We start from the raw sequence: 257,384 nt of genomic DNA, 5'->3' as shown, positions 1-257,384 counted from the left end.
GCTGTAGGCCACCAAGATGGTGCTCACAGAATAATAACTTGACGCCGACCGCCGGTGCTCCCTCTGGTTCGCACAGGCCGTTGTCACAGCAACACTTACTCTTAAGTGCGCCGAACACGCCCGAGCGTGATGTCCGCCGAGTGTGTGAAAGTGCGCCGCGACGAACACCAAAGCGACGTCAGCGTCCGGCCGGGTGTGGCAATGCGCCTAATTAATTATATAATAATTCTGTCAAATTAAAACAACTAAATTAATAACAATTTAAAAGAGGATTCATGTAAGGGAAATTATGTCTAATGGTTTTATAAGCATATATTTTGTAACTTGTCTTTAAGTCCAAAACTGGCCGGGTTGGTTTTCCCGCGTTTCACGTGGTTAGGCGCGAGGCCGCAGGGCGGTCTCGCGCTCAGTTACCGTTTGGAACTCGAAGGGGTCGGGCGTTCCGTGAACGTCGGGTCATCAACTTTAGCATCTCTTCAACATTTCAGCAATAGTGTAAGTTTTGTAAATCTTTTAATCAACTCGGCGCCGACCCCAACCCAGTCGCACGTTATTTCGTGCGGCTCTTAATTTATTAAATTCTTCCCACAAGGGAACTTTATTTTTCATACGTAAATCCATGTCCAGTTTAAGGACCGCGTAGTAGTGGTACGCGATTTTCGGCTGAATAGCCAACTAATCGTTATCGTCGTAGATCCTCTGTATTAAGTGTTGAGAATAACACTGACTAACTTTCGTCTTGTTCCTGTCTCCGTTTTCATAGTGCAAAGTGTAACGTGTATTTAAGTGACTAACTTTTATTTGTAGGAACTTTTACGTGTACGTCTTCAGTCGGCGTGCCCACGTCATTGTTAGAGACATTAATATTTCGTATCAGGCTAGACTGCAAACTATCCTGAACATAGAATCTTGCCTGCGTAGTTACGTGCCGGCCTAAGTTACGGCAACAGCCATTCATTTATATGCTAAACCTTTCATAGGGACGAGAAGCCATTGTTTCAGCTTGTTGATATAACTTTGCATTCTATCCTGGTCGCGCGAACCATCACGTTTAGAGGTACGCGTGTCATAGCGGTCCGACAACGGACGCGGCCAGTCTCGGGGCGTATGAGTGTATTGATACTGAATAAAGTGCAGTGTCCTGTAAACCGTTTTCCATTCATTTACAAGGCGTCCTGGGTGGCCTAAACAGCCCAGGTAATTTCTGAACGTTTTTTTCAAACTCCGAGACGCGCTCCTGCCTGCAGCCACGAGGCCGAACCCCCGTAAAACCCCTGAGATATTTCACAACGCTAATAATTAAATAAAAAGCTAAAACAGGCAGCGGGAGTGGCGTCAAACTCATTCGGAAATTTAACACACGATTTATTCAGATAACATGCGCTCTCAATTTACGCCTCGCTACTGCCTGTCGCGATCATAAACACTACCAAAAGTATAAGTTAATTACAACAGTTAAATATGCACCTGAAAACATGATACAGTGTAAAATATGTCTCTAGGTCTGAGGTTCTTATTAAAGGAATAAATACAAACAATTTAAGTGATTAGTAAGTTCAAAGTCAGTATACTGTCACTTACAGATTAAAGATGTCGAGGCCAAACAGTTAGGATGCAGGTACTTAATATGAATCTATTGTAGCGGAGTGTCCGAGCGACGAGCAGTATAGAGCATCTGGGCAACGTGACAGTCCTCTGTGCGGGCCAAGAACTGAATGACATGTAAGCACGCCAATCCCTACACCTGCTGCGCACTCAACTCAAGCGAAAACACAAACAAACATAAATGGGGAAGAGCTAACGTTTATACAAAACTATGGCACTACAATATACGAATCATTATAAATAAAACTGTGTACCTACATAAAATCTGAAATAACTTAAACTTGACAAATGAAACAACACACGTTAAGGCAGGGACTGTTAGCTGCATTTGGCTGTGCGAGCCACAAATTTTGGCTGCAAAGCAGAGCCCTGGTGATGTCATACCCCACACTTACCAGAGACAGCTTGGTAGGGCAGTAACACCAGGCAGTCACTAGAGCGAGTCCCTTTGTGCTGAAACGACAGTGGCACCTAGGCATACTATGATGGTACTGATTGCCCTTGGGAATTCTAGCACAAAAGCCACCAGGTGGTGCTGTGCGAATCACCTGGTGCTACTGTGGAAGAGGCTGCTGGGTGTGATGTGATGTAGCACCATCTCGGAAACCTCGGACTGTTGGATGGTCCAAAGGTTGGGACACCTAAGTATGACTGGCTGCACGAGCCACCAATCTTGGCTGCAGAGCAGTGCTCCAGCAATATCATTCCTCATACCAATGAGAGCATGCACAGGGGGACAATAATCCAGGAGAGAAAGCAGAGCGAAAACCTTGGTGCTGCATAGACAGTGGCAGCTAGGCATATACTATTGATCCTGAGTGATCCTGGCAATACTAGCCCTGCGAGCCACCAAGCACTGTTGTGCGAGCCACCTGGTGCTACTACAGTAGAGGTCACTGGGCATGAAGTGGCACCACCTCGGCAATCACTGGGTAAACCAGGAGGGGCTGCTGACGTGGCTTTGTAGCCATCCTTCGGCCATGGTCCTCTGTGGAACCTGGGGCTAGCATCATCGATGATCCAGCAGAGTAGTTGTTGGCTGCCCCAGCATGTCTCCATGAATTTATGGTGTATAATTCGGTAGGCCGCTTCTCGGTGGCGGGTGTGTGTGTCGGAGGGGAAGGCTAGCTAGCCCATCTCTCCCAACTTCTTAGTGCTTGCCCTCTTCTGCCGATGGATTCGGACACTCGACTGACTTTGGTGTGGAGCATCTTGTCCCTGTCATGTGTGAGTGACCAGCAGGTCGCCGACAAACCAGGGAAACAACAGACTTCCGGCACACATGCTGGCATATTCCAAGCACAGCATGCCCAGACATGACATGGTCCACTTGAGAAAGCTGGTGGATCGCTTGACTCAGTTTGTTAACCATCCTGATCAACATAGGGGGCACGAACCCCACATCGGTGAGACTGGGCTGTAGGTGGTGCCTAGTGTAGAGGCTTGAGGAGTATATTCTGTTTTACACTACCACCTGTCCTTACCCATGAGGAGATGAGTGGTGTGGATACCAAGGTAATTAGTACCAGCGGCGAGTTGATTTCAAGATTGCTATTCTCGTTTACTAATAGCATGACAGTGAGTCCTTAATTAGCAGGTCTGCATGGGATTTCACCTGATTTCTCAACTTTAATCCTATTACATCTGGTGTCACCTACGGATCTAGGCATGGGGGTACTCACTGTCTTGTGACTGCGGGAAACTGCTGAGAGAAGTTGGGGTCCTTTTCTGTGTATGTGCAGTACCTCAAGAACCATCAGTGATAAGTTTAATGTTGGGTGGTTGACTTCCGTAGTGGTCTTTGGAGAGGGAGAGGGGGAATTGACATGCAAATCCTTTGCTCTCTTTACCTTTGAGACTCCTATGGAACATACCAATAAACATGAGCCTATGTAGTGTAAGTTAGGGCATTTTTTACTTAATGAGTCACACAATTTTATTCAGAGTTATATTAAATTGGCGAATTTCTGCTACCAGTACCAAATTATCACTGAAATATATTTTTTTCAGGTGGAATTTAAACCAAAATAAACATCCATTACTCAGTCAAATAATATGCTTTGAGACAACTGAGAAGCACTATCATATGGGACGAACTTCCTCCTCCTTGGTGTCTACGAAGCCTACCTTCTCTTGCGATTGTTAGTCAGCATTCCACATCCCACATAAAATAAATAAATAGTATTTACCTAAACACACCACTTGGCGACAACTGTTGGCAAGAATCGAGACTACTTGCAACATGTTCTTTTGCATGAAATAAATTAAGTCTCGTCACTGAATGGAGCCAAAGACAGTTAAGAGTCATGTAGCCTCATAGACTAACTAGCCTCGTAGATCTGTAGCCTCGTAAACTTGTAGCTATATAATCTCGTAGCACTGTAGAATTGAGCTTCGTAGCCAGTTGAAGCCTTGTAGTCTTGTAGTCCTGTAGTCTCGTAGCTTCGTAGCCTCCTAGGGCCGTATTCCAAGACACAAAAATAAGGGGTTAGGTGTTGAATCTGCAATACCTGTACCCTAACCATATTCCAAGTGCATGATAGGACAGAGCCAGTCCCTTATTTTTAGGGCACTGATTTTTGGTGTCCGATCTGATGCCGATTTGATCCATAACTGTATATATATATATATGTTTCCTTTTTAATGAACTTTAATGGAACTTTTACGATTACAATTCGCCCCCCCCCCCCCTAATATTTTAAAAACAGCAAACATAAATACGACCAAAAATGCATCGTTTATTCTTGTACAACCAAAATTAAATATTTTATTTCACATTATAATTACATAGTTTTAAAAAATAAGCTAAAATTACGATGGATTCCACGAAGTACAACTGTTTATAGCCTCGCACAAGTCCTTGTTTATTAAAACGGCTGCCGATCTGATACCTTACAGGGGTTCAGTTAGGACATGTTTTGGAATATGACCCGAGAGTTAGGGTACGGCAGTTGGCCAACAAGGCAGTGCATATTCGCTACCTTAGTCTTGTAGCCGAATAGCAACTAGTCTTAAGACTATTTGTAGACAAATAATTTCTATGATGATGACTGTTGTAGCCAAAAGACTGTTGGAGCCATAGACCATTGAAGACAATGACTGTTGGAGCCAATGACAATTGGAGCCAAAGACAGTTGAAGCACTATATCCTATCGTAAAATTGGATCGCTTTCTACTGAGTTGAATGTACTTTTAATGTACCTCCTTTGCATTAAATATGCTTCCTTCTATACGAATTTGTGTTCAAATGGGTGTCCTTTTGTTAAATGCTTGACCTGCATATACATTACATTTTCGGTGTGTATATTGCGTGATCATAACGTGTTCAGTGTGTTCATTAAGTGTTTGGTGTTGCTACACTTACTCCCTTCTTCACTGGTGTAACTTCAATGTCCCCTTAAAATAACTTTGGGAGACTGGTGGATCTTTTAGTTTCAAAGGCAAAATAATAACAAAAGTTATTCTGTCTAAATATAAGTCCCTCTATGTTTATCTAATTATTAATTACTTTCACATAAATAAAAAAAACATGAATTCCACAACTTCATTTACATATACAGATTGACAAACATGTTAAAATTATAGCATTCAATTAATTGTTTGACAAATATATTAAAATTGTATTATTTAATGAATGGGTTGGTATATATATATATCAAAACTACAACATTTAATGTATGAGCTGGCCCCAATTAGATTATTACTATTAAGTTTCATTTGGCATAATTAAAACAATCAGAAACAATCAGTTAACAATTCCAGGGAATTTATTTTTAGGGTTTAGAGAATTAAAGTGCCATAATACATATTTTTGGCTATTCCAGTCTCTTGGGTGGAGTTAACGAATTGTCACGCTACAGACATCTCTAAAATATCTGGAGGATTGGAGATTTGACATTAGTTGTCCGAAGGTGATGTGTTACGTAGTACCAGGGTGCCTTAGTCGTCCTGCTTACCGGAGGAAGGAGTCGAGGGTGGTGTAGTCATGTCCACACCCGGCTCTTGGACCCTGTCTGTGAACAAGCCCGAATCTAACATGATCAGAACTGGTTCACAGACAGTCAGTAAACTGGCAGAAATTGCCCACTGAAAACGGTGGCAAAAATTCACCAGACAGGAAGGTGGCTTCTAGCATCAGCAACGTAGCCCGCCAGGATGGGAAGCTCGCGAACATGCGCAGTTGTCGCAGGCGTTTCCATAATTTAAAATAATTGGTAAAATTTAGCGAAGTATAACTATCTCTACTAGGCATGCAGACTGACTAATTACTGGTTAAGAAATGAATTTAGGGACAACATCCCTTGCCTAGCTGACTACATATTTGAACAACGACCGGATTATCCGAGGTGGTCAGTCTGCTCGCGATGCGCGGAGTGTCTTAGTGGTGGTAGCGACTCTTATTAAAAAGGCGAAGACAATCGAAAGAAAGGGGGGAGACTTCGGCTTCCGGACCGAAAGGTTCCGAAGATTTCCGAGGGGGTGTTCGAGAAATACTGACTTTGATTTCTCGAAGTAGGTCTTAGCGGCCGATTGCAGCGCGACCTACAGAGGGGTGTCCGAAACAATAAGAGATCGACTCGTGCATCTCTCGCACGAGGCGACTTCGAAAGCATGGAGCTTATGGAGGGGACTAGTGCAGCGCTCTGGTGGCTTGGAAATGAACTACGGGGCACTGCTTGTTGCGTGAGGTGCTTGGGGGTAGGCGTTTAGTGGGCGTTCAAACACCCAGGGGAAATAACCCGCAAATCTGCCACGCGAGGGCAGAAGCTGTACATTCGAAGACTGATAGGAATCCTTGAGGTTCGGCCGATGTTAGTGGCCGGTCAGTGAACTGGGTATGGTTCCCTGGAAAGGCAGTGGAATGGTGGGATGGTGTAAATGTGCTACTATGGTGGGAAAGGCCAGAGACGAGCCGGAACGCTGGTTAAGACGACTCGCGGGTGTGCCCCTCGGTGCTTGCCTCAGGAGAGCTCCGAGAAGACAGTGCCCTGGGAGAACGCCGAGATAAGCCGTTTTCATCACGGCTCGGAGGAGAATTACAGGCTATGGCCGTGCGTCAAAGTGGGGATAAAATGAGCGCACCTGCTGACTCGCAAAAGACTCGCTAAAATCAGATTTGGCTCTAGGAACTGGCCTGACAAATATTAAATGGTAGTATACAGAGAGCGGAAAAGTTTAAGTTTTAGCAGCAAAAATGACTGCTATAATTATTTTTCAAAATTCAAATTTAAAATTGTTTCAAAAAATGCTAATTGGCGGCACAGTGTATACATTGCATGTTCATTGTGTGGTTATTGTTTGAACATAGTGTGACCATAAAGTGTACATTGCCTGACCAGTGCATGTATTTAATGTGCATTACATCTTCGGTGTGTACATTGTGTGGTCATTGCATTGTCATTGCATGTACATTGCATGACCATTCCATGTACATTGTGTGACCATTGCGTGGATTTCGTGTGCACTGCATGTACATTGCATGTAATGGCATATTAGAGCAATTGGAGCTTTTGGACCAATTGGAGAAGTTGGAACAGTTGAAGCTTTGGAGCACTTGGAGCTGTTGGCCAATTGGATCAATTGGAGCATTGGAGCACTTGGTGCTTTGAAGCAATTTGAGCAGTTGGATCTTTTGGAGCAGTTTTAGCATGTAGAGCTGTTGGAGCAATTAGAGATTAGGAGATCTTGGAGCATTGGAGCTCTGGGATCAATCAGAGCTTTGGAGCTCTTGGAGCACTTGGAGCATTGGTGTAGTTGTAGCCTACTGTATATTGTCAAGATTGTATTCACGTGAGGATATCGTATCACACCACATCGAATTTTCGTTTATATGTGCATCCTTTTTCAATGTGCTTGCCTTTTTAATGTACTTCCTTTTTTTTTTACTAATGTGCTCATTTTTTTTAGAAACTGCTATCATTTTGTCGATGAAAGAGAATATATTAATTTGTGCTCAGGACATGATTGGCTTCATGGTTCGGAATTGACTGGTATATTGGCGTGACATTGAACATGATCTGTTTAAAATTATGGTCGCATTTCGGTGAATGAAATCTCTTGGTTCGGAGATGCTTGGCCTATGCGTATGATTTTGAACAGGAACTGTTAAAATGTTCGTCGAGTATCGACGACAGAAATACCACTTGACAAGTGATTCGATGTGTTTGACCACCTACTGGATGCACCTGGTCACCAACAGGGCCGCCGAGAGGGGGGGGGGGGGGCAAAAGGGGCAAATGCCCAGGGGCCCGGTAGCTTTAGAGGCCCGGGCGCCCGGCTGGGAAGTGGAAAATAAATGGCTGGAAAAACATTTCCCCCCTGCTATTAAAACAATTTGTACACATATATATATATAATTGTTTTGTGTGTTCCTAAAACTACAGTCGATAACCAATAACCTAACCGAGCAGAAGGTACTTGTAACATTCAGTTCACACCAAAATACTTGCCTAGTAGCAGAAATGGGAACGTTACAGGGACGTCGGAAGAGGGAGGGGGGGGGGGGGCAGCAGAGGCGAGTCGCCCCCGTGCTGTTATGCATGGGGGGGGGGGGGTGAGAGTAGCATTTCGCCCCCCTCCTTTTCCCAGAATAAATGTTTGGTCCTAGTAGTATTTTTCTCAACCAGTAGTTACAAACGTTGCATTGGTGATCACATTGATTAGAAAATAAAATTTATGATTGTCAATGTACTGTAAATTGATTGCAAATTCCTAGATGGTATTTTATTTAAATTGTACTACACCTACTGTCAGAGTAGTATTTAATACATACTACGTCATCAAATTATTGGAATGGTATATTTAATATTTTGGTTCGGTAACTCATTAAATAGCACAATTTTGCATCTAAAATTCCAAATTTTTCCGGGGGAGGGCCCCCGGACCCCCCGCTCTACAACTGAGGTAAGTGTGCTACATCTTTTTGCCCCCCCCCCCCCCAGTAATGAAAACGTTCCGACGTTCCTGGAACGTTATAAATAATTAATATGTATTACAAATTTTTCAATGTAATGAACGTGGTTCAGTGTGTTTGATGTTTTCGAAGATATAAAATTGATTATTACTTTACATTATTTTAATAATATTTACATTCAGAATAAATTATTATACTTATGTATTTTAAACACTCATATAATAATGCAAATTCTGATTACCAGTTAAGATTTTTTTTTAGCAATATATACATCAAAATTAATTATTATTTGTATTTTGATAGATTAACAATGTAAAAGTGCACTGAGATAATACATGCAAATGCTCTTTTTTTTTGCGTAACTAGGAAATCATTATGTATGTTCAAATGAAGGATACAATTTTATGATACCATATATATTTATGGTATAGGCCTACGTAGTAGTGGTATGGAAAAAAAAAAAAGGAAGGGGTCCTACTACCCCAGCTGCCCAGGGGCCCACAAATTCTCTCAACGGCCCTGGTCACCAACTGCTCGCGCCTTGTTGCTGACTGGACAAGCCTAGCTGACAACTGGTCATGTTGGGCACAAACTGAATGCACCTGGACGCCGATTACATGCCTGGATACTGAATAGAAAGGCTTAACTACCGTCAGAAGGGGTGACTTCGGTCACAGGGGTGACTATGGTCACATAACCTGAAAAAACTAATAATATGAATTTTTCGCAATACAAAATTTATTTTATGTAATTTACAAAATTTATTTTATGTAATTTTTTTCAATAATCATGTGTGACTATGATTCATTAATATAAAAAATAATGGTTCTGCAAATACTGAATAATATTTTCCGAAAAAAAATTACCCATGATTGTACAATTTTTTATGGTTTTTGCTATGTTGGCTAAACTGCTCTTGTATCATTTATGAAACAACAAGGATGCTGGTTGATGGTATTTTAGCTGTGTTAGCAACAGCATCCTGCACATGTTGGTAAGTTTTCGTTAAAAAGTATTACATTTTAGAGAAACTAAAATTTATTTTATAAAATTTGGTTATTGTGAAGTAATTTTTGGGGTGACATCGGTCACAAAGTTGAAATGACATCAAATTCAGGTGTCTCTAAGAATGGCACCACAAGAAAAAGAATAAGACAAAAGGGGCATGGCTACACTTCAGACAGTGAGGATAGTGGACAAGAAATGTCGCTTCATGATTCAGAACCTGACATGGATTTCGAATATTTGTTACCGGTAAGTAACAATGATGGTGGAATGGATGAAGTTGTGGCACCCCGAGGAAAGAGTGAGAAGCCTGGTATTGGTAAATATGTCATTGTGCTCTGCAGAGGAAAGCGTTCCGAAAAACATTTTATTGAGGAAATAGCTGAAGATACCAGATTTGAAACAATGGCTGGTGAGCACAACGTCCAGTTTTTCAAGAGAATACATGAAGTGTTTGTGGTGGATAGCAAGGAACCATCCTTAGTTGCAACTACAGACATTGTGAGGGTGCTGTTATCACCAAAACAGCTTCGAAGAGGAAGATTCCAGTTTGTGGAGGATGAAATTGCTAACTTTTCGTTGTAACTAATGTTTCTGTTTTGTGATGTTTGATTTTACTTTGCTATGATGTTATCTGGGTAACTTATCCAACTTACATGAATCATTTGTAAGTGGAAAGTTACAATGCATTTAAATGAGATAAAACACAATTATAATGTATTATAATGACAAATAAATGAAAATGGAAACACAAATCATTACCAGACTTAATTGTAATAGATAAGAGTTAATGACTGAATACACCCCTGACCGAAATAACTGATATTCGAAGGATAAATGCAGGTGACCGGAGTCACCCCAATACTGGGGTGACATCGGTCATTTAGTTAACAAAACTTTAACAAAAAAATATGAATGCTATTTTTTTTTCTTCATTCAGTACCTATGTAGACAAAAGTTACAGGAACACATCGACGAAATTTAACATTATTCTGATCGATAACAAATTGTAGGTAATAGAGAAAGGTACTTTTTTGACCTAAGTCACCCCATCCGACGGTACCAACATGATACATCCGGTCACCTAATGGATGAGCTTTTCTGGACACTGAATATACATGACTGGCCACAGACTGGAGGTGTCAGCCAACAACTACTGGGTATGCCTAACCACCAACTGTTCATGCCTAACCTAACAGCCTGAATACATGACTGACCACTGACTGGATGAGTCTGGCCGTCTATTACGAGCCTGGCTATTGAAAAGACATGTCTGGTTAATCAACTGTTATGTATAACTGACTCAAAAACACATGTCAAGGCATGCAAAAGACACGCTTCGCCTTCCAAGAAGACTGTAGAAATCGAGAAATGCTAGTAATTTATCTGTTTTTGCTCTTGTTGTAATGTAGGATTAATGAAATAAAATTTATTTTGTAAAAGAACTTGTGGTGTTTTATTTCTTGCACCTGTACTAACCTTTATGATAATTTGAATTAAATAATTATGCTTTTAACTGAACTTATATTGATTTGCATTGACCAAGGATCGAGCCGAGGATGGATATCGTTAGAATAAATCATTATTTTAATAAGTGGTGTGTTTGTTGAATTTTGGAATTTTTCTGGAATTTTTAGGTCAATAATTAAGAATTTCCTAGATGTTGTTCAAATATATGAATAACAGATACTGTGAGAGATAACTGTCTGTTAATTAATAATACTGCTCTCTAGTGGCTTAGAATTAAACTAACATGATGGGAATGCACTCTTGCAGATGGCATGTGTACTATGTGATTCTAGTGCTCTTTGTATCGATGACAGAAAACAATATGGCGGCAATGTCGTTCTAGCAGGTGATGTGTGTTAACTAGTGCTATTGGTAGCGAGTACTGAACACGAGATGGTGGCTCCAAGATGGTCACCATGGTCAAGGTCAAAGTAAAAGGTCAAGGTCAAAGGGCAAATAAACAAAAATCAAGCTAACATGGTGGTAGTGCACTGTAGCAGACGAAAACCAGATTGTGGCCTTCAGCAGACGAAAACAATATGGCGGACATGACATCATACTATTTGCAGGGGCGCAACAACTAAATTTCCAAAAGAGGGGGGCAATATACCTTTTTATAAAGAATAATCGATCCCCCCTATTGAAGCGGGGGGTCGGGGGGTCCTCCCCCAGGCAAATTTGTATTCCAAGGTGGAAAATGGTGCTATTTAAGCAGTTTTATTAGCTATCCAAAAATTGATTACACAGCACTTTCTTGTACCCGTTTGCCTCCACTTCAAGGTTTCAGAGGGGGGGGGGGGCAAAATACCCTTGTCCCCCCCTGTTGTTGCGCCCCTGACTATTTGGCGATGTATATACCATGGCATTGGTGGCAGGAAGTCAGTCTGCTGGCGGCTTCCGTGGAGTAGGGATATATAATCATTTTTTATTTTTGCCCTCGCTGGGTTCGAATCAAGGACATTAGAATGTGTTTTGAATAATATTTTATTAATATTGAATTATTTTTTAAATTTTTAAAATTTTTCCCTTTAAACCCTGATAATATTTACCTATTTTCAAGATGGTGGGCGTAACAAAAAATGCAATGATCTAGAATCCTAGGTGGTGTCTGTAATGAAACGCACAATGATTATGTTATACATGACCAAGATGGTGGGCATAACTAAATGTGCAACATTTCTAGAATCTAAGATGGTGGCTATAACGAAATGTGCAATGGCGTTGTGAAATAATTTTTATTAAAACATTAATAATTAATTTTTTATAAATCTTAAAGTTTTCCCGATATTCTAGCATAAAAAGATCGATTTTCATTATGGTGGACATAATGATAATTATTGCAATAGTTACATCATAATTAAAAAATGCCATCCTAATTGTCAAGGTCATGACCTCGGAGGCTTAGGGAGGCTGTAGATATGGATTCTTAAGGCTCAATATTGACATTTTAGCCGTTGGCATTTTTGATAACTAAAACAGGAAAAATATTCTCAGAACAGATTTTTTTTTTCTTCGAAATCGGGAAATTTTTATAAATTTTGAGTCATTTTGGGTTATTTAGAGGAATTTTGAAGGTCAAGGTCATCCAAGATGGCCGCCATGATGTCACAATCCAAATGGCAGAGATCGGCTTTACCTCCACAGCCTGAAGACTGGGCACAGATCGCCATTTGTACACTACCGTACTCTTTACATTTAAGTTTATTATTCGAACTATGTGTGTCTTTGTTTCACTGAGTAACAAAAATTGTAGTAGTAATTTTTCATAGTAAGTAGTAAAAAAAAGTTAGTAATCATGTAACATAAAATGTGTTTATTGGTATATTATTTTACTATTACCATGTAGTTACCACAATTAATACTGTTAATTTGATAGATGATAAACATACTAAAAATTGTAATAATGTCACGGTTCGAAATTTTCCAGGGGTTTTTAGATTAATGATTACGAAGAATGTAAATATGCTTGTGCATTAAAAACCTATCCTAGATCTCGAAAATAATTTAATATTTAAAACTAACGAAGAAAGTAGAACGTTCATGGGAAATGAAAATATATTTACACTAAATTCAGTCACCTCCATGAAAATGCGAACAATGGAGCTGACAGTATCGAAGACTGTAAATACATACCTGAAGCTCACAGGATCGAAAACCGCGATCAAACATTTACCTCGTTTAGGGTAAAATTTCAATCCGGATTGAACCTGGAGTGTAGTTAACTAGGAGTGAATGTGTAACGAACATAGACTGACGAAATGTTTTTATGCTAAATATCACAATCCAGATTGAAATGTAAACAAGATCGAAGTTGGAGTCAACATGGACTGAAAATGTTGTGGTGCGATCTAAGCTTTTTGGCGATGTATATACCATGGCATTGGTGGCAGGAAGTCAGTCTGCTGGCGGCTTCCGTGGAGCAGCAATCTTAAAATATGTTTTTCAATCATTGCGTCCAACAATAACTCTACTTCCATCTATGTCCACACATTACTCTGCTCTTTTTTTGCCATTTTCACAAATTATGCCTGAAATGCAACTAGACCAATAACAAACAATGCAATATGGCGGCGGCTTGCTCGTGCGTGTTTTCTTTTCACTCCAGTCCATGTTTAAAGTAAAATCTCAATCCGAATTCTTCAGTCCAGTCCACCTCAACAAGTGGAGTGGATTATCTCACTTCACTCAAACTTCAGTCCACAACAAAGTGTTTTAAATAAAATTTCAATCTAGATTCCTCACTCCACTCCAGGTTCAATCCGGATTGAAATTTTACCCTAAACGAGCTAATTGAGACCAAAACGTTGGAAACGACGTTTTAAAATAAATTACATTGATCAAGCTTGCGATGATACCTGGGTCGATGACTAAAGTGACTTTGAGGCTGGTGTTAAAATAGAAGACTCCACAGAAATTAACAATGTTTATTATACAATTAAATGAAGATAATGGCAGCAGAATAGATTAATTATGCATCAGGGGAAGATCCTAACATATTGGTCGACAGGTTAATACATCTACATGTTTCGCTGTGTGCAGGAAACTATTGGCACATAAAAGAAGTAGCCTTCATACTTAAAGAACTGAGCGATACCGGCCATATACAATAATGAAGAAAAAAAATTGAAAAAGAAAATTATATATTATAATTTGATCTCAAAAGTAATTGTTTTATTTCTCGAAATATGATTTACATTTAATGCTGAGATCTCGTAATAAAACTTAAAACTGAAACATGTAAAAATCATCACTATTGACTGACAAAATGTAGAGTAAATAATAAAGTCATACCAGAATCAGATGGAACAAATGTAGATGGAGAAGTTGGAACAATTAGGGCAATTGGAGTACTTAGAGCATTGGAGCTCCTGGAGCAATTGGATCTTTGGAGCATTTGGAGCTGTGGGAGCAATAGGAGCATTTAAGTATTTGGAGCTTTGGAACGCTTTGAGCAGTTGAAGCCAAAGACAGCTGAAACTGTTGGAGGCAATGTCTTTTGGAGTCAGTGACTTTTGTAGTTAGTGACTTTTGGAGCCAATGACATTTTGAGCCAAATTCAGTTGTACGTATCTAAGACTGTTGGAGGCCAAGACATTTTAATTCATTGTATCCTACTGCATCTTGAGACCGATTGTGTCCTTCTATTGATTCTGGATCGTTATGACTGTAGTTAGGTCGATTGGCCTCGTATTTTGGAGACATCTGGTCTATAGCCTGCTATAGTACATGGCCTGGCCTCGTGGTCCGAAGTCACTTAACCTATAAATCTAACATTGTACAAGACCTGGTTGGAAGGTATTCTAAGTATTGAAAATTTAGACTTCCGTGGTAGGAATAGTGACAATATATTTGTTTCGTCGGAGAGATATCTTTTTTAGAGTCCTTTTCATAGAGAGATTGTTAAAAAAAACTCCACAAAAGTTAATGAAAAGCTGTATTTTTATTCTTTTTAAATTTTTATTTACTGTATATCGTACTGAGGACGGTAATCAATCAAGTCATACATTATTATAATAATTAAATATTTTAATGAATTTGGGAATTTTTCCCGAATTTCTGGCATACAAATTAAGAATTTTTAAGATGGCTGAATGCAAGATGGCGGACATCCTGCACACTAGCAGGCAAAAGTTAAACTAATATGACGGCAGCATCAACTATCAGAAGAAACAATATGTTGGATACAAATTGACGGCCTCCAGCAGTATGGAACAAGATGACGAGGTCGATGTCATACTAACTGGCGATAATATATATATACCTTGGCATTAGTGGTGGGCTGTCGGTCTAGCGGTGGCTTCCGTGAAGGAAGGATCCATCACCATTTTTTTTGTCCTCACGGGGTTGAACTGAGGTCTCCGGTCTTTATGATTAAGTATATTGAAAATAAAAATTTTATTAAAATCTGGTTTATTAATTTTTTGTTAATTTATAAAATCCATTAAAAACTAATAATAAATATGGTTTTTCAAGATGGTGGCCATAACGAAAATTGTAACGTTCTAGAATCCAAGATGATGAGCATAATGAAAAGTGCAATGTGTCTAGAATCCAAGATAACAATCGTAACAAAACTTTGCTACGGTGACGTATCAATTCAAAATAAATATTTTAAATTAAAATTTTATTATTTTAATATTTTAGGAATTAGAATTTTTTTTCCTATTTTTTATCATAAGAATTACGGAGTTGTAAGATGGCAAGTGTAACGAAAATGAAACGTTTCTAGTGTCCTACATGGCGGGTGTGACATAAGCAATTTTTTTTAAATATTATTTAAATTGTAATTTAAAGTTTTTCAAATATTTTATACCTACCTATATTACATGTTTATTCTCGCCGGGAAGCAATCCAAGGACTGGGATGGACTGCGTAACTAAACATTTGAAGTAAGCATTTTGAAAATATTTTTATTTAATTTTTTGATCATATTTAAAAACTTTCAAGTTTATGGTCAAGGTCATGACTTAGGAGGCTTAAAACGGCTTGTATATGCGAATTTTAAGCCACTTTGTGGACTTTGGTTTCTTTAAAAGGCAAAGATCTTTTGATGCATTCCGAATTCCGAATTTTTGAATTTTTGAGGAATAAAACAGGAAATTTTTCTTTAAAACAGGATTTCCCCCTTCAAAATAGGGAAATTCCTAAGAATTTTGAGTAATTTTTAGTCCTTGGCATTTTGAGGACGTCACAATCAAAGATGGTGGTCGGCTGCACAGGCTCCACAGCCTGAAGTCTGTGCCCGGACCGGCTATTCTATACTACTTATGTTTAAAAAGGTTTAAGTTAACAGATGCCTCTATGTTCATAAATCATATATATATCAATATGTTATTTATAAATTTGTTATGTATTTTTAGCATACTTTATGTTTATTGGTATGGGTAATGGTGCACATGTTAAAGACATGCCTATTCAATACCAATATAAATTTTTAAAAGTTTTATTTACAAACAATTATTGTTTTCATAGCATACCTTATGATTTATGGTTAAAATTAAAGGTGTGATCAAGCGCATCTTCCGGTAATTTTGTTTTTGAGCAGGGGGTGGGGGGTGGGATAGCCCCTTCCAAAATTTCTTCCTAGAGCCGCGCCTGAGGTGTGTAGGTTACAAGACACTTGCTTTCGTTCCAGCTATTACAGATTATGTCAAAGTAATTGTTTACTAGATTCAAAACCATTTTACTCCCACAATGGAGGAAAAATTAAGCCTTTACTAATGAGTAATTTTACACGATCAAAAATGTTAAGAAACAACAACACATTGCAACTGTATTTTTACCGAAGGTCTACGTAAACATACACAATATTTTGTTCGTATTAAAATACCAATCAATTTTTAGATTCAAACCTAGATTTTTGTAAAAACACACAAAGGCGATATTTTTAAGATATGATTTGTATTGTATTTTTACAGTATTTGCTATATTGCGTGTAAATTCATACGGCAAGTTTTCATAACATAGCCACATGTAGGTACCTTTAAAAACTTGTAAAAATACATGTACTTACAAGGTGGAAAAAAACTTTTTTTACGGTGATAGCCACACTGGGATACATGTAAGTAAATTAAAACCTGTTTTAATAGTGTTTTAAAAATCATACTGTTTTTATGTAAAATTACACATAGCTGGTTGGTATATTATTATCACAACACGAAGTTTATGTACTACATGTTAGAGTACTTTTGCGAATACATTTTGCGGTGACTTGATGTAGGCTTTTGGACATACGCCATTGCTTAGCACATGTATGTCTGCAGAAGAAAACTACAAAAAAACACAAATGACAAAAAACACAAATCAAGCAAAAATTGCTGTTGTCAGGATTTAACGCCACACAATATTCCACAACAGGAATATGGTCAACAAACAAAGTAAAAACAAAGAAAAATGGACTAACAGAACGTACAGTGTTTCCGTACCATGTGCGTCTCTGCCTGAGGACGGGAGCAGATAGCAGTTCCCGAAACGTCGCTTGTTTCTGTTTTAGAAAACTGTTGTGTTTGTTTCGTCTTTTCGTTTGGTCGTGTTTTTGTCTCGTTTTGACTGTTGTGCTGAATTTTTTGGGTTCAATATTTTTTGTGCTGTCATCATTTGTGGGGTTTTTTCCGTTTCTCTTTTTTTTTTTTTTTTTTTTTTGGAAAACTATCGTGTTTGTTTCGTATTTTCGTTTTGCTGTGTTTTTTTGTCTCGTTTCAACTGTTGTGATGAATTTTTTTGGGTTCGGAATTTTTGTGGTCATCATTTGTGGGTTTTTTTTCGTTCTGTTAGTCCATTTTTTTTTGTTTTTTCCTTGTTTGTTGACCATATTCCTGTTGTGGAATATTGTGTGGCATTAAATCCTGACAACAGCAATTTTTGCTTAATTAGTGTTTTTTGTCATTTTTTTTGTAGTTTTCTTCTGCAGACATACATGTGCTAAGCAATGGCGTATGTCCAAAAGCCTACATCAAGTCATGCACTCCCATTGCACAAATCTTTCAAAGATAACATTTTGCGGTGGAAGAAATCCAGAACAATCGTTGATTTACACTGCAACATTTTTTACACCAGTGTTTAATTGTTAGAATATTACCTACATTTCAAGTAAAATCACATATTGCATTTAGAAGTAAATTTTGCACAAGGAATGTTGGCTAACATGCACACAGGAATCAATTTGACAAAATTTACACTTTTTGATAGTGTTTCAAAATACGTACTGTTTGTGTAAAATTGTTCTAAACATGTTGGTGTATTAGTATCACAACACGATGTGTGTTTTTTTCTTACTTCATGTAAGTTTTTCACAAGAAATATTAGAATTAACACTGTCAGAAGAAACGAAAATTTACATGTAAACAGTGTATTTTTACACTAATATTGACTTTTTATAATATAAACCTAAATTTGTTGTAAAATTAAACGATGTATTGGTAGTTTCGTACGAGGAATGTGTAAAGGTACATCAACTGTTAATGTTTTTTATAATTCTATGAAAAAAGTAAAAAAAAAAACTTATATCGGATATAAAATTACACAATTTTTCAATTTGTGTACAGTGTAGGTTCAAGTTACGTGCCCACTGGCGCGAAGCGAAGCGAGGAGAAGAAGAGCGTTTATTCCGCGGGGATAAGCTCCATGTCGGTGGATGAGTGCACGCACTGCAGGCGAGGCGAGGCGAGGAGAGGCGAGTAGAGGAGAGGTGAGGCGAGGCGAGGCGAGGCGAGGAGAGGCGAGTCGAACAGTCTGGAGGGCCAGCGAGCGGTCTCCTTGGCATCCTTCGGCCACTTCCGGGTCTCTTCGGCGCTTGGCTGTTACACGCACACTGTATGTTCCATGAACATATGGTATACTCGTTAGTATTGCCATTAAAAATATTTTTGTCTTCAATTTATAAATTGTGCATAAAACCACTTTGTTACAAAAATTTCGATCTGGAGAAAAAAGGAAATTGTAGAAACAAAGTGAGGATACTAGATCTTTGAAGACAAGCCTCGAATTCTGTGAAATAAAAAAATAATAAAAAAACAGGTTTTATTTGTAGCAGTGGAAATATTTAAAATATAACATAGAATTATTTTGGTGCCTCAGAACATTTTATTTTAGCTCTTCTCATGTAGTGCAGATTTTCACAGATAGCAGTGGCAGTTTAGAAGAACCAATGCTTCCGAAACTCTCAAGAAAAATGCAATGTCACACAGATATTTACCTAACCCTATCATCAATTAATTTTCAGAAAAATTAATATTGTTACTAAAGTGAGCAAGGCCGGGACACGTGCAGGTGCAGAGCTGGCTGGCGACTGCCGCAACATGATATGCGCCGCGCGCGCCTGTAATATAACAAGGATTGTCACTTCCCCCCCCCCCCTTCTTCTCACCCTCCCCGCGCGGCGCCATGCCTTTGACACGTAGCTGACACCGGACAGCTGCGGAGTTGCGCGAGCCGCCGACACTTGCTTCAAGAGATTTCTGCCGGTCGGATCGGCGCGGAATGACGCGACTGGCCCCGGTCGCGCTCGCTAGTTCTGGAAATTGCGGCTGATAGATAAAACGAGGACGGTGGCCTCGAGTCAGTCAGTTCGGAGTGTTCAGGCGGGAGCTTTCCCACGGCGGAGTTTCCGGGGCGATAGTGCTGCGGGTGTGGCAGAGTGGTGAAGTCCTTGGACGAAGGTTCCAGGGCGAAGAGTTCAGTTCCGGGCGATAGTGTCGCGGGCGCGGCGGAGTCCCGAGCGAAGTTCCGAGCGAGGCGTCGCGTGGATCCTCGGCGAAGGCAAGTGCGTCGGCGGCGGCGGAGTGCGGCGACGAAGTCCCGCGGCGGAGATCCACGAGGGGTGCTGCGGCGAGAGTTGCGCCAGAGGTGCGGCCCAGCGAGGCGTGTGGATTGTAAGAAACGAGTGACTGGGGAAGCAACATTATTTTTAAGTGCAACTAATTATTTGCCATTTTAGAAGATTATTTGAAGTGATATAAATAGTGGCCATCAATAAAAATGTGTGTGATAAAAATCTTTAATTGGGCTATCCTTTACGAACCCGCGGTAAATCGTAACAATATATTTCACCAGTTCTAATATCTGAAATCTCTATATGAATCTAAAATAAGAAAATATCAATTTTAGATTCTAACAGCCAACTAAAAAAAGCTATGAAAACATAAATATAAAACAGAAAAGGGCTCAGTCAAAGTCAGAAAAAAACGTTGTGCAAAATACTAAATATATCATGTAGGAAAATTATAAAAAATATATATAATATAACGGATATCATATATAATAAGATATTATGTCATAAACAGAACTAATGCCTATAGTTGTAATTTAAACACAAGGTGTTACTTTACTGTTAACGCGCGCGCGCGTGTGTGTGTCTGCTGCTCTGACGGCGTAGTAGCACACCAATTAGCAGACGCTTTTGAATCTTAGCAAATTTCAAACTGTTTTAAATGTAAAACGGTCTTCTGTAATAAGCATTCCATGATTGACAAACACAATTAAGAAGCACAGTAGTATGTATAAGGGGCTCCGGGCGCAGGGTTCAGGGTTCAGGGTTCAGGGTTGTGGTGGTGGTGGGGTCAATGACCGACCAACCTCTGACGTCACAGCGGCCATCTTGGACTCAAAAATGACTCAAAATGACTCAAAATGTCCCGTTTTCATGGCCGAAATTCCTGTTTTGTGGGAAAATTTCTTGTTTTCTTCCTTGTAAATTCAAAAATTAGGATTTCGAAAAACCTCAAAAGTTATTTTGCCTTAGAAAGTACACAAATTCCTAAAAGAGGCTTAAGCATCCATGTCTACAGCCTCCGATAAGCCTCTGACGTCATCTAGGATTATGTCGCCACCGTTGCGATCGTTAGTGAGCATCCCGCATCCCACATAAAACAAATAAATAATATTCACCTGCAAGCAAAATGTGGCATCATCTGTTGTTGAAAAGCAGAAGTATTTACAACAAGTTGCTTTGCATGAGATAACTTAACTCTCGCTGATGAAATATTTAAAAAATTCTACTAAAGTAATGGATACATTTTATAACTCTCAGTTTGCATTTGGCATAAGTCTCAGTAACTAATATGGGTCCTTATTCGGTGTCTTGTATCGAAAGGACACAGGTGTATGTTTTGCAGCAAAGATTTTATCTTGAGAAAGAATGGATGACAACACAAGATGAATGACTGTGTTAAAAATCCACTACGCAATATGATAAGTTGTGTTCGATGTAGCAAGTCGTTTACACGGAGAGAGAGCTTAAAAAGACATGACAGAACTTATAACGCCAAGCCTGCATAGCTGCAAGCTAGAGGACAACGATGGATCTACTAGTCTAAGGAAGAGTGATCTGCATTAGGTCAATAATTTTCCTTGTCTTGGATGAGATTATATCCATGGCTCTTCCGATCTCGACAAAGAACTTAAATATTTACAGATTTTCAAAACAGAAGATTCCAAGATGGCGGATGTGGCGTCATTCAAGATGGCTGATGAGGTCATTGAGAGGCGAGCACGCCCGAACATGGCCGATTCCTCACGACGGGTGAGCAACAACTGAGTAAGCCACCAAGCCATAGTTCCATAAGAACCACATTGCACCAGCTTTCCCCATTTTACACTGATTTTGTACCAAGTAAATCCTGTAAAATTTTGTGTTTTGTGATCATATCATATTTAAGTTACAATAGTTGCATTTTCATTCTATATCCTTCGCGATTGTCTGTAAGTAGTAAAGTATTTATGTGCAATGTAAAACAATTTACGTGTCATAAATCATCACAAAACGTTTTCAACTAATTGAATTATAATAACACGAAACATGTGCTTAAATGCTTAAAGTCAATGTACATTTTAGTTCCTCGTCGGAGCTTTTTGAGATCATTTTCATTGTAGAATCTTTATATGTTTCTACTTTAGCCATTTATTTGATCTGAGACCAACGAGGGTTGTTTGAACAGTTTCTGACCTGAACATGAAGGAGGCAGCACTCGTTAGCAAAAATTGGGGAATGTGTTGGCTCATGCTTTGGAACAAACGCTCGGAAATTTCAGCCGGCTTGAACGCGCAGTTATTTTTTAACATCGTTCGCATGAGTATCTGCAAAATAGTTGTTTACGAAGATGATGGCCTCCTCATTCAACAAAACACTCGGTCCTCCGAGCGCTACTTCTAGCCTAGGGAACAACAAAACAAGTTAATTGGTTTTATATCTCGGGAGTAAGGAGGCTGGTCAAGCAGATAAACCGTAGTTCGTAGATTTCGCCATGGCAACTACTGAGGTGTGAGCTGGTGCATTGTCTTGGTGAAACAATTTTTTTTTGTTTCTGCAAATATGACCTTTTTTCTGCCATTTCTGGCTTTATCTTGTCAAGTATTAATGCGTAGTACGTTTCTGGCATGTTTTTACTTCTTCAAGATGATTGATTAAGAGGATCCATGACCATCCTAGAAAACTGTCACCACCACTTTCCGGCCAAACGAACAGTCTTTGCCTTTTTTGGAGCTGATTCCGCCTTCGGAGTTTTTGGTATCAAAAAAATGCATCGTCACCCAAGCTGGTACTGCCATGTTTGCATTCAGCTGCCCAAAATATAACTGTGTTAAATGATGGTGCAGAGTCCTAGTACGTTAATTGAGCGTAGACGCGTTGCCTTTCAAAATCAAATATTCAATAACAGCTCGATTCTACATTTTCTTTTTTTCACAATAACTTGCGCACCGACTCACGTAATTGATTGTTAAAAAACCTTCGCACGTCCAAAATTGCTGAAATTTCGGAGAGTTCATTCCAAAACATAAGCAAACACATTCCCCAATTTTCGTAGACGAGTGCTGCTATCTTCATGTTGGAATGCTGCTATCTTCATGTTGGAGTGCTGCTATCTTCATGTTAGAGTGCTGCTATCTTCATGTTGGAGTGCTGCTATCTTCATGTTGGAGTGCTGCTATCTTCATGTTGAGGTCAGAAACTTTTCAGACAACCCTCGTATATCCAGTTTAAAAATGAAAAAAAAAACTGATATGAATGGCAATTGAAACGTTATATTTACAATATTTAATTGGTATTTTTGCAATGTTAAATCCAATTAAATTAAAATAATATTTTTGTTATTTATAATAAAATTACAGTAAAACTATAAGTTTTATTCAAACAATCAGAAATTGTTAACCTCATACCAGTGCTACAAGGCAGGCACAATAAGTCTACCTAATGATGTGTGCCTACACTATTGTTACAAGATTGGTACAGTAGGTATACCTAATGATGTGGACCTTTTACTAGCACTACATTAAGGCGATATATTTATTACATTTCCAATAATATCGTATTATCAACTAACGAGGAATCGATAATAGGACGTTACCACATTCAATTTTTCAACGCATATGGAGTTTTTTTTTTTGCCAATTTAGCATTTTATTTTATCATAAAAATATTTATATTACTTTTCTGGAAATGTCAGTAAGTACTCAAGCAACAAAAACAACATAAAACACAATTTGTGTGCAGTAAGTAAATGCATCTTTAAAATAGATGCACAATCTGCATGAAAAATAAACGAAACGAAGTACAAAAATTGTGTTTACTCTGCGAGCTGGCAAAATTGCTTGCACAAGCCTTTACAAAACAAGGAACAAGTGATGGTGCTCCACAGCCTAGAAGCACTGTTTCAAAACGTTCTTCTATGAGTCGAGGTGCAACTCAGTCCCATGAAGTGACAAAATGCGACTATTCACTGCGAATCTTCACAGGTTGTCTCCTGTAACAAACAAGCAATTGTCAGAAAGCCCAGTTTGCTAAACTGCAATTGTGCTATTCAACATACGCTGATCCTCATGTTCTAATTACCAAGTTTCATCTGGAAAATGACACCAATATTTAAATAAAAATTTTAAATACACGAATCACACAGAAGGCAACAGTACTTATTAACGATGCAAAGTAAAAGGAACAAACGAAGTTCGCAGCAAGAAACCGAATCAGCTATGTCGCCACCACCGATGCCTTGATACCGATATCACTGTAGCAGATGCCAAGTCTCAAATTATGACCAATCATCTCTAAAATTTATTAGATTTTTCAGTTAGGCAAGTAAATACTTGGATCATACATTTTCAATTGCTATAACTGCGTTTAGCAATTACATCGCGAATTCAAAACAGCTAATTGGTTAGAGACCATTAGGAATGGTGACCCATAGATTCATTCTCGAGGCAGCGAGACATTATGGAAGGTGAAACAGTGCATTAGATCTCGAGACAAGAAGGAATTAGGATAGTAACACAGGAATCAACATCTAGAGATAGCCAACCATTAGGAATGGAGACACAGAGAAGTAGTATGTAAATGTTCCTCCTGGCCCAGGATTCAGGCTGTGGATTGTGGATTGTCGACGCCATCTTGGATTGTAACGTCACGGTGGCCATCTTGAATGACCTTGACCTTCAAAATTAGCCAAAAATGACTCAAAATTTGACAATATTCCTAAAAAAATTCCCTATTTCAAGGGAAAATTGTCTGTTTTGTTTCACGTTTTAGTCTCCAAAAAATGCCAATGACTTAAAAAGTCCGTAATGAGGCTTAAGAATCCATATCTACAAGCCTACCTAAGCTTCTAAGAGAATTAAGATGTCATGTCAGCAATTTGGAATTATGATGTAACTGTTGCAATTATTATTACAGCCACCATCTTAAAAACTGTAATTATCAAGCTATAAATTCAGGAATTATGTTAAAATTTATAAAAAATTAAGTTAAACAAAATTTAATAAATATTATCTAAAAACACTGCTGCACATTTTGTACCGACGGCCATCTTGGATAACCTTGAAATTGACCATTTGACTCCGGTGGCCATATTGGATGACTGACCAAAATCTTTGACCTTAACATTAACCCCAGCGGCCATCTTGGGTCCGCGATTTTGATTTCTAGAACATTCCGCCAATTTGAATTCCGCCATGGCCATGTTCTTTTCTAGCACTTTCCAACATCTAATGCCCACTCCCTAATGTTGCCATTTTCGTTGCGACCACCATATTGGATTACATAACATTGCAATATTTATTACAGTCGCCATATTGAATTGTAACACGTCTGCCATCTTGGATTTCTTTAAAAATACTTTTTTTATTTTGACATCATGTCTGCCATCTTGTTTACATATGCTGGTGGCCCCCATCTTGGATGACGACAAACCCGCCATATTGTTTTCGTCTGCTGGAGGCCGATATTTTTCCTCTTTTCACTTCTAGAAACCTCCATTATTGCTCCATCTCATTCCATAAGGTCGATGTTCCATTACCTACCAGAGCTGTTATGGTTCTTATCGACATATAAAATGTAATATTTTATGCAAAATACATTGGAAGCACTGTGATTCGAACCATTGCAGCTCTTACCTCTAGGTTGGAAAACATAAGCTTTTAACTGCTCAGCCACTGAGACATTTACCAGACTGAGAATTAAATAAGGTACCGGTATACAAAAAATAATACACATCATCGGACAAGAATTTTTTTTTAAGTTGAAGGAATAATAGCCATATTGTTTTCAGTATTCGTTACCAGGAGTGCTAGTTAACACACGTCGCCTTTTAGAGGACGTCACCGCCATTTTGTTTTCAATACTAGTTACTAGAAGCACTAGTGTCATTTAGAATACATTACATCTGCTAGAGTGAGTTGACACCATCTTAGTTAAATTCTTAGCCACTAGAGTGCAGTATTATTTATTAACAGACAGTCTGCTCTCACGGTATACACCATCTTTAAATTTAGATGCCATATTGCAAATCTGTATTTATTTAGCTATAAATTCGGAAAAATTCACGCATTCATTTTAAATAAAACTCAGCAATTGAATGATTGAATCGATTGCATGCTGTCCTTGGCACAATACTTAATCGATGAAAATTATTTTATTTAAAAAACTTATTTAATAAATCATGTTCAAAAAGTAGTATGTAATAGTTCCTCCGGCACCAGGCGTCAGGGTGAGGAGCCGAGTAGCCAACCGCCATTTTGGATTGTGACGTCACGGCGGCCATCTTGGATGGCCGTGACCTTCACCTTTAATATTCCTTGACCTTTGACCTTCAAAACTTGTCAAAATTTTCCAAAATTTTCCAAACTTTACCCAACATTTCTTATGATTCGCCAAAATTTCCATTTTTTTAGAAAATAATTCTGCCAAAAATCTCAAAAAATTTGTTAATTCAAAAGTTAGGATTTCGAAAAACATCCAAAGTCTTTTTGCCTTAGAAAGAACTAAAGCGGCTTAAAAGTCCTAAGAGCTAGCCGCTTTAAGCCGCCAAGGTCATGACCTTGAAAATTAGGATGCCATGGTAGCCATTTTGAATGATGATGTCACCGTTGCAATTTCCGTTACGACCGCTGTCTTGAAAATCATTATTTATAATCCGATTTTAATGAAAAATTTTTTAAATTGATAAAAAAATGGCATTAACAAAATTTTTATAAAAATTTTTAAAAAACAAACATTTTGACATGGAGCTCGGAGTCCTCGGTTAGAACCTGGTGAGGGAAAAAAAATGGCGACCGATTCTTCCCTCGTGGTGTCTGCTGGCAGACTGACTCCCACCACTTTTTTCATAGCATAGGCCTATATCTACTACCCTCTACCCCTCCCCCTCAATTTTTTCTTAAACAATTATTATTATTTTTTTTATCCTAAACACCCCCCCCCCCCCACTCCTACTACTGTTGTTGTTCCCCCACCCTTCCAAGAAAAAAAATGTTCACCCCCTCCCTCCCCTCTCTCTTTTCGTCATTCCCACACCTACCCCCTCCCCCATCAACAAATTTTTTTAGGGAATAAATATTGGCTGCCGGCCCGGGATTGGCCGACCAGACTGGCCAATCACGCCGCGTACAGATCCCGGCCCCACGATGCGGACGGTATGGAAAATTCCCGCGCAGAACCCAGCGAGTAATACTTAACTTTATAATTATAAATAATAATAAACAGTCGGTGGTCGTCTCTCGGGGCGTGCGCATCTCTCTCGCGGGCTGTTGGCTGGGAGTTCCCTGCGCCCTATTGGGTAACCGAAGGCTGGCAGTGTGTGTGGGTTTTGTGTGCGTGCTGGGGGCGGCCTAGCAGCGCCAACTGCTACCGACCGCGTCCCGCGGGTGACGGATACGGGAGCCCAGCCCGAGAGTTGCAATCTCGCTGGGGTGGCTGTGAATAACCAATAGCAGTCCGCGGACCAATGGCCGGCCTGTGGAGTCGTTATCACGGCTGTCGGGGAGAAAGGTAGCCTGAATGTAGCTCGGCGCGCGGCAGAAAGCAGCTTCGTCGGCGAAGGCACCGCAGGGGAGCTCGATGTGCCTTAGTAGCGAAGTGTAGACGAACTGCGGGCTGGAACTTGCGGAGCTGTGGACTGCCGCGCGCGCAACGGAACTGAACAGCATCGGAATTCTGAAGGAAGAGATGGCGGCGCCTTCAAGTTGGGGCCCTGTTGGAGCCAGTGGTAGCCTGGGCGGCGCGACCTTCAACCGACCCGGGAATTTGGGGGGCAAGAGGGTCCGACTCGCAAGATACTTCATTCGCCTGAACGACTTACCCCCACCCTGGCTTGAAAGGTCGTTGGCTGTTGACTGGAAGAAGGAAGATGAAGATGGCGCAATGTCAGGCTGCCTTTCGCTCCGAGAGCCAGCAGTTCGAGCCGGTTTACTGGCTCGTCTGCCCACTTCTGTTTTAACTGTGGCTGCCTGGGCAGCTGTGGCTGGGCTGACGAGTGAAGTCGCCCGCCCCTGGGGGTGCTTGCGCCCCTGGTTAATAATAACCCAGGAGTTCCCAACCTTTAAATGCGGGCCGCAAGGCCCAAGCACCCAACTCCAGCATGGTTGATTTTTCAGCCCCTCCAACTCTTCTTACCTGGACCCTTCTTCCTCTTGTCCAGTAGTTACCTGCTTGCTTAATGCATGTTAATTGATCCCCGCATGAACCGGCCCAGGGTTTTCCCTGTGTCTATGCAGGTTTTACCTGGGTCACATTAGCTAGCTTTTAAGCTAGGCGACCAATGGGGCGTCAGTCATGGCGCCAATTGCAGCCATGGCTGGCCAGTAAACCCCAATAGCACACGATGCACGCGCCCTTGTCCTGCATGGTTAAAAACCCGCATGGTAGAGTGTATAGGCTTCGGCCTGAGACACACTTAGGTCCTCCCCTAACCTGGACCCTCCCCTACACACTTAGAATTAACTTAGGCTAGGAAAAAAAAAATTAATAATAAACAAGTCGGCTGATATTATTCAGCAATAAAAGCCGTGCCATGCATGGAGGCGCTTGCCTGGGCAATCAGTGGAAGTAAACACCGGTCGAGTAGCGACACGAGGGGCATGCTGTTGCTAATGGGCGGCGTCCTCCGCAAGTAGCACGACTATAAAACCCAATTAATGAAAATAATAAAATACGAATGTTCCTTCTTCATTCGCCTGTCAACCTATACACTGACAGTTCTTCCACTTTAATTAAGCGAGTGGATCTTAATACCATAACATTAGACTATATAATATAGTAAAACAAAAAAATAAAAATAAAAAAACAGTTTTAATTATGCTTATCTAAAGTACCTCTACGGCATGTTAGCACGGCCTCGCCCGCGCAACATGCATTTATTGTAATAAGCTTAGTTTGTAGAATGTTTAATTTTCTTCCTTCTAGTTATAGGTGCTGCTGTCTGGAGCGGATGTGAGTGGTTCGTATTTACCCTCACCGCCAGGGGCGCTTGCGTCCCTGACCCTCAAATTCCAGTCCCGGAGAAGACACCAAAGTGGACCACGAGTCCAAGTGCCCAACCCCCGCATGGTACAATTTTTCTACTCTGGCCAACTATTCATCCAGACCATCCTCTGTCTCCTGTACTTTCCTACAAATAATGCATGCAAACTTGCATCCCGCATGAAAGTACCCAGGGTTTTCCCTGTGTCTATGCAGGTTTTACCTGCGGGTCCAACTTAACTAGTAGTTTAGACTAGAGATAAGAGTGAGGGGAGTTAGTCATGGCAACAATCGCTGCCATGGCTGGCCAATACCCTCCTAGCACGTGATGCATGCGACCCTCTCCCTGCATGGCTAATCTCAACATGACTAAGGCGTGATAGGCTTCGGCCTGAGACGCACTTAGGTCCCTCCCTAACCCGGACCCCTCCCAAACACACTTAGTTTTTAGTTAGGTTAGGAAAAAAAGTCGGGAAGCCTTCAATAAGCTGCAGTTCCTCGTGCGTGCCAGCCGTCTACTGAGGGCGGCAATGTTTGCTTGTTTGCGAGCGGAGCAAAGATACTTTCAGCATCGTGGCGTACGGTAGAGTTCGTACCTTAGGAGGTCTGGACAAGGACGCTCTTAGAAATTCGTAATTATTTAGCTAGCAATTCGGGAAAAAGTTCAAAATTAATTATGTAAATTTGCAATCAATAAAATGATTAATTAGATCGACTTAGGTCCTTGGTACGATTTTGGATGATGAAAAAAAAAATATAACAACAATTTAACATAATAGTGACAGGTTCAAGAAATAAATCAACACAAGTTCTTTCACAAAATAAATTTTATTACATAATTTCTATTCTACTACAGGATCTCTTGCGAAGGTTAGTAATCTTATAAACATTTAGGTCTGCATAGGCGTGAAATGACTAATTCTTAGCTCCAATCGGTTTGTACTAGACAGAGTCCAGCCAGAACCTTTACTGACATAGTTCTCCTCCTCTTGACAAAGTTTCTCGACAGCGTGTTTAACAGTTTGCTTCACATCGTCAGAATTGTAAATTACTGCAGCCGATGTATTGAATGCACACTTCTTCACTTTGTCATCGAATGGATACGGCTTTCCATATATACAGTCCAACCACAATTATATTTTGATGGACCGTATGTTGCTACATCATCAGTAAGCTGATTGATTATGTTCTGTCTGATATCATCAAGAAAATTACAAATGTCTTTCGACTCACCTAACGTATTAAGATAATAGTCTTTCAATGTTCCACGAAATGCAGACTGCGCCAAGTATAACCCATTATCATTCACTTGTAATGCACCGAACACAGTCTTAGGTTAATTTTCATGTCCAGATGTTATAGTAATCGGTTGCTGCACATCGGTTTTCTTGCTTGTACGCTTACGAGTCTTCAATCTAAAGCGAGGAGTCGATATTTCTGCAGGTAGTTCATCAGTAGACACACGGACTTTACCGTTGCATTTTTTCGCATGTCGTCGCAAACTATCAATACGTGTAAACCAAACATGACACTCATCGCAGCGAAACTTCATACGAGAAGGATTCTTCTCGCATTTACTCCGTTCATGTATTCGTGCTACATGGGAAAATGCGAACGACATATCGCAGTAGCTGCAAGGATACCGCTCTGATGAAGACGAACCTGATCCAGATGTCGCTGTTACTGCAATTGTACCATTTCCAGCCATACTCTTATGCACATCAATCATTCGTTGTTGCACCGAAACCTTTACTTTCGGCCGCGCAGCAGGACCTTTGCATGTCTTCATGTGCGTTTTCATATTATTTTTTCTGGAAAACTGCTTATGGCATTTCTCACAAACAAACACTTTACGATTAAGGTTCTTGGCACATTCTCTCTTCTCGTGTCGACGAGCATTGCTGATGTTTGTGAAAATCTTGTCGCAGTAACAGCTCCGATGTTCGTTAGTTGTTGAATCACCAGCCATTGAAGTCTCCATCGAGGGCGAAAGGAAGTTCGTCGTGTTTCCCTGTGTAGCCAGCACCACCGGCATTAAAGTCCCTTCTGCTGGTGGTACCGCGACTGTTGAAGTCTCCTCCAATGTTGACGTCGTCGTTGCTGACGGGATCTGCTCCTTCTTCGTCGTCGCTGACGTCAAGGTTCCCATAGACGGTGGTAAACGTCCATCAAGTTCGCCGTTTTAGACGGTAAAGATGCCATCGAGTTCACAAGAACAGGTAATTACGCGACTTATGCACCAGAAGAAACAAACTAGGTGATCCTTACACCGACGACGACAGTAACAAACTGAGCGGTCTGCCGTCTAGGACTTGCTTCGACCGATCGAATAATTTAATATAAGAGCCATTTACTATAATACTCGAGTGAAAACAACATTTAAAAAAGAAGCACACCAAAATAAGGTAACACATTTGGAAGCAAATTCGACAAATGAAATGGACACGCAATTCACGCACTTGCAGCTTTCATCACAAAGTTAACATTTAAATTTCATTCAAGCGAGGTATCAAGCCAATGTCACAACATATTAACATCCTATTGGTCATACTATCCTCAAAATTTCACAGTATTATATATCACATCAGTTATAGAACGACTTATAGTTTATAACACACATCATTTAAGTCATTGATCGTTAACAAATTCGAATTTAAAAATGTAAAATATAAGGACATGTTAAATCGAAGAACCGGGTTTGCTAATAGTTTTTATACTCCATTAGCACTGTAGCCACAAAAACCTTGAAAGAACAGTTGTATGAATGACTAGCTGCCCGACCCGGCTTCGCACGGCTATACTAATGGAAAAAAAATTAAGTCACATCTCCCATTTACAGTAATGGTAAATAAAAAAAATTCAGTGAAAATTTATTACAATGCTGTATAATGTACCGGAGAGAAAATGAATAGCACCGATGGTTTCCCGACTCGTGCACGCAACGTACAACTGATGTACCCGTACTTCGCTACGGCAGTCTACAGGCAGATCACTCTTGCGCCGCTCATTATACCTACATACCCCTCCTTGTGGGTACGCCACTGCCGCGCGATGCCCGTTGCCATGGAGACGAAGAAGGCATGAACAATGTAAAATCCTGTTCTCATACAGACTAAGTACACACTGTTGCCTGTTTTTAACCACCCATGGGATCTAATTTTCGGAAAATGTCATCCTGCGTAACATAAGGAACATTACTGTGAAGTTTCAAGTCTGTAAAATACATACACTTGAAAAAAAGGGCAATTTTTGATATTTAAAGTACCCGCAAAATTTAAACGGTGATGAGGACTGCACTAACAAAGAAATAGTCGTTGCCATAGAGACGAATGAAGCATCAACAAAGCAACAGCCGTTGCCATGGTGATTTCCTACCAAAAACTGGAAATTTTGATGTATTACGCCCCCGAAACTCCCCTTGGGATCCGATTTCCGCAGAATACGTTCTTAGTGAGCGTCTACATCACAAAATGAGTAACTATGCTAAATTTCAAGTCAATCTGGTGTATAGTTTTAGAGATATCGTGATGAGTTAGTCAGTGAGTGGTATTTCGCTTAATAAACTTCTAGCGCCTGCGGCATTGTCAACACACACTTCGTACGTGTACTGCATGTTGTATCTAACCCCCTACAACGCATTTGATTCTAAATTGGACTTTTAGTAAGGATCCCTAATGTTATTGATAATATAATATAGCCTATAGCCTTCCTCGATAAATGTAGGCCTACTATCCAACACTGAAAGAATTTTTCAAATCGGACCAGTGGTTCCTGAGATTAACGCGTTCAAACAAACAAACAAACAAACTCTCCAGCTTTATAATATTAGTATAGATATTTAATAAAAGTCGTACTAAATTGTATATTTCTTCCCAACAATATACATTACATGAAAAAAAAAAGTTTTTATTTTATAAACCCCACAATTCTTAGCACATGTTTCTTAGATGATGTATAAATTTTCAACATTTTGCGAACCAACTAGAAGTTTAATCCTACACACCATACGTTCGGATTGTCTCTTGATGTACAATATGTCTCTTGAGCTACTAATTCCATCCTCTTTACATAATTGTTATTAATATTCTTAAATTCCCCGAGCCCATGTCACTATCACAGTCTGAAAGTCATCATCATCATCGTAGCTGTCAACAATATTATCATGAGCTGCATCAATATCATTCATTTTATGATATCGTTTCCACATTTCAGTTGTCAGAGATTTACCACAATCTATTATCTTGTGAGCTACACAATAATTTCTATTGTTTTCTAGACATGGTTAGCTCCATTCTCATTTTCTTTAAAAACCTATGTGTCTCGGTTGATTATTTAATCTTTCAACCCATCATCCTAAACACATTTAAATCATCGTAGTATATAGAAAAAACAATAACAAAGTTCCTTTCATGTAATTCTAGGAACCGCAAAATCCTTTCCACCTATAGTATAGTTTCTTGAGCCTAAGAGTATTTCATTATACCTGTATCATGCAGTGTTCTTCAAGAGATGTGGTATACTACCAGTTCTACGTACAAATCCATCCAATCAATGATTTGTTTACACATTAGAACAAAAACCCTTCACGTTATTTTTATGTGTTTTATTAAATTATTACTTTGACTAAAATAATTACCACACCTAGTAATTTCTACCAAAGTCTCTTTGCACAAGAAATTTTAAACATCATCTCTGAAAACATCCATGTCCCATCTATATCACAAAGTAAAAGAGGGTTAGAGGAGATAGGTCAAATGACAAGTGCTAGTCACTCATAGGGTAAGGAATATGTGTTCGATATCTATCTCAGACATTGTAGCATCTATGTATTTTTCTTACCTCATGTAGAAAAATATCTTCTAATGCATACGAATTTAAACTTATTCACGTGCGACTAGTCAAAAGTACCTAAATTCAAGCACGTTAACCTCAAAAAAATTTAAAAATTTCTCATGGCTATAGGCAGAGACTACACGATCGAGACACGCCTACCATCACCTGCAAATGAACATTGACCCCTCGCGCGGGAGTTGCAAGCTTGCAGAATGCTGCGACAGTCAGATGTTTGCTCGAGACATGCATACATCACGTCGCTAGCCTTCCAACACATTACACGAAAAAATTCGGTGAAATCGTAATCCAGCATACGTAAAGTACTCACTGGAACCACTTCCAAGTATGCAACACTGAACCAGAGCAGAAAACCGACCTAAGAATGTTTAACTTTCAACAATGAAAAAAAAAATTGTAGTGTATATACCAGATTCGAACCCAATACCATACTCAATACTCTGAAAACTATAAGCAACAAAAATGTAAAACAAGCCACCTGCTAGTATAATTTATTTCGTAAACCCTAAATTCATGTTAGTAATCAGTACGAAGGTGTGAGTAACGTGGACTAATAATGGCTTACCATGTATTGAGAATCTTACTGATATAGTCCATCGAAAGTATCAGCATATTCGATAGTTTGGTTAATCGGTTACCATTTTAATTTTTAGTATCACCATCATAGTGTACTTCGATATATACCAGACTATGATTTTAAGCTCATATAATTCCCAGAGGTCTATTAGTTTTATTTCGAGGAGTAATAAATAATGTCATTGAAACAATAATAAAACAAGTTCCTATCAAGCTTGCTCTAATGCTTCGCTATTACCTATTCCATCACTTTACCAGCTCCATCACACACTCACACAAAGTACATGCTTAACACTCATGCATAAACAATTACGAATCCCAATATCCCCCCCCCCCCCCAGCATATCCAATTCATATAAATGTTTTTTAGAATGCAGATACCATACTCAACCAAAAATTATGTCATCAAAAAACTGCCTTCATCATTATTGTAAAAAAATACTCCCAACAATGACTAAATGCACATTACAAACCAGACCCAATTACAAAATTACTTGTCCCCTTATAGTTTATTACATTAAGATAAACGATGTTGTTTAAGAATAAATAAATAAAAAATTATTGAATTCTTTTTTTAATTGTATCTTTATTCACAGTAAGATCTGACACTGTACACACACACACCCATATGTATATATATGTACATATATATGTATATATATGTATATATATATCGTATACATTTCTCTGTCAATGCAACATTAATTTTTAATTTAAAAATAATAATTTAGTTCGTTTTAAGAGTGGAAAAAATACAACTAATTCAAACAGAACACTCTACAACAGTTCACGAGTGTTACACCTTAGAGGACCAGAGATGTTGATGCTAGAAACCTACCTTTACAAAATTTATAATGTTTTTTCAAGTAAAATTTTCGTGTAACCTGAACACCGCACTTCACACACAGAAATTTTACACGGTCAAGATTTCTTCTGCAACCATGATATTCATGGATTCGTAGTCTTTTAAAACGTTTACCACAGTAGCGGCACCGATGCAGATATTCATCGTAATTACCATCGCTATGCCCGCTGTACAACTTGCAAATTAACTTTGCTTTTACAATGCCTAATCAAATTACTTTTGTTTGTGAAATGTACAGCACATGGTTCACACGCAAATGTCACACGATTAGCGTTTCTTCAACAGACATGATTTCCATGTAATCTTGCATGTTGACGGTAATTGAAACTTTTGTCACAGTACGTACACAGATGTCTCGTCGTTAGACCTTGAGTCATCAACGGCTCGGAAAGTATATTACTTTCAATGTAACACTGCTGTTGCAGGCGACGAAGACCCGTGTGTTGCATGATCTTGAGACTTCCCATTCGACATTGACAGATCATCTGTACTGGATGTCATAGAACCGGAAGTAGACACGACTGGGAATTGCTCACAAATTGTTTTATTTACCAAATTCGGTGTAGTTGCAGGTGTTATCTTTAAAAGATTTGTGCAATGGGAGTGCATGACTTGATGTAAGTTTTTGGACATACGCCATTGCTAATGGCGTATGTCCAAAAACTTACATCAAGTAGTTGCAGGTATCGGAGTCCCCTCTGCTGTAGATAATGCACACATTAGTGTCTCTTTAAGTGAATATAAAGTAGATACAGTCTTCATCGGGATCTCTGGAGATTGTAGCCTCGTTACCATCGGAATCTTTGGAGCTGCCCTCAACGTTGTCATCGGGATCTGCTTCGTCATCGTCGCCTCCGTCGTCAGGGACCCCGGTAAAGACGCGAGACCCTCTGTCAAGATCTCTGCAATGGGTGGCCCCAACACCATTGGAATTTGTACCGATGTCGACGTTGCTACAATTGAGAGAGAATACACATGAATATTCATAAATCAGACTTACATGCAGACAAGACCATCCATCAGATCTGCACTGTACCACTACAAGAGATGGACTGAGGGTACTGTTGTCTGAGACTCGCTTAAATAACAGGTCCGCTTGAATAATATAAAACTCAAAACATCATCCATTTTTATTACTTAAAAAAAGAATTAGGAATTTCAGGGAATACCAGTTTAAGTTATATATTCAAACAACTAATCGCAGATCGTGCAACGTAAGAACTTTCAGTATCCAAACATAATTTAAACTACTCAAATATAAATATTATTATGCACAGCTACACATAACTTCCAACTGACTCCAAATGACTACAACACATGACTACAATATTTTATCCCATACCAGGCTACGTCCAAAGTCAATTATGTTTTGTACCTCTAATCAACAGTTCAGGAGACCTTTAGTGTTGATATAGCTACAGCCAAGACATGCTCAGTACCACGCATCTTGAAAATCCTAAGCCTTCAGAGTCGATCCTTGTTAAGCCTTACGACAAAAGTCTCCGAAAAAAGAGACCCACTCCATGAGTTTACTAGAAATTTTTATGCTTGTCATAGCACACATCGATAAATATCTTCGTAAATAACCCAAAAAATTATCAGACCACTAGCATTCGATTTAGGTATGTACATACAGTAGGCCACCAACATATCCATCAACACAAGTCCAACTTACATTAAGCTCCGAACTTACTTTCATCAGTTTACTTGGCTACACTCAGCACACAAAAACTAAAAGAAGTCAATTAACAACCTATTATTTCTTATATACATGTTTCTATAGTTATAAACATAGTTACCATGGTAATTTTTTCAAAAGAATCACTTGTATATCATTTTATCCCCTCCACATTCCCCTAATTTCACCTATATTCAATTAAATACCATATAAATACAAACAAATGCACATGTGGTAGCGTGGCCGAGCGGTCTAAGGCGCTGGTTTATATAGGACCAGGAGTCCATTGAAACTTCAGAAACTAGCTACACATACACAGTGCTGGATGCAAGTACTTCTAAGCTCATTTTACATCACTGAAATTCATATTACATCATAGAAACTATATTCAACACTTATTTTCCTCATTAACATACAATCTAATGCAAATTAACCATCATCGACACTCAATTTGGCACTCATTTCCATCATTGACACTCAATTCATCACTCATTTTTCATCATCGACATGCAATCAAATGCAACTTCATCATCTTCGTCACTCAATTCGACACTCATTTTCCATTATCGTCATTCAATTCGACACTCATTTTTCATCATCGACACTCAATTCGGAACTCATTTTCTTCATCGAAACTCAATTTGACACTCATTTTCTATCATCGACACTCAATTCGGCACTCAGATCCCATCATCGACACTCATTTCCCATAATCGAAACTCAATTTGATACTCATTTTCCATCATCGACTCTCAATTCGACACTCTTTTTCCATCATTGACACTCAATTCAACACCCATTTTCCGTCATCGACACTCAATTCTACATACTCTTTCCAACTTCAACACTCTTTTTCCATCATCTACATACAATAAAATTGATTCTTTCCACCACCCACACACACACACAGATATATATTAAAATATTCATACCCAATTCTTTAAAGTAGCAAACACATGAACTTTATTAGAGAATGAATAACTACACATTTTTAATATCAATTTTGAAAATTATATTTATATCAAAAATACAAAAGTGTAAAAATTCGTCTGTCAATACACATTTATAACTTATTCTATATTCCCTGAATTTCTAAGTTCATCACGTTTCTTTGACAACTGATAAATTTTCGTCATCTTGCGAAACAAGTAAAAGTCGCAACATGTTCGCCAACACGTTCGGGTCTTTCCACGATATATAATCAATTTCACTTGATGGAACCATCTTCTTCGAGTGTTTGCTGAACATATTCTGAAAATCGTTGTAATAATTGTTATGATAATTTGCATCATTATCATCGGTGCTGTCCACATCTTTATTGTAATTGACTCTCGTGCTACTAATAAAAATAAATGCCCAAGTGGCTGTAAAAGAAACGGAAGTGTGTGTGAGCAAAAGGAGAGCAAAGTAAATAACAATAATAACATCAGAGGGAGCAACGAGAGGCCAGACAAACTAATTTAGATTTTCCCCTAAAACAAGTGGGGGAAAGAGGATCGTTATTTGTTTTGAATAAGTTCTGCAAATATGACTATTGGCATACTTTGTTTATTAAAAAAGGAATCTTCTTTAGTTATGACGTTACTCTAGATGCATAGCATCGTTGTGGGAAATGAAAAAATTCACATAGATAGGTTAAGTACCGTAGTTATATATAATAACCATTACATTAATTTAGGTTAAATTAGGGCCGGACCGCAAATTACTATGACAATGCATAATACTAAGTTAAAATAATAAAAATATCATAATATATTTAACATTTAACAAAACAATACTAATTTTGTTTTAAACCTTTGCTGTCTTATGCACTTTTATATTAACAAAAAAAAATATACATAATTTCATTAGGCATCCGAAATTGCCATGCTGTTCGCCACGCACGTAAATTTAAACTTTACCAATGCTTTTCAAAGCACAGTAGATTCAGAAGCTTGGGGGGGGAGGGGTACCGCGGGAATAGGCTCGAAATGCCGGCTACTCGTACGCTGTTACTTGGAAACTGTTACGTGGACGGTGGTCCTTGGATCTTGCACTTGGATCAGTATCTTGGACTCTTGGACCCTGCCTGCAACAGAAATACATTCTTGCGAATAAGACCTGTTTGCAGACAGTCCCGAAAAACATTGGCCCAAAAGGCCTGAAAAGGGTGTGGGGGGAGGGGTAATCTAGCGAAGAGAAAATAAACACTCACCAATGCAGGGTGGATGATGCTGTCTCTCAGGGTGGTGTCGTGCATTGGAGTCCCGACACACGCGACGCGATTTTTACAAAGAATTCCATCATTTAATATAATTAAATGAAACCAGAAGAAGAAAATAACTCTAACACTTCGACTATTAAAAACTCTACTGGCTGGCTAAACAATTCTATCTAAATTAGGGAGTTCATCCCTCGTAGTCTGTTGACGACATGGTACAGGCGTTCTTCTTGGCGAAGACAAGCGTCGACGATTACGGTATTACCAGCCAGAAAGGACCCGCGTGCCGAAGTCCCTCTGATGGGGGGGAACATTGTAATTTTTACGGGCGCTCAGGTAAGGTGGGGGTGTGGGAGGATACCGAAGGTAGCCGAAGATGCCCGAAGGGTCTAAGCAGGCGGAAAAAGCGCTCGCCGCGCACTCACCAGAGTCGCGGGCGGACTAAGGTCGCAATCCCACTGCGACTGCTTCCAAAGTCGATATGACAAGCTGTCTCTTGTGGAAGGGATGAGTAGTGCGCTCTGGCGGCCAAGAGGAGGGTCACAGAAACGTCCGCTAACATCGGTTGCTTTTACAACACATCGCATGAGGAAATATGAAGATGAGTAGTAAAACTACTTTGGGCCTGATTTTTTTCAAAAAAAAAAAAGATTTTGTCGAAAATAATTGTCGAATGCTCATACATAAAAATACAAAGTACCTAAAAAAATACTTTAGTCGCTATTACACCATTATGGAGTACGTACAGTCTAGTGAAGGTGCGATACTCAAATATGAATCTCGATCTGAAGGACATTGTATAAACTGTGGCAACTACTTTGATAAAAGCTATAATGCTCGTAGACATGAAAATAACGATTGTGTTTAAAGCCCATTCCGTCAAATACTAAGTTGTGACAAGTGTGGTAGGCGGTTTAAACGAAGACAGAATTAAAAAAAGACACGATAAATCTTGTAAAGTCAATCTCGTACAGGAGATAAAGTACGTAGATGGAGACGCTATACTCGGGGACAGTATGTCCTGAAATGAAATTGATCTATGTAGTCTTAAAAGCGATTGAGTTAAAATATCTCCAGGTCTTGAGAATAGAAATAGCTTAAATTATGTTGACGATTTAAGTAAGGTAGAATATAATATAAGTAACATCTCCAGAAAAAGTGAAAAGTCGTCTTATAGTAGCCTTCTACGAACTTTGGAATATTTTTTGGCCAATTAGCAGTTGATGGCAATAGTGGTACTCCAATGTCAAAAAAGGGATGAGCAAGATGAAGATGTCAGTGTGTTTGATAATGTGCCGTTTATCATAATTTTTGGGCAGAAGTTTTGAATTTTATGTTTCATTTTTCATTTTTATCGAAGGAAACAAAAAAAAAATTAATTTGCATTTTTAATTTTTATTTCATTACTGTACTCTCCGACGTAATCTAGTGCAACCCAGTGCACCTGCACTTGTTCGCAGACCCAATTAGATACTTTTGCTGCGATTGGTTATCGCAGCACCTCGGCCGCAGTTTGCATCACGTTTTCTACCTGTAACAGTATGACTTTTCGTGCTAGCGAATGCTACCCCAAGCCCCGAGCTAGCATCTTTCATTTCTCGGAGGCAAGCATAGGTAAGCTGTTTGGCAGCACGTCGAGGAGCTTATTAAAGTCCTCGGCGATGCCTTGGGACGGTCCACACGACGCTTTTCCCAGGCGACTTAGCAAGTTTTGACCCCCCCCCCCCCCTTCCTTCTTCTTCCCCCCTGTGGCTTCTTGGGAACTCCTACTCGAAGCATCGACCTCCAGTGAACCCGCGCAGGGTACATGCTCTCTCCAACGACATACGCCCTTGTCCAACAGAGCCCTCAGCGAGCTCTAGCGGCAGCAAAAATCCCTAACCTAGCTCTGTGCGCTGGTTGCGAGTGCGCCCAGTGCACTCAGGAGCACTCAGAGAAAAACATCACTATATTGTCAGGAATAACCAGGAGCACATGGAGAAAACCATTGCACGTTTTCTTTAATATCAAAAAATTTCAGAAAAAAATTAAAATAATAATAAATTAAAATAATAATAATTAACACAAAATAATAAATAAAATATTATAAAAAAAGCTTCTGACATCTTGACAACTTCTCCGTTGTTGGCCAAGGATAGAGTTCTAGTACAAGACAGAATAATTTTATAATATTTAACTTTTTGTGTTTATTATTATAAATGAGTGTCGAATTGAGTTTCGATTATGGGAAATGAGTGTCGATGATGCAATATGAGTGCCGAATTGAGTGTCGATGATAGAAAATGAGTGTCGAATTGAGTGTCGATGGTGAAAATGAGTGCCGAATTGTATGTCGTTGATGGAAAATGAGTGTCGAATTGAGTGACGATGATGATGAATTTGCATTTGATTGCATGCCGATGATGAAAAATTAGTGATGAATTGAGTGTCAATGATGGAAAATGTGTGCCGATGATGGTTAATTTGCATTAGATTGTATGTTAATGAGGAAAAGAAGTGTTGAATATAGTTTCTATGATGTAATATGAGTGTCAGTGATGGAAAATGAGCTTAGAATTACTTGCATCCAGCACTGTGTATGTGTAGCTAGGTTCTAAAGTTTCAATGGACTCCTGGTCCTATATAAATGTAAACTTTGCTAATATGTTCACTGTCAGGCTTATTTTACTAGCCGTCGGTATGCAGTTGATGTTCGAATGAAAACGTACATTAAAATAATTGATTATACCCGGGATGAAAATAAAATAAAATAAATCTGAAAGTTTAGAAAACAAATATCCTTTTCTATGCATTTTAAATGTATAGCTGTTATGTAAAAAGCAACCATGACAGCGGTGGGATTCGAACCCACGCCTCCGAAGAGACTGGTGCCTTAAACCAGCGCCTTAGACCGCTCGGCCACGCTATATTTATATGGTATTCAATAGTATATAGGTGAAATTAGATAAATGTGGAGGGGATAAAATGATATACAAGTGATTCTTTTGAAAAAATTACCATGGTAACTATGTATATAACTATAGAAACATGTATATAAGAAATAATAGGTTGTTAATTGACTTCTTTTAGTTTTTGAGTACTGAGTGTAGCCAAGTAAACTGATGAAAGTAAGTTCGGAGCTTAATGTAAATTGGACATGTGTTGATGGATATGTTGGTGGCCTACTGTATGTGCATAAATAGAATGTTAGTGGTCTGGTAATATTTTGGGTTATTGACGAAGATATTTATCGATGTGTGCTATGACAAGCATAAAAATTTCTAGTAAACTCATGGAGTGGGTCTCTTTTTTCGGAGACTTTTGTCGTAAGGCTTAACAAGGATCGACTCTGAAGGCTTAGGATTTTCAAGATGCGTGGTACTGAGCATGTCTTGGCTGTAGCTATATCAACACTAAAGGTCTCCTGAACTGTTGATTAGAGGTACAAAACATAATTGACTTTGGACGTAGCCTGGTATGGGATAAAATATTGTAGTCATGTGTTGTAGTCATTTGGAGTCAGTTGGAAGTTATGTGTAGCTGTGCATAATAATATTTACATTTGAGTAGTTTAAATTATGTTTGGATTCTGAAAGTTCTTACGATGCACGATCTGCGATTAGTTGTTTGAATATATAACTTAAAATGGTATTCCCTAAATTCCTAATTCTTTTTTTAAGTAATAAAAATGGATGATGATTTGAGTTTTATATTATTCAAGCGGACCTGTTATTTAAGCGAGTCTCAGACAACAGGACCCTCAGTCCATCTCTTGTAGTGGTACAGTGCAGATCTGATGGATGGTCTTGTCTGCATGTAAGTCTGATTTATGAATATTCATGTGTATTCTCTCTCAATTGTAGCAACGTCGACATAAGTACAAATCCCGATGGTGGTGGGGTCACCAGCTGCAGAGATCTTGGTGGAGGGTCTCGCGTCTTTACCGGGGTCCCTGATGACGGAGGCGACGATGACGAAGCAGATCCCGATGACAACGTTGAGGAAAGCTTCAAAAATTTCGATGGTAACGAGGCTACAATCTCCAGAGATCCCGATGATGACTGTATCTACTTTCTATTCACTTCAAGAGACACTAATGTGTGCATTATCGACAGCAGAGGAGACCCTGACACCTGCAACTACACCGAATTTGTTAAATAAAACAATTTGTGAGCAATTCCCACTCGTGTCTACTTCCGATGCTATGACATCCAGTACAGATGATCTGTCAATGTCGAATGGGAAATCTCCAGATCATGCAACACACGGGTCTTCGTCGCCTGCAACAGCAGTGTTACATTAAAAGTAATATACTTTCCGAGCCGTTGATGACTCAAGGTCTAACGACGAGACATCTGTGTACGTACTGTGACAAAAGTTTCAAATACCGTCAACATGCAAGATGACATGGAAATCATGTCTGTTGAAGAAACGCTAATCGTGTGACATTTGCGTGTGAACCATGTGCTGTACATTTCACAAACAAAAGTAATTTGATTAGGCATTGTAAAAGCAAAGTTAATTTGCAAGTTGTACAGCGGGCAAAGCGATGGTAATTGTGATGAATATCTGTATGGGTGCCGCTACTATGGTAAACGTTTTGAAAGACTACGTATCCATGAAAATCATGGTTGCAGAAGAAATCTTGACCGTGTAAAATTTCTGTGTGCGAAGTGCGGTGTACAGGTTACACGAAAATTTTACTTGAAAAAAAAACATTTTAAATTTTGTAAAGGTAGGTTTCTATCGTCAACATCTCTGGTCCTCTAATGTGTAACACTCGTGAACTCTTGTAGCGTGTTCTGTATGAATTAGATGTATTTTTTTTTCACTATTAAAACGAACTAAAATATATTTTTAAAAATAAAAATTAATTTTGTTTGGACTGAGAAATGTATACGATATATATATATATATATATATATATGTATATGTATATATATATATATGTATATGTATACAGTGTCAGATTTTACTGTGAATAAAGTTACAATTAAATAAAAATTATAGAATTAAAGAATTTTTATTTATTTATTCTTAAACAACATCGTTTATCTTAATGTAATAAACTATAAGGGGACAAGTAATTTTGTAATTGGGTCTGGTCTGTAATGTGCATTTAGTCATTGTTGGGAGTATTTTTTTACAATAATGAGGAAGGCAGTTTTTTGCTAACATAATTTTTGGTTGAGTATGGTATCTGAATTCTTAAAAACATTTATATGAATTGGATATGCTGGGGGGGGGGGATATTGGGATTCGTAATTGTTTATGCATGAGTGTTAAGCATGTACTTTGTGTGAGTGTGTGATGAAGCTGGTAAAGTGATGGAATAGGTAATAGCGAAGCATTAGAGCAAGCTTGATAGGAACTTGTTTTATTATTGTTTCTATGAAATTATTTATTACTCCTCGAAATAAAACTAATAGACCTCTGGGAATTGTATGAGCTTAAAATCATAGTCTGGTATATATCGAAGTACACTATGATGGTGATATTAAAAATTAAAATGGTAACTGATTAACCAAACTATCGAATATGCTGATACATTGGATGGACTGTATCAGTAAGATTCTCAATACATGGTAAGCCATTATTAGTCCACGTTACTCACACCTTCGTACTGATTACTAACATGAATTTAGGGTTCACGAAATAAATTATACTAGCAGGTGGCTTGTTGTACATTTTTGTTGCTTATAGTTTTCAGAGTATTGAGTATGGTATTGGGTTCGAATCTGGTATATATACTACAATTTTTTTTTTCATTGTTGAAAGTTAAACATTCTTAGGTCGGTTTTCTGCTCTGGTTCAGTGTTGCATACTTTGAAGTGGTTCCAGCGAGTACTTTACGTATGCTGGATTACGATTTCACTGAATTTTTTCGTGTAATGTGTTGGAAGGCTAGCTACGTGATGTATGCATGTCACGAGCAAACATCTGACTGTCGCAGCATTCTGCAAGCTTGCAACTCCCGCGCGAGGGGTCAATGTTCATTTGAAGGTGATGGTAGGCGTGTCTCGATCGTGTAGTTTCTGCCTATAGCCATGAGAATTTTTTAAATTTACTTTGAGTTTAACGTGCTTGAATTTAGGTACTTTTGACTAGTCGCACGTGAATAAGTTTAAATCAGTATGCATTGGAAGATATTTTTCTACATGAGGTAAGAAGAATACATAGATGCTACAATGCCTGAGATAGATATCGAACACATTCCTTACCCTATGAGTGACTAGCACTTGTCATTTGACCTATCTCCTCTAACTCTCTTTTACTTTGTGATATAGATGGGACATGGTTGTTTTCAGAGATTATGGTTAAAATGTCTTGGGCAAAGAGTCCTTTGTAGAAATTACTATGTGTGGTAATTATTTTAGTCAAAGTGATAATTTAATAAAACACGTAATGGCTTACTGTAGGCTGGTATTGGAGGACTTAAACCTCTTTTAATAATTTTAAACATGATTTATTAAAAAAGATTTTTTACAATTAATAAAATTATTTGCATAGATCAATTATCGAACCAAGGACAGGAATAAATGGATTCAATCATTAAATTACTGACTGATTTGTTAAAATTAATTTTGGATTTTTTCCCGAATTTATAGCTAAATAAATATAGATTCCCAAGATGGCATCTAAATTTAAAGATGGTGGATACCGTGAGAGCAGACTGTCTGTTGATAAATAATACTGCACTCTAATGGCTAAGAATTAAACTAACATGGTGTCAACAAACTCTAGCAGATGTAATGTATACTACATGACACTAGTGCTCCTAGTAACTAGTATTGAAAACAAAATAGCGGTGACGTCCTATAAAAGGTGACATGTGTTAACTAGCACTCCTGGTAACGAATACTGAAGACAATGTGGCGTTTCTATCTTAAACAGTCGATGCTATTATTCCTTCAACTTAAAAAAAATTAATAGGCTGATTATTTGTATTATTTTTATATACCTTATTTAATTCTCAGTCTGGTAAATGTCTCAGTGGCTGAGCAGTTAAAAGCTTATGTTTTCCAACCTAGAGGTAAGAGCTGCGATGGTTCGAATCACAGTGCTTCCAATGTATTTTGCATAAAAAATAAATTTTATATGTCGATAAGAACCATAACAGCTCTGGTAGGTAATGGAACATCGTATGGAATGAGATGGAGTGATGCTGGAGGTCTCTAGAAGTAAACAGAGGAAACAAAGACATCTGTATCCAAGATGTCGGCCTTCAGCAGACGAAAACAATATGGCAGATTTGTCATCATCCAAGATGGGGGACACCAGCAGATGTAAACAATATGGCAGACATGATGTCAGAATAAAAAAAGTATTTTTAAAGAAATCCAAGATGGCAGACATGTTGTTACAATTCAATATGGCGACTGTAATAAAATTTGCAATGTAATGAAATCCAATATGGTGGTCGCAACGAAAATGGCAACATTAGGGAGTGGACATTAGATGTTGGAAAGTGCTAGAAAAGAACATAGTGGAATTCAAATTGGCGGAATGTTCTAGAAATCAAAATCGCGGACCCAAGATGGCCGCTGGGGTCAATGTTATGGTCAAATGTTTTGGTCAAAGTCATGGCCACCGGAGTCAAATGGTCAAAGTAAAGGTTATCTATAGAATGGCCGTCGGTACAAAATGTGCAACAGTGGATTTAGATATTATTTATCAAATTATGTTTAACTTAATTGTTTATAAATTTTAAAATTCTTCCTGTTTTTATAGCATGAAAATTACATTTTTTTAAGATGGCGGCCTTAATGATAATTTCAACAGTTACATCATAATTCAAAATTGCTGACATTGCATCCTAATTCTCAAGGTCATGACCTCGGAGGCTTAGGTAGGCTTGTAGGTATGGATTCTTAAGCATAATTTACAGACTTTTCAAGCCACTGGCACTTTTGGGGACTAAAACGTGAAACAAAACAGGAAATTTTTTAGGAACTTTGTCAAAATTTGAGTGTTTTTTTGGCTAATCTTGAGGGTAAAGTTCATCCAAGATGGCCGACATGATGTCACAATCCAAGATGGTGTTGAAAATCCGCAATTAAAGCCTGAAGCTTGGGCCAGAAGGAACATTTACATACTACTCAGAGATTCCTTTCTAGACAGTGAAATATTATGGTTTGTTAAACAGAGCTTTAACTATCAAGACAGCTAGTCATTAGGTATGGTGACACAGTGCTTCAGGTCTCAAGACAGCGAGGCATATGAGGTGGTGACACTGAGCTTCAAAACTTAAGTCAGTGAGGCATTAGGGGTTGTGACACTGTCCTTCGAATCTCGAGATAGCGATACATTAGGGGTGTTGACGCAAAGCTACAATTTCGAGGCAGAGGTATTAGGGGTGGTGACACAGTGCTTCAGATCTCGAAATGGAACATTAGTGGTGTTGCACAGAGTTTCAGATGTCGATTCAGCGAGGCATTGCAGGTATTGGCACAGTGCTTTAGATCTCGAGACAGCGTGCCATTAAGGGTGGTGACACAAATCTACAGCTCTTCAAAAAAGGCATTATAGGTGGTAACACAGTGTTTCAGATCTCAAGACAAGGCATTAGGGGTTGTGACACAGTTACAGGTCTCAAGAGAGCGAGTCACAAGAGGTGTGACAAGGATACTCTCTCGAGAAAGCAAATAAATAGTGTTGGTGACAATGATACAGCTCTAGAGACATCGAGACATTAGGGTTTGTGACCCGGTACTTCAGATCGTGACACAGAAAGTCATTATGGATGGTGACTCATAGCTTCAGATCTCTAAAACGTGAGTCATTACATGTGGAAAGACATTGCTTCAGACCCTGAGCCAGCGTTGTATAATAGATGAGAGATCTCGAGAAAGCAAGGAATTATTTTTGGTGACACAGAGCTTCAGTTGTCAAGACAGCGAAGCATTAGGGGTGGTGGCATAGTGGTTCTGATCTTGAGAGTGTAAGGCATTATGGATGGTGACTCAGATTTTTAGCTCTCGAGACAGCGAGGTATTAGGGTGGTGACAAGAAGATTCAGGTCTCAAGATCTCGAGGCATTTGCGATGTGAGCTTCAGATCTCGATACAATGAGATATTGGGATGATGGCAATGTGATTTATATCTCGAGACAGAGTGGCATTAGGGATTGTGACACATAGCTTCAACTCACAAGACAGAGAGGTGTTAGGTGTAATGTCTCAGTGCTTCAGATCTTAAAAGAGCGAGGAATTAAAGGTAATGACACAGCGCTTAATATCCTAAACACCAAACCATTGAGATTGGTGACACAGATTTAAAGTTCTCGAGACAGCAAGTCATTATAAATGGTGGCATAGTGCTTTTGATATCGAAAAAGCGAAGCATTAGAGATAGTGACACAAACCTTCTGATCTGAAGGCCTCGATCCATAAGGACTAGTGACACAGAGCTACACATTCTTAAGACGACAAGGAATTATGGCATGGCGACACAGCTCAGATCTGGAGATAGCGAGGCATAAAAGGTGGTAACACAGATATCGAGACAACAAGGCACTAAGATGTTGTGACACTGATGGTCAGTTCTTGTGACAGCTAGGAATTAGGAGTGGTGACAAAAAGAATCCGTACTGGAGACAGAGATCCATAACAGAGCTGCACAATATTGAGACAGCGAGGCATTATGTCGTAGTGACAAAGAGCTTAAGATCTATTGACAGCGAGATATTAGGGGTGGTACACAGTGCTTCAGATCTCGAGACAGCAAGGCATTAAGGGAAGCGACACAGAGATTCATACCTCGAGACTGCAAGGCATTAGGTGTAGTGACACTGTGCTTTATAACATGACATAGTGAGGCATTAGGGATAGTGTCATATCGAATTGCGAGGCATTACAAGTGGTGTCCCAGTTTTACAGGTCTAGAGAAAGTGAGGCATTATGGTTATGACAGAAATAGAGGTCTGTCTCTCTCCTCTCGAAAAAGAGTTATTAGTGGTAGTGACAGTGATAGAGTTATGTCATATTGTGGCATTCGATGTGGTGTCAGTGATAGAGTTTACATAGAAGCGATGCATTAGAGTGGCGAACTAAAGCTCAGATCTTGAGACAGCAAGGCTTTTGAGGTTGTGACACAGAGCTTTAGATTGAGACGGCAGGTCTTTAGGGTGAAGACACAGTAATACAGATATCAACTCAGCAAAGAATTAGGAGATGTGACTCAAAGCTTTAGTTCTCAAGATAGCGAGGTATTAGTGGTAGTGACACAGTGCTTCAGATTTTGAGAAGGCATGGTATAAGGAGTGTCCATACAGTGATACAGCTCTCGATACAGAGAGGCCTCAGCGATGTTGATAGTGATACAGCCTTATAGAGAGATTAACTTTAGTGAAGTGACATCTAGCTTCAGATCTAGAGACAGTGAGGTATTAGAGGTGGTGACACAAAGCATCATATTCCGAGACAGTGAGGCATTATTGGTGATAATTCAGAGCGTCAATCTCGAGACAGTTTGGCATTAAGGTGGTGACACAAGGAATTAGAAGTCAAGACAAAGTGACATTAGGGGAAGTGACACAGTGCTTAAAATCTCAAGACAGTGAGGCATTGGGGTGGTGACACAAAAATTCCACTCTCGAACAGCGAGGCATTCAAATTGTGAACAGTGTTCCAGATTTCGAGACAAACAAGGCATCAGGGATTGTGACACAGATCTTCAGCTCTTGATACTGTGAGGCATTAGGGATGGTGATACAGTGCATCAGATTTTGAGAATGTAATGCATTTGAGAGGTGATGAAGTGCTTATGATCACAAGACAGCATGGCATTTGGAGTAATAACATCAAATTTTTATCTCTCGAGTCAGCAAAGCCTTAAAAAAAGGGGGGGGGGGGGTTGACACAGTGCTTCAGAATTTGAGACATTGCAGCATTGTGGGTTATGACTCTTTAGTTATTGAAGAGTTGGTATGGTGACACAATACTTAAGATCCCGAGACAGCACTGTATTATGGGTGGTAATGACTGCGCTTCAAATCTCGATACAAAGAAGAAAAATGAGTTTAACAACAGAGATTAGCTCAGCAGACAGCGAGGCATTTGCGGTGGTGACACAGTTATGCAAATCTCAATACAGTGTAACATTAGGAGTGGTGAAACAAGGCTAAAGATAACTATATTGTTTGGTATCTGGGATGACGACATACTACTTCAGATCTCTTATGAAATACTTATTAGGAATGGTAATACAGAGCTTCAGATCTCGAAACATCAAGACATAAGGGTTGGTTATGACTCAAGTCAGCTAAGCATGAGGTCTGTTAACTATTGCTGCAGATCTCGAGACAGCATTTCATTAGGGATGGTGACACAGAGAGTCCACTCTCGAGACAGCAAGGCTTTAGGCATGGTTACACAGTTATTTAGTTCTCGAGACAGCGAGGCATCACGGGTAGTGATACAGGGCTTCGATTACGAGAAAGAAAGGCATTAGGGGTGGTGACATTGTGCTTCAGCTCTAGAGACAGGGGTGCATTAAGAGTGTTGATACAGATTTAATGATGACGATTCAGGGAGGCATTGCAGGTGGTGACAAAGTTCTTCAGATTATGAGGTACGAGGCACTAGGCATAATGACACAGTACTTCAGATCTCTGAAAGCAAGGCATTAGGGCTGGTGATACACAACTTCGGATCTCGAGACAGTGAGGCATTAGTGGTGATGCCACAGAGCCTCAGCTCTCGAGACACGAGGTGGTGACAAAAAGATTCAACTATCGAGACAGTGAAGCATTAGGAGTGGTAACATTGATTTAGGTCTTGAGACAATGTTGCATTAGGGATAGTGACACAGTGCCATATTTTTCGAGACAACGAATGTTAGGGATGTTGAGACAGAATTGCAGATCCCGATCAGTGACTTTAACTTTTGAGACAGCGAGGCCTTACAGTTGATTAAAAAGAGTTATAGCTCTCGAGAAGCAAGGCATTAAGACTTATGACACGAAACTTTAGTCTTTAAAAACTTCGAAGCATTAATAATGGTGACACATTGCTTTAGATATCTCGAGACAGTGTAGCATTAGAAATGGTGACACAAAGCTTCAGCTTTTGAGACAGAAATGCAGTAGTTGTGGTGATATAGTGCTTCAAATCTCGAAACAGAATAGAATTGCTTAATATATCAATACAGTGAGACATTAGGGGTAGTTCACATAGAAAAATTGTCCAAAATGCGAGGCTTTAGGGATGGTGACATAGTGCTTCAAACTTGAGACAGCATGGCATTATTGTTATTGACACAGATCTTCTGAACTCTAGACAGAAGGCATTAGGTCGGTTGACACAGAATTCAGACCTTGAGATTGCTAGGCATTAGGGGTGGCAATAAATATATAAATATCTTGAGGCAGCTTTGCATTAAGGGTGGTAACACAGATCATCATATATCGAGTCAGCGATGCATAAGAACATATGACCTAGAGCTTCACACTGTTGTGGTGTCGAGGCATTATGTCATGGTGACACAGAGCTTAAGATCTCAAAACATCGAGGTAAAAGGGGTGGTGACACCTTGGTTCAGATTACGAGACAGCGATGCATTAAGTGTGGTGACACAGTGCTTCAGTTCTCAAAATGGCGAGACATTAAAGGGTAGAAACATGGTGCTTCAGATCTAGAGACAGCTTGGCTTTAGGTGGAGACACAGTGTTACAGATCACAATTTAGAGAGGCATTTGGGGTAAAGTCATTGACACAGCTCTTTGAACAGCAAGACATTGGGGGTAGTAACACTTGCTTCTGATCTCCAGAAAGCAAGACATTAAGGGTTATGAAATATAGAGCATCAGAATTAAAGTCAGTGTGACATTAGGTGTGATGAATGGTTGAGCTTTAACTCTCGAGACAGCAAGGCATTAGAGTTGTGACACAAAGCACCAGAACTCGAGACAAGTGGTATTATGGAGAATAAACACAATGCTTCACATCTCGAATTATAGATGCATAATTTAGAGACACAATTGTTCAGCTCTTGATAAGCAAGGCATAAGAGGTAGTGACAAGAGCTTCAGAACTAGAGACAACGAGGAATTAGGGATAGGACACACAGCTATAGCTCTCGAATAAGTAGGACAATTGGTTTGGTGACACAGTGGTTCAGATCTCAAGATAGTGTGGCATTAGAAGTAGTTACACAAGGTTGCAGCACTTGAGTCCACCAAGCATTAGGGCTAATGGCAAAATGCTTCAGATACTGAAACAGCAAGGAATTATATGTGGTGACAAAGTGTTTCAAATCTAGATAGCTAGCCATTAGGGGTGGGGACACAGTGCTTATATCTGGATACTATGAAACATTAGTAGGTTGTGGCACAGAGTTTCTTTTCGCGTGACCCCGAGGAATTAGGGCATAGTGACCCAGTGATATAACTCTCAAGGCAACGAGGTGTCAAGGGGTGGTGACAATGAGCTTCAGATCTATAGACAGTGATGAATAATGGGGTGACACACTGCAGAATATCATGAGACTTCATGGAATTAGAGGTGGTATCACAGTGCTACAGATATAGAATTGGCGAGGCATTAAAGGTGATGATAGAGTGCTTCAATCTCGAGACAGAGAAACATTAGGAGTGGTGAAAAAGTGTTTCAGATCTCGGGACAACAAAACATTAGGAGAAGTGAAACAGACTTTCAGCTTTCAAATGCGTAAAGGGTGGTTGCACTTAACTTCACACTCTTGAGCAAGCGAGGCATTAAGCCTAGTGACACGGCGATACATCTCTCGGGTAGTTGCAGTGATACAGTTATCGAGAGTGCATGACAAAGGTTTGGGTCAGTGGTAGATTATTCGAAACAACGAAGGATTAGGCGTAGTAGCTCAAAACTTCAGCTCTTGAAGCCGCCAATATCTAAGGGGTGGTGACAGATTATGGTCAGATCTCGATAAAGACAGTTACTAGGAATGGTAACACCAAGATTCAGATCTCATGAAAGCCAAACATTATGGTTTATTAAAGAACCTTAAAATTTTAATACTGTAAGGCATTAGTTGGTAAAACCAGGCCAAAGATTTTGAGACAGCAAGGCGTAATGTGTATGACACGGAGTTTTACCTCATAAGAGAGCAAGAATTTAGGAGTAATGACCCAGTGCTTTAGGCCATCAGATAGTGAGGAATTAATGGTGGCAGCACTTACCTTCATATAACAAGACAGTGAGGTAATCGATTTGGTTATAAAAAGCTTCAGATCTCGAGACAACAAGGCATTAGATGTGGTTACAAAGAGCTTCAGATCTCTAAGAAAGAGAGGCATTAGGTGTGGGACCACTGACCTTTTACTCTCGAGAGCAAGGCATTAGCGATAGTGACAGAGTGCTTTAGATCTCCAGTCAGCGAGATATTAGGGATGGTTACACAGTGCTTCATGTCTCAAGACAGCGAGACATTAGGGACGTTGACACAGTGCTTTAGATCTCGAAAATACAGAGGCATTAAGGATGATGAAACATAGTTTAGCTCTAGAGATAGAGAGGCAAAAGGGGTATTACACATATGCTTCATATCTCGAGACAGGGGTCATTAGGGGTTGTGATAAAGTGCTTCGGAAAATGAGATAACGAGGCATTAGAGGTGGTATCACAGAGTATCGTCTCTCGAGAAAGCCAGGCATTGGTATTGGTACCACATGTGCTTAAGATCTTGAGAGATAGGTATTAAGGGTGGTTTCACAGAGCTTCAGGTACAATGGGTTATGACACAGTATCTAATACATCGTGACAACGAGACATTACGAGTTGTGACACAGACTATCGGCTCTTGAGAGAGCGAGGTAGTAAGGGTGGTAAAACATAGATTTAGCTCTCGAGACAGTTAGGCATTTGGGGCGGGGACAACATGTATCAGATTTTGATACAGCGAGAATTTTGGGATGGTGACACAGGTATACAGCTCACGAGACAGCGAAGCATTAGGTGCAGTGACACAGTGATTCAGAACTCGAGAGCTAAAGGCATTAAATGCGGTGACACAGAGTTTCGGCTTTTGAGTGAGTAAGGAATTAGTGGTAGTAACACAGTGTTACAGATGTGGAAACAGTGAGGCAATAGGGGTGATGATACTGATCTTCAGAATTAGAGACAGCGAGGCATTAGGGTCAGTTACACAGTGCTCAATCTCTCAAGATAGCATGATATTAGGAGTGTTGACACAGTGCTTTAAATCTAGAGATAGCGAGGCGAGGTATTAGGGATCGTTACACAATGCATCAGCTCTCCAGACCACGGGGCATTAGTGGTGGTGGTACATAGCTTAATATCTTGGAAAGAGAGACATTATTAATGGTACTCTGAGTTTAAGAATTTGATTGTGTGATGCATTAGTGGTTGTTATACACTGATACAGCTCTCGAGAGTGCGAGGCATAATATGATGTGTCAGTGACAGAGATATCTGTACAGCTTAGCTTTAGAGATAAAGACACAGTTCTTCAGCTCTTGTGATAGCGATGCTCTTAAAGGTGATGACAGAATGCATAAGATCTAGACACATCAAGACATTAGGTGTTGTAACACAGAGATTTATATCTCTTGTCAGCAAGGCATTAGGGGTGGTGACACAGTGCTTTAGAGCTCAATACAGCGATGCATTAGGGATGTATATTTAAGGTTTTAGCTCTCGAGAGCTTTAGTGATGGTGAGACAGTGCTGAAGAGATCGGGAAAGCTAGCCAAAAGGGGGGGGGGGAGAGAGAGACACACAGAGGTACAGATAACAAGACCATGATGGTGACACAAAGCTTCAATTCTCGAGAGATCGAGGCACTAGGGATTATAACACAGTGCTTCAGAAATCATGTCAGCAACTCATTATGGGTGGTGATTCAGTGCTTCAGATCTTGAGATATAAAAGTATTAGGAGTTGTGAACAACTTCATTTCAGGAGACCATGTGGCATTAGGGTGCGGTCACATAGTGAGACTTCGTGGTGTTAAGGGTGATGAAAATGTGCTTCAGATTCCGAAAGAGTGATGCATTATAAATTGTGACACAGAGGTTCAAATCTGGAGACAGCAAGGCATTATGGATGGTTACACAAAGCTTCATCTTTAGAGAGAGCTGGCATTATAGGTAGCGATACTGTGCATCAGCGAGGCACAAAGGACGGTGACACAGTGACACAACTCTTGAGAAAGCAATTTGTTAGCGGTGGTGACACTGTGATAAAGCTCTCGAGACAGCTAGGTAAATGTTAGGAGAACATGGTGTTCTAGACCTAGCAAACATGCAGCTCAGGTTATTAATATTCTGTAGACAAACACACGTAATAGGAATTAAACCTAAAAACAACAGTACGACATGCATATTGTAGCATGCAGAATGCAGATGAAGTACCTGAAGCTCCGAGTAGAGTCACACAACCCAGCTGTGGATCACTCCTAGGACAGACACAAACATAATTACTGAACACAGTCATAGCCGAGTGTTGCTGTACAGTTTATAAAACCACAGTTATCATGCATGCACATTCCTTCACCTTCCAGGTCCTGAACAGAGTATCCCAATTATGTTTTATGGGAATAATTGACAACTACTTCCTTGAACACAAACTGTAGGGGTAAATTTGGCACACATATACAAATAAGTTTGGCACAAGCTGTGTCGTTCTTCAACCAACACCTCTTTTTCTCACATCCTTCTAAATTTGTTGTGAAATAATTTGATCAAAATGTAGTTTGGCTGAAATTTCTCTAGCTTTAAATAGTTAGATAAAGTTTTTTTTAAACAGATGTGTGACTTGATTAAATGATTAGTGGGCTTTGGAGAGAAAAACTACCATCAAATTAGACCTACTCATTCGCAGAGAAAGATCAAACAATTTGAGTCTTTTTTTTTTATTTAGTAATACCGAGCTAGACTCAGAAAAGATTCAAGATGTTCAGAGGCTCGATGGCAATAAACAGCAAACCTGCACATGGCTGCCAAACTACACACATCACTCACAGGGCAGAGCTGATGGAAGCCCTTACAGCTCTGGCTCACAGAAACTAATAAGGAGAGAGTATGACTTGGGACGATGCGAGGTATAGGATGTTCAGCCTGAAAGGTAATGTGTGGCATAACCTATTTTCGGGGGGAAAAACCTCACACATCACCAAAGGGCCACCCTTTTGGAAACGCATCAACTCTGGCACACTGACACTAACAAGGAGAGAGCCTGCCATGGGACAAGGTTCAACATGTAAGTTAGTGTAGTACCTTGTGCTCAGCATGTAAGTTAATGCAGGACACACTTGCACATAACTCTGAACCTACAAATATCACTCACCTACTCACAAAGTTAAAGCTCAGTGGCAAGGGCACACCGACACAAACAAGGGGAAGTCCCGCAATAGAATTGTTACCGGTGTCAGCACTTGGTAACTTTTTTTCGAGACAAACAGCTATCCTGAGCAAGACCTGGTGAATACGAGCGCAGTTCCTCGCCAGGTGGTTGTCGAAACGCGCAGACGAACCATGAGTCAATGAATCACTCCCGAGACGCATTTATAAGGGGAGCCTCCAGGGCAGATGCCGGACGACATCGTTGGAGGGAGCAGCAGAGTGCATACCGGGCTACGACACCATTGGCTGACGTGGGCAGTCATGCTGCCTGCTGACGTCACAACCCGACCATAGTCAATACCAGCCACGCCACCAGGACAACTCCGAGGAAGGGCAACCAGGGTGAACTCTGGTGCCCCTGTTGGAAGCAGCACATACTCGGTTGCGCAGCTCCTGTTCTAGGCGAGCCGAGTGAAGAGAGTTCGAGATATCGAGCCCTGGGGGTGTGAGGTCACAACGGAGAACACGGGGCGAGGGTGGACTTGGCTTCATGGAGGCTGCTAGTCCCGAGGCTATGCCCTGATACAAGGAGCGAGGAATCGAGCCCCTGCAGAGGCGGCACCAGGTCCCGAACCCGTGACTCCGGCAGCGAAGACATGGCTGACGTCTCTCGGTCGGGGTCCCGGAGCAGCCCGAGTTGCGCCGCCGTGCGCCTGAGGACCCGGTGAGGCTCCACCAGGTGTTCATCGTCGGCCTCCTGCTGGGACGTAGAAGACCTCGGGACTAGCAAAGAGGCGAGACCTATGCCCTAGAGACAGGGCGAGAGTACACTTTAATTGTCTTCTTGTTTAATCTTTTCCCTGTCGATTAAAGTTAACCATGTTTCTGTTATACTCAAATGTGGGTTAAGGCCTTTTAAGAGAAAGTTGATCATTCATAATTACCTTAATGTTTTGGTTCACCGTTTTGTTTTTCTCAAACTGAATAGTTGCTGACATAACAAAAATGAAGTCATAAAGAGTTTTTTTTGCAGTGACAGTAATTTCAATGTGTGTTCGCAGTACACCTATCCCTCACTTAGCACGACTGATTCGTTCTTAAAATGATCATGTTATTCGAAATTGCGTATTCTGAAGCATTAGTTTCCATAAACAGCAAAGCTTATTTATTTAATGTGTTCCAAAATTGTGTAGGAAAATATACTTTACATAATATAAATGCATTGAATAACACTCAACTAGAAATATGTCACACCATTTATCTTTATATACCTCCCATCGCACTTTGTATGACAAATACGACACAGCGTAATGGAAGATACATGGTTATGTACTTTATCGTCAGTCGGCTGGCTGACTTGCCCACCCGGGCATGACCTTCAACTCACGTCATGTACCTTTCCAAACCATCCTTTACTGACAGTGAAACCGATATTACTGTCCAGATAATTACATTTTAATTTTTTCAATAATTAAAGTGCTTATACGCGTATCACCACCTGGTTCACATCAATCCTGTCAGGCCAATATTTTTTTTTTCATTGCAACATTCATTTAACAACCTTTTCCACGTCAATCATCTGTTCATTTCTGTTCCGGTATCTAATGTCAAATATATTCTCGTTAGTACAACAAACAGCATCAGACTTATGTATAAAACATTTTTGGTAAGAGTCCTTATTTCGTACGATTATGCGCAGTTGACTTGCTTAAAACTAAAGTACGACCAACATAAACGTGGCCTTCATGACAATCTGCATGCTGAAACACTTCTAGTTTTGTCTCAAATACTTCAACACGATGTATTATGAGTAATCAAGCACGTACATTTACCGGCAGCTGAATGAGCAGATGTTGCTTTTGTTTGAGTGAATTCCCTGCCACTGGCTATACTGAGTTCACGGCCCAGTTTGTGACCAGGCGACAACGGTACAACACAGTGGAATACCCGCTGACGTAAAAACATTTGGTCCTTTACACTCCATAGCCACAATTTAACTTGCCATATCTGATGTTTGTACAACAGCCGATAGCATAGACAGACCTGCGCGCGCATCTCTTCCCCCCTTGTTTGGCTAACTGTATCCCACGGTATATCTGTTGTTTACAGAAGTTGAAACAGACTTCGTGGCATCGTGGTTGACTTTTTATTTTTGCCTGCCGAGATTTTGTGCAAACTGAAATTTACAGACGTGCTATTCAAGGCTGGGGCAGTAAAATTCACATCGCGCTAAATGAATCCGCGCAATCTGAAGACGTGCTAAGTGAGGGATAGGTGTATAAGCTTAACCCGAATACTTGGGGAGCCATTTCGCAAACTGAACTATCGAAGCACTACCATTGATTGTTATATTGTTATGTTGTATTTATTCCTAATAAACTGTTGTTGTATAACCCTGTTTCTTATTTACTCAACCGTTGACCAACTATTAATAGTTGCCCACAACAGAACTATGCTTAGCATAAATGTACAATGTATTGCAACTGTAAGGTACACTACAGCACACTATAACATGGCTGCTAACCCACACATTTCACTCACAGGACCATCCTGATAGAAGATCCCCAGCGCTGGCTCACAGAAACCAACTAGGAGATTTCACGCAATGGGACGAAGCCTAGCACATATAAAAAGGCTGTTCAGAGAGTAAGGTAAATGAAGGCACACCTGTTAATGGCTACTAACCCCACACATCACTCAAAGCCCATGCTGACAGAAGCTCCTCAGCTCTGGGTTACAGACACTTATAAGGGAGACTTGACATAGGACAAGGCCTAGCGTATAGGTAAAGAGATTTCCGACTATAAGGTAATACCCGGCACACTAGCATATAGCTAGCAACCCACACACATCACTCACAGACCCACGTTGATGGAAGCACCAAAGCTCATGCTCAGATACTATCTATAAGGGGCTCAGCATGGGACGAGGCTGAGTGTATAGGTACGGAATAACACTAAACCCCTGCACAATTTTTTAACCCACAATAATTACTATCAGGCATACGGTGATGGAGCTCTAAACTCTGGCTCACATACACTAACAAGGAGAGAGCACGCATTGGTACGAGGCCTAGCGAATAGGTACAAGGGTGTTTAGCCTGTAAGTCAATGTAAGGATGACCAGCAAATGGCTGCCAATCTACACAACTCACTCAAAGGCCCCCGCTGTTAGAAACTCACCAGCTTTGTCTCATAGACACTAACAAGGAGAGAGCTTACAATGGGACGAGGCCTAACATATAGGTATATTGTAAGGTAATGCACAGCACAATTGTATGTGGCTGCCTACCCACCTACATCAATCACAGGCCCACGCTGATGGAGCTCCCCAGCACTGGCTCACAGACACTAACACGGAGTTGCTCGCCTTGGGACGTGGCCTAGCGTATAGGTCCAGAGTTTTCAGCCTGTAACATAATGCACAGCACACCTACATATGGCTGGCTACTCACACATATCCAATTACATGCCCATGCTTATTAAGCTCCGCAGCTCGGGCTCACTGACACTAACAAGAGTAGGAGAAACCATAGGATGTGTCTTAGCGTAAAGGTACTGGAATCTCTGACTTTAAGGTAATGTACGGCACACCTGCACAATGACCGCTTACAATCTAGGAGAAGTTCGCTAAATGTGGCTTCAGACATTGAAAAGGGGAGGGCGCGCCATAGGACAAAGCCTAGCTTAGAGGAACAGGATGGTCAGCCTGTAAGTTAATGTACAGCAGATCTTAACCTGGCTGCCAAACCACACACATAACTCACAGGCACATGCTGATAGAAGATCACTAGATCTGGCTCTTAGACTCCAACATGGGGAGGGCACATCATAGGAAGAGGCCTAGAGTAGAGGTACAGGATTTTCCGCCAGTAAGGTATTGCATGGCAGACAAACAGATGGCTACAAGCCACTCCAATTACTAAGAGACTCATGCTGATGGAAGCTCTCCAGCCCTGGCTCACAGACACTATCAAGAGTAGGGCATGCTATAGGACAAGGCTTAGAATATAGGTAAATGGTGTTCAACCTTTATGGTAATGCATGGCAGACATGCACATGGCTGCCAACCCACCCACATCACTAACAGGCCCATGCCGATGGAAGTTCACCGGGTCTTCCTCACAGACACTAACAAGGGGAGGTTCGCCATGGGACATGGTCTAGCACATAAGTAAAGAGTGTTCACCCTGTAAGGTAATGCACGGCACAAACCCACATGACTGCCAACCCACACACTTCACTCACAGGCCAATGCTGTTTGAAGCAACAATCTTGGGTTCACCGACACTAAAAAGGAAAGGAAATGACATGCGAAGAGGCCTAACATATATGTACAGGTTGTTTAACTTATAAGGTAATAAACAGCACACCTGCACATGGCTGCCAACAAACATCCGTAACTCAAAGTTCCTCGCTGATGAAAACTCCCCAACACTGGTTCACAGACACTAACAAGGGGTGAGCACACAATGGGACGAGGCCTTGCATATAGGTACAGGGTGTCTACATGTAAGTTAATCTACGACTTCCAACACACATACATCACTCACAGGCTTACGTTGATGGAGCTCTCCAGCTCATGATCACAGATTATAAAAAGAGGAGGCTCACGATGGGACAAAGCCTAGTTTATAGGTAAAGGATGTTCAGATGGTGCGATAATACAAGGCACAACTACACATGTCTACCAATCCATACTCATCACACTCAGGTCCATGCTGATGTAAGTTCCTCAACTCTGGCTCACAGACACTAACAAGGGGTGAGCACACAGTAGGACGAGGCCTTGCATATAGGTACAGGATGTTCAGCCTGTAAGACATTACATGGTTCACATGCACATGGCTGCCAACCCACTCACATCATTCACGGGCCAGAACTGAACGATGCTCCCCATCTTTAGCTCACAGACACTAACAAGGAGAGAGCACGCTATGCGACGAGACCTAGCGTATAGGTACAGAGTGTCTTTAATGTGCAATACACTAGAACTGACAATGCTTTAAACCACATACTTCATTCACAGGTAAACACTAATTTAATCTCCCCAGCTCTGGCTCAAAGATACTAACAATGTGATGGTTCGCCACTGGATGAGACCTAGCTCATACATACAGGGAGTTCAGCAAGTAAGGTAAAGCAATGCCCACCTGCACATGGCTTCCAACCCACACACCTCACTCACAGACCCATGCTGATTGAAACTCCCTAGTTTTAGCTCACATACATTAACAAGAGGAGGCTCACCATGTGACGAGGACTAGCATAAGGTATAGTGTGTTGAGCCTGTAGTATAATGCTCGGCAGACCTGCACATGTCTGTAAAATACATATTACTCAAAGGCCCACCCTAATGGAAGCTTCCCAGCTCAGGCTCACAGACACTATTACGGGGAGCCTCTCTGTAGGATTAGTTCTAGCATATATACAGGATGGTATGCCTGTAAGATAATTAACAGCAGACCTCTTCATGGCTGCCAAACTACAACATTACTTTATATTTAATGTTAATGTAATTTTATACAGCTCTTTCTCACAGACAGATACAATGAGAGGGCACACCATGGTACTAGGCCTAAGTATAGGTACAATGTGTCCTGCCAATTAGTATTTTTTGCACAATTCTAAATTTGAATTTTTGAAAAATAATGTCGCCAGTCATTTTTTGGTGGAAGAACTTAAACTTTTTCCGCCTCCTGTACACTCCCGTCTAATCTTTGTCAGCCCAGCATTAAAACTAATTTTGCCAACAATCTAATGACCCATCAAGTGCTATCGTCTTATCCCCGCCTTGGTGCACGCCCGTCGCCTGTAATTCTCCTCCGAGCCGTGACAAGAAGTGCTATGTTCTGCAAGCTATTAGAGCAGCTTGGTTCTGAGAGCCAGCCTTATGCGAGCATTTCAGGCAGGAGCATGGGTCATCTTAAACACCTCCCCAGCACGATTCGGGCCCCAGCCGAGAGTGTTTCCCACTGGCAGCAGCACATTTCCCATCCCCCCCCCCCTTCAGCCTTTCCAGGGAACCAGGCCCAGTTCAACGGCTGGCCAACAACCTCAGTCTGTCTCGAGGCCACGACACCAGTCTCCGAATGTATCACCTCTGCCCTCTCGTGGCAGAGTTGCGAGTTATTACCCCTGGGTGTTTGAACGCCCGCAGAGTGCACCGTAGTTCATTTCCAAGCCACCAGAGTGCTGCACTAGTCCCCTCCATAAGCCCAATGCTTTAGCATTCGCCACGTGTGAGTCGATCTCTCCTTGTTTCAGACACCCCTCAGTCAGTCGCACTGACATAGGCCAGTACCACCAACTTCGAGATATCGAAATCAGAATTTCTCGAACACCCCCTCGGAAATCTTCGGAACCTTTCGGTCCGGAAGCTGAAGTATTCCCCCTTTATTTTGATTAAATTCGTCATTTAATTATGAGTCACTGCCACCTCAAATTTAATTCGCGCCGCGACAGCAGACTGACCACACCGCATAGTCGGCGAGCCGCACATCAAGACTTCAGTCCGGTCGTTGTTTAAAACTGTGATCAGCTAGGCAAGGGATGTGATCCTTATAGCTTTAGTAATTAGTAATTAGTCAGTCTGCATATCTCGTAGAAGTAGTCATGCTTCGTTAATAATACTTCATAATATTTTCTATCTTTTTAATTCATGGAAATGTCCGCGACAACCGCGTGTTCACAAGCTCCGCTCCCTGGCTGACGCAGCCAGCCTGTATGGTGAGTTTTTGACAAACTTTATTCAGCGACCATCACCATTTTTAGTGGGCATTTTCTGCCTATTTTGCAAACTGTCTGTGAACCAGTTCTGAACATGTTTGTTTCGGACCTGTTCACAGACACGGTCCAAGGGCCGGATGCGGACCTAACAACACCACCCTCGAGTCCTCCCTCCAGCAAGCAGGACGACTAAGTCACCCTGACGCCTCGTTAGCAGCTCAACTTCGGCCAGCAAACATCAAACCTCTGGTCCTTCAGCTTTTTTTCATATCTTCAGAATAACAGCTATTTCACGATGTTGAAAAGATCGGAACACCAGAAAAATATTTTTTGGGACTCATATCGCTCTATGTGCTCACACTGGGATTGTAAAACTTAACCTTTTTATTGTTTCTGATTCTATTTTAATTATATCCAATGCAATTTAATGGTAATTTTCTAATTAGGGCTGGCCCATTCTTTAAATTATGTAATTGTAATATATTTTAATATAATTTAATAATTTAAATATATTTGCCAACCAATTTACGAATGTTAAATGTAATTAAGAGTTAAATAAACATAAAGGTATTTATACCTAGACGAGATCACGCCTTGTTTTCTTTTTTGTTCAGCCCTTTAAACCTAAAAGATCCACCAGTTACACAAGTCATCAAGAGATGCAACAAAGGTGGTCAGCCTGTAAGGAAATGCATGGCAGTCATGCACATGGCTACAAACCCACATGCGCCACTTACAGGCCCACACATTGGGACAAGGCATTGCGTAAAAGTACAGGAGCGGTTCACTCCTGCATTGGCTGTCTTCTAGTCTGAAGCCTGACAATGATGTATCTTGGTTTTTTTCCGTAGCGAAGCTGGACTTTACTATCCAATTGATATGCTGACTTTGAGGCAAGCTAGGACACATCTCCAGGCTCCAGGATCGGAATGGTACGTCAATGTTCTTGTCATTTTCTATGTTCTTCAGCATCGTTATGCGTTCAATTGTGCTCACTTGGATGTGATGCAGCATCCACTCGACTGACAGAAGCTCCCCAGCTCTGACTCACGTACACTAACAAGGGGAGGCTCATGATGAGACGAGTCCTTGCATATATGCACAGGATATTCAGCTTGTAAGGTAATGCACGGCAGACCTTCACACACCACTCACAGGCCCAAGCTGGTGGAAGCTTCCAGTATCGGCCTACAGAGACCATGAGACGAGGCCTTGCGTATAACTAGAGGGTGTTCAGCTTGTGAGATAATGCACGACACAACTGCACATGCTGCCAAACCACATACATCACCCACAGGCCCACACTGATAGCAGCATCCCAGCTCAGGTCCACAGGCACTAAAAAGGTGAGAGTATTAATGGGACGAGGTCTAGCATATAGGTACTGGGTTGTCAGCCTGTAAGGTAATGCATGGCTTAACTGCACATGGCTGTCAACACATCATCACTCACCGGTTCGTGCTGATTTAGTTCACCAGCTCTGGCCCACATACATTACCAAGGGGATGCACACCACAGAACGAGGCCTAGTAGTACAAAAAAGGTGCTACTACACCATGCTTAAGGCTGAGTAGCTGAGGACCCATCCACCATCTTGGATTGTGACATTACAGTGGTCATCTTGGATTTATTGTCATTGACCTTTATCTTGACTACGGAAGGGCTTCTTAGAGCTGCTATCTTAAATTATCTTATCTTTGATTTTGCCATCTTGTATTCCACCATCTTTTATTCTACCATTTTGAAATATTATGTTATGTGCATATCTGTTTTTCGCCATTTTATTTTCTGGAACTTTCTACCATATTGAATTATAAAGTCACTATTGAAATTTTCGTTACTACCACAAATCGAAATTCCATAATTATTAGTAGAAAAAAATAGGGAATTATTATTAAATTTAATTAATAACATTTTGATTAAAAAAGGCACTTACATCATTGAGCTCATAGTTCTCAGCTCCAACCTCGGTGAGGGCAGATATAAAAATGGCGACAGATACTTCCTCCACAGAAGCCACCAGGATATTGACCTTCAACAACTAATGCCAAGGCATATTTCGCAAGCTAGCATGATGTCACATCGGCCATCTTGTTTTTTTCTTCTGGAGGCCGCCATCCTGGATCCAACATATTGTTTTCGTATGCTGGAGGGCACTTACAACATGTAAGTTTAATTTATAACTGCTAGAGTGCAGGAATCAATTGTTACCAGTGCACCCGCTATCTTGTAGGCCATCTTGACCACCATATTGGAAATTATTTATTATTTATTAGAAATTTAAAAATTCCAATAATCACCAAAAAAAATCACTCATTAATTTTTGTGATTAAATCGATCGATTCCTCTCCTTGTTTCAATCCTTGGTCAATGAAAAAAAAATTACATAATTTCTCTTTGCTACAAGAACAAAATCAGTTTCTACTTTCGCAGTATTTCAAATCGCCCGCCAAAGAGTCAGGGTATTGATATAACACACCACACATTTCGCACTGTGACTAACGTAACGACGTGTTGAATGGGCAGTTACAGTTTTCAAGCCCTATAGCATGCTGAGCTAGAATTAAGCTTTTACCACAGAATTTGCAAGCAGGTTCTTGCTTTCTCTTAACTGAACCAGTACCGATTACATAATGTTGTTTTGAGCTATTTCCAATTGAAATTAGTTACTAAATTTGCTGCAATGAAACAGTAATTTTTTACGTTATTTCGTCATCCACTTCTTTCGTGCCAACGAGCACATGAAGTTGTTGTGAATAATGCATCACAGTATTTGCACATCGAAACTTCAGCCGTTGGAACAGCACCAGTCGTTGCCTTCTCCGCAGCTGGTATCGGGATCTCCGACTCCATCGGCGACGCTGTCAATAGGGTCAGCACGGTCGATGGTAAACAGTCCGTCGAGCCCGAACATTGGAACAGCAACTACATCTTACGAAACTTACTGAACAGAGCCGATCCTCACTGCACCGCGGTCAGATGAGGACTCTTAGGGTCTTGTTGTCTGGAACTTGCTTATACACCCGCGGTTACTGGTATACTACATCAGTCAAAATAACGACTTTATAAAACTTCATTTTTATATGAGTTAAAATACCGGTACCTTAAAACTGTTGAAATAAAAACAAATTTACTGAAAAATAAACTAATACATTTTAGGTTAAAGCATTAAGCGTTTTCGCAAACAAAGTGTTTGACACTGCACACACTGCCTCGTCGACTTTGGGCACAGTCTCGTTGATTCCGGTTCCAAAAGGTTCGCCAGTCTGGGCACAAGAACACAGGCATCCGACTGCAATATTATTCGACAATACTTTCAGCGATGGCTGCTTGGTGAGATATGGATGACGATGTCTGCGACCACAGCTGCGACTTGGCTTTGACTCAGTGTTTGTTGAGTCAGGATCACTGCCTGAGCTACGACGGGATACACATTGTTTGGGCTTCTGCGTAGATGCACTGCAGGCCAAAACAGGTTTCAATACATCCAAGTTTGGTGTTGGATGTGCAGACGAGACGACTGGTACCTCTTCGATGCTGGCTGGAAGGATCGTGTGCGGTTTCATGTGATAAACGGCACAGTTTTCAGGTTCGCAGCAATCTAGCAGCTGCTGAGTCGGTTCGGTGACCGCCAGTGCTGAGCGCCTTCATCGCAGGTTTCCGTATATGTGCGCAGATACCAAGGATCCCAGTAGCTGTACTCGACACTGCTGAAGCTAGGTATTACACTAACGTACATGTTATCAGGAATAAACAAAAACATCTTCTTGCAGGTCGGAGGATAACTGAAGTAACGAACTGTTGCACGCCTTTTACATATGCAGGCTCTACTCACACTGCGAGTGCCATTTCTGCAGCATCTGCGAGATTGTACAGGCAATACTCGTTCAAACTTGTTGTGTAGCTGCCCGCCATACACTGTACTAAGCTTGCGTAGGGAAGGACAGATGTAGTCGGTTTTCAGGTTTAAAATTTCAACTGATGCTTCACACAACTGGCTCAGAATTTATTGTGCTCAGGTCCGACGACATAAATGGTTCCATGCGGATTCTGGAGTAGCAAATCATCTAAGGTGTTTTTCACTTAGTGGTACGGAATTTTACCTTCGTCCTAATCCTGTCCATGGTAGTATTTGCATAGCTATTCATTTGAGAGTTTACTTTTTTCATCAAATAATTTCCAAGGTAATGGAGATCAGAATGTGCAGGTTAGAGTCCTGTTATCGTCCTCGTAATTATCGGAAATTTTTAATTACCTATTTACAAGATGGCGACTGGCTCCACGACACCACAGCCAGAAGCCAGTTGAGAAGTACTAGCATGCAAAACGAACTTCCTTCTCCTTGGTGTCTAGCGAAGTCATCCATCTCTTGTGATCGTTAGTGAGCATCCCGCATCCCACATAAAATAAATAAATATTTTTACCTCAACACAACATGTGATCTCATCTGTTGGCAAGAATCGATACTACTTGCAACAAGTTTTTTTGCATGAGATAAATTAACTCTAATCGCTGAATTCAGCCGAAGTCAGTTAAGAGCTATGTAGTCTCGAAAAACTTGCAGCCTTATAGTGTGCCGCCAATTAGTATTTTTGGCGGCAATTCTAAATTTGGATTTTTGAAAAATAATGTCGGCAGTCATTTTTTGCTGCAAAACCTTAAACTTTTTCCGCCTCCTGTACACTTCCGTTTAATCTTTGTCAGACCTGTCTCCCCAATCGTTCCCAGCATAAATATAATTTGGCCTACCATCTAATGACCTAGCAAGTGCTATTGTCTTATCCCCGCCTTGGTGCACGTCAGTCGCCTGTAATTCTCCTCCGAGCCGTGACTAGAAGTGCTATGTCCTGCAAGCCATTAGGGCAGCTAGGTTCTGAGAGCCAGCCTTACGCGAGCGATTCCAGGCTCAAGCACGGGTCATTTTGCTCGAGCCCACGGCACATCGCAGGCCTCTGCAGAGAGTGTTTCCCACTGGCAGCAGCACATTTCCCATCCCCTCCCCCCTACAGCCTTTCCCAGGATACAGGCCCAGTTCAACACCCGGCCAATAACCCCAGCCTGTCTCGAGGCCACGACTAGTGGCAGAGTTGCGAGTTATTACCCCTGGGTGTTTGAACGCCCGCTAAACGCCTGCCCTCTGGCGCCTCACAAAACTAACAGTGCCCTGTAGTTCATTTCCAAGCCACCAGAGCGCTGCACGAGTCCCTTCCATAAGCCCAATGCTTTAGCAGTTGCATCGTGTGAGTCGATCTCTCCTTGTTTCAGACACCCCTCAATACGTTGCGCTGACATCGGCCAGCACCATCAACTTCGAGATATTGAAGTTAGTAGGCTATTTCTCGACCACTTCATCGGAAATCTTCGGAACCTTTTGGTCCAGAAGCCGAAGCCTCCCCTCTTCCTTTGATTGACGTGGTCTTTTAATTACGAGTCGCTGCCGCCCCAAACATACTTAGCGCCGCGACAGGAGACGGACCACACCGCATCGTCGGCGAGCCGCACATCTAGACTTCACTCCGGTCGTTGTTTAAATATGTAGTCAACTAGGCAAGGGATGTGATCCTTATAGCTTTAGTAATTAGTAATTAGTCTGTCTGCGTACCTCGTAGAAGTATTCATGCTTCGTTAATGATACTTCATAATATTTTCTATCTTTTAACTCATGGAAACGTCCGCGACAACCGCGTGTTCGCGAGCTCCGCTCCCTGGCTGACGCTAGAAGCATCTCCCTGTAAGACAGGGTCCGAGGGCCGGATGCGGACCTAACAACACCCTCGAGTCCTCCCTCCAGCAATGGGGATGACTAAGGCGACCTGATGCCTCGTTAGCAGCTCAACTTCGGCCAGCGAATGTCAAACCTCCAGTGCTCCAGCATTTTTTTATATTTTCAGAATAACATTAAATCACATTGAAAAGATTGGAACATCAGAAAATTTTCTTTCGGGACTTTAATCGCTCTAGGTGTACTGGGATTGTAAATAATTAACCTGTTTATTGTTTCTGATTCTATTTTAATTATGTCCAATGATTAATGGTAATTTTATAATTAGGGCCGGCCCTTTCTTTGGTAATGTAATTTTAAATCCATGTTAATATAATTTAATAATTTAAATATATTTTAAATCAATTTATCTAATATTATTTTAGTTTGAAAGTAATTAAAAGTTAAATAAACATAGAGGTACTTATACCCAGACGAAATCACGAAATATTATTTAGCCTTTTGAAACTAAAAGATCCGCCAGTTACACAAGTGTTCAAGAGAGAGTGAAGTGTGACCAAATGGTAACAGAGCTACTGTTCACTCTGTTATTACTATGTGTAACAGTAGACTTGTAGCTATATAGTCTCGTACTGTTGTATCCTTGCAGCCTCGTAGCTAGTTGAAGCCATGTAGTTTTAGTCCATTGAAATGTTACATTTTTTAGGCCTTACCTTGCGTTTTTTAGAGGACGCAATTTTATTTTTTTGATGTGTAGGGGGGGTCAGTGTAAAGCTAAAACCAAGTTTGTGGGGTCGCCACCCTTGTCCCACGGCCGCCATCTTGAAAATAGGGGTTGAAATGGTTTTTACGATATATCTCTTAAACTATTTATTTGATAAAAAAAATTCGTTAACATTTTTTGTTGAAAATTAAATTATCTACAACTTTGATCCAGTAACGTTTTGTCGTAGAACTATAAATAAAAAAGTTATAAGCGAAAATCTTCAGAAATTCGAGAAAAAAAATTATATTTTTTGATATACCTAACTTTTTTTTTTATCATTTTACGAAAAAATGATATCTGACCATTTTAGTAGATCGTTTTTTGAGGAACAACGTTTATTCGCATCATTTTTTCATTAAGTCAATAGCTAAGGTTTTACAGCGCTCCGAAGTGAGTACTATTTTTCAGTACTCTTAACTATACCTATATTATACGTGTGTACTAATAATATGTCATCAGTTATTGTTTTTTTGTTATTATAACTTTTTTAATTACAAATTTCGCAATATTATTAATAATTAATTATTGACTCTTTTTCACTCCATAACAGGATTGAACAATTATTGATTTTTAAAATAATTTTAAATCTGATGGCCGTTACCGAGAATACTGTTCAAGAGAAACAGTCGGTGATGTCAAAGAATACTTAAGGTATGAATTAGCACCTTTCCCATTGTCATTATTCGCGGAGGATGGCATGAGAAAAGGTACTAAGTCATCTTTGTTTAATGCTTTTACACCGGTGGAACGATCCTCTAACATCAGCGCCAGGAGTCATTTTGTTATTGACGGTGGTTTTCTTTTACATAAAGTAATTTGGGATCGAAATTCATCGTTCAAGGATATAACTACAAAATACGTCAAATATGTACAAGAACACTTCGGGCTCTCTGCAAGCATTGTGTTTGACGGTTACTCAGACGACCCTGATGTCGCAGGAACAAAGTCTTGGGAACGTTTGCGCCACACGAAAAAACACCAGTCGACAGAAGTAAAATTTGACAAGAACACCATACCGACATTATCACAAGAGAAATTTCTTGGTAATGAGAAGAACAAATCTAACTTTATTATACTTCTTAAAACTGTATTCTCGGAAATGGGTTTCACTGTTGACCAAGCAGAATCAGACGCAGACGCTCTTATCGTTCGCACTGCTCTTGCTGCATCTCCATTATTTAATACCGTTACTATTGTAGCTGAAGATATTGACATACTGATATTGCTCACAGCACTTGGCAGAGAACAAGCAAATGTATTTTTTTTAAAACCATCAAAAGGACGAACAGCAGAACAATTATATTGTGCGTCAGGTTTTATGTACGGAAATGTCATTGCGGATAACTTGCTGTTTCTTCATGCTTTTTCCGGATGTGACACAACTTCAGCTCCTTACAATATCGGTAAAATGAAATTTGTGAAAAACCTGGAAAAACATTTAGAGTTTGCAAGTGGAACGGCTTTGTTTCTCAACAAGAGAGTTGACCCTGCTTTGCTCACTGTAATTGGTGAACGTATTTTTATCTCTTTATACGGTGGTAATAAAGATGATAATTCTCTTGACAGGCTAAGATACAAACAATTCGCCAAGGCAGTGACAAAAAGTACATTTAACTTATCTTCACTTCCTCCAACACAAGACACATCTCGCTTTCATACTTTCCGAGTCTACCATCAGGTCCAGTCGTGGCTTGGTAATTATAATGATCCTGAAGACTGGCTGGAAAAAATGTGGAAAATTATTGATGCCAGTGCAGAACTCTAAACCTCCAGCACCCCCAGCGCTTCTAAAATTGATCTGTTGCAAATGCAAAGGAAACTGTGGAGCGATGTGTGGATGTCGAAAAGCAGGGCTGAAATGTTCTGCAGTGTGCTTCCATTGTTCTGGAGAGACTTGCAGCAACTTAATGGAACTCTCAGAATTAATAAATGAAAATGACTTTGATGATGAACCGCCGACATTAACACCCCTTCCTTCTCCAGTTCTCCCACTGGTATTTAATTCAGAAAGCCGATCAGATGCTGAGCCGCAGCCTGGTCCATCTAAATGACTGAGGACGGAGTAGTTCTAATTTAGAAAATCACCGTGGATTATGCCTATTGGGGATACCACGTAAAAAAAACGCGCCTCTAGACTCTACCTCGTGGGTGGTGGGGAAAAGAGTCAATAAATAATGATTAATAATATTGCAAAATTTGTAATTAAAAAAGTTATAATAACAAAATTAAAAAAACAATAACTGATGACATATTAGTAGTACACACGTATGATATAGGTATAGTTAAGAGTACTGAAAAATAGTACTCACTTCGGAGCGCTGTAAAACCTTAGCTATTGACGTAATGAAAAAATGATGCGAATAAAAGTTGTTCCTCAAAAAACGATCTACAAAAATGGTCAGATATAATTTTTTCGTAAAATCATAAAAAAAAGTTATAACGAAAAATATAAATTTTTTTCTCGAATTTCTGAAGATTTTCGCTTATAACTTTTTTATTTATAGTTCTACGACAAAACGTTACTGGATCAAAGTTGTAGAGAATTTAATTTGAAACAAAAATTAATGACAAATTTATTTTATAAAATAAATAGTTTAAGAGATATATCGTAAAAACCATTTCAACCCCTATTTTCAAGATGGCGGCCGTGGGACAAGGGTGGCGACCCCACAAACTTGGTTTCAGCTTAACACTGACCCCTCTACACATCAAAAAAATAAAATTGCGTCCTCTAAAAAACGCAAGCCCAAATGTAACTTTTCAATGGACTATTTTGTGGTCATGTATGTAGTCTCGTAGCTTCTTAGCCTCCTAGTCCAGTAGCTAAATAGCAGCTAGACCTAAGACTTTTTTGGAGCAAAATACAATTGAAGCCAATGACTGTTGGAGCCAATGATTGTTATAACCAATGAATATTGGAGCCAATGAATGTTGGAGCCAATAACTGTTGGAGTAAATTAATTTTGGAGGGATTATATCCTACATAAAATTGCTGATTGCATCCTACTGAGTTGAATGTTTGTGAAAATGTACATCTTTTTGTTAGCTGTGCTTCCTTTTTTTGTTGAATTTACGTTTGAAATGTGCGTCCTTTTTTATTGTGCTTCAGATTGTGCTTCCTTTCCTTTGATTGTGCTTCATTTCCATTGATTGTGCTTCCTTTTTGTTGATTGTGCTTCCAAATGTGCCTCCTCTTCGTAAAATGTGCTTCCGATTGTGCTTCCTTTCCTTTGATTGTGCTTCATTTCCATTGATTGTGCTTCCTTTTCGTTGATTGTGATTCCGATGGTGATTCCTTTCCGTTGATTGTGCTTCCAAATGTGCTTCCTTTTCTATGGTTGTGCTTCCAATAGTGTTTTTTTTTATTGTTCTTCCAAATGTGCTTCCGTCTCTGTGATTGTGCTTCCAATTGTGCTTACTTTTTTATTGAGCTTCCTCTTTTGAATGATGTTTGACTAGTGTTTTAATGTAAATGGTTATTGTTTTGACTATCATATTATTAGACTGGTTGCGGGTACATAAGCGAGTCCTAGGTGACAGGACTTTCAGTGAAAGGATCACCTAGTTTGACTCGTCTGATGCATAAGTCCGATAGCCTTGTGAACTCGATGACATCTTTACCATCTTTAACGTAGGCCTCCATTGATGTTGTACCATCCACGGAGACCTCGATGGCGGCGTCCTTGATGGATGGTGTACCATCAGCAGTGCAGAACATGATGGCAGAGACGTCGCTGGCAGCTGAGACCTTGACGACAATGGAGACCTCGATGGTAGTGACGGCGTTGACGCAGAACTCGATGGGCTGTGTGTCATCGTCAGCGTCAACATTAGAGAAGACTTCAACAGTCGTGGTACCACCATCAGAAGAGAATTTAATGCCGGTAGTGCTGGCCGCAGCAGCGACTTCCCAGCATTGATGCCATTACTGCAATAAGATTTTTTCAAACAGCAATGCTCGACGTCACGAGAAGAGATAATGTGCTATGAATCTTTCTCGTTGAATGTTTGCCTGTAAAAAAAGTCGCAAGCAATTTGCAAGAAATGATACGTTTAAAAGACACTTAAGACACGCAAACGTCTTGCTGCGCGTCAGAACTTAAAGGTTTCTATACAACCGCGAATAATTGATGTGCATAAGAGTACACCAAGAATTGGTACGACTGCAGTAACATCATCATATGGTTCGGGCGATATGACGTTTGCATTTGTTCATGATGTACGGAGACACGAGAGGAGTAAATGTAGGAAGAATCCTTATCGCATGAAGTTTCACTGTGATGAGTGCCATGTTTGGTTTACTCGAATTGATCATTTGCAACGACATGCGAAAAACTGTAAAGGTGAAGTCTTTGGGCCTACTGTTAAACTACCGACAGACTTTCGTCTCCTCGGTTTAGGTTGGAGATTCGTGAGCGTACAAGAAAAAAAACAGATGTGCAGCAACCAATTACTATGACGCCTGGACATGAAACTAAACCCAAGACTGCGTTCGGTGCTCTACAGGTGAATGATAATGGGTTCTACTTGGTGCAGTCTTAATTTTGTGGAACATTCAAAGACTACAATTATCTAAATACGTTTAGTGAGTCGAAAGACATTTGTACTCTTCTTGTCGATATCAGGCAGGACATAATCAATCAACTTACTGATGACGTAGCAACAAACGGTCCTTTGAAATATAACTTGTGTTGGACTGTGTATATGGTAAGCCATATGCGTTCGATGATAAAATGAAAAAGTGTGCTTTAAAGACATCGGCTGCTGTAATTTACAGTTCTGACGATGTAAAGCAGTCTGTTAAACATGGTGTCCAGAAACTCTGTCAAGAAGAGGAAGACTATGTCAGTAAAGGATCTGGCTGGACTATGTCTAGTATAAACCGATTGGAGCTGAGAATTAGTCATTTCACGCCGATGCAGAACTAAATGTTTATTAGATTGATAACTTTCGCAAGTTTATCTGTAGTAGAATAGAAATAATGTAATAAAATTATGATTGTTAAAGAACTTGCGGTGTTTTATTTCTCGAACCTGTCACTTTTATGATATTGTAATCAAATTACATTTTTGCCATGACCAAGGATCGAATCTAGGACAGCAATCGATCTTTTCAATCAGTAAAATAATGAATAATTTTTTCGATGATTTTTTTGTAATTTTTCCAGAATTTCAAGGATAATTATTACGAAATTTCAAGATGGCTGACATAACGACTTACTGGAGGCTGGTTGGCCAGGAGTCTATGCTGCTTTTAGGACTTTCCATAATATTTAATAAAATAATTATTTTTTAGATAAAATAAAATATTTGCATCACCCAGGGATTGAACCATAAATATAAATCGTTCGAATCAATCAGTAAATTAACGAGTGATTTATTTAATGATTTTTGGGATTCTTCCCGAATTTCTAACTGAATAATTACACAATTCCAAGATGACACATAAATTTCAAGATGGCGGCCACCTCAGTAATAATAAATGAAGATTGTACTCTAGCAGACAAAAATTAAATTATCATGGTGGTAGCACACTCTAGCAGACGAAGACAAGATGGTGGCCTGCAGCAGACTAAAACAAGATGGCGGACATTACTTCATACTAGCTGGCGATATATATACCTTGAAATAAGTGGTGGGACGTCAGTCGGTCAGTGGCTTCCGTGGAAGAATGATCTATCGTCATTTTTTTATTTTTGATCTCACAGGGTTCGAACCATGGACATAAGTGCATTTAAAATTATTTATTTATTAATATTTAATAAATTTTTTTATGAATTTTAAATTTTTTTTTCAATGTTAAATCATAAAAATTAGGGATTTTCAAGATGGCGGCCGTAACGATAAATGACACGTTATAATACAAGATCACAGGCGTAACGAAAAGTGCAACGATGTGCAACGTTTCTTGAATCCAAGATGGCGACCATAAAGAAATGTTCAACAGTGCTTTTAAATAATGTTTTATTAAATTTTGATAAATTAATACTTTTATAAATTTTGGAATTATTTTTTATTAAAATCGGAAAATAATTACCGATTTACAAGATGGCGACCGGCACCACGGCACCACAGCCAGAAGCCAGTCCCAGGAGGAACTATTTTATGCAACTGATGGTCATTATTTAATTCATTTAGAGGTTCGTGTGTCTGTTTACCAACCTTTTACTGTGGAAGTCATGTAAACAACATTGCCTCAGTGTTGAGCTATAGCAGCTTGCATTAACACCGAGTGTCCCCATACGATTTCTTTTCTCTACACAATCATTGCAGGTGTGGCAATGGGGCTGCTAATGTTTGTCAAGCTATCCCAGCCCCGGTCATGACTATCCTGCAATGCTGCATCAGATTTCAACTTTCGAGAGGCCTAATGGTAAATCGGTGAATATGTATGCTTGAGTAGACAAACAGGACTGTATCATTGACAAAATTTAAGTTTTGGACTGATATGAGGAATCGGGTGATTCACATTTTCTCTGTGTGGCAAAATTGACATGTAAATGTTTTGGCCATTTGTGCGAGCGTGGTGCAGCTCAACATTTTGTCATAATTAAGAGCAAGTCCTGTTTGCTCTGTTCTCAACTCTCAAGTGGTCATAGTATTAAAAGGGTGTGCAACTACAACTGTCTTCGATATTTTAGTTGCGAAGGTAAGTTAACACCTACTTGTTTTGTGGCACTAGGAAGCTAACACCGCTAACAGGGGATCCAGTGCTTGGCAAGCTGGCAACCACCCGCGGCCCCACGCTGGCCATTTAAATACCGACACACTTGCAACGTGAAGTTTGTAATTATATAATAATATCTATAATAATAAAAGATGGAGTTTTTATGTCTGACTTTCGCATAACCCGGGTCAGAAATGCCTAGAGACCAGAAATTTGGTACATGTATTCTTCAAGGGGAGTTCGTACATCATAACAATTTTTTCAAAATTTTATTTCTTTTAAGTTTATTTATTTGATTTTTTTTTAGCTCTTTTCGATCATATTTTTATTTTTCAAAGATCACTGTTTTTGGACATCTTCAAATGACTTTTTTTTTTTTTTTCATTATCTGGACCTCGACAGCGTAAGTGAAGTCGGTTCCGTATTTATAACTTGATTCCCAGATTTTTGGATGGTTTCTACTATTTTTTAAAAAAAACACTCTCACCATTTTTTTATATTAAAGCACATCTACAAATATTATAATCAAAGTATTGAAACTTCCAAAGAAAATAGAAACTACGTCTAGCCTTAAATTGAAACTATTATGGTCAAAAAAGGATTAATAAATTATTTGCTATATATTTTTGAATGATAAACTGATACATGGCATTGAAAGTACATTCGTTTTAAAATCGATAAATATATATTTTCTTCACAGGAAATATACTAAAACATTTTTTCCCCTTGTTAGTAAAATCAAAAGGACTTTAAAAGCTACAATTATGTTAATATGATTGGGATTAGGATCTAGTGTCACACTGGGGATTTTTTTAAATTTCAGCTCTAAAATTGTTTCAATTGAGTAGGCCTTAAGACCAAAAATAAAGAAATCTTCAATTTTATAATTTTTTTTGTTAAACTGATTAATGGAATCTGTCACATGAGTATGGTTTGAGATAATCTTAACAATAAAGACACAGCAATTGTCTCAAGTACAATGATACTGGCTAATCATAAAATCTAAAACCCACCAATTCACTGACTGATTACGGTATATCTAAATACAAAAATAATCTTAATAATGTGTTTTTTTAGGTTAATAGTAGGTCATAGAGCAGCTCTAAAAAAGTATATTTTGATCGCCCTTCATCTATACAAACCTTCACTATTCCATGTGAATAATGCGTACATACTCTGCTTGATGAATAAAGTAGTCAAACAATTGTAAAATTCTTTGCAGATTTTTATCATCACTTTTGTTAAGATTGTGAGAAATCCTTTGCAGAATATTTCACTTTTATATTTCATTCCTTTCTTTAATGTAGTCGTGTGGTATGGTTAACATTTCAGTTTCGATTCAAGTTTATGATAAATTTAATGGGATTTTTAATACTTTGCTGCTATTATGGGTAAATCTATAATAATAAAACAACTTGTCCCTGTGTCTGTATGCATGTATGTTATGCCTGTAGACTTCCGTAGCGAAGCAAGGATATATCAACTAGGTTCATTATATAACATATAAGAAATTTATTCGAATTTTCATAAGAATATCGACATTTTTTAGATAAATTAACAAAACAATTTTTAAAATTAAGTTACAGGTTGTCTTAAAATGTATAGTTAATTTTTCGAATTCATTTTTTTTTTCTCTGAGAGCGATTCCACAGCCTCGGGCTCCCCAGTCGGGCATCTTCCCAGAACACAGGCCGCCACGACAGCTACGCGAAAAAGGATGAGTTTTGTACCATATTACGGTACAGAGAACTAACTAAACCCACGGTCAAACTGTGCCTCCAGCACCACAATGATAAACGAACATGTAACTTAGGCATGTAGCATTCATTTAGTTTGTTCATACAATGCTTTGCTTTATAAGTATGTGCACTTTAACGGTGAGAACCGTGTTGCTAACATGGTATCCACTTTGATTAACACGACAAAGGTTTACATAATATATGCTAAAAACTGTTCTTACAATGGCACAGGCGCGCCAGTGCTGGACCATGACCACTTGACCATCAAATTTCTTTGCTATGTTCATTGCAAGTGTAAATTTGAATTGAGACGGCAAATTAATTAACTTGTGGCTATTTTCCATAATCCCCAAAACTATGATGCCCACTTTTTAATGTAGTCCTTCGTCACTCATCACTTTCCACAACCTGATGGTGCGTTCATTCTGGAGAATCATGGTGAGGTTAAACTTCTAGGTATTACTCTTGATTGTTACAAGAGTATTATGAAGAACATGCCGATTGCATGTATTGCTACATGTGGAGGTATACACACTGTACTTATTTATTTGTTCAGTCCTTTAATTTTTTAAATCTTACATCTGGAAATTCCGGTCGGCAATCTCTCACTGGTATAGCTGAGCCTTATTTGAGTCTAGTTACCAGGTAGGCCTAAAGCACACTTTTTCGACTCGTAGGAAGGGGGCCTTCCCTTATTACATTGTCAGGTATATGAATGAACTGAAGACTACTTCGCTACCCCCTTGAGAGGCATTGCACAATGATCTTACTAGGAATGACATTAAATATGGGTTATGTGCTCATGCCAGATCTATGTGCAATGTTTTCTACTGAAATATACTAGATTACTACACCCTACTGTGCTTAAAGGTGGACATGTGTTCATTGGTAACATGTTCGAGCAATTTCATTCAGTTTGCATTCAGTATTTTTAATCTTGATCAGGCACACTACATAATGGTCCAATCACTTGCATGGTACGGTATCATAAGCACGTCTTCCTGCAGACTATAGTGTAAGCTGGCATTAGCAATGTCAGCCATTATTGCACAAAGACCAATAACCATTACGTGGCCGACTTAGACTCCAACCCCTATGTACTACATCATCTATTTAAATGTCTAATATCTTTGGTCACACAATTCTGGGAAAATTCATGGTCAGTATTTTCTAGTAGGTAGAGAAAACAGACTATTCAAATTGGGACTTTGCCCTATTGACACAAATGGTGATAACTCACATTTTTGGGAAGTTGATCTGACCTTCCGCAATGATTGCCACAATCGGCTATCAGATCTGCATCTTGCACCTATGAATGACATTCTGTCAAATGGCACAATGAAAAAACCTTTGTTAATTCTCGAATCACAATATAATTATAAACTACATGTGAAGATACTATAACACCATTGTGTATTTGGAGCGTTCTTTGACAATATTCATAAATTAATCCTTAAAAATAATGGGAGGTACTTTATAATACATTTCATTAACAATGCCGTGCTCAGGCTGCGAACTGATTAAAAAACATGTTTTACAAAATGATTAAAAATTCAATCCTTATGAAATCGCTTCAGGTCCCTGCCGGAAACGAGATATTTGTTTTATGGCATGGCTCAATTTATGTTTTAGCAGAATTGATAGGTCACCTGACATTCAATCTAGGCATATCATTGATCACAATCTGGTTCTCTTCAAGCTAGCAAATTGTGCGATAACCTTTAATAAGCCCCATTACAATGGTATGGCGATTTCGGATTTATCCTTATCTTTGTGACTTACACAGCAACTACATGAAGGTTAAATCCACCTTGACCTATCTGCACAATCTCTATTCAGAAACTGATTCTCTTCTTCATCACATCGATTATCGTGACGTGTATGCTTCGATTCCCCCTTACTTGGCTTTAAGGTTTGACACATCGAACTATATGCATGATAATGAACAAAAATAATAAAGTATGAAGCCTGTGTTAGGAATATCATCAAATTCATGGGTGTCTGACCAAAGCTTTATGCATATAAGATAACTGATTAATCTTTTACACGTAATTCCTATTCGATCAATATCTAAAATGCCAACATACATTTTTTTATCAGTTTTAAATAACCCAATATCATATTGATTTCCGAAGCATTGTTTACATGTAATATATAACCAAAGTGTAGTTGTCTACAGGAGATGACTAGCAGTGCATCTCAGAGATTGGCATTTATATGCTACTGTGGGGTCCTTTCTGTATGTAAAACACTTCCAGTAGTCTCCTTCATTATCTCGGTTTTAGTTGATAAATTTTGTACTTATTTATTTTTCTCTGCACCTTCATGCTGGCATATTATCTTTTAATGCTTCCTATGGAGTAGGAATCTACTCCTATGTTATGTGGACTGGTCATTGGGCCTGTGGAGTAAACACATATTCGAAAGAAATGTTTTTACTGGCAAATATATTCAAACCTCGTATATGTTGTAACACTACTGTGTGTTCAATTCCTTCCTCCTTCACCTTCTCCTTCTCCAGTTTTACTTAAGTCTATGGTGTCAAATAAATGTTACAGTTTCTCGCCATCTCCACATGTTGAAGAAGAAGATCAGTGATTCATTGCCTCCCCATCAACAACATTCTCTCGAAGGGTTTCACACAAGTACTCCCGTGATACTCCGCTTCACCATGGAGAGGCTTGAGCGAGCCTTTGTCAGCTCTCCACTCGCCAAAAGTATGGATGTGTCTCGTGTGCCATGAAAGCATCTTGTACACACATTTGAACCAACGATCAAGGCGTGACCATGCTAAAATATTGACAACTACAATCTTTTGTATATATGTATATAAAACAATGCATTGAATCCACAGTTGTCGAGAACTGCTAATATTGTGCTGAATGCATAACTTTTGTATTTATATTGAACATGCTGATTATGCTGATTTTGGGATTGTAGAATGACAACTACAAACGCTGTGGAACTGCAACTCATTGTACATATTGAGCAAATACAGACTTTTAGAAATAATTGAGACACCCTGCTCGCCCAGTGTTCACTTCGCAGGGGCGTGTGCGCAGCTGTGCATGTGTGGCGAACATGCCCGGTGTCTGCGAGTGCAACATGGTGCTGCGCGCCGAACGAACACCGCCGCCCATATATCGATTACCGCATGCACGACAATCGAACAAGGGTCTTTATGTCCACATATATGTCTCATTAAGTATGCACCGAATTAATAGATAATGTTTTCATAATCTCTAAGAATTACTGACCTGATATGAATCCGCTGGAAAGTCCTGACTCGCCCACTCCGCAGTTCCCGTGGGAAGCGATGCCTAGTAGCCGCCGCCATGCTGAGTGACTAGTTAGTTAGTCCCTTGTCGCTGTGACTAGACGCGTGTCGCGCCGCGGAGCCCATGCAACATTAGGTTTTGTTAAGCCCATGGACATTCGGGGCTCTCTTGTCTTTGTGCGACATGTGTGGTCAATTTTGGACCCAATAGCCTCCTGCTTCTATTTATTCTGTGCCAGTTATTTGTTAGGGATGGTTGTGTGTGGTCATGTTCCGTGGAAACGGGCCACGACGCGTAATTTTGTGTTAGGGTAATTTGTTCCATGACTATGCATAACATCAAACCGCATAAATAATAAAATACGTGATACATGGCTATTGTGTTAGGGAAGTGTTTCATATCGATATGTAACTTCACATTATTTCAGCCCCGATAATGAGGCGCGTAACCCTCGAGTATGAATAATGCACGTCTCTGCATGCCATGTCGAGTGTCGACTTCTGTGGACCTGAAAATACCCAGCTCAGTGTGAACCAGTAGTGAGGGCGCGGGTCGTCACATCACCGCATCAGTTCAGTATCAGCCAGCCAAGCCGCACAGCACCCTAGCAACAACCTGCACTCGAGGACCGGGATATGCCACGATCTCTAGCCTCATCTGCACGAGTATCTTCCTGGGGGGCGTACACCCTGGGGTATTTTTGTCTCTGCTTCTGCTACGAAGAGAGGGGAAGAGGTGAAGAATGGGGAAGACTTCATGCATACATCTCCTCTAATGACATAACGAATAGACTAATAACTAAATAGGGTAAGAAGAGTGTTGGGAGGTGGATGGGAACAGGGCTGGTTCTTTTGTGTGTGGATTCAAAACTGATGGTTTCATACACATCCCCTAATGAATAATCACCTAAGAGTCATTTTAGTATGCATTGCAGTGGTTAGTGATACGAGTTTAAAGAGAAATATAAATATAAATAAACCAATTAGTTATGTGAACACAACCACTACTTTGGTTGTCACGATTGACATACTCTGTTAGCTGAAAGTGAGGACAAGGTGGAGTGTCACAAGGTGAGATCTCAGGCAGTTATGACCACACGGTTAGTAGTACAGTCTCTGCACATGAAACTGCGGGTGTGTACTCACGTCTGGTCGGGAAGTTGTGGTGTGTCACGTGGATGTGAATGTCTTGAGTCTCCCCACCAGCTACATGCAACAAACACATTACTGTTCAGGCTGTAATAATATCCCTTGGTCGACAACAATTCTAACATTGCATAATGATTTAATGTACAGAGATACAGCACACATGTGGCAATAATACTCATAGATACAGCTATAAAGTCATATTCAATGTAAAATGGCAACAGGTTATAGAGATCACAGCGATGTGCAGTTGTCATAGAGTAGTATGTAAAAGTTCCTCTGGGCACAGGGTTCAGGGTGAGGTGCCGAGGTGCCGACCATCATATTGGATTGTGACGTCACGGCGGCCATCTTGGATAACTTTGACCTTGGACCTTCAAAATTTGTCAAAATTTGCCAAAATTTCCAGTTTTTTGGAAATATCCTGCCAAAAAATCTCAAAAAATTTGTTCATTCAAAAATTAGGATTTTGAAAAACCTCAAAAGACGTTTACTTTAGAAAGAACACAAAATCCTAAAAGCGGCTTAAAAGTATTAAGCCGATCTAAGCCGCCGAGGTCATGACCTTGAAAATTAGGATGCCATGGCAACCATTTTGAATTATGTCACCGTTGCAATTTCCGTTATGGTCGCCATCTTGAAAATCTTTATTTATTAACCAATTTTAATGAATTTTTTTTAAATTTTATAAAAAATTCAATTAATAAAATTTTAATAAAATATTTAATAAACATACACTTACGACATGGAGCTCGGAGTCCTCGGTTCGAACACAGTGAGGACAAAAAATAAAAAATGGCGATCGATCCTTCCACCACAGAAGCCACCGGCAAACTGACCACTTATATTAAGGTATACATATATTGTCAGCTAGTATGATGTCATGTCCGCCATCTTGAAAATCTGTAATTTCAATGATAGAAATTCGGGAAAAATTAAATTTTATTTAAAAATCTAAAAAAAAAAACACTGTTGCAAATATCGTTATGGCCACCATCTTGGATTCTATAAATGTTGCATTTTTCGTTATGCCTACCATCTTGGTTAAGTATGATGTCATCGTTACACTTTTCGTTTATGTTATAAATTTGGAAAAAATTTCAAAAATTATAGTAAATTTTTATTAATCACAATTTAATAAAATACTATATAAAACCGACACTTACACCTGGAAGTCCTCGGTTCGAACACGGTAAGAGTAAAAAAAATGTCGACAGATCCTTCTTCCATGCAAGCCAACTGCAGTCTGACCTCCCACCACCAATATGAAGGTATATATTATCAGCTGGTACGATATCATGTCAGGCCATATTGTTTTCGTCTGCTGGAAACCACCATTTTGTCTTCGTCTACCAGAGTGTGCTACAATTATATTAGTTAATATTTTACCCGCTTGAGTGCAGTAATCATTTATTATTACTTATGCAACCGCCATCTTGAAATTTTAATGCAATCTTGGAATTGTTTAATTACTTAGCTAGAAAATTCTGGAAAAATTCAAAAATTAATTTAATAAATAAATTTGCAATCAATATACTGATTTATTCCTGTCCTTGGTTCGATCCCTGGGCGATGCAATAAATTTTGATTTCATGTAAAAAAAAAAATAATTCTTAAAGAGGCTTAAAATCCTTTACTGTCAACCTCCAGTAAGCCGTTGTGCCCACCATATTCCAAAATTCACCGAAAAAATCACTCATTATTTTATATATTAAATCGATGGATTTCTTTCCTCTTTTTGATACTCGGTCAGTGCCAAGTGTAACTTAATATTAAATAAATTTTATACCTGGAGAAAACTATCAATGTATATTGTTAGAAAAAAACAGGAGCACTCGGAGAAAACTGTCATAAATTTCAGCTAGAAATTCGGGAAAAATTGCAAAATTTATTAAATAAATTTTTAATAAATTTATTTATTGATTCGACCGATTACTGTCCTTAGATCGATCCCTGGATAAAACAAAAAATAATAATTTTATGTAAAAATACCACAAAAGTGACAGGTTCGAGAAATAAAACACAAGTTCTTTAACAAACATAATATTTATTAAATAATTTCTATTCTACTAGGAACACTTGCGAAAGCTAGCAATCTTATAAACATTTAGGCCTGCATAGGCGTGAAATGACTAATTCTTAGCTCAAAACGGTTTATACTAGACACAGACCAGCCAGAACCTTTACTGACATAGTCCTCTTCTAGACAGAGTTTCTGGATACCGTGGTTAACAGTTTGCTTCACATTGTCAGAACTGTAAATTACTGCAGCCGATGTCTTGAATGCACACTTCTTCACTATGTCATCGAACGGATATGGCTTTCCATATGTACAGTCCAACCACAAGTTATATTTTAATGGACCGTTTGTTGCTACATCATCAGTAAGTTGATTATGTTCTGCCTGATATCGTCAAGAAAAGTACAAATGTCCTTCGGCTCACTAAACGTATTTAGATAGTCTAAATTTCTGCAGGTAGTTCAACAGTAGGCACACGGATTTTACCGTTACATTTTTTCGCATGTCATCGAAAACTATCAATACGTGTAAACCAAACATGACACTCATCGCAGCGAAACTTTATACGAGAAGGATTCTTCTTGCATTTACTCCGTTAAGGTCTTCGTGCTACATGGGAAAATGCGAACGACATATCGCAGTAGATGCAATGATACCATGGCGATGAAGACGTTCTTTTCAGATCCGATCCAGATACTGACGTTGCCACAGTTGTACCATTTCCAGGCATACTCTTATGAACATCAATGCATCGTTGTCTTACTTTTTGCCGCGCAGCAGGACCATTGCATGTCTTCATGTGCGTTTTCATATTATATTATCTGGAAAACTGCTTATGAAATTTTTCACAGCCAAACATTTTGCGAGGAGGATTCTTAGCACATTCTCTCTTCTCGTATCGACGAGCATTGCTGATGTTTGAGAATATCTTGTTGCAGTAACAGCAGCGATGTTCGTAAGTTGTTGACGAATCACCATCCATTGAAGTCTCCATCGAGGGCGAAACAGCGTTTGTCGAGGTTTCCTGTGCAGCCAGCACTACCGGCATTAAAGTCTCTTCTGCTGGTGTTACCACGACTGTTGAAGTCTCCTCCAGTGTTGGCGTCGTCGTTGCCAACGGGATCTCCTCCATCATCGTCATCGCTGACGTCATGGTTACCATAGTCGATGGTACAATCTCCATCGGTTTCGCCGTTAAAAATGGTAAAGATGCCATTGAGTTCACAAGAACAAGTAATTACGTGACTTATGCACCAGATGAAACAAACTAGGCGATCCTTACATCGTCGACGACAGTAACAAACTGAGCGACCTGCTGTCTAGGACTCGCTTATATACATGCACCCGATGGAATAATATGCTAGTCAAATCAAGAACCATTTACTATAATACACGAGTCAAAACTTTAAAAATAGAAGTCCATATGATCGAAAAAAATTCGATTCGGTGTGATACGTTCTCGTCACAGGAATTTGATATCACCAATATACGCTAGGCTTCAAGAGCTTCAAATCGCGCCATGAGATCCATCTACATTTAGCTACAATGCTCCAATTACCTATCAGCTACAAGTTCTCCAAGAGCTCCAAAGCTTCATTCGATCCAACACGCAATGGACACACAGTACACGCAGGAAACGGAATGAACACACAGTGCATGGGTTGTGTTGAGTCAACATTTATTTATTTAATTTATGTGGGATGCGGGATGCTCACTAACGATCGCAAAAGAAGGATGGCTTCGCTAGACACCAAGGAGAAGGAAGTTCGTACTTCGTGACTATGTTTCTCATCCGTCTTATTACATATTATTGGACTGAGTAATGATGGCTTCCAAAGAGAAAGGGTCTGTCGACAAATTTTTTGTTCTCGTGGGTTCTAATCAAAGTCTCCATGAGTGCGTTTTAATTAATTAATTTTTTTTTAATTTTAATAAAAATATGGATTCCTATTATAAAAATACGAATTTTTGAGATATCGGCCCTGCTGTCATAATCCAATATGAAGGAATGTTTTTTATTTTAATTTTTATTAACTATTTTTTATAAATTTTTAAATTTTTCTCGATTTCCTAGCATAAAAATACCGATTTTCAAGAGGGTGGCCATAACAAAAACTGCAACAGTGATGTAATAATCCAAAATGGTGGCCATGACATCCTAATTGTCAAGGTGCGTTTTATGGCAGCTTGTCGCTGGGGAATTGAAGCCACATTTTATGAAAATTCAAGCCGTTGGATTTTTAAGGATTTAAATGGAAAATTTTTCCTCAAACGGGAATTATTCCTTCGAAATAGATTTTTTTAATCATAATTTTTGAGATTTTTGCGGAATATTTTTTTTCCAAAAAACAGGAAATTTTGGAGTATTTCGACGAATTTGGGGAAAAATTTTGTGAATTTTGAATCACTTTTGGCAAATTTTGATGGTTTAGGTCAAGATCCAAGCTCAAGTTTTAGGTAATTGAATATGGCCGCCATGACATCAGGATTCAATAAGGCGGACTGGCAACAGGCACCATACTCATACTCCTGGGCTCGGACCGGCTATTGTATACTACTCACTTTCTAACCCACCATCGACTTTTCTTCCTTTTTCTTTCAGTTAGCGCAATTGATTAATTTTCTGTACTAAAATAACACAAAAAACCGATCTCATCATAGCGTTACTCTCTACGAGGAGATCGCTCATGGTCGGCTTTTCACGACACGCCTTCGTCAGCACTGGAGTCCGTGTGAACCAATCACAAACCATGGCGGCCTCACACGACATCAAGCATAACAGCCTGGCACACCCTCTGGGAGAGAGCTCAAGACTTTGGTGTGTGATAGTCATGATAGTTTCACTTGCAGCGAGTTTAATAACTTTTTGGTTTAAAATGGAGTCGCAATTATTCAAGGTGCACCACATCACCCCGTAAGCAAGGGTGTCATTGGAAATACAGTCAGCACCTTCATTTGTGTCCTGAAGAGTGCTTTATCTTCAAAAGCATCTAACTGGGAGGTAACAATGAGAAGGTTCTTGTTTGACTGTCATGTCACAGATAATTGTACTACTGGCAAACCTACTGGTTTATTTTTTATTTTATTTTTGTGTCAACGGCCAAGGACACATTTTGATTTGCTACAGTTAAGAAAGTAGTGTTGTTCAATCAGAATCGTGCTAATATATAAACGCCAAAATTTGTGAAGATGGATGGATGGATGAATTTTTGTTACTCTTTCAAGCAAAAACAACTGAACGCATTTGAATGAAATTTGGCACACAGATAGTTTATAACTTGGATTAACACAGAGGCCACATATTAATATTAAATTACATTCCTAATGTATTTAAAAATGATAAATTCATTTTTATCGGCTTCACTGGCATGCTGAGCATTGTGCCATTGCACAGCTGTTGTGTGGTGCATCTCGGCTTACTTAATTTTTCTTTTTTTTTCTTTTATTGGCAATCTGGATGTCACATATGTTCTAATTTTTGTAATTTCCTTGTGTAATATATACATATTTAAAGTAAGATGTATTAATTTTTTGTGGTTTATATTTGTTATGTAATAACTTATAATGTGAATCTTTTGTTTGTGCTATAAAGCAGTTAACTATTTTCAATATAAGACTGTGGTGAAGTTCTTCAAGACTGGATTCTTATATAAAAGAACTATAAACAAATTTTGAAACAGATGCATTGAAACTTTAAATAATAATGTTAAAATCTTATTTTATCTTCGACATTTAAATCCACTGGATATACATTCTTTTCGTTTATTGTGCTTCCTCTTTGATGAATGTGCTTTCTTTTCGTTAATTGTGCTTCCTCTTTGTCGAATGTGCTTCCTTTTCGTTGATTGCGCTTCCTCTTCGTCGAATGTACTTCCTTTTCGTTGATTGTGCTTCTGTTTCATTGATTGTGCTTCCTCCTTGACGAATGTGCTTTCATTTCGTTGATTGATATTCCTCTTTGTCGAATGTACTTCCGTTTGTGCTTCCTTTCCGTTCATTGTGCTTCCTTTTTTTTTTTTTTTTTTTACTAATGTACCTACTTTCTTATCAGAAACTGCTTCCTTTTGTCGATGAATAAGCATAGAAAAGATTGTACTCCGGACATGATTGGACTCATGGTTCGGAGACGACTGGTATATTGGCGTGACATTGAACATGACATGTTTAAAATGATTATCGCATATCGGAGAATGAAATCTCCTGGTTCGGAGACGCTTGGCCTATGTGCATTGTTTTCTGCATGAATTGATTAAAAATGTTCACCGAGTATCGACGAAAAATACCTTTTGGCTACTGATTGGGTGTGTTTGAACACCTACTGGATGCGCCTGGCTACCAACTAGATATGACTTGCCACCTAATGAACGCACATTCCTAGCTACCGACCGGGCGCATATTGTCGCCTAATGGTCGTGTCTGACCGTCGAATACATGCCTGGCCACCAACTGCTCGCGCCTTGATGCTGACTGGACATGTCTGGCTGGTAACTGAACATGTCGGCCACAAACTGAATGCACCTGGCCGCCTATTACGTGCCTGGCTACTGAATGAACATGCATGGTTAATCAACTGTTATGTACAAGTGACTCGGAAATACATGACAAGGGATGCAAAGGACTCGCTTCGCATTCTAAGATTGTAGAAATCGAGAAACGCTAGTAATTTACTTGCTTTTATTTGTAGAATTTATGAAATTAATTTTACGTACGATTTTTTTCTTTATTTTCTCAAACCTGTAACTTTAAGATAATTTTAATTAAATTAGTATGCTTTTACTTGAAATTATATTGTTTTGCGTTGATAAAGGCTTAACGATGCACAGAAATCCATCTATTTAATCATTAAATTAATGAGTGATTTTTTTGATGAATTTAGAACTTTTTCCCGAATTATAAGCTAAATAATTTCAGAATTTCAAGATGGTGGTCAATATTTCATCATCGGCTAACTGGAGGCAGGTATAGGAGGAACTTAAGCCTCTTTTAGGACTTTTCACCATATTTATTAAAATTATTTTTTACATAAAATTAATTTTTTTGCATCGCCCAGGGATCGAACCAAGGACAGGAACCGATCGAATAAATCAGTATATTGATTGCAAATTTGTTTAATGAATGATGGAATTTCCAAGATGGTGCCCAAAGGTCAAGATGGCAGGTGCCACAGTAATAATAAACGATTACTGCACTCCAGCAGGTAAAACTTAAACTAATATGATGGTAACACACTCTAGCAGATGAAAACAAGATAGTGGTCTCCAGCAGACGAAAACAATATGGCTGACATGTCATACCAGCAGGCATTATATATAGCTTGGCATTAGTGGTGGGAGGTGTCTCTGGCTTCCGTGGAGGAAGGGTATGTCGCCATTTTTTATTTTTGCTCTTACTGGGTTCGAACTGAGGACTCCATGTTGTAAGTACGATTTAAAATAATATTTTACTAAAATTTAATTAAATGAAATTATCAATTTTAATTTTTTTTTCCGAATATATACCATTAAAATTACGGATTTTCAAGCTGGCAGCCATAACAGAAATTGCAACGTTCTAGAATCTAACATGGCGGACATAATGTCAAGTGTAACGATAGCGTCATAGTAATCCAAAATGGCGGGCGTAACGAAAGCATCATTTCTGTAATCCAAGATGGCGAGTGTAACGATATATGCAACTGTGTTTTTTAAATATTTTGATTACTATTTAAATCATATTTTTTATTAATTTTAGAATTTATTTCACTAAAATGGGATAATAAATAAAGATTTTCAAGATGGCTGCCATAACAGAAATTCCAACGGTGACATAATCCAATATGGCGGCTTAGGTCAAGATCATCCAAGATGTCCGTCGTGACATCACAATGTAAACAATCATCAATCCACACCCATAACCCAGTGCCAGTACCAGCCAATATATACTACTGTCGAGGGATTAAAAGCCCTCAATTATAGTAACTACATGATGATTAATTCGCCGCGGATGTGATCCTGAATTAGATGGTAAAGATCACTAGAAGTACAACCGGCTACTGCACCACGGACACTGTCACTAGGGGGGCTAGCGACGAGCATAGTTGAAGCTGACCCCGGAAGGAGGGTGGGGTAACTCCTGGTGCAGTGCTGGCCTAGGTTAGCTGAGCCGGCAGCTATGGCACGTAGGTGGTATGGTAATACAACACGGGTGTCTAACCGGCCGTGCTTTAAGGGGGTGCCTTCCACTTTAGGTCAAGATATTATATTTATATTAATCACTGATCAACTTTTAGACTTTTTCAATTGTTTAACTTTCACGAAATGAAAAATATATACAGCGCATACGTTTTGCACAATTAGCTGCCAAATTTACATTTTTAACATTTTTGGGTTGTACAAATAAGGAGAATTTAATTTATTGCACAACTGAAATTTTTTAGAAATAACTGCAATGCCACTGGCTACTTCAAGAAATGGTTTGAATTTCTTTATAAATTTTCATTAATTTTACTTAGCATTTCAAAATTCTCAAATTTTTTTACGATTTAAACAGTCAACAAACATGAAATGTGTTTTTGTGCTAGAAATGCAAACCATATCATGAAGTAGCCAGTGGCATTACAGTTAAACCTAAAAGGTTTGTTCTAGTGCACTAGAGGTGGCACTTGCATCCAGGCGGGACTAACATGACCCACTGCCACCAGAGAATGGGAATTGGAAGGTTTGCGCGTTCGGCCACTTGCGCAGTAGAACGGTCCGCGGGCGAACAAACTGTCTAAAGCTTAAATAATAAGTATTCCCCTTGGAATGAAGAAATAAAAAGCTTAATGTGAACTCCTGAACACTGATCAGAAGTACGAATTAATACAAATGTACGTTGTATGGCGGCAGGCAGTTGGGCCGTCTCAGTACTGAGTGGCGGATCACACCAAACCAAGTTCATGTGTGGTCACGTCTGGACGTTGGGGCCATGCCGCAGTGAGCTGTAAACCTTTCTCGGACATTTTAACTAGAAACTAGGTCAAGACATACGACGCAGGCTAGGCGTCCATTGGTCCACCAGGACTTAGGTCCCTTTTCTTCGGTACCTAGACGAAGACGTTGCTAGCAACATTATTTCGTGAAGAAACAGGACTCTTGAGAAGCGATCGGCAAAAGTGATTGTTTTATATTTCCTGGTAACTACATTATGGAATCGTGTGACGGACATGTATTTCGTCAGGAGAAATATCAATTTCAAAATTAATTCTAAACTCTTTTATTTGAAAACAACCATAAACCATTTCGAATACATTAAGATTCATATAAAGCAATTTAAACCCCACTACTTACAACCTCTCATGAAATATGTTACAAGTGTTTTCTGTACGTGCCAGGAACGATTGTTGTCTCAGTGCAATTATGCCTTATCACACACTACGGTCGCGCATTATACTTATGACAAATGAATGGTATTAGAAATTCTAAATGGAAAACAGTTTTGCAAGTTATTCCTACAGGGACAATATATTTGGGAATAATTACCACACTATATACATAGTAAGTTTTTAGTTTGTATTCATGAACTGACTAAATTCTTTGAACATTGTTGAGTTTCAGACAAAAACATAATGTGTTTTAGGAACATGATAGGTATTCTTGCAATAAAACCATTATGAAAAACAAAAATTCACCAAAATATATTTTATTAATCCCAAATATTCCTGTAACAATTAACAGTTTTTTTATACGATTTAATAAATTTAAAGACAATACTTTACCAGTTCAATAAAACTCATCTTATACTGTACATTTTCCTTCATATTCAACAATTCCTTTTATGTTCATAGGTGTACTTAATGTGAGGCTAACAAAAATAACATTCGTATTAAACATATTCAGTATGTTTATAACAATTCTCATGCAACAACAGTATAAAAGTTACTACAGCAGTTAGATACACAACAAAACAAACACAATCGCAACCTTTAAAACAACGTAGTCAACTCGTGGATCGTGCAAACAGAGACCGAGAACTGCTGGTCACTGCACGAACATTGGAACATTTACAGAAACGAAAAGAAACAGGAAGGATATTATTTATGGCTTACATTACAAAATCATTAATAAAGGACACACATAAACTCTATAGAACGGTCACTCAACTGAACATGCTCCATTTCTGAACGGATTTTCAAATACAAACTGGTGGAGCAGCAGAAACAGGCGAGGGGTGTAAATGCCTAGCCTCAACGGACCAATCTCTGCGAAGCTGCAACTTATGTTCCAACGTCCCCGAGCATTTTCAGTTTCTACTTAGAAAATATGTATTGTCTTATTGACCGAGATCGCTTAGTTGAATCACATCTGCGGAACACTCAGCTAGTTTATAAAAAATGACACAGTCTTCTTTCAGCCTCTATGCTGACTCAAAGCTCGAGGTAGCTACCTAACCAGTTTGTCAGATGATCAGGGGCGCAATACTAACTGGAATTGGAATATACAGAAGCACTCTGGAATAAGTATTTTCACAACTAAAATAAGGCAGGCCACATGAAAAGGTGAAATATGTGCCATACTGGTGGAAAGTTTTTAACTGTATTTGGGAAAGTCAATCCTTTCAATAGCTGAATATCGAAAACCGAAAGTTAAAAAAAAAACTATTAGGATAAGTTACAGGCATGTCCTCTGTTAACAAGAAGGCAAGCCTCAACAAACTACACTGTCCCTCGCCCCTGGAAGCACGAGATAACCCAACGCACACCTCGACGTGAACACCCCTTCCTTACATGCTGCAGGGCCTACATGCTGCCAATATAGAAGCCAGCACATGAGGAAACCACTGGTTGTAAGAAATATACTGGTGACTATATGACACTGAACTATTGTGCATGTTCAACAGGGTATCACGGACAGAATGAATGCAGTGGGATGGTGGTAGGCGTGGCTGGATTCAACAGGTGATCTGGCAGCCAAGCAGTCAGTTATTTTTATTGCTGGCAAGTCTGCAAGATGCAACATCAAAACGTTTCCTGCAACTGCGTCCAGGATGCAACACTGCAGGAGTGCATCTGTTACCACCGCCAGCAATAGTTGTGTCCGCCACTCATGCCCTACTTCACATCTTCTGGTCTTCCGAACGGGCTCTGCCTTACCATCACTAGGTGTTCTGTTTGTAATGACCACTTTCTCATGTGCTGATTTGGACACGAGGGGAGAGTTTCGGTTTGTTCAGTAGCATGTGGTGTCTACAAGTAGGTAGCATTTGGCTTCTACTGCAGATGTTATTGGCAGTGAGACTTAACAGAGGACACTCATTATTCACATGCCACTAACACAACTTGTGATATGGGGTTAACCTCACTCACTTATGAGAATAGGACCTCCTAGATTTAAGTGAAATTAGAACCACTTTGTATCAACACAGTGCATGGGGTTGAAACTAAACACATGGCACATAACGTATTTGTGATCATAACCACAGAGGAAAAACTCATGCTCATTAGTTAACTTCATACACGACTACAGTTTTATAATAAAACACAGCTGTTAATAAATGTGATAAAATACTGATGCTGTAGTAGTCACGTTGTAGTAGTGTTTAGGCATTATTTGTTTGAGTAGGAGGTGTGGACTCAAACATCTCATGACAGGGCTCAAGTGGTCAAGTTGGAAAATACACTCTGGCCACCAGCATTTTAGGCTGAACACAGCTGATTGATAAGGAAAGAAACAATAGTTTAGCTGTGAACAGTAAGTGACATTTCTCATACAGACTAAGTCTGAATTCAAGCATTAATCTTTGGCTGCAGGTACATCACAATCCAGTTATTAGAAAACATCTATACGACTTATGGTCCAAAGTGCACGCCAAGGGACTGAATCAAATTTATATTGCAAATTATAGACAAATAATTTAAGAAACAAACTTAAGCATCCGGATGATTTTTAATTGAACAGAGTTCCACAAACTGAGAAAAATTGTGAATTTTAAAAATTTCAAATAATTCAAAAACGTAATTAATGAAAATTTGTTTTATGAGTAACCAAACTGCAAATTACATTCAGCAAGTAAGAAACTACAGTATTCCTAACCTACACGCCATGAACATAGTTCACGGGAATGTAGGTTTGAGGAGCCGGGGCTGTGGGGAGGGAGAGAATTGAGTAGCCTTTCACTGAAGGGGCCAGCTTGCACTTCCACATCCGTGACTGAAAACAGATGTCACAACAATATATGATGGAAAACTTTCTGTATATTTTAAGTTTTCCGATTGTTGCATGAATATATATTAAAATATGGGCAGTATATTGCCTACCGGCTGTCTCGTGACTGAGAACAGGGTTGATCTCAGTGACGCGGAAGTAATTTACAATAACTACAACATGAGCTAGGTCCAGGGGCAGGTCAGCCCGGACTTCTGGCCCAGGGCTGGTGGGGATCACTAGCTAGGTGCTGCCCCTGCTGAGTGCTCTCTTCTCATTTCAGGCAGTTGTCTCCTGAGCAGGTCACGTGGTGAATGAGAAGTCACGGCGGGAGGGTCACGCCTACACGCAACTTGGCCAGGTATTCGCGGTGAACTGAGTACCGAAAGTTTCAGTTGAATAATTACAGTTACCGGCAGGCAGATCTCAGTGGTGTAAGGCTCGCAGCTTCCACACCTTGTAACACTAGCTCCTGAGGACTGTTGCAAGAGGGATTCTGCGGGAGAGGGGTGGGACAGTTTCCTCGCGCGCCATAATATTGAGTACTAATAAATGTTTTACGTAAAACATAATTTTTTAACATCTCACAATTTATTTAGTTATATTCCCTACGTAGGAAACGCCTGACAGAAGGTATAAATATGTGTGTGTCTATATGGTAATTATTTACTTGAAACACTCCAGTAAAACCAGAGACTGTTCGTAGATTGTGGGCTACTCCGTTACCTGGATCCAGACTAGTTATATATTATTAAATACAATTATTGAGCACTACGTATTAAATCTGGCCTGGGGCCGCAAATAATATTAAGGTTTTCGTAAACAAGGTACTATTAAGGGATCACACAAATACTTAACTACGCACCATCATTTGTGAATACTATGACTTTACATGACTCTAACGGGAAATAAATACACAGGTACTCATACAGGCGTCTAACACAAGGACTGAGCACTTACTTTGCTGCGGACACAATCACTGACTTGACTCGTGCGGACGTGATTCGAGGGTGAACGGCTTTTACTACTATAGCAGGGTACAACAAACAAGCACCCTATCCAGCGACGACATATGTCGCTTAGAAGACACACGCCAAAAACTCTGACCACAGATGGACGCCCCTGCAACACGCGATAGTGCTGCTCAGCGCAGTGGCAGTCTGGGCTGGTCGTCGTGGTCGCTTGCAGGAGCCTGAGCTCCGGTCAGCACTAACTGCTCTACTTTCAGCCAGTCAGGCATCTAGACAGATATGTAACTCCTTCCACGTAGTCTCTTAAAGGAGACTCAGTCTAGTCAAAAGCTGTCTCCCTGCCTCTTCACAGTCGCACAGGAGCCTGAGATCCAGTCAGCACTAACTGCTCTACTTTCAGCCCGTCAGGCATCTAGACAGATATGTAACTCCTTCCACGTAGTCTCTTAAAGGAGACTCAGTCTAGTCAAAAGCTGTCTCCCTGCCTCTTCACAGTCGCACAGGAGCCTGAGATCCAGTCAGCACTAACTGCTCTACTTTCAGCCAGTCAGGCGTCTAGACATATATGTAACTCCTTCCATGTAGTCTCTTAAAGGAGACTCAGTCTTTGTCACAAGCTGTCTCCCTGCCTCTTCACGGTCGCTCGCAGTCGCCTGAGCTCCAGTCAGCACTAACTGCTCTACTTTCAGCCAATCAGGCGGCTAGACAGATATGTAACTCCTAAGTGCCTAAAGGGAAGGTAGAAGCCCCGCACCACTCACACCAATGTCTACTGAGGCTATGCTTTCACCATTATCTTCCTATCACAATGTATAGGTACTATAGAAAACTATACCATCAATCATAAAAAACCAACATTAAAACATACATAATAATAGGTTTATAATATAACCATAGAAAATCCTGCAAGGCAAACAACCATTATCACATATTGTTAATGTACTGAAGGAACATATTTCGTTTTCTTCCACTGTTTATTGCATCTGGTATCTGGCATTGTACAATCCTAGTTATAATATTAATTAATACACACAAAGTCATTGAGATGCACAAACTTCTGCTTACTACCTACACGATCGCAATTACAAGTTGAAGAAATGTTTCTCCTAATGGAAATAAATGAGTATTGTACTGAAGGGTGAGTTTCAACATTACAAGTCCTAAACCACAAGTATGTTTGGCCCCACTTGAAAATGCACCTTAATAACCACGTTACCTGATGATAAAGTGGAAACAATAGATTTTACATTTTTATCTAGACTATGTCAAGAACCCAAAATGTGGCTGTATGAAGAAGGGGAAATATATCTTTCTAAAAATTAAAATTACAATGTTGCTTACGGGTGAAATACTGAGCTTCCAATAGTAGTGTAGTCAATCCAGGACTGGCTGACACACAAGATCCTTATTGTGTCACAAATTTGGGGTGCATTATGCATGAGAGTGCAGTCAAACATATCACATGTTCATTTGTCTGTGTTACTACACCAAATGTAACCATAGGTAATACCATGATTCCCTCCAGTTCAACTGTCGATGATATTGAACACTTGTGCCTACACATCAGTCCTGTTCTGATGAAGGATAGTTGCTCAGTAGCAACTCACACTTGCACTTCTTTACCGGCATGCAGCTAGCGACAGTGACTAGGTTAGTCCAGCCCACAACGGCGAGGTCATCTCAGGTGAACACGGTGGTTAGGTCAAGACACACACGCACAGTTGACATGCGGTCAGGTGTTAGCGCGACTAGACGGCAGTGGTGGCCACTCCAGAGGGCGAGGTACCTAGCTCGATGTGAGGCATGTCGCACTGCTCGCATTTGTCCAGCAGAGGGTGGTTCTTGTAGGTGCAGGCACTACAGGTCCAGTGTGGTGCGGCGCGTTCTGCCACTCGCCCTAGAACACAGCACACTCGCTGCAGCACTAGGAGGAGCCTGCATTGTCCAGTCCTCTCCTACATGCACATGAAGCACTTCCTAACAGCAGTTCGCAAGCGTGTCGTGAGCAGCACTTTGGGGTCAACCATCACATGTCAAGTTAGTATGGCATTATTAACTAACACAGCTTGAGCACCATGTCTGGGTAAAATTCAAAATTTCATAAAGTAAGTCTTTGTTTGAAAATTTTGTAACATAAATTTAATGGATGGCAGAAAATATCAAAACATGCAACTTTTGTTATGGAGCATAGGTACAGAAACGAAACCTTGTGCAAAGGCAGGCGCAAACAGTAACATGCGAATTTGAATTTTGTGGGCTTCAGGATACTATTCCACTGGCTAAGAGGACGCGTGATCGCAGGGCAGTGACATTCAAACACGCATTTTAATCAATTAAATGTATACTTCAAAATTTGCGAACACTGTGTATAGATGTGTAGGGGGAAATTTAATTACTAACAAAAAATATATTGACCACAAAAATACTATCAAAACTATTAAACCAGGTAGAAATTGCATCAAATGAAGGTTTTTAATGGGATTCTTACTGCAGCAAAAACCAATAATAAAAACAGCACAATAAATATTTCTCCCTGAGCTGGAGACAAGATCACTACTCCCACTACCGGTCCTCAACAGCACTGATCGCATGTCACATTCACATGGGGAGACGCGGGTCGCTATGGCACGACTCGATTTGTATGCATCGAATCGGTACCCGATCTGTTTGGAGCCCCGTGTTTTATAGGAGAGCCCATTCATTTGTCACCATGCAAAACTATGGAATGTTAAACCCTTCTATTTTTTATTTCGACTTCAGCGAATGCCTCCCAATGCACCAAAATAACATTTAAAACTTTACGTGAATTGAATAGGGGCAGAATAGCAGGATAACACAAATTATATAAGTCATTAGAAAATTCAGATGTTTGGATGCTCCAGCAAGGAAGAAAAGAAAACTACCGGAAACCAACATAAATACACTACTGGAATGCCTTGGTAGGGCAACAAAAAATATTAAAAAAGTAATCTTTATAATTGACATGCCATGGTGTTTTATAACTATCTTTGTCTACCCCCGAGAGTAGTGTAGAAACCTCTGCACTTCACTCTTGGCCCATGAAGAAGCTAAATTCAATTATCACCAAATAAATACTGTGCCGAAAAATTTGAAATAATTGACACAAATTTATTTCTCCTCTAAATTCTTTAATATACACTCTGTTAGTCCATTGTTCATCCTGAACAATTCTTTTCTACTAGAGTCTTGCCATGTTTTCCCAGCTCCGCAACCGAAAACCTGGTGCGATTTCGTCAGCCAAGTATAAGACATCATTTTTATTACCACCTCAGGCCATGAACACTACCAGTAACAGTGTCCAGCTTCGTGACCGAGAGTGCTTTTCTCAGTGTCCTCCCAGGGTAGCATTCTTCCCAGAGCTCGGGTTAGGTTAGCAGCTCCAGTCATGCCCCATTTTAATGTTCCAGGGCTATCGGGCATGTATCGCACCTGCCCTAAGACATTTCTCACGAGCTAGCAGATCCCCGCTGCCATCTTTTCCACGAACTTCACCGAGAGCACTGACCGGGCCTTTAACCTCGCCTCTCGGAGTGCCAGAATCAAGGACATCTCGCTGGCCAGCGAAAGGCCTGCCTTCGCCATCTCGTGGCAAAGATGCCAACTACTTTACTTTAGTTCGACGATGTAGCGAAACCTCTAACGGCCGCGACCACACCTCTCTCTATTTCCCTTCTAGCCCGACAGAGCGCGACCCAGCTGGGCCTATAAGTGCCAGAATTACAGTAGTCCCTCTTGCGGGACTATTGTGAACTAACCCCGAGTCTGTTTCGCCTGTGCCCAGACAGCGTGCTGCTTTCGGCATGAGACAAGTAACCTCCAAGGCCCCTTAAGTTAAGCTACCAGCCACCTTTGTTTTTTTTTTCTTTGGTTGATGGGGCGATATCTCGGCCACTACCCCCAGCCAATGAGAGGCCAGTTCCCCCAATTCATGGGCCTCCAGCCCCCTAGCGCGAGTTTTAGCTACATGCAGCCCAAATGATTGATTGATTCGTCATGTCATCACTGTGGTCGTTTCTTTCCGGTGCTTCTCACCCGCGAGCCTTTTCGTGAAGTAGTCTCGTAGCGACTAGCCTACGGGATGTGATCCTAGGGAGTCCGGGAGTGATCCCTAGTATATTTATTTTCTAGTTTGATATTCATGTAGTTCTGATTAATAGGTAATCTTGTAGCATAACTCACACTTGGCTTCCACGAGCACTAGTGCATATCCAGATGATGTGATGTTCACTATTCTGCCCCCAGAATGGTAAGTGGGAAATTCTATGCCTTTGGGCTTATAGTTGTCTCTCTACTTAACTTTTGCCCTGACTTCTCGATTCCTGTTTCTTGTCGCCTTAATTTCTATTCTTGACCACTGACCTCCTTTTGTTTGGTTCCAGTGGGGTACAAGAAATGGTCCAAGAAATGGTCCAAGAGATGGTCCAAGAGTTCGGGTTTTTCTCTGGTTCAAGTCTGTAAAATTCTGCAAAATTTACATGGTCCCTTCTTGAATGGACATGAATTCCACATGTCTCTCTAGTCTGCCAACCTTTGAGCCGTCACCTCTTCTCCTCACTTCTAGTCACTGCCAGTGAACATTCAACCATATCATACATTGTTAAACCTAACATAGTTACCTAAATTATACATAGTCCCGCACTGGTTGGCTGACAAATGTTTCAATTTCCTAGTTAAATAATTTATGTTAGTTTTTTTGTGAAAACTTGATTATGACATGTCTTAGTTGGTCAAAGGAAAATGTTAAATTTGTATTCCAGGTACAATTGATAATCTATTTGTAATCGATGAATTTTGATGGCTGGGGCCCCAGTAACTATGACAAGTGTAATTTTGTAAATCTTGAAACTATTAAAAGAAAATAATAAAAACCATAATAAACAATTAAAAGGGTAAGCTTAAAGCAAAACTCTTAGTATTTTATCTCTTCAAATACGATCCATTTTCTACGTCCTCTTGTGAGAAATAAGTACCCTTTTTTTTAATGTTTCTTCCTTGAGTACCTCCGAGTATACTGTAGTGTCATTCACTTACTCAAAGCAGCTTCCGGGGCTTTTATAACAAAGTTAATATAAAGCTCTCTTAAACTACACAAGGGCAGTAACACAACATGCAAGTTTCCATAGGATTGTTGATGTAGGCAGGCTTACTGGAAACCAAGTATAACATGTTTACAAGGTAATGACAGTTCTACTTATGAACTGCTGGACAGTAAAAAGTGTGAAAGTACTCCAGGCGAGGCAAACCACCCAACTTGCTGCCACAACCCAAGAATTACATTCTTAGCACCAGCACCCTCCCACAGTATCCGGACCAGGTACCCAAATAATACCACGACTCAGGCATACTGGAACATCAGTACTGGTAACAAGGTTGTGCAAGACTACAGTGTCTCGCTGCAAGAACCAAGTTTGCTTTTCCAAGTGATCAAATTACTAAAAGAATGATGGAGAGGTACAGCACAATGTTTGTCGAGATGGCAGCAACATTCGCCACCCTTCTGGCACAACTACAGTCCTGTAAGTTACTGGCTTCTCAACACTGGCTGTCAGATGGCAAACACACTCGGTATCCTTTTAGATTCCTACCATCACATCTCCAGACCTGTAAGATACAGGCTTTTATGCACTGGCTGTCGATACTGTAGCAACACCCAGTACCCTTCTGGCTTCTTTACGAGATATCTCAATCCTGTAAGCTACCGACTTCTCTATACTGGCTGTCGAGAATGCGAGTTGTCCTGATTCCTGAGGGAGAAGGCGCGTATCGTTTGAGATGTCGGAGTTGTTGCCAGGTTTAGTATCCGAGACAGATACAAAATGTTTATGGAAAGAGTGCATAATGCGCACATATAGCCTATCTACATCCAAGGCGATCCTCTTACTTATTGTGGCACCAGCGGAGTATACTGAAGAGGATTATTCCAGGTTTAACCATAGTCTTAGGCATCCTCAATTGCTGGACATGGTACTGGAAATGGTAGATGAGCTGAATCTGTGGGCAACAGCTGATGCGATTGAAACCTTAGCCAGCCGGTTCGACTTCTGAGCCTCAAAGGCTTGGTTTCATGGTGGGAAATTGGGCATGGAAAAAGCGATGGTTGGACTGGAACTTTTGCTATTCCCATTTGGGACTCACAAGTGGGCCTTAATCTGCTGTCAACTCCTCGGGCCAAGGTGCTTGTAGTCGGCGACTGGCCTGGAATGCCTACTGAAGCCAGGAAGATTGGAAGTAGTTGGGCTGACCACCGGTACCAGCTGTGGAGAGCCAGTAGAGGTTGTATAGGTATTTTACCAGGTCACGAGTAACCTGGGGTATTGTGGATTCCCAGGTTGAGGGTGATACCATTAGATAGGTGCTACTCGGTGGCTTGTGTGAGGAATCCACTTGCTCCAACTGGTGGTTAGTTGGGTGGGTGTGGGATGGGGAGACTGGGTGGTGCTGATGCCGGAATGGGTATTGTCGGCCTCTCGGTATAGCCTGTCCCTTACTGCCTCCAAGATGCGATGAAATGGTGTAACCATTTCTCCATGGCTCTTGGAAGCCCGGGTCACCCATGTTCTTCCACCCCCAGAAGCTACATGCACAATGCAGGCATGCTGCAGAAACTCTTTTAGCTTCCTACGAACACATCTCTAGTCCAATAAGGTTCAGGCTCCTCTACGATTGGCTCACCACATCCAGTGCTACTATCAGTGCACTGCCATGAGATTGCAAGACTGAGCTATGTTCGATAGAGCGCTGCATGTGTAAATTATTAATGCACTACTTAAATATAAATAACCATGTTAAATTTTCCGAACATTTTTTTATATTAACTGAAACTGTTATTAAGGTTATGCTACAAAACAACAATCCAATTTAAACAATGTATTAAAATCACTAGGTGCACCTGCTCAGAAAGGCTGACTAGTTGCTATGACCGCAAAAATTATTCATGTTTAAGAATTGTAAACATTCATAATTTTGTAGTGTTCTATATTAACATTCTTTCTGGGTGTGTTGACAATGGTAACCAGCAGCTGTTCCTTACATGAGGTTGTTTAAAGATAATATTTAATCCTTGCATTTTTTTGACTGATAAATAAGTGTAAAAATATATCTAAGCATTACTTCAGAATTTTCGTTACACTTTAGGAAGCTTTGCAATTTAGAGCTGTTTAAGATGTTTAGTATGGCTCAAATATAATTTAATTTACCAAACACAAAACGATGAGATTTTAGCCTTCTGCTATGGAAAGCTACAAAAATGGGAGCAGAGGAAAATAGTAAGTAGCCACAATAATCCCAGGTAGTGTTATGTATTAAACGAAAAAAGAAACAATCCGACGGAACATGGAATTCTATTCATTTAAGAAAGTCAATGAAAGAAACTGTAATAGGTCCAGGGGAAAAGTTGAGATGGGTGTTGATCATTTTAAAGGTAAGGATAATACTTATTAAAATATGGAACAAAGAAACAAGGAATGTTATATTCCACACTTAGGGTTGGTAAATTATAATAAAGTCTGGCCTGATATTAATTAAAGTGTTAGGGAAGGTAACAGAGATCAGAGCAATAAAGTGGTTGACACTTGACACTAGGAGAGGTCAAAATGTAAGATCACCAGAAAGGTACAACAATTTTATAATGTAAGTGTGCAATTGCACAGCTGTTGTGTGGTACATACTCAAATTGCTTAACTTTTTTTTTGGTTGGAAAACTGGATATCACGCATGCTTTATTTTTGTAACTTCCTTAGGTTCATATATATGGTAAGGGACATAATTTTTTGCTGTTTATATTGCTATGTAATAACTTAGTAATGTGAATTTTTTGTGTGTGTCTTAATTCAGATAATTATGTTCAACAAATAAGACTTTTTAAAAACACGCATAACAACTTCAAACTATAATATATATTAAGGTATTATGCAATCTTGGGTTAGAAACAGAGCCTAAAATTGCAAAGTATTTCAACAGCTGTCTATGGTTTTGGTTGTGAGGTGACTTGCACCTTCTCTTTGGTAAGCCATAATGTGAACACATACTTTTAACTTCGGCTTTTAAATCCAATTGATTGTTGTGGTAATTCGTTTCTCGGCACCACCAACTGGCAGTTCTCGTGTTGGTGTGAGACATCCCGGCCATAGGTAATTAACTTACACTTTTTTCTGGAATAAAGACGGAGTCTTTCGCCTTCTCGAATGGCTTCGGGATGCCACCAACATGTATTCCCTTCCTTCTTCGCATGCAGCATGTGGCGCATTAGTTTTACTTCTTTGGAACTCCACCCGGCCATTTCATTACCGAAATTAAAATGAAAATAATAAACGTAAATTGTAATCAAGCTCAATAAAAATTAATCAAAAATTTTTTTTCAATTACATATTCTCAAAAGTAACTTATGCAACTATTGTGTAACTAGCTGCACAAATTAAAAATAAAACAGATCATATACTATCCAAGGTATAAAGAACCCAAAGAAAGGAATGCCATCCAGCGAGGCACTAAAAGAGGCCATTTACTCAAGGTCCCCAATGCACTGTGCCTTTGTGGAGGAAGAATTTCAGTTGATACACCTCAGATGCATAAAGTTAGAAAATGCACCTAACATACTATCCAATGTAGCAGGAAACAAATGAAGGGAAATTCATTCAGTGAAGCACAATAAGATAACACTCCACGACCATAATGCACCCTCCGTTTTTGTCGGAAAAATATTATTGGTTGCACCACAACAGCTCAAAGTTAGTACACTCATATCACATACTAACCAAGGTAGAAAGAACCAAATAAAGTAAAAGTATTTTAGTGATGCACTACCAGATGCATTTACTCCAGAACCGTGACTCACCTTCATTTATGAAGGAAGGTTGTTAGTGGTTGAACCACAGCTGCACAAAGTTAAAACATGCACTTCACATACTATCCATGATAGCAGGAAACAAAATAATGTAAGGTCAATTTGTAAGGCACTACAAGATACCATTTTCTCCAGTATCACAAAGCACTATTTAATCGTTAAAAAAAAAAATATTAGTGGTTGCGCGACAACAGCTAAAAGTGAAAATGTAGGCACAAAACCTACTACTCCAGGTCGAAGGAATAAATTAAAGGGAAAAACAACCAGTAATGCACTAACAGATGGCACTTACACAGAGACCGCAATGCACCATGCATTCCTGGAAAAGATATTAGTGATTTCACCACAAATGCTTACAGTTAAAACACACACATTACATACACTCCCACCCAACCATCGTGGAGGAAGGTTATTAGTGGTTGCACTGTAACTGCACAAAGTTGGACTTCAAATTATATACAATTAAAGGTAGAAGGAACCCAATGAATTCTAGGTCATTCTGTAAGAAAATTAAAGATGCTACCTTCTCAATTACCGCAATGCTGCCTATGTTCGTGGATGAAGAATATCAGTGTTTGCACTGCAACTGCCCTAAGTAAGAACACGCACATCACATACTATCGACAGTATGAGGAATAAAATGAAGGAAAGATCATCCATTGAGGCACTACAATATGCCACTTACTACACGACTGCAATACATGTGTGTTCGTAGAGGTAGGATTTAAGTAATTGATCAGCAACAGCTCAAAGTTCGAATGCGCACAATACTTTCTATTTAAGGTACCTAGCAGGAACAAAATAAAGGTAAAGTTTTCCAGTGAGGAACTACCAGATAGCACTTACTCCAGGACCGATATGCAGTGTGCTTTCGTGGTGGAAAGATATAAGTGGTTACGCTGTAACTGCTCATAGAGCATACACATACTATCCAAGGTAGCAGGAATGGAATGAAGAAAAGTTCATCCAGTGAGGCACTACCAGATGTCACTTATTCCAAGACCACAAAGCCTTATGTGTTTGTGGAGGAGGAATATTAGTGACGGCATCATAACTGCTCAAAGTTGGAACAAGCAGACCATATACTATCCAAGGTAGCAAAAACCACATGAAAGAAAAGTCGTCTAGTGAAGTACTATCAGATGCCACAAACTCGAGGATAAATATGTATTCTGCATTCGTGGAGGAAGAAATTAGTGGTTGCAAAGCAACTGCTTAAAGTTAGAACACACACATTACATACACCCTGAGGCAGCAGGAACCAATATAAAGAAGATCATCAGTGAGGCACTACAAGATGCCCCTCTCACCAGGACTGAAATGCACCGAGCGTTCGCGGTGGATGGAAATTAATGGTTGCGGTGCTCGGCTCTAAGTAAGAACAGGCACACCGCATACTATCAAAGATAGCCGGTAACAAAAGAAAAAAATGGTAATCAGTAAAGTACGACAAGATGCCACTGACTCCTGGACCTCAATGCACACTGCATGAGTGGAGGAAGGATATTAGTTGTTGCACCTCAGCTGCAAAAAGTTAGAACACCTACATCAGTTACTATTTAAGACAAGAGGAACCAATTGAGGAAAGGTCGTCCATTGAGGCACTACAAAATGCCACTTACTCCAGATCAGCAATGCCCCCTCGTTCATGGAGGATGAATATTAGTTGTTGCTCCACAACTACTCAAAGTTAACAACACGCAAATCACATACCATCAAAGGTGTCAGGAACCAAATGAAGGGAAGGTAATCCATTGCGGCACTACAAGATGATATTTAATCCAAATCCGCAATGCGCCATGTGTTTGTGGGGAAGGATATTAGTGGCTGCACCGCAGCTGCTCAATGTTAGAACACGCACATCACATTCCAGCCAAGGCAGCAGGAACCAAATGAAAGGAGGGCATCCAATGGGGCACTACAAAATGCCACTTACTCCTGGACCGTGACGCAGCGTACTTTCGTGGAGGAAGGATGTGTCCGCGCTGGCCCGTGTAAATGTTCTTATAGAATTCTTCATCCGTTTCTCCTAAGGGAACTGCAATCAATTTTGCAACATGCCTGTTCATAATGCCGATAAAATACCTTCAATCAAGGTGTATGATTCAAGCTTCCTGCTTTGCCACAAACAGATAAGAGAAGCTGCAGCGACTAACGAGAAGTAGCAAGCGCACAACCCCACACACAGAAAGCAGTTCCTATGAACTTTGACACCACCAGGACTTGTTATAGATTATTACCTTACATTTACATTGCAATATCTTGCAAAGAGAATTAGGGCATAATAACAACATTTATGAATAGAATAAATGAAACTAAAGTCTGTACAAACAAAAGTCAATACCAGTGTCACAGACATGCTGACGCCAGAGAAGACGAATTGAGTTCAAACTTCCTCTGGCCACTAGACTGTGCAGGTGCGTGTTCAGTGTAATGTTTGAACACATAATTCTACAGGCACTTATATTCACAGTGGCATTCTCATAATAAATATTGGGCACTGAAACCTACAAAAATAGCATTATTACGTGGACCTTATTTAAAACAAATTATAAACCACATTTATCTGTCTTTAAATGAGTCATGCAATTGTGAATGTTGTTTAAATGCAGTTTCTTAAACATACGCCACTGCAGTTTTTCACTGTTTGTCATGGAAAAATTCCGAAAAAAAAAAAAAAATATATATATATTAAGATAAAAAAATTACAGAAAACAAGACTGAATCAGCTGATGTTGGACAGTACGGACAAAAATGTTCAACCTCTAAATATCAGACAGCACAAGAATTTCGTTTAAGGAACTTAGTCACGAAATATAATTTAACAACACAGACGAGCACAGTGAGCTAACAACGACAGGCAACGCAGCAAACATATAAACACAGAGATGAGGATAAAAAAGTACAATGAACAACACAACGACGATAGCACTGACGAACACAGGTTTCCAGTGACAACAATTGAGACGTTTCGGGAACTGACATCTGTTACCGTCATCAAACAGACTGATGTTGGACATGATTTATTTTCCTAACATAACTAAAAATTAAGTGTTTTTGGGAGGGGTCCAGGTTAGGGAAGAGACTTAAGTGTGTCCCAGGCCGAAGCCCATACGCTATACTCTTGCTAGGTTTAAGCCATGCGGGTAGGGTACCATGCATCAAGTACTAGGAGGGGATTGGCCAGCCATGGCAGCGATTGGCGCCATGACTAACTCCCTTCACTTCTTAACTCTAGACTAAAAACTACATAAGTCGGGCCCAGGTAAAACCTGCACAGACACAGGGAAAACCCCAAGGCACTTACACACGGGCTGCAAATTTTCATGCATTAACTTCAAGAATGTTGGTTACAGGAAACAGTGCGATGGTTAGGGAAGAAGAGTTGGACAGAATAGAACAAGTCTACCATCCAGGGGTAGAGCACTTGGATTTGGGATGTCCGCATTAGGTTTGGGGGGAGCTGGTTTGTTCGGGGATGACTTTGTGTCGTTTCCCGCCAGGCTGCCAGCCAGCCTATACTAGACTAGAAGGGGAAAGGTATTTGTGTGTGCCTATAAATAAATTTATATATATTATTTAAAAATTTAAAAATGTTTTTGTTTGGTTACATTAATAAATCGCGAGCCACGAGTTATTTGATTAGTAATTTGTTTGTCGCAAATTGGTGCGTGGGGCTACACTCAGGAGTGGATAGATCTGCAAGTTGACCGAGGTCGGTTACAGAAGTTATCCAGTCCTTCATCGCGAGGCCCTAGCCTCAACTACTACACGATCGTCGGCTATGGTAGTGTGTGTGCTGTGGGAGGACCCTTAACATTAATTAAATCAAAAGCTAACCTAAGTTACATAACCTGCCAGCATACATGTGTGTAGTGAGCTGGTATATTGTAGTACAATTGGACGCACACTGCCCTTCCTTGTGCTAAGGCATAGGGCATAGACTCAGCGCGTGTGCGCACACCCGGGTCCGTCTCAGGCGACTGAGCTCCGCTCGGCGAGCGCAAAGTGTTAGCGCGCCGGGCGCTGTGATTGGCCAGCAGACTGCTCAGCCAATCCCAGTGTTCACGCGTCGGGCGCTGTGATTGGCCGGCAGACTGCTCAGCCAATCCCAGTGTTCGCGGGCCGGGCGCTGTGATTGGCCGGCAGACTGCTCAGCCAATCCCAGTGTTCACGCGCCGGGCGCTGTGATTGGCCGGCAGACTGCTCGGTCAATCCCAGTGTTCGCGCGCCGGGCACTGTGATTGGCCGGCAAACAGCCAATCACGCGGCGCTAGGGCGGGAGGTGCGCCAGGCATTTGTACTTCTGTTCCACGTCTGGGTCATGATTCCCGAGAGAGAAAACATGTGGTTATAACTAATTATGTTTGTGTGGTCCTAATGTATAAGTCTTGCAATGTCTCCGAATAAGTTATTGCGATGCAATGCTTCGACCGGGCAGTATACTGGGGCGTCAATAGGGGGTGTTTTAGCTGCAGTTACCCAGACTGGGGCTGCATATGTAGAGACCCGTGAATTTCGCGGATTCATTTCGTGTTATGCTAAAATTCAAATGATTATACCTTAGTGCTGCTTCTGTCATTGGTTCTGGGTTAATCTGGAGGACTGAGGGCCAATTAGAGACCCTCACTCATAGAAATGTCGAATCACAGGCCATCCATTCGAGACGACTCACAAGTCAACAGCCAATGAACAGTTGGCATTTTCCCGAGTGTGTAAAGGATATTGGAGTCTATCCTGGAGGTCATTGAATCCGCGAAATTCACGGGTCTCTATGCATATGTTAATATCGGGCGTATGAGTGCCTTGTAGAGCAGTAAGCCATTTTTTTACTATGCCTCCACATCGCCTACTCATGACAGGGTATAGTGTGCTCATTCTACCCTGAGCCTGACCCCGCTTGGTGTCAATATAACGATGCCAGATCAGTTTTATGTCCATGTAGACGCCTAAACATTTTACAAAGTCTTTGTACGGGATGTGTTCGTTAAACAAATGAAATTAGTTGCCTGTTATCGACAGGCGGTAGATCTGATCGTTTAAACACAATAGCTTCTGACTTAGTTGTGTTTACTTTAATTCTCCAGTTCGTGCACCACTGTTCAAAGGCAGTGAGTGTGGCCTGCAATCTGTTGGAGGCTGGCTGAAGATTGTGGGATCTGCTATACAGCACGGTGTTATCTGCATAGCAGCCTAGCATCACTAGGCGATGTATCAGACCCCCTGCGAATGTGGTTGTATGTACATAGGATAAACTGGCAGGGTTCTTTCAACACGCATTAAGGAGCACAAAAATAACATAAAGGATGAAACCCAAAACTCTAGACTTGCCGAACATGTCTGGGACAATAGCCATAGAATATTCTGGGTCTGGGACAATGCTGCACCACTCATAAAGGAATTAAAAGGAAACTTAAGGTATCAGCATTTATTTTCAGCAATACCAATATTATCAGTCAACAAAGCATTGAATTAAAAAATATATGGATACCTTTAATTAAAAAAAAACTAGTTTACTACACAACTCAGTTGCAAAACAACAACCCACACAGCATTCATCACCCAATAATATCATCCCTTTTGTGCGCGGCCAATCAGGATAGTCCTCGCCTGCCATTGGCTGCGCAAGGAGAGGAGCTCCAACCTATATAAACCCATGGTTTTCCAGTCTGTCTGTGCCTGATGACGGGAACAGATGCCAGTTCCCGGAACGTAGCAACTGTTGTCACTAGAAACCTCCTGTGTTCGTCAGTGCTATCATCGTTGTGTTGTCCATAGTACTTGTTTAGTTTCATGGTTGGCTCATTTGTCACACATTAACTGATTCAGTCTTGTTTTCTGTAATTTTTTATTTTAATATTTTTTATTACTTTCGGAATTTTTCCACGACAAACAGTGCAAAACTGCAATGGCGTATGTACAAAATACTGCATTAAATCACACTGTTCTTACATTATACTGTTTCTTTATTTAGGATTCATTTTCGTGTTTTTTATAGCTATTTTCCAGACAACATACTATGCTGTTTTTTTATCCAGTGTAAACTCCTCAAAAAAATATTGTTGCAATCGAAACAGGATTAATGACTGTCAAGAGTTTTTTTAAAATAATAATGCCAACATTAAAAAAAGTTTGAATTCATTGTTAATTTTGACCAAACCACGATTTTTTTACTCAACTTTGAGCTAACAATACAGTTTTTTGTGGAGCTAACAATGCTTTGAGAAGGCAATAATGTTCTATGTCGAACTAACAATGTTTTGAGAAGACAATACTGTTGTATGTCAAGCTAACAACGCTTTGAAAAGACAATACTGTTGTATGTCGAGCTAACAATGCTTTGAGAAGACAATACTGTTGTATGTCAAGCTAGCAATGCTTTGAGAACACAATGCTGTTTTTTTTGTGGAGTTAACAACTCTCTGAGAAGAAAATATTGTTTTAGGTCGAGCTCAAAATGCTTTGAGAAGGCAATAATGTTGTATGTCGAACTAACAATGTTTTGAGAAGACAATACTGTTGTATGTCAAGCTAACAATGCTTTGAGAAGACAATACTGTTGTATGTCGATCTATCAACGTTTTGCGAAGACAATACTGTTGTATGTCAAGCTAACAACGCTTTTTAAAATCCGCTCCAGTAATGTTAACTTTTGGTATTTATTCCACACGAGATTGAGACCAGATATGAGTCAATTGGGAATACGGCTCACCCAGAGGCACCGGTACCAGCCACACGGAACCACAGTCTATTCACCAACCCATTTTAATGTCTTATGCCACGGTATAATGATTATGTATGGGCATTAAAGACAATACATAACAGTAAAAATTAATATCTCTGATTTTAATACTATCTTTACATATTTTCAATTTTTATTTTCTAGAATACTTTTTGTAAGTTTAGGTTTTGCTGGTCAATTCAGTGGATTCAGAATTTATATGAGTAATAAGGTCATAATCCTCTTCATGTTAGTCAAATATAAAGTTATTATAGAAAAAAAATTTCTGATTTGTTACAATAACTATGTGATAATGAATAACTAGGCCTGAAAATATATTTCTATACGTATCATAAATATTTTTAATATATTTTTTACTCAGAAAAATACTACAGGAAATCACTTAGTAACATGTACTTTTACTTTTTGCCATTTACTAAAATCTTATACGAACTAAAAAAAATACAAATTAATTACCACATTTTCCCTGTAGAGACCTTTAACATTGTGTTCATTTTTTCAAATGGTCAATTATAGTGTTGTATTCTCATAACTATTTTAATTTGATTTACCTATGCTTATCAGAATCTATCGCCATATTGGTACACATTTGAAAGAATGGACTCGAGCAAGTCATATATAACCACCGCTAACATCAATGTGTGTTCATAGAATTTACAATCTTTATGCGCTTATGGCGCAAATACTCCAGTCGCAAAGAAGGATATTAGCGCAAAAACAAACACATTTTCAAGAGATACGAAGGTGAATAGGTTTGGCAGTTTAGCAATCTACATAGACAGATGTGCGTACAATAGGAATACCAATCACAGCAAAGACATGAATAAAGTTCTATAGGCGAAAGTACTCAACGCATCACCTTCATCTGAGGATCCACTTGTTATACTTACGATAAATATGCACTTTTATACATTTACAGCTGCCAATAGCTGAATCTACTCCTTCAACTGCATGTGACACTTAATTGCAACTAGACATGTTCAATGCTAAAAGATCGTTCTCTGGAATCCTGATTTAGATATTTTTTCAGTATTTTTTTTTGCCACGTGCCTGAATATTATTGTCATGGTAAGCTGAATGCATGGAGCAAGACCGCTCACCGGTGTTGTCGGTGTCGTCCACCTCGTGTGCCATCAGCTTGCACTCCTCCTGCAGCCACTGGATGTCCGCGCGCAGCTGCTGCACCTGCTGCAACTGAAGAGCGCGCAATCAGGCCGTGCTACACGCTGCGCTCCGTGCCCCTCGACCGCTCTGTAGTCTCGCCAGTCAGATGGAGGTCTTCATCGGACGTCGCGGCTTTTCAGAACTGAACACGGTTTTCACACTACACACGTCCCTGAATTTTCTACCAATTTCTCCGGAATTCCCAATAGTTTGTGGAAAAAAAAGGGGGGGGGGGGGTTGACTGTAAGGTCGGTTTACGGACGATAATTTTACGTGATAACGTCAAAAGAAAACATTGATGAAAAATTGCATACTTTTTTCATTTTCAAATAGGTATAATTTACAGTTTTCGCAAATTTAATTTAAATAATTTGTTTAAATATAATCACGAACAAGTTTAAAACAGTTTAAAAAGCCCGCCTTAACCTGTTTGATATTATAGAAGTTTTTCTCGCACGGTGGTTGGCCGGTTCTTGCACGCTATGGGCTCAGGCGGAACGAGACAATTTTTCGTGCGTGCAGCCAGCGTTCATCGATTAATAAGACGTTATCACGTCAAAAAATAAAATTTTATATCTTGCATTACAATACCTGTGCTTTTACGCTGCCGCCGCAATTAATTGTTTACCCGCGATAAATAGTAATATATAATATGTTTTCCATATACTATAGACAATCCTGAATTAACCCTGCAAGGAAGGTTTCTGAATTCCTACAGGTTTGTGAAAAAAAATAACAGTTTACAGGTTACATTACAATCATCCGTGTATTCACGCAATCGCCGACATTCATTGTTTACAAGTGTGGTTTTTTTTTTTTAAATTTTTTTAGAGAACTTTTAGTCAATGTAGGTTTTTTTTAAAATAATGAATTTCGTTTAAATAACAACTGTATGGCAGTTGTAAGGAATTCTTAATGCTTGTATTTCATATTTGTTGTTTTATTAGAATAAGTAGTTGTATTACAAAATGTTTGTTTTGTTACATTCCATTTAAATTACGATCTATTTTGAGTCACGATGTAATGAACGAATCAAATGGGAGCCTAAAATTTGAATTGAATTGTAAACGTTGTTCATTTTCCGTGCGGAATACGTGCTGTGCACTGAAGTAGCTGACACATTTAATTTTGCAGGCTTTTCTTTGATTACAGCCGTCGTATATTCTGTGTTCGTTATAGCTGGTGTTTCGTGTGTCCACGTTTATCCCTCGATCCTAAAGATTTGATCCTGTTGTCTTAATCCTGTGGTACATAATGCTTGCTTTTTTAAATTAGTACGTCGGGAGATCCCGATGACATGATCCTGTTGGCTTGATCCTGTGGTTCATAATGCTTGCTGTTTTAGTTCAGTACGTCGGAAAATCCTGCACATAAAATAAATTTAAAAATAAGAAAGAATTGATTGTAGGTTGAAAAAAAAAATCATTTTTTCGACTTACGATCATAATTCATTAATATATGCCATTTTTTATGTACAGGATCTTCCGGCGTACTGAATTAAAATAGCACAGGATCAAGCCAACAAGATCATGCCATTACGATCAAGCCTTCAGGATCCAAGGATAAACTTCAATGAAACGGAAGAATTTGCGTATTTTTAATTCTCATAGTTGGCTACACTTGCGTTAAACAAAGAGATACACGATCGCGGTTAAACAATGACTGGCGGTTCTGGTGTGAAGACAAACACAGGTATTGTAACGTAAGCTTTAAAATTTTATTCTTCACGAACCAGTAGGAATTAAGAAACACTGTTTTCAGTGTTAATTTAGGACGTCTCTAGTACTTGTAAAACATATTTCCCGTTTTGATTTACTTTCATTTCCCGAAGCCACGATGTCCGATGCTGGCATAGTAATGTAAGCTATAAACTATTATTTTCACAAACTAGTAGGAATTAAGAAACCATCCATTCAAGGTAAATTTAGGGACGTGTGAAAACCATGTTTTCTGATTATTATTTCCGTTTTAAAAAGCCGCGATGTCCGATAATTACCATAAAATGCAATTAATATAAAACAAATTATAAGGAATGCACGAAAGAACAAAGTTGCATGCTGGTTCCAACTTATAATTTATTTGATACTACAAAAAAACATAATACAAAGAACTCCGCGAAGACCTTTATAATATAGGTAAAAGTAAATAAAAATGAGAAAAATTAAAAATCGTGTGACAAACAATAAATACATAAGCGACAAGGTTAGACAACACAAATTATATATATATATATATATATATATATATAATGTTCCAGCATCTTACATGTCATAGAAATAAACAAATAAATTAGTAAACCCTCAATGGCATAGACACACAGAATGAATACCACTGCACTATTAATACCAGAAGCAGTAAGAGGTGTGAAATAAAAAGAGGTGATGTAATATTACAATGCCACATGTGGGTGCTGATATTGTAATACAATTTATTTTACTAGTATGAATTTTGCAAACCAATACAATTAAAACCTTAAGAGGTACAACTTGCAAGTAGGTAATGAAATCATTTGAAACAAATATTCTCACTTACAGCTCAGCACCAAAATACACAAAAAAGAAAGAATAGGCTTCTAAGAGGTTCGAAACCATCTGAACGTCTCAGCGCTGAAATATGAGAGTAAACCATCATTGATACTGCCTCCGCAACAACAAACCCAAACAATGAAACAGGCTGCGGCACTATGCTAGCAAATTTGGTTGATGCGGCCATTCCTAAATATCTCTTGAAAACACATTTAATTTTTATTTAGTTAAATTTCTTGTATAGCCCATGACGCTTATCGTGTTCGAAAAATTAAATCACCCGATTGCTTCAAATATTTTTAAAAGATATTTTATTTATTTTACTGAATTAAATTCTTCATAATTTATTACTGATAGCTGAAGTGTTTTCGTGGCAAAAATGTGTCTCGAAAATGACCTAGTTAATTCTGAGAAAATATTTAAAGACATTTTTGGTAAAATGAAATGAAATACCAACATAAAATTTGTAAACAAACAAATGCTAATATATTTTAAACAAAAAAAAAAAACTACTGGCTTGCAATTTCATCTTCGGACAGTAATTATACATCATAAGGAAACATTCCTGAAAACATTTGTTCATTGATAAAAATTATTAACAGAAACCGTCCAAGAGCTGGGATATTATGTTAAATAGCTTAAAAAAATAATAATTTCCATTAAATCCAATATTGACGAACATTCACATAAACATAGTTAATAGATATAATTAAATAAATACACGATTGTGGGCCTCAAGATTCAGCATGCACCAAGTTGCAGCTCATCAGCTCTCCGGTGCAGTTCCATGCGAGAGTGGACTATCAGGCCCATAAGAGCACTCTGCAATGACACACCAACTACACCAATGAAGCTATCACCACAGACTCCTTTGTTCATGGCACATGAGTCAACAGTAGCTGTGAGGAGAGCCTTACTAAGCTATGACGAGAGGCTGAGAAACCCATCCCCTCAGCACACGCAGCCCTAGACACCCTCCAGGCTAGTATCCTGAGGTGGGTCGTCGCTCACGTCAGCTCCAAGCAATCGAAGCACCACTAGCAAGGTTGAGTCCAACACCAGGGATGACCATGGGCCAACAAGAAACCTTAGCGGGGACCAACACCACGGATGGTTATCCCCGAACTACCACTAATTTTTTGCAGCACTTATAGCAATTTCCCTGACGCCAAGAAATGTACAGCCGATCAAGGCCCGGGTAGCAAGAGGCCAGGACTGATGATCAGGAGCAGCACTGGGCATGGCCATTCAGGGCTCGGCGGCCGAAACCCCCAGAAAGATTCCAATCGCATCTGCTCTTGCCCACAGATTTATCCCTGTCACTATTCTGTTAACCTTTCCACATCTGAGGATCTCAGGGGAATGGCTTTCCTCGGAAGAGCCATTCTCAGTTTATGGATGTCTGTGCCACAAGGCAAAGGATTGTCCTGGTGTCGAGAGGCTACTTATTCGCATCTTACATTCTTTCTGTGATCCTGATGGATTCTGCCTTGGATAATAGAGGCGGCAACTCCTATGACACCTCAAACAACAATCAACTTCTCCCAAAGGGATCAGGATCACTCCAGATGTTATTTATAGACAATAATTTGACATACATGCCATAAGTAATATAATGTGCCGGATTTTTCGGTATTTACTCCAGTTAGGGGGTTGAACACCACCGACATAAGCTCCCAAGAGCCAAAGAGAAATGGGTATGTCATTTAATTGAAACATGGGGATGTTTGGAGAGAAGCTACCATGAGAGGCTAATGCAACCCCCATCATCATTGTCTCCCACACCCCTTAACCTAATTCGGCTAACATGTGGTTGACTCATAGGAACCCCCTCCTAAGTCTATCATATCTTTGAGATTCCTCAGAAAAACCACAGACCTGTTATCTGGCCGAAGTGCATCCAAATTATATTAGGTTACCAGGTTAGTAGTCCTCACCATCTGACCTGTGCCCTTAGACAAAACCTCAGCGGGGAATCTAAAAATCGCAAGGGTCGTCCCACAATAGTGCCTAGATTTTTCACGCACTTGCGGGCTCATAAGGCCTGTTAGCCTGTGAGCTAGCACGGTAACTACCACAGTCCAGGAAACAGGAGACACATGGGAAGCTGGTTCCGTAAGCACAGCGCTTCGGATACTTTACCAGCTTCGGTGCCCTGGAACTTACAGTGTTCTTTCATGCCCGGTTGTGTCTGTTTACACAGCAGAAGCCGAGCCCAGACTATCCATTGTCATTATGCCATTGGTTCTTCACAATGATCCGAGGCCTTTGTGACCTGACGGCCTGAGGACCCCGCAGTGCTAACCCCCCCCCCCCCCAGGTACATTTCCGAGCCTTCTGTTGTTGCTCACAGAGAGAGCTTTTCCGCTATACCAGATACCTTTTTCAGGACATCTGAGGATGTCAAGAGACGAGGACTCCCTGGCACAGCCTTCTTTGTTTAACACCACTGGTGCCACGAGAAAGAAAAAGGCTGCCTTGGTGGAGAGATGCTATATATTTGCATCATACACCCTTTCCTCGAATCTGATGATTTATATCTGGGATACTGGAGCGGGCAACAATACCATCACCTCGGTGATATGCACCTTCCTCGTAGGGCCAGATCCACTCCCAGTATTACCTAGAGACAGCTACTATTCTTTATATCAGGTTTCTGAGGATTTGGATGAATTGTTTACCGATCAAGATCATCGATAGTTTCACGGCGCTGCCACTGGGAGCACGATGAACAATGCTACGAGCAATCTGCAGTGCTGCTGACCGCGAGCAGGAGGATGTATGTGTACGGGTGTTACGCCACGAGAGTGCCACCTTCCGACCACTACGGTGGCTTGGTGTCATACAGTCCAATATTTAATGTAGACCCTTGTCTGCATCATGTTTCTACGAGCACTCCTGTGTGGCGATAAACTTTGTTAAAATTTGTTTGCGAGTGGTTCAACAAAGAATTTTAGTAATTTGTTTGGAAAACTCAAAATTTTGACTGACAAGTTTAATGGTGGGTCAGTATATTGAGATCTGCAGCCATTAACTTTAAGTTCAGTTTGAAAAAAAATTAGCAAAAAATTCTACGAATAGCTGGACAGAGTATCTTCGAAAATATATTTTGTATAAGCTTAAACAGGAGTTTTGCCATGAGTTAAATGTCACATAAATGATTTTCATAAAAGGCTTTAGTAATTTTTTATACCTGTATCTTGCAAGACCATGACTATGAAGGCGTGAGGGCTGACAGCGACTTGTGTGTCAGTCGTAGCTATGGTCAACTTGGACACGTGCGAAAATTCTGCATCCGTGCGTTTGTGTGCACGAAGGAATTGCGGAACTGCGCTAATGGGCTCTGGGTCGAGACGGTAAATTTACATGTTAGATTTAGCACCGTGAAATCAACATCAATATTTTCTGTATCTTATAGACTTTTGAGCATGTCTACGAACTTAAAGTATTTGAAATAAGAGGCCATAAACTGCATACTTGAAAATGATTATTGGTGGGCAAGGAAGCTTTTGTGTATGAAGCGCCTGTGTATGAATTTATATAGTTAAGTTAGGCATGCTACGAACTTTATATACAGTAATATATATTTAATGAAGAAAAAGTTAGATTTTGCTCTGATGCTGTCGTATGACATACTTTTGTCCAATTTTGTTAGAAGGCATGTTGTTAAGCACATCATAGAGCTCTTTGGTATAGTGTTTAGTTTGTTTTTACCGCCTACCAAAATTCATAGAAAATATCTATTATATTGTAAATCTTCCATTGGATATTACGTTAAGAAAAGTGAGCCTTTTTGACAAGGATGTTACAATTTTTCTAATGGTAAGCATAAATACATTTTGGTGTAAAATAAGTTTGCTTATACAGCCAGATGGTGGAGACTTTTGTTTAATATAGTAAAGAAATTAATCTTTTTAAGTTATTTTTTTTCCGCAGTATTTACCCTAACCCAAACACTTGATTTTTGTTTAAAATATTTAGCCACTTTAAAAAACTGTTGCAACAGATGTTTTTTTTTATCGGGATTTCGTTCCAGGCAGAATAAAGTATAATTTACCGTCTTTGAACATTGCGATTATTTTGCAATTATTAGAATACTTGCCCTAGAAAGAGTTTCCATGTTGTCGTGGGCAGTAAATAGAGGTATAAGTATTACGTGCCTACACCATAAGATTAGCTCACTGGTTGATCGGACACATGGGTTCGATTCCCGACGTTGAAGTTGGAGGAAAATGTCCGCGGCAAGTTTTTCAATGACATGTATGCACATTAGTCAGGCAAATATTGTTTAAACTCCAGCCTCATTTGATTGTTCGAAATTTTCATGGTAAAAATAAGTATAACTTGTAACTATGGCCAATTAGAGAGTTGGCTGAAGTCTCATGTCACTTTCAAGCCAATCAATGTGCAATAAATGCGACTATATATGAAATATACAATTTATAATGTGTGGAGAACTGGGTTCGAAAGGTAGGTATAGTCCAATTAAGTTTTAAATTAAGTTTTATTGGTTTTAATAATTACTAAATTTTGCATTACTAATAAATAATTGTACTTAAAAATGTTTGATCACCAATCACTGGCACTTAAAAATGTTTATTCGCAAGTCACTCTCAATGTGTGTCAAGTTCCGCAGTTCGCACTCCTCGCTGGAGCCGGGCTCGACAGTGGTTCGCCCCTCACCTCGCGCCTGTCCACACTCAGTCTCGCGCCACTCAGTCGCACTCTCGAGGGGTCTGTCAACCTCTACGCCGATGTCGCGCCGCCCTTCACTCTCGGAACTCTCGGAACTGTCACGGATATCTTCGCGGAACTCCCGCGGAGGCCAACGTCACTCATGTACTTTTGGGTCATCTTTCCAGAACCAACGAGAGCGGCGTGAAGAGTCGCGTCATCCTAGGCCGACCCGACGCCCGAATAGTCGAGAAAGATGGCGCTCATTCACGCCACTCCGCGCGGCGGCCCGTAGAATTCCCAAGGCCGCTCAGCGATAGATAACAGCGCCGAGACAGGACGATATGCGGGAAGCCTAGGGTGCGGGGGGGGGGGGGGGGAATTGGCGACAATCCTTGTGATCCGGCCAGGCGCGCGTGACGTCAGTGGCCGAGCAGGGTCGAACCTGGCATCGCGGTCTGCCTCTCTTGGGCCTAACATCTCGCCGACAGCAGGGTGACTGGCCAACCACACAGGGCAGGACTGGGCAGCGGGCTATGCCAAGGAACTACCTGAGCGAGGTAGGGGATCAGAGGCCGCACTGGGATCACAGCAGGACTGTGTGATGCCAGACGGTGTTGGTGTATTGCTACTGCGCCACCCCACTTCACAACCAAGAACATTTAATTGTGCACACGTTAAAAAGGAGGATATAATTTCATTGGAAGGCATCATCAAAACACAGCAGCAAAGTCTCGGTTATGGTATCTAAAAAAAAGAAGAAATTAATGAAATATATTACAATAATAAAATAGTTTAGAGTAAAATGTCTGTACACTGCAGAGATTTTCGGAAAACAATTACAGGTACCTAAGGGCTTATACCATTTTTGAGAACTTGTATCAACAACTTTTAGAATGTTTGTATTTATATTTGTCCATTGATTCCGGCATCACGCGAAAACTACAACACGAATATTGATGAAATCAACTAATTAAGTTAATTTTTCATTTAGAAGGTCGTAAGAAGTGAGAAGGGAGTGCGTATTGTTTTATATTTTAAAAAAAAATTCTGAAATAAGTGAAGCAGAAGTGAACATAATATAGAGTCGACCTATGAATAATACAAATACAAAACATACCAATTTATTTAATCATTTTCCCAAATCCTAGCCCTTAAAATGTAAAAAAAAAATATTTGTTATATATACATACATATATATAAAATACATTATCAAAATAGTCTAAAGTGGTACCAAATAAACTGGACAATTATTTCATACATTTACAATTTTGTCATGAATGTTAAACCGTTTACTAATTTTCACACAATAATTATTTTTATCTTTGTACGAAGACTAGTTATGGATATACAGCTACAATAGGAAATGCTGCAATTATCCATTTTTCGGGGGGGGGGGAGAGAGAAAAGGGAGGGAAGAGAGAGAGTACGACCAGGATTTTTGGGAAAATAAACATCTGATAGTAGTCTAACAAGTGGCAAATTAAGTTCTCACATAATCGCAGTGACGTATTCATACATTTAGGTTCGCCCCTCCCCTACTGTGGCTGAAAAGTGAAAATTCAGTCGATTAATCACACTTCTAAAACTTCTAAATGAATAATGGTGAAATTCTGTTAGAGGAGGGAGGCCATAAAAACCTGACTGACGTTGCTGAGCAGGGAGTACCAGTGGTGTAGTGACGTGATGTGTTGTAGATTGTTGCTACAAGGATAACGCGACAATGCTGCGCAGGGAGACCTAGTGGCTACAATGTCGTGCAGGCAGTGTTGTAGGTATTGTTGGGCGGGCAAGCTGGAACAGGTGTCCGGCGATGGTGGCTTGTTGACGTGCACCGACCTTGCTGGCTGCCAGCATGATGCTCGACCCTAGAATAGCTCCTCCGCTCTCCTGGTTGTAAAAATACATTTATTAACGAGCCACCGGCACTTGCGCGCTTCAATTGAGACTGCGGCGTGAATGCTTGCGCCCTTCCCCAGCTGTTTCCTGCTTCCACCCGCATCGGCCCGTCCCGTGCCAGGCAGCTGGTAGGGTAGCAGGGTAGCAGGGTAGCAGGGTAGCAGGGTCGCCGGCTGCACGCCAACCAATGTGATAGTGTTGCAGTTCAAGCACTGCATGTTATCAGTGAAACACATTACAAATATTCGAATTTCATCATTAAATCTGTTCACTTATTACAATTGCAAACACGAACGAAATTAACTAATAATTCCAACAAACATTGTACATACATTATAAACACATTAGCTAACTCGAATATTAAAATATATTTTTTTCCAGACCACAAAAATATTCAAATATTACATGCAAACGCATAGAATAATTTTTTGACGTGATAACGTCTAATAAATCGATGAACGCCGGCTGCACGCACGAAAAGTGTCCCGTTGCATTTTGTCCCGTTACGCAAATTGTCCCGTTACGCAAATTGTCTTGTTACATTGTGTCCCGTTACGCTCATTGTACGCTTGCGCCGCATCTATCTCTCTTCCACTCGATTGCAACAACCATCGATTTGACTTTTTCGAGGCACATTAAACTTGAAACACTCCCATTCGTTTCCTACTTTTCTTATCATCGTCCTATCCTTAACAGAATAACACAGTTTGGAAGAAGTTAAATAGCAAACATGTGTAAAATTTATAGTTAAAATAATCTCTTTGTTGAAGTAATAAACATATTTGAATTAATGAGTGCAAATAAAAGTAAATCTATCAGTTAAATTGTAGATTTCATTTCACTCCTTCTTTGTATCCATACAAAATAGTGATAATTCAATACAAATGATTCAATTTTATTCATAAAAGTATGCAATCATTTCATCAATGTTTTGTTATGACGTTTGTCACGTTAAACTAACGTCCGTAAACCGACTTAACAGACAACCAATTTTTTTTTTAATTTCATGGTTACAATTTGAAGTTCCAACTAATAAGGAAAGAATAGTTATGAACTGAACAACGCACACAATTATAATGACCTATAATGAAAAGGGACATACAATAACTGAGAAATGACAATTTGTTCACACCCCTTTCCGTTCCTTTCCCCACTACCCCGCCCATAGTAGTCTGCGCATGCGGGGAGTGCTCTGGTTCGGGTGTACAAGCTAACGTCTCTACATACTCCGGGTCCATGGAGGCTGTCTGCAGGGTGGCAATGCGTGGCGTGCTAGAATAAGCAATGTGAAGCATCTATATAGCCTTGAGAAAAAAAATTAAAATAAAAAATTAAAATAATGCATAAAAACAAAATAAAAACCGAATTAAGTATTATTCATAGACTATGATAAGTCATTTGATTCCGCCCTGCGCGGCGGCATGTTTATTTAATTGTAACATATATCTTGTGTTACTGACTTCTACTTCTTTAGTTTTAGGTGCTGACTGGCAGCGGAGTGAGTGGTCAGTGCAGCCACTCACCGCCAGGGGCGCTTGCGTCCCTTGTCACTAAACCCAGTCCTGGATACACGAGTCCAAGTGCCCAACCCCCCGCATGGTCGACTCTTTTCTACTCTGTCCAACTCTTCATCCAGACCATCCTCTGTCTCCTGTATTCTCCTACACTCCTGCACCCCGCATGACAGTGCCCAGGGTTTTCCCTGTGTCTATGCAGGTGTTACCTGGGCCCAACCTATCTCTAGTTATAGTCTAGATTTATGAGTGAGGGGAGTTAGTCATGGCATCAATTGCTGCCATGGCTGGCCAATGCCCTCCTAGCACACGATGCATGCGACCCTCTCCCTGCATGGCTAATCCCAGCATGACTAGGCGTATAGGCTTCGGCCTGAGACGCACCTAGGTCCCTCCCCTAACCCGGACCCCTCCCCAATACACTTAGTTTTTAGTTAGGTTAGGAAAAAATGCTTTAGTATGGCTCTTCGCTTCACATAATACCAGGCAGTGGTGCAAGGAAGGCCAAGTCTCTCTTTGTCAAAGTGTCTGGTAAATGTCTCGAAGGCCGTGCGGTCAAATACGTATATTTAACCCAGAGATCCGAGCTGTCATTGTTCAATTCACCTTGCTTCCATGGTATTTTGTATAAAAATTAAATTTAATATATCGATGTGTCATAACAGCATTGGCAGGTAATTAACAATGACATTATGTGCATGAGACAGAGCTATACTGGAGCACTCTAGGAAAAAAAAGCATAAACAAATATGGCGGTATCCAAGATGGCGTTCTCCAACAGAAAGAAAAAAACAATATGATGACTGTGATGTATTTCAAGATGGTGGTCCCTAGCATACGAAAACAAGTTTGACATATCATGGCGGCCTCCAGCATGAAAATAAGATGGCGGACATGTCAAAATTCAAGATGGCAGAATGTTCTATGCAATGAAAAGTTCAATGGTTGTGAGTGGGGCGCTCGATGTCAATATGGTGGAATCCAATGTCAATATGGTGGAATCCAAGACAGAGGTTTAAAGATGACGATTGAGGTGAAAGGTCAAGGTCAAAGGATACGGTCAAAGTCAACCTAGATATTCGCCGTGACTTAAAATAAAAGATGGCGACAGTAACGATGTCATAATTCAAGATGGCCACCATGACATCATAATCCAAGATGGCGGACCCTATCCACCATCCACACTCCCGCTCCTGCCGCATGAGGAACTATTATATACTACTTGAAGCAGTTGAAACTTTGGAAGAACAAGACTGCGGAGTAAGGTTCAGGCTGGACACTGTCTTCGTAGGACCGCATGGAGCTGAGAATTAGCCAGTTCAAGCCACTAAATACGTACATGAATATGGAGATACTTGGTTTTTTAAAGCCAATTTTGAAAGTGAAGTTCATCGAATATGGTAGCCAGAGTCAAGGTCATTTAAGATGGCAACCATGATACCACCACCCAGCTCCTCACTTCGATTCCAAGGCTCAGACATAATGGTATACACTACTGATACCACAGCTTGGATTGCAATATTTATAGCATTGCATATTTCATGTAAATAACATGTGAGTTAAGTGTAATTAAAGTCTCGACTTCGCCACAAACAGGCAGCGAGGTTACCAGGTACATTTTTACGATAGCTGAGGAAAATGTAACCAACTGAAATTTTGACAAAAATTATTTTGTGGCAATGTGAAAAAATAAAAAAAAATAAAAAAAAGAGAAAACGGAATAAATATGTTTATAACATTGTGCATGTGATTGTTATAAGTAACCGAATAATATTAAAAAAATATATATACTGAACTGAATTGGCGCGGGAGAATACATAGTATGCCACTAAAAATTTTAATTTTTCATAGTGTTTAACTTTATTTAAACTTGAATTTTTTAACGAGAATTTTCATTTATGTGTATTTCACTTATACTAGTTGAAGCCTTTCGGCCTGAAAGTTTCATTCTTCACTAGTGAATTTTCTAAAGTCGTCGTTAGCTTTATTTTTCTCATTTTGTCAGTACTGGTCAGAGTTTTCCTGAGATACAGGCCCCAGCCTGACGCCACTTCCCGCCAACTCATTGCCAACGCAGTTTGTGCTTCGTGCGAACCAACATCATCCCCCCCCCCCCCCCGGCGCCCAAAAACTTTCCTGCAAGCCTGCAGCTTTCTGCCTTTTCACATAGGTTTCATTTGTGCTTTCTTTGGATATCTTTATTATCGAACCTTATCCCCCCCCCCCCTTATAAGCATATAACTTCCTCAATGAAGATGCACGCGACTTCCTGCGCCCAGTGATGTATCCGCCACGGCCTGCTCGTCAGTGTCTCGTGTTTCCCGCGGTTCACAGTCACACGTCCAGGCGTCTTCACTGATGGGCTGGCGCATTCACATCGCCGAGTGTGCGGGCTCCACACCAACATGGCGACCTTTGTTTTATTGTGCTTCATCTACATGGCTGGAGGGCATCATCCGAACCCACATGATTTCTACTTGGAATCCTCCCCTTTTTTTAAATTTAAAGTCTACCAACTTTCCCTTAACGTAAAGATTCTTTGTCGTTATGTTGTGTATCTATTTGTGAGCGACCCAACATCTCTGTGATGCGCTGGATCCAGCCACCCCCCCCCCCCCCCACCACCCGGCCGGCTAGTGGTTTCCACTGCCTTTCGGGCGGCTTCCCTCCACCCCTTCTATCCAGCCATGAATATAACTTTATCTTTAGCATAATAACTACGGGTACTGAAAGATTTTGATAGGACTTGAATAATGTTACGAAACGTAAGCAGGGTCGTGGCGCGCAGGTGCAGAGCTGGCTGGTGGCCCACCACAGCCTCTGACGTCACGTGGCAGCCGCTGACATGACATATGATACGCGCGCCTGGTGGATTACAAGGGTCGCCGCTTCCCCTCCCTCCTGCCCGCCGCTCCACGCGCGCCGCTCTGCTTCGGCGCCGTTAACATGACACCTGGCAGCTGTCGCGCGAGCTGCCGACGCCTTTCTCGATAAATCTGGCGTCGGGTCGGCGCGGGATGACGCAATTCGCCCCAGCCGTGCTCGCGACTTCTAGAAGTGGCGCCTGGGCCTATATAAGCCCAGGACGCCGGCCTCCGAGAGAGAAATGAGTTCCGGGGCGAGAGAGTCCGCGCGATAGTGTCGCGGGTGCGGCGGAGTTCCTCGGCGAGAGAGTTCAGTTCCGGGGCGATAGTTGGGTGGTGAGAGGCCGCGGGTGCGACGTGAGTCCCGAGCGAAGTTCCGAGCGAAGCGTCAAGCGGATCCTCGGCGAAGGGAAGTGCGGCGGCGACAGAGGTCCACGAGGGGTGCTGCGGCGAGAGTTGCGCCAGAGGTGCGGCCCAGCGAGGTGTGCGGTGCGTAAGAACCGAGTGACTGGGGAATAGACATTTATAAGTGTAATTGATTATTAGGCATTTTTAGAAGATTATTTGTTAGTGATTAAATATTGGCAATCAATAAAACTGTGTAGTAAAAACTTTAATTGGGCTATCCATTTACGAGCCCAGTAGTTTTCCCACGACGAATTATTTATTCATTTTAATAATTCGTAACAATATTTTTCAATCAACTATATAAAATGTAAAACGCTAATTAAATTTACATTGACACGTTAAAGACCCTTTATTATTAATTTAATAAAATCTGTATATTATATGTAGAAATTATACCTTCTTTATACACATGTCGCGAATATTCAAATTCTTTGACCAGTCAAAGAAAAGTAACTCAAACTGAATTTTATTATTTCTTAAAATCTGATAATGTAAATTAAATTTTTCTAGAAGTAGTTTTAAAATAAAATATTTTACTTTAATGTAGTATTATAAACGGCCTTTCAACCTCTGATTTTATAATTATATTGTTCATTATGTGCTACGCAGGCCTTAGGGAGAATTGGGGGGGGGGGGGGGGGGACTGTGTTTGGCGGCGCTCGACGAACCACGAGAGCACACATGCCGTCCGGGAGCAGAGACCCAGGCTGTTCCTCGTCCACACAGCTCTGGTGACGAGGTAACAACCTAGATAATTCTACTACAAGCAAAACAACACCCGTACTGCATGTTACAATGGGTCAGTATAAGTAATGAGTTACTTCCATGTACTGGTCATACACTGTGTGATGGGAGTACGGAAGGACGGGTGGATGGGAGGACGGGTAGACGGGTGGACGGGTGTACGGGAGGACGGGTGTACGGGAGGATGGGTGGATGGGAGGACGGGTAGACGGGTAGACGGGTGGACGGGTGGACGGGTGGACGGGTGGACGGGTGGACAGGAGGACAGGTGTACGGGAGGACGGGTGGATGGGAGGACAGGTGGACGGGTGGACGGGTGGACGGAAGGACGGGTGGATGGGAGGACGGGTAGACGGGTGGACGGGTAGACGGGTGGACGGGTGGACGGAAGGACGGGTGGATGGGAGGACGGGTAGACGGGTGGACGGGTGGACGGGTGGACGGGTGGACGGGTAGACGGGTGGACGGGTGGACAGGTGTACGGGAGGACGGGTGGATGGGAGGACAGGTGGACGGGTGGACGGGTGGACGGGTAGACGGAAGGACGGGTGGATGGGAGGACGGGTGGACGGGTGGACGGGTGGACGGGTGGACGGGTGGACGGGTGGACGGGTGGACATGTGGACAGGGGACGGGTGGACGGGTGGACTGGTGGACGGGAGGACGGGAGGACGGCATGATGGAAGGACGGGAGGACGGGAGGACGGGAGGACGGCAGGATGGGAGGACGGTAGGACGGGAGGACGGGAGGACGGGTGGACGGCAGGATGGGTGGACGGGTGGACGGGTGGACGGGAGGACGGCAGGATGGAAGGACGGGAGGACGGGAGGACGGCAGGACGGGAGGACGGTAGGACGGGAGGACGGGAGGACGGCAGGATGGGTGGACGGGTGTACGGGAGGACGGGTGGACGGAAGGACGGGTGGATGGGAGGACGGGTGGACGGGTGGACGGGTGGACGGGTGGACGGGTGGACGGGTAGACGGGTGGATGGGTGGACAGGAGGACAGGTGTACGGGAGGACGGGTGGATGGGAGGACAGGTGGACGGGTGGACGGAAGGACGGGTGGATGGGAGGATGGGAGGACGGGTGGACGGGTGGACGGGTGGACGGGTGGACGGGTGGACGGAAGGATGGGTGGATGGGAGGACGGGTGGACGGGTGGACGGGTGGACGGGTGGACGGGTGGACGGGTGGACGGGTGGACGGGAGGACGGGTGGACGGGTGGACGGGTGGACGGGAGGACGGCAGGATGGAAGGACGGGAGGACGGGAGGACGGGAGGACGGCAGGACGGGAGGACGGTAGGACGGGAGGACGGGAGGACGGGTGGACGGCAGGATGGGTGGACGGGTGGACGGGAGGACGGCTGGATGGAAGGACGGGAGGACGGCAGGATGGAAGGACGGGAGGACGGGAGGACGGGAGGACGGGAGGACGGGAGGACGGGAGGACGGGAGGCTGGGCGGAGGATTGTACTCACGACGGAGGTGACGACAGGCAGCGCGTGGCTGGCGCTCCTCTTCTTGAGCAGCTCGCGGTGCTGCAGGTCTCGCCTCATGCTCTGCACCTCCCGATGCATCTTCCTCAGCTTCTGCCTCTCCTTGAGCAGCTCGCGCTGCAGCCGCGACTTGCGCTGCACCTGCTGCAGCAGCAGCTCTGCAACACGCACCGGCGCGCCGTCAGCCCGGGGACCGCGTCTCGCGACTGTGCAGGGCTTCCGTACATAGGGGGAGGGGTGCCTCCCATTCCAGGTCAACATTTTATATTTACAGTAATTACAGAATAACTGGCAGACTTTTTCCAATTGTTTAACTTTCACGAAATGAAAAATACATACAGCGCATACTTTTTGCATAATTGGCTGCCAAACTTACATTTTTAATGTATTTGGGTTGTACAAATATGGAGAATTAAATTTATTGCAGAACTGAAACTTTTTTAGGTTAAACTGCAATGCAACTGGCTACTTCAAAAAATGGTTTCAATTTCTTTCAGAAAATATTAATTAATTTTACCTGGCATTTAAAAATTCTCAAATTTATTACTATTTTGACAGCCAAGAAACATGAAGTGAGTTTTTGTGATAGAAATGCAAACCATATCATGAAGTAGCCATTGACATTGCAGTTAAACTTAAAAAGTTTCAGTTCTGCAATAAATTAAATTCTCCTTATTTGTACAACCCAAAAACGTTAAAAATGTAACTTTGGCAGCTAATTATGCAAAACGTATGCGCTGTATATATTTTTCACTTTGTGACTGTTAAACAATTGAAAAAGTCTACAAGTTTAATTATCTGTAATTACTGTAAATATAAAATATTGACCTGAAATGGAAGGCACCTCCTTAAAGAGAACTGCTTGTTTGGGATATTCCCCGCTACCCATTTATTTCATGCTCCACAATGTAGGTGTGTGTGTGCGTGTCTGTGTGTGTGTGCGCGCGAACGTGAGTGAAAGTATAAAATAATTTGCTCTCAAAATGCAGTCTGTTTCCCTCGACTGGTTTAAAATAAACGTAATTATATTTAATATATCTTATGATAACATCTGAATAAGTGTGTTAACTCCGAACACTAACTTTATTTACATGCTTTTTAATTTTTTATTTTTATTTTCCTCTTGTCCAATCAGAGCTGTTCTGGTTGAATGTCTAAATCTTGACGCATCATTAGTTCTGGGTAACTATTGAATCAACTACAAGAGAATACATTCGGGCCGCACTTACTTCCCTCCTCCTAGGCATCCCACATCAAGAGGATCCTGTCCTTTCCCGCCCCCACTCCCTCCATCCCATGCACTTCCCCTTCCATCTCCACCCCACCCCATTCCCCCCCCCTTCATCCTCAGAAACTCTTTACAGATACCAACCCAACCCTACTTCCCATCCCATCGTACTTCCAGTGTTTGCTGCTAGGTGCCGCTAGTATAGCCTGTTGTTGTCGACAATACTGTGTGACACCATGACCACCATCTTTGTTTTAAAGTTAAAGCTAGCGCCATTATGGATGCGGTTTATTTATTTTTAATACCTTCCTGAAATCCTGAGTATGGTATGTTGGTTTTGAACTATGAGTGCATTCTGCGATCTTGAGATCCACAATCAAGGAGTTAAGAAGTGAACTAAATAATCACTTGTAAGATGAAAAATAAAAATAATGTATAGAACAGTAATTTATTTAAGGTTTCAAGCCCCCTAAGAAGCTATAGTGAATACTGGGGTGTTAGTCAGCTGCTATGGGGAATACCACGTTACAAATTATGGTATTCATCCTAAAATTATGCTATTCTATAGGTAACACAAAGTTTAAAAAAAAATGTTATGCCCAAGGAATTTCAAGATGTAAGTATGGTAAAAAGTGTAATATGCCATTCGTTTTCATACCTAGGTAATAGTTTAATTCTATTACGTAGGTATAGTGGAAGTGCACTCGGAATGCCCATGAGATGGAATATCACCAGTTGACGTCGCTTTGGTCATTGAAGTCTCTGCAGTTCTCAAGAATAGTCACAAAGCTAGTCAAGCAGACGATCTCGGTGACCTGAAGTCTCTGTCACATGGGTCTCACTTAATACTCATAGCAGTTGGTATAATATGCAAATTAAAACAAGCCCTTTAATTAATTGTAATATATACCTGTAGTATTGTTACAGTTTTATGTATGAATTTTAAATAATGAATATTTACCAATCATATTCGAATGTCGGATTCAACCAGCTACATTTGTAGCCAATTACTCCAACCAGATAATTTTGTAGCCATGCTACATTTTGTTAAATCCCGCAGTAGTTAGTATGTAGTAGTTGCCACTGGCCCAGGCTTCCACCGGTGGTGCCTGTGGTGCCGATCACAATCTTGGATTGCGACGGCCATTTTGGTGTCAAATTTCCTCAAAATTCCTCAAACATTACTCAAAATCCTAGAAATTTCCCTATTTCGAGGGGAAAAAATCCCCTTTTGAGGGAGAATTTCCCATTTTAATCTTCAAAAATTCCAAAGGCTTGAAAATTCCTTATAGGCAAGCCGCTCTAAGCCGTCGAGGTCATGATATTGTCAATTAGGATGATATGATCGTCATTTTTAATTATGACATAACAGATGAAATTATCGTTACGGTCGCCATCTTGAAAATCCCTAATTTTTATGCTAGAAAATCGGAAAAAACTTTAAAGTAGGTGTATTTAGTTCATCCTGGGGCAGGGGAGGAGGGAGGGGGATCCGGGGATCCGATCCAGACACCTTAAGGCTTCGCTTCATCAGCCATGTTGGATTACGTCACTTCCTTCGACCATACACACATGAAAAAGTGTCCCGTTACGTTCATCAGCCATCTACGCACGAAAAAATGTCCCGTTACGTAACGACCGAACGGAGGAGGACGGACAGACCAGCTCGCCAGGACGTCTCGCTATGAAAAGTATTAGGCGGTAATAAACAGCCAGGAGGTAACGAATATAAGCCTACTTCTACACGTGTTATGAACGCTGGATACATACGGCCAGGCAACCGTGTGTTTTGGCGCGCTCTACTCCAACGACGCGCAACGGCACCGGCAAGTTTTTATTACTACCTCTTCTCAAGTTCTGATCTCCTAATACTTCACAGCAGAGAAGCGCTGTTGGTCGGAGCCCGTAGGTACTTCCTTCGCACGCCTAACCTAACCTAACCTAACCTAAACTACCCTCACCTAACCTAATCCATATGCTAATCTATGCTAACCTAACCTAACCTAAACTAAACTAAACTAAACTAAACTAACCACACCTAACCTAATCCATATGCTAATCTATGCTAACCTAACCTAAGCTAACCTAACCCATATGCTAATCTATGCAAACCTAACCTAACCTAAACTAAACTAAACTAACCTTAACCTAATCCATATGCTAATCTATGCTAACCTTACCTAAACTAAACTAAACTAAACTAAACTAAACCAAACCAAACCAAACCTAACCTAACCTAACCTAACCTAACCTAACCTACCCTAACCTAAACTAAACTAAACTAAACTAAACTAACCTAACCTAATCCATATGCTAATCTATGCTAACCTAACCTAACCTAACCTAACCTAAACTAAACTAAACCTAACCTAACCTAACCTAACCTACCCTACCCAAACCTAACCTAACCTAACCTAATCCATATGCTAATCTATGCTAACCTAACCTAACCTAACCTAATCCATATGCTAATCTATGCTAACCTAACCTAATCCATGCCAATCTATGCTAATCCATATGCTAATCTATGCTAACCTAACCTAACCTAACCTAATCCATATGCTAATCTATGCTAACCTAACCTAATCCATGCCAATCTATGCTAATCCATGTCAATCTATGCCAATCCGTATGCCAATCTATGCTTATTCGTATACCAATCTATGCTAACCTGTATGCCAATCTATGCTAATCCGTATGCCAATCTATGCTAATCCATATGTTAATCCATGCTAATCCATTTGCCATTTTGTATTTCTAGTAATTTCCACCAACTTCGAATCGTGACGTCACCGTTGCAATTTTCGTTACGGTCGCCATCTTGAAAATCCGCAATTTTTTATGTTAGAAATTCGGGAAAATTTTTTAAAAATCATTAAAAAAATTAAATAATCGAATTAAATAAAAATCTTAAAAACCACTGTTGCAGTTATTGTTACGGTCGACATCTTGGATTATATAAATGTTGCATATTTCGTTACACCCGCCATCTTGGTTGAGTACCATATCATTCTTACACTTTTCGTTAAGACCGCCATATTGGGTCCTATTAATGTTACAATTATCGTTATGGTCGCCATCTTTAAATTTAGACGCCATCTTGAAAATCTTTATTTATTATCCGATTTTAATGAAAAAAAGTTCAAAATTCATCAAAAAATTAACTTAATAGAATTCTGTTTATATCGATTCCCGTCCTTGATTCGAAACCGGCGAGGGCAAAAAATATAAAATCAACAGATCCTTCCTCCACAGAAGCCACCTTCAGACTGACCTACCTCCACCAATAACAAGGTATTTACCATCAGCTGGTATGACGTCACCACACCTTTGACCTTGACCTTGACCTTTGACCTTAACCTTGAAATTTGACCTTGACCTTGAAATTTGACATTGACCTTGAAATTTAACCTTAACCTTGAAATTTGACCTCGACATTGATCTTTGACTTTGACCTTGATGTCCATCACGGATCCGTCATTTTATGTTCAGTACATGCTAGTGGTCATTGCCACCATCATGTTTTCGTCTGCTGGAGGTCACCATATTGTGTGTACTTGTCTTACCATCATGCAAATTCTATTCTAACATGCTACAGTGCAGTAATAATTTATTATTGCTGAGGTGCCCACCATCTTGAAATTTGACCGCCATGTTGAAATCATGTAATTATTTAGTTAGAAATGCGGGAAAAATTCCAATAGTCTCCGAAAAATCAATTATTAATTTACAAATTGAATCGATGGATCCATGTCCACGGTTCGATTCTTGACCAGTGACAGTTGTAACTAATTATTAAATAAATTTTAAATTCTTTTTTCCGTTACCTTTCGCGGAGTTTATTAATCATAAGTCAATATACCTAACCAAAGAATTAATACAGTGACGATAAGCCTATCATGAAAGTCTAATTTTTGAATAATCTGAATAACCTATAAGCCGTTCATGTACAAAACCGCACATAAAGAACAATTGTCTTCAGTCCATGAGACCGAGTCATGTCATTATCAGACGTATAGGCTAGTCATTTCAGGACCACATGACCTTCGTCGTTAGCTAATTATATTCAATTAATCCATCGTGACATTTTTATACATTCTAAAGGAGCAAGTAACCTTGAAAAATATTTTAGTAACACCAAGAGGTGATAAACTAGTAAATATTCAATCACTACATTTTGTACTACGCGCAATCAACAAAAAGGAAGCACCATCAACGAAAAGACAGCACCACCAACGAAAAGGCAGCTCCGCCAACGAAAAGGCAGCACATTTGGAAGCAACGACAACGAAAAGGCAGCACAGCCAACGAAAATACAGCACATTTGGAAGCACCGACAACGAAAAGACAGCAGCGACAACGAAAAGACAGAACATTTGGAAGCACCGACAACGAAAAGGCACCACATTTTGGAAGCACCGACCACGAAAAGTCAGCACCGCCAACGAAAAGGCAGCTCATTTGGAAGCACCGCTTTCGAAAAGACAGCACATTTGGAAGCACCGTCAACGAAAAGGCACGGACCGCAAGACCGGGCCATGAACAATGTCAGTCATATAGTCCATGAACACAGTACACACAGAAAAACGAAATGTACACCCAGTACACACAGGAAAACGTAATTTACACACAGGAAAACGGAATATACACACAGTACACACAGGAAAACGGAATGAACACACAGTACACACAGGAAAACGGAATGTACACACAGTAAACACAAGAAAACGGAATGTACACACAGTAAACACAAGAAAACGGAATGTACACACAGTACACACAGAAAACGGAACGTACACACAGTACACACAGGAAACGGTACGTACACACAGTACACACAAGAAACGGAACGTACACACAGTACACACAGGAAACGGAACGTATACACACAGTACACACAGGAAACGGAACGTACACACAGTACACACAGGAAACGGAACGTACACACAGTACACACAGGAAACGGAACGTATACACACAGTACACAAAGGAAACGGAACGTACACACAGTACACACAGGAAACTAAACGTACACACAGTACACACAGGAAACGGAACGTATACACACAGTACACACAGAAAACGGAACGTACACACAGTACACACAGGAAACGGAACGTACACACAGTACACACAGGAAACTAAACGTACACACAGTACACACAGGAAACGAAACGTATACACAGTACACACAGGAAACGGAACGTACACACAGTACACACAGGAAACGAAACGTATACACAGTACACACAGGAAAAGGAACGTACACACAGTACACACAGGAAACAGAACGTACACACAGTACACACAGGAAACGAAACGTACACACAGTACACACTGGAAACGTATACACACAGTACACACAGGAAACGGAATGATCACACATACAGTAGCGGAAACACACAGGCTTAGTTGGAAATCAGAATACAAGAAATAAAAACATTAAATTTTTACTTTCAATATTTAATTACTTCTCAACATTACACAAATACAAGTAAAAGAAGCCATTATTGTATGTAGCCTGCTTTCCTCAGTTCTTTGAGTATGAAGGATATTTCTTTGATGCACGAATAGTTTCCTTCACAAAGCGAGCCATGTAGAAGTCTTAGCCGGTCAACCATTATGTTTGGATCTTTCCATGATGTGTAATCAATCTCTTCTACCACCATCTTACTTGCTTGTTTATTATAAATACTGTCAATATCACAATCATCCCAGTGATCATAATAAGCATTATCAGATTTATTTATTATAACACGACGTTTCCAACGTTTCGGTCTCAGGACATCGCCACATTCTTCGATCTTGTCAGCTCTAGGTGCTTCATCACAGTCTATACCTTTGTCAACAGCCTCAGAGTCACTGTAACAATCACTGTAGAAGACATCCTCTTCACCCAGATTACCGTATGAATTCGCTATCGATGATGTCGAAGTGTCTTAATCGTCTTCATGCTTCCTTTTTAGGAGTCCATCATTTTTACAAAGAATGGAGGATCTACTGAATATAGGCTTGAATGTATTCTCACTTTTCACGGTGTTGATACTGCCATTAGTTTCAGTCTTCCCGAAGCCATTAGCATCCTTCAATTTATGTTCTTTCTCACGATCGGGTGAGCTAATACCATCACGCTCAGGACAAGGAAAATTATTGTCGTAATGCAGATCACTCTTCTTTAGTCTAGTGGATCCATCAGTGTCCTCTATGCCGTAAGTAGTCTTGACTTTACATGTTCTACCATGTCTTTTTAAGCTGTCAATTCGTGTTAACAACCTGCTACAACGATTACAGCTTAACATGTTGCGTAGTGGGTTTCTAGCACAATCATTCTTCCCATGACGTCTAGCATTCCTTCTCATGGCAAAATCCTTGCCACAGTAACTACAGCGGCTTCCTTCCGATTCAGCTGCAGATAACAAACCACGATCCATGGTAGCTTCTGTGACTAATGACAGATGCAAACTAAGAGTTTTAAATTAGATCCAATACTTAAATAGAAATTTTTTCATATTTCATCAGCGAGAGTTAATTTATCTCATACAAAAGTACTTGCTGCAACTAGTTCTGCTTTTCAACAACTGATGACGTCACGTATTGCTTGCAGGTAAATAATATTTAGTTCTTTAATGCAGGATGCGGGATGCTCACTAACGATCGCAAAAGAAAGATGGCTTCGCTAGACTCCAAGGAAAAGGAAGTTCGTCTTGCATGTTGGTGCTCCACAGATGTCTCATGGAGTAATATTAATTTGACTGAGTAATGATATTTTTTAATTCCACCTGATAAAAATATTGCAAGTTTTGATTTAGTAGCAGAAATTATCGAATTAAATGTAACTCCAAATAAAATGACATGTCTCATTAAGAGTAAAACTCCTTCATGGAGAGATCGGTTTCTCAGAATAGTCAGATACACTTGAAGAAACCACAGGAATGATTGCAAGAACACGGGAAAAACCATCAAAATATTGATAAGAATAATCAGGAGCACACGGAGAAAAACCATCATAATATTGACAAGAATTATCGGGAGCACACGGAGAAAAACCATCATAATATTGACAAGAATTATCGGGAGCACACGGAGAAAACCGACATAATATTGACAAAAATTATCGGGAGCACACGGAGAAAACCACCACACATTTTCTTGGATATCATTAAATTTAAAAAAAAAATTAAAAATAAAAATAAATTAATAAAAAATTTAAAACAAAAAAAATCTACAAAAAAAAATACACAAAATTCTGGCTTGTACTAAAACTCTATCTTTGCTCATCAATGATAGAGTTTTAGTACAAGCCAGAATTTTGTGTATTTTTTTTGTAGATTTTTTTTGTTTTAAATTTTTTATTAATTTATTTTTATTTTTAATTTTTTTTTTAAATTTAATGATATCCAAGAAAATGTGTGGTGGTTTTCTCCGTGTGCTCCCGATAATTTTTGTCAATATTATGTCGGTTTTCTCCGTGTGCTCCCGATAATTCTTGTCAATATTATGATGGTTTTTCTCCGTGTGCTCCCGATAATTCTTGTCAATATTATGATGGTTTTTCTCCGTGTGCTCCTGATTATTCTTATCAATATTTTGATGGTTTTTCCCGTGTTCTTGCAATCATTCCTGTGGTTTCTTCAAGTGTATCTGACTATTCTGAGAAACCGATCTCTCCATGAAGGAGTTTTACTCTTAATGAGACATGTCATTTTATTTGGAGTTACATTTAATTCGATAATTTCTGCTACTAAATCAAAACTTGCAATATTTTTATCAGGTGGAATTAAAAAATATCATTACTCAGTCAAATTAATATTACTCCATGAGACATCTGTGGAGCACCAACATGCAAGACGAACTTCCTTTTCCTTGGAGTCTAGCGAAGCCATCTTTCTTTTGCGATCGTTAGTGAGCATCCCGCATCCTGCATTAAAGAACTAAATATTATTTACCTGCAAGCAATACGTGACGTCATCAGTTGTTGAAAAGCAGAACTAGTTGCAGCAAGTACTTTTGTATGAGATAAATTAACTCTCGCTGATGAAATATGAAAAAATTTCTATTTAAGTATTGGATCTAATTTAAAACTCTTAGTTTGCATCTGTCATTAGTCACAGAAGCTACCATGGATCGTGGTTTGTTATCTGCAGCTGAATCGGAAGGAAGCCGCTGTAGTTACTGTGGCAAGGATTTTGCCATGAGAAGGAATGCTAGACGTCATGGGAAGAATGATTGTGCTAGAAACCCACTACGCAACATGTTAAGCTGTAATCGTTGTAGCAGGTTGTTAACACGAATTGACAGCTTAAAAAGACATGGTAGAACATGTAAAGTCAAGACTACTTACGGCATAGAGGACACTGATGGATCCACTAGACTAAAGAAGAGTGATCTGCATTACGACAATAATTTTCCTTGTCCTGAGCGTGATGGTATTAGCTCACCCGATCGTGAGAAAGAACATAAATTGAAGGATGCTAATGGCTTCGGGAAGACTGAAACTAATGGCAGTATCAACACCGTGAAAAGTGAGAATACATTCAAGCCTATATTCAGTAGATCCTCCATTCTTTGTAAAAATGATGGACTCCTAAAAAGGAAGCATGAAGACGATGAAGACACTTCGACATCATCGATAGCGAATTCATACGGTAATCTGGGTGAAGAGGATGTCTTCTACAGTGATTGTTACAGTGACTCTGAGGCTGTTGACAAAGGTATAGACTGTGATGAAGCACCTAGAGCTGACAAGATCGAAGAATGTGGCGATGTCCTGAGACCGAAACGTTGGAAACGTCGTGTTATAATAAATAAATCTGATAATGCTTATTATGATCACTGGGATGATTGTGATATTGACAGTATTTATAATAAACAAGCAAGTAAGATGGTGGTAGAAGAGATTGATTACACATCATGGAAAGATCCAAACATAATGGTTGACCGGCTAAGACTTCTACATGGCTCGCTTTGTGAAGGAAACTATTCGTGCATCAAAGAAATATCCTTCATACTCAAAGAACTGAGGAAAGCAGGCTACATACAATAATGGCTTCTTTTACTTGTATTTGTGTAATGTTGAGAAGTAATTAAATATTGAAAGTAAAAATTTAATGTTTTTATTTCTTGTATTCTGATTTCCAACTAAGCCTGTGTGTTTCCGCTACTGTATGTGTGATCATTCCGTTTCCTGTGTGTACTGTGTGTATACGTTTCCAGTGTGTACTGTGTGTACGTTTCGTTTCCTGTGTGTACTGTGTGTACGTTCTGTTTCCTGTGTGTACTGTGTGTACGTTCCTTTTCCTGTGTGTACTGTGTATACGTTTCGTTTCCTGTGTGTACTGTGTGTACGTTCCGTTTCCTGTGTGTACTGTGTATACGTTTCGTTTCCTGTGTGTACTGTGTGTACGTTTAGTTTCCTGTGTGTACTGTGTGTACGTTCCGTTTCCTGTGTGTACTGTGTGTATGTTCCGTTTTCTGTGTGTACTGTGTGTATACGTTCCGTTTCCTGTGTGTACTGTGTGTACGTTTAGTTTCCTGTGTGTACTGTGTGTACGTTCCGTTTCCTTTGTGTACTGTGTGTATACGTTCCGTTTCCTGTGTGTACTGTGTGTACGTTCCGTTTCCTGTGTGTACTGTGTGTACGTTCCGTTTCCTGTGTGTACTGTGTGTATACGTTCCGTTTCCTGTGTGTACTGTGTGTACGTTCCGTTTCTTGTGTGTACTGTGTGTACGTACCGTTTCCTGTGTGTACTGTGTGTACGTTCCGTTTTCTGTGTGTACTGTGTGTACATTCCGTTTTCTTGTGTTTACTGTGTGTACATTCCGTTTTCTTGTGTTTAATGTGTGTACATTCCGTTTTCCTGTGTGTACTGTGTGTTCATTCCGTTTTCCTGTGTGTACTGTGTGTATATTCCGTTTTCCTGTGTGTAAATTACGTTTTCCTGTGTGTACTGGGTGTACATTTCGTTTTTCTGTGTGTACTGTGTTCATGGACTATATGACTGACATTGTTCATGGCCCGGTCTTGCGGTCCGTGCCTTTTCGTTGACGGTGCTTCCAAATGTGCTGTCTTTTCGAAAGCGGTGCTTCCAAATGAGCTGCCTTTTCGTTGGCGGTGCTGACTTTTCATGGTCGGTGCTTCCAAAATGTGGTGCCTTTTCGTTGTCGGTGCTTCCAAATGTTCTGTCTTTTCGTTGTCGCTGCTGTCTTTTCGTTGTCGGTGCTTCCAAATGTGCTGTATTTTCGTTGGCTGTGCTGCCTTTTCGTTGTCGTTGCTTCCAAATGTGCTGCCTTTTCGTTGGCGGAGCTGCCTTTTCGTTGGTGGTGCTGTCTTTTCGTTGATGGTGCTTCCTTTTTGTTGATTGCGCGTAGTACAAAATGTAGTGATTGAATATTTACTAGTTTATCACCTCTTGGTGTTACTAAAATATTTTTCAAGGTTACTTGCTCCTTTAGAATGTATAAAAATGTCACGATGGATTAATTGAATATAATTAGCTAACGACGAAGGTCATGTGGTCCTGAAATGACTAGCCTATACGTCTGATAATGACATGACTCGGTCTCATGGACTGAAGACAATTGTTCTTTATGTGCGCTTTTGTACATGAACGGCTTATAGGTTATTCAGATTATTCAAAAATTAGACTTTCATGATAGGCTTATCGTCACTGTATTAATTCTTTGGTTAGGTATATTGACTTATGATTAATAAACTCCGCGAAAGGTAACGGAAAAAAGAATTTAAAATTTATTTAATAATTAGTTACAACTGTCACTGGTCAAGAATCGAACCGTGGACATGGATCCATCGATTCAATTTGTAAATTAATAATTGATTTTTCGGAGACTATTGGAATTTTTCCCGCATTTCTAACTAAATAATTACATGATTTCAACATGGCGGTCAAATTTCAAGATGGTGGGCACCTCAGCAATAATAAATTATTACTGCACTGTAGCATGTTAGAATAGAATTTGCATGATGGTAAGACAAGTACACACAATATGGTGACCTCCAGCAGACGAAAACATGATGGTGGCAATGACCACTAGCATGTACTGAACATAAAATGACGGATCCGTGATGGACATCAAGGTCAAAGTCAAAGATCAATGTCGAGGTCAAATTTCAAGGTTAAGGTTAAATTTCAAGGTCAATGTCAAATTTCAAGGTCAAGGTCAAATTTCAAGGTTAAGGTCAAAGGTCAAGGTCAAGGTCAAAGGTGTGGTGACGTCATACCAGCTGATGGTAAATACCTTGTTATTGGTGGAGGTAGGTCAGTCTGAAGGTGGCTTCTGTGGAGGAAGGATCTGTTGATTTTATATTTTTTGCCCTCGCCGGTTTCGAATCAAGGACGGGAATCGATATAAACAGAATTCTATTAAGTTAATTTTTTGATGAATTTTGAACTTTTTTTCATTAAAATCGGATAATAAATAAAGATTTTCAAGATGGCGTCTAAATTTAAAGATGGCGACCATAACGATAATTGTAACATTAATAGGACCCAATATGGCGGTCTTAACGAAAAGTGTAAGAATGATATGGTACTCAACCAAGATGGCGGGTGTAACGAAATATGCAACATTTATATAATCCAAGATGTCGACCGTAACAATAACTGCAACAGTGGTTTTTAAGATTTTTATTTAATTCGATTATTTAATTTTTTTAATGATTTTTAAAAATTTTCCCGAATTTCTAACATAAAAAATTGCGGATTTTCAAGATGGCGACCGTAACGAAAATTGCAACGGTGACGTCACGATTCGAAGTTGGTGGAAATTACTAGAAATACAAAATGGCAAATGGATTAGCATGGATTAACATATGGATTAGCATAGATTGGCATACGGATTAGCATAGATTGGCATACAGGTTAGCATAGATTGGTATACGAATAAGCATAGATTGGCATACGGATTGGCATAGATTGACATGGATTAGCATAGATTGGCATTGATTAGGTTAGGTTAGCATAGATTAGCATATGGATTAGGTTAGGTTAGGTTAGCATAGATTAGCATATGGATTAGCATAGATTGGCATGGATTAGGTTAGGTTAGCATAGATTAGCATATGGATTAGGTTAGGTTAGGTTAGGTTAGCATAGATTAGCATATGGATTAGGTTAGGTTAGGTTAGGTTAGGTTTGGGTAGGGTAGGGTAGGTTAGGTTAGGTTAGGTTAGGTTTAGTTTAATTTAGTTTAGGTTAGGTTAGGTTAGGTTAGGTTAGCATAGATTAGCATATGGATTAGGTTAGGTTAGTTTAGTTTAGTTTAGTTTAGTTTAGGGTAGGTTAGGTTAGGTTAGGTTAGGTTAGGTTAGGTTAGGTTAGGTTAGGTTAGGTTAGGTTAGGTTAGGTTAGGTTAGGTTAGGTTAGGTTAGGTTAGGTTAGGTTAGGTTAGGTTAGGTTAGGTTAGGTTAGGTTAGGTTAGGTTAGGTTAGGTTAGGTTAGGTTAGGTTAGGTTAGGTTAGGTTAGGTTAGGTTAGGTTAGGTTAGGTTAGGTTAGGTTAGGTTAGGTTAGGTTAGGTTAGGTTAGGTTAGGTTAGGTTAGGTTAGGTTAGGTTAGGTTTGGTTTGGTTTGGTTTGGTTTGGTTTGGTTTGGTTTGGTTTAGTTTAGTTTAGGTAAGGTTAGCATAGATTAGCATATGGATTAGGTTAAGGTTAGTTTAGTTTAGTTTAGGTTAGGTTAGGTTTGCATAGATTAGCATATGGATTAGGTTAGGTTAGCTTAGGTTAGGTTAGCATAGATTAGCATATGGATTAGGTTAGGTGTGGTTAGTTTAGTTTAGTTTAGGTTAGGTTAGGTTAGGTTAGCATAGATTAGCATATGGATTAGGTTAGGTGAGGGTAGGTTAGGTTAGGTTAGGTTAGGCGTGCGAAGGAAGTACCTACGGGCTCCGACCAACAGCGCTTCTCTGCTGTGAAGTATTAGGAGATCAGAACTTGAGAAGAGGTAGTAATAAAAACTTGCCGGTGCCGTTGCGCGTCGTGGGAGTAGAGCGCGTCAAAACACACGGTTGCCTGGCCGTATGTATCCGGCGTTCATAACACGTGTAGAAGTAGGCTTATATTCGTTACCTCCTGGCTGTTTATTACCGCCTAATACTTTTCATAGCGAGACGTCCTGGCGAGCTGGTCTGTCCGTCCTCCTCCGTTCGGTCGTTACGTAACGGGACATTTTTTCGTGCGTAGATGGCTGATGAACGTAACGGGACACTTTTTCATGTGTGTATGGTCGAAGGAAGTGACGTAATCCAACATGGCTGATGAAGCGAAGCCTTAAGGTGTCTGGATCGGATCCCCGGATCCCCCTCCCTCCTCCCCTGCCCCAGGATGAACCAAATACACCTACTCTTTAAAATTCATATAATAATTTAATTAATAAAATATTATTTTAAAAAAACACCACTGCACATACTGTTTTGATTGTTATCTTGTATTTTATAAATGTTGCACATTTCGTTACGCCCGCGATCTTGGCTGTGTATGTCATCGTTGCGCGTTTCGTTACGGCCATCATCTTGGATTATAGATCGTTGCGGACATGATGCCATATTAGCTGTGGATATATAGCTTGGTATTAGTGGTGGGAGGTCAGTCTGCCGGCGGCTTCCGGGGAGGAAGGATCTGTAGTCATTTTTATTTTGCCCTAACCAGGTTTGAACTGAGGACTCCGTGGCGTATGTGCGTTTTTTAAACAATAATTTATTAAATTTTGATTAAGTATTTTTTTTTAAATTTTAAAACTTTTCCCATTACATTTGATATTATGTATTTACAATATGGCGGTCGTGACGTCATAATCAAAGATGGCAGAGTATTTATAATTAAAATTTTATTATTTTTTTATAAATTTTAAAAATTTTCCCGTTTTATAGCATACGAATTGTGGTTTTTCAAGATGGCGGCCGTAACGAAAATTGCAACATTCTAAAATCCAATATGGTGACCGTAACAAAACGCGCAACGATGACATACACATGCAAGATGGCGGGCGTAACGAAATGTGCAACATTTCTAGAGTCCAAGATGATGACAGTAATTAAATGTGTAACTGTTTTTTTTTAAATAATTTTTTTTATATAATTTTATTAATTAGTTTTTATAAATTTAACATTCGTCCCAAATTTTTTTAAGAGAAATTTTCAAGATGTCGTTCGTAACAAAAATTTAAAAAAAAAATTTAAAAAATTTTTATTAATTAACTTTTTATAAGTATTAGAATTTTTTCCAAAATATTCTTATAAAAACTACGGATTTGCAAGATGGCGGGCATCACGATAATTGCAACATTACATCACAATTCAATATGGAGGATGTGGAATCCAAATTGTCAAGGTCATGACCTCAAAGTCTTAGGGAGGCTTGAAAATATGTATTTTTACACTTCATTATGGACTTTTCAAGCCGTTGGCATTTTTGAGGACTAAAACAGAAAATTTTCCCCCAAAACGGGAATTTTTCCCTCGTAGTAAAAAATTCTTTATTTTTCAAATTTTTTAATTTTTTGGTGTAATGTTTTTTTTCTAACAACTGGATATTTTGGCGGATTTTGATGAACATTTGGCAAATTTGGTTAAATTTTGGGTGGTTTGCAAACTTGGTCAAATTTTGAAAGTCAAGAATAAAGGTCAAGGTCATTCGAGATGGCCTGCTAGACGTCACAGTCCAAGATGGCGGTCAGCCCCACAGGCACCATTTGCCGAAGCCTGGGCTAGAAGGAACTATTATATAATACTACTTTACTTTTTTTATACTACATTATTCAATTATTTAAGCAGTACCTTTGTTTCTCTCATTACTGTAAAAAATATTTTCATACATATTTCTGCCATTGTGTTCTGTGATTTTATTCTAGGCAGGCTTATAAAAAGGTTTTAATACATGAATTAAAATAAACAATAAACAATAAAATCCCAAGCATTTTTATGTATTTATAATATATAAATATGTATATTAAAATGTAACAAACATATTTACAAGGAAGTGAATGTATATTACTGATTTGCAACCCGCTTTTGCTTTCCATGGAGACAATCTAATAATGTGCGTCATTTAGATTTGAAAAGTAAGAACTTATAAGTATCTAGTTCTCGCAAGAGTCTGGTGTTTTCAAAAATTACATATCTACTAACACGTTCTGCCCATAACTAAAGAAATTTATTTTTAAAAAAATTGTTACTATGAATCATTAGAAGATAGATTATGCTATCACGGGCTTTTCTGTGAGCATTTTTAAGACCTAAAATTCTGTAGTACAATTATTTGGTGTATAAGTTAGCGTAAGCCATGTAAATGGCCTAAAGCCTCTTTTTACGACTCGATTACAAAAAAAATCGCGTTTTCTCTATATTTAAAATTAATTGAATTAATTTTACCAATAAATCTTATACGGGAGAAATTCTCTAAATGATAATAAAAACCACATAAAAATCCAATGTGCAGTTTAGAAGTAAGCGAACAAAACCCCGCGGATAATGGCTTTGTTTTTAATATTTAAAAATAAAGATGTATAAACGGACAACTGAAAGAAACATCAAAACTGTTTATGAAGACACGAGATTTACCTTCACTTGAGATTTTATTTTATGATATGCACTTCACTTACTTAAAACTCTACTCGTTTCTTTGTAATGACAAAAAATAAAAAGTAATGGTTTATTACAATCTCTCAAAAAGCTAAATAGTTTATACAACTCAGTAGTAGTATAGTAAATTATTTTCTGGCACAGGAGTTGTCAATGACCAACCGACCTCTGACGACACGGCGACCATCTTGGATAACCTTAAACTTCAAAAAACCTCAAAAATGATTCAAATGTTTAAAATTCATAGTAAATACCCGGTGTAGAAAGGGGGGGGGAAAAATTTCCTATTTTTCCCTGAAAAATTCAAAAATTAAAATTTCGGGATTTGTCTTTGAAAGAACACAAATTCTTAAACTCCGCATCGACAGCCTCCGTAAGCCGCGAGAGCACGACCTTGCCTTGGTCGTAAACACGAAATATTTCATTTTTAACCAAACAATTTCGAAAAAATTCACAAGAAATAAAATTCCCCATAGAGGCTTAAATTTCCCGTCGTCTAGTCGCTTAAGCCACCAAGGTCATGACCTTAAACATGACCATAAACTATGCATTCTTTCATTTAAAAAAATTACGAAAAAAATCCAACAATATATATAAAATATTTACATAAAATGTTGCATTTTTCGTTTTGCCTTCCATTTGTTAATCGAATGTTCCACTCCCCGAACGTATCACTTTTCGTTACTCCCGCCATCTTGCACATGTATGATGTCATTGTTGCACTTAATGTTACGGCCGTCATCTTGGATTCTATAACCTCGCAATTTTCATTACAGATGCCATCTTGTTGTCTGCTGGTGGCCGCCATATTGAATCATTGGTTTTTCTGTTTGGCTGGAGGTAGTCATTTTTGATTCTATTGAAAATCCTTAATTATCAGATTATAATTGGACAAATTTTTAAATTAATGAAAAAATCAATTGAATTAAATTTTAATACATAATTATTTTCATCATGGAGTCCTCGGTTCGAACCCGGGAAAGGCGATCAATTAAAAATGACGACGTATACTTCCTCCACACAATCCACCAGCATACTGACCTCCAACCACCAATGCCAAGGCAGATATTATGTTAGTCAGTATGAAGTCATGCCAGCTATCTTATTTTCGCGTGATGGAAGCCGCCATCTTGGATCCAACATATTATTTTCGTCTGCTAGAGTGCGCTACCAACATATTAGTTTAAATTTTGACCACTAGAATGACCAGGAATTATTTATTACTGTGACATCCGCCATCTTGTCATTCAGGCACCATCTAGAAATTCTCTAATTATAAACCTATAAATATGGGAAGAAATTCAAAACAATCAAAAAAACCTCTTGTTAAAAATTATTGATTCGATTGATTTCTGCCTGGATTGATGCAATAAAAGAAAATTTAATTAAAATTACCAGAAGAAAAATTCCAATAGAAAAATTTATTACATAAATTCTAAAAGTACAAAAAACAAAGTATGAACGTTTATCGATTTCTACAGTCTTCTTAGAAGGCGAAGCGAGTCCTATGCAAACCATAATGTGTTTTTAGCGCATCCCAAAAAAGTAAGTCGATACACCAGGTACGTCCAGTTGGGTAACATGCACATCAGTCGGTTGGCCAGACACGCAAGGCCAGTCGGTTGGAAAGGCTATAACATCCAGTTGTTGGCAAGGAATGCCAAGTCGACGGCCCGACATGTCCAATCAGTTACCAGAAACATCCACGTCCAGTTGGTTGTCTAGGAACGTCTGATACGTTAGTCAGGAACGCACGTCCAGATGGTTGGTTAGGCTCACGCCTCAAGACAGTGGCCAGGCACGTATGTCCAGTCGGTTGGTCCGGCTAACACGTCGAGTTGATGGCAAGGTACGCTCGGTCGGCAGTAGGAGGCCAGTCACATCCAATTGGTAGCCAGATGAAACCAGTAGGTGGTCAAACACATTCAGTAGCCGAGAGTTATTTTTAGCCGATACTCAACGAACACTTCAAAAGGTTCGTTTACATAAGACAAACCCCGAATTTTTAATATTTTAATTATTTTTTTTAGGGAAAAATGTGAACATTTCCTTTAAAATGGGATTTCCCCCCCCCCCCATTTATAGGGTAATTACTAAGAATTTTGATATTTTGAGTCATTTTTCAGATTTTTTGAAGTTTAAGGTTATCTAAGGTGTGACATCAGAGGTCGATTAGTCATTGACCCTATCCCCACTCCTATTCCTGTCAGAAAATACTTTACTATACTGCTCACTGTTATAAAACAATATTAAATTAGTTTACTAAAAGAATTACTGATGACTCTTTTGAAATTTTTACCATTTAGATGGGCACATTTATTACTGTGGACTATCTGAATGAACGAAGTGCCGACATTTTACCATTAGGTATATTGCAAATATCCTAAGTCAAATAAAGTGCAAATTATTTTTAATGCTTACTAAAATTTTATTATACAGCCCATCAAGGAAAACTCAATCTCATTTAGTCGGGAACTGGAAATAATATTTTCAATCCAAAACACCAAATGCCGAATACAGAGAGCCAAAAAATTCTGGCTTGCACTAAATCTCTATTCTTGCTGGAAAAAAAGGATAAGTTCACAAGCTAACAGAAACTCTTTGTGATTTTTTTTTTTTTTTTTTTTTTTTGTGATTTACAGAACTTGATTTAGCAAAACTTGCGGTGGTTTTCTCTGTGTGCTCCTGATTTTATTCCTGCCAATATTTTGTTGGTTTTCTCTGTGTACTTCTAATTACCTATTCCTGTCATTATTTTGACGATTTTTACTCCTGTAAATATTTTGTTGGTTTCTCCAAGCGCTTCTGGTAATTCCTAGCGAGACTGGCGTTGGTTTTCTCCATGTGCTCCTGGTTATTTCTGGCGATAATTCTGCTGATATTCTCATTGATGCCTTGGAGCAATTGGATCTTTGGAGCGCTTGGTGCATTGGTGAATTGGTGCAATTGAAGCTTGGAGCATTTGAGCACTTGATGCATTGGCGCATTGAAGCTTTGGAGCATTAGAGAAATTGAAGAATTGGATCACTTGGAGCATTGGAGCATTGCAGCAGTTGGAGCATTGGAGCCTTAGAACAATTGGAGATTAGAAGCCAAAGACTGTCGGAGCAAAAGATTGTTGGAGTCAAAAACAGTTGAGGAATCGTATCCTACTGATAATATCGTATCCCTCTGATGATTTTGTATCCCTATGAAGATAATTTATTCCTGTGAAGAGATCTTATCTCTGTGAAGAGATCTTATCTCTGTGAAGAGATCTTATCTCTGTGAAGAGATCTTATCTCTGTGAAGAGATCTTATCTCTGTGCAGAGATCTTATCTCTGTGAAGAGATCTTATCTCTATGAAGAGATCGTATCCCTGTAAAGAGGTCGTATCCCTCTGAAGAGATCGTAGTCCTGTGAAGAGATAGTATCCGTGTGAAGAGATCGCATTCCATGTGACGAAATCGTATTCGAGTGATGAGATCGTATTCCTGTGATGAGATCGTATTTATGTGATGAGATATTATCCCTGTGATGTGATCGTATCCCTGTGATTAGTTCGTATACCTGTGAAGGGAACGTATCCATGTGATGTGATGGTATTCCTGTGGCGAGAACATATCCATGTGATGAGATCTTATCCCTCTGATGAAATTGTAGATCATTTTGAGTGTTCGTATGAATGTAAATTCTCTTCGTTAAATGAGCTTTATTTTTTCATGTGCTTTCTTTTTAATGTGCTTTATTTTTTTGTTTGTTTTCTTTTATTAATGTGATTTATTTTTTTAATGTGCTTTTTTTATTTTGTGCTTTCTTTTTATAACATGCTTTCTTTTTGTAATGTGCTTTCTTTTTATAATGTGCTTTCTTTTTGTAATGTGCTTTCTTTTTAATGAGCTTTAATTATCTAATGAGCTTTAATTATTTAATGAGCTTTTATTATTTAATGAGCTTTTATTATTTAATGAGTTTTATTTTTAATGAGCTTTATTTTTAATGAGCTTTACTTTTAATGGGTTTTATTTTTTAATGAGCTTTATTTTTTAATGTCCGTCCAAATGTGCATCCTTTTTGTCGAATGTGCTTTCTTTTTTTCAATGTGCTTCCATTTTGACGAATTTTCTTTCGTTTTAGAATTTGCTTTCTTTTTTGACGAAGAATGGCCATCGATAAGTCTGAGCTCAGGATATGATTGGCCTCGTGGTTCGGAGAAGATTTGTCTATATGCCTGACATTTCACATGACTTGTTTGAAATGTTGGTCATGTATCGACGAGTAATATCTCTTTGTTCGGAGACACTAACTATGCGCATGATTTTGTTCATAAACTAAAATATTCGCCGAGTATTGACGAAAAACACCTCTTAACTACTGACTGGATGTGTCTGGTCGTTGACTTGCAAACCTGGCCAACCGACTGATGTGCATGGCCACAAACTGGAGGTGTCCAGCCGACATCTGGATGTGCTGGTTAATAGACTGCCATGTATAATAGTGCTGAAAACACATATCAAGGCATGTAAAGGTCTAGCTTCGTCTTCTAATAAGACTGTAGAAAAGAGAAATGCTTGTAATTTTCTTGTTTTTTGTACATGTAGAAATTACATAAAATATTTTTATTTGTAATGTGTGCCGTTGCACTTTGTGGTGTGGCATGTACTCAAAGTGTTTTTCCTTTTTTTGTTGGCAAACTGGACATCATGTATGCTCAATTTTGTGAAAATAATTTCTTTATGTTCTGGTTAAACAACCATATTGTTAGTAAGTTTGTCTAAATATATATCTAATTATATCTCAAGGTAAATTTGTGAAGATTTTTATTAACCTAAAGTGAAGTGCCTCAAGATATACACAAAAAATATAAATATATATATGGACGATAAACATTTTGAAACTGATATTGAAATAACTTAAAATTTTAAAATTATTTTACCTGTATTATTTATCATTTTGGAACTGAACCTATCTTTGTATAATTCTGCCTACCGAGTTTGACATCTTGTGTCAATAGCTATGACCTATGTCAGGAAGGTAACCATCGTCTCGCCCTTCTTCTTTTGTGGTCAGCCATCATGTGAACTTTGCAGTTGTAATTGTGTTTTTTAAATCCACTTGATTATGTGGTAAATTCGTAACTTCATCCGCCATTTGGGTGAGTTTTCTTGCTCGATTCCCCAGGAATCATTTTAAGTATTTATTTTTGTCGGATGTCTTATTCATTATTTTTTTATTATTTCTTTTAGCGGTCCTTGTGTGGCGTGAGACATCCGGATCCATGCTTGATTAAGTCCATTAAGTACCTGGACGGGAGTGACTCTTTCTCCTCCACTTACGGCCTCGGGATGCTGCCTGCAATTTCAGGAAAGTCACTACTATAATTTTATTTCAGCTTGAAGCATGTTTGTGCATGATCTTTCGTTGTTGGACTTCCACATGTGACATCGAAATTCTAACATACCCAATGAAAGGACCTTTTTTATATTATCAACCTAAAAAATGCATTTTGTTATAATCTTTTGTATAAAATGATGTAATTAATTGTAATTGCCACTATTGTAACAAAATCATGTTTTAACCTTTTGTTTTTTGTCTTTGCGGGGCCCCCAAGTTTATTTATATATGTTGTGTATAAATGTTGGTAACTCAAAATACTCAATTATGATATCAAGTTAATGTGAAGAAAGTTCTGTTACGTATGTGCATAATATATTAAGAAAATAAATAAATATGTCACCACACCGAAGTATGTATTCTTTCATATAAACTTCAAATCAGTTCCTTTCATTATTTAATTGATCTTTTTTGTTGTTGTTTTTGTACATCGGTTGTAAGAGCCAAGTGATAAGCCAGTCGGCTCTCTCTACACGTGCCATTGAGCCTCGGACGCTTCTCTGTCGTGTTCTTTTACGAGGGTAACCCAGCCAAGTGAGGGAGATATGGCAGAAACGTAGTAGTTTTATTTATTGAACCTGTCACTTTAATTGTAATTTTAATATAGTTAACTTTTTTTTGCATCTGTCAAGGATCGAACCGAAGATCTGAAGAGATCGAATAAATTAGTACACTAATGAGTGTTTTTTGATGGTTTTTGGATTTTTTTGGGAGTTTCTAGATCAAATACTACGAATTTCCCAGATTGCTGTCTATATGTCATTATTGGCTTACTGGAGGCTGGTATACTAAGAATTTAAGACACTTTTTTTATAAATGATTTTTCCCCTTAAAATTACCTTTTTTTATACATCGACCAGGGAGCGAACTAAGAACAGGAATCGATCGAAACAATCATGGTTTTAACAAGTCTCTTTTTAATGAATTTAGGAATTTTTACCGAATTTGCAGCTGAAATATTATAAATTTTCAAGATGGCGACCAAGAAAAACGACCAGATAGCAGATGCCAGGATGGTTTGGTGACTGGCAATCTAGCGGATAAAAAATAAACTAATATGCCGGCAATGCACTCTAGCTGACGAAAACAATATGTCGGATCCAAGATGGCAGTCTCTAGCAGGCGAAAACCAGATGGCCTCCATGACATCATACTGCCAGACGCAATATATTCCTTGGCATTGGTGGTGGGTGGACAGTCTGCTGGTGGCTTCAATGGAGGAATGATCCATCGTCATTTTTAATCGAATGACTTCATCGAGTTCAAACCGAGAACTCCAGATTGTGCTTTTTTGATTAAAATTTTATTAATAAAATTTTAATATATGTTCATATTTTTTTAGTCGAAAAATATGGACTTTTAAGATGGCGGCCTTGACGAAAAGTGCAACGTTTTAGAATACAATATGGCGGAACCTTTTGAAATAAACTTTCATTAAGTATTTTTTTTAATAAATTTAAAAAAATTCTCGAATTTCTAGTTCAATAAATATGGATCGTCAATATGGTGGCTAAGACGGCAGAACAGATAGAGGAAGGTTCTAGATTCCAAAATGTCGGGTTTGATGTAAGCAAAAGTTTTTTAATAAAATTTTATTAAAATTTCAATTAAGAATTTTCAAATATTTTAATTAATAAATTATAAGTGTATTCTCGCCGGGATTAGAACTGAGGATTGAAATGAATTAATTAACTAAAACATTTAAAGTAAACAATTTTTTATATATATTTTTGGGAATCTTTAGGAATTTTTTAGTCAACAATTTAAAGAATTTCAAGTCTACAGTGAATGAAGGTCACGGTCCCGACGGCTTAGGGCGGTACGTCGATATGTAATTTAAGTCGCTTTTAGGGATTTTAGTTTTTTTTTGCAAAGCAAGTGTCTGAGACATTTCAAATATCGAATCATTGAATTTTTGGGTAATAAAACGGGAAATTTTTCCTCCAAACGGGGCCTTTGGTAGTAAAAATTTCTAGTAATTTTGAGACCTAACTGAGGATATTTGACACCAAAGTGGCGCTGTGACGGCAGGGCGGCAGGGCCTGGAACCGTGATGTTGTGGGGCACGCTCCAGTGTCGGCCCAGCGGGGTCAGGGTTCACGTCTCCGTCGAGGAGTGCGCGCGATGATGAACAACTGCCAGCGAGGTTTGTTATCACAGCCAACAGCGGCGTGCTGCTAATAGGCGCGCCTTCGTAAACAAGTGGCTACGCTCGTCTAAAATTACCGCTGGCAGCGGCCCGCCGGCCTGCACTGCCGCCGAGCGTGGCTGCGGACAACAACTGGGACCGTGGCGAGGTCCGGTCCGCCTCTGGCTCTTCAACAGTAACTCCCAATCACCCTGTCACCAACAACCCGAGGAACTGACCGTGTCGAACATCCACCTCCCCAGCAGAGCTCAGACACTCGCTCATTCACACACTGGCCGCCGGTACAAGACTGACCGGTGATGCCATCTGCCAATGAAACCGGTCATACAATGCCCGTGAGTATTGTCGCGAGAGGTATTCATTTAATGATGGCGTCATCACGTGATGATGATTATTGGAGCAGACGAAAAGAGAATCTACAACCTGTTGTAATCCACAATGACTTATCCAAGATGGCAGCTGGGTTCAAAGTCATCCAAGATAACGGTCGTAGTAAAAAGTAAAACATCAAGATGAACTGAGATGGTGGTGTGTGTGTGACATTCAAGATGCAGTGAGCGACATCACAATGGGTACATTTGTATAAAGGCGAAATAATAAGTGCAACATTCACTGGTGCTTCTAGCGCGGTGTCGCCTCTAAGTGCAAGGCTCTGAACTGGCGCGAAGTCTTCTCGTGTTGCATAGGACAGCTATGAGATCTGAGAGGTAACCATAAAATTAAATGAAGGCGAAATGAAGATACCGATGTAATGCAAGTCCCTTGAGTTCTTTCAAGAATCTCTACCGGTTGTTTCATGCCAAAAATTAATCCGGAAACATGCATTTTAGACATTTTTAATTTTCTAAAAATACAGTTTGATACGGAAACAGAACGACTAATCCGCCTTCGGGTATTGTTAAATGTTTTTCGTAACGGGCAATATTCGAATATCTTGAGCAGTTTTTACACCACATGGTTATTATTCTGAAGCTCTGCACATAGCATGTGTGCCAGACAGGCGGGAGCCCTGAATCCTGTCAGTAGTGTATAATTGTATGTCCGAGCACAGGGTTCAGAGTGTGGTATTGTGGTGTCGACCGCCATTTTGGATTGTGACGTCACAGCGACTATATTGAATGAACGTGACCCCAGTGGCCATTTTGGATCTCGAACATTCCGTCATTTTTAATTATGACGCCACCATTGCAATTTCTGTTACGGTTGCCATATTGAATTTCTTTATTTATTATCTGGTTTTAATGGAAAAATTTTAAAATTTAAAAATAAACTAATTAATAAAATTTTAAAATAAATATATATTGAGAACACACTTACGACATAGAGCTCGGAATCCTCGGTTCGAACCAGGAGAGGGCAAAAATATAAAAAATGGCGATCGATTCTTCCTCCACAGAAGCCGCCAGCAAACTGACCTCCCACAATGTATGGCAAGGTATATATCGTCAGCTAGTATGACGTCATGTCCGCCATCTTGAAAATCCGAAATTGCAATGCTAGAAAATCGGGAAAAATTTTAAAATCTATAAAAATTATTAAATTTCAATAAAAATTCTTTACAAAACACTGTTTCACATATCGTAACGGCAGCCATCTTGGATTCTATAAATGTTACATGTTTTGTTATGCCTGCCATTTTGGATGAGTATGAAATCAACATTACACTTTTCGTTATGGTTGCCATTTTGGATTCTAGATTGTTGCACTTTTCGTTACGGCCGACATATTGAAAATATTTATTTACTATCCGATTTTAATGAAAAAATTCAAAAATTATAATAAAATGTTATTAATCAAATTTTAATAAAATAATATTTAAAAAAATGCACTTAAACCTTGAAGCCTTGGTTCGAACACAGTAAGAGCAAAAATAAAAAAAATAAAAACATCCTGATCCTTCTTCTACAGCAGCCCCCGGCAGACTAACCTCCCACCACTAATGCCAAGGTATATCATCAGCTAGTATATGTAATGTCCGCCATATTGTTTTCGTCTACTAGAGTGTGCTACCATCATATTAGTTAAAATTCAACCTGCTAGAGTGCAGTAATCATTTATTATTACAGTGGCACCCACCATCTTGACATTTGGACACCATCTTGGAAATTCGTAATTATTTAGCTAGAAATTAGGCAAAAATTTCAAAATTCATTAAATAAATTTGCAATCAATATACTGATTGAGTAGATCGATTCCTGTCCTTGGTTCATTCCCTGGGCGATGCAAAAAAAATTTTAATGTTACGTAAAAAATAATAATTTCAATAAATCATGTACAAAATTCTAAAATAGGCTTAAAATCCTATACTATCAGCCTCCAGTAAGCCGTTATGACCACCATCTTGGACATTCGTAATTATTTAGCTAGAAATTCGGGAAAAATTCCAAAATTCACCAAAAAAATTCTGCAATTAATATACTGATTGAATCGATGGACTCCTGTCCTCGGTTTGATTCTCGACCAGTGACAAGTGTAACTAAATATTATATTAATTTTATATTCGGTTTCCCATTACCTTTTGCGGAGTTTATTAATCATTCACTCTACAAAAAACAACTCAAGACAATATAACTGTCCAGCGAATTAAATACGTTGTCACACTACCTAACATGTAAGTCTAGTTTTTCGATACTTAGACTAACCTCTTAACCGTTCATGTACAAAGCCATACATATAGACCAAGAGTCTTCGGACCACAAGACCAGGTCATGAGCAATATCAGACGTATAGGCTAGACATTTCCGAACCTCATGACCTTCGTCGTTAGCTAATTACAGTGAATACTAAGATGGTGTCGACACCATAACACAATTTGAACCCTGTCCTCTGACCAAACAGGTTTATACTTGTTAACTGCAGAAGGCACAGGGCACTCACCTCGGGCGCCGGGATCCAGCCCCTCCGCGCCGAGGGCCGACACGCTGGCCTCCTCCTCCTCAGACACGGAGTCCTCGGAGCTCTCGGAGATCCTGCTGAGCGCCGAGTTGACGTCGGACAGCGAGCCGGAGCGCGCCAGCGAGTAGGCGCGCGGCGGCGAGGCGGGGTCGCGGGTTCTCGTCCTGACCGCCGTCACGCTGCCGCTCGAGCCCGGCCCTATCCTGATCTGCAGCTGCGACTGGTAGCCCTGGCGCGGGTCGAAGGACGACGTGGAGTACGTGAGGCTCGAGCCCGCCGACTGGATGTCGATGGGCGGCTGCGGCTCGGACGACGGCGCGCGCAGGGTCAGGTTGACGGAGGTGTAGGACCGCGGGGCGCTGCCCTGGGGCCGGCCGTCCAGCGAGCTGTAGTGCGGCGAGGGCTGCAGCTCCATCGAGGTCCGCGCCCTCGGCCGGGGCTGCGCACTGCTCGTCACCTGCAGCGAGGAGCCCTCGGGACTCTGCTGCAGGCTGCAGTTCACATTCACGTGGAAGTCTTCTCCGAAGGGACCGTCGCACCGAGATGGCCGGGACTCCGGCTGGTCCAAGGCACTGCCTGGAATCGCACTGCAGTAGCGACCCAAGTGTTCGGGCATCGCGGGCACCGAGCCGGGCTCGTCCGACCCGAACAAGCGCTGGTTGCTCGCACCGTGCGGATGTCTGTGATACGCGCGGGAGGCGGCCAGCTCGTCCCACCGCACAGCCTCGTCGTCGACCTGCGCGAGCATGTCGCGGTCCAGGTACGTCCTCAGCTGGTCCAGGTAGGAGAACCTGTCGCAGCACAGGTGCGGGTTGCGCGCTCCAGGATCGTCCAGCCTCACCGGGAAGTCCTCGCCGAAGCCGAGGGCCAGCGGGCTGGACGGCTCGCTGGCGGCCGTGCACATCTTCAGCGAGGCCGGGTAGCTGTGCAGCAGGTAGGTCTGGTTCTCCCTGCTGAGGATCAGCTCGCACGAGGGCCGGTCATGGGCGTTCTGCAACCAGCACACCAGCACATGTCATCAGCTGCAGGGGCCCCTGGCCAATCTTAGCAACACTACCAGGTAACTACAAAAAACATTCCATGCACGAATCTGCTCACACTTTCCTTTAGATAAGTGCTTTGGGTCTATGTAGGATTTATTTATTTATTCACATTCACGAAACTGTAACTCAATATGTATTCGAATTCATAAACTTGTAACTTTAAGGGACTTTACCTCAACTTTTAAGTGGTTCTGATTAACTTATAATAAATACCCAATAAGTCTTGTTAGCAACCTTTCCTGTTTCTAGGAGTATGGTGACTTGTAACCAACTAGCTGTTGCCTATGATTATGTTTTGAACCATCATATGTTGATAACATTTGTGAACTTGTATGATGTCACTATTTCTTTGCTGCATTGAGGTTTTAGTGCCATGTAAAATAATTCACATTGTATGACCAAAAAATAAAAAAGACAATTAATCAGAATGAAAAATGAACTAATCTACTCCAGAAATACATATCTGATAACTGAGATTCGACAAACATGCAGAGATTGTACAATCATTAAAAAATATCGAAAATATTTTAAGAATGGCAAAGGCCTTGCAAATAATGACTAGTAAAGAGTATTTCATAATTTTACGCCCAAAAAATTGGTTAAAAGTTGTGACACTGCTGGTAAAAGAGGATAGTGTCATTAATAATATTTTATTGATTTCATTTTATGTATCAGTAGTATATATTGGGGGCTCCAGAAACTGGCTTCTGGCTGTGGTGTATGTGTCGGAGCCGCCATCTTGGATTGTGACATCACTGCGGCCATATTGGATGACCTTGACCCCAGCGGCCATTTTGGATCCGCCATTTTGGATCTGCCATCTTGGATGACGTCATTTTGTTTTCTAGAACTTTCTGCCATTTTGTTTTATGCCATTTTGAATTATGATGTCACCGTTGCAATTTCCGTTACGCCCACCATCTTTAACTTTTTTATTTATTATCCGATTTTAATAAAAATTTAATAAAAAAATTTAAAAAACATACATTTACGACTCGGTGCTCGGAGTCCTCGGTTCGAACCCGAGGTCAAAAAAAATTAAAAATGGCGACAGGTTCCTTCCTCAATGGTGGCTGCAGGCAGACTGACCCCCACCACTTTTTACCATGCTTATATATCATCAGGTAGTATGACGTCATGTCCGCCATCTTGAATATCTGTAATTTTTATGTTAGAAAATCGGGAAAAAATTTAAAAATCATTAAAAAAATTAAATAATCGAATTAAATAATAAAATTCTTTAAAACCACCGTTGCACTTTTCGTTACAGCAGCCATCTTGAAAATCCGTAATTCCAATGCTAGAAATTCGGGAAAAATTCCAAAATTCATAAAAAAAAATTCGCTCATTATGGAAATTACTGATTCCTGTCCTTGGTTCGATCCCTGGACGATTCAAAACAACTTTAATTTTAAAAAATACCACAAAAGTGACAGGTTTGAGAAAATAAAAAACACAGCAAGTACTTTTATAAATTTTTATTACATAAATTCTAGCCTACGACAAGTACAAAAAAACACAGACAAAGAACTAAAGTCTTGTGGATTTCTCGAATCAATCAGTCTTCTTATTGTACGGACTAAGCCCTTTACACGACTTTAAATGTCTATTCAGTCTATCAGGTCGACATAATGGTACACCACAATTTTCACACAAAACCGAATTATCGACTTCATTAAAAGTACAGTGATATATTTCATGTCGTTTTGCAATTTGAATAGTTGCTAATGATTTGTTACAAAATATACAGCTTGATTCTGATGAATGTACAGCCAGTCTATCACAATTCCTGAGGTGTCTTTTTAATCTGCCATAGTGTTTAAACTTGCTTAAACACCTGTTGCACTTATATTTAATGCGTTCAGAGTTATTACTACAATTGTGTATTACATAATCACGTGATTTCAAATTTTTGATCTTCTCACAGTACGTACAGTTGGGTGATGGAACACCGTTGGATGCTCCTTCCTTCATCAATGACACTGGAACTGTTGACAACCATTGTAACACTGCTGACATGTTAACTTCTGAAGCCTTTGAGGTCTGCTCTGTGGAAGATGTTGCATGCGTCGAAATCTCCTGCTGTGCTGAGAGAGCAGGTGTAGCTGTAGACGACGATGTCATCGTGCTCTGCACTGATGATGGTAGACCTTCATCCAGGTCAGTGTTGATACCGGTAATGATGCCATCGAGTTCTCAAGAATAGCTAGATACTGGTCTATTATTCAAGTCTGACTACCCGATCCGTTAATCACTGCAGCCAGAGACGGACTGAAGTTCATATCACCAGGGTCTCACTTATATATTCTCATTAACTGGTTCAACACATGAGTCAAAACAATAACCATGTTCATTATACTTGCACTTAACTTTCTCGGAGCATTTTATATAATGACGATGTAAGCTGTCGAGACGTGAAATTAGTTTACCGCACTTATTGCACTGAAATTGTATTCTTTTCAGTAAATTATTCGGACAACTGCTTATTTCATGTCTGCGCGCGCTTGAAGTGATAGTAAATGATGCGTCACAGTATTTGCACTGATGCGAAGTACGCTCTTCATTAAATGAAGTCTCCTCTGCAGTCGGTATCGGGATCTCCGCGGTTGTCGACACCGCAGCCATTGAGCTCTCCGCTGTCGTGGTCTCCTCTGCATCCAGTATCGGAATCTCCGACTCCATCATCGTTGCTGTCATCGAGGTCCCTGCTGCTGACGGTAAACAGTCTATCCCGGTCGACATTGGAGCAGTAACTAAATCTCGTGAAACTTACTGAAGAGAGCAGGTCCGTAAAGCACTGCGGCCAGATGTAGACTGAGGGTCCACTCGTCTGAACCTCGCTTATATACCCGCGGTCTACTGAAATACTACATGAGTCAAAATATTGTCTGTTTTTAAAATTATTTTTTATTAGGTACCTAAAAATTGTAGAAATAAAAAACAAACACAAGTTTAGGTTTTACACATTTATTTAAAAAAATTACACAAATGCATAATAGGTTAAGGAATTAAGCATTTTCACAAGCAAAGTCTTTAATGCCGCACGAACTGCCTCGTCGACTCCGGTTCCAACTGGATCACAGGTCACGGGATCAGGAACACAGGTTTCCAGCTGGTCGTCTTCTGCGATGTCGTCATCTCGAGCGAGACAAGGTCGATGGCGTCTGTGACCACGTCTGCGCCTTGGCTTTACTGCAGTGCTAGTTGGGACAGATTCACTTCCTGAACTTCGACGAGACGAACGTCGTTTGGACGTCTGCGTAGAAGCATCACAGGTAGCAACAGGTTGCAACACGCTCATGTTTGGTGTTGCACGTGCAGACGAGGCGACTACCTCAGCGATTCTAGCAGGAAGGATCGTGAGCGGTCTCATGTGATAGACGACACAGTTTCCAGGTTCGCAACAATCTAATAGCTGCTTAGTCGGTTCGTAGGACACAGGAAAGTGCGCAAACCGTCAATGCTGAGCGCCTCCATCACAGGTTTCTGTATATGTACGTAGATACGCGGCATCCCAGTAGCTGTACTCGACACTTCTGAAGCTAGGTCGCAAGCTCACGTACACGTTAGCAGGATGAAATGTAAACATCTTCTTACAGGTCGAACGACAACTGATGGCACGAACAGATGTACGAAATTTATATATGCGGGCTCCTACTAACACTGTGTGTGCCATTTCCGCATTAGCTGCAAGTTTGTACAGGCACAGACCCGTTCAAACTTGTCACGTGGCTGCACGTCATATAATGCACTAAGCTTGCGCAGGGAAGGACAGCCATATTCATCCTGCAAATCTACAATTTCAGCTGCTCTGTCGTCACACAGTCTCGTAGCCATTTCCTCTGTTCAGGTCTGGCAACGTATATTATTTTGTTTTGAAATAATAAATCTTGAAGTGTGTTTTTCATTTGGTGGTATGGGATTTTACCTTCGTCCCACTCTAGTCCGTGATAATATGTACATAGCTATTCGTTCGAGCGTTTACTTTTTTCGTCTAGTAGTTTCCAAGAATACGGAGGTCGGAAGCTGCGAGTTCGAGTCTTGTCTCCGGAGGTGACGCTAATTTCTTTGAGAACAAAGCCGTTTTGGCTCTGAAAACCTTGCAGGTTGCAGTACATCTTGTCGCTAGCAATGCTCGGTTGTAACTGAATTATTATCGCAAACGAAACAGTATTTAAGTCAGAATTTTCACAAGTTTGTCTCGACAATTGTATGATGCAAGCCGATTGTGAAGTATCAGACAAAAAGCATAGGTGTTTGGTGGAATATTTCCGCTAGTCGTTATCTCGATCCTAAAGTCGATGATGTTTGAATTTAATCGATCATACTGTTTGGAAACGTCAAACACCATTAACAGAGCCTTGTTCTTGAAACGGTCGGGACTCAGTATCGGTGACTCTCTCCGCCCATAGTAAGCTTGCTGAAACTTGGCATACATTTGATATGCGAGAAAAAAATCTTCCACTTTCAAAGTCCATGTTCATATCAACGTACAGATAACTTTCGCTGTTTAAAAATATTTTTACATTACGTAATTGACAGTTATCGAATAAGGAGCGACTTACTCCTGCATTGAGCTGTCTTTCGGTCTGAAGCCCGACGATGATGTATCTTGGTTTTTCCGTAGCGAAGCTGGACTTTACTATCCAATTGATACGCTGACTATGAGGCAAGCCAGGATAAGTTTCCAGGCTCCAGGATCGGAATGGCACATAGAAGTTCTTGCCATTTTCTATGTTCTTCAACATCTTGACTCATTCAACGGTGCTCACTTGGATGTGAAGCAGCATCCACACGATAGACTGTAGTGTTAGCGAGACATTTTTAGGGTTTACTGCAGCTGCGACAATTGCATTAATGTGCGTGTTGGCTAAAAGCAGTACGAGCTCTTGTTTTGAATTAATGATTATATGCTTGTAGTCTTCAGCGAATCCAAGAAGCATGGACAGAGGAACACAAACCTCGAACTTTCCTTCGGCATAAACCGGAAGCTTATATTCATCCTCGAGAGCCCAACCGGCCATCTTTACAGCAGTCAGTTCATTTGGCGTGAGAGAAAGGTAATTTTTCATAGCAGATGTTATGCCTACATCTCTCGTCTGGTCTACCTCGACGCCATTGAGTACATATGTAATGCGCTGATTAGGTGAAGAATACCATTGCAGGATATTGATGTTGTTGTTGGATGCGTACCATCTGCTTTTGTAAGCGTGCCTCTTATACATAGAAATGACTGCGAAGGTAAAGTACAAATATCTTGGTGCTGTACAGCAATGCGTACTTCTGATGGTAGTGCGTACGGTCCGAGCAGGAAAGGCTGGTACTCGTGCAATTCCATTTTCGTAATGCTGTCATCAAAAATGACCGGATCTTCCACGTTGAGGATTTCGTCTTCCATATTTATTCGGCACTTGTCCAATACTAAGAAGATACTTTATGCTGTCAGGTGTTAATGCACCGATGTCTGGTAGAGAACTGATCTTATTCAAGCTAATGTGATTTCTTTTATAACTGTTCGGTTTTACGAACTTTATGCCCATCGCTTCAAGTGCAGACGTAATGTAATTTCTTCGTATTGAAAATTCACCAATCGTCCTCGCTGGTCAACCGACTAGTTTATATCCTGGCGGGACCATCGGCGAAAACTCGTGCAGCATGTTGCTTAGTCTTCCGTTGAGATACGTTCCACTTGCCAAATTACAGTTTATTCTTATGACATTCACAGGCAAAATGTTTACTGCGTGTGTAGATTCGTACGTTCTTCCTGCATCATACACCTTTGATTCGAATCCTAGCATCGAACCTATGGTCCCAGGTTTTGTAAAGTCGACAATTTCACTGCATGTTAGAATGCTTTTTTGAGTGTTTGGATTTCCACGCAGTTGAAAGTCTACATCCTGTGGTAACATATCCCTGATGTAATTTTCAATATCGTCAATTTCGTAAGATCCAACAGGTAACTGTATTTCATTAGCGGTCCCATCGCTTTTCAGGAAGCAGATTTTTAATTTTCTTCGTCAATATTCGGTATGGCATTATACGTTTGAAAATCTACAAGTCCGATACACCATTCTCCGTCTAAATCCAGAGGCGGAAAATGAACCGCCCGAAGCTCAGATGCGTGACCTGTCAAGGTAAGTGTTATCGACATGACTAATAATATATCATTATTGCACAACCTTTAAATAGCAATTGTTTTTGTCAGCTAAATTTTTTTAGTTAAAAAGCGAAGACACAAGTGTCCTCAGTTTGTTTGATTAGGTTTCTGTTCAGTTTCGTAATTGTAGAACAATGTAGTGGTCCGGCTCAGGTACTGCCTAAGTTCAGGCGGAGGTCTCATTACCGAAACTGTCGTAGTACTCGGCCATTTTTCCAGACTTTATGTACGCCACCCAGTGCGTTCCACGACCTGCCGACGTGTCTAAATTAATTATGGCACGTTCGTTGGTTTTTGGTTTGCTGGGTAAAGTGTCTCGCATAAACACGCCAAGGAAATTTGGTATTTTCAGTTTGCGTGCGTACTTGATTAAATCTACGTTGGTGAGTGGACGTTTCGGCAGAGAACTTAGGATTTTCGTTTCTTTCTCATGCCTAGACCCAATTTGTGAGGTTGCAAGTACAGTCTTGCTCCGTTTTTTTTTTTTACCCATGGCAATGGCTTCCATGCTGGCATTGTGTCGCTGTGCTTCTTTAAGTGCTTGCGTTCATTCTTCGAAGTGTTGACTGCCTGCACTATACCGCTCGTTGCACCGATGAGGCCGCGGAGAGCACCCAATGCAGGCAAAAGCAAAGGAAGAAAACCTCCTATAATCTTCTTGTCGAGAGTCTGTAATTTTTGCTTGGCTTTTCGCACGCCTGCGCCAGTCTTGCGTTTGGTCTTGCGTGAGTTAGTCTTTGACTTTATGGAGCTGGTTCTACGAGCACCCAGCCCTAATTTGGTCTTTGCCTTCATGATTTTAGATACGCCCCAGGCCGCGATTTTCTCTCCTAGTCCCGCGTTCGACGATTTACTTATATCTTCGGCTTCCTGTGCCAATATCTCGTCGGCCCGGTGCCTGGATTCCAGATCCTTGCTTAATGAATATGCGATATCGTGCTGCTTGCACTTTTCGTCGAGAGAATTAATGCCCACGTCACCGCGAGCTAACTTTTTCGCTAGTTTAGTGCCGGGGCCGCAGAATCTGTAGCCGGGAATGTGTAGCTCGAATGGCAGATTGTTTATCAGCGAGTTCTCGAGTCCTGCACCGATATGTTTTTTGTTCTTACCTCTTCGAGTCATTGCACACAACTGACCAGAAAGTATAAATATGATTGCTCTTATACAATTTCTTTAGTACAATACAAGTCGTCAAGCAAGAAGTGTGTTTGCCCGTGCGCATTACGCAAGACGATGTATTTAGTGCACGTAAACCACGACATGGCTTACTGTTGCCTTCTGCCGTACGTTGCATAATGGCGGGTCCGTCCAAATGCGGCAAAACGTGCGTTCTGCTGAGATTACTGGAGGAACCAAACGGACTTAGGTTCGAAAATGTTTACCTCTATTCCAAATCGTTGCAACAGCCAAAGTACCAGCGCCTAGCTACTGTTCTACACTCGGTGGAAGGCCTGGAGTATTTTCCATTCAATGATAATGCGGATGTGGTACCTCCAAGCGAAACAAAAGCCAATTCCGTGTTTGTTTTCGACGATGTAATGTGCGAGAAACAAGGCATAATACAAGGGTACTTTTCCATGGGCAGACACTCCAAGGTAGACTGCATTTACCTGTGTCAGATGTACAGTCGTATTCCAAAACATCTCCTACCAGACAAAGCGAATGTCATAGTACTTTTTTGCATGGACAAACTTAATTTACGTCACGCTTATGACGATCACGTAAACACCGACATGACATTCCAGGAATTCAAAGACATGTGCTCCTTGTGTTGGAAAGAAGAACACGGATTCCTAGTTATAGTCAAAGACTGGCCTCTATATAAGGGCAGGTACAGACGAGGTTTCGATCAGTTTATCGTCAAACATGAGTCATAGCATTTCCATATTCGGTCGTAGCAGTCGAGACTTACGTACTGCTCTCAAGTATCATGACGGTGAAATCCGCAAATACATTTCGCTACTGGCTCAAAAAGTAGAAAGTGTGAAAAACGAATTACTAGAGTATCTCGTTGCCATCGACCAGCGTGTGGAAGCCTCGGATTCTCGCATTCGCGACATGATCGAAGTATCGAATGCACAAAGACGTGACGATTTGAGAACTTTTCAAAGTAGTCTGAAAGCATCACTATCTCACTAGTCAACAAATTCAGATTTAACCAAACACAAGAAAGAAGTTTCTGCGAACAAATAAAAAAGTATAAAAGAAGGTCTTGCAATATGTTTTCAGCCAGTACAATGTCGGACCTGGCCAGTGACCTTCATCGAGCTATACAGTCTGTTCGTGAAAAATATTTACTTGCTAGACGAACCAGACTTGCACGTGAGATGGAAAATGAGGAGATATTTAACCAATCACTAGTCGCCTCGACGAACTTAAAAACAAGGAAGAACCAGTCATCATTGTGAAGACAGAAGTTGAAGATGAAATGCCAACTGTAAAGAATGAAAGTATGAACCAGATCGAGAAGAAGAGGACTTAACGAATACAGAGTCCATGCACAAGAAAAAAATACCGAAAATGGAACACCAAGTTAATTCAATGGTCCGGCCATACCTGATATATTTTACGAGTCGGCATAATGACACGACCTATGGAGTGTACAGAAAACATAATAAGGGGTTCCTCGGTGCTAAAGAAATTGACTTTCTACCAGGAAATATCGTTCGCGTAGAAGAGTTAAAAACGCGCGGGATTCCGAGTCTGTACGAATTGCTGTTTCGCAGGGAGCCTAAAGGATATTCTCATAAAGTCTTAGAAGAGTACAAAAAACTGCTAGAGCTAACCAATGCACATTTTCGCGATAACGATCCAGATATTGGAGTATATAAAGATGAAGATCATGAAAAAATCGACATTCTCGCTAATCTCTTCAGTGAACTAACAATACATGGCGAAGGTTTAAAAAAGATAGAAAGTGGTCAGATATTTGACTATGTATATTGGGACGACCCCAATGAATTAGTTGATCGCCTTAGAATTCTACATGCTTCGCTTAGTGTAGGAAACTATTCGCACATCAACGAAATAGTCTCCATACTTGAAGAACTGAGGGAAGCCGGCTACATACAATGAGTCGAACCGGAATCGCTCGCGAACTTCATGCTGCTGCTAGACGGAAATACCTTCGTCACAGAGTCATAGTTCGCGGAATTGATGATTTATTCCAGGCGGACCTTGTTGAGATGATACCATATTCCCGATTGAATAAAGGTTTCAAGTACATGTTGACAGTCATCGATGTTTATAGCAAGTTCGCTTGGGCTATACCTGTCAAATCAAAGACTGCAACTGAAGTAGCCAAGGCCATGAACAATATTTTGCGTGATGGACGTGTACCGTCGCACCTGCAAACGGACCTCGGGAAAGAATTCTACAATGCAACCTTCAAGGCTTTGATGAAGAAGAATGGCATCAAACACTAATCTACATTTAGTAACATCAAAGCCTCCGTTGTCGAAAGGTTTAACAGAACTTTACGTTCCAAGATGTGGCGGCAGTTCACGGCTAACGGAAATTACAAGTGGTTTGACATCTTGCCGAAACTAATAAGCGAGTATAATTCCACTGTGCATTCTACCACGAAAATGAAGCCAAAGGACGTAACAGACAATCGCCTGCTTCGAACAGTGTTTTCCAACACGAAGAAGAAAGATACACAAAAGCGTAAAGCTAACATCGGTGACATTGTGCGAATCTCCAATCAGAAAGGTATCTTCGAGAAAGGTTTCACTGCGAACTGGAGACCCGAACTTTTCCGTGTGACACATGTTCGTGAATCAGAGCCTAGGACCTACTACCTCGAAGATTTGGACCACAAACCTATCCATGGCGGCTTCTATGCAGAAGAGATTCAGCCTACGTTGTATCCCGATACATACTTGGCGGAGAAGATTATAAAACGAAGAAATGGACTGTCCTACGTCAAGTGGTGGGGCTTTCCACCTCGCTTTAATTCGTGGGTGGCAGATGCAGACATCGAGAAATCCACAAGACTTTAGTTCTTTGTCTGTGTTTTTTTTGTACTTGTCGTAGGCTAGAATTTATGTAATAAAAATGTATAAAAGTACTTGCTGTGTTTTTTATTTTCTCAAACCTGTCACTTTTGTGGTATTTTTTAAAATTAAAGTTGTTTTGAATCGTCCAGGGATCGAACCAAGGACAGGAATCAATAATTTCCATAATTAGCGAATTTTTCTTTATGAATTTTGGAATTTTTCCCGAATTTCTAGCATTGGAATTACGGATTTTCAAGATGGCTGCCGTAACGAAAAGTGCAATGGTGGTTTTAAAGATTTTTATTATTTAATTCGATTATTTAATTTTTTTAATGATTTTTAAATTTTTTCCCGATTTTCTAACATAAAAATTACGGATTTTCAAGATGGCGGACATGACGTCATACTACCTGATGATATATAAGCATGGTAAAAAGTGGTGGGGGTCAGTCTGCCTGCAGCCACCATTGAGGAAGGAACCTGTCGCCATTTTTAATTTTTTTTTACTTCGTCGGGTTCGAACCGAGGACTCCGAGCTCCGTGTCGTAAATGTATGTTTTTTATAATTTTTTATTAAATTTTTATTAATTGAATTTTTTTATAAATTTTATTTTTTTTCATTAAAATCGGATAATAAATAAAAAATTTAAAAATGGCAGGCGTAACGGAAATTTCAACGGTGACGTCATAATTCAAAATGGCATAAAACAAAATGGCGGAAAGTTCGAGAAAACAAAATGACGTCATCCAAGATGGCGGATCCAAAATGGCCACCGGGGTCAAGGTCAAAGGTCAAGGTAATCCAATATGGCCGCCGTGACGTCACAATCCAAGATGGCGGCTACGACACATACACCACAGCCAGAAGCCAGTTTCCGGAGCCCCCAATATATACTACTTGTATCATTGTTTATTTAACCTTGTACAAATGTTTGAATACAGATAAAAATATTTGATATATTACACATCTAGGTTACATAAAAAAAACATCAATTGTAACGTTTACAGAAAGTTTTATGCCACCTATAAATTTCAATAATTTTATAACATTAGAAACCAAACTTTTATTATTTGCCTGTATCTAGTAATATATCGTTACTCTCACACGATGACTGTGGGGAACGAGTGGATCTTTTGGTTCCAGAAAGTAAAACAATGATTTCGTCCAGAAGTTAGTTTCTCAGTTTTTATTTTACTTTTGGTTATTTGTAATTATATAATACTAACTGCAGTACCCGGCGTTGCCCGGACTGAACACAGGGTGAGGGGAAACTTTTTCGAAATCAGATGTAGTAAGTAATTGTCTTCTTAATTTGAATGTCAAGCGTGCAAAATAATTTATATCACTTTCAGATCCCGACAGGTGGTCTGTATGTAATCTAGACTAAATAAAGCACTATAGAAAAAAGCTGAAAAATAAGAGGTTACTAATATCGAAAAGATTCCATTATCTAGCTAATGCTCGCCATGCATTGCAATGCCTCATTCAGTTTTGTTTTGTAAAATGTTTGAAGCAGTTACACATATACAAATCATCTATCCATCTATATATATATATATATATATATATATATATATATATATATATCGAAAGAGAACAGATATTCAAAATTTCTGAAATTTTCGAAATTTTGGGGCTTTGTCCCTAGAGGAGGGGGTATGTTGAGGACCCCGAATGGCTAGGAAACACTCCAAATTGGAAAAAAAAAAAAAAAAAAAAAAAGTATATATTTAAAAAAATTAAATTTTTCGAAATTTTGGGTTTTTGCATTTTCCTCCCCCCCCCCCTCCCCCCCTTCACACAATTTTGATGGAGAATATGTCTTTGGGTAAATTTTCCACCATGCCCCGGACACTTTAGTTCATAATGACTTAATGTTAATACGATTTACTCCAATTTTTCGGAAAAAAAATTTTTGGGGGGGGGGGGGGGGTGTAGGTTCAGGACCTCGAATGTTTCGGAACACTCCATCTCGAAAGAATAGATATTTGAAATTCCTGATATTTTCGTAATTTTGGGGCTTTGACCCCAGATGGGGGGCGGGGGGTTCGAGGACCCTGAATTGCTCGAAATCACTTAAAATCGAAAGAGAAAGATTTTTAAAAATTTTTAAACTTTCGAAATTTTGGGGCTTTGACCTCTGAAGGGAGGGGGGGGGGGGGGTGATGTTGAGGACCCCGAATGGCTCGGAAACACTCCAAATCGAATAAGATATATAGGAATATAAGAATGTAGGCAACTGTACTCCTATCTACCATAATAACAATATTGATAAATAGAAAAACTTATTACCTACCTATGAATAATTTTCTAAATAAATTATTAAATTACTCTATGTTAAACTTCAAACTATAACGGATGTTTGTGAAACTATTTTTTATTTAAGTAATAATGTTTAAAACATTTGTAGGATTTGTTTATATGTAAAACTGTGGTGGCTATATTCCGCTTATCCAAAGGAGAATATAAATTAATAGAGATTTCACTCCCTGTACACACCACAAATATATCAATTAAGTAAAAAAAATTGGTTGTCTGTAAATTCGGTTTACGGACGATAGTTTAACGTGACAACGTCATAACAAAACATTGAAGAAATGATTGATCCATAAGAAAAGGAAATATCATATTCGGTCTGAGACTGAGCCGTAATAGGTTTTTGCAACCAAACCATTTAGGCATTAAAAATATTATATTCTTTGAGGAAGATTTTTTTTTTTAATTTTTCTATCTTTTGTATGATAAAATCTACCTCTGCATACTTTTATGAATAAAATTGAATCATTTTTATTGAATTATCACTATTTTGTATGGATACAAAGGAGTGAAATGAAATGTACAATTTAATTAATAAATTTACTTTTATTTGCATTCATTATTCAATTATATTTATTACTTTTGAAATGTTGCGTGCGCCGTATTTATTTTTACAAGTACAAAAAAAATGTTGCACCTGCCGGGATTCGAACCGACAACCTTACGATTTGAAAATAGCGCCGCTGACCGCTCAGCCACGAGGCCTTATTTGATAATTTATAGTTTCAGATGTTATATATACATTTATAACAATTTTGTTCACGGTAGGGGAATAATATTATTTCGTTTATATAACTCGATTTTATAACAAATACGCATCCCAAATACACCAAACTTATTTATAATGTGTTACAATATTTTTTAAAACATTGTGCAAAAGATCCCGGTTGTAATTTGAATTATTATGTGTAACTGTAAAACACCATTGTTGGTTCAAAGCGTATTCGAATATTCAAAATTACTATTAAATAACCGTACCGATTGTGCTGAAAATCGGTGGACGATCGTTAAATTACATAATATTAATAATTCAAACGACGAAAATATGATTGAAAAGTCAAATCAATTGTCATTCTAATCGAGTGGAAGAGAGTAATCGAGTGGAAGAGAGATGCCACGCATGCGTACAATGAGCATGAAGAGATATGCCACGCATGCGTATAATGAGCGAAAGGACACATACGTAGTGGGACATCCGTATTGGGACACTTTTTCGTGCGTGCAGCCGGCGTTCATCGATTTATTAGACGTTGTCACGTCAAAAAACATAGTCAAAAATGAAACAAAAAGTATAAATAACGACCAATTTGACAAAAAAAATCTATACTACTCGAATGACAATGTTAACATCCACCTGAAATTTAATGGAAGTAGGTAGGTAAGTATATACCTGTATATATAAGAAATTAAATGCAATTAAAACATACATAAATAAAATCATCTCACACTAAACGAAACATAATGTTTAATATAAAATAAAAGAAGGCAATTACACGTAACTACTCTAATTAATAAAAAAAAATCAACCTACCTGAAATAGTAAAATTCAAATTTTTCAACAATATATTACATAAATGACAAAAATATTTCTGGTATTTGGTCTCGGCAGCCCTAAGAGACGTTTGACGCTCAGCAGATAAATTATAAACACTAAAGGAAACTCCTTGCAAATAAGTAGGTACTGTAAAAAAATAACAATATTGACAAATAGAAAAATTTAGTAGGCCCTACCCAAGGTTGGGCCCTACCAACCTATGAATAAGGTAGGATGCCCGAAGTTCGTCCCCCTGACCTAATATCGTCCCCCATGGTTTCCGGACTAGTAAGAGCCGCATTTTAGCGGCAGTCGATGGAACTCGGAGAGAACAGCGCAGTAGACATCTAGTAAGGCGCGCAAGCGGGTCGCCTTCTGCGCTGTGTAGTAATTTAAGTTTGTATTTTATAGCAAAGAGAAAAACCTGTTAATTGTACTTTGTTCAAGGACATTTTCTATTGAAAGGTAAGTTATTTTTTCGCTTCAACATAGCAATGTATTACTTATAACCTCTATTTTCATATTCATGTGCCATTTCGTTCTGTTCGTGTTTGTGTTGGGAGAGACAGACGGCCATTTTGAAAGACTCGACCTGTCCAATTTCCGTCCCCATGTACAGTGCCTAATTTCGTCCTGGGGACGAAATTTAGACCAGTGTTTCAAAGGCTGTTAAAAAATTAATCCAGTGCCATATATCACACATACCTATGTTCCAGCATAAGTTTTATAAATAATTATGAATTACACATTATTTAATGCGCTTTTGAAGAAATATTAATTTCAAACCTTTTTTTTTAAATGGTATTTAACAGCACATAGCTGCCTTTGTTATATATAACAAAATGAATTTCACTACAAGCTATAAGGTTGTTACATACATAATTATAATTTTGCCTTCTGTAATGACAGCAGCATTGTATTATTAAGGGGAAATTATCTCTTATATTAACGGTTGTTAATTTGCTCTTCACTGTATGTCCTTACACAGCTTGAATTGCGATTTGTGGCTTATTTCATACATTTCAGATGGGAAAACGGAAAACATGGAATAAAGACTGTATGATCGCTGCAGTGAAAGCTGTAAAAGAGAAGACTATGGGCTATAAAACGGCATCTAAATTTTTTAATGTTCCAAGAGCGACGCTGAAAGATTATGTCAAATCAGAGCTGGCTGCTGATATGAGGAATGTGTGCAAAAGAAAGTTGGAAGACACCCAGTGCTACCAGAGGCAATAGAAAAATTGTTAGTCCAATACTGCTTGAAGATTAAAACTACTATGGATTGACGGTCAGTGATCTAAGGAGAAAGGCTTATCAGTTAGCACTAAAGAATAATCTACCACATCTCTTTTCAAATGAGACAAAGTGCGCAGGGTTGAAATGAAAGAGACTTTTCTTTAAAAGGAACCCATGCCATACAATAAGGCGACCTCAGAATTTATCAATCGCAAGAATCCAAGGTTTCAAAAAAGAAAACGTATACACTTTCTTCTGCGTTTGAAAAAAGAGCTGGAAAAAATAGATTTTGATGAAACAAGAATTTTTAATGTAGACGAGACAGGTATTTCCATCGTCCAGCACAAGTCAAGTAGAATTGTAACAGCAAAAGGAAAGAAGCAAGTGCATAAGCTTTCTTCAGCCGAACGAGAAGCGACAATAATTGCTGTGACATTCATGTCTGCTACAGGGCAGTATGTTCTACCACTGCTTATATCCCCCCACCCCCCCCCCCCCCAAAAAAAAAAACTGGCAAATTGAACTACTTGATGGAGCTCCTGCAGGGACGATTGGTGGGTGTAGTGAGTCGGGCTGGATCACTGCAGCCCTATTTTCAAAATGGTTTGACCATTTCATTTCATTTGTTAGGCCATCGAAGGAGAAACCAGTGGTACTTGTTCTCGACGGGCATTTTACCCACACACGGAACAGAGACGTCAATGATGAAGCTCGTGAAAATTATGTCTCAATCATGTGTCTCCCTCCTCACTCGACAGATAAGCTGCAGCCACTCGAAGTTGCATTCATGTTTCCCTTAAAGTCGTACTACGCCAAAGCCATTCAAAATTGGTTAGCCAACACCCAAACAGGGTTGTGCGAAGGCTGCAGGTCGCGAAACTGTTTGCAGAGGGTTACCAACGTGCTGCAACCTTGCAAACCGCAGTAAATGGATTCAATAAAACAGGAATCTTTCCGTTCAATCCAGAAATATTTACCGAGGACCAGTTTCCAACCCTAAACCCAGAAGTCGTAACTGAAAATAGGAGAGCAGAAGAAACTCCAGTACAACCAGTGGTCAGTCCAAAAGACTTGCGAGATGTGCCAATAATCTAGCTATCTACATCCAACCGACCTGGGACAGCAATTCTGGTGACAGGAACTCCACATAAGGGTAACGTACAAGAAGCTCAGCAAAAGAAACGAAATACAAGAAAGACATCTCAACACAAGGAACCAAACAAATTGCGAAATAGACTTGCTTTGGATCATTCTTCATGTGATCCCTCATCTCAACAGGGTAAGCTTACATCAAAATCTTCAGTTGAAGTAGTACAGGCATCTACATCCACTCTCAAAGAGAAGTCTAAGAAAACAGCGAAAGCAGCTAAACGATCAAATAAAAAACAAGTTGTCTTTGACTCTTCTAGTTGTGATAGTGATTGTGTTTCACTTGTTTCAACTTATGACGAAGACAGTGTGAACGATGTTAACTGTCCTTTTTGTTGCAAACCTTTTTCTGCTGACCATCGTGGTAAAGTGGGTAAAATGTACAAAATGTTTTCAGTGGTGCCATGAACTTTGTACATCCCATAAAATAGGCAAAATTCATTTGTATCTTTGCCTGGACAGTTAAATGAAATTCTTTAATTATTTCTTGAAGTAAGTCAAAACTTGCAAATTTTTATTCATTTTTACCACTTGTCTCAAATTTTCATGGATTTAGTTCTCTTTTTACAGATTTTAATATTTTGAATATTCAGTTAAAATATTACTTTTATATTTTATACAAATATACAATAACGTGTGTTGCTTTAATACATTTCTTAACAATGTTTTCTACTTTCCTTCCTTTTTTAAAAGCTACGACATTTTTCAAATTATTGTAAAATAGATCATTTGTATTTCAATTCCAATGTTTGGTTAGCAAGTTATATTGATGGCACAAAATTTATAAACGCATGTATTATATCATTTATGTGTAAAAAAACATTTATAAGTGTTTTGATGATGACTTCGGAATGTATTTTAGGTTTTTACCATTTAAAAATAGGGGGACGAAATTAGGACCCAGTTTTCGAAAATGAAAATTTTTATATTTTTTCTATTTTGTTTATTTTTTATTACACTTTCACTTAAAATGCTTTTTGCTTACATATGTAATGGGTAGTTAATCAAGCTACCAGTTCATAACTTTTCTACAATTTTACAGCCAATTTTTTGGATTTTATAACAAAAAAAACAAATGGGGGACGATATATGGGCATCTTACCTTAAATTTCGAAGAAATATATAAGTTTAAGAATTTATGTACCTACATTCTATTAAACTTGAAACTATCCACACAATAAAAACCTAAGAATGTTAGTGAAACTCATTTCTTTTATTTGTCAAAATACCTAAAAAAAAAAAAAAATTGTTTCCAAAATGAAACAGAAAGTATATAAATAATGTAATGACCAATCTGACAAAAAAAATTGTACTTCTCGAATGACATTGAAAACATACACGTGAAATTTAAAAGAATTATGGGTGCCCTAGGTAGGGAGAAAAAAAAAATATATATATATAAGAAATTAAATTAAAAAAGCATGTATAAATAAATTTACCTTGCGATTTATTTATTTTTTCTCCTAACCTAACTAAAAACTAAGTGTGTTTGGGAGGGGCCCGGGTTAGGGAGGGACCTAAGTGATCAACCAAACAAAATGAAATAGAAAATTACGTAATTTTAGAGGTATTTACAAAATTCCACTGGAACCGTACATAAAAATGAGCCTATGTCACTATCCAGCCCATAAAATATCTCTATGCAAAATTTCATGGCGAAGAAAACAAACACTCGCTTTTATAATATTAGTTAGGATGTGAAAACTATAAAACGATTAATAAAAAAACTAACAGTGACATCTACTGGTGTATTGATGTACTACGATGCAGAGCTTTAATTTTTCTTACTCTCTACTCAATGCCTTACAATAGCAAAACGTAACGTAATGACTTGAAAGCTATTGCTCGGCAGACATAGAGGAATGACACTAACAATTTGTATATCTATGACACACATTACATAAAATTAAGATATATTTTTTCAACCCGTTTAAAGATTATTTTTTTAGACAAAAGAGTGACGATTAATAAAAAACTAACAGTGACATCTACTGGTATATTGAGGTACTACGATGCAGAGCTTTAATTTTTCTTACTCTCTACTCAATTCCTTACAATAGCATAACGTAACGTAATGGCTTGAAAGCTATTGCTCAGCAGACATAGAGGAATGACACTAACAATTTGTATATCTATGACACACATTAAATAAAATTAAGATATTTTTTTTTAACCCGTTTAAAGATTTTTTTTTAGACAAAAGATAGCCTATATCCATCCCCAGGATATAATCTATCTCCTTGCCAAATTTCATTACGATCCGTTCAGCCGTTCAGCCGTTCAGCCAGGAAAAGGTAACAAACAAACAGACAGACAGACAGAGTTACTTTCGCATTTATAATATTAGTATTGACGGAGCTACATAATGTAAGTGAATTAACTGAAAACATATACAACATGGAATTAAGATCACATTAATAAGGGAATGGGCCGGCCCTTATTAGAGAATTAACATAAATTTCAGATCAAAGAAACGTCGTGGTTGGATGATAGTCCGAAAGAGGTTTTTAAACAAATTGAAAGGCTGGCATGTTGCAGATTGTTGGATGTAGTGTAGTGTGACCAAATCATAAACTTGAAAAAACGGGACACATCCAAGGAGGGTTTGGGGGCGATACCCTCCAGCTAAAGGGGGGTCCGAGTGGCCTCCATCGAGACGTAATCATTGAAACATGCTCTTTTTGGCTAATTTGAGACATAAATCTTTTTCAATTTACCTATGAATATGTTATTTAATTTAAATTGTGAGGCGTATAATAAATAAAAACAACAATTTTGCAGTAAATACTTATTTATTATAAGTATTATGACATACTACAAAACATAATTAAACAAGATAACTAAAATTGTTAGTCAAAGTTATGTTAAAAATCTTTAGAATTTCAATTGGAGATATTTTTCTTTCGTTCCAGCCAATTTTAAAACCTCTTTCTTTTCCAATATAAAGTTGTAAAAACTATAACAGTCCATTTTTAAATTGTAGAGTACCTGCAAGATTGCAGAAAGGGTATCCACTCCCATCTTGTTCCTTTCATCCGTCCATTGAATGTTCATAAGCGAAAAGATTCTTTCAGTTTTACCTACCATTATGGGCAGGGATCGAAAACACATACTGGCATATCTTCAAAAATTCAGAGTGCTGTTCTGGTCTGGTATGTGTAAAAAAAATTTAAAAAAAAAAAACATTTTTCGTGACACAGAGGTGGTTTTTTATCTTAATCAGTCCATTGTGCCATTAATTAGTAATTTCGACACGATATATTTTAAATTTTTATTATGATTTTAAATTTTTTTTTGTGTGGAAATTTTATTTGCTCTACTATAGTGTGATTTTACTTTGTTAGTCTGGTGTACTCCTCTGAGTTAAACTTTGTCTCAGTGCTCTGAAGCCCTTTTCCCATCGGCGTATCGGATATTTTGCTGGCCTAATCCCTGACTGGCAGACAGCTTACCATTTCCCCCGCCTTCAGTCACGCCTCAAGCCTGTAATATCATTTCTCTTCGTGACCCTAACTGCATAGGCAAGCCTGTAGCCTGCAGGCGACCAGTTCTCAGAGACGAGCTGAGATTGGCCTTTTTCATCACGTATTAGTGTTAAGTTCGCTCCTCTGCAAGCACGACGGGACGTAGATTCCCAGCAGCGTTGCATTTTACCCTCACCCCCCCCCCCTTCTCAGTTCCAAGTAAGACCAATGACCGGTCGTAACCCCCTGGGCAACCGTGACCGTCCTCAAGGTCTCCTCGCAAAAACGAGTGCGCCAAAACTGATCACAAGCGCTACCTAGCGACCAAGTCGCGAACTTCTCCGCTAGCCTACCCTCTAGGGCGCCAGAGCAGCACCTGCTTTCCCTTGAGTTATATGGACGCCGTGGGCGAGTCGATTGTTTTCAACTCAGACCCCTCCGACAGAGTTCTCTACTGTCGCCTAGTGATGCCAACTTCAAAACTCCTGCCAGAGTTTTTTTTCGCCCACATTCGGGCAAGTTCGGAATCTTTCGGCGGCCCAGACCCTCTCCACCTGTAAGAGCCGGCGCCTCCTTTTTAATTACGAGACGCGGTTTGCCGCGACACAGATCCGCGCGCGTCACGTTTGCAGACAGATCTCCGGCGAGCTCAGAAGACTCTGGAAGACTTCATCCGACCGCTAGCGACTATGTAATCGTCCTAGATAAGGGATGCTATCCCTCAACTAAATTCAAGTAGATTAGTCTGTCTGCATAGTGTTAGTAATTTTTTTTGTTTTGAAATTTTCCCTTTTAATTTTGTAACTATGAAGAAATCATCCGCGCCCAGCCGCGCAAATCGCGAGCTACGGACCATGGCTGACTCCGCGATAGCAGCTTGAAGGCAACTCCCCTGTTTTGGTGAGTGATAATTCGCGACCTCCCCTACCTCCCCTTAGATTTTTCCGGGCATTTCTTGCCCCATGTACTGTCTGTATTCAAGTCCTAATCAGTCTTGATTTGGCTTGTTACAGTCAGGGGTTCGACCTCCCAGCGATGCACTTATTCAGCTAGATTCGAGATCCAGCAACTACTGGTGGACGAATTGTCCATCAGTATGTTTTTCGCCCGTTCGAGATCCACCCATTAGAAGAAGCGGCTTTCTTCCATTCTACAGTTCGGCATTTTTAACTCCACACCTGGAAGACTCGGGTGATATGGTTTCTATTTCTATTCACCCCCTTTTAAAGACAAACCAGCGATAAGTGACTATCCACTTAATCCACTGATATGGTAAACTAATCAGCGACAAATTTAATGTAGTAGAACATTGCAAGTTGTAATAATGTATCAATACAATGTACTTTGTTTTAAATAATCGCGGGCCGGCCCCTTTTCGTTTCTCTTTGGTTTTTTTTTAAATCTTTGAAACTTGTTAAAACCTTTTGTATGTAAAGTAATGGAAACAAAATAATTCATCAGGGCAAATAAAACAGGGAAACTATAGATCAAGTTAATCGTGTAGTTTATTTATTGATTTTAACGATCCACCAACTTACTCCTTGCTTGTTACAGGAAGTTCCTAAATTTTGTTTGTTCACCACCTCGTGCCGCCTCTGGTAAATCAATTTATTTAACTTATTTTTTTTTATCCAGCAAGTTTCCAAGGCTCGTTTTAATTAATTCAAAATAATTCAATTTTGAGGCACGAGGGGTGTCACACCATTCTTTAATTTTTTCACTTACAAAATCCACTAATGGTGCCAGTTGATCAAATAGCAAAGTATCATTTATGCCAATGCTTTTTTTTTTCATTGAAGTAACAAATAGTTTCTTCAATTTGATCCCAACTCGGGATCTCTTTCAAAAGCATCCATTTAAACTTTGAGAAAGTAGAGAATGGTACACTCCATTTTTCAAGATACTGTATGCAGGTTTCATATAAGTCATTAACTTCAGTTCTAAGTTAATTTCGTCTTGTTCTTGTTGCATAATATTGCTACGCATAAGAATGGATTTTACATTAAATGATAAGAACTGTTCCTCTTTTCTTCTGGTCAATGTTGTGAGAGTAGATTCCAATTCACACCCTTAACTTCCATAACACTTTTTTTACTTCCTTCAATCTTTTTAATTCCTTGCTGAAAAATATTGAATTGGCTATGGACAAACCATAGGTATGCCTCACTTAAAGGATTATTAACAAATGTTAACAAAATGTTTGGATCATTTTTCTCGTTTAAAAAGAAATCCTTTAGAGAATTAAATAGTTTTAAAATTCGTTCTATTGCAGGCATCAATGACAGCCAAAGAGGTTTTGAATGTGCTAAAATAGTGCCATATTAGACGTCGATCATTTCCCAAAATTCTTTTAGCCTCTCCGTTCGCACCGTGTATATATAAAAATAAGAGAAGAGTTTGACAGTAATACCTTCGATGTCACAGCTTAATCTATCTGCAGCTGTACAAATGGAGTTATGTAATATATGTGCAGGGCAACCCACACCTTCAATACCACCATGTAAAGTAGTTTTTAAATTTTTAAATACCTTGTTTTGTCTCTCTCTGTTCAAACCACCAAAATTAGTATTTGTATTATCACCACAAAATGCAATGCAACTGTTTTTATTTAACTTGAACTCATCAATGCAATTTAAGCAGAAACTAGATATCTCATCTGATGTTTCCACGGCAAAGAAGCAACTTTCAATAACTTTGACTGTATCCCTTCATTTATGTCAAAAAATTTAACCACAAAAGGAAAGATTTTTACAGCCTTGTGATTACTTGCATCAGTTGAAATGCCATAAAAAGGGGATTTATTCATCTGTTCAATACTAGTTTTCAAGCTGAATGGAGCTAAAACACCCGTTATCAGAGCTGACTGCTTTGTTCTGGGAGAGCTAAACTTAGATGCAATTGCAGAGTCACTAAACATAATGCTGTTTAACTTACTGATACAGTCATTTGACCTGAAGCTGTGGTGGTGCTTGATCGTATGAAAGGCCTGAGTTAACTCAGCAGCTCTAACTTTCGTTTCTTCATTTGAATCGTGTTTAATAAAATAATTTTCAAGAGACTTACTGCTACTTGGGGCACTCATTCTGTTCGTATGTTTCACTGATGCGATGTGTTGTTTTACATCTGAACGTCCACCATAAAAACAGCATTGCAAACTGTGCACTCTGCTTCATTGTCATATCTTCCCTTTTTAATGTACTTCCATTCTTTAGAGTACGCCTTCTTAAACTTGCACTGACGCTTGGGCATAATTAGTAATTAATAACAATATGAGATGCACCAAACAAACACTTGTAACAAGACAAACACCCACACCCACAGCCACACTGACTTGTCTGACTCCGGTTGGATAGCCGCCTGCAAAATGGGCGAGTTCAACTGTCGAGGAGAGGGGAAGACGGCCCGAGGAGAGGCGCGACAAAAGTGTATCATCAACCCAACATAAATACGGGACATTTAGGCGTCCCGGGAGACTTTTTCGAGACCCCGTGTACGATCGTTAAAAAACGGGACAATCCCGTTTTTACGGGACGTTTGGTCACCCTAATGTAGTGGGACAGCTGACGAGACATCAGAGGGCCGGGGGGGTCGTCCGCCCCGTGGAGACTGAGCCGGTCTTTGGAAAAGGTACCCGGGTCCGGCACTTGTACTCAGTTACTTGGTACCTGTCTGTGAACAGAGACAAACACATATGTTTAGGACTGATTCACAGACATTTGGTGGAATAGGCAGAAAATGCCTTCTAGTTATGATGACAGGTGGGGAGTGATGGTGGTAAAAACTCACCAAACAGGGTCTGCCCGATGGTTGAGCAGGCGAGCGCGACGCGGATGATCCATGATTCTCAAAAAAAAAATTATCTACGTCGTCTTATACATGACTACTTTAGCTATATTCACGTGGACTGACTAACGCCTAAACACTTCTATGGTGGGAAACATCCCTTGTCTAATCTGATCACATCTTAAGAGAAACACATGGCGAGGCGTCCCGATGATGTCTGGTTCGATGCAGTCAGTCCCGAATCGCGGCGCGCAGTGAACTCGCAATGAAAAGCGTCGTTAACGATAGAAGGGGGTGGCTTCCGCTCTCAAACCGAAAGGTTCCGAACATTACCGAGGTGCTTGCCGAGGAAGTCAGACTTCGATGTCTCGAAGTTGGTGGTACTGCCTGATGTCAGCGCGACCTACTGAGGTGTGGCTGAACTGAGCAGAGGTCATCTCGCGCGAGTCGGCTGGTAGAAGCATGTAGCTTATGGAGAGGACTGAGCCAGCGCTCTGGTAGCCTAGGGAGGAACTACAGGAATTAGTTACTGTGGGAGATGCCAGAGGGCAGGCGTTCCGCGGGCGTTCAAACTCCCAGGGGAAGTGATTCGCAAAACTGCCGCTAGATGGCATAAGCATGTACTTCATGTGCTACTGCCGTGGCTTTGGGACAGGTCGACCCTGGCCGGGGTTAGCGGCCGGTCAAATACCCGGGGCGGTGTTACCAGGAATACTTGGAGAGGTGGTGAAAGTGATCAAAGTGGGAACGGCGGTCTACAGGACCCGGAGGCGTGACTAGACTTTTGCGAATATGATTCGCGATCATGTCAAGAAGTGCTCGCGTCAGGCGAGGTCTAGGAACTGTCCGTTCCTGAGAGCTTGCAGGGCCTAGCAGTTCTCGTCACGAATCGGGGACGAATTACTGGAGACGTCCGTGCCCCAAGGCGGGAATAAAAGAATCGTCCTGCTGGGTCATTGAATAGTAGGCACAATCAGATCTAGAGCTGGGAAAACTTGGGGAGACAAGTCTGACAAAGGTCGGATGGGAGTGTACAGGAGGAGGAACAAGTTTAAGTTCTTGCAGCAAAGGGATGACTGGTGAATTTAATTAAGTTAAAAAAAAATCAAATTTAAAATTGTGGCGAAAATACTAGTTGGCGGCACAATATATATATAAGTTTTTAATGCTAGCCTGTTTCTTTACTCAAACACCTACTGCACCCTTTATTTGCTTATGTTATTTACACCCAATGTTTAATAATTAATTTATGATAGTTTTTTTAATCTGTTTCATAGGAGTTTGTATGCAACTATTTAACTTTTGAATATAAACATGAAATTTCTATTAGTATTTATGTTTTATTATAAATGTTTGCAAAAGTGCACGTCAGTGTTTTTTTTATATGCCTAAATGTTGCAGTATGTATTTTTCTATAAACTAAATTAAAATTTAACTTTCAGAAGAAACACAGTTTATACAGAGAAATTCGCTAACTAATACAGGTTTCTTTTATTTTTACTATATAACATATGTTTATTTTCTGTTAGATGTCCTCTACATACTTTTATTATACTTATTATCTGCCATAAATGTTAATTAAGAACATATGTTTACTACTGCCACATGGCCCCCACATTCCATTACGGGTCCTGGACCCAGGATCCCCCCCCCCCCCCCAACTCTTACAGTCACGTGTTACATTATAATTGCATGGTTATTTCTTACCTACACTCGTTTTAGAATGTTATTCGACCTGAAAATAAAGGATATAATTATGGTTACTATTTTATAAGTCCAAACTAAGCTTTATTTATAAAATTATTTTACTTTAAAATAACCACGAGTATGTATACTTATTTCATACGCGGAGATAAAAATGAAAATATTTACAGAAAAATAAAATTAGCATCTATGTAAAATAGACACTGACTACAAAATAAGACTACTTTACTTAATAATAGTTTTTCGAGCTTTATTCTGACTAAAATCGTCAATGACATCGGAAAAGTCACGATTCTTGCCCAATTCATTCTCAATTGCTAAAACTGCTGAATGGTTAAGACGACATTGGCCTGTTGTTTATAGCTTGACATATTACTTTGTCATCATATGCAACCTGAAACAATACACTCCAGATAAAATTTATTTCGTCTTTGATTTTCACAACGTAACCTAGAGCAAAACACAGATTAATTCCCTTTCAAACTGTCAAATATTTTTCTCCGTCTACATTTGACAATAGAGTTGGAAGGGTAATATTGGACGGAAAATGGCTTCCAATTTTCTCAATAAAATAAATTTGGACAGATAACTTCAAATATGGTTTAGAACATGTCCAACTATCAAAGTTTCTTTTTCGTCTAAGCTATTTAATACTTTTCAATTTTAATGTCATATTGAAATACGGTGCTGGATGAAATTTTTGAACTACAGTAGAACCTCACATATCCGACCATGATGGGACCGGGCCATGGTCGACACGGCCAAAAGGTCGGATATCCGTAGGAGCAAAAAAAAAACGTCTTTCCCAGCTATACAGTTTGTACAGTAATACAACTTTATTTGTAAAAATGTTGCTGTATACATTTCAAACATTTACTTTTGTTAAATTACAAATGAGACGATAAATACAATGTAAGCATACCTTATTTAAAGAATTCAGTAATGTATTTTTGTTTCAGTTTTGCCAAATCTTGATTTTGCAGAAGTGTCCCTCCACTTTTTCTACCCACAATACATTACGTTACGTTTTAAAAAAAAACACAGAACAGTACAAGATTATAGTAGTAGAACATTCTGCACCAACAATAACGGCTGAACTGAACAGTTTGCGACACGAAGACATATTGTAGATGCGTCACTTTTTCAAGTCTGAACAGGCTCGCCAACCACGGAGACTAGGTCGGATATCCGGAGGAGTCGGTTGTGGGAAGGTCGGATATGAGGGGTTCTACTGTAGTTATTTTATTTATACAACTTTGAATTTTTTTGGTATGTATTAGGTTTAACTCACAATAACATAAGTTACATAAAAATGAATATTCAGTAATTGTTTAAGTGCTTGAAACATAAATTCCTTTTCACACATAAAATTATTTCGCTTACGACATTCATATTAACATCATTTTAGTTGTTTCACTTCTATAACATTTTCAATCGCCCACGTGTTCTCAGTCAATTTAAAGATTCGTTGTGACGAGAACGGATGTCCTGATGGCACGATTTTGATTGGCCGATCGCATCCAACATCCCACATATTTGAGAACCCATTCTGTATGATAAATATGTGATCGAAACTCAAGTCATGCAGAGTGTCAAACAAACATGGGTGCACTAGTGACGTTCTCCATGACGTCACGACCCTCCAACTTTATTTCACACAACATATCGGAAGGTGTGGGAAGCGACAGGGCATTTACGAACAATGAAGCTAGAAGGGCAATCTGCAAGAATATTTATAAAAAAATTGGTTGCCTGTAAAGTCGGTTTACGGACGATAGTTTAACGTGACGTCATAACAAAACATTGATGAAATAATTGCATACTTTTATGAATAAAATTGAATAATTTTTATTTTAATAACAAAAGAATAAATACTTGAAATTAAACTAGTAATCAGATTTTTAAAATGCAAGAATAATTAACCTTTATTGCCGAAATTGTTGTTATAATAAGCAATGAAAACCACAGTAACTTTTCACTTCACTTTATAAACAGTTGACGAAACAGTTCACGTGCAGATGACTTGTAATTAATTTTAAAAACTGATATTTAGCTATAAAGTTGAAATATAATTATGAACAAGTTTTCATATAAATAAACTGTGATCAAATATCTATCATCAATTATATGAATCACCATAATTTTTTAGTCAATTGTAACATAACCTATTATTACTGCACTCGCCGACAGCGTAACGGAACACAGTGTAACGCAACAATGAGCGTAACGGGACACAGCGTAACGGAACAATGAGCGTAACGGGACACAGCGTAACGGAACAATGTGCGTAACGAGACACAGCGTAACGGAACAATGTGCGTAACGGGACACTTTTTCGTGCGTGCAGCCGGCGTTCATCGATTTATTAGATGTTGTCACGTCAATGAAACTATATAGATAAAGCGTTAGCGAAATGATGAGCAATTGCCAATAAACCTACTTACAATATTTACCTCAACAGTTATATTTCCAGATGAAAATATAAGATTCAATCAATAAACACGCATAGCAAGAAACACAAAATACAACACTGCGCAGGGCGGGAACGGCGGCGCCACAGGGAAAGAGGGGAGACATAGAAGCGCGACTCTCAGTGGACATGAGACGCTATCTGTGGGTGGGCCCGTAACTAGTAGCAAAAACAAATACTCAGGCGGGAGTGTTAGCTTTACAATGATAATTTAACTACACGAATAATTGTTTCGTAGAAGCCATTTAAACTGTGCAAAAAAAATACTGAATAATCTTTTGAAATAAAAACATAGTTTAAAAAACTAAAGAAACATGCTTTTAAAGATTATCAAACTATAAAGTAAAAAATAATTTTAAAATGTAATTTATGACAATAGTATATAAGCAATACTAGTATCAATGAGAAAAAAGCTTGAGGCGCTTTGTGCCATATTTTTTGTATATTAAGCGCCCCATGCTTTTTTCTCATTTATACTAGTATTGCTTATATACTATTGTCATAAATTAAATTTTAAAATTATTTTTTACTTTATAGTTTGATAATCTTTAAAAGCATGTTTCTTTAGTTTTTTAAACTATGTTTATTTTTAACTTTTTAGTTTGATATTCTTTAAAAGCATGTTTTTTTAGTTTTTTAAACTATGTTTATGTTTAACTTTTTAGTTTAATATTCTTTAAAAGCATGTTTCTTTAGTTTTTTAAACTATGTTTATTTTTAACTTTTTAGTTTGATATTCTTTAAAAGCATGTTTTTTTAGTTTTTTAAACTATATTTATGTATAATTATCATAGGGAAATGAGTTACCGACACTACCTATTACCATCTGAGATAACTATTTGGAGTTGCAACGTCACAAAGAAATGGTAAAGTCTCTCCGAATCATTTACAGTTAGATGTATGGATATAATCTTAGAATTTACCGGGAAAAAAAAAAAAAATTTTCGGCGTGGCCGGGAGTAGAACCCACGATCGCTGAATCCGAAAGCTGACGTTACCAGAAGTCGCGCGCCTTAGACCGCTCGGCTAACGAACGGAATGAAATTGGTGGGACATTTCACACTGATTCGGCACTCACTCTTAGTCGAAAGAGTTACAGACGGACAGACAAACATACAGGTGAAGCTAATATAAAGCATGTAAAAAAAAGGGGGTTGTATGTAAAGTCGGTTTACGGCGATAATTTTACGCGATGTCATAAGAAAACATTGTTGAAAAATTGCATACTTTTTAATTTTCAAATAATATTTACAGTTTTTTGCAAATTTAATTTAAATAATTTGTTCAAATATAATCACGAACAATTAGTTAAAGAGCCCGCCTCTGTTTGATATCATAGAAGATATTCTCGCACGGTGGTTGGCCGGTTTTTTCACGCTCGGCTCAGGCGGAACGTGAGAATGAGTCATGCTTTTTCGTGCGTGCAGCCGGCGTTCATCGATTTATAAGACGTTATCACGTCAAAAAGCATGTTGTATATCAATGGGTATAAAATGAAGAATTTCTGGTCTCCCACACTACAAAATATGTGCCCACAAAAACAGAGTGAATTAATTTTCACTGGATTGTCTGCCTGATAGCTGAAGCATTAACCAAACAAATGTTATCACTTTCAGTAGCAGGAGACAAAAATGATAGAATTCAACCCACGTCACACGGAGTTTACAGGTGGACTGATGAGCTATGCCATGCGTCTATGTTTAGAACAAAGTGGGAAAGGGCTGGAAGACAGGAAGGAAGGTTGTGGAATCAGGGGAGGAGGGGAAGGGGAGGAGGTGAGACATACTGCGCTAATATGCACATAACACACGCAATGACAACCACTACCAGCACCAATTTTATCAAACGTTTATCATTAATATATATTTTAAATGTTACATACAATTAACTGTAGGTTGTTATGAATCTTCTAAAATTTCATTGGATAAAAAATATTCAAAATGTTCTTCTAGTTTGTAAAAAGCTCTAATAGTTGAACATTTAAAACTAAACAGGGCTGCCCCCCCCCCCCCCACAAGGGGGTGCACTGCCGAGAACATCGACAAAAAACGACAGGATTGCTGCCAATTATTTTTCTCAGCCATTGATTAAGAAGTAAATGATTTCAGTTTCTGTGGAAATAAATTGAGAAACTGTAAATTGTACAGTGAAAATATCCGTACAATTAAGGAAAAGTAATGGCAAACATTGCTCTGAAATCACCTTCAATTTTATTCCCCTAATTTACATGAATCTCTACCTATATATTTTTGTACTTGTAGTTATATATTTTCATGATCAGGCAAGTGCATTGTATAAAAACTACTCATGTAAAAATCCAGTTTTGAATTAGAACAAAATTTATTACTAGTTTGTGACTCTTAAGTGATGAACAACCACGCTGTTTTTAAGGACCCGATATAAACTGTGTAACATGCGAGAACCAATACTACATTTAAAAAAAGTTTGATATGCTTTATGAGTCTTTAGAATAAGTAATGAATGTAATTTCCAGTATATAATTCAGTTAATAAGGAAACTAAAATAATATTAATATATTATTAATATAATTTTTATATTATTTATTTTTTATTTATTTTAATTTATTTATGCATTTATTAGGCGCCAGCTAACAGACGTAGTCCAAGATAGGCTGGCGCTATACAAATATAAAACAAAAATACTAACAACATAAATGGAAATAAGGAAAAAAGGGGGAAAAAGGGGGGGGGGGAAAGGAATAAAAAGGAAAAAAAAGAAACAAAAAAGAAAAAATCAAATTTGAAGTGTAGACGGGGATTTCCATATTGAAAATACTACTACTAAAAAAAATTAATACAAAAACAATTCACTATTAAATTCATATCCAAGATACATGTACTCATAAAAATATCGTCAAAGGAAATTAGTTAATGATACATATTACTACAAGTGAAATACAATTTTTTTATATGCTACTGTATTATTAAGTCATTAATACTAATTTTATTAGGAATCATTAGAAATCGAACGATTTACTATAATTAGTAGTACTAGCCACACAACGCCTAAGCAATTTATGTGACTGTTGGATGGAACTTTCAAGGAAGTTGCTCTTTTACCTCTTTACAGTCATATATTGAAAAAAAACACTGTTTATGATAAAGTACGCTTCGAGGACAGAACGTCTAGTTGTAAAAGAGTAAGTATTATATTTTAGTGACATTTCATGATAGTTAAACGGTGCTTCTATTGAATTAAATCTTTCGAAGATTATTTTAAAACTTAAATTTTATAATTTTCCTAAACGCTTAAGAGACTGTTTCCGTGATAGTGTTCCAAACTACAGAACCGCATTCTATATTTGATCTTATGAGGGCATAATAAAGACATATGAGGGAATCACTGTCGTTAGAATCAAGTCCAGAGAACGGGATGTTTTTTTTTTCTAATTAGACTGTAACCATGATGATGAAAAAGTAATTACGAATCCAAAAGCACTCCAAGGTCATGTATTCCGATTACAAACTTATTTTCAATATTATTCAGTGAATACGTGAGTAGTATATAAAATGTTCTGGCGCAATGAATTTCTTATGAGACTACGATTTTGGTTTGGCTTACCAATCGTAAGTATTCAGCCATCTTGGACGCAAAATTCCTCAAAAATGACTTAAAATGACTCGAAATTAATAGAAATGTCCCTATTACGAGAGTAAAGCTATCGTTTTGAGGGAAAATTTCCCGTTGTATTCCTCAAAAATTTATAATTTGCAATACCTCAAATACTTTTGCTTTGAAAAAACCCAAATTCCTAAAAGCTGCTTAAGAATCACAGAAATTGCCACCCTAAGCCACCGAGGCCATGACCTTGACTGTAAACTTGAACTTCTTTAATTTTTAACCAAAAAATTCGTAAAATATCCTAAATTCATCAACAAAATGCTTATTAAAATAATTATTGATTAGATCGATTTATGTCCTTGGTTATATCCTTGTTCGATGCGAAAATTGTAATTTCAGGTACACAGTATACACAGTACACACAGTACATGCAATAGCCACACGTTACACACACTGAACACACCATGAACACATAGTATACACATGCAAAGAACTCACAAAACACACACTGGACAGGCAATGGACACATAGTACACACACAGGAAAAGCAATGAACACACAATATACACTGGACACACATTGGACACACGACACACATTGGACACACGACACACACTGGACAGGCAATGGACACATAGTACACACACAGGAAAAGCAATGAACACACAATATACACTGGACACACATTGGACACACGACACACATTGGACACACGACACACATTGGACACACAGTACACAAAATGGAATCATAGTACACACACTGGACACACAATGAACACAGTAAAAACGCAATGAGCACACAATGAGCACACAAAGGACACACAACGGACACACAGTGTACACACAGAGCATGCAATGAACACACCATGGACACACAGAGCATGCAATGAACACACCATGGACACACAGAACGCACATTGGACACACAGTACACACAATGAATACACAGTACACACAATGGACTCAATGCATACACTGGATATGAAATAAACACACAATACATACACAATAAACATACAGTACACACATGCAAAGGACTCACAGTACACACAATGGACATACACTGAACACACAGTACACACACAGGGCATGCAGTGAATACAAAATATATACATACAGGACATGGAATAGACATTTAAAGCAGACAGTGAACGTGCAGACGCGAGAACTGTGGCTTATTTAGAAATCAAATTATATGAAATAATAACAATCACTTTTAAAGTCCTACATATATTTAATTTTAATCTATACTAATGCATGTCAAACAAGTCATTATTGTGTGTAGCCATCTTCCCTCAATTCTTTGAGTATGAAGTCTACTTCTTTGATTAGCTAATAGTTTCTCGCACAAAGCGAAGCATGTAGATGTGTTAACCTGTCGACCAATATGTTATGCTCTCCCCATGATGCTTAATCAATCTTTTCTGCTGCTGTCATCTTCATTGCATGTTTGTTATTAATATGTTTAATATCCCTATCGTCCCAGTGATCATCGTAAGCTTTATCATAATAATTTATATTATAATGATGTTCCCATCGTTTTTATCTCAGGGCTTCATCTACTTGCATACTTTAAGTGCTTCATCACAGTTTTAGATAGCGTCAGTAGCTTCAGAGTCACTGTAGCCATCACCATAGAAGTCAGCATCTTCACCTGTACTGTAAGAAATCGAAATAGTTGATGTCGAAGCTTCTTCACTGTCTAAACGCTTACTTTTTAAGTGTCCATCATTATTCCAAATTATGGAGGATCTACTTGATATAGGCTTGAATTTATTCTCACTTTTCACGGTAATGATACTTCCATTAGTTTCACTCTTCCTTAAACCGCCAGCATTTTTTAATTTAAATTCTTTGTCGCTATCGGGAGAGCTATGAACATCGCGCTCAAGACAAGGAGAATTATTTACATCATGCAGAACATTCTTCCTTAGTGTAGTGGCTTTATCGATGTCCGCTATCTCGTAAGTAGGCTTGGCTTTACATGTTCTGGAGTGTCTTTTTAAGCTGTTAATTCTTGCTAACAACCTGCCACACGATTACAGCTAAACATTTTGCGAGCTGGGTTTTCAACACAATCATTCTTCTCGTGACGTCTAGTATTCCTTCTCGCGACAAAATCCTTGCTGCAGTAACACAGCGGCTTCCTTCCGATCCAGCTGCAGACAACAAACCGTGATCCATGTTAGCTTTTGCGACTTATAATAGATGCGAATTGAGATTTTAATTAGAAATATATAAGTAAATATGAATTTGAGTAATCTACTAGTGAGAGTTCATTTTCAATTTTGAAAGACTAGTGGCTAAATACCTAGTTTTGCTCATCAAGAACAGATGTCGCTACATGTTGCATGGAGGTGTGTGTATATATGTGTGTGTGTATATATATATATATATATATATATATATATATATATATATATATATGCTATCGATAAAGAAGGTCTTCTGGTTTAGAGACGTCTGGTCTATACGTCTGAATTCGTACATGAGCTGGTCTCGTGGTCCAAAGACACTTGGCCTATACGTATAGTATTGTACATAAATTGGTTGGAATGTATTTCATGCATCGAAAAAAAATAGACTTACGTATTATGCAGCACGACCACATGTTTAATTTTGAGGGCAGGTATTTTGTATATAATCGTTTTTTTTTTTTTGTAGAGAGAAAGATTAATAAACTCCACGAAGTGTAATAGGGAAAGCAGTTCATTTCATTTCAAGGTTTAGTAACTCTTATCACTGGTCGAGAATCTAACCAAAGAACGGACATCGATTCAATAAATTTGAGGCTGGTAGATGAGGAATTTATACTTCTTTTTGGTATTTTTTACCATAATTAATGGATTTTTTTTTACCTGTAACTACAATTTTCGCATCGAACGAGGATCGAAATAAGGACATAAATCGATCGAATCAATAATTATTTCAGTAAAAAAAATTTTTGATGAAGTTTGGAATTTTTTCCCGAATTTTTGGTTAATAATTAAATAATTTCAAGTTTATGGTTTGGTCAAGGCCAAGGTCAAGGTCAAGGTCAAGGTCAGGTAATGCCTCGGCGGCTTAGGGCGACTCGCTATTACGGCTCTTAGGAATTTTGCTTTTTTTTAAGTCTAAACACATCCGAGACATTCCGTATTCTGAATTTTGGAATTTTTGACGAATAAAACGGGAACATTTCTCTCAAGTGGGAATTATTCCTTCGTAAAAAAAAGTTTCTAGGAATTTTGAATCATTTTGAATCATTTTGATTCATTTTTGAGGTATTTTGAGAATAAGATGGTGAATCCTTACGATTGGCAACCACCACCAAGCCACCACCACAATCGTAGTCCCATAAGAAATGCATTGCGCCAGATCATACTTTTATATACTACATAAGTGTACAAGAATTATTTTTTCTTGAAAATGTAATACAATTGATTTTTTTCTCATAGTTTAGCGACATAGCGTTAGTTCAACACATTTTTTTATAGATGTGATGTCAAATGGCAGTTATAAATTATCACTATAATTTGAAATAGTTTCATATAGTTTAATATAATCGGCATACAATAAAACTTGTGAGTAGGATATCACATCTACAATATCATTTACAAATACGTTAAAAAGAAGAGGTGACCAAGTTTCACCATGAGGATCTCCAGAAACAACCCGATATTTATTAGATAAGCAACTGATTATTCTTACCATTAAAAATCTATCGGATAAATAATTAAACCAGGCAATGAATATAGTATCTAGACCAAAAGCTGTGAACTTTTGAATAATTAATGAAAGATGACAAGTGTCAAATGCTTAAGAGAAATCAAAATATATTACATCATGATAAATTTTATTTAAAAAATTTAACAGGTTCGTGGTAGTATTTCTACTAGTTAAGAATCATGTTATATTGGTTTTATTGTTTATATAAAACAAAATCTATTCAAAAATAATTTTTTTTAAAGTTTTCGAAAAGCAACATAAAAGTGAGATTGGTCAATGATTAAACATGTTACATTTGTCTCCTTTTCATGAATTGTAATGGCATTAGCAATTTTCCAGAGATCAGGTAATATTCCCGTAAGTAGGCTCGTATTGAATATACGTACTAATACAGTTGTTGATGCATTAGCACAGTCTTTAATAATACAAGTAGTCTATCATCACAACCAGATCATACGCTGTATTTTAATCTTTTTATTGCCCACAGAACCAAGCTACTTCAAGCTGTGGGTATATGTATATAATGAAAAGTTTTAGATAAATTTCAGTTTTATATTATTTCTAGATTCAACAAACATATAAAGTAATTACTAAAATGATTACAAATTATTGCTGGATCAGTAATTATATTATCATTTCTTCAAAACATTTCTCATAGTTCTTACATGATACCAAAAAGATTTAGGATCTGCTTTGATTTTATTATTTCCTAGCTTATACAAGTCGGCTTCGCTCGTGGCAACTTCAGAATATTGCTGATATAGACCCCAACGAAGTGGTCACACAAGAAGTCACACGCACCTGAAGTGACTGCCACCCGCGATACATCTCTGTGTAGCGAGTGTACAACCCCACAGGCGCTCCACCTAGTCTCAACCCGCCCAGTGGAGGTGAAGCGGAGGAAGGATGGGGTATGAATAATTGGTGCGGGAAACGGAGTACCCCGAGAAAACCCACAGGCCATGGCATCGTCCGCCACATTTCCCACTAGCGAAAATTCGGGTTCTACTCCGCGGGGATCCAACCCGGTCGCCTTGGGGAGGGGGGGGAGGGGAGGAGTGAATATGCTCGACCATCGCGCCGGCCGGCCCGCCATCTTGGATTGTGACGTCACGGCGGCCATATTGGATGTCCTTAACCTTTAAAACTGACCTTGACCTTAGAAATTAGGCGAAATGCCCTAATGACCCTAAATTTGTCCAAAATTCGTTAAAATCCACTAAAAGTCCTGTTTTTTGGTAAAAATTCTGCCAAAAAATCTAAAAATAAATTGAAAAACAAAAAATTGCCTTATTTCGAGGGAAAAATTCCCGTTTCGAGGGAAAAATTCCCGTTTCGAGGGAAAATTTCCCGTTTAAGTCCTCACAAATGCCAACAGCTTCAAAATACCTAATAAAGCTTAAAATTACTAAGAGCTAGCCGCTCTAAGCCGCACCTTGACGATTATGATGCCATAACCGCCATCTTAGATGCGCCATTTCGTTTTCTGGAACTTTCCACCATTTTGAATTATGACGTCACCGTTAAAATTTCCATTACGACCGCCATCAAAAAATTTATTTATTATCAGATTTTCATGACAAAATTTTAAAATTTATAAAATAATTTTAAGTATACAAATTTTAAACAAATTTAATAAAATTTTAACAAAAACGCACTTACATCATGGAGTCCTCGGTTCGAACCCGGTGAGGTCAAAAGATGGTGACAGGTCCTTCCCCCACACAGGCTACCAGCAGACTTACCCCCCCCCCCCCCTTGCACTTAGACCATTGCCACACTCCCCCTTCCACCACTCACAAACAATGTTTTTCTTGGAATTTTTCCCCCTTCCCCTATTTATTCGTTTCTCGGAATTTTTTTTTCACCCACCATATTCTACCTCCACCGCTACCACCACCACCATATGTTGTCTTGGAATTTTGTCCCTCCACTCAATTCTCGGAAATCCATTCCCCCTCTAAAAATTACTTTTTCTTGCAATGAACCCACCACCATCACTACCCCCTAACCCTCCTTTTAGCCTATAAACACTGGCTGCTGGTCCCGGCAGCCTTCAGTTGCCTGCAGTTCCCCGCCCGCACCAATCGTCTACCGAGGAGTCAATGAAGGTCGTCATCTTGGATTATAACATCACAGTCGCCATCATGTTTTCTTCTGGATTCCGCCATCTTGGATTATGATATCACAGTCGCCATCAAGTTTTCTTCTTCTGGATTCCGCCATCTTGGATCATGACATCACAACCAATATATTCTTTCCATCTGCTGTAGCTTGCCCTCTTGGATGATGTCACATCCATCATTTTTGTTTTCGTCTCCTGGAGACTCCAATCTTGGATGATATGAAAGTCCTAAAAGCAGCTCATGTTCCTCGTCTACCAATCTCCAGTAAGCCAATATGACAGCCATCTTGATATTCTGTAATAATTAACTTAGAAATTCGGGAAAAATTCCAAAAAATCATCATAAAATCACTAATAAATATAATGATTGTTTCGATCGATAAACGTCCTTGGTTCGATACTTGATCAATGCAAAAAATATTTAAGACAAAAAAATACTTATTTAATAAATCATGTTCAAAGTACTAAAATTAACAGAAGTTCCTCTACAGGCAGCCTCCTATAAGCCTAAATGAATGCCATCTTGGAAATTTGTAATTATCAACCTAGAAATTCGAGAAAAATTCCAAAATTCATCAAGAAAATTATTCATTAATAAACTAATATAATGTATAGTGTCCTGTCTTAAATTATATCCCTGCTCAATGCAAAATATAGAGATTTAATTTTAAAAAATTACATAAGTGACAGGTTGAAAAATAAAACATAAGTTTTTGCATATTTAATTTATTACATAAATCTTATACTTCTGCATGAACACTTGCTCAAGTTAGCAGTATAATAAACATTTACATGAAAACATGAACTGACTAATTCACAGTTCCAAATAGTTTACCAAAGATAGAGACCAGTGAGATCCTTTTACTACATAGTCATTTTCTTTCCGACAGAGTTTCTCGATATTCTGTTTAACAGACTGCCTCACATCGTCAGAATTATAAATGAATGTATTCACTGTCAACAATGCGCACTTCACTTGATTCTCGAACGAATACGGTTTACCACAAGTTATATTTTAAAGGCCCTTACAATGTAACTTCATCATTAAGCTAATTTATAATATTCTACTTGATATCGTCATGAAAAGTACAAATGTCTTTGCCTCCAACTGTCTTTGTCTCCAACAGTCATTGGCTCCAAAGGTCAATGCTCCAATGCTTCAATTGTTCCAACATCTCCAAGTGCCTCAGGATTCCGAGTGCTCAAATGCCTAAAACAGCTCCATAGCTCCAATTTCTCCAAGTGCTCCAACGGATCCAAGTGCTCCAAAGATCCAAGTGCTTCAACATCTCTAAAGCTACAATTGCTATACGTAATCAATCTGCTTCAAAGTTCCAGTAGCTCCAAAGCTCCAATTTCTCCAAAGCTCCATTGTTTCATTTGCTTCAATTGGCCAACAGCTCCAAGCGCTCTAATGTTCCAATTGCCCCAACAGTTCCAACGGTTCAAAAGGTCAATGCTCCAATACTTCAATTGCTCCAACAGCTTCAAGTGCTCCAAATGCTCCAACATTTCCAAAGTACCAATTTTTCCAAGAGCTTCAATGCTCCAATTGCTCTAATTCCTATAATGTGCTCCCACTGCTCCAAAGTCCCAACAGCTCCAAGTGCTCCAATAGCTCCATTCACATTTTGGTGTCAAAAGTCAATGTTCTAATTGCTCCACAAGAGCTCTAAATTGCTCCAACAGCTCCAAATTGCTCCAACAGCTCCTAATTGCTCCAACAGCTCCTAATTGCTCCAACAGCTCCTAATTGCTCCAACATCTTCTAATTGCTCCAACAGCTCCTAATTGCTCCAACAGCTCCAAATTTCTCCAACAGCTCCAACTGCTCCAAGTGATCGAATTGCTCTAATGTCCTCCGATGCTCCATCAGCTCCAACTTCAACTGACCAACTGCTCCAAGTGCTCCATATATTTATTTCATGGTCTCGCGTCGAACATTACGAAAATTATTAAATACTTCACATTTCCTACTCTAGCCAGTGCAGTACTCCAATTAGCACCATTTAATACATGGTATAAAAATAGTACAGACTTAATTTCCTACTCTAAGCAGGGTATGCGAAAGCTACCTTATGCAAATTGCTATGGCCAAATGCAAAAAAAAAACATGGTAACAGTGACACACAAAAAAAGTATCTCTCGTGGTATTCTTTCACGGGACTAGCGGCTGCTACATTTCTCAATGAATTAACTTTGAGATGAAGGTGTGAGCACCAAGCAAGAGCTGGCCAGAGCGGGACTCGAACTGAGAAGCTGCTGACCTTGGAGATGTCGAAGCTAAAAAGAGGCTTGACTGACCCACTGAAGCTTCCCCGGCGACTGCCTTGCGCGGGCACCTCGGTGGGGCATGTGCTTTGGCTCTTGGGTGATTCTACCTCCACGCGCCATGCTACACTAGTCTCGACCAATCAAAGCATCCCTACAAGCTCCTCCTAGGGACGACCAGGGTTACTGCCTCGCAACCTTGTCAAGGTGGACAGGGGAGGGGAGAGGAAGCATACTCTATTGTTGTGCTGAATTTTTTTGGGGTTCAATTCATCATTTGTGAGGGGTTTTTCGTTCTGTTAGTCAATTTTTCTTTGTTTTTCTTTGTTTGTTGACCATATTCCTGTTATGGAATATTATGTGGTGTATAATCCTGTTGACAACAGCAATTTTTGCTTAATTTGTGTTTTTTGTCTTTTGGTTTTCTGTAGTTTTATTCTACAGACATACATGTGCTTAGCAATGGCGTATGCCCAAAAGCTTACATCAAGTCATACTCTATTGGCACAAATGGCTGTTAGACTTCTTTTCTGCATAGGGTGGGGTCTTGTGTACTACGCCCCCTCTAATTTAATCAATTCATCAACCTCAAAACTAAAAAAAATAATCAACATTAATAAGATTATTTTGGGCAAAAGACTGGTGTTCAAACCATTACAATAAAATGCCTTTTTAATTTCGTCAAAGGCAAAAAACATTAAAAAAAAAAACAGAAATTACAGTTCCGAATTTATATTTATGTTCATCTTTAATACAACAGAACCAAACATGGTACTATAATTTTCTTTAATAGAATCGACAGTCTCTTCAATGCTGAGTTCTCATTGGAGAAACCTGCGCATAATGCTCCGCCATTGCCACACACGCGGACTTAAAATGGCAAACTTACAATAAAACTAAAAAAAATGCTAATAGGATATATACTGTAATATATACCTGCAGAGAAACAATACTTCAATCGGTTATCACAATGATATACAACTGAAAAAAAAAATGAAATGAATTTTTAAAATGAAATTATTTTTCTCAAAATTTTATGTCTTTTTCTTCTATTTCTCAAAATAAATTACTGGCAAATATAATGATTTTAAAACTATTAATTGGTCTGTATCGTCAATCGTCATGTTACTCGTAAAGGCCATGTTTACACCTTATTAATATTTTCTCGCTCTTTTTATATATATTTTCTTTTCAACATTTTATGAAGATTAATATTAATTGTGATTAAGCACATCTAGAAGAATATTCATTTCTATATAACACTTTGATATTATTCAGTTGTATGCGTCGCCTATAAAATATATTAATCTGTATATGTGGTCTTTTCCAAATAACTGATTCAATTCAATATAGCAGTCGGCTTTGGTTTTCCCTCCTGACTCCTGTTGCAAGACCTGCATGTATATACCACTGCGGTAACACTAAGGCAACACAGAGTAGCAGATAAGGGCTCAAAAGCACCTCCTTCAGCTGGTAACACATTTTTTGTCCAACAGTTGTTGGCAAATGTCCTCATTACGACAAGCTCAGAAGATGTATTAAATGATTTACATTTATATACAATGTGTAGATAAAAACCAGAAAAAACTATCCGGCATCTAATGTGGTTGTTGATAAAAACAAAAATATGGACAATAAAACTCATTTCTTACAAGTAAAAAATCCCAAGGAAATAAGGGCCCACAAATCTGAACAGATTTCTAAAAAAAAAGGTTTGTAAGTGGTTAAATATATAGTTTTAAGGTCATGACATATGAAAAACCCTGCCTAAGTTCAAACCTTATAACATACATGCATTAACATTTGGACCATGTTATCTAGCATGCATTTAATATAAAAATTCCAGAAAAAAATCGAAAACTATTATCACTTCTAAGCGAAATGGAAGAACTGATATTACAATTATAGCTGGGCTAAAATACAATGAGAATCACCTAAACACGAACAATACTTTAAATATTATACATCAGCAAAACTGTCGAATAGATAATAGCACCTTTCAAAACCACAAATACTAACAAAACATTCACGTAGTACTTCTTCGCAGGAGGAATAATGCCCAACCCGAAACACAGGGACAGCACACAGTGAAGAGGTGACGAGTGTTCTACCTTTCTAATACACTCACTGACGACTCTGTCCGGAACAGCTGGGAAGCGTTGCTTCAGCTCATGGAACAGCTGCATGATAGCGATGTTGCTGCAACTGCAGTTGGGCCTATCAGCAGCAACCGGAGCCGCCATCTTCAACTGTCATGGCCAGCACCAACCACCACTGCCACCAGCACGCTCCAGTCATCCTCGCGACAACAGGGTCCAGCAATGACAGCGAGACCTATACCAGACACAGAGGCATGTTTACTACCAGCACACGTCACATACAGTCAGCTAACCCTCATGCCCTTTCTCTCACTCACTCTACCACCAAGTAGCAGCCTTCACTGCCACCATTATCCTCCTTACAACCGTGTGACAGCAAGGTCCAGTACATGATAGTACTACCTGTACCATACATCAAGGCATGTTTACTACCAGCACACGTCACATACAGTCAGCTAACCCTCATGCCCTTTCTCTCACTCACTCTACCACCAAGTAGCAGCCTTCACTGCCACCATTATCCTCCTTACAACCGTGTGACAGCAAGGTCCAGTACATGATAGTACTACCTGTACCATACATGAAGGAATGTTTACTACCAGCACACGTCACATACAGTCAGCTAACTCTCATGCCCTTTCTCTCACTCACTCTACCACCAAGTAGCAGCCTTCACTGCCACCATTATCCTCCTTACAACCGTGTGACAGCAAGGTCCAGTACATGATAGTACTACCTGTACCATACATCAAGGCATGTTTACTACCAGCACACGTCACATACAGTCAGCTAACTCTCATGCCCTTTCTCTCACTCACTCTACCACCAAGTAGCAGCCTTCACTGCCACCATTATCCTCCTTACAACCGTGTCACAGCAAGGTCCAGTACATGATAGTACTACCTGTACCATACATGAAGGAATGTTTACTACCAGCACACGTCACATACAGTCAGCTAACTCTCATGCCCTTTCTCTCACTCACTCTACCACCAAGTAGCAGCCTTCACTGCCACCATTATCCTCCTTACAACCGTGTGACAGCAAGGTCCAGTACATGATAGTACTACCTGTACCATACATCAAGGCATGTTTACTACCAGCACACGTCACATACAGTCAGCTAACCGTCATACCCTTTCTCTCACTCACTCTACCACCAAGTAGCAGCCTTCACTGCCACCATTATCCTCCTTACAACCGTGTCACAGCAAGGTCCAGTACATGATAGTACTACCTGTACCATACATCAAGGCATGTTTACTACCAGCACACGTCACATACAGTCAGCTAACTCTCATGCCCTTTCTCTCACTCACTCTACCACCAAGTAGCAGCCTTCACTGCCACCATTATCCTCCTTACAACCGTGTCACAGCAAGGTCCAGTACATGATAGTACTACCTGTACCATACATCAAGGCATGTTTACTACCAGCACACGTCACATACAGTCAGCTAACTCTCATGCCCTTTCTCTCACTCACTCTACCACCAAGTAGCAGCCTTCACTGCCACCATTATCCTCCTTACAACCGTGTCACAGCAAGGTCCAGTACATGATAGTACTACCTGTACCATACATCAAGGCATGTTTACTACCAGCACACGTCACATACAGTCAGCTAACTCTCATGCCCTTTCTCTCACTCACTCTACCACCAAGTAGCAGCCTTCACTGCCACCATTATCCTCCTTACAACCGTGTGACAGCAAGGTCCAGTACATGATAGTACTACCTATACCATACATGAAGGCATGTTTACTACCAGTTCACGTCACATACAGTCAGCTAACTATCATGCCCTTTCTCTCACTCACTCTACCACCAAGTAGCAGCCTTCACTGCCACCATTATCCTCCTTACAACCGTGTGACAGCAAGGTCCAGTACATGATAGTACTACCTGTACCATACATGAAGGCATGTTTACTACCAGCACACGTCACATACAGTCAGCTAACTCTCATGCCCTTTCTCTCACTCACTCTACCACCAAGTAGCAGCCTTCACTGCCACCAGTATCCTCCTTACAACCGTGTGACAGCAAGGTCCAGTACATGATAGTACTACCTGTACCATACATCAAGTCATGTTTACTACCAGCACACGTCACATACAGTCAGCTAACCGTCATACCCTTTCTCTCACTCACTCTACCACCAAGTAGCAGCCTTCACTGCCACCAGTATCCTCCTTACAACCGTGTGACAGCAAGGTCCAGTACATGATAGTACTACCTGTACCATACATCAAGTCATGTTTGACTACCAGCACACGTCACATACAGTCAGCTAACCGTCATACCCTTTCTCTCACTCACTCTACCACCAAGTAGCAGCCTTCACTGCCACCAGTATCCTCCTTACAACCGTGTGACAGCAAGGTCCAGTACATGATAGTACTACCTGTACCATACATCAAGTCATGTTTGACTACCAGCACACGTCACATACAGTCAGCTAACCGTCATACCCTTTCTCTCACTCACTCTACCACCAAGTAGCAGCCTTCACTGCCACCATTATCCTCCTTACAACCGTGTGACAGCAAGGTCCAGTACATGATAGTACTACCTGTACCATACATCAAGGCATGTTTACTACCAGCACACGTCACATACAGTCAGCTAACTCTCATGCCCTTTCTCTCACTCACTCTACCACCAAGTAGCAGCCTTCACTGCCACCAGTATCCTCCTTACAACCGTGTGACAGCAAGGTCCAGTACATGATAGTACTACCTGTACCATACATCAAGGCATGTTTACTACCAGCACACGTCACATACAGTCAGCTAACCGTCATGCCCTTTCTCTCACTCACTCTACCACCAAGTAGCAGCCTTCACTGCCACCATTATCCTCCTTACAACCGTGTCACAGCAAGGTCCAGTACATGATAGTACTACCTATACCATACATGAAGGAATGTTTACTACCAGCACACGTCACATACAGTCAGCTAACTCTCATGCCCTTTCTCTCACTCACTCTACCACCAAGTAGCAGCCTTCACTGCCACCAGTATCCTCCTTACAACCGTGTGACAGCAAGGTCCAGTACATGATAGTACTACCTGTACCATACATCAAGGCATGTTTACTACCAGCACACGTCACATACAGTCAGCTAACCGTCATGCCCTTTCTCTCACTCACTCTACCACCAAGTAGCAGCCTTCACTGCCACCATTATCCTCCTTACAACCGTGTCACAGCAAGGTCCAGTACATGATAGTACTACCTGTACCATACATCAAGGCATGTTTACTACCAGCACACGTCACATACAGTCAGCTAACCGTCATGCCCTTTCTCTCACTCACTCTACCACCAAGTAGCAGCCTTCACTGCCACCATTATCCTCCTTACAACCGTGTGACAGCAAGGTCCAGTACATGATAGTACTACCTGTACCATACATCAAGGCATGTTTACTACCAGCACACGTCACATACAGTCAGCTAACCGTCATGCCCTTTCTCTCACTCACTCTACCACCAAGTAGCAGCCTTCACTGCCACCATTATCCTCCTTACAACCGTGTGACAGCAAGGTCCAGTACATGATAGTACTACCTGTACCATACATCAAGGCATGTTTACTACCAGCACACGTCACATACAGTCAGCTAACTCTCATGCCCTTTCTCTCACTCACTCTACCACCAAGTAGCAGCCTTCACTGCCACCAGTATCCTCCTTACAACCGTGTGACAGCAAGGTCCAGTACATGATAGTACTACCTGTACCATACATCAAGGCATGTTTGACTACCAGCACACGTCACATACAGTCAGCTAACCGTCATACCCTTTCTCTCACTCACTCTACCACCAAGTAGCAGCCTTCACTGCCACCATTATCCTCCTTACAACCGTGTGACAGCAAGGTCCAGTACATGATAGTACTACCTATACCATACATGAAGGCATGTATGACTAACAGCACACGTCACATAAAGTCAGCTAACTCTCATGCCCTTTCTCTCACTCACTCTACCACCAAGTAGCAGCCTTCACTGCCACCATTATCCTCCTTACAACCGTGTCACAGCAAGGTCCAGTACATGATAGTACTACCTGTACCATACATCAAGGCATGTTTACTACCAGCACACGTTACATACAGTCAGCTAACCGTCATACCCTTTCTCTCACTCACTCTACCACCAAGTAGCAGCCTTCACTGCCACCATTATCCTCCTTACAACCGTGTCACAGCAAGGTCCAGTACATGATAGTACTACCTATACCATACATGAAGGAATGTTTACTACCAGCACACGTCACATACAGTCAGCTAACTCTCATGCCCTTTCTCTCACTCACTCTACCACCAAGTAGCAGCCTTCACTGCCACCATTATCCTCCTTACAACCGTGTGACAGCAAGGTCCAGTACATGATAGTACTACCTGTACCATACATCAAGGCATGTTTACTACCAGCACACGTCACATACAGTCAGCTAACTCTCATGCCCTTTCTCTCACTCACTCTACCACCAAGTAGCAGCCTTCACTGCCACCATTATCCTCCTTACAACCGTGTCACAGCAAGGTCCAGTACATGATAGTACTACCTATACCATACATGAAGGCATGTATGACTAACAGCACACGTCACATACAGTCAGCTAACTCTCATGCCCTTTCTCTCACTCACTCTACCACCAAGTAGCAGCCTTCACTGCCACCATTATCCTCCTTACAACCGTGTGACAGCAAGGTCCAGTACATGATAGTACTACCTGTACCATACATCAAGGCATGTTTACTACCAGCACACGTCACATACAGTCAGCTAACTCTCATGCCCTTTCTCTCACTCACTCTACCACCAAGTAGCAGCCTTCACTGCCACCATTATCCTCCTTACAACCGTGTGACAGCAAGGTCCAGTACATGATAGTACTACCTGTACCATACATCAAGGCATGTTTACTACCAGCACACGTCACATACAGTCAGCTAACTCTCATGCCCTTTCTCTCACTCACTCTACCACCAAGTAGCAGCCTTCACTGCCACCATTATCCTCCTTACAACCGTGTGACAGCAAGGTCCAGTACATGATAGTACTACCTGTACCATACATCAAGGCATGTTTACTACCAGCACACGTCACATACAGTCAGCTAACTCTCATGCCCTTTCTCTCACTCACTCTACCACCAAGTAGCAGCCTTCACTGCCACCATTATCCTCCTTACAACCGTGTGACAGCAAGGTCCAGTACATGATAGTACTACCTGTACCATACATCAAGGCATGTTTACTACCAGCACACGTCACATACAGTCAGCTAACCGTCATACCCTTTCTCTCACTCACTCTACCACCAAGTAGCAGCCTTCACTGCCACCATTATCCTCCTTACAACCGTGTGACAGCAAGGTCCAGTACATGATAGTACTACCTGTACCATACATCAAGGCATGTTTACTACCAGCACACGTCACATACAGTCAGCTAACTCTCATGCCCTTTCTCTCACTCACTCTACCACCAAGTAGCAGCCTTCACTGCCACCATTATCCTCCTTACAACCGTGTGACAGCAAGGTCCAGTACATGATAGTACTACCTGTACCATACATCAAGGCATGTTTACTACCAGCACACGTCACATAAAGTCAGCTAACTCTCATGCCCTTTCTCTCACTCACTCTACCACCAAGTAGCAGCCTTCACTGCCACCATTATCCTCCTTACAACCGTGTCACAGCAAGGTCCAGTACATGATAGTACTACCTGTACCATACATCAAGGCATGTTTACTACCAGCACACGTTACATACAGTCAGCTAACCGTCATACCCTTTCTCTCACTCACTCTACCACCAAGTAGCAGCCTTCACTGCCACCATTATCCTCCTTACAACCGTGTCACAGCAAGGTCCAGTACATGATAGTACTACCTATACCATACATGAAGGAATGTTTACTACCAGCACACGTCACATACAGTCAGCTAACTCTCATGCCCTTTCTCTCACTCACTCTACCACCAAGTAGCAGCCTTCACTGCCACCATTATCCTCCTTACAACCGTGTGACAGCAAGGTCCAGTACATGATAGTACTACCTGTACCATACATCAAGGCATGTTTACTACCAGCACACGTCACATACAGTCAGCTAACTCTCATGCCCTTTCTCTCACTCACTCTACCACCAAGTAGCAGCCTTCACTGCCACCATTATCCTCCTTACAACCGTGTCACAGCAAGGTCCAGTACATGATAGTACTACCTATACCATACATGAAGGAATGTTTACTACCAGCACACGTCACATACAGTCAGCTAACTCTCATGCCCTTTCTCTCACTCACTCTACCACCAAGTAGCAGCCTTCACTGCCACCATTATCCTCCTTACAACCGTGTGACAGCAAGGTCCAGTACATGATAGTACTACCTGTACCATACATCAAGGAATGTTTACTACCAGCACACGTCACATACAGTCAGCTAACTCTCATGCCCTTTCTCTCACTCACTCTACCACCAAGTAGCAGCCATCACTGCCACCATTATCCTCCTTACAACCGTGTGACAGCAAGGTCCAGTACATGATAGTACTACCTGTACCATACATCAAGGCATGTTTACTACCAGCACACGTCACATACAGTCAGCTAACTCTCATGCCCTTTCTCTCACTCACTCTACCACCAAGTAGCAGCCTTCACTGCCACCATTATCCTCCTTACAACCGTGTCACAGCAAGGTCCAGTACATGATAGTACTACCTATACCATACATGAAGGCATGTTTACTACCAGCACACGTCACATAAAGTCAGCTAACCCTCATACCCTTTCTCTCACTCACTCTACCACCAAGTAGCAGCCTTCACTGCCACCAGTATCCTCCTTACAACCGTGTCACAGCAAGGTCCAGTACATGATAGTACTACCTGTACCATACATGAAGGCATGTTTGACTACCAGCACACGTCACATACAGTCAGCTAACCCTCATACCCTTTCTCTTACTCACTCTACCACCAAGTAGCAGCCTTCACTGCCACCAGTATCCTCCTTACAACCGTGTCACAGCAAGGTCCAGTACATGATAGTACTACCTGTACCATACATCAAGGCATGTTTGACTACCAGCACACGTCACATACAGTCAGCTAACCGTCATACCCTTTCTCTCACTCACTCTACCACCAAGTAGCAGCCTTCACTGCCACCAGTATCCTCCTTACAACCGTGTGACAGCAAGGTCCAGTACATGATAGTACTACCTGTACCATACATCAAGGCATGTTTACTACCAGCACACGTCACATACAGTCAGCTAACCCTCATGCCCTTTCTCTCACTCACTCTACCACCAAGTAGCAGCCTTCACTGCCACCAGTATCCTCCTTACAACCGTGTGACAGCAAGGTCCAGTACATGATAGTACTACCTGTACCATACATCAAGGCATGTTTGACTACCAGCACACGTCACATACAGTCAGCTAACCGTCATACCCTTTCTCTCACTCACTCTACCACCAAGTAGCAGCCTTCACTGCCACCATTATCCTCCTTACAACCGTGTGACAGCAAGGTCCAGTACATGATAGTACTACCTATACCATACATGAAGGCATGTTTGACTACCAGCACACGTCACATACAGTCAGCTAACCCTCATGCCCTTTCTCTCACTCACTCTACCACCAAGTAGCAGCCTTCACTGCCACCAGTATCCTCCTTACAACCGTGTGACAGCAAGGTCCAGTACATGATAGTACTACCTGTACCATACATCAAGGCATGTTTACTACCAGCACACGTCACATACAGTCAGCTAACCGTCATACCCTTTCTCTCACTCACTCTACCACCAAGTAGCAGCCTTCACTGCCACCATTATCCTCCTTACAACCGTGTGACAGCAAGGTCCAGTACATGATAGTACTACCTATACCATACATGAAGGCATGTTTGACTACCAGCACACGTCACATACAGTCAGCTAACCCTCATGCCCTTTCTCTCACTCACTCTACCACCAAGTAGCAGCCTTCACTGCCACCAGTATCCTCCTTACAACCGTGTGACAGCAAGGTCCAGTACATGATAGTACTACCTGTACCATACATCAAGGCATGTTTACTACCAGCACACGTCACATACAGTCAGCTAACTCTCATGCCCTTTCTCTCACTCACTCTACCACCAAGTAGCAGCCTTCACTGCCACCATTATCCTCCTTACAACCGTGTGACAGCAAGGTCCAGTACATGATAGTACTACCTGTACCATACATCAAGGCATGTTTACTACCAGCACACGTCACATAAAGTCAGCTAACTCTCATGCCCTTTCTCTCACTCACTCTACCACCAAGTAGCAGCCTTCACTGCCACCATTATCCTCCTTACAACCGTGTCACAGCAAGGTCCAGTACATGATAGTACTACCTGTACCATACATCAAGGCATGTTTACTACCAGCACACGTTACATACAGTCAGCTAACCGTCATACCCTTTCTCTCACTCACTCTACCACCAAGTAGCAGCCTTCACTGCCACCATTATCCTCCTTACAACCGTGTCACAGCAAGGTCCAGTACATGATAGTACTACCTATACCATACATGAAGGAATGTTTACTACCAGCACACGTCACATACAGTCAGCTAACTCTCATGCCCTTTCTCTCACTCACTCTACCACCAAGTAGCAGCCTTCACTGCCACCATTATCCTCCTTACAACCGTGTGACAGCAAGGTCCAGTACATGATAGTACTACCTGTACCATACATCAAGGAATGTTTACTACCAGCACACGTCACATACAGTCAGCTAACTCTCATGCCCTTTCTCTCACTCACTCTACCACCAAGTAGCAGCCATCACTGCCACCATTATCCTCCTTACAACCGTGTGACAGCAAGGTCCAGTACATGATAGTACTACCTGTACCATACATCAAGGCATGTTTACTACCAGCACACGTCACATACAGTCAGCTAACTCTCATGCCCTTTCTCTCACTCACTCTACCACCAAGTAGCAGCCTTCACTGCCACCATTATCCTCCTTACAACCGTGTGACAGCAAGGTCCAGTACATGATAGTACTACCTGTACCATACATCAAGGCATGTTTGACTACCAGCACACGTCACATACAGTCAGCTAACCGTCATACCCTTTCTCTCACTCACTCTACCACCAAGTAGCAGCCTTCACTGCCACCATTATCCTCCTTACAACCGTGTGACAGCAAGGTCCAGTACATGATAGTACTACCTGTACCATACATCAAGGCATGTTTGACTACCAGCACACGTCACATACAGTCAGCTAACTCTCATGCCCTTTCTCTCACTCACTCTACCACCAAGTAGCAGCCATCACTGCCACCATTATCCTCCTTACAACCGTGTGACAGCAAGGTCCAGTACATGATAGTACTACCTGTACCATACATCAAGGCATGTTTGACTACCAGCACACGTCACATACAGTCAGCTAACCGTCATACCCTTTCTCTCACTCACTCTACCACCAAGTAGCAGCCTTCACTGCCACCAGTATCCTCCTTACAACCGTGTCACAGCAAGGTCCAGTACATGATAGTACTACCTGTACCATACATGAAGGCATGTTTGACTACCAGCACACGTCACATACAGTCAGCTAACCCTCATACCCTTTCTCTCACTCACTCTACCACCAAGTAGCAGCCTTCACTGCCACCAGTATCCTCCTTACAACCGTGTCACAGCAAGGTCCAGTACATGATAGTACTACCTGTACCATACATCAAGGCATGTTTGACTACCAGCACACGTCACATACAGTCAGCTAACCGTCATACCCTTTCTCTCACTCACTCTACCACCAAGTAGCAGCCTTCACTGCCACCAGTATCCTCCTTACAACCGTGTGACAGCAAGGTCCAGTACATGATAGTACTACCTGTACCATACATCAAGGCATGTTTACTACCAGCACACGTCACATACAGTCAGCTAACCCTCATGCCCTTTCTCTCACTCACTCTACCACCAAGTAGCAGCCTTCACTGCCACCAGTATCCTCCTTACAACCGTGTGACAGCAAGGTCCAGTACATGATAGTACTACCTGTACCATACATCAAGGCATGTTTGACTACCAGCACACGTCACATACAGTCAGCTAACCGTCATACCCTTTCTCTCACTCACTCTACCACCAAGTAGCAGCCTTCACTGCCACCAGTATCCTCCTTACAACCGTGTGACAGCAAGGTCCAGTACATGATAGTACTACCTGTACCATACATCAAGTCATGTTTACTACCAGCACACGTCACATACAGTCAGCTAACCCTCATGCCCTTTCTCTCACTCACTCTACCACCAAGTAGCAGCCTTCACTGCCACCAGTATCCTCCTTACAACCGTGTGACAGCAAGGTCCAGTACATGATAGTACTACCTGTACCATACATCAAGGCATGTTTACTACCAGCACACGTCACATACAGTCAGCTAACTCTCATGCCCTTTCTCTCACTCACTCTACCACCAAGTAGCAGCCTTCACTGCCACCATTATCCTCCTTACAACCGTGTCACAGCAAGGTCCAGTACATGATAGTACTACCTATACCATACATGAAGGAATGTTTACTACCAGCACACGTCACATACAGTCAGCTAACTCTCATGCCCTTTCTCTCACTCACTCTACCACCAAGTAGCAGCCTTCACTGCCACCATTATCCTCCTTACAACCGTGTGACAGCAAGGTCCAGTACATGATAGTACTACCTGTACCATACATCAAGGAATGTTTACTACCACCACACGTCACATACAGTCAGCTAACTCTCATGCCCTTTCTCTCACTCACTCTACCACCAAGTAGCAGCCATCACTGCCACCATTATCCTCCTTACAACCGTGTGACAGCAAGGTCCAGTACATGATAGTACTACCTGTACCATACATCAAGGCATGTTTACTACCAGCACACGTCACATACAGTCAGCTAACTCTCATGCCCTTTCTCTCACTCACTCTACCACCAAGTAGCAGCCTTCACTGCCACCATTATCCTCCTTACAACCGTGTGACAGCAAGGTCCAGTACATGATAGTACTACCTGTACCATACATCAAGGCATGTTTGACTACCAGCACACGTCACATACAGTCAGCTAACCGTCATACCCTTTTTTCTCACTCACTCTACCACCAAGTAGCAGCCTTCACTGCCACCATTATCCTCCTTACAACCGTGTGACAGCAAGGTCCAGTACATGATAGTACTACCTGTACCATACATCAAGGCATGTTTGACTACCAGCACACGTCACATACAGTCAGCTAACTCTCATGCCCTTTCTCTCACTCACTCTACCACCAAGTAGCAGCCATCACTGCCACCATTATCCTCCTTACAACCGTGTGACAGCAAGGTCCAGTACATGATAGTACTACCTGTACCATACATCAAGGCATGTTTGACTACCAGCACACGTCACATACAGTCAGCTAACCGTCATACCCTTTCTCTCACTCACTCTACCACCAAGTAGCAGCCTTCACTGCCACCAGTATCCTCCTTACAACCGTGTGACAGCAAGGTCCAGTACATGATAGTACTACCTGTACCATACATCAAGGCATGTTTGACTACCAGCACACGTCACATACAGTCAGCTAACCGTCATACCCTTTCTCTCACTCACTCTACCACCAAGTAGCAGCCTTCACTGCCACCATTATCCTCCTTACAACCGTGTGACAGCAAGGTCCAGTACATGATAGTACTACCTATACCATACATGAAGGCATGTTTGACTACCAGCACACGTCACATACAGTCAGCTAACCCTCATGCCCTTTCTCTCACTCACTCTACCACCAAGTAGCAGCCTTCACTGCCACCATTATCCTCCTTACAACCGTGTCACAGCAAGGTCCAGTACATGATAGTACTACCTATACCATACATGAAGGCATGTTTGACTACCAGCACACGTCACATACAGTCAGCTAACTCTCATGCCCTTTCTCTCACTCACTCTACCACCAAGTAGCAGCCTTCACTGCCACCAATATCCTCCTTACAACCGTGTGACAGCAAGGTCCAGTACATGATAGTACTACCTGTACCATACATCAAGTCATGTTTGACTACCAGCACACGTCACATACAGTCAGCTAACCGTCATACCCTTTCTCTCACTCACTCTACCACCAAGTAGCAGCCTTCACTGCCACCATTATCCTCCTTACAACCGTGTCACAGCAAGGTCCAGTACATGATAGTACTACCTATACCATACATGAAGGCATGTTTGACTACCAGCACACGTCACATACAGTCAGCTAACTCTCATGCCCTTTCTCTCACTCACTCTACCACCAAGTAGCAGCCTTCACTGCCACCATTATCCTCCTTACAACCGTGTGACAGCAAGGTCCAGTACATGATAGTACTACCTATACCATACATGAAGGCATGTTTGACTACCAGCACACGTCACATACAGTCAGCTAACTCTCATGCCCTTTCTCTCACTCACTCTACCACCAAGTAGCAGCCTTCACTGCCACCAGTATCCTCCTTACAACCGTGTGACAGCAAGGTCCAGTACATGATAGTACTACCTGTACCATACATCAAGTCATGTTTGACTACCAGCACACGTCACATACAGTCAGCTAACCGTCATACCCTTTCTCTCACTCACTCTACCACCAAGTAGCAGCCTTCACTGCCACCATTATCCTCCTTACAACCGTGTCACAGCAAGGTCCAGTACATGATAGTACTACCTGTACCATACATGAAGGCATGTATGACTAACAGCACACGTCACATACAGTCAGCTAACTCTCATGCCCTTTCTCTCACTCACTCTACCACCAAGTGGCAGCCTTCACTGCCACCAGTATCCTCCTTACAACCGTGTGACAGCAAGGTCCAGTACATGATAGTACTACCTGTACCATACATCAAGTCATGTTTGACTACCAGCACACGTCACATACAGTCAGCTAACCGTCATACCCTTTCTCTCACTCACTCTACCACCAAGTAGCAGCCTTCACTGCCACCATTATCCTCCTTACAACCGTGTGACAGCAAGGTCCAGTACATGATAGTACTACCTGTACCATACATCAAGGCATGTTTGACTACCAGCACACGTCACATACAGTCAGCTAACCGTCATGCCCTTTCTCTCACTCACTCTACCACCAAGTAGCAGCCTTCACTGCCACCAGTATCCTCCTTACAACCGTGTGACAGCAAGGTCCAGTACATGATAGTACTACCTGTACCATACATCAAGTCATGTTTGACTACCAGCACACGTCACATACAGTCAGCTAACCCTCATACCCTTTCTCTCACTCACTCTACCACCAAGTAGCAGCCTTCACTGCCACCATTATCCTCCTTACAACCGTGTGACAGCAAGGTCCAGTACATGATAGTACTACCTATACCATACATGAAGGCATGTTTGACTACCAGCACACGTCACATACAGTCAGCTAACTCTCATGCCCTTTCTCTCACTCACTCTACCACCAAGTAGCAGCCTTCACTGCCACCAGTATCCTCCTTACAACCGTGTGACAGCAAGTTCCAGTACATGATAGTACTACCTGTACCATACATCAAGTCATGTTTGACTACCAGCACACGTCACATACAGTCAGCTAACCCTCATACCCTTTCTCTCACTCACTCTACCACCAAGTAGCAGCCTTCACTGCCACCATTATCCTCCTTACAACCGTGTGACAGCAAGGTCCAGTACATGATAGTACTACCTGTACCATACATGAAGGCATGTTTGACTACCAGCACACGTCACATACAGTCAGCTAACCCTCATACCCTTTCTCTCACTCACTCTACCACCAAGTAGCAGCCTTCACTGCCACCATTATCCTCCTTACAACCGTGTCACAGCAAGGTCCAGTACATGATAGTACTACCTATACCATACATGAAGGCATGTTTGACTACCAGCACACGTCACATACAGTCAGCTAACTCTCATGCCCTTTCTCTCACTCACTCTACCACCAAGTAGCAGCCTTCACTGCCACCATTATCCTCCTTACAACCGTGTGACAGCAAGGTCCAGTACATGATAGTACTACCTATACCATACATGAAGGCATGTTTGACTACCAGCACACGTCACATACAGTCAGCTAACTCTCATGCCCTTTCTCTCACTCACTCTACCACCAAGTAGCAGCCTTCACTGCCACCAGTATCCTCCTTACAACCGTGTGACAGCAAGGTCCAGTACATGATAGTACTACCTATACCATACATGAAGGCATGTTTGACTACCAGCACACGTCACATACAGTCAGCTAACTCTCATGCCCTTTCTCTCACTCACTCTACCACCAAGTAGCAGCCTTCACTGCCACCAGTATCCTCCTTACAACCGTGTGACAGCAAGGTCCAGTACATGATAGTACTACCTGTACCATACATCAAGTCATGTTTGACTACCAGCACACGTCACATACAGTCAGCTAACCGTCATACCCTTTCTCTCACTCACTCTACCACCAAGTAGCAGCCTTCACTGCCACCATTATCCTCCTTACAACCGTGTCACAGCAAGGTCCAGTACATGATAGTACTACCTGTACCATACATGAAGGCATGTATGACTAACAGCACACGTCACATACAGTCAGCTAACTCTCATGCCCTTTCTCTCACTCACTCTACCACCAAGTAGCAGCCTTCACTGCCACCAGTATCCTCCTTACAACCGTGTGACAGCAAGGTCCAGTACATGATAGTACTACCTATACCATACTCAAGGCATGTTTGACTACCAGCACACGTCACATACAGTCAGCTAACTCTCATGCCCTTTCTCTCACTCACTCTACCACCAAGTAGCAGCCTTCACTGCCACCAGTATCCTCCTTACAACCGTGTGACAGCAAGGTCCAGTACATGATAGTACTACCTGTACCATACATCAAGTCATGTTTGACTACCAGCACACGTCACATACAGTCAGCTAACCGTCATACCCTTTCTCTCACTCACTCTACCACCAAGTAGCAGCCTTCACTGCCACCATTATCCTCCTTACAACCGTGTCACAGCAAGGTCCAGTACATGATAGTACTACCTGTACCATACATGAAGGCATGTATGACTAACAGCACACGTCACATACAGTCAGCTAACTCTCATGCCCTTTCTCTCACTCACTCTACCACCAAGTAGCAGCCTTCACTGCCACCATTATCCTCTATACAACCGTGTGACAGCAAGGTCCAGTACATGATAGTACTACCTATACCATACATGAAGGCATGTTTGACTACCAGCACACGTCACATACAGTCAGCTAACCCTCATACCCTTTCTCTCACTCACTCTACCACCAAGTAGCAGCCTTCACTGCCACCATTATCCTCCTTACAACCGTGTGACAGCAAGGTCCAGTACATGATAGTACTACCTATACCATACATGAAGGCATGTTTGACTACCAGCACACGTCACATACAGTCAGCTAACTCTCATGCCCTTTCTCTCACTCACTCTACCACCAAGTAGCAGCCTTCACTGCCACCAGTATCCTCCTTACAACCGTGTGACAGCAAGGTCCAGTACATGATAGTACTACCTGTACCATACATCAAGTCATGTTTGACTACCAGCACACGTCACATACAGTCAGCTAACCCTCATACCCTTTCTCTCACTCACTCTACCACCAAGTAGCAGCCTTCACTGCCACCATTATCCTCCTTACAACCGTGTGACAGCAAGGTCCAGTACATGATAGTACTACCTATACCATACATGAAGGCATGTTTGACTACCAGCACACGTCACATACAGTCAGCTAACCGTCATGCCCTTTCTCTCACTCACTCTACCACCAAGTGGCAGCCTTCACTGCCACCAGTATCCTCCTTACAACCGTGTGACAGCAAGGTCCAGTACATGATAGTACTACCTGTACCATACATCAAGTCATGTTTGACTACCAGCACACGTCACATACAGTCAGCTAACCCTCATACCCTTTCTCTCACTCACTCTACCACCAAGTAGCAGCCTTCACTGCCACCATTATCCTCCTTACAACCGTGTGACAGCAAGGTCCAGTACATGATAGTACTACCTATACCATACATGAAGGCATGTTTGACTACCAGCACACGTCACATACAGTCAGCTAACTCTCATGCCCTTTCTCTCACTCACTCTACCACCAAGTAGCAGCCTTCACTGCCACCAGTATCCTCCTTACAACCGTGTGACAGCAAGGTCCAGTACATGATAGTACTACCTGTACCATACATCAAGTCATGTTTGACTACCAGCACACGTCACATACAGTCAGCTAACCGTCATACCCTTTCTCTCACTCACTCTACCACCAAGTAGCAGCCTTCACTGCCACCATTATCCTCCTTACAACCGTGTCACAGCAAGGTCCAGTACATGATAGTACTACCTGTACCATACATGAAGGCATGTATGACTAACAGCACACGTCACATACAGTCAGCTAACTCTCATGCCCTTTCTCTCACTCACTCTACCACCAAGTGGCAGCCTTCACTGCCACCAGTATCCTCCTTACAACCGTGTGACAGCAAGGTCCAGTACATGATAGTACTACCTGTACCATACATCAAGTCATGTTTGACTACCAGCACACGTCACATACAGTCAGCTAACCGTCATACCCTTTCTCTCACTCACTCTACCACCAAGTAGCAGCCTTCACTGCCACCATTATCCTCTATACAACCGTGTGACAGCAAGGTCCAGTACATGATAGTACTACCTGTACCATACATCAAGGCATGTTTGACTACCAGCACACGTCACATACAGTCAGCTAACCGTCATACCCTTTCTCTCACTCACTCTACCACCAAGTAGCAGCCTTCACTGCCACCATTATCCTCCTTACAACCGTGTGACAGCAAGGTCCAGTACATGATAGTACTACCTATACCATACATGAAGGCATGTATGACTAACAGCACACGTCACATACAGTCAGCTAACTCTCATGCCCTTTCTCTCACTCACTCTACCACCAAGTGGCAGCCTTCACTGCCACCAGTATCCTCCTTACAACCGTGTGACAGCAAGGTCCAGTACATGATAGTACTACCTGTACCATACATCAAGGCATGTTTGACTACCAGCACACGTCACATACAGTCAGCTAACCGTCATGCCCTTTCTCTCACTCACTCTACCACCAAGTAGCAGCCTTCACTGCCACCATTATCCTCCTTACAACCGTGTGACAGCAAGGTCCAGTACATGATAGTACTACCTATACCATACATGAAGGCATGTTTGACTACCAGCACACGTCACATACAGTCAGCTAACCGTCATACCCTTTCTCTCACTCACTCTACCACCAAGTAGCAGCCTTCACTGCCACCATTATCCTCCTTACAACCGTGTGACAGCAAGGTCCAGTACATGATAGTACTACCTGTACCATACATCAAGGCATGTTTGACTACCAGCACACGTCACATACAGTCAGCTAACCGTCATACCCTTTCTCTCACTCACTCTGCCACCAAGTAGCAGCCTTCACTGCCACCATTATCCTCCAGACATACTCAGTATGTAAGTACAGTCTGTATGGGGGCACCAGCTACAGGCACAGGAGCCAAGAGCCGGCCACCATCTTGGTTTGTCTAAATACCGTCGCTGCCATCTTCGATGGTTTTGAACCCGACCGCCTTTGTGTCCAGATCTTTCAGCCATTTTTTCTTCCTCTTTCTGCCATATTGAAAATCTTTTATTATTGACCTGGAAACACAGAATTAATTCCAAAATTATTCTAAATTCACGTACTAATATGATGATTGATTCGATCGATTTCCTTTTTTATTATATTATTGATTAGTGGTGAGTTAAATAAAAGCTTGACAACTTTTTGTTTTTACATTTCCATTCCTACTCCATAATGTTGCATCTTACAGTATTCTAGAACCTTCCCAAAATTTTCATTATAGCATCAAATGAACCATTTAGTATTCTGGAACCATCCGAAGCACTCCATAACATTTCCCTATCCATTACATTCATCACCATCGAGCACCCCAAACTGTAACATTGCACTATTCGTTATGCCAGAACCTTACACTTTTTTTTTATTATATCATGTCCCCCATCTTGGATTCAGTCATTTGGTAATCAAAAACTTTTCATAATCTTGCATTATTACTTCACGACCGCCATCTTGTTTTGTTTTTCGTCCGATGGAGGTCGCCAGACTAGATTATGACCTCACAGTCACCACTTTTTTTTTTAGTTGGAGGTCGGCATCTTGGATGTTGTCATAGACAAAAATTAGTTTATTTTCTGCTGGAGGTCGCCACCTTGGATATTTGTTTTCACTGTTTGTTCCTAGAGTATTTCTCTGTCACATACACGTAAAGTCGATGGTCCATTACATAACATTATTATGACCTTTATTGACATATTTAATTAATCTTTTTACAAAATACATCGGAAGCGAGATAATTCGAACCATGACAGCTCGGACATTTGTTTTTATGTTTTATGTTTATTCATAAGTCTTTACAACACGACCGTCGAGACATCTGCTGTACTAATAACTAAATAAGGTACATACAAAAATATAGCTTATTCGGAATATTATTTTTTTATGTAGAATTAATAGCAGCTCCTTTTGGAGGTGGAGTAGCCATATATTTATTCAATTCTTACTACTAGGAATGCTAGTGTCACAAGTGCACACACCGTCCGCTAGAAATCTGTCGTCATATTAGTTTATTTTTTACCCGCTAGATTGCAGAAGTATTTGTTCCAGACCTTTGTAGCACCCACCATTCTGTCAGATTTTTCGGCTCCATATTGAAAATCTGTAATTCTAAAAAAAACACTAATTAAAATATTGTTTTATTCATCATTCCTGTCCTCGTTAAACCTCCATTGATGTTTAGAAGTAAAATTTAAGTTAAAATAATAATTAAATAATCTATTTTTCCTATTACCTTAACTCGAATTTATTAATCATGCTTACTAGGAAAAATGACTATACAAGACAACTGACCGACGAAAAAATATGTTGCCAATGTGCCTACCATGCAGATTTATTCAATGCATCTTATGACTACTTGAACAACAACTACAACAAATAGACCAATTACCGAGACTTGTTTTACAATTGCTATAAGAAAAATAATCCCCGAAAAATGTTAAGAACTTTCTACAAGACCAAGAGATTTTGAATTATTAGATATTCAGTCCTGGTTACAGATTTGATAGCCCACATCTACCGAATAGGACACACTACTCGGCACAAAGCTGGGCACGCAGTTGGACACACAATCGACAAAAAGGACGCACAATGTAGACACACCAAATAAAAATACACTACAGACACACAGTAAAAAAAAGGACGAAAATGGACACACATAGGACACACACTCAACAAAAAGGACACATAAATAACACAAACTGGACACACATTCGGCAAAAATTACACACAATGGACAAAATTTCGATAAAAATAACAAACACTGGACAAACATTTTGACACAAGTAGACAAATAGGACACACAATGGACACTCACCCATCAAAAATGAACACACATTTACAACATATACGATAAAAATGAAGCATTGGACACACATTCGACAAAAAGGACACACATTCGACAAAAAGGACACAAAATGAACACACACCCAAAAAAAGTACACACAACACAAACACACTCTAAAAAAAACACAATGGACACGCATTGGACGCACACACTCAACAAAAAGGACACATATAAAACTCGACAAAACATACACCTTAAATGAAGAGGTCAAACAATAGAAACTTATTCCTCATCTAGTAGAAAAAGGACATGCAATGAACACACACTTGACGAATAGAACACACAATTAATCTACATTGGACACACGCTCACAAAAAGGACACATATAGGACACAATCGCGAGAGAAAAAACACCATCAACGAAAAGTTCACACAATGGACACTTATTCATTATTTAGGACAAACATTAGACACACTCACAAACATGCGCACACACATGCAAACATGCATGCACACACACATGCAAACTTGCATGCACACACCAATGTGCACACACGCAAATATTACAGGAATGTTTATCCTCCACAGAATCAACTTCCTCTCAAGTGATATCTCAGTGCTGTTCCACCATCACCATGACAAGTGCACACAGTCAGTCACTAGCTCATCTCACGAAACCTCAGCATCGCCTCTGTCGAGTATATTCTACCATCGACGACCATCGCAACCATCGCGTGAACCCTCCCAGAGGGGTACACAATCATGAGGAGACGACGCATCTGTTATCATCTGAACACCTCTTCTCCCCCCACCCTAGCTGACCCGCACCAGTTGTTAATAGCCTCCATTGTGCGAGGCAGTACGCTCTGCCGGAGAACAGAGATAATAAAAAAAAGGGGTTATCTGTAAAGTCGGTTTACGGACGATAATTTTAAGTGATAACGTTATAACATTGATGAAAAATTGCATACTTTTTAACTTTCAAATATTATTTACAGTTTTTTGCAAATTTAATTTAAATACTTTGTTTAAATACAATCACGAACAATTAGTTTTAAAAAGTCCGCCTTAACCTGTTTGATATTATAGAAGATTTTCTCGCACGGTGGTTGGCAGGTTCTTGCACGCTCGGCTCAGGCGGAACGTGACAATTTTTCGTGCGTGCAGCTTGGGCGTTCATCGATTTATACGACGTTATCACGTCAAAAAATCCATGTATTACTTCACACGGTTCAGTAAGTCACCAAAATGTCTTTAGGGACTCAAGTGTAGCAAAACACAGGGCTACTTCCCCCCCCCCCCCCAAATCCACCCCCCACCATATGCATCAAGACACCGACAAATAAACAACTATTTATTTACATAAAGTAAGAGCCACATCCCTAGACAGCATGTAAAACACAAAACAATTATACCTACATCTATATCAAGTTTTTAAATAATACTGCTCAGTTAAAAAAAAATACCATGTATATTACCAAAAAAAAACAACAATAAAAATCACAACCATCAATGTAAAAGAAAAATAGTCTCTTATTCTGGTAACAATTCAGACAGTTCGGAACCCAAACCACGTGTACTATTCGTTTATTTGCTTCAATGCGTAGCAGCTACATTCACAAGTATAAGAAAAAAAGGGTATCCTATACTTATAATGTATGCCTAACATAGCTTCCCACACCCCTAGGAAAACACACAAACTGTCACTACGTGGCATAAGCATTCAACAGTTTCAAAAATACCAATCAAAATGGAAAAAAGTAAATTATTTATGAATAAATTAATTAATCAATAGGAGCTGGTAAATTAGGTCTTTCGACTATTCGCTGTAATCTGTAATCAAACTGATGAGAACAGGATCAAACATAAAAATGTACATAATTTCCCTATAAAAATAGAACCCTACCAAAGAGTGGAGTAGACATGAATTCAAGACGAGCAACTGTTAGATTCAGGTATACTCTGAGTAAGAAATTTTAAGTTTAGGGCTTGAGACTACAAAAAAAAACCTACACAAGTGTATAATGATCACCATACAAACAAATATGAGTATAAACATCCCGGAAAAAAAAGGAAATTGTATTGAACACAGACCAAAACACACCAAATTCCGCGGGAAAAAAAAGTATACATTAATTAACATACTGTACACGATTAGGTATCAGCCTTCCACGTATACCCGTCAACCAAATGCGTACCAGCGACCTCCAGTAGTTTGCACTCCAAGATCTAAGACCTAAGGTTTGAGAAATAAAAACACCGCAAGTTCTTTTAAAAAATTTTACTACATAAATTCAATACACTACTACAAGTACAAAAAAAACCCTGACAAATTACTAAAGCCTTTTTGGATTCCTCGATTCAAACAGTCTTCTTATTGTACGGACTAAGCCTTTTACATGACTTTAAATGTCTATCCGATCCGTTCATCACCGCAGCCAGAGACGGACTGAAGTTCATATCACTTATATAGTCTCATTAGCCGGTACAACACATGAGTCAAATCAATAACCATGTTCATTATACGTCTCGGAGCATTTTTTATAATGACGATGTAAGCTATCGAGACGTGAAATTAGTTTATTGCACTTATTGCATTGAAATTGTATTCTTTGAACATTATTAGAACAACCGCTTCTTTTATGTCTGCGAGCATTTGAGGTGATAGTAAATGATGCACCACAGTATTTGCACTGATGCGAAGTACGCTCTTCATTAATTGAAGTATTCAATGCTGATGAAACTTCAGCTGATGGTGGAACAGCACATATCGAAGTCTCCTCCAGTGTTGTCAGACGCGTTGCCAACGGAATCTGCTCCAACATCGTCGGCGCTGACGTCATGGTTCCCGTAGTCGATGGTACATCCTCCATCGAGTTCGACGTTAAAGTCGGTAAAGATGCCATCGAGTTCGCAAGAACAGGTAATTACGCGACTTATGCACCAGAAGAAACAAACTATGCGATCCTTACACCACCGACGTCAGTAACAAACTGAGCGTCCTGCTATCTAGGACTCGTTTATATACATGAACCGGTTGGAATAATACGCTAGTCAAATCAAGAACAATTTACTAAAATACTAGAGTCAAAACAACATTAAAAAAATAGAAGCACCATCAACAAAAAAAGAGGCAGCACATTTGGAAGCACCGACAACGAAAAGGCAGCATCGCCCTCGAAAAGGCAGCACAATTGGAAGCACCGACAACGAAAAGGCAGCACCGTCATCGAAAAGGCAGCACATTTGGAAGCACCGACAACGAAAAAAAGGCAGCACCGCCATCGAAAAGGCAGCACATTTGGAAGCACCATCAACGAAAAGGCAGCACATTTGGAAGCACCGTCAACGACAAGGCAGCACATTTGGAAGCACCGACTTCGACAAGGCAGCACATTTGGAAGCACCGACTACGAAATGGCAGCACATTTAAAAGCACCGCCATCGAAAAGGCAGCACATTTGGAAGCACCGACTACGAAAAGGCAGCACAAATGGAAGCACCGTCAACGAAAAGGCAGCACATTTGGAAGCACCGTCAACGAAAAGGCAGCACATTTGGAAGCACCGACTACGAAATGGCAGCACATTTGGAAGCACCATCAAAAAAGGAAAAACAATAGGAAGCACCGTCAACGAAGAGGCAGCACATTTGGAAGCACCGACAACGAAAAGGCAGCACCGTCATCGAAAAGGCAGCACATTTGGAAGCACCGACAACGAAAAGGCAGCACCGTCATCGAAAAGGCAGCACATTTGGAAGCACCGACACGAAAAAAAAGGCAGCACCGCCATCGAAAAGGCAGCACATTTGGAAGCACCGACAACGAAAAGGCAGCACATTTGGAAGCAGCGACAACGAAAAGGCAGCACATTTGGAATCACCGACAACGAAAAGGCAGCACATATTGGAAGCACCATCAAAAAAAAGGAATCACATTTGGAAGCTCCATCAAAAAAAATGAAGCACATTTGGAAGCACAAGTTACAAGAACTAAGTCTTAGATAGAAATCAGAATACAAGAAATAAAAACATTAAATTTTTATAATTGAAATTATTTATTTTATTTCTTTACATTATACAAATGCAAGTAAAACATGCCATTATTGTATGTAGCCAGCTTTCCTCAGTTCTTTGAGTATGAAGGATATTTCTTTGATGCACGAATAGTTTCCTGCACAAAGCGAGCCATGTAGAAGTCTTAGCCGGTCAACCAATACGTTTGGATCTTTCCATGATGTGTAATCAATCTCTTCTACCACCATCTTCCTTGTACGTTTATAATAAGTATTATGATCTCTGGTGTCTTCCGTTTTAACACCAGCCTCAGGGTAACTTTCATTATCGAGACAGTGATCATCACAAGCTTGATCAGATTTATTTAATATATCACGTCGTTTCCATCGTTTCGGTCTCAGGACACCGACACATTCTTCGATCTTGGCAGCTTTAGGTGCTTCATCACAGTCTATGTCTTTGTCAACAGCCTCAGAGTCACTGTAACAATCACCGTAGAAGGCATCGTCTTCACCCAGATTACCGTAAGAATTCGATGTTGATGATGTCGAAGTGTCTTCCTCGTCTTCATGCTTCCTTTTTAGGAGTCCATCATTTTTACAAAGTAGGAAAGATCTACTTGAATTCGGCTGGATTATAGTCTCACTTTTCACGTTAAGGATTCTTCCATTGTCTTCATTCTTCCATTAATCATCAACCTCCTTCAATTTAAGTCGTTTGTCGAGATCGGAAGAGCCAAGAAAATTATTGTCGTAATGCAGATCACTCTTCCGTAGTCAAGTAGATTCATCGTTGTCCTCTAGCTTGTACGCAGGCTTGACGTTACAAGTTCTGCCATGTCTTTTTAAGCTCTCTCTCCGCGTAAACGACTTGCTACATCGAACACAACTTATCATATTGCGTAGTGGATTTTTAACACAGTCATACTTCTCATGTTGTCTTCCATTCTTTCTCAAGATAAATTCTTTGCTGCAAAACTTACACTTGTGTTCTTTCGATACAGCGTCCGATCCCAAATCGGGATTCATATTAGTTACTGAGACTAATGTCAGATACCAATTTTGCGTTTTTTTTTAAATTAGATCCATTACTTAAATATAAATTTTTTCATATTTCATCAGCGAGAATTAATATATCTCATGCAAAGGTACTTGATGCATGTAGTTCTGCTTTTCAACAACAGATGTCGCCACATGTTGCTTGCAGGTAAATAATATTTAGCTCTTTTATGCGGGATGCGGGATGCTCACTAACGATCGCAAAAGGATGGCTTCGCTAGACACCAAGGAGAAGGAATTTCGTCTTGTATGTAAAGCTTCACAGAAGTCTCATGATATATTATTTGACCGAGCAATGATTTTTTTTTATTTCCACCTGATAAAATCCTTCATGCACAGATCAACTTCTCATCTGTAACCAGAAGCACTCGGAGAACACCATCAAATGTCTAGTCAGGAATAATCAGAAACACTAAGAGAAAACCATAAAAAATATTGTCAGGAATAATCAGGAGCACACGCAGAAAACCACCATAATAATGACAAGAATAATCAGGAGCACACGGAGAAAACCACCATAATATTGACAAGAATAATCAGGAGCACATGGAGAAAACCACCATAATATTGACAAGTATAATCGGGAGCACACGGAGATAACCACCACAAGTTTTCTTTAATATCATAAAATTACAGAAAAAAAAATTTAATAAAAAATCTAAAATATATACAACAAAATACAAAATCAAATTCTGGCTTGTACTAGAACTCTAACTTTGCACGTCAATGATAAGTTCACAAGCTAGTAGAATTTGATTTTGTATTTTTTTGTATTTATTTTAAATTTTTTATTAAATTTTTTTTTCTATAATTTTATATCAAAGAAAACTTGTGGTGGTTTTCTCCGTGTGCTCCCGATTATACTTGTCAATATTATGGTGGTTTTCTCCGTGTACTCTTGATTATTCTTGTCAATATTATGGTGGTTTTCTCCGTGTGCTCCTGATTATTCTTGTCATTATTATGGTGGTTTTCTGCGTGTGCTCCTGATTATTCCTGACAATATTTTTTATGGTTTTCTCTTAGTGTTTCTGATTATTCCTGACTAGACATTTGATGGTGTTCTCCGAGTGCTTCTGGTTACAGATGAGAAGTTGATCTGTGCATGAAGGATTTTATCAGGCGGAAATAAAAAAAAATCATTGCTCGGTCAAATAATATATCATGAGACTTCTGTGAAGCTTTAACGTACAAGACGAAATTCCTTCTCCTTGGTGTCTAGCGAAGCCATCCTTCTTTTGCGATCGTTAGTGAACTTCCCGCATCCCGCATAAAAGAGCTAAATATTATTTACCTGCAAGCAACATGTGGCGACATCTGTTGTTGAAAAGCAGAACTACATGCATCAAGTACCTTTGCATGAGATATATTAATTTTCGCTGATGAAAAATGAAAAAATTTATATTTAAGTAATGGATCTAATTTTAAAAAAACGCAAAATTGGTATCTGACATTAGTCTCAGTAACTAATATGAATCCCGATTTGGGATCGGACGCTGTATCGAAAGAACACAAGTGTAAGTTTTGCAGCAAAGAATTTATCTTGAGAAAGAATGGAAGACAACATGAGAAGTATGACTGTGTTAAAAATCCACTACGCAATATGATAAGTTGTGTTCGATGTAGCAAGTCGTTTACGCGGAGAGAGAGCTTAAAAAGACATGGCAGAACTTGTAACGTCAAGCCTGCGTACAAGCTAGAGGACAACGATGAATCTACTAGACTACGGCTCAGTGATCTGCATTACGATAATAATGTTCCTGGCTCTTCCGATCTCGACAAACGACTTAAATTGAAGGAGGTTGATGATTTATGGAAGAATGAAGACAATGGAAGAATCCTTAACGTGAAAAGAGAGACTATAATCCAGCCGAATTCAAGTAGATCTTTCCTACTTTATAAAAATGATGGACTCCTAAAAAGGAAGCATGAAGACGAGGAAGACACTTCGACATCATCAACATCGAATTCTTATGGTAATTTGGGTGAAGACGGTGCCTTCTACGGTGATTGTTACAGTGACTCTGAGGCTGTTGACAAAGACATAGACTGTGATGAAGCACCTAAAGCTGCCAAGATCGAAGAATGTGTCGGTGTCCTGAGACCGAAACGATGGAAACGACGTGATATATTAAATAAATCTGATCAAGCTTGTGATGATCACTGTCTCGATAATGAAAGTTACCCTGAGGCTGGTGTTAAAACGGAAGACACCAGAGATCATAATACTTATTATAAATGTACAAGGAAGATGGTGGTAGAAGAGATTGATTACACATCATTGAAAGATCCAAACGTATTGGTTGACCGGCTAAGACTCTACATGGCTCGCTTTGTGCAGGAAACTATTCGTGCATCAAAGAAATATCCTTCATACTCAAAGAACTGAGGAAACTGGCTACATACAATAATGGCATGTTTTACTTGCATTTGTATAATGTAAAGAAATAAAATAAATAATTTCAATTATAAAAATTATATGTTATTATTTCTTGTATTCTGATTTCTAACTAAGACTTAGTTCTTGTAACTTGTGCTTCCAAATGTGCTTCATTTTTTTTTGATGGAGCTTCCAAATGTGCTTCCTTTTTTTGATGGTGCTTCCAATATGTGCTGCCTTTTCGTTGTCGGTGCTTCCAAATGTGCTGCCTTTTCGTTGCCGGTGCTTCCAATATGTGCTGCCTTTTTGTTGTCGGTGCTTCCAAATGTGCTGCCTTTTCGTTGTCGGTGCTTCCAAATGTGCTGCCTTTTCGTTGTCGGTGCTTCCAAATGTGCTGCCTTTTCGATGGCGGTGCTGCCTTTTTTTCGTTGTCGGTGAATCCAAATGTGCCGCCTTTTCGATGACGGTGCTTTTAAATGTGCTGCCATTTCGTAGTCGGTGCTTCCAAATGTGCTGCCTTTTCGTAGTCGGTGCTTCCAAATGTGCTGCCTTTTCGATTGCGGTGCTTCCAAATGTGCTGCCTTTTCGTAGTCGGTGCTTCCAAATGTGCTGCCTTTTCGAGGGCGATGCTGCCTTTTCGTTGTCGGTGCTTCCAAATGTGCTGCCTTTTTTTTTGTTGATGGTGCTTCTATTTTTTTAATGTTGTTTTGACTCTAGTATTTTAGTAAATTGTTCTTGATTTGACTAGCGTATTATTCCAACCGGTTCATGTATATAAACGAGTCCTAGACAGCAGGACGCTCAGTTTGTTATTGACGTCGGTGGTGTAAGGATCGCATAGTTTGTTTCTTCTGGTGCATAAGTCGCGTAATTACCTGTTCTTGCGAACTCGATGGCATATTTACCGACTTTAACGTCGAACTCGATGGAGGATGTACCATCGACTACGGGAACCATGACGTCAGCGCCGACGATTTTGGAGCAGATCCCGTTGGCAACGCTTCTGACAACACTGGAGGAGACTTCGATATGTGCTGTTCCACCATCAGCTGAAGTTTCATCAGCATTGAATACTTCAATTAATGAAGAGCGTACTTCGCATCAGTGCAAATACTGTGGTGCATCATTTACTATCACCTCAAATGCTCGCAGACATGAAAGAAACGGTTGTTCTAATAATGTTCAAAGAATAAAATTTCAGTGCAATAAGTGCAATAAACTAATTTCACGGCTCGATAGCTTACATCGTCATTATAAAAAATGCTCCGAGACGTATAATGAACATGGTTATTGATTTGACTCATGTGTTGTACCGGCTAATGAGACTATATAAGTGATATGAACTTCAGTCCGTCTCTGGCTGCGGTGATGAACGGATCGGATAGACATTTAAAGTCATGTAAAAGGCTTAGTCCGTACAATAAGAAGACTGTTTGAATCGAGGAATCCAAAAAGGCTTTAGTAATTTGTCAGTGTTTTTTTTTTGTACTTGTAGTAGTGTATTGAATTTATGTAGTAAAATTTTTTAAAAGTACTTGCGGTGTTTTTATTTCTCAAACCTGTCGCTTTTGTGGTATTTTTTAAAATTAAAGTTGATTTGTATCGACCAGGGATCGAACCAAGGGCCTTAGTCGACCTAATTAATCAGTATATTGTTTGCAAAAATATTTAATGAATTTTTAACTTTTTCCCGAATCTCTAGCATTAAAATTACGCATTTCCAATATGGTGGTCTTGATGTCTGATAGGATGATGGTCGTAGAGGATTTAGAGTCTCTTTACGAATGTTGAACATGGTTTATTGAAATTATTATTTTTTTACATAAAATTAAATGTTTTGCATCATCCAGGGATCGAACCGAGGACGGGAATCGATCGAATCAATATGTAAATTAATGAGTGATTTATTTAATGAATTTTGGAACTTTTCCCGAATTTCTAGCTAAATAATTACGGATTTCCAAGATGGCGCCCAAATTTCAAGATGGCGGGCACCTTAGTAATAATAAATTATTACTGCACTCTAGCGGGTAAGAATTAAACTAACATGGCGTCGGCGCACTCTCGCCGACGATACAATGATGATGATGGCTTCCAGCAATGTAGACAAGATGGCGGACGTGACGTCACACTAGGTGACGATATATATGCTTTGTAAAAAAGTGGTGGGAGTTAGTCTGCCTGCATCCACCATTGAGGAAGGAGCCTTTCGCCATTTTTAATTATTTTTTTTTGCACTCGTCGGGTTCGAACCGAGGACTCTGAACTCCGTGTCGTAAAAGTATGTTTTTTTATAAAAAATTTATTAAATTTTTATTAATTGAATTTTTTTATAAATTTTAAAAAAATTGTCATTAAAATCGGATGATAAATAAAACAGTTAAAGATGGCGACCGTAACAAAATTTGCAACGGTGACGTCATCATCCAATATGGCGGTCATGGTATCCTTATTTCTAGAAATGGCTTACCGGAGGCTGTAGACATGGATGCTTAAGCCGTTTTTAGGAATTTGGGTTCTTTCTAGGGCAAAACTACTTTTGAGGATTTTCGAAATCCTGATTTTTGAATTGTGGAATTTTTTGAGATTTTTTGGCGGAATTTTTTTTCACAGAAATGGAAAGTTTGGCGATTTTTGAGGAATTTTGGGCAATTTTTGCCCAATTTTGGCGAATTTTGAGGGTCAAAGGTCAATGTCCTACTTGTCCCGTTACGCTGTGTCTTGTTACACTCATCCAAGATGGCCGCCGTGACGTCAGAGATGGACGTGACGTCAGAGCTCGGTCAGCTCCTCGCTCCTCGCCCCGGACCCAGTTTCCGGAAATACTTTCCTATACTACTGACATTATTTAGGTACAATTATTTATTAGTAATGTAAATATTAGTAATAAATAAAACTCATTGGGCTATTCCTTACGAACCCAGTTCTCCCCACATCAGTCGTAACACTATATGAACCTGCTCTATTCAAATATTGCAGGCATGAAAGCAGTATGTAAACGGAGCTACGGTGACTGGTGCTGGTGCTGGGGTCCGCCATATTGGATTATGACATCACGGCCGCAATCTTTGACGACCTTCAACACATTACCTAACCTACAAAATTTACTCAAAATTCGCCAAATCATTCAAAATTTATCGTTTAAAAAAATGTCACTCCAAAAAATTTAAAAAAAAAATGTAAAATTCAAAATTCTCAAACATGACTTCCCCCCCCCCCCCCCCCCCAAGTCACCAGTAAACCTTTGAGGACTCCTTCAATTTCGAAGTCCTAGGTTCAAACCTGTAAAGTGCAACAAAAAAACATTTATTTTAAAAATACATGAAAAAGAATAATTAAATAAACATACATCGTGGACTTTGGGGGTAATGGATTCGATTGCCAATGTATGCACACGTAATCTTTCCTCCACGTGGCTGCCAGCAGACTGACTCCCACTACTAATATGTGCCTTTATGACGTCATGGCAGTCATATCGGATGCAACCATGTTGGATTCTCTTTTCGTGTGCTAGAGTTCGCAACCTCTATTTTCGGCCACATTGGTATATCACTTACCCGCTAGATCAGTAGTGTCAATAACCAGATCGTCAGCTATCGTAGCCCTCGCCATCTTGTTGGCCATTATTACCGCCATCTTGAAAATTCGTAATCATCAACCATAAATTACAGGAAAAATTTAGACCATATTTTTTTAATATTATATATTAATAAATTGAATAATTTTAACTCCTCAAGTACAGGGCTCGATTCTTGGTCAGTGCAAAAATGTATTTTTTTCTTGAAATTACTAATCATTTATTAACTAAAGCCTCACTTTATGTCAATTGATTGAATATGAAAAAAAAACGAATGCCTGGAATCAATCTTACATGATTTAGAATAAAAAAAGGTGTGTAGTTTTTCTCAGTGTACTCCAGGATATTTCTGACAATATTATTCTTGCTGATATTCTCCGAGTGTTTCTGGTTATTCTTAAGAAAACAATTCCTGCATGTAATTTTTTTCGTAATGAGATTGCAATTTTATTCATAGCTTCGTTTACTTAGTGAATTCCTGTTACCAAATGAGCACTTACAATATAGGTAATTCTTTATTTTGTGGAATTCAAGCAAAAGGGGTCCATTACCAGACGACTGCTGTGATTTAAAACCACTGAAAAACACTATAATGCAAGACGAACTTCCTTCTCCTTGATGTCTAGCGAAGCCCTCCTTCACTTGCGATAGAGAGAGCATCCCGCATCACACATTCAAATAATATTTACCATAATGTAACACGTGGCGCCATCTGTATTTGAAAAGCAGAACTACTTACAAGTTTATTGTATGAGATAAATAGTCTCTCGCTTATGAAAAATTAAAGATATTCTATTTAAGTAATTGTTAGAAATATTTTGCATCTGGCATTAGTCGCAAAACTAAAATGAATCCTGGTTCATTGCCTGTAGCTGTATCAAAAATACATCGCTGTAGATATTGCGGCAAAGAGTTTACCTTGAGAAAAATTTCTAAACGTCATGAGAGAAGCGAGTGTATTTTAGATCCTTGCCAAAAACCATTTAGTAGCAGTCAGTGTCAGAAATACTTTGGTCGAAGATATTTCTGGAATTAACATTGCAAGACCTGTACAACAAAGTTGACTAAAGATACGTAGCACTGGTCTACAACACCGAGGAAGTGGAACGAAGGCGAAATATTAGACGACTATAATGATTACAATGAATGTAACAACACTATGCTAAAAACACCATCGATAATAATTTAATATTTAAAACTAACGAAGAACGTAGCACCTTCATGGGAAATGAAAAGATATTTACACCAAGTTATAGTCACCTCTATGTAAATGCAAACAATGGAGAACGTCCTCAAGCCGACAAGATCGAAGACTGCGATGAAACAGCTGAAACTAACACGATCGAAGACTGTGATAAAGCGTTAAAACCAAACAATGGAAAAGACGTGTTTAAATAAACAATTCTGATTAAGCATGCGATGATCACTGGAGCGATGACGGAAGTGACTTTAAGGCAAGTGTTAAAACAGAAGACTTCAAAGATTTTAATAATATTTATTATAAACATGCAATGGAGATAATAGCAGCAGAAGAGATGGATTACGCCATCATGTAAAGATCCTAACATGGTTAGAACTTCTACACGCTTCGATTTGTGCAGGAAACTATTTGCACATCAAAGAAGTATATTTCATACTCAAAGAACTGGGGGAAGCTGACTACATACAATAATGACTTGTATTACTTGTATGTGTATAAAATTTAAAAAATAAATTATATTTTGTAATTCAAAAGTACGGTTTTAATTTCTCGAAATTTGATTTCTTTCTAATGCCGAGTTCTCGTAATACAACTTCTAACTTAAAGATGTATAAATCGTCACCACTGACTGACAAAATGGAGAGTAATGATGAAATATCAGCAATCAGGCCCAAGTTCGAACCAAAAATGTAATTTTAATCAGTTTGAGCCAAATGTAGATGGATCAGTTGGAGCACTTGGAGTTTTAGAGCACTTGGAGCTTTAGAGCACTTGGAGCTTTGGATCACTTGGAGTAATTGGAACTGTTGGAGCTGTTGGATCAATTGGAGCCTTGGAGCTCTTAGAGCAATGGAAGTATTAGAGCACTTGGAGCTTTGGAGCACTTGGAAGCCATTGGAGCAATTACAGCTTTGGAGTACTAGGAGCTGTTAGAGCAATTGAAGCATTGAAGCATTGATGTGTGGAGCCAATTACTGTTGGAGCCAAAGACATTTAAGCACGTGGGGCATTTGGATCTGTTGGAAAGACAGATAAAGACTGTTGGAGAAAATGACTTTTGGAGCTACAGAATGTTGGAGCTACAGAATGTTGGAACTAAAGAATGTTGGAGCCAATGACTTTTGTAGCAAATGACATTTGAAGCCAAATACAGTTGAAGCTAAAGACTATTGGAGACAAATACTGTTGGAGTCAAAGACAGATTGAGGCAAAGACATTTTGAGTGATTGTATTCTACCGCACCTTGCGACTGATCTTTCCTACTGTGGATTCTGGATCGTTATGTCTGTAGTCAGGTCGATTGGCCTCGTGTTTCGGAGACATCTGGTATATAGCCTGACATTCTACATGGCCTGGCCTCGTGGTCCGAAGACACTTAGCCTATATGCCTAACATGGTACAAGACCTAGTTGGAAGGTATTCCAAGTATCGATAAATTAGACTTCCATGGTAGGGATAGCGATAACGTATTTATTTCGTCGGACAGGTATCATGTTTACAGTAGTTTTTCGTGGATAAAATGATTAATAAATTTAAATAAAGGTAATAGGAAACAGATTTTACTTTGATTTGAAGCATTTGTTACTTTATCACTGATTGAGAATCGAAAAAAGACGGATATCGATTTAATCAAATCAGTAAATTAATGTGATTTTTTTTATAAATTTAGGAATTGTTTCCGAAATCCTAGGTTAACAATTACGTATTTTTAAACTAGCACATTACAAGATGGCATATGTGGAGTCTTCTAAGGCCGACGAGGTCCCGATCTTAGGCAACGAGCCGCGGATACACCCGATCATGACCGAATCCTTAATATTGGCCACCACCACCAAGCCACCATCGAAATCCTAGTCTCTTAAGAAAAACATTGCGCCAGAACGTACTTTCATATACTACTTTCCCCTTTTGTATTCCTTACGTCTTTGTAATATCTCAACGAGATCCGAAAAAGCATTTAAATATCAGTTTTTTTCACCTATTTCAAGATCATAATAATCGTCTACTTTTTTCTCCTGCATTCCAATTCTATAAATTTGTATACTCGTACTTGTTGTCATCAGTAAGCTCGGTTTTATGTGTCCTAGGATGCTTATAAAAGGTATTTATTAGATTAAAACATTTCTGACATTGGCTCAACTAAGTGTTTTTTGGTAAAGACCTAATAACACTCGGTCCTTGCTTCTTGCTGCAGTGACTTCAATACTGATTCAGGCAACGATCCGGAAATCATATTAGCTTCTGCAACTAATACCATATACTTACTGAGGGCTTATATTGAATTTAAATATTTTGACATTCAATTTTAATTTTTAAAAATTCTTATTGAAATTTATAAATATTCAAACATAAACATACCAAAAATTTTACAAATTCATAGTTCTGCTTCTTACCTGTTGATTTGCTACATGTTGTGTTGAAGTATGTGTAACATCTCAGATCTCGGTATAATGAGTAATTTGGTAGGAGTAATTTCGTTGATGGAACGGAAGTCGCGTGTAGCGGAAACGTACGCTGCTGTCATTTGTGTAAGTCTCAGAAATATCGAAAAGATGGCGGACCCGCGTGATTCACCTGTATGTATTGCTTTCGTGAACATCATATAATTTACATCGCACATAGGTATTATAAATAAAACAAATATATTTTAATAGTTATAATTTAGTCATAAAAAGAAATAATGTTCAATTTAAAAAAAAACGTTATGCATTAAAATTTTGCTAACCCTTACTTCACACTGAAATGTAGAGATTGCGCAGCTATCATCATACTGTAGACACAGAACAAATTATTAGCCTACACACACACACACACATATATATTATATATATATATATATACGACACCGTGAAAAATAATAGAATTTCGTAATGAAATTCTTACTGTTAAATCTTAAACGTTGAAACAGCTCTATAAGGTTAGGGTTTATTTATAGAAAATATTTGTAGACTGATTATAGTCGTTTTGTTAGTTTTATGTGTTAGTAATGTCATAGAAGTATAACTTCTAATGTGTGTACCTAAATAAAAGCTCCCTTTTTTTTTGTATACGAAATAATTGAACTATGATATCTTTGAATAATTTTTTTAGTGGGATTACGTTACACGTCTCGTTACGTTTTGATGAGTCATCGGCTCGACCTACCCTACCAGCTGTAAATAAGTTTCAATTCAAACATAATAATCATGAAATTAGTACAGTCCCGTTGAGACACGCCGTATATAAAAAGATACTCATATTTTGTTACGTTTAGACTCCTGCAATTTGTAACTCACGTGTAAACTAGAAAATGCGTTCTTGAAAAGCGACATCCTAATAAAAAGATATATTTAATATATCTTCACGCATCGATTCCTGTGTTTCAGCACAAGACTGGCCGTTACAATGTTTTGAACTCATGCTTTGTTTTATTTGTCACCAAAAAAAATATCTGAGACAATGAAATATTATTAGACACGATGGAAGCTAAAGTCGTGAGCTGCGAATACGAGTGTGCATTTTTCTCATTCCTCTTGTGTGAAATTCACAAAAAAGCTATAAAAAACGGCGCTTTTAGAAAATTTTTACAATTTTCTAATGAGAAGTTTTTGAAAAAAAAAAATACGAAAAGCAAAGATACATATTTTTTTATAAGCAATGAAAAATTCGCTTTACTATTTACAGAGAAAAACTGTCAAAGTTGCAAATACCAATTTTACATTAAATATTAAATACTGGGGAGTACCTTAAATATACGATAACATTTTTAAACAACTAATTAACAAGTGGATATTTTTGTATGTATCTATTAAAAGTTCAAAACACTGTTGTTTTTTTTAAAATAAACACAATCGAAATAGACTTTTTAAAATTAAAAATAATTTATTACAGGCAATTCTCCTTAAAACTAATTATTGTATCTTGATCAAGTATTAAATTTTAGGAACAAATTTCGCTGAAATTTTTATAATGTTATGGCTGAAACACGTAAGCCAAATAACTCATATTTATATAAAAACTATAGTAAAAATTCCTTTACTATTGTACTTAAAATTACATTCAAAAGGGACTTGCGCGCGCCAATTTTTATGAGATATTTACTGAAATTGACATTTGTCAAGTCAACAGTATATAAAAGTCTTTTATGTTCAATTGACATTTAATATTTGACGCATCACTCATTTACTTGTCAGTGGATATAGAGACAACTATCGGGATACCGATGCAGCATGTAAAGCTAGTTTACGATTGGGACCTTTAGAAATAAAAATGAATAATTAGTCATGAACTAAACACACAACTCTATGTATACTAGTATAACAGTTTATGGTTGTATGCAGGTGTCTGATGAGTCATGTCTAAAGGAAGTGGTATATCATATCCGTATCGCCTACTATCCTTTCGTATGTCAAAGGGCAAGACAGTTTAAAACATGAGTAACTGTTCTTCAGTTTTTAAGTAGATTTCAAAGGAAGACTACCTTCTGTAGCCCTTGCCCTGGTGCGCCATAGTTATTCGTTTCATGGCCCATACACCTCACCTCAAAGAATGATTTGTAGAGAGTTAGAAAAACTGAACGAGCGTTTTGGTGGACACATTAAGAAAATAAATATTGAGCAAAAAGGTCCTAGGGGTCCAAACATTTTGTTGTAACTTTTTTTAAATATTTTTCTTAAGCTTTACCGAAATTTGACCTCTTAAACACTATAGCTTTTTTGTCGCGTATTTTAGATTTGATATTTTTATTAACGTTTGGTCCATGATGCATCCTTCGTCTATGCAAGGCAGTGTTAGATGCAAAGAACGACTAAACGATTAGTTGTGAACTCAAAGTCAGAAACATGGAAACAAATAGGCAATAAGGTCAAAATTCACTTGATTTAAAAATAAAAATAAATTCGTTCGAGAAATTCAAGTGCATTTAAAAACTTCCCTAGGTATTGTTTATTACGACGGTGCACTAAATTGGTATAAAACTCTATCAGCTTGTGTAAAATATGATACAGTTTTACACCGTTGTGATAAACAATACCTAGGGAAGTTTTTAAAAGCATTTGAACTTCTTGAAAGCGAATAGTTTTTTTTTAATAAATTTAACGTTGACCTTTTTGCCTATTTGTTACTTACCATTTGTTCTGACCCTTGTGAGATCACAACTAATTCTTTAGTCGTTCTTTGCATCCAACACCTAATGTAAATAAAAATATCAAATCTAAAACATGAAACAAATATTCTATAGGGGTTAAGAGGTCAAATTTCTGCAAAATTTAATAAAATACAAAAATATATAACAAAAATATTGGTACACCTAGGGTCTTTTTGCTCAATATGTGTTTTCTATACGCGGGCGAGCGACTGGGATCTGACCTAGAGGCATGCCGCTGCTAGTATGTCACCCCGCACAGCACCCAGGCCGAGCTATCAGCTTCTGCTACTAGCGTTATACCACTCTGTGGACCACTACTGTTGCGACCTACATTTCCAGTGTTACGGCTTTTCCAAAAGTGAAATAATGAAATATTGGATTTTTTTTTTTTAACCCTGAAAAGAGCATTTCAAAATTCGTACTTACTGGTGTTTGAGAAATTACCGTTTAGAGGTTATTTTAGGTAGTCTGCATAGTGACAAGGCCGCCGCCATTGTGGTTTAGCGTACCAGCGTGATCCTGTGGTCATTACGGGTATCAGACGTATGTAATGATTTTTTTTGTCGATCGTAACAAGTAGGGCTCCGATCCCCAATACTGCTTAAAGAATCCTTGTCAAGGGTTGACGCTTGGGTTTGGATGCACAGTACATACCCGTCCGTACACGAAACACATATTATATCTTTGATTTTTATTTACTGACACAAAATCCAAAAACAAAATATACATGTAACAGTAAATATCGAGATGCACAGGTTCCAGTTTCTACGCTAAAGCACGTCGTGGCCTATAAACGGTTAATTTCTCAGAGATTTCGCAACGCTGTTGTCAGTGTAAATAAAGGGACGTCTGTAGTACGCGGTGCCGGAGCTGCGCTAGCGGGGGCAGAGCCATCTGTCAAGTGTCGGGGGAACAGGTGTCGCGAGTGGGCGGCTTGGCACGCGCTGCACCGAGGACAGGACGCGGATAAAAATGGAGCCGGACGGCTGCCCGCACGCCCACCATGAGCGCGGCCGCAATTGTCAGCAGCGCTCCGCGGCGCAGTACCTGCACTTCCCGCTTGCGCAACACGTACCACGTACCCACTAACAGTGTGCATGCCACGAAAATACGCTCGTGAAAAGTAACCACGACTGCGGGCTTGGGCCACGTCCTTGGTCCTACCACGAATCGAACGTAGCACAGAAATTGGTCCAGCTGCATTTGCATCGTAGTCAACCATCTTGTAAACCTGGTATTAAATAACATACGTAGTAAATTAATTAAAAGCAGTAAAAAGGAAAAATAATAAAATAGTAAACCTGGTATTAAAAAATGTTTTTACATCAGATTTAAACCACGTCATTTATAATTTTGGCCTACTTCATTTTGCATTGCGATGCCGTTTTATAGAAAGTATAATCAGAAAAACTCTGAAAGACCCTGTTCAGAATTTTATCTCTATCATTACGAATAAGCAGATAAATCTACATTTTTACCCCCCTTAAGTAAACAAAGTAATGTAAGGTCAAATTGGCATAAATGAACGATCCGACCTAATTTCTGCAGCTCCCCTTGCTAATCTACATTTCGAAATTCATTTAGTTCAAGTAAAAACACTATTAACAGACATACTAAAAATGTTCGTTTCCAGCCAATCTGCAATCATGTCACAATACGTGCCAGATGTTTTCCCTAATGTTAACAGCTTCGGAACGTATTTATAAATATTTAAAGTTGCTTCGAATTTCACACAACTTTCTCACTTAACCAAAACTAGGAACTAGGTATCCACAAACATGAATAGTACATACGTGATCTGAATTTTCTGTCGATCCCCAAAGGTCAATTAAACGAAGTGTATATTAGAAAGCATAATTATGGTTCTTAGAACACTCACCATACATTAAAAACACCATTGTTTTCCGCCACCACTAACACTCGCATAGCTAAAGCTATATTTATCACTTATTTTGTTACCTAAACACATTTCAAAAGTCAACACGATACATAAATAACAAAAACTACACCGCAACACGACACTCGGTTCCACTAAAAAATTTATCCTCTTCAGAGATTACACATTATCTACCACGGAAGAAGTAAAATTACGTGATACAAACATCTTAATAAATATTGGAATATAAGCTATTAGAGCCCCCAGACAGACAACATATAAAAAAGAAAGAAAAACGTTTAAACTTAGGTTAAATTAATGAATAGGAAACACCTGAAATTATTTTCCTATATAAAATAGTTAAAAATTTCAAACTGGTAGTTATATCTACAATATCTGGGATGTATATTGCAAATTTTGTTTTGAGTTTCGTACATCTCAATATTCAAAAATTATTTTTTAAAAAAAATACAAGTTATATTTTTAACTAAATGTTTAACCAAATAATATATTTGAGGATAAAGACGCCATATTGGTTTCAGTAATTTTTAAAATGTCAATATTCTAAGGAAAGCTTTAACATAATTCTTAATAGCTGTAACAAATATAAATGAAATTATAAGCATTTAAATTAGAATCACAATGTAAAAATAATGAAATTATCAATAGATCCTATATTAAAGCATTTATAAATAATTTAAAAGTAAATAGGAATTAAATGATGCCATAACTGTTAAAATAATTTTTATCCCTAAACAATTTTTAAAATTTAAGGTTAATTTCGCCACCAACGTTTAAGATATTAAACTAAACTTAACAATACTTCAGCTATGTTTAATAAAGACTTGCATTTCACTAAGTATTTACCTTTTTTTAAGATATATATCTATAGTTTAACTTTAAACAACCAATTTCGGTCGTTTAACTTCTTAACAATTAATTAGTGCACATCAAAATTACTGGCCAATAGACTCAGCTAATACTTAAAGACGAAAACAAGACAAATAAATAACCTTAAAACTTTAAGCAAGAAATAATAGTTAAAAATTATTATGAAGATAATAATTTAAATATGCATATTTTACTAAATAAAGTATGTTCTAAAGGAAAACAAACTTCTGCTTGTGATCCATCAAATAAAATTATGCATAATATATTATTTTAATGAAGAATTATTATCAATTATAATTATATGTGATATTTTTAAGATAAATTAGCTCATATTCTAATTTTTAAATGAATAAGTTTTTATGTTGTAATAAAAGTTATATATATTGACGCCGACCGCCAATGCTCCTCTATGTCGCATAGACCGCTATGCCTCATCAACGTCTCACGAAGGCGTGTGCAGCAAATGCGCTCATTCGCGCACCAAAAAGTGTAGATCGTGCAACGAGGCGAACGCCAGGCAACAAGGATCCCGCCGGGTGTGGCATATCCCTCCGCCGAACTACAACAAATGTAATTTTGTATATTTTTTCACAGGCTTTTTATTAGACATTATTTCATCATTTAATAATTCAGTCCTCTCAAAAATTATGTTTCACTGTGGGCCTTGTCCCGAACCTGGCCGGTTCAGTTTCCCGCGAAAATCACACGTTTCCGCAGGAGGGCTGGCGGGCGAGGGCGGTCGCGCGCGGTGAGAGCGGGAGTGTCCTTCAGGAGCTCGGAGAGGCTGGCAGCTTCCGCGCAACACGGAACCAGAAACTTTTGTTTTCACCGACATGTAGTTTCAATAATCGTAATATTTCTCAATCTTTTCGTACAGTTCCGTGGTCGGCCTCAATTTGCCATGTGGTATTTCACTTAAATTAATAAGTGCTCAAAGACGAGTGTTCAGCATAATACGTAAGTACTGTGGGAAGTCTACGGGAAGTTACGTCGGTGCTTCACGCAACAACCTAGCCGACCGGCTAAATAGTTTCAGCCCGCACGGGGCAGCCAGTAGGTGACAGGTGCCACCAAACTTATTAACGAGTCAATATCTGGGACAAGTCTAAGAGTCAGGTAGAGTCGCCGGAGTTACGGGCCTACGTGTCATTAGTCCAGTGTAATACGTAAAGTGTAATAGTGAAGTGTTTTATTCGTCAGGGTATAATATTTCATATAAGGGTTTATTTTGTAGCCGCCGCACGGTATAGTGCCACCAAACTTACTAACGAGTCAATATCTGGGACAAGTCTAAGAGTCAGGTAGAGTCGCCGGAATTACGGGCCTACGTGTCATTAGCCCAGTGTAATACGTAAAGTGTAATAATGAAGTGTTTTATTCGTCAGGGTATAATATGTCATGTTAGGGTTTATTCTGTAACCGCCGCATCATGTGCAAGAGTAGGTCCTTCACGCGTAGTAAAATCGTGAGCCGCCACTGAGGAAGTGGCTGCGCATGTGACTATTCAATTCGCGACAACCGTTATGGCCAGGATGGACAGCACTATGTATAGGGCTGTGCCGTAATAAATTCATTAGGCATCAATCAGTAACTTTGTGTTCTTCTTCAGGCGTCCCGAGTGGCCATAATAGTTCGGGGGCCCTACTGTGTTAACCCCTACCTCTAGCCACGAGGCCGAACCTTCCCTGAGATCACGAACTGTATAAAAATCACGTAACAATCAATGGAGGTAGAGGGGACGGCATCTATATATATATGAATCAGGAATTTGCAAAAGGTACAAAGTCCACTTTTTAGCGAAAATGAGTTATAACCATGAAAATGATCTATGAAGTAAGGGCTATCTGTTCAGCAGGAAAAGGTCCAAAGTCCAATACATTAAGCACAGTTAAATGCACTATGAATTTTTAGGGAATTTGCAAAAGGTCTCATGTCCTGGACATGGCACCTTTTGAAAATGAAAAGTATATGTCGTGGACTTGATACTTTTTTTCAAATGAAATATTTGTGAGGTTCCTTCATAGAGATAATATTTTATGGAGTGGTAACAGCATTATATACAAATAAGCAAAATATGTTTATGATTTCTTGTTATGTAAGCTTCACTCTATATAGTAAAACCTCTATGGTTGTAGGAACAACAGTTGGCAACAGTGGCATTTTATCGTAATTATTTTGTTTACATTTAGTTAACATTGTTTTGTTTTCTGAATGGAACACATACAGTCGAAAATGGATAGCAACTGTACTAAGAAACGAAAAGGTGTAAGAAATGATGATAGTTATAAGCGAAATATGATAAAAAAGGCAAAAATAAAGGGTTTGCCTCACACAAACCATGCAGGAAAAGAAATTCGTGCCAGACAAACGGGATCCCAATGCAAGTAAGTGAACCTTTCAGTACATAAAAATGCAATCATACCCAACATAACCTACGTGTAAAGATATTAACATTATATTATTGTATAAACCTAAAACATCGTGTTTATTCGACATTTTTGTGTGTGCTATTGTAAGATTATTAATTTGTTCTAATAAAATATGTTATGTTTCTTACAGCTGCAAGAAACGGTGCTTTGGACATTTTACTGAGTACCAGCAAATTGATGTGATCCAAAGGATAAATGGCTACGACACAAAGAATGAGCAAGATATTTACCTCCAAGGATTAATCCAATCAGTACCTATTCAGCGGAGGCGACCCCGAAGTGGTGAGGGCTCAACAAAGGCAAATTCTTTCATTTATAATGTAGTATGTGATTCTGAAAGGATCAAAGTTTGCCGCAATGCTTTTATTGCCTTACATGGTATTACGGCAAAACGCGTACGCCGTTTATGTACATTACTTTCACAAGGTAAAATCCCAAAAGAAAAACGTGGAAAACATAGAAATGGAAGAGAAATAGCAGGTGAAGAGCTGAGAAAAATCCACGAACATATTGAATCCTTTCCGGTACATGAGTCTCATTACTCGTCTAGAGATGTATTTTATTTAGATGCTAGGCTCAATGTAACCAAAATGTATGGTATGTTTAAAGAACAGAATCCAACTTCTAAAGTCTCTTACAAATACTACACAAAATATTTCAGAGACAACTTTTCCCTTTCATTCGGCCAACCGCAAGTAGATACGTGTTCGAAATGTGAACAACTGTCAGCCAAATTAAAGAATCCACATCTGACGGCTGGTATGAAGGGTGTTGCGGAGACTGAGAAACTAGTGCATCTTAGGAAAGCAAACAAATTTCACCATCAAATGAAACTTGTTACAGAAATGTGTGCGAAAGATGACAGTATTGCAGGAATAGTTATTGATTTCATGCAAAATGTACCACTGCCACATATTCCTGTTCAAGAAATATTTTATTTGCGCCAATTGTGGGTTTTTGTATGCAACATTCACGATCTGAGGACTGGGAAGTCAGTGTTTTATATTTATCACGAAGGCCAAGCACACAAAGGACCAAACGAGGTGTGTTCATTCATTCTCGATTATATTGCGACGTACATTAAGTCAAATGTTAGAGAACTACATGTATTCTCAGACGGCTGCCCTTGTCAAAACCGAAATAATACAGTTTCACGGTTCATGATGGCTTTAACTGATACAGGCAGATTTCAGAACATCCACCAGTACTTTCCACAGCGTGGACATTCATACCTGCCATGCGACAGGAATTTTGCAGTTGTTAAAAGAGCTATCAAACACATTGATAGAATTTATACTCCTAAAGAGTATGTAGAAATCATTGTCAGCTCTTCCGCCAAAAACAACTTTGAAGTGAAAATGGTTGACTCGTACGATATCCTAGATTTTAAGGGATGGTGGCCTTCGTGTTATAAAAGAACAGCTACCTCGTTAGAAACATCCAAACGAGAAGTACCAAGAGATCGAAAGGAACACTTCACTATTTCCAAATATTATGACTGTACATACACATCAGATGCAAAAGGTACTGTAAGTGTGAGCGAACATATTAATGGACTTATTCGGCATACGTTTTACCTAAGCCTCCCATACAAAAATGACATCCCTACACTACCAACAAGACACGCATATCCAGAAGGACATGTTGCAATCAGGAAGGAAAAACTCCTCGATATTGCGAAATGTAAGCAGTACGTTACAGTAAGTGAAGAAGCTATAGCATTTTATGAAGATGTGCTTCGTTTGCCAGTCACAATGGACAATCACTAAGTGCTACCTACTGTTTCCAGAACTAATATCATTCATTGCTAACATGTGTTTTCAATTATTATATCTCTTAAATACATAGAGTAACATTTTTGTTTCATTTTCAGAAGTGATGCCAGTGACAGTTTAGGGTTATATTTGTAAAAGGGCATAAGTCCAGCAGATTTAAATATTTGTACATATGTTATTTTACGATGTAACACAATTATTATCATGTGCCATCATTTCTGTAGTATTATGGTGTGTATACAAAATTCCATTTAATGCTAGAATTATATGGCCACATGCAAACCAGTTTTTTGTGTTTTTCTCACAATTCATGTTTTTGGACATGCGACCTTCTGCAAATACCTGATTCATATATATATATATATATATATATATATATATATATATATATATATATATATATATATATATATATATATATATATATCCATAATAACAAGTGTAAATTATATATATATATATATAATTTACACTTGTTATTATGGAAATATTTTTTTCCTTTACATTGGTTTGAAACAAATCCGAACCCTTAAAGACCAACGATTTTTGCTTGCTAATTATAGGTTAGTTGTTTTTTTCATCAGTATTGCAAGGACCCTTTCAATTTATTCCACAATGATTAATACAAAATGCATGGACATTTTCATGAGTTGAATATTTCGTTCATCTCTAGCATATTTAAATATAAAAAATAGAGAGCTACATATTGTTGAAAGCATGAGATCACAGTTTAACCTAAACAAGAAAGATCAAGGGCTAGAATTATATTTCATATATTACTTATCAATTGCAACTAAATTTTACATGCACATTTGAAAACATCATAAAGACATTTTCACAATTCCATTCAAAAGCAATAACCTAACCTAAAAATAATATTCAATTTGTTTAAAATAATTGTTTTTAAAACAATATGTAATATATACAATGTTTGAGTAATTAAAATATTTTTCAAACTTTATGAACTACATTTGTTTTCAAACTTAACTTGATGTGACACAAAAAGAACAAAATAGATTGGTCACTGCTTGTAATTATTTAATTTCTAATAAACTTTAATAAGGTTAGACATTGAAAACTTCTTGAAGTTAGGGAAACACAAGAAATATATAGTAAGGTGAAAAAGCTTAACATTATAATAAAATGTTTAGGTAACTTTAATTACCCTTAGTTGATGTCGACCCAAATGTCTCCCCTGATCATAAAGACCATTATGCTGTGCCAACTCCTGATCCACCCCTGTCCCATGCAGTGTGTTAAGGGTAAAATAGTTGTACAACATTGTCCACCGGTCAACGAAAACGAGGCCAACACTCGGAAGCACCCGCGCACTGCGCGTGTCTAGGGGGGGGGGGGGGAGTACAGGCGGACGAAGCGAGACGCGCGGAGAGGGGTCAGTAGTCATCTATCGAGTGAACGATGCGGACGTATGCAGAGGACCGGGTCGGAGAGCAGAGACTGATGAGACCAAGCGTGATAAGTGGGAAGTATAGCGAACTGTTTAGGACAATCAGGGACATATTCATTAGGAACAAGAGACTAGTGACCATGGAGAGAAGTTGAGAACCTGCGAGACATACGTGAGTAGACTGTACCGAGGGCGACAGTCCGAATCAGGGTTACGTGTAGTACATCGCGAATCATACCTGTAAATGTTCACAATTGTAAATAAGGTTTTCATGTCCAGACATTGTGTGTACCATCGGGCATGTCACCACAGTTGCGGGACAGACATAACGCCTCAGTCGCCAACACCTTAATGTAACTTCATCCCGACTATCAACGAGAGGGGGCAATAGCTAGCAAATCGTACAAACATATCACTATACCACGGGGGCAGCCCGCACTAGGCGCCTGGCCACCGAAACACGTGCAGCCGAGCTCACTCGGCGGTTGCACGGGTGTTGTGCCTCAGGTACCCCCATGTAATGAGACTGTGTGAGAATTTTGTTAAAAACACTGTACCCAAATCCTGCAAACTTTTATTAGTAGTGCGGATAGGAGTTGTTTTCCCCCTGCCACAAGGCCTGAACCCCGACCCTAGTATTGAGACCGGACAAGCTTCGCATGGGGGGTAATATCCGCTACTACAACAAGTGGCGCCCGACTTCTGTGGTCAGCTAATAGTAAATTCATGCTGAACATTTATATGAGACGTTTATTAAATTCTGAGCGAGCAGGGAAGAGATGCGGCACGGCAGGGCCGAGCGTAGGGGACGCAGCTGTGAGCGGAAGCTGGTGCGACAGGGCGACGTGACAAGATAGTGGCGGATCGGGTTACGATGCATCCCACAGTGCTGGCGCGTAACAAGAGTCGGGTGGCTATGCCGGTTAGACAGCGACGGGAAGATAGTGAATGTCGACGCATCTGATAAGAATGTCAGGAAAGAGCGAGTGGTGTGACTTACCGCATCCGGACGATAACGCCGCGAGTGGGGACACAGAGAGATTGTGTACGTGTTTGTGGACACGAGAGGTTAAGCCGAGTACGGACAAGTGTGGCGGGGACAGTAACCGCGAACTAACATACTAACAAGGCGAAGGTAACTGGGAAATGGACACACAAACAATGACCAAAGCGGCTGTGAAGGGCGACGAGGGGAAAGTCATAAACAGCAGAGCAGGGGTGGAGGTGACGTTGACCGGACGTAACGAGTTTCCAGTGGTGCTGCAAGTAGCGGATAGGTCGACCCTGCTGCCAGAGTTCGCGTGTGAAATACACGAAAATCCACGAGCCTTTATCCAGACATGCCGGGATAAACTGAGGGACGTTCCGCGGAACACACGGGTAACTAGAGTAAGCGGACAACTGCGAGGGCGGGCCTTACTTTGGTGGACCGAAACGGGTGATTACCTAACATACTGGGGCGAATTCGAACGGACGCACGAACGCCGTTTCGACGGACATCTCTCGCGGAAACATTGCCGACAGACAGAACACTGCGAAGCGCAAGGCAGGGACGAAAGTGTCGAAGTTTTCATACACAAGAAAGCACAATTGCATCGCCGACTGGACCCGAACGTACCCATGAAACAAATTATACTCGTCATCGGCGAATTAGTGCTACCAGAACTAAGACCGTTTTTGAGGGGAGTGGCCGACTGGAATTTAATAGACTTTGTGGAGATAGCCCAGGGAGTAGAAAGGGATCTGTGTAGATTCAGAAATGCACACTGGTCGCAGGAGCGGGCGGCGGGACACATTACAAGAGCAGGTGGAGCCAGAGGTGGAATTGGCAGTGGTTCCATATGTTCGTCGCAGCCCGCCTGGTGCTGGATGCCCGGCTACTGCCCAGGGAGGACGTCATCAAGCTGGCCACGGAGGGAGTAAATGTGCTCACATCTGGGCGCATGCATATAACCATCGCCATATGAGACAAGCTCAGTCATACCACCGCATTGGCGATCCCAGGCTTGCGCGAGGATCTGATCCTGGGGTTACCCTGGCTAATTCAGAAGGACGCAGCGATCGACATCGGCGATGGTAAGCTGCACGTGGGCCGGCAAGGGCAACGTACTCTGTACGTCGTCGGATCACCATGACCTCCCACGACACCCCCATCCGTAGGTCTGGCAGGGATTCGCAACGAGATGCCGCACGAGTATGCGCCCCTGTTTGAGGAGGTGTTGGAGCAGCAGCCGCAGGTGTTTGCATAGGCGGACCCTTGTGCGGCACACGACGTACACCGAGCATAAGATCCCGACTCGACCACATGCCCCTATCTTTGTGAAACCATTTGAGTTCGGCCCAGGTGAGCGGCGGGTCATACAGGAACAAATCAAAGACATGTTACGTGATGGAGTCATATAACCTAGCGAGTCACCATGCAATGGCACCTTAGTTATGGCAATGAAAAAAATGGCTCGCTAAGGTTCTGTGTGAACTTTAAAAACATTAAATATGTGACTGTTCCTGCCCCGCCGCCACTGATCAACATAACTGATGCCCTGGCTGGCCTGGGTAAGGCAAAAAGTTTCACTTCGCTTGACCTAAAGTCCGGATACTGGCAGGTGCCAGTCCGCCCGGAGGACCGATCCAAGACGGCATTCACCGCTCCCAACGGTCGCAGGTACCAGTTCTGCGCCATGCTGTTCGGGGTAATGGACACTCCTGAGATGTTTCAGACCATGATGGTCAGTGTACTGGATGGGTTTGTTGGCGACTTCGTCACAGCCTACCTGGACGATGTGATTGTCTGGTCTGACACATGGTAGGAACACGCTCAGCATTTGTCCCTGGTCTTGGAGCGGCTGGTTAGACATGGATTAACCTGCAATCCACGTAAGTGCCATGTCGGAGTGGCAGAGCTGCAGTTTCTGCGGCACCTTGTCAGTGCGGACGGGTGCCAGCCGCTACCCGAGCACCTGGACTTGATTGCGGCCAAGAAGGGACCCAAGACACTTAAACAATTGCAGAGACTCGTGGGGCTGCTGAATTGGCTTAGGTCGTTCATCCCAGACTTCGCCACAGTGACAGCACCGATGACCGACAAAGTACCACTGGATGGAGGCGGCGGACCGTGTACTGATCGCGGTCAAGGGTTTGTTCCGCGACTGTCGTACCTTGACGAGGCTGAACCCAGACGAGACCCTGTACCTGCAGACTGATGCCAGTTTAATGGGTATGGGAGCCGTGCTGTACCAAGTCAGGCCCGACAACAAGCGGCGCGTGATCGAGTACACCAGCGCGAAGTTCGGCCCGGCCGCGCAGAGGTACAATGTCAACGAGCAGGAATGCTTGGCCGTGGTGTGGGTGGTTAGCCGCTACGACAGTAGAATACGAGGACAAGGCAGTTGGGATGAGCTTGTACCACCAGGGGCGGGTTACACACCACCGCGGACATCAACGCGCCCGCAGTACTGTACGCTACTGTGCAACCCATGCCAGAGGCAAGTCCAGGGCCAGTGGATACGCTACACGACCTTGTACAGCCTGTAAATCAGACCCAGCTGGGGGATGCGAACAACCTGACAATAATAGATTAATGTAGTAGAGAGTTCTCGCCGTTTCAGCATTGCGTGGATAGGGTTGTGCAGACCTGGAGTCCAGGGGCCATGGGGACCTGGTGTACGCATGTGCCGATGGGGGCACGAGCAACCGTGCTTAATTTTTTTTACGATCACAGCATAGCGGGATTACCCTGGGGCGGACCAGAGGATAGATGGGGTGCTCAGGACGTTCCACTGGCTGGGTGTGATGCGCGACGTCCGTGAATACGTCCGCCGATGCCAGATGTGTCAACAACGCAAAGCAAGGAGGTCAGACAGGGAGGTGCAACAGCGACCCCGCCGGCCACAGCAGCTTTTATAGATGGTAGCACTTGACATAATGGGACTGTATACCTGGACAGCCAAGGGGAAACAGTTGCAGGTGGTCGTGACCGATTTGTTCACGCGCTGGGTGGAAGTGTACCTGGTTTCCAATGTGAGATCTGGTACACTGGTGGCGCTGTTGGAGGGGGAGGTGTTCCCCTGGTTTGGCTATTTTGCTGTGCTGTTAAGTGACATTGGGGGACAGTTCAGAGGTGCCCGTTGGCAGGCGGCATGCAGGACGTGGGGAATCGAGCACCACACAACTCCCATGTACCACCCTGCGCCAACCGAACCGAGACACGGAACCAGGAGGTCAAGGCCGTCTCTGGTTGGGAAATGATCACACAAAGTGGGACGTGCACATACCAAACCTGCTGTACTGTCTGAGATGTCGTACTTATGCCACTACTGGGTACTCGCCTACGGAGCTGGTCCAATGCCATAACCTGGCCCTGCCGGGCGAGTGCCGGGTGGCCGACGCGGTAATGAAGGGAGAGCTGGAAGAGGCACTCAGAACAGAGCTGTCAGTTATGCGGGAACAGGCACGCCAGCACCAACAGGTACACATCCAGAAGACGATGCCAGTGATGGGACATTCCCCCCCGCCACTGGAACCCGGCGACATGTTCATGTGCGGCAGCACCACCTGTTGTCCAAGGCAAAGGACTTCAACGCAGGGCTTGCTCCGAAGTGGTCCGAACCAAGGCAGGTAATCTGCAAGTTTGGACCCATGGCGTATTTGGTACAGACGCCGAGCAGACGACCTGCGAAAATACATATGGATGACCTTCGGTGGCCAGAATATGGGACGACAGGGCCGCGGGTGGGCCACAGGAGACCGGGGGGAGGTGCAGTCTGGGGACCGGGGGGAGGAAACACCACGTAGGGATGAGTTGAAGAGAGGTGGCGGGGGCCGACGTCGGGTGCAGCAGGCCGCGGATGCCGAGTCACCCAGGAGCCAAGCACGAGCTTTCGCCGGGCGGACAGGGGACATGAGCCCCGGGAAGGAGCAAGAGAGGAGCCCGCAGGCTAGTGGGGAAGAGGTGGCTTGCATAAGGTGGCGGGGCCAAAATCCGGCTTCATCGCAACATGGAAAGTGGAGAAGGTGTCGAGTCCGGAGCATCAGGAGGGGGGAAGCAGAGGCCAGAAGGGGAACCAGACATAGGGCGGCCACTGTAGGTGACGGGCGATATGAATAGGGGTACAGAGGTACCGGAATCGGGGAAAGGAACTTGGTTACGTGGCCGTCAAGCCACGACCTAGTGGAGGAAGGGCGAGAAGGAAGAGTCTCTGAGCCTGAATTGGACAATGAGAAACGGAGTCTTTAGGGGACTGGTATAGTCCTGTCTGGCCAGTGGACACCAGTCTGACCAACTCGATTTTTATGGTTTTGGTTACTGAACCGGACTTGGAGGGAGAGGAGCCGGATGAGAGTGGGTCGGTCAAGGGGAAGAGGAAGCCGCCACGTCGACGGCATGCATCCAAACAGACGTGTTCTTTGGAGAGCCCGGCTAGAGGGGGTCACGACCACACAGAGGTACCGGTGGGGAACTTGATAGACACGTCATGCGACGTGGAGGACGAGGATATCCAGAGACCTACGACTTCAGGGGAGGGGCTGGGACCAACAGCAGAGGGGGATGAGACAGGGAGGCCTTCCCGGGCATGGAGGGCGCTGGCCTACCTAAAGGACTACGAGTACCACCCCTTACAGGCTCATACAACCACCCGGGGAGAGAAGCCACGCATCAGCGTAATGAACATACTGCTTTGGTTCGCTCGGACGTGTGATGCCAACAGCACACCCCTAGGCCGGCCAGCCTGCATGCAGCCCGTACCCCAGTGGGACCTGTTGTAAATATGTTCATTGTAGAAGGGCGTTAGCGCACATAGCGTTCTCATTGATAGGGGGGGGGGCATTTGATGTCGATCCAAGTGTCTCCCCTGCTCATAAAGACCATTATGCTGTGCCAACTCCTGATCCAACCCTGCCCCATGCAGTGTGTTAAGTATTATTGTGTTATTTTTTTTAATAAAACATTACGGCATGACAACATGAACATACTGATATGTAATGTACTCTAGTGTTATTTATGTAATATTTTGTTTGTAATAATAATTAGATTTTTTCATAAATGTAAAATAGTAGTTCAACATTGTCCACCGGGCAACAAAGCCGAGGTCAACACTCGGAAGCACCCGAGCGCTGCGCGTGTCGCGTGGTGGGGGAAGTACGGGCGGATGAAGCGAGACACATGGAGAGGGGTCAGTAGTCATCAGGCGAGCGAACGACGCGGACGTATGCAGAGGACCGGGTCGGAGAGCAGAGACTGATGAGACCAAGTGTGATATGTGGGGAGTATAGTGAACTGTTTAGGACAATCAGGGACATATTCATTAGGAACAAGAGACTTGTGACCACGGAGAGAAGTTGAGAACCTGCGAGACATACGTGAGTAGACTGTGCCGAGGGCGACGTCGAATCAGGGTTACGTGTAGTACATCGCGAATCATATCTGTAAATGTTCATAATTGTAAATAAGGGTTTTCATGTCCAGACATTGCGTGTACCATCGGGCATGTCACCACAGTAGCGGGACAGACATAACGCCTCAGTCGCCAACACCATAATGTAACTTCAACCCGACTATCAACTAGAGGGAGCAATAGCTAGCAAATCGTACAAACATATCACTATACCACGAGGGCAGCCCGCACTAGGCGCCTGCCCACCGAAACACGTGCAGCCGAGCCTCACTCGGCTGTAATATAATGAGGCACAGAGTTAAGTATTTTTATTCAAAGTTACGAATACATTAAATTTCATTTCACACATATTTTAGTCAACCACCATTGTAGTAACTTTACTTCAATTAAAAAAAATGAAGTCAATACTATCATAGACAACACAACCACACAAGTCATATCAAACTTCAACAGACGGGTGCACGGGTGTTGTGCCTCAGGTGGCCCCATGTAAAGAGACTGTGTGAGGAGTTTATTAAAAACTTTGTACCCGAACCGGCAAATGTTTATTAGTAGTACGGATAGGAGTTGTTTTTCCCCCAGCCACAAGGCCTGAACCCCGACCCTAGTATTGAGACTGGACACGCTTCGCATGGGGGGTGATATTCGCTGCTACGACATAGTTTTAACATATGTTAACAACCACATGGTGATATTGGCTCTTTGTATTGAAAGTCTGCTGATGTTGAGGCAGATTAAAAACTAAGAAATTTACAATGCTCATGAAAATATGTCTGTTAAAAGTATTACTACATTTTATGGTTGTTTCCAAAAATTAAACAAATACTAAAACCCAATGCCTTCTCAGAATAGACTATTTGTATCAGCTACTTACCTACTATTGACTATGAAATTTCATTAAAATATGTTGAAGTTATAATTCTTAGTCGAGGTTCTCGCCTTTAATGTTAGTGTTATTTTCTAATGCTGCTATGGAGGGGTGAAAGAGAGAGAGACAGGTGGTGATAGCTCGATGGCATGATACACGAACATTGCTGTGTGGCTCAGAGTTACTGACAGCAGCAACAGAATATGATTTCATACACATTCAAATACTTTTGTAAATGTGTACATACATTCTCATACTTTTGTATACTTTTTCCTACTTTCGCATACTTTCGCAACTTGTAATTCGCTACTCTAAGCTCTCAACTCTGAGGCTGGATCCAGTTTTAGCATTAAAATTGTGACAATACGAATATACATTTCTAATACGGGTTTTAATCATTATTAGCAATTATTATTCTAATGATTCATTCTTAGATTCCACTGAAGACTGGACAGACACCAGTTAAAGTCTTATTTCAACACATGATTATGAGTGGATCAAAATCTAGAGTATACTTTAAATTTCCTTTCCCTTATGTGTGAAGTTGCACTGCTGATATGTGTGGCAGCCACACATCAATGTGTTTTTTTTTAATTTAAAACAAAAAATTTGCAAACTTTACAAATTAACTCTGTAGGATGTTATTCTCTCAGTAGCATACAATCGCTATATACGGTAGGCTCCAACTACCCCAATTGTATTTGACTCCAACTGCATTTGTTTCCACCAGCTACAACGACATTTGGCTACAAGGCTACGAGGCTATGGGACTGTTTAAAAAGGAAGCACATTTGACGAAAACTCGACAAAAAGCAAGCTCATATAACGAACAGGTCGTACATATTCACAACATTCAAATCAGTGGGGATACATTCTCGCCATAGGGATACTATCTCGCCACAGGGATATGATCTGGTCACAGGGATATCACCTCGTCACAGGGATACAATCCCATTAGTAGAATACAATAATACAGACTTGACTAAATACATTTGATGAAAAGGTAATATATTTTCACGAACATTCAACTCAGTTGGATGCGATCGCCAGTTTACAGTACCTAGGCTGTAACGTACGCTGGGCTTCAGATAAACACTCAAAAAAAATGAATAAGTAAAAAATAATGCCTTGGAAGCATCAGCCCACAAACAAACAAACAACAATTACTATCACAGAGGTGCCCAGACGTTGTACAAAGGAATTTACTTATAATCTACTAGTAACTCTAGGAGGCTATGTGGATCGAGGATGAGTAATAAAGAAATAACAAGAATGCTGGTTTGATATATGTAACTGCCCTTTTACTAAAATTATTTACTTAGCTTTTTCTTTTCTTTTATCTTAATCTTTAAATACATATGTATCCAAATACATTAATTACAAACAGAAGTGAGCCCCGGAGCAACAAAATACATATAAAAGTAAATAATTATATCTCTTAAACTTGACCCTGGTTTTATGTAAGCTCGCAGACTCAAAAGAAAGACAATTACATTTTGTTTTTAATTTGCTTTTGAAATGAATTTAACCAAATCCTATGTCCTGAAAACTGGCGGTCCTGGCACCAGAGGTTTCTGTAGATTAAAGTCCAGAAGAATTCGATTTATGAAGAAACTTGTATGTCGACCGGTGTGGGGAGAAAACTTGTGACTGCATGAGTCCAATCACGGACTGCTAATTTTGGTAGTGAAGTTCCATTCTAATTCTTCTACTTTCTTGGACCCCGCCCAAACAGCGGGGAGAAGTCACGTTAGCTGGCTCCAGGAGCCGAGTAGGTTACTTCCGGCACGGAAATTCGCGGAAGCCATGAAGAAGAAAGAAGAAATAATTTAGATAAAACAAAACAACTAATATGGGCAGCCAAAAATACAAATTAGAGAAATTAGGCATCTATGCCTTGCCGTTCGTGACTACATGACGTAGTGTCGATGCTTTGAAGTACGACTGAGATTGACTCTCGCGAATCGCGACGCGTGGTCCTTACTGACCAAGATGCTGCCCGCCGAATGTTCAAAAAATGGCGTCGTGGCGCCTAATTAAAGAAAGTTACTGCGCCCATCCAAAGAAAGGGTGGTGGTGATGGCCAGAAGGTATCCGAAGATGCCCGAAGGGGCGAAGCAGACGGCAAACGCTCGCAGCACTCTCACCCGAGTGGCAGGTGGACTAAGGTCGCAATCGCAGCGCGACTACTGCCAAAGTCGATTGTGACAAGCTGTCTCTTATGGGAGGGATGAGTAGTGTGCTCTGATGGCCAAAATGAGAACTTGTCTGGAAGGTCACAGAAACGTCTGCTAGAGTGCACTGAGGGCACTCGCCAACGGCGGACAGAGCGAGGTTAGGGATTTTTCCCGCCGCTAGACTTCGCTGAGGGCTCTTTTTGACAAGGGCAAATGTCCTTGAAGAGACAATGTCCCCGCCTGGGTTCACTGGGGGTCGATGCTCCGAGTTGAAGTTCTCGTGAAGCCACAGGTGGGTGATGAGGGGAGGGGAGTCTAAACTTGCTAAGTCGCCTGGGAAAGGCGTCATGTGGACCATCCCGAGGCATCGCCGAGGGCTGTAACCTGGTCCTGGACGTGCTGCCAAAAGCCTTACCGATGCTTGTCTCCGAGAAATGAAAGTTGCTAGCCGTGGGCTTGGGGTAGCATTCGCTAGCACGAAAAGTCATACTGTTACAGGGGGAAAACTTGATTCAAACCACAGTTGAGATACTGCGATCACAAATTGTCAGCAAACAGTATCTAATTGAAGCCTGCGAACAAGCGCAGGTGCACTGGGTTGCACAAGATTACGTCGGAGTGTAGAGTAATGGAAACAAAATTAAATGAAAATTAAAAATGCAAATGTATTATTTGGTTTCCTTCTTTAAAAATTAAAAATTAAATTCAAAATTCAAAATTTGTTCCCAAATATTATGATAAACGGCACAATACAGGCACGATCCCTGCAGCACAGATCCCTGCCCCTCAGGCCAAGAAAATACAGGTAAAACCCCTGTTTGTATTTGTAGACCAAGGCCACAGCTACCCGTTCATCAAAGCTGCACTGGACGCTGTTCTCCTTATGACATGAACGTGCGTAAGTTGAGGCCACAACCAATTAATGATCCACACTGCCACGATAGAGGATTACCATCGTGCAGTACAGGCATTAGAGCAGGCAGGTGCGCAGTACTCTGTTCTACTGCAGCCAGACGAGATCCCTAATAAATTCGTCTTTTGTCGGGTGCATAGCAGCATTGACAAAGATTTTATCCAGGCAGACTTCGTAAAAATGGGCCTTCCGTACAGAACTTCTGGTTCCTATATAACAGGCAAACCAGGCGGCCAATAAATAAACTTGTGGTCGAGCTCCCGAAGGCCGTAAACACAGATAAATTTATGCCATAACAACATTCTGTAACCTCAGCATTCGTGTCGAGGACTACCGCCACCCGAAAGGTCCCATGCAGTGTGGCAACTGCCAGCGTTTTGGGTATTCCACGAAAGGCTGCAGAGCATCCCCTGTGTGCCGCTGGTGCAGCAAGGGCCATAAAACAGAAAATTTCCCCGAGGGAGGTGACAGGAACAAGGCAAAGAGCGCGAGCTGCAAGGGCCCGCACTGCGCCAACTACAGAGGGTGCCAGGCTTACAAGCGTGAAAACTGGCGCTATCTCCCACAGCAGGAACGCAAGGAAAGGGAGCTGCAGTCAAAGCGCGCAATTCGCGAAAACAAGCGAGCTGCAGCTGTGGCGCAAACACACTTTCAGTCACAACAAGCTGGCTCGTCCAGCTACCAGCCCCAGCCCCCCAGACAGGTATGGCGTGGCCCCAGCTCCCCTGCTCCTCAACAGTGGCAGATCCCCAACCAGTACTCGGTGCTGGACGACAGGTACGAGTTGGAATACCCAGTTGTGGCCAACTCTTGGAGGCCCAGAGGGCAGCCACAGCCCCAGAGAGCCCCGAAAAAACACCACTCGGGACATAAAACTGGAAAGGGGAAGAGGGCCCCGGAGGAACAGCCTGCTCCAAGGCAGGAACAGCCTGCCCCACAGCACTCCGCCCCCCCCCCCCCCAAACCAACCACACATGAAGCCAATCCCAGTGGTGCCCCTGGTGAATCACGAGCACGAGGACACTGGAATGCAGATCGAGTCAGCACCTGTAGTGTTGCCAACTGCTCCGCTGCAGCCCAGCTCCACTCGTAAGACAGGTCCCGACCCTAAGGCATTTCTAAAGGTCGTGGGCCAGTCCAAAACATTTATTGAGGACCCAAACCTGTCCCAGGCCCTAGAACCGATGTGCCAACTCATGGCCATCTGGTGCGACATGGCCATGTCCCTTGAGGAAAAGATACAAGCCACCATGGGCTTCGTGCAGACACCAGCGGCCAGCTTCAATGCCGCACACCCCTAATTTAGGTCCTGTCACAAACACTAATCCCTTAGACAGTAGTTTAGGTACCATCCTCTACTGGAATGCACGAGGAATTAGAAACAAAATTATGGAGTTTACAGATCATTTACTAAAATATAATATTAAAATCGCGGCCATCAATGAGACTCACTTAATCCCAACAGATAGATTAACGATATTAAACTATAATGTTTATAGGCGCGACCGTGACACCAGAAGCGAAGGGGTGGCCTTAGTGGTCCACAGAAGCATTAGGCACACAGAATTTTATTTACCTGCATTTAATAAATTAGAAACTTTTGCAATAAATATTAAAATCAACAACCAACACATAGTACTTATGTCCATGTATGCACGGCTGGGTAGGTCTCTCACTTTGAATGAGCTGGACATATTATATGGCTCAGCTCCTGCATTTTTAGCAGCTGTCACGCCCAGGGCCACAACTAGGGGGGGTCAAGTGGGGCATACGCCCCGGGCGCAAAGCTGTGGGGGCGCCGAAATTGCTTGCATTGTAATTCCTACTACAACTACTAACTGGTAAAAGTTTTTTAACTTGCATGCCAGGAATGTTTAATCTGATTTACAATATAACGTCTCAACATATTTAATGAACAAGTCTAGTGATTATACGGACTACTTTATGGACATAGTTGGTTCATGCATGGAAGTTACAGTAGCACAGAAACTGTTACATGTAGGTAGGTTTGGAAAATTCTTAAATAGCACAATTTTTCTGTGGGAGGTCCCCCGGACCCCCCGCTTTATTGGTGAGTTATGTGCAAAAAAGAGTTGGGGGGGCGCATGAATCCATTCATGCCCCGGGTGCCAGAGACTCTAGTTGCGGCCCTGGTCACGCCACTGGCCGTATCATCGTCTACCTTTTCATCTCCGCACATGCAGCCCTCGAATGTCGGCACTGGTTAGCGTCTTCCGGAAACAGCTAAATACCCAACAAGGGTGGTGCAGGCTATTCTGAGACTAGTGGTACGTGAGTTGGCGGCGTGTGAAGCATCGGGGGAATAATCTTATGAGCTCGCAAGACGGCGGCGCAATTGAGTACAAGACTAAATAATTAAAATGCCTGCAATTTACCCTAAAGATTTGAGAAGTTACAAGTACATGTGGTGTACGTTTCCGCACTTAGCACGCCCTTGACACAGGCGGACACCACATACGGCTGATGGCCGAAACTAGCCCTAGGATTAACACTGTAAGCGCGGGTCCGTCGGCGTGGTACCCTTACAAACAGAAATTACGTAAAATGCGAAAAATGCTCATCGCTGAGTCAAAATCAACTAGTTAAGGATTGCGCGAAATCTCGCATGGTCGGTTAGGGCCGGCCGTGGAACGGATAAAAACGGATTTAGAAAATTTACCTATTGAACACTACATGCTGGTTTTGGCGCGAAGGTGAAGGCTCCACGTGCGCAGGGTTGCCGGCCCTGATGAGTGCTTGACTGCGACTAAAGCTGGACTCCCAATCATCCGTTTCATCCGTCCGTCACCCGTCCGTCCGTCAATCACGTGACCTGTAGCCAATCAGATGGCCCGAAAAATTCCATCTGTCCGTCCGTCAAAACCTTGCCAAGCTTTAGCTTTTGACGGACCAACGGATGGTCCACCGCCTTGTTAAGTCGATCGTCTTCAACACGACTTTCCGAAAACAGTGTTCGATTTTTTTAATTTGCAATATATAGAAGGCTGTGTCGTATTGACCGATTATTATTGTCATAATAACGGTAAAGATTGCTTATGAGAATGAGCTTTTCGGAAGAAATGCTGATAAATTACGTCCGGGAAAGGGAGCATTTGTATAATATATATAGCAAAGACTATCGGGATAAGAAACTGAGGGAAAAAGCCTGGATGGAAATATCTTTTCTCTTTTTCCTTTGACACAGTAATAAAAGAAGCATAATTTTATTTATTGCTGGCATTACTAATATTATTTTTAAGACGGCACCCGTTTAATCCACTTGTCAAAGCACGGTTCCCGCCTGTAAACTTATTATCACATTAATAAAAACAAAAGTTAATTATCCCAAGTAAATTATTTTCACCAAAAGTTTACTTACAATTGAGAAAGTATGTGGCGGAAAGTTGTAGCACTGATATTTTAGAATAGTGACGGACGGACGGATGGCGGATGGTTGAGAGTCGGTAATAATTGCCGAGAGAAAATAACGGACCGAAATTGACGGACGGACGGGTGACGGACGGATGAAACGGATGATTGGGAGTCTAGCTTAACTC

The 257,384-nt window shown here is 40.2% G+C and overlaps 1 protein-coding gene and 1 non-coding gene across 10 annotated transcripts; both read right to left on the bottom strand.

Annotated features, from left to right (window-relative positions):
• Positions 1-23,578: 23,578 nt before the first annotated feature.
• LOC134542678 (TGF-beta-activated kinase 1 and MAP3K7-binding protein 2) lies at positions 23,579-237,179 on the bottom strand. Of its 9 annotated transcripts, XR_010076845.1 has the most exons (11): positions 236,978-237,179; positions 198,174-198,396; positions 155,502-156,510; positions 128,261-128,436; positions 112,084-112,177; positions 106,178-106,279; positions 97,165-97,275; positions 82,228-82,287; positions 59,483-59,592; positions 55,254-55,297; positions 23,579-23,769 (listed from the first exon to the last, which is right to left on the bottom strand). XR_010076845.1 is itself a non-coding variant. In XM_063387121.1 (10 exons), exons 2-9 carry the CDS (start codon positions 198,303-198,305, stop codon positions 55,272-55,274), a joined length of 1,710 nt encoding a protein of 569 aa, XP_063243191.1. In that variant the 5' UTR covers positions 198,306-198,396; positions 236,892-237,179; the 3' UTR covers positions 23,579-23,769; positions 55,254-55,271. The 9 variants fall into 9 exon arrangements, 7 of the variants coding, with proteins under 7 accessions (XP_063243191.1, XP_063243190.1, XP_063243192.1 ...); XM_063387121.1 differs by lacking the exon at positions 59,483-59,592 and having other exon boundaries at positions 236,892-237,179; XM_063387120.1 differs by lacking the exon at positions 59,483-59,592.
• On the bottom strand, positions 41,751-41,832 carry Trnal-aag (transfer RNA leucine (anticodon AAG)). The gene has a single exon. It is a non-coding gene; the product is annotated as a tRNA-Leu (tRNA).
• Positions 237,180-257,384: the final 20,205 nt, after the last annotated feature.

The sequence above is a fragment of the Bacillus rossius genome (genome assembly GCF_032445375.1).
Source record: "Bacillus rossius redtenbacheri isolate Brsri chromosome 9 unlocalized genomic scaffold, Brsri_v3 Brsri_v3_scf9_1, whole genome shotgun sequence".
In the NCBI taxonomy this organism is placed as follows: Eukaryota; Metazoa; Arthropoda; class Insecta; order Phasmatodea; family Bacillidae; genus Bacillus; species Bacillus rossius.
Note: the sequence above shows the minus strand (reverse complement) of the source record. Positions and strands in the feature narration are given on the sequence as shown.

What these genes read in the sequence shown, in the direction of transcription:
- LOC134542678 (XM_063387121.1), bottom strand. Translation starts at nt 198,305, where the DNA reads ATGGCGGCTCCGGTTGCTGCTGATAGGCCCAACTGCAGTTGCAGCAAC. An exon ending in TGCCTGTCGTCACCTCCGTC is followed by an intron (nt 112,178 to 128,260) that starts GTGAGTACAATC and finishes CGCGCTCTTCAG; the next exon opens with TTGCAGCAGGTGCAGCAGCT. An exon ending in GGACGACACCGACAACACCG is followed by an intron (nt 106,280 to 112,083) that starts GTGAGCGGTCTT and finishes AATTGATTGCAG; the next exon opens with TTCCCTTAGGAGAAACGGAT.